This window comes from Aricia agestis, chromosome 6, assembly GCF_905147365.1.
Source record: "Aricia agestis chromosome 6, ilAriAges1.1, whole genome shotgun sequence".
NCBI lineage: Eukaryota > Metazoa > Arthropoda > Insecta > Lepidoptera > Lycaenidae > Aricia > Aricia agestis.
Window position 1 is genome coordinate 16,989,484 of NC_056411.1, and position 261,733 is coordinate 17,251,216.

The 261,733-nt window shown below is 36.6% G+C and overlaps 12 protein-coding genes and 1 long non-coding RNA gene across 26 annotated transcripts; 5 read left to right on the top strand and 8 right to left on the bottom strand.

Annotated features, from left to right (window-relative positions):
* Window positions 1-744: 744 nt before the first annotated feature.
* Window positions 745-9,073, bottom strand: LOC121728424 (glycine-rich protein 5-like). 3 transcript variants are annotated; one of them, XM_042116618.1, is made up of 6 exons: window positions 8,940-9,073; window positions 7,240-7,267; window positions 5,456-5,479; window positions 4,234-4,278; window positions 2,259-2,285; window positions 745-865 (listed from the first exon to the last, which is right to left on the bottom strand). In XM_042116618.1, exons 1-6 carry the CDS (start codon window positions 8,988-8,990, stop codon window positions 804-806), a joined length of 237 nt encoding a protein of 78 aa, XP_041972552.1. In that variant the 5' UTR covers window positions 8,991-9,073; the 3' UTR covers window positions 745-803. The 3 variants fall into 3 exon arrangements, with proteins under 3 accessions (XP_041972552.1, XP_041972551.1, XP_041972550.1); XM_042116617.1 differs by having other exon boundaries at window positions 4,231-4,278; XM_042116616.1 differs by having other exon boundaries at window positions 4,228-4,278.
* A 1,389-nt stretch (window positions 9,074-10,462) lies between these two features.
* LOC121727607 (phosphatidylinositol 4-kinase alpha) lies at window positions 10,463-49,005 on the top strand. Of its 7 annotated transcripts, XM_042115523.1 has the most exons (41): window positions 10,463-10,620; window positions 12,817-13,027; window positions 13,302-14,023; window positions 14,665-14,778; window positions 16,024-16,065; window positions 17,065-17,242; window positions 17,621-17,674; window positions 18,539-18,639; window positions 19,126-19,282; window positions 19,534-19,729; window positions 19,986-20,096; window positions 20,358-20,531; window positions 20,828-21,038; window positions 21,681-21,792; window positions 22,560-22,571; window positions 24,102-24,375; window positions 24,598-24,699; window positions 24,908-25,109; window positions 28,493-28,630; window positions 28,727-28,831; window positions 29,175-29,366; window positions 29,776-30,001; window positions 32,481-32,681; window positions 33,032-33,164; window positions 33,440-33,514; window positions 33,990-34,219; window positions 35,287-35,408; window positions 39,791-39,934; window positions 40,027-40,208; window positions 40,371-40,500; window positions 41,069-41,248; window positions 42,852-42,972; window positions 43,471-43,661; window positions 43,998-44,064; window positions 44,342-44,463; window positions 44,935-45,036; window positions 45,244-45,330; window positions 45,815-45,937; window positions 46,399-46,522; window positions 47,164-47,323; window positions 48,548-49,005. In XM_042115523.1, exons 1-41 carry the CDS (start codon window positions 10,537-10,539, stop codon window positions 48,771-48,773), a joined length of 6,438 nt encoding a protein of 2,145 aa, XP_041971457.1. In that variant the 5' UTR covers window positions 10,463-10,536; the 3' UTR covers window positions 48,774-49,005. The 7 variants fall into 7 exon arrangements, with proteins under 7 accessions (XP_041971457.1, XP_041971458.1, XP_041971462.1 ...); XM_042115524.1 differs by lacking the exon at window positions 22,560-22,571; XM_042115528.1 differs by lacking the exon at window positions 17,621-17,674.
* Window positions 49,006-53,688: 4,683 nt separating this feature from the next.
* On the bottom strand, window positions 53,689-56,113 carry LOC121727720 (zinc finger HIT domain-containing protein 2). The gene is made up of 4 exons (XM_042115700.1): window positions 55,966-56,113; window positions 55,322-55,856; window positions 54,811-55,014; window positions 53,689-54,096 (listed from the first exon to the last, which is right to left on the bottom strand). Exons 1-4 carry the CDS (start codon window positions 56,010-56,012, stop codon window positions 53,794-53,796), a joined length of 1,089 nt encoding a protein of 362 aa, XP_041971634.1. The 5' UTR covers window positions 56,013-56,113; the 3' UTR covers window positions 53,689-53,793.
* An 820-nt stretch (window positions 56,114-56,933) lies between these two features.
* On the top strand, window positions 56,934-58,271 carry LOC121727774 (structure-specific endonuclease subunit SLX1 homolog). Of its 2 annotated transcripts, none has more exons than XM_042115767.1 (4): window positions 56,934-57,259; window positions 57,448-57,495; window positions 57,581-57,772; window positions 57,860-58,271. In XM_042115767.1, exons 1-4 carry the CDS (start codon window positions 57,257-57,259, stop codon window positions 58,247-58,249), a joined length of 633 nt encoding a protein of 210 aa, XP_041971701.1. In that variant the 5' UTR covers window positions 56,934-57,256; the 3' UTR covers window positions 58,250-58,271. The 2 variants fall into 2 exon arrangements, with proteins under 2 accessions (XP_041971701.1, XP_041971700.1); XM_042115766.1 differs by having other exon boundaries at window positions 56,935-57,259; window positions 57,444-57,495.
* Window positions 58,272-60,812: 2,541 nt separating this feature from the next.
* LOC121728013 lies at window positions 60,813-61,393 on the bottom strand. Its single transcript, XM_042116104.1, has one exon. The coding sequence runs from the start codon at window positions 61,265-61,267 to the stop codon at window positions 60,977-60,979; it is 291 nt and encodes a 96-aa protein (XP_041972038.1). The 5' UTR covers window positions 61,268-61,393; the 3' UTR covers window positions 60,813-60,976.
* Window positions 61,394-69,470: 8,077 nt separating this feature from the next.
* Window positions 69,471-79,128, top strand: LOC121728204 (aldo-keto reductase AKR2E4-like). The gene is made up of 7 exons (XM_042116339.1): window positions 69,471-69,520; window positions 72,825-72,920; window positions 75,931-76,101; window positions 76,778-76,894; window positions 77,319-77,495; window positions 78,390-78,590; window positions 78,899-79,128. Exons 1-7 carry the CDS (start codon window positions 69,485-69,487, stop codon window positions 79,091-79,093), a joined length of 993 nt encoding a protein of 330 aa, XP_041972273.1. The 5' UTR covers window positions 69,471-69,484; the 3' UTR covers window positions 79,094-79,128.
* Window positions 79,129-79,353: 225 nt separating this feature from the next.
* On the bottom strand, window positions 79,354-120,739 carry LOC121727957 (alpha-tocopherol transfer protein-like). Of its 2 annotated transcripts, XM_042116041.1 has the most exons (9): window positions 120,617-120,679; window positions 90,495-90,588; window positions 90,064-90,221; window positions 88,384-88,546; window positions 84,681-84,739; window positions 82,147-82,343; window positions 81,602-81,712; window positions 81,379-81,481; window positions 79,354-80,431 (listed from the first exon to the last, which is right to left on the bottom strand). In XM_042116041.1, the coding sequence occupies exons 3-9, from the start codon at window positions 90,215-90,217 to the stop codon at window positions 80,280-80,282; spliced, it is 939 nt and encodes a 312-aa protein (XP_041971975.1). In that variant the 5' UTR covers window positions 90,218-90,221; window positions 90,495-90,588; window positions 120,617-120,679; the 3' UTR covers window positions 79,354-80,279. The 2 variants fall into 2 exon arrangements, with proteins under 2 accessions (XP_041971975.1, XP_041971974.1); XM_042116040.1 differs by lacking the exon at window positions 90,495-90,588 and having other exon boundaries at window positions 120,617-120,739.
* A 6,260-nt stretch (window positions 120,740-126,999) lies between these two features.
* On the bottom strand, window positions 127,000-140,002 carry LOC121727760 (alpha-tocopherol transfer protein-like). Its single transcript, XM_042115746.1, has 8 exons — window positions 139,935-140,002; window positions 133,952-134,100; window positions 133,487-133,646; window positions 131,422-131,480; window positions 130,491-130,687; window positions 129,449-129,559; window positions 128,440-128,542; window positions 127,000-127,310 (listed from the first exon to the last, which is right to left on the bottom strand). The coding sequence occupies exons 2-8, from the start codon at window positions 134,097-134,099 to the stop codon at window positions 127,159-127,161; spliced, it is 930 nt and encodes a 309-aa protein (XP_041971680.1). The 5' UTR covers window position 134,100; window positions 139,935-140,002; the 3' UTR covers window positions 127,000-127,158.
* A 10,834-nt stretch (window positions 140,003-150,836) lies between these two features.
* LOC121727794 (alpha-tocopherol transfer protein-like) lies at window positions 150,837-167,652 on the bottom strand. 2 transcript variants are annotated; one of them, XM_042115789.1, is made up of 8 exons: window positions 167,611-167,652; window positions 156,610-156,761; window positions 155,882-156,041; window positions 154,517-154,575; window positions 154,094-154,290; window positions 152,921-153,031; window positions 151,938-152,040; window positions 150,837-151,007 (listed from the first exon to the last, which is right to left on the bottom strand). In XM_042115789.1, exons 2-8 carry the CDS (start codon window positions 156,758-156,760, stop codon window positions 150,856-150,858), a joined length of 933 nt encoding a protein of 310 aa, XP_041971723.1. In that variant the 5' UTR covers window position 156,761; window positions 167,611-167,652; the 3' UTR covers window positions 150,837-150,855. The 2 variants fall into 2 exon arrangements, with proteins under 2 accessions (XP_041971723.1, XP_041971722.1); XM_042115788.1 differs by lacking the exon at window positions 167,611-167,652 and adding an exon at window positions 165,218-165,272.
* Window positions 166,220-197,826, bottom strand: LOC121727793 (alpha-tocopherol transfer protein-like). Of its 3 annotated transcripts, none has more exons than XR_006035723.1 (8): window positions 192,188-192,344; window positions 191,469-191,628; window positions 190,943-191,001; window positions 189,892-190,088; window positions 188,591-188,701; window positions 184,479-184,581; window positions 182,091-182,668; window positions 166,220-166,231 (listed from the first exon to the last, which is right to left on the bottom strand). XR_006035723.1 is itself a non-coding variant. In XM_042115787.1 (8 exons), the coding sequence occupies exons 2-8, from the start codon at window positions 192,324-192,326 to the stop codon at window positions 182,517-182,519; spliced, it is 921 nt and encodes a 306-aa protein (XP_041971721.1). In that variant the 5' UTR covers window positions 192,327-192,334; window positions 197,707-197,826; the 3' UTR covers window positions 181,962-182,516. The 3 variants fall into 3 exon arrangements, 2 of the variants coding, with proteins under 2 accessions (XP_041971721.1, XP_041971720.1); XM_042115787.1 differs by lacking the exon at window positions 166,220-166,231 and adding an exon at window positions 197,707-197,826 and having other exon boundaries at window positions 181,962-182,668; window positions 192,188-192,334; XM_042115786.1 differs by lacking the exon at window positions 166,220-166,231 and having other exon boundaries at window positions 181,962-182,668.
* On the top strand, window positions 174,670-176,178 carry LOC121728230. Its single transcript, XM_042116371.1, has one exon. The coding sequence runs from the start codon at window positions 174,670-174,672 to the stop codon at window positions 175,948-175,950; it is 1,281 nt and encodes a 426-aa protein (XP_041972305.1). The 3' UTR covers window positions 175,951-176,178.
* LOC121727795 lies at window positions 196,047-204,735 on the top strand. The gene is made up of 3 exons (XR_006035724.1): window positions 196,047-196,132; window positions 201,810-201,813; window positions 204,723-204,735. It is a non-coding gene; the product is annotated as an uncharacterized LOC121727795 (long non-coding RNA).
* Window positions 204,736-204,868: 133 nt separating this feature from the next.
* On the bottom strand, window positions 204,869-219,115 carry LOC121727762 (alpha-tocopherol transfer protein-like). The gene is made up of 6 exons (XM_042115748.1): window positions 219,091-219,115; window positions 208,322-208,571; window positions 207,628-207,762; window positions 206,872-206,995; window positions 206,066-206,282; window positions 204,869-205,736 (listed from the first exon to the last, which is right to left on the bottom strand). The coding sequence occupies exons 2-6, from the start codon at window positions 208,555-208,557 to the stop codon at window positions 205,486-205,488; spliced, it is 963 nt and encodes a 320-aa protein (XP_041971682.1). The 5' UTR covers window positions 208,558-208,571; window positions 219,091-219,115; the 3' UTR covers window positions 204,869-205,485.
* Between the last annotated feature and the right edge of the window lie 42,618 nt (window positions 219,116-261,733).

Consider the following 261,733-nt stretch of genomic DNA (forward strand, 5'->3'; position numbering starts at 1 on the left):
CACGATGTCGGTGGCGGTGGACAGGCGGCAAAAGGGCCTCGTAAAGACTCGCGAAGCCCTGCCGCCCGGGGCCTCGCACTGGGGTCTGGGTAAGGCCGCCACTACGTTATACACACTGCATGTATAATGTAGGGTTTGATAATAATGTAGTCAGCTGTAGATGGTAGTAATATCTAACTGTTTACTATCGTGGGATAGCAGCCCGTGCAGATATTACCTAGTCTTCAGAGACGGCCTAAGTGTCTAAACACACTAGGCCGAAGTTACGCGACGTAAATTCCGCATGATTACGTCAACGCATACAAAATACGGCCGGAACGCGACGGAATAGTGTGTCATCGGTAATTACAAAATACATTGCGGGCGTAATCATGCAGAATTTACGCCGCGTAACTTCGGCCTAGTGTGTTTAGACACTAAGGCGTGGGCGGGGTGGACCACCGGGTCTCGAGGTCAAAGGCCTCGGCCCTCGCCTCGCGCCCCTTGGACAACGATCATTTTTATAGGATTTACTAGTTTTGATACTTAAATTTTTATAAGTAAGTAAATGAAAATTTGATTTTGAGTATAAAAAATGTTTCTCGCAATAAAATTCGTCATCTACCGTCATCCATCAGCCATGGGGCCTCACAAAATATATCTTGCCCACATCAAATTTACGTCTAGCCACGCCACTGCTAGTCTCGTCTTTCGATTTTATAAGGAGTATTAGGGTTAGATATAAAAGAGAACTTGTAATTTATTTTGAAAATTTATTTGTGCGCTGTACATACATGGTGATGAAATGATATCTTCCAAAATATCTATCCTAGACCCGCGCTGCCCCCTGCGCCAGCACCGACGTTGGCGCCCATAGAAAATCCACCTGTGTACACATCATTAGGCATATAATGAAATATTCCAATACCACAAGGCTATATTCCTGTGGTTTTCCATAAGTGTCTAAAGACTAAACACACCATGCCGAAAAAACGCGGCCGAAGTTCGCATGATTACGTAGCTGCAAAGTATTTTAAATTACCGATGACACACTATGCCGAAATTACGTCGCGTTATAGGTACATATAGCATGCGTAGCGCATTGCTGACGCAATCATTCTGAACTTTGGCCGCGTTTTTTCGGCCTAGTGTCTGCTAGTGTTCTTAGGTACTGCCGCACTGCCGCACTCATCAGAGTGGAACATTAATTACTTAAATGCAATTAATTCAACATTTTGACATAAGCCTCATATTTTTATTTTTTTTATATTAAATTGAAGGTTAATCTGAAGTCTGAGTACGGCGCGGCGGTTAGACACGGGAGCATCTATAAATTACGCAAATCGTAGATTTCGTAAACCTTAAAAATATAACCGAACCTTACTTTGGGGAGGGCCTGCAAATCACATAGATTAATTATTGCTTAACATTAATGTCATATCATAAACCACGAGAAAATAAGTACTTAATAAGTAAATAAATAATAATTTAGACTGGGTTCGAGTTGTGTGATTGTGTCATTACGATATTAGAAGCAGGTGCCAAACAAGGACGTTATTTCAACGTCCTTGGTGCCAAAAATATTGTCAAACGTCTTACGTAATTTATGGACGCTTCTAAGGTTGGGTTGCACCAGAGGCGTGGTTAAAGTTAAAGTTAAGGTTAAGGTTAAAGTTATGGTTATAGTTAAATATGGCGTCCTTTAGCTTCAACTTTAACCTATGGAGTGTAGATGGAGGAGAACTATGATCTCTGTATGTAAAAAGTGTGTTAAATTAAGGCGCTACTGCAGTAGCAACAGGGTACCAAAAATAAGTGATAATACTTTAGGGTGTGTACGTGTTCCTTGTAGAGAGTTCACTGTGAAAGTAGCAGGTCCGAAGGGGGGGGGGGGGTCACAGGGGACATGACCCCCCCCAAAATCTAAGATCAAATTGAAAAATCTCAAAATCTTGCTAAATAATAAAAGGAAATTTCTAGCTTTCCCCTAACCAGCACTTTGTCTGACCTTGGACAGCTGCTGTGAACCCAGTCTAACCGTCCGAGGGCGCAGATAAAAAAAATTGTGTAGTGACTACTGAGTGACCCCCCCCAAAATTTCAGGCTGCAACCGCGCCTGGTCCTTGGACGCTATATTTAACTTGACATTTTGCACTGACTGTAGTTACCTATAGTTAAAGTTAGTTGTTGCAACCCAACCTAAAAATATACGGTATACTTAATAATTATTATAGCCTTTATTTCAACCTCCATTTCTCTGTTGATTTAGCCAGGCTCACCTTGTGCACCGTCTGCGCCCCCTTGTCCTGAAATTAATGTTGGTATAAAATAAATTAATATTGGTTCTGGAATAAAGACTTTAATATAGGTACGCTACTGAAATCCTTCTTTCCTTTTTTTTTAAATATTACTTATTAATAATTACCTACATGACTGTCTCGTTCAAAGCACTACTAGCTATTATTATACTTGGAAATAACATGTTTCCAACGCGGGAACCCACGACCTCCGGAGTCGAGAGCGACGCTCTAACCACTAGACCACGGAGGCGAATATATATATGTATAGGTATGTACATTGTATATATGTTATAGGCAAACTCCGAAGCTCCGGCGCTCCTAGGTTGGACTGGTCAATCCTCAGGTCAGACTGAATGACTTAGTCAAAGCCCAAACAAATGTAAATTTTCGGCCTTTGACTAAACAATTTTCGTCAAACCTGGGAGGGACTAATTTGGTCAGGCAAACGTCAAAACACAATTTTATTAAATCGGGGTTTGACGAGTCAAACTCCGATATAGGTATGAAGTGTCTTATCTTCGTATATTTGGAAGCATTTTATCATTTAAGCAGCTTTCAAGTCTTAACCGCTTAACTCTGCCAGTTCTGACACCTGATTGGTCAGCTTACGTGATTTTCACTTTTATATTTGAGATGCTTTGAGAGAATGCCGTGTGGCATTTGGCCCGCCTTTTGTACGATGTGCAATAAAGTATAAAATAAATAAATAAATGCTTTGGAATATACGGAGGTTAGTTTGTAAGATGAGGTATAAAAAAATATAAAAAAAGGATTTTGCATTGATTTCTCTAAGAGACAGCCGAACGTCAGGCACATCTTCGATCTTAAGGCGGGGATTAATCTCAATCAAAAACGATAACCTTGCACACAACCAAAGACCAAGCGTATATGCATCGCAATAAGATTCATTTTAGCTTAGCATAAAACTACAGGTTCTCGGGCGGATCTTCTCTATTTTTCATGTTTTTTTTAAATATCTTTGGAAATAAATATTAAGAAACAAAATTGTTCGGTTAAAGAATTTTTAATATAGATTTACTAACAATTTATTCAAATAAAATGTACAATTATCCTAGTTAATACTTATATTTCGATGAAATAGAGTTTTTTCGGAGGTAAGTTTGTAAATTAATTACAGCAAAAGTATTACGTTTTATTAAAATGTTTATGGTTTAAGGTATTATATATATTGTGCTTTATATCTCATATTTTTTAACACTTCGTTATTATATAGGAACTAGGTAAACCGGGAGTCACGGAATAACAAATTGGGGTTTATCCTCGCCTTAAGAAATTTTTCTTTGCATTCTTTTATTTGATTCCTCGAAAAAAGTGTGTTTATTGTCCCGTCCTCAAAACAAACAACGTCGTAGCGTTTGAGACGGCGATAATGCAAAGACGTTTTCTTTTTAGCTACTTTAGCGGATTCTACCTCACTGATAATCTGCTCATACAACTGTTTGTTTTTTATGTGAAATGAACACTTATTTTTATTCAAATTAGAAATTTTCTCTTTAAACTTTACTTCTTTATCCACGTTTTTAGTAACAACAACACCGTTTGATTACACGTCCGCACGCTCAATGAACGAACATGAAATGACAAAACAATCGGTCGGAACACCGCGAGAGACATTATGAACCTGTTTAAACATGTTCAGATCAACGTTTGACCGAGTTTTGCAGTCGCTTCTAGGATTGACTAGGCCAAAACCGAAACAGAATAATTTACTTTCGACGTTTGACTGAAAAGTTAGGAGCTCCTGGGTTTGACTAAAAATACTTCAGGCAAAGGGCGAAATTGAAATTTATTTCGGGGATCGCCTGACGGCTTTGGCCAAACCTAGGATAAACCAGTCCTTCCGCGAAGAGACTGTGTATCGGACTTTGACTATAACATATATACAAGAATTGCTCGTTTAAAGATATAAGATAAGATAATATTATACCACCACCTCCTCCAGCTCCGCCGCCGACGCCCGCTCCGAAGCCAAAGCCAGCTGAAAGAATTTTATTCCTATAACAGTAACAGTAACTAAAAAAAAGTAAGTAAAATTTTGATAAATAGACATATTTTACAAATGACAGTCTAAAGCTCAATTTACACACGCGCGGAATGGAACGGAATGGAAGCGTCAATTTCGCCTCATGATGCGGTAATTCCCATTATCCCATTATCTGTATCTTACTTGACTATATTATAATTTATAGTTCGCGCCACTTTCCGCAGTTTCCACAGACGGCACCGGGGACATCTCGAGAATTCCGCAAAAGACGCGCGTCCAATTTTTTTGGCTCGTATTTAATTTGTGTGTTACACTGTTGATACAAAAATTAAGCTATGTATAGTTTCGTTACAAAAAGTCAATTCCGTTCCACTCCGCGGACCGCGGCGGCATTAATATAAAATACAAATTGAGCTGGGCTGGGCTGGTTTTATCGTTAAGCGTTTCGCAGCGCCGTTAAGGAGTGAGCACACTGAGACGGGCCGTGCCGGGGCTCAGCGTGCTCATCGCAAAAATCCGCCTCCATACAATTTGTATGGTAGCGGATGCGCGTATCGCACACTGTGTCGGGGAGCAGCGGATTTCCGCTTCCATACAAATTGTATGGAGGCGGATTTTTGCGATGTAGCGTTGCGTTCGAAGCTCAGGTAACAAACGTATGGGCGAACGGCGCTGCTCAAGCGCTCGATTATAAAACGCTACTGCTACCCCCATGCATCTTCGAACGCGCGGCGCACCAACGGCGCTGCCGAAACGCTTAGGATCAACGCAACGCAACTTTTTATTGGGCGATAGTGGCCAGTACCGGTTTAGCACTACCAGCGCTCTGGGTGAGATTTCTTCGGCGCCCAGGATGCTGGTAGTGTTGAAAAAATTGGCGTCCCTTTTATTTGCCTTCAGCGCCCCCTTTTTATCCTGTGTCCAGCGCCAAACTTTGCATCGCGTTGTAGGTGTAAAGGCATGAATTTAATCATTAGGTATAAATTACATTGCAAATTGCATAAATGATTATGAAATTTTGCGCGGAAGTGTGAAGATATTGGCGATAATACCAATTCTCACAATACCTATATTGCCTATACACGGTACACCGAAACACGGAACCCCCAAACTCCCGACTTCTAATTCCTCAGATTTCAGAGCTCACCGTACTGTCAAGTGATTTACGTACCTCCCGCTTGACCACCCGCTTGTCCTGAAAAAATGGAATTTATATTATTTTTAGGTATAGGGTTGGTTGTCTCACATTGAATCAGGTAAATTTCAAAGTCTCGTAGAATGCTTGTTTCTAAATTAATTCCCCAAATTTTTTTAAATATAGTTTGAAAATTTATTTAACTACAATAAGGCCAACAATTTTATTTAAAATTCTGTTTGGTTTTAGCAATAAAAAATAAATTATAAAAAATTAGATTTGGTTAAATGTGTCCTTCGGGAGATACACATTTAACCGGGGTATTTTCCACATTGAACCGCCTTATAAATCATTTACATTTAGACTAATTTGTATTTAAATTGCTTTGTAATGTAATAAAAAGCTGAATATCGATAGTATTATATTTATTATTTTACCATAAAACTAAATTTTACAACGTCACTCTTCATTTGTACTTGAGCAACATGATTTTTATCACAAAATAATTAATAAAAGCTCTAAATCTTATAACCTAGACCTACTTTAAGCATAACAAAACATTTTTCTTAAACTTTGGTTCAATTATTAGACCATTTTTTCTCGCTGCCAACTATAAGGGATAGTTATGTTATTTACCATCGCCATTTGGTACGCTACTTTACGACAGTCTTTTGGGGTCAGTCCATAAAATTTTAAAGTGCATTCTAAAATGTACTGTTTATAAACATCTTCTTGTTCGCTGGTAAAAATGAGATGATTGTCATAATTCGGTAGCAATCTCTTCCTAGCAAGGTCCTCTACGTTGACGTGCAAGTATTTTTCTACGTAACGTCGTAAAGTTTGGAACGCAATGTCATAAGTTTTCTAATACTTTCGCCTGATCTATGCAATTATTGGCAGCTGAATGTCCACCTCTTTTTCTTACTAACACCTTATTTCGCGCCATACTGTAACAAAATAAATAATTATGGTATTAGTACACATTTAATCTGTGGGGTGGTGCACATTGAGCCATGGTTCAATGTGTACCACCTACAAGTGGCTCATTGTGGGACAGACCACGTTTAGGCAACTAATCTCAAAATTTTACCCAGAAAATAATCTCGCACAGTAACGAATTAAGGTGCATTTTCAAGCCGGATAACTACAGTATACAGTATTAATATAAAGAGACCAATATCATTGATTGTAAAAAAGTGAAAAAAGAAAGAAATTTGTAAAAAATACTTACTTTTCGAGTTCATTTTCGTAAAAATGCTCCTCACACAACCTCTTCGCGCGCTAGCGCCACGCAAACTAGTGGGCAGACAGAGATAGTAAATACCTCTCTTTCAGCCATTTTTGCAGAAATTGGCAACGTCGCATTTTGGAAATAAAATGGTGGTTAAATGTAGCTGCCTGGTTCAATGTGAGACATCCGACCCTACTTAATAATAATACAACTCTCATGGAAGTCTAGAAACGTCGTAAATTGTAATTTGAACTTGTCATGTAACCATGAACTGGGGGTCCCATTTTTAAGTTTCGTGTTTGGATAAAGTAAGTAACTAGTTACCTACTTTATAAGTAGGTAGGTAGGTAATTAATTAAGTAGATAAAACCGTATGTGAGTAGGTACTTAGTATCATGCTAAGTACTCACTGTATACGGTTTTGATCGATAGTTTTACTCCGAATCGAAGAAAATGACATTTTTGACAAAATATTTAATTCCATCGAGCCGGCTCGAAGGGAGCCTTCGAGCTGTCAGTTTTGCGGTCCACACGGTGGTTATTGCTCGATTTGGAGTAAAACTATCGAGCGTAACCGTCGAAAACTTACCATCTGTGCCGGACGATTGTTGCATGCTCTGAAATATAAAACATGGTATTATCATCTACTTAATGAAAGAGTTAGGTGGGGGGACTCAGTTTTCAGTTTAGGAGATAAGTAGAAAGCAGAGATAGAGACTGGATAATCTAGCTACGAATTTCTTGATGCGGTCCGCGCTCAAAGCCCGCGTCAATTAAGAGGATTCCACACCGCCCTTTTTTCCATACAAACGTTGTCCCCTGTTTCCTCCCTGGATAATGCTAGTAGAGTTATAATTTTTTTCCTGAATATCTACGGCCACTAATACAATGTCCCTATGTTTTCTTTTTTTTCATAATTTAATTATTAAATAAGATATGAACGTTCAAAAACCCAAAAAAATGGCCAGATTTTCCACTGTGTTCAAACGTCCAGAAAACAGATTTGGCTAGATTATACAAAAAAAGCAAAACATAGGAACATAGCTCAAGCCTTTTTTAAATCTTTAATGAAAAAAGTACTTAAATCGGTTAAGTTTTGGAGAAGGAATCAGGGGACAACGAATCGTTGATTTTCTGGATTTTCTGCAGTTGTCTCTATCGCGTTCTGCGGTATAGACTTGAGGTAAGGGAGACAGCTATAGATATTACACGTACTTTTTTTTCATTTCTCTAGCCGCTGTTGTATCCTCTTAAGCTATACAATAGCTTACAGGGCCCCCGCTACCATATTATGTGCAATGTGTGCAATGCACATAGGCGCCATCCTCTAGGGGCGCCAAATTGCTATCTTTAGGGGCGCCAAAACCAAGGTCCCAAAAAATTTGCCTAAAGGGGCGCCAAAATACTTTTTTGCACACAGGTGCCAGTAGCCCTTACGGGGGCCCTGATAGCTTATATAAGACCAATTAATTGCTAATTCGTTGTAAAGTCACGCTTGTAATGTACAATCTTCACAAAATAATCCAATCTAGGTACAATCAACAAGGTAAAATTGAAGAGAAATTGACAGTGCCAATTGGAGTTACACAGTTGTAAGAGGGCGTCCACAAATTACGTGAGGTGTTTTTTTTAATTTTCTAACCCCCCTCCTCCCTAGTGATATCGTGAGATTTTATTCAACCCCCTCCCCCACCCCCCAATCTCACGTGAGATTTTTTTAAATGTAGGTTTCTTACAATCTTACAGAAATGCGTCAAGGATTGTTTGACAGTCAGTAGGTAGGTAAACGTATTAATTAACGTCAAAGTATGAACAAAATTATTTTCTCGAACGAATTAGAGAATTACCTTAATTATATTATTACGATAACGCTTACTAATAAATCTTAAGCATATGTACAATCTGGATGAAATGGACCAAAATAGTACATTTTTTTTGTAACAATAAGAAAAAAAATACTTGAGATTTGCCGAGACCCCCCCCTCCCTCCAACGTAAGATTAGATGAGATTTGACTTGACCCCCTCCCTCCCTTAAACACCTCACGTAATTTGTGGACGCCCCCTAAATTGGAGCTCTTCATAGATATAATATAACATCCATTCCCATAAACAGTGGCGGCCTTACCTACTCATTGCGAGGCTCAGGGCAGTAGGTCTTTGCGAGGTCCTTTGTCTTACGAAAAAATACCTTACGAGGCCCCTGCAAGAGCGGAGGCCCCGGGCCCTGTTCACCACCCCCGAGGGCCGCCACTGCTCTTATAGACTACAAAAAAATTTAAAGAACTTACGTTGCCAGCAAGCAGCATCACGGAAAGAACCAAAGCCACAACTTTGTACATGTTGAATGCTAAATGTGTAGAAACGATAAAAATCAACGTAATATTACTGTCGCATCCTTATTTATATTATTCAGAGTAGTAGGGATGAGCTGTAAATGAGAAGTAAGTAAACATAGCATTTAAGTACTTTTAAAACCCTGTCAAAGTAAATTACTCTAACTCCATTTAATATATCCGTTATTGTGGTTAATTAAGAGCATACACCAGGGGCGAGAGAAATTGAAAATAGGTATTTGAAAATGTATTGCTGTCTCACCAATCTCAAGTCTCCCACCGCAGAGCGCGATAAAGACAACACGACAAAAGTTCTAATAAAAGAACAGAAAATCTTCGATTCGTTGTCCGCTGATTCCTTCTCCAAAACTAAACCGATTTAAGTACTTTTTTCATAAAGAATTAAAGCAAGGTTTGAGCTGTGTTCCTATGTTTTATTTTTTTTTTGTATATTTTAGCCAGTTTTGTTTTCTGGGTGTTTAAACACGGAGGAAAATCTGGCCATTTTTTTTGGGGTTTTGGACGTTCTTATCTTTTTTATTAATAAAATTATGAAAAAAAAGAAAACATAGGGACATGCTAATAGTGGCCATAGATATTCAGGAAAAATTCATAACTCTACCGGCATTATCCAGGGAGGAAACAGGGGACAACGTTTGTATGGAAAAACGGCGGTGTGGAATCCTCTTAATACTGTGACTGCGAAAAACTTGTAAGTTATAAAAATGTTTTGCTTCTAATTGTACTGTACTCTGGAGACTTTATTGTTATAACGCTCTGCTGAACACGCTTACGATTTAATTATAGATATTCTGCAACAGTTTATAGAATATATTTCACACGCATTAAATTCACATCAAGCCCGCCACGTTTCGACACTATTGATGTTTCCAAATTGCTCTGTGGCATGCAAATATTATAGGTATTACCTACAAAATATATACTTTAGTATGTAATTTTGAGCGATTCCGTACGTGTTATACACATATTTAAAGTAGGTAGGTACTTACCTATTTTACTTATGTAAGTTATATTATTCATTCGAAAAACGATATAAAGCTGCAATGCATTGCAATAATTCAGAATTAGGCCATACGAAACGACAGCGTTTTCATTGCTTTCGTGAGTTTCGCCCTCATGAGCTTTGGTTTCGCCGAAATCCGAATATCTCTATTCTCTCCCCAGCCGCCGGCGACTGGATTTACTAATTTACGTTTAAAATCTTTCTATTTATTTCACTCATAATATTATGTATAATCGTATTAAAAAGAGACCTTTAAAAGCAAGCTCTCTTTTGTTCAGCTTCTGGTTCTAAGCAATATTTGCAAACTATTTAATTTCAGAACGTATCAAAGCTACATTTCTGAACGTTATATTATATTCGAAAGCCTGCGCCGTGGGCGGAAAAAAAATCATCTGTCAATGTCAATGTCACACCACCGTACGTCAAAATTGATAAAAATTTTGTGAAGCAGTATTTGTGTGTCGCGGACTGCGTTTGCTTATTTTTAATTATTAAAATGATTTAATTTCAAAGAAAATAAGCTTAGTTATGGACGAAAACGATTTCTTTAAACAGACAGTACAACACCTGGCGCGATGTCTTTCATGTATAAATCCAACACCATGGGAAAAGGTTGGTCCTGTTTATTGTTTTAAGGAAATTATTTACTGGAGATTATGAAATACGGCGAATTCGCTACGTCAATGTTTTACGAAACTTATCATGCATCTAAAATTAACATTGGAAGTTAAACCATAGTAGCTGTTACTTTGTATTTTAGGGTAAACATGACCTCATCAGAATGACATAAGCTTTATTGATATCCTTTTTACTTGTAATTATTATATTTAGCAATAATAGCCTGTTAGAAGTTAACTTCAACTATAATATTATATTTCGTGTGAAATGTCTCTTGTTTCCTTTATAGTACTTAGCATGTTAAACACATCCAAACATCTGCCCTGAATATTATAACTCTAGGCTTCCCAAACTTATTTTTACTGTGACGCCCTAGGGACTTTTGCCATTTCTTTACAACGCCCCTGATCCCAGTCCCCCACAAATACTTCCATTTTTAGAACCAGACCAGCCTGCATAGGTTATCAGTAAAAAAACATTTTTTCCTCATTAATGAGGAAATCATAACCAAATCAAAACTTATGCATAAAAATTCAAAAAAGATATTTCTGAAATGCACTTGCTTTTCTGAGCATAGATTCTGAAAGTGGGGATACTGCCCGGGAATATATGAATGGCATACCTAATGCGCACGGTGCTCACTTGATTTGGTTGTGTCGATATGTGACGCCCCTGGGACTGACTGACCTCATAGTTTGGGAAGCCCTGTTATAACTTGTAAGCAATAAATGGTTAAGATAAAAAATAGTATTTGATCAGTTGATTTATACTTAGGTACATCTAAAGTATGAGTTATAAGTTTTGAAAAGGCAATCAGAGCCTGAATGCAATATTATATAAAGGTTGTTTATTGGAAACAATCCATTATAATTTCTTTGCTGTTTTGTCTGTCAGTCCAAAACTTGAATATATTAAAATGATCTTAAAAATACAATATCAATTACATATTTATTTTTAATTAGCAATTTAGCAGTGAGAATATTAATGACAAAATAATGGTAAAATATATTTAATTTAAATAGTGTCATTAAGAAAATACTGTTTTTTTTTAAAACACTATCTCAAAATGTCTTAAAAATGTGTGTGAATAGATGTATATTTTCCAGTAAATCAAGATAAACACAACCTTCTGCTCTCAAGGTTTAAGTGTCTCTTAGCAATTAGACCTTATACCTACTTAACAGAACATGTTTTAACATTAAACAATAGTCGGAATGGGCAAAAAATGTTATCTTCATACTTTATGAATGTTCAAAAGTAACAAAGTATAAGTGATAAATTATTTTTATTAATTAATTAGTACAATGTTGATGTACACTAAATCATTTATTGCAAAATCATGAATAGATGAAAATCAAGGAAAATAATAATAACAATATCTATGAATGTTTCATACTAACAATACATAATAATAACAATATCTATGTATATTTTAAACGTGGGTGACCCATGCTTCGGCACGAATGGGCCGGCTCGACCGGAGAAATACCACATCCTCACAGAAAACCGGTGTGAAACAGCGCTTGCGCTGTGTTTTGCCAAGTGAGTGAGTTTACCGGAGGCCCAATCCCCTACCCTATTCCCTTCCCTATCCTCCCTTATTCCGTTCCCTTTCCATCCCTACCTTCCCCTATTACCCTATTCCTTCTTAAAAGGCCGGCAACGCACTTGCAGCTCTTCTGATGCTGCGAGTGTCTATGGGCGACGGAAGTTGCTTTCCAACAGGTGACCCGTTTGCTCGTTTGCCCCCTTATTTCATAAAAAAAAAAATACCACATCAGTCTGGCCCCGTTGTAAGTACCTGAAGGAAGTGTCTTACAGGTACCAAACAACGGAAATATATTTAATACTTTTAATGCTATACATATATTTAAGATTTTTATTATATGATACACATATTTAATACATGGCCATGACCCAGGAACTTTGAAAACTGTTTATACCATCGGCGGGATACGAACCCGCGACCCCCGGCTTGAGCTACCAATAGCCCACCAACTGAGCCACAGAGGTCGTCAACATAATTTAGTATTTCTATATTATATTCTATATATATATATTTTATCATGGATAAATCTTCAACAAAATTATTAAAGTTGCGCAAAGTTATTATAGTTGTTACAAGTTATTTAGATTCTTTTATTTCAAAAACACAACATATTTAAACATATTAAATTGATAAAATTTCAGGTGAATACCCTGTTTATGCTATGTCCACAAGCTTCGAGCAGTTTGGTCGTGAACCCGAAGAGTCAGGAGGCCAGCATAGCCCTCGGACTATACTTCTTGCAGAGCGGGCTGCAGCATCAAGACAAACTGTTACCATACTTCATAAAGATATTGAAATGCCTTACCAATGCAGAGTTTGAGGAGCCATTGTGTAGAAATGACAATGCGGATCGTAAGTATATTAAAAAAACAAAGACCTGTTTCACCACTTTGTGATAAAGTGCTGAATAGGCTATTCACAACTTTTTTGACAGATTCTCCATACTTCATCTGTCAAGTTAAGTGATGGATAGCCTGTTCGGCACTTATCAGGAAGTGGTGAAACAGGTCCTTAGAGTGAAAAAATCGTAATATTTACCTAGCATTTAGTTTCGATATAATGTGATTCATATAAGCTCCATTGAAATATCCTTTTATTTTATAATTTAGAAAAACATTTTTTTCAGGTATACCAATGTCAGAAAAGTTCAGTTTCTGTCTCAACACACTGCTATCAGACGTGGCGACGAAACAGCCCTCCCTACGCGAGGAGATCGTCACCGCACAAATAGAACTTATGTCCAACCTCACAAAGATCATAATCAACTGCCACGAAAGGAAAGACTCTAGTCCCATTACAAAACTCCACCTCTGCAAGAGCACTGTGCCCATTCTCATAGGACTAGCTCGGTCTATGGGCAGATATGCTACAGTGGAACCTCTACTACTATGTAGATTGTTTCCTCAGCCCAGCAGTCCTGTCAAAACCAAAGAACCTGAACCAAATTTCGAATATTCCACCATAGACAAGAAGAGAAAGTTTAACCAGTTTCGCCCAATCATTCCCAGGTCTTTATCTGGGAATTTGAACCCCAATAATGAGATTATAATTGAAAATGGTGGGGATACAGTTGATAGTACAGGAGGCACACTCAAAAGGGGTTCTCTTCAAAGCTATAACTCAGTACCATATGATCCAACGACATACTTCTTCCACAAATTTGGATCTAGTTTTAACCAGTTTCCTTACATGAGGTTTCCTGAGTCCCCTGAAAAGAGGATCAATGTGCAGTTTTATGTGACTTATCTGCAGTCCATTCTATCGTTGGCAAAGAAAATTTTGACCAAAGATTTGTTGGCATTTCTGGACGAGGAAGCTGAAGATATATTTGCTTCAGGACAAATTCAAGTATGTATTTTTTTAATTTTTGTTCGATCTTAATACATAATACATATTATGTAGATATGTGTAAAGTTAATTGATTCTCAAGATTCAGAGACCCCACAGACTTTCTATTAGCCGATAGTTTGATCGGATTGGGCTGTTATCGCGTACACTACGCCAACTAAACAGTTGGGTTGGTGGTGAGTGCGCAGACTAGACAACAGTCGGCCGATTGTTCTCGCGCGATTCCATTCATTTAGCGATAGATTTTTGAATGGAAAATTTTACACAATTCGGATTTCTGCTGAGTCGGCCAACCGAACAATCGGCGTGTGCGCGCGTGGACGAACGTCGTACTGATTAAGCGTCGGCCGACAGTTTGCCGATGGTTAAGTTTCAAGGCGATCATAATTATAGCTATAGCCCATCAAACTTAATTATGGGCCGACTGAGTTGTAATATGCGTACTTCCATACAGCTTCCTACTGATCATTGGCTCTTGATCCAAACTGTCGGCCAATATAAAATCTGTAGTCTGCGGGGGCTCTAAAAGCTCAATAGCAGACATAGACTGCATCTAGCGGCCTAAGCTGATGACAAAAGTACGTTTTTGCGACAAATACCTTCAATTGTTGAAAATGTCTACTAAGGAAACAAAATTTCAGGTATTCCCTTACAAATCATTCTCGGAAACATTAAACTTAGTCATGGTGACACTATTGCGAGATATTCTGCAGCATCAGAAAGATTTACCGGGGCCCTTCACAAAAGATGTCCAGGTATGTAAGGACTTTTTGTTCAAAGTTTTCATTCTTTATCTCTCTAACTACTTTCACTGCTTTCGTGCCTTAGATCAAGGATTATTTAACACTTTGATATTCCTTTTTGTGCACTCTAACCCCCTTATTGAGAAATATATTAAAACCATGCTATATAGTGCGTGCGGAACTAGTTGGCCGCGCCTTAGGCCCCATCCCCACTTTTCGCGGCCCCCCAAAATCCAAACGTGAGTGTGGATCCGGTTCGCATATTTTTCGCACTTCGCGGCTGGTTCCCCGACCGCATCCCCACTCGCGCGCGAACCGTGCGCGACGCCGCGGCGCCGCGAAATTCCTGCGAAGCATGAGTGAGAGATCCGATTCGCATATGTTTCGCACTTCGCGGCCCGTTCCCCGATTGTTGTCGGTTTTCTGTCCCGCGACAAAGAGATTTTTTTTAAATCTTTATTTTAATAAGGGCTTTTGCCATACAAGACATGCCAGCATTATTAGCAAAGGTGGACAAAATTAGTCTGAAATAAAGTTTTATTTATTTATTTATCTCACGAACTACTAAGCAATTTTGTATGTTATTTGGCACAGATATAGAGTAGACTACGTAAAGAGAGATAAGCTATTTTGTTGCGAAAAAATGTACGATTTCGGTAAAATTCCTAATAATTTACGTGAGCGAAGCTGCATGGGACATCTAGTTTATAATATAAAGTAACATAAATTTGGCTCAAGGGCGCAAACTATAGTGCGTCAAGAAAGTGAAGAAATTAAAAAGTGGCAACATTGCGAACATGTCGCGAACTTTGCGAGTGTGGATCAGTAAATTTGGCAGAATGCGCGATCCGCGGCGCGGTTCGCGGCGCTTTGTCGCGCGCGAGTGTGGATCGGCAGTTAGGTAGGGACAGGGGTGAGGAGCCAGAAACAAACGGTGTGAGGAGCCAAAACCAAAAGGGGTGAGGAGTCAAAATCAAGCGCCCCCGCCTCTCCGTCCCACCGCTCACATATCTAAGGCGCGGCCAACTAGTTCCGCGCGCACTATAATGCAAATTCATGTTGTCTTCGTCTAATATATTTTAAAAGGCACTTGACAGATAAGTACAATATGTCGATTAGCATAAGGATGGAAATAAAATATTCTTATCAATAAGGGGAGAAATATTCTAAACACAGCACTATCAGAATTTCTTTTTTACTATCCTTCTGTTTGTGAACTTTTGCTAATGTTTTGATGTTTGACTTTTGTTTTATTAGCATAAGGGTAAGATTGGGAATGGGACTAAAGAACAGATCCAAGTATGTATTTACTGCTGGTTTTGAAATCAGATTAGGGTTGCGTAGTATTCTTGCTTGTTTATAGCTTGTAAGTAACTTTACTTGCTAAACGTAGTGAGAATAGTTCTTATCCATAGTCGTTAAATTTTCCATTCCCTTTAGTTTACAAGCTAAATTGCTATTAATGGGATATCTTGTAAATTAACTATAATTTTTTATGGGAACGCACGCACGCACGCAACAGCGTAGGTATATTTCGTGCGCTGATGCGTACGCACACGCTAATGTTTGACAGACCTTATCAGATTGAAATAAAGAAATACAGGTCATTACAATATAAACTCATAGTCCTAAAGCCAATGCTAGACTAGCTCAGACAACCTATCAGACCCCTAGTGTGATATTATCAAGCCTTTAAGGTTGCTTTGTATACCCTAGAAATTAGGTAAAATTATCCTCCTAGGAAAAGTTAACAGTATAAGGCCCATTTGTGCCGGCCTGGGTAGTGTTAATAATATTATTTCATTCATTCTGTACATTTATAAATGGTATTGTATGACAATTTGACACATTTGAAATTGTGGTCCATAATTCAGACTGGCAGATATGACGCTTAACGTTCGAATAAAAGTGATACATACAACTGAATATAGAACCTTAAAGTCTATTAAAATGAAAGGATTATTTTACCATTGCAAAAATTATTGCAGCTCAGGGGCTAAAATGATCACATTGCAATTCCTCTCAATCAATTTAGCAAATGATTGTCAAAACTGTCAAACTGACAAATGTCAAATTAGTACGAATTAATGAATTGCAACTTGCAAGCAGACTTGCATTTTGCGATTTTAAAAAAGTGAATCATGTTATGATTAATAATAATATGATTCTCCAAAGCGACCATTTAAGCCCCGCTCTTACTGTAGAAATCAAAACGGTCTTGCATAACTTTTTGAAAATGTCGAGTATTTATACCTGCCTATACCTCACAACATTATTTATCACATTTTAACATTGTAGGAGTTCGTAAAATGTCTGTTCCTGAGCGGGCAAACAGAGCTTCAGAGTCGACACCATGACGCCTCGGAGAAAGAAGACAGAGAGAGCAACTACGCCACTGTCAACAAGTTCAAAGTCAACGTAATGGCGAATTCTGCCTGCGTGGACTTACTGGTGTGGGCGATCGGGGATGAAACAGGTATATCTTGTATAATAATTAGTCATGATGATGATGGTGATGATGATGATTGTAGTTGATTATGATCTATCAAAATTCGTTCACTGCGTACATTACTTTAAGATAAAATTATCCTACCATCCCCGAGACCCAAATCATCTTCATGACAAATCTTATCAAATTGGTTCAGCAGTTTAGAAGTGAAGATCTTCCTTGAAGCTTAACGGATATGGTGTGAAGCGTCAGAAGATATTTTATATTCATTATTTATTTATTTTTTATCTATGTTTATTATTTATTCTATTTTAGAATCTTTTCTTGCCAAATTACGATAGTCGTCTTCGTTAATTGTTTAACAATTTATGATATCTATGTAATGTTTATGTAATAATTTTACAGTGGATCAGGACTTTACCGTGCCAGCTCTAATTAACGCTCTAACTATATTGATAGGTATTAGTTTGAGGTTTTCGAGTTGCCCCCTGGATTAACATCATACAAACCCTTGTGGTCTGGGGCCTCTACATTAATGAGTCATATCCTGAGAAATTTAACTATAATATTAAATCATAAGTATTTAGTATAATGTGTGTATCGTTTATCATAATTAACCACAAATAATTAATGTCATCTGCTGGTTTTGTACTAAACAAAAAGTATACACAATATTGGTGTAACACCACCAAATTGAAACTTATTTGGTATAGTGATCAATAATTTCTTCGGAATACTTTACTTTTATTGCCATTAAAGCCATACAGCGTCGTTGCGTCGCGTTATCACAACGCAACTCAGAGCCAGTCCACACGGCGCGTTGCGTCGACGCAGCGCTGCCATTGCGTTGTTTTGCATACAAATAACCAAGGTGTTAACACGGCGCGATGCGTCGTCGCAACGCACACATGACGGACAGCCCCCCGAGATGAAGCGGGAGGGGGTGTTGACGTTAAGACTTTTTCGTAATAACGCTGCGCTGGCGCAGTGCCTGTGTGGCCGGCTATGCGTCAAAATATTTGCTTTGCAATGATGCAACGCAACGGCGCCCTGTGGACTGGCTCTTATGCCACACCTGCATTGCGTTGACGCGCGCTAACAATACAAGACTATACAGTGTGATAACAGTGAATACTGTGTGTAACAGCGCAGCGCGTCTTTTGCCCTCCCATTTTATTTCATGTCGTTCGACCCGTTAATATCTGAATGTTAAAAGTCGGAGCGTCACCGCTGCGATGACGCAACGTAACGCAACGGAATAATGTGGCACACAACACTTTCTGCGGTTATAAATTTTTTTTTAATAATTATTTTCACTTTTAGGTGCTGACTCGTTGTGTGGAAGACTCACAGAGAAAATAAATTCGAATCACAACCATAAGCTAATATTAGCGCACATGCCTCTACTGATGGTATGCTTAGAGGTAAGTTCCTAAATATGTTATTATCTAGAATACCATAAATCATGAAATTGCTACGAGTACGCACGCAACAGCGTAAATTACGTATTTTGACTGGATAAATCTATTTAGATTAAATACAAAAACATTTCAAAATTGTATAAAGCTAGATTAGCTCAGATCTGTCAACCTATTGGTTTCGCTAAATAGCGGTAGTGTCTGGCCACAATTCACCAGCGTTACAGCGTACACTATCACTCTCTCAGTAAATTTAAGTTGAAAAAAAATCTGATAATAGTTCACATCGCTTATAAGTCTTACCCCGGGCGCGCGGCCAAGCCGCAGCGGCCAGGCCGCGGCGGCCATCGAGAGAGCTACCTTAGTATAAAACCGCCATAGACCAAGAATGGTGACTTATCAGTAAGTATAACGAAATGGCCTTTGCCCAATTTTTTTATGTTTGGTTTTAGTGAGAACATGAATTATATGATATCTATCGATCTATTTCAGGGTCTAGGCAAATTAGCAACAAAGTTTCCAACGATAGCCAACACGTCGATATACTGTCTACGTGACTTCCTCGTCACACCTTCCCCCATACTGTTCAAGCTGCACAAGCTAGACTTGGAGAAGTCTGGCAAGGAGCATAATAATATGAAGGTCACTGGTAAGTAAGCTTTAGGAGCAGCTTTAGTTTGCACAGAGATTGTGAAATGAAGATGCTTGAAATTATTGTATCAAAAAATTGTAAAAATTTTGATTAGTATCAAAACTAGTGTACTCTACTTTTTCGATATTTATATTAAAATATACCTTTTAAGTTTTAAAAGAAGACGGTAAAATTATCACTAAAATACTACTTCTAATATCAGAAGCTAAAATAATAACCAATCCAATCCATTTTCAATCCATTTTCAGTGCAAGGAAAAGAGATGCCAGGCATCACAGAAGCCCGTGTGCCGACAAAATCTACACCCTTCGAGAAGCTTCGAGACGCGGCGATCGAGAATCTATGCGTAGCGTTGGAGGCCGCACTACAAGTTGACCAGTTCTGTGTGCCGGCGCTTGTCGGCTCCGTCAGCAATAGGCTGTTCACTGCAGAAACAAGCGATAGGTAAGAGGGCTAAAACTGACCCTTGTGGAACACCTTATTCATTCAACATAATGTTTGAGAAAAATAAACGCCCTATGCAGAACCCTTGTGCTACAGCTTTCTATTTTGTTTGTTTTGGAAGTTATATAATTATAATTTGATTATATTATCCACCAACTTCTAATATAAGTTTTTTAGAATGGTCGACATAGTTAAAAGCTTTGGAGAAGTCACGAGATTTCATGTTTCACTTTTTCATAACAATTATTTGTTACAGCGAGTCGTCTCTTATAAGCACGAATATCGTCATAATGCTGGGTCACGTGGCTGTGGCGCTCAAAGACACGCCCAAAACCACAGATACTATACTGCAGTTCTTCCAGCAGAGGTAATTTAGCTCATGGGTCTTTTAAAACGCTAACACTTTTAAAACGTTTACTATTTACGCAACTGAAACACTTTAACATTTTATCGAATTTGTCTCAATAATAGTTAATTTTATGTTTTTACTATAGATTAAACGTTCATTTTTCACGATCATTTTTCATATTATTGGGTCATACGTGATTGTAGAAAAAAAGTCTATATTTCAATCATCGTATTACTGGCCACCTACCGAAAAACTTCGTCAGTATCCAACAAATTTCAGGTTATGCCGCGCACCATCATCCCTGGATACGCTGATCGTTGACCAGCTCGGCTGCATGGCGCTAGCCAGTCCCGAGGGTCCAGCCCACGACGAGATCATGAAGATGTTCACCGTCATCACAGTGGAAGCGGCCAGTGCTTCGTACCAGCATACGGATGATAGGAAGCAGTATAGGTGCATTAAGTGGAGATTAAATAAAGAGATTCATATGAAAGAAATGTTGCATCATGACGAAAAACCATTCTGGAAGTATCCAAAAGCGGGTGTTGTTATATAAGGCAATATCGTGACGTCACGCCTTTGTATTTAGTTTTCTTTCTAATCTTAAAATTTCAAGCTCCGTCTTTGTATCAGCTTGTTTATTTGTGTGATAATAATAGACTAGAGTTCGATCCAATAAAAACTCGTTAAACCAACATTACATGCGTCAAAAAGGCTCTGGGTAATTTGTTTTTATTTTTATCCCACAGGCATGTATCGGGCGCGGTGTTGAACGCGCTCGCGAACATCGCGGCGAACGTGTGCGGCACGAGCGCCCGCTTCGAACTGCTGACGCGGCTGCTCGAGCTGTTCGTGCAACTTGGATTGGGCGGTGAACGCGCCACCGACCGCTCGCCAGCGCCCGTGCTCAAGGCCTCAGGCAGCGCCGGCAACTTGGGTGTTCTGATACCGGTTATTGCGGTGAGTGAGACGCAATTGAAGTTAGCGGCGGATGAGTGCATACGCTCGTGAAGTTGACAATGAATGTGCGTTACGAGTACGCTCGCGTACGTCGTATGTGCATACGACATTTTCTTTACTATAATCATACAATAGCACTCAATAGTACAAAGTAGACAATATACATCACGTTGATCAATCCCATGCTAAGTTGAACTTGTGTTATGGCAATCAGACGACGGATACACACCGTTAAAGTTTATGAGGGCGTGGCTATTGTGATCAATGCCTCGGTATACTGATACCGACAATTGCAATAAGTAGTATAACATGCGGTCAAACCTTGCGACTTACGACACGACGCAACTTACAATTGAAGTTAGCAACGACCATGCTGCTGCTGTGCTGATATCTGCAGTCGTTGAGGTGAGTGACGCAAACGAACGTCGGAGCAAAAGTGTGACAAAAATCTTTGCACGAGTGCTTATAAACCTTAGTATGTGCAGCACATGTTCCTTTACTACGCGACACTCGAAATATTATTCTATACTCATAAATATTATTTTCTCGTGTAAATCTAAATTTTAAATCGTATTAAAAATGTCTTCGTTAGTATGACATCGAAAATTGTTTTAGTATATACTCAAATAATTTGTCTTTTAGGTTCTAGTCAAGCGGTTACCACCCATACGTAACCCCAAACCCCGACTACACAAGCTATTCAAGGACTTTTGGCTCTACTGTGTAGTGATGGGATTCACGGCCGCAGAGTCAGGTGAATATTACATTTTTGTAAACTTTTTTCTTTAAAAAAAAAAACTTATAAATGTGCCCACAAAATTCGTTTCAATATTTAACTCCAATATTTTAATTTGATAGGGAACTTGCATGACAAAGATTGGCTTGAACGATTTGAAATGCTTTAATGATTTTGAAACGCTTATAAAATTAACCTTTTGAACTTTAAAACATTGTTAATTTTTTCTATCTTTTACTATATTCATATAAGATTATTTTTAAACTTTTATATTACTAATAGTTAAAACGAATATTGATTACTAAAATTCTTACGGTTCGATATTAAAATTTCTGATGTAACAGTCACACAGCTCATTTCTATAGTACGGTCGCGGAGCACCTAAAAATTCGCACATTGACCTATCGCTACTTGTCTCTTTCACTCGCACACGTACCAGTGTAAAAATGATAGCAATATATTGAGTGAAAGGATGTTGATGGGTCTATGTTCTAAAATCTAACGGAAAAATGTATCAATAGGCAGATGGCGAATTTACATTTTTTGTGACGGTTGGGTTATGGCAAGTTCATGTTAGTCACGAATTGTCAGATTGATATAACCCGTCCAAATAATGTTGGTTCGTCTTTTTCCTATGAATTAATTTATTCGACAGTACAAATTTGTATGTGCTCTGGCGACAAAACGAAATGACTTCTCTATGCAAGTTCCTTACATTTCTATCACTTGTAACCTGTATAGACGTGTTTAAATATTCTTCTCTTCTTCTATGGCCACGCCTGTAGCAATGCGAAAGCGTGAGTAAACTGCTTCTAGAGGATTTAGATTGAATGTTGGTTTCTGATGGTTTTAGATTTCGGCTATGTATTCCTATGGCTTTTATACTATGGATAAACAAACTTGAAAAGTAGATTTTTCGAGGTGCATAACAAAGTTTGTTTATTCTCCTGTCTTTTTGTGTTAGAATTTATGCATATTATATGTTATTAAAAATAAGGTTTTCTTTCTATAAAACATTATTGTTAAAGAAATTTGTTATATGCATAAATTTAGTTTTTGTCCCAGATATTCCTTGTATGTATAGGTCTACCAGAATCTGATGGCAAAAAGTGAGAAATTAAATTGACTCTAGCAATGCCGGGGTAATTGGAATAAAACATTTTGATCCTTTTTTTCCCCTATAGCGGCTTATTCTGTGTGTGAAACATGCAAATATAAAAGTTTATCTAATGATCAAGGATATTTTTTGAAAATCTGCCGTCAAAATTTGCCATCAGATTCTGGTAGACCTATAGTTTTATTTAAAAATAATTGCAGTTATAAATAGGTTTCATGTAGGACTTAATTGAAGATATGTAGTTTTTAATGTTTATCATCTTCAAGAAAGTTTTTGAAGTGTGATATGATAGTAGAGAGGTTGCTGTTAGTTTGAACTTTGAAGATTAATTAGAAGTGTTTGTATTTTGCCTTGAAATTCTGTGAGGGTAAAACATACCACTAATAAAGATAATTACGGAGCGTATAACTATTCAAGGTAATCTATCAGGCTGAAGTCTTGAAACCAGCGGCCAGCGGGGCGGGATCGGCGTCACAATGTATAGATTTATGTGGATAACCGTCTAGTAAGCCGCGCGCCGCTCGGTTTTCGGGGCCTGTCCATATAAATCTATACATTGTCACGCGCCGCGCCGCAGCCGCGCCGCTCCTGCCCCGCTGCCCGCTGGTGTTATTGGCTATTCTTAATAATCTATTATGGGGGTAATTATAATACGCGGCTTATTCCATAATAACTTTAAATCGTTGGTTTTTTCCTCACAGAAATGGCTTTAATTGATTGCAAAGTTGCAGAGTTTGTATTGCGTTTTCTTGTGGTTTTAACAGAGCGTTTGACGCTTAGACTGAATTCGATACTTTGTTAGCTTAGATGTACAAGCTTTTGCCAACTTATATTCAGTATATTTTCAATAAAGTTTTCTTTAATTATGTTAATTCATATTTATATATACTTAGAGATAATTTTAGTTCAGTTTGCGTCATACAATTTATTATACATTTTTGAGAAAGCTTCATACAATGCGAAATAAGGTAAATTAAAACGTTAAAAATTACCACAAAAACCTAGGAAAAGCTAAATGGGAACCTGCAAGAAATATCTTTAGGAATATGTTACAAATATTAAGAAACTTTTTCTAATATTTTTCGATTCTACTTAGTTATTATTGATATTACTATTATAATATAAGTTGGCAAGCCAGGCTACATAGATAAATGTAAGCTTACTACCTAAGCACAAACGAGTGATACACTAACAAAAATATTTCCAACAGGTCTATGGCCGCAAGAGTGGTACGCCGGAGTAAAAGAGATAGCAGTTAAATCACCTTTCCTTGTCTCGCAAACGTCTTTACGTTCGGAAATGAGAGAGCTGCAATATACTTCAGCTGTGAGAAACGATTCGGTGTCAATTAATGAACTACAAGAACTAAAGACACAGATTTTGAACTTGTTGGATCATCAGCCAGATGTGACAGTTATAGTGAACAAGCTGACTTTTGCCCCGTGTATGTACATTTTGAGTGTATATTGGCTGGAGACTCTGAGGTAATTCTTTTTCACCATCTGACAGTTTGGTGCAGGCTTCGGTTAAGATTAATAATTTGAGTTTTTGTTAGAGTTATTGAGATTGTAAATGAAATAAAATTTTATTTTATGATACTTAGTTATCTCTTGTCTTTATTAAGCTTGTAAAATAATGTTTAAGAGATGAGTAAGTATTGTTATTATAAATTGAATGAATATTCAAACTCGTTAAAATAATTTCAGAGTAAGCAACTCTCCCGAGCCGAGTTTGCAACATATTATTGAGTATCTGAGTGATACGGCCTTGCAGAAGGATAAAAGTGGAATGTGGCTCTGTGTTGCCAGGTAAGATAACTACTTATGAACTTGTAAATAGCTTAAAGTAATTAGTAAAGAGAAGTTCTTTATTTGTTTTAATGTTGTTGCGAACATTTTGAATAATGTGGAAGTAATTACAATTTTAAAATCTATTACACATAAACAAAATTCAAACATACGTATGCTTAAAAATTTTATGTGAAATGTGTACGAAAGTTTCACATACATTTTTCAGTGTCGGCGACAAAGTATTCCAGAAATTTTTGGACGTGATGTCACAGAAGGTGAAGGACGAAGCCAGGGAAAGGGAATTGGAGAAACACGCGCAATTTCTATTGGTCAATTTCAACCACATACATAAACAGATACGACGAGTGGCCGACAAGTGGCTTGCCGGATTGGTGGACAGATTCCCCCATCTGTTGTGGAATTGCCAGGTGAGTGATAGAGTATTTGCTTCAAGAAAGCAATAAAATTAAGAGAAAATGCGCACAACATTGACTTGAATAAGTAATTTTTAAACAATACAGAAACCAATTTTTTATATGTGATTGAGAAAAAGCAAACTGCCAACTTATATAAAATAGAAAGGATAATCTTTTACACTACGCTTCATACAAAATGTATCCGTACGCGTACACGTAATATAAAAAAAAAAATAATAAAAAAAAAAAACGTTTATTGCAGACTATCACAGCCCATAGAGGTTAGTGTTAACAATAATCTTATTCCTATGTTAGTAAAAATATAAAGTTTTTATTTTTATTTAAGTATCTATATGCCGTATTTACGCCACGGTACCGGCGCACTGGGGACATGGACAATGGACATGGACGTGCTCCCAGTGAGCCGCTATCGCGCCGTCAGCTTGCCCACATATCGCCTTCAGTATGCTGTTGTCACTCCCGCGAACCCTGTACATCAGTGACGCGGTACGCTTGCGTAAAATTGACGGAAAGTCGTCAGTTCTAGCGTCAGCGAACACGCCAGATGCACTGAAGTATCGCGGGAGCGCCAGCAGCACCCTGAAAGCGTTATTGTATTGGACACGAAGAGCGTCAAACGCCCGCCTCGTATATGCCACCCACAGGGCGCATGTATACAGTGGTTGGCAAAAAGCTTTAAAAAGTGCAATTTTGATCTCCACTGTACACCGCGCAAACCGGCGGGCTAGCATATTGCAGCGCACGGCTAACGCTCTTCTTGCCCTCTCAATATCATCACCATCTCGGAGGTCCTCTTTTATGATATGTCCCAGGAATTTAAATTTCGATACTATTTTAAGCGCGGCCCCATTTAAAGTAACAGGTGGAACATGCACATGTTTTGCTTTACCTACTTTAAAAACCAAAAGCTCACTCTTGGAGACGTTATATCGAAAGCCGTGTACCTACGGTCTCACAAATAGATAGCAGGCGCCTGAGCGCGCTGATTGACGGGCTAAGCAGCGCCATGTCGTCCGCGTAACTGATGCTGTTCACGCAAACACCATCAATCGAGCAGCCGACACCGGTACTGCTCAGCTCCTCAATCAGATCGTTCATGTAGATGTTAAATAGGGAAGGCGAAGTGAGTCCACCTTGTCTCAAGCCACACTCAAGCTTGTACACCTCGGATAGCTTTCTACCCCATCTAACCTGGTTAGTCTGCTCGCTATACCAATATTTGAAAGTGCAGATGAGCGGTTCGGGTACTCCTGCCTTTCGCAATTTAGTCCAGAGGACCTTGTATTTGACTAAATCAAACGCCTTTGATAGGTCTAGAAAGGCTGCGTACACCGGAGTCTTCCTATGTGTATAATACCTAACGGTGTGTTTGAGCGACAATGTTGCACATTTGGTAGATAATTTAGGTCGAAACCCAAATTGCGCATCACTTATACGGAGATGTTTGACAAGCTGCCTCTCAATCACCGCATCCAATACTTTGGCAGTAATTGTAGCTAGAGAGATGGGTCTGTAATTGTCCTTATCCGATAAGTCCCCGGTCTTATTTTTTAAATTCGGAACCACTAGCGTTCTCATAAGGTCGTCCGGTAGGTACGAGTGTCTTATACAGAACGTATATAAAAGACCTAAAAGTCGCGGCAAGTGTAGACCTGCATGCTGAAAATGCTCAATGCTGAGACTGTCATGGCCGGGAGATCGTCCTCGTGTCATGCTTTTGATAATATTAGCAACATCCTTCGCTGTGACACGAGCCGGTACCTGGACGGAGTCTTCGGCCCCGACAGTCCCACCACCGTCGCCCTCATCAGCTGATACGGATGACGGAACCCTAAAATGTTTCAGGAACATATTGGCAATGTCTTTCGGCTCACTCATACCATTAACGCTCACCGGAACACCCGATTTCGAATTGAGCTGCTTAGTAGTTTTCCAAAAGCCACAGAAATCTTTTTGTTTATATTTATTTGCCAAAATGTCCATCTTAATTTGTTCATGATTATTTTGACAAAAACGAAGTTTCGCCTTAAATACTTTTTTGGCCTCAACCATTTCTTTATAGACAGGGCCGCCTCTCGGCCTACCGTACCATATCCTGGAAAGAAATTTTAATTTTTTTAATCCATAAATATGTGTAATTTATCTTTCGGAATAAGAAATTTGTATGCCCCGTAGTCTCTCTTTAATCTCATGTTAACTTTTTCCGGCTCCACCTCTATTTTGGTGTTACATTTTATATATTTTTTGATATCGCTAACCTCACAATTTATGTCAACATTATATATATAGAACGGGATTTTAATGTCTGCCGCTCTAAAATTATATTCAATTTTTGTATCCGCCTTGCCTTTTTGGCTTATAAATCTATTTTTAAAGCGTTTTCTTTTGACCTCCATCCATTGCTCCTCAGTCTGTGTAATACTCGTAATATTATTAATATTGTTTTTAGGGCTTTTTAACGCATTTTCGGTTTTCGCAACGTCCAGGTAGGTACGCGGTAGGCAACCAAATTCCGTGCGCGCTGCACATTGAGCGGGCTCGGTGAGATAGGTATTATTCTGCAAATCAGCTGTTGGGCCCGAGTTGTTTGTTTCAGTATTTGTACTCGGAGATACATGTATTATTCCGATAGGTCCGCTGTCGCAATCAAAATTATTACAATTTTTATTGCTCGATCCCCTTTTGGTATTAACAAAATGACAGGTAGGTATAGATTGAGTAGATACCGCCCGCCTTAACTCAAAATCCTTTAATTGTTCGCTGGTAACGTATGAACCCTTGATTTCCGCTACTTCCCTTTGAAGAATAATGATGTCCTTCAAGAGTCTGCTTACATCAACATGGTCAAATGTGACCGGCGGCAATTTCTGTAACTCGCGAGCCACAAAAATCGGCATCTCCTCGGGGTCTGTGCATTTCAAAAGGGCTATTATATCCTCTAATTCTCGACAGTTCTTCCCACTTTTGCCGCCCTTTCTGCTTTCCTTGCGCCGAATTTTGCGATTTATGGTGGCCGAGACCGAGTCAAAAAGCAAATTCTTCGCATTAGTAATTTGTTCAGGCGAAAAAGATGAAACACAAAGTCTCACTATACTATCCTCCGTCATCACGTCCACTTTGTTTTGTACGAAACATAATAGTTCGTTTATCACAATATTGCATGTTGAGCATTTTAGCAAATCAGAGGACATTAGCCTCGATATTATCACAAAAAAAAATAACTTAACACCGGTAGCGCACGCAACGATGACACGGTGCACTTGCGACGGCGCATGCGACGCGACTGCGAAATATGCGTACGCAACGAACGCTTGTTGTTTACCTAACAGAAATTATTGTTTATTCTTTTTTTTGAGGGAGCTTATATTTTGCAGGTTCTCTGGTCTATGTTAGATATACTGCAAGTTTTAAGCTTCAGTTTGGAATTAGACGCAAATCAAGAAACACCCCTACTAAAAGTTCCGGGCACTGACTTTACGATGCAACTACAAGATACGTTAGAAGGACGAGAGGTAAGATATTTATTGAATTTGCCAAAGCCTCTTTATTTATTACAACCTCTTTTGCTCGATTATAAAAAGGTTATTGTCTAAAAATCTTATTTTTAGGTGATAGTAAAAGATTTTGCGGATCGCTGTCACGGTATTGTTCAAGAGGCGATGAAATGGGCGCCGCAGTCGACGAGGTCTCACCTGCAGGAGTATTTGAATCAGGTAAAAAAGGCTTAACGTAGCGCGGAGTTTACTTATAAGCACGCAAAAGTGTACGGCATTCAATGACTATGTGCCACGCTTTTTTGCCTCGCGGATTTTAGCTAAGTTCATCAGGTCGAAAATGACTTCATCACTTTGAGTGCTTCACATATTTAAAAAACAAACTACATAATATTTGAAATTCAAACTTCGTTCGATTTTTGTAGAATTTTTATTTCTACAATTTTATGTAGAATAACGTTCTGCTTGAATTAGGTGAATTGTTAGTGTCTGTGGTGACATTTCTTAAATATTATACGTTTCGATCAGTGTCGCCATTTTGACCCGCCTAATGTTTCCTCAGGTGCCCAACTCGACGCTCTGGCATCACTGCGGGTTGGCGCTGGCGACGGGCGCGCTGCTGGGTGCGGCGGGCCTGAACCGACTGTCGGCGCCGCTGCCCCGCGCCGCCATCGACAAGCGCCCGCTCTGCGTCACGCACGACTCCGCCGCCCTGCTCGCTATAGTCAGCCAGCGAAGTAGATACGCTGGAGAGGTATGTGATGTTGTTCTTTTTTTGTGCAAGAATGCAAATGCAATGCGTCCGTAAGATGTAATGGACGCAGCCCTTACCCACTATAAGACCAGTTTAAGCCGGCCTCTAGACGATCAATTGTATTGTGCAATATCACGCTTTTATTGAATAGTTTATTTGACAATTAGATTGAAGGCGCGCAATGTTCAATATCAACTCTGGACTGTAAATAATATTACGCAATACGTAATATTGCGCAATATAATTGCTCGTTTAGGGGCCCGCTAAAGAAGATACCGTATAGTTCGTACGTGAGTAAGAGAGAAGTAGAGTTTGGCTATATATGGGTAAATGCCCTATAAGGCATTTATGGACGTTTAAAATGCAGCTATATGGATGGAAAAATGTTCAAGAATTTAATTATCTCCAGGTGTCCGGTGCGGTGATGGCGGAGGGCGGGGGTGAAGCAGCAGTGTGGCGGGTCGGGGCCCGCTTACTGTCTGCCTTACGCGAGGCGTCCGCGTCTAAGAGCGAGCCACAACACCGTGCTGCGCTGTGGCGCTGTGCGGCGCTGCTGGTACACGCACGCGTGCACGCCACGCCCACTCCGGCGCCGCCCACCGCGCCGACCGCGCGTGCGCTGCTGCAGGCTGTAGGTTAGTACACTTTGATACATATTTGACTATATACTTTGACACTTGGATGCTATTATACTATTGTTATGTTTATTACTTAATAGTTTTTAGTGCATATATGTATGTATAATGTTTAGGTGGTTGGCTATCAAGTTATTTAAGGACAATTATAATAATTCTGAAGTGTTAATTTTCAATTTGGTTGCGCCGACATTCGTTTATCATGCGAAAACCCTACTATTTCCGCACCTAATAATTAACCCTTTAGCCGCCAAGGTCGGAATAAATCGACAAATATTTTCGTGCCCATTTCGCCAAGGTCGGATATTCACGACCATTACCACTACTCGGTTAATCTGCCTTTTTTGTTTGATAGCACTGTATTATATTAAAATAATGTTTATACTTGGTAAATAGTTAACGAAGTAATCATTTACAATTGATTACACCTTAGTTTTTTAATTAGAAGACCTAAAAATAATGTCTAAAGTTAAATAAATTACCGAAAATATTCTTAGAAAAGTGTATTGATGTCCAACGCCCGAGTCGGAAAAATCCGACAGTAGGGACGGGACATAATCAATGATTTACTGATACAAAAATCCACACCGCCGTTTTTCCATACAAACGTTGTCCCCTGTTTCCTCCCTGGATAATGCCGGTAGAGTTATGATTTTTTCCTGAATATCTATGGCCACTGCATGTCCCAATGTTTTCTTTTTTTTTTCATAATTTTATTATTAAAAAAGATAAGAACGTCCAAAAACCCAAAAAAATGGCCAGATTTTCCTCAAATAAAACACAATATTACTTGCACTTTTTCCACTATATTAATTAATTACTACAAATTTAACTTAAACACGACCGGTTTCGATATAAATCATCATCCGGTGTACTTAACGTCGGTAGTTAAAAAAAAAAAAAACTACCGACGTTAAGTACACCGGATGATGATTTATATCGAAACCGGTCGTGTTTAAGTTAATTTGTAGTAATTAATGAATATAGTAGAAAAATTGCAAGTAATATTGTATTTTATTTGTGTTTAAAATTAATTTCCACCAAGAACCGACAGTACAATCAAAATTTCACAGAGGAAAATCTGTATATATAATACAGATTTTCCTCTGTGTTCAAACACCCAGAAAACAAAACTGGCTAAAATATACAAAAAAAATAAAACATAGGAACACAGCTCAAGCCTTGCTTTAATTCTTAATGAAAAAAGTACTTAAATCGGTTAAGTTTTGGAGAAGGAATCAGCGGACAACGAATCGAAGATTTTCTGTTCTTTTATTAGAACTTTTGTCGTGTTGTCTCTATCGCGCTCTGCGGTGGAACCGCGGGCGACCGCTATAATGAATATAAATCAAAACTGCTGATTGCTGAATCGATTTTAATAATTTTTTCAGTGGCTATTTATTTATACCCGTGCGAAGCCGGGGCGGGTCGCTAGTTTATTATAAAACAAATAAAGCAATGGTTCCTGAACAAATAAACTTGTTTGTTTTACTTAATTTATAATAAATATAGTATAAAAATTTCAGTGATTGAATTGACGATTCCCAAATCCCATCCCTAGCCTGCATGTTTAGAAACGAATGTTGTCAGCACACCGTGCGCCACGGTCGGAAAAAGACGACCGCTTCTGACGTCATAAGCGAGTGCCGCCTTCTAGAATTTTCCACTAGTGTTGTGCTTATGATGATGTTATCGATAAATGTGATTGTAGTAGATACTTAAATTAGAAATAAAATTACATTAAATTACAATGTAACGCTTTCCTATCTGTCTGTCTGCTACGACATTTAGATGAAACTGTATGCGTGTAAAGGGGATGGGATATCGATCTACTACTGAAAATCTATATTTGTAGTAGGTTATATATTTAAACAACTCAATTATTTAATCCGTGGAAACTATGAAATTAATATTATTTGAAATGTAATAACAAATATCGGGAATTATGTCACTTCACTATTCAAGCTGTTTTTATCTGTTATGTTTTTGCCAGCGTTGTATATTTACTAACAACATTATGGATTCAAATACTAGATATCAGTTTATACTTTATATAAATTATAAATTAAGAAATAAATTATCGACATCGAAAAAGATAAGTATTGCACATCACTATTTGTTGTAGGTATAAATTTTTCGATTTATGGTGCCGGCGCTAGAGGCACGACAATTGATTTTAAGCTCGGCGGTTAAAGGGTTAACTTGACAGATCAAGTATGGAGAATCTGTCAATAAAGTTACGAATAATCTATTTGGTATTTTATCAGAAGGTGGTGAAACAGGCCCTTAGGTTGCCAGATGTCATATATTAAAACTATCCTGTCACACCAGCAATTAATGGTAATTTAGGTTTATTTGTAATTATATTTGTAATATTTTTTGTAAAAAACTGTTTTAGTTTTTATTATTCGTAGGTTTTTGCCTTAATAAAATAAAAAAAAATAAAAAAACACTACTAACTCAACATACAACTTTACAGCCTGGTCCCAAGTGGATCTCTTCACTGAGGATGCGGTCACGTCTGCGGTGGAGTGCTGGCAGTGGCTGACGACGGCGCGGCCGGACCTGGAGTTGCGGCTGGTGCAGGAGGTGTTCGCGGCGTGGCAGAGCACCGTCGACCGCCGCATGGGGCTGTTCTCCCGCCAGCAGGACGAGATCAGCCCCCTGGCGGCGCACGAAGGTACCATATTGTGGGCGTGGTCTAAATGAGTGTTATCAAATTCCCGTGTCAAAATATCAGAGGTTAAAAGTTGTTTTTAAATTTTAAGTCATCTGTCGCCAGTCATGACGCGCATGTAAAGGAAGAGAATGATTTTGTATATTTTGTACGAACTCTTCAACATTATAAAAGGGCTTCTATATTTAAAACCAGCCACCATCACTAAAACAAACGAGAGACATATTTGCAAAAAAATGTAGATTTAAGAAACACGTCATATTAATTATTATTATTCTGCTGCCTCTCGTTTCACGTCTTTGATTTGTATATTATTGGTTACGAGATTTTTGAGACTCAAGAACTTTTTTCAGGAGCGAAACTAGAGCCGCGGCCGCCATCTGTCGCGGCGCACGCTGTATGGGTGCGGTATCTATGCGAGGTTGCCGAGACTGCCAAATACAACAGTCTAGAGAAGGTAGAAATGCTGGCCAGCTTGTTGCATAGGTGAGTTTGAATTTGCTATATAAGTATCCCTATTCTGCTTACACTATTATACGTATAACGTTATCTCCTTTCTACGAGTACGCAATGAGAGTGCAATAGCAATATATCTGCAAGTGACTGCCAGAAGAAGAGATCGATCGAAGTATGAATTCCTACGTACTTTGCGACTACATATTAGCTTATATACATACATCATTAATTTCTGGACAAAATGGACAATGAATATTAGAACTTAAACATTTAAGTATTTACAATTTTTATATATTTTTTTTCAGATCACTACCAATAACTGTGGGTGATCCTAGGGACTACATGAATCGACATGTTGATGCTGCTGGAGTTAGATTCAAGTTAGTATATTGTATACAAATAAAAAACAATACTACTTGCACTTTTTCCACTATATTAATTAATTACTACTAACTTAAACACGAACCGACAGTACAATCAATTATATAATATAGTATATTGTATAACTATAAAATAGTATAAAATATTTAAACTATGTAATTTAAGTATGTACATACATATAGAAAACCGTAATATAATATTAAAATCTGCTATGGCGTAACAGTTAGCACATTCCACTTTTACATTCATGTTATTTTTTGAAGTTCTAATTAAAACAATCGGTCATTTGTTGCAAAAAGTTTTATGTTATTCATATTGTTATGAAACAGTTAAACTATTTGAGCGTGACACAGTTCGCACATGCCTTATTTTTTTTTTTTATATTTTAGCTGTCTACTTTCTTATACCGCATATGTGTTGTATTACAAAATCAATGTCCGATATTTAAAATGAAAATTTTATATATTTCCACAGACTCCTATCCTGCGGTCTATCTCTACTCCAAGGCGACATACTACCCCGCTCTCTAGCGCGCAACATTCTCAGAGAGCGACTCTACAGCGTCTGCTTAGACTACTTCTGTCGGGGCCTGCAATGCCCCAGTAAAAGCAGTGGGGCACTCAGAGAAGACATCATCTCTATGATCAAGTTCTGGCAGTTGATGCATTCGGACAAGAAGTATTTGAAGAGCAGCGATATAGGAGGTAAATAGCGTAGGGTTTAAAAATCTATTACTATTGATAAGCTTAGACCCAATTTCACCAACCTCTGTTTGTTAAATCCTAACAAGGCATTACTTAACGTACCTTGGAAAATTAAACAGACTGTTAAAATACTTATGTCCCACAGTAAAAATTTAACAGCGGATTAGTAAATGCAATGTTAAGTGAACAACGAGTGAACAATTATCAATTCGTTCATTCTTGTTATAAGGCGATGAAATTGCAATGTACAAGATTAATACGACATGTTTGCTGCAATGTGTCACTTTCTTCCATAGTAGTATAATAGTAGATAATGCGACCAAATGAAAATATCACTGATGACTGATGACACTGACTCAAATAGCATACATTTGTTACGCTATAATAGTTCTTCTTAATTTACCAGGTTAATAATTATTATCTGTCAAAGCTGAAAACATGAATCATAATACAAACTTTTATTTACTTATTTCGGTTTGGTAATTTTGATACAAGTTAGTATATTTGCAATGTCAAGGAAAATCCGAAGGCTGAATTTTTGACAAAGTGAAAATAAATAATTATTCATAACTATGAAAATAATTAATAATAAGGACGTAGCGGAAACATGGCGGAAAGACTCAAAAGTCAAAACAGATTCTTTTATTGATATTGCATATTATTGTCTTTGAAAGTTGTTATTTTGACTCATATAACAGCCTGTTAAATATTTAACGGACTTCCATAGCAGGAATTAAATTTAACACCGTGTTAGGATGACATTAGCGTATGGTGGAACGCTCGATAGCTCTAACAGGCCGTTAACTGATTTAACAAGCCATTATTTATTTAACATTGCTTGATGAAACTGGGTCTTAATATGCTTAGATATATCGACTATCGTATATGTATAAAGTACTACAAATACACAAAAAGATACTGTTTTAATACAGCTTTAAAAATTATAAGGTAAACTTGGTTGATTGTTTGCTAGTCCCTGTTTGTTGTGGTTATTTATAAACTAGAGGTCCTGACTAACTAATAAACGATTATTTGTAAGACTGTTAAATGTTTATATCATTTTTCAGCTGACTTCGAGGTAATGGGTCCGAGCAACCAGAGCGTGTACACGACGGCGTCAGTTGACAACCGCTCCTCCATCAACAGCAGCGACATCGGCAGTCGACAGACCACGGGCTGGATCAACACGGTGGGTCCTTTGTAGTCACTGGTCAATAGCCGCGTACTGATTGAGCGAGCAGCCTTGCGAGGCAAATCCTCGGTCGGTCAAGACGTGCCTCGCCCGAGGAAAACGCAAGTGCTGCCGCGCCCGACCCGAGCGTTGTCGGTTTTTGTCGATGCTCAAAGGCGTCTCGATACGTTTGCCACACTCACTCAAGACGGTTGTGTTTTGTCTTGTTGATTTGTTGCGTGTTAGTTCAGTCAAATTAAACTGAGCATCGATGCTGGCTAAGCCTTACGGTGGCTCGGCCATGCCGCGCGAGGCAGCCTCTGATTAGAAATTTTACAGACTGAGCCCGCCTCGCGCGGCATGCGTACTGCGGCAAATGTCCAAGGCTGCCTCGCGAGCCCGCTCGCTTGATCAGTACGTGGCTATTAACATTAATTAATTAGTGGATGGCGGATCATGGGCTGGCAACACGGTGGGTCTTGTTAGTAGTGGACAATAAGAACTAGTGAGCGACCGAACTTTCGGTTTCGGTTCGGCCAGTTTCGGCCAAAAAATCTAGTTTCGGCCATTGTTTCGGTTTCGGCCAAAATATAGCCGAAACTTTCGGCCCCGCCGAAACTCATGCGTCGTTCGATAAACTTCGCAGTTAACTCGTGCTTGCTTGCCAGCGAGGCCCCGGCTCAGTTCGCCACATCTTTTTAATCGTGATTTGAGATTATGTTTTCGAGATTAGTCCGAAATCAAAAATTAGCACTTCGTTTTATTTTTATTAAATTGTCTAAATTTACTGTTATCGAAATTATGTTAAGTATTAAATTTTATTTCTACGACAAACGCAGGCTTTTTAATATACATAACTATTGGCAAATTACGTGCTATTTTAACATTGTTTACCAAACAAACGATTTAGTAAATGCTATCATAAATTGATTATAATATTGTGTATGAACTTTATTTACTTAAGAATTTTATTTGACTGTGAGATTGTAGGATATATTGGGATATATCTTGGGAGATTTAGTGACGCCTACTGCAAGTTTGCTTAGTAATTTCATTTTGAACTTCGACCACGGTCGTGTCCATGTTTCCCATAAAAATAATATACTGGAATTGATTTTGTTTTCAGTACGTAGTTTATGTCTAAGGGAGAATTTCACCAATCACACAACTTTGTTTTATAAAACTTAGTTCTCACGTACTTACGGGGATGTAAATCTCGTTTTGTTTCAAATGAATTTCATAATCTTAAGGCGAGGATAAACCCCAATTTGTTATTTCGTGACTCCCGGTTTACCTAGTTCCAATAAAACAACGAAGTGTAAAAAATATGAGATATAAAGCACAATATTTAAAATACCTTAAACCATAAACATTTTAATAAAACGTAATACTTTGGCTGTAATTAATTTACAAACTCACCTCCGTTAAAAATCTATTTCATCGAAATATAAGTATAAACTAGGATAATTATACATTTTATTTGAATAAATTGTTAGTAAATCTATATTAAAATGTCGTTAACCGAACAATTTTGATTCTTAACACTAGAAAGACCGGAGCGGTCATATGACCGCATTTTCGTTTTTAATTTGCGATATTTTTGTTACCGTTGCGTAAAATTCGTTTTCCTCTCGTGACATTTAATAATTTTCAATTGTTTAAATTGTGATAACGTGTTTTTAATGATTGCTCAATAATTATAAGTTTTAAATAACAACCTACCTAGAAAGACCGCAGCGGTCAATTGACCGCTTGAATAAAATTTCTAAAGAATGTTAGTTTTTCTTGCAAGTTTTATTTTTGTTTCAAATTTTTTATTATTATTATGTTTTGTTTGTGTATTGTATTTGAAATGTGATTTAAAATTTATAAAAAACTCGACTGAAATAGACTTGTCAATGACTCATAGGACAAAAGTGGAATAAATACTTTTATTTACATAATTTACATAAATGGTCTAAAATTTCACATTTTTATATATAAAAATAATGGTAATATATTTACAAATATAGTATGTGCACAAATAAAACCTTTTGCCTTGCCTGTTTTGATACTGTAACTATTTCAAGTTTTTTGCGTAATGAAACCCTGTTTCTTAAAAATTATCAACGTTACTACAAAAATCTATGTCAATTTTCATAGTATTGTTGCCGGAGTTGACCTAATACAGCCAGGGTTTATAAGTAGTTCGAATTTCAATGAAGTTAATTTTATTTTTTGTTTTACCTACACAAACAAAGCAAATAACTAATTAAAGGTTGCAAATTGTAGTTCTATGAAAATATGATAAAAATTGTTATATTTATGCTAATTTTAAGTATATTTTATTTCTAAAGCATATTTTCTGACTTTTTTAGCTTTAGTGATAAAAGATTTTTATATTGTGACCAAAAATACGACACGAAAAAATAATAGTTTTGTCCTCCAATAGGGTATTTTCATCAAGATGTTCATGGCTTCTAGACGTGAATTACTGTACATAAGAGTAACTTTACCATTCTATTGCTAAAATGAGAAAATATAAAATCTGAAAAAACGGTGTTTTTTGCTCAAACACAGGAACAAAACCAATAAATCTTGTGGAGTCATTATAATGTCATTATATCAGTAGCAGGTCTATAAAATGCTTTTTAAATAATTTTCTTGAATATTTGTTCTATAATTTAATTTAGTTACATTTATAAATAATTACATGATCAATAAAATGCAAAAGCAAAATGATAAGACAAACAAAAAAATGTAAAAACATACATAGGTCATTTGACCGCTCTTGGTCTTTCTAGGAAGTTCAGAATTCCGGTCTTTCTAGTGTTAATGTTTATTTCCAAAGATATTAAAGAAAACATGAAAAATAGAGAAGATCCGCCCGAGTTACTACAGTTTTATGCTAAGCTAAAATGAATCTTATTGCGATGCGTATACGCTTGGCCTTTGGTTGTGTGCAAGGTTATCGTTTTGGATTGAGATTAATCCCTGCCTTAATCACGATTAATAAATCAAAGATCATGTGACGTCACGCGATGATTTTACATGGTTTTGTCATTTTGGAGTCTAGTTTCGTTATTTTATCAACAAAAAAGCAAGAAACGATACATAAGCTACTCAAACGCATCTATCAAAACTGTCATCTTGTCATTTTTTTCGTGTATGATTTTCGATTCGCCATGACACTACACCTTAAAAGCACTTCAACGGCTTTTATGAAGTTTAAGTGTACAACATTGGACATTCTGAAGATAAAACTCGGATTTGCTGTGAACATTGTTTGTGAAATACAATTTTGTGCTATAAACGCGTTTAAATACGTTTAGAACCGATTTAGTGTACACTAAACGCGTCCTATTTCTTAGGTGAAATCGCACCTGAATAAAATGACTTGAAATAATTTCTGCTCTTGTTTCTTAGGGTAATCCTCCGTTGTAATAGATTAAGGGGAATTGTACCAATCACACTTAAAATTTCGTTTTATTAAACTGAGTTCTCATTGAACAATGAACGCGTTTATATGGCGACGTAAATCTCGTTTTGTTTCAAATAGATTTCACGTTCTTCTTTAAATCTCCGGTAACGTTACGTCACACGATGATTTTTATATATTGTTATCATCTTGGAGCCTTGTCACGTTGTTTTATTAACAAAATAGCAAAACCGATAAATAACTTCCCCAAACGCATGTGTGAAAACTGTCATCTTAACAAGTTTTTCGTCTATGTTTTTCGATCTGTCATGACACTACACTGACAGTACTTAAGTGTGTTTTATGAAGTTAAAACTCGAATATTGGGCGTTCAGAAGATAAAAATCGGATTTGCTGTGAACGAACGTTTAGGTTATGTTGGTGAAATGCAATTGAGTGTTACAAACATGTTTATACGTTTAGAACCGGTTTAGTGTGCGCTAAGCGCGTTCAATTTCTTTGGTGAAATCGCACCTACTTGGAATCGTATAAAAACGGAATATAGTACAAAAAATTTCTAGGGAACATATTAGAGTCTAAGATTAAGTAGATAATAATATTTATTTTAAGAAATGTCGTAAAGTAAAAAAATCAATGCAGTACTTTTTCTTTAGTTTAAAAAGTTGTAATTTATGTCAAAAATCAATAAATTTCAGTCAATTTAAATGTTTTACCAAGTTTCAGTTTCGGTTTCGGCCGAAACTGAGAGTAAGGCCGAAAGTTCGGTTTCGGTTTCGGCTGAAAAATCAGTTTCGGTCGGACACTAATAAGAACAATAAAATACAATTAGTGTAATATAAATTTAAATTCAATAATAAAGAGCAATTTTTATTCAGCTTCTCAAGACAAGGCATGTTTGAAAATATCTAAATAACATTTGCGTGCTTAAAGCAGCGCAAACAAAATAAAAGCACTCAGTAATATTTCAATCAATTTCAATTAGGTGCCAATGTCAACTACAACACTGAGCAGCGGCGCGGGCTCCGTCGCCGGCAAGCGCTCCAACCGCAGCATCAAGCCGCCCAAGACGCAGGACTCGTTTGTCAAGGACTATGTTAAGAAGAGGAACCTTATATTGGAGCTGATGGTTAGTACTTAGTTAAAATATGTTATGATTTATGATATACTTAGTTTATTTTATAATAATATAATCTAACAACATACGATTTTCATCCTCAGGCCGTCGAGATAGAGTTTCTAGTCACATGGCACAATCCACACGGGCGGCCGGAGATGGTAATACCGGGCGAGGACAACATCACGACTTGGCGATCAAAGCCGAACACCGATAAGATTTGGCGGGATTATACTAAGCTGGCGTGGGATATTAGCCCCACGCTCGCTGTGTTCTTGCCTGAGAGGTATGTTAAACGGAGACTTTAAATAAACAACAAGCCATTGTACGACATCAAATTGGTTGCCACTTTTTGCCATTAGGGTTTACAGTTAACTCCTTCACGGCAACTCCTTTATGGCAAATAGTGTCAATAACTGAATTCTTAGTAAATTTTACGTTTTTTTAGACTGAAGAACGACGAGATAGTCGCGGAGATCAAGCGGCGCGTGCAGCAGAACCCGACTGCAGTGTGTCACGTGCCGCAGGCGCTCAAATACCTCGTCACAACTGAGAACCTGCTCAACGACGCACAGGAGGTATATTTATCATTGTATATCCCAAAACGTCGGGGGCCAGTTATTATTCTCACACATTTTTTCTGTACGTAATGAGTAATGACATAATATGACAGCTGCTTGACACGAAAGATTCCAGTAGGCCTACTACGAAACCGTTTTGAGACTCAAGACAATCGGACGAGAATACCGCGTCCTGCTCTAACAACGTCATTTCACGTTTGTTAGAGTAGGATGCGGCATTCTGAGTCTCAAAAGGTTTCGTGGTACGGCCCCAGGCTCCGCTTGGTGGCAGGTGGTAGGTAGAAAATTAGGAATGTGCCGGAAAATTTTAATTGGAAGTTTTTGAAAACACTATGGGGGTTTTAAAAATTTTTATTGGGTGTATCGAGAACACACAATGTCGGGTCTGCCCTCTGGCTACTTTGCTCAACAAACGAACCCTAATTGAAGGCGTCCTGAGTTTGCTCCATAACCCCTTGCTTGCTGGACCCAATAGCAAGGATTTCCTTTTGTCGCAGAAGTGCACCTCTTACCATCCGCGTGCTTGTTTCGTATACTTACTAATTGGTGACGTTTATACGTTCAGCTGGTGCACATGGTGACGTGGGCCCGCGTGTCCCCGCCCGAGGCGCTGGCGTATTTCAGCCGGCAGTTCCCCCCGCACCCGCTGTCCGCGCAGGCCGCCGTCGCCGCCCTCACCTCCTACCCGTCCTCCGCGCTGCTGCTCTACATACCGCAGCTGGTGCAGGCGCTGCGCCACGACACCGTGAGTACACTGCCCAGGCGCTGGCGTACTTCAGCCGGCAGCTCCCACCCGCAACATTCTTTGGTGACCATGCTAAGGTGTAAGCGTGGTCACCAAAGAAGAAGTTTCTATAATCATAAAGTGACAGATTATTTTTTATTGTATGAGTATTTGGCATTTGAACTGTGTCCATGATAAGATTGCAGCCCCCTCTCTCCAATTCAATTTAAATCAAAGTCAATTCTCATATAGATTGGTCAACGAGCGTGTAAAAATTTGATCACTGACCTCTTGCTGACTGTTTTATTCACGCGATTATAGACGTCGCAGTCATGTGGTTCAATCTGCGATTGTATTAAATGACTAGCGCATTCATTGAATGACTCGACCGAACGTCGATTGAACAATCGTCACTCACGTCCAACTATACTTTGTGCGTTCTAAGATGATATGGGTGACAGTTTTCATGTTTCTTGCAACGGGTTTTTTTACGAGAAAACAAAAAAATCTAAATGTTATAAATTATATTCCATCTACAAAAACAAATGTTTCCTATAATTATAAATGAATAAAAATGAAATGATGCTAAATGCTAACTTATTAATAAAAAATATAAAAATTAACTGTGAAATAGGAGTATAAAATTATTGTTACGAAAACATTTGAAAAATGTCATATGCATGAAACGGAACTTATGTCAATAGAGATTGACTCTGTTGAATCGAAATCAAATCGATGAAAAAGGGCGGCCATCTTAAATCGCCGGCACCACTGAAATGTCAGTACGAAATCGATAATTTCGATTGCAATTCCTTTACGAAGTGATTCGATATTTTTAAACTATCGATTAATTTTTGTTAGGTAACTTCCCTACTATTACCAATTATAATGTGTCATAATATAAACGCATATCATCATAAAACGCACAAACTATAGTTAGCGATTTTTAACATAGCCCTTTGAACATAGCTGACTTGAAATCAGTCAGGTAATATTTCATTTTTTTCCCACTGCCGCGCTAGTAGTCACTAAAACAAATATGGCGACAAACAGCTCTCACAGCTGATAGCACTGTGTGACGATGTGTGTTTGATGATTAAATTTACTTTAAAGTTTAAAGTGCTTGTAATAAAATTATATGATAGTGTGGATTTACCCATTACTACCCCGTCAATGGCTACTTAAAAAAATTATAGCGTCCCGTTTATCGACTTCACTATAATATGACTTTTAGTCAAGACGTTTAACGTCGTAGTCAACGTCTTGATGAATTGTCCTTTAGTCATTCGATTGAATAGTGTCATTCAATGAATGCGCTAGTCATTCAATCGAATCGCAGATTAAACCAGATGACTGCGATTCGTTCATTCCCTATCGCTGCTTTCCTCCTCTTCTATTCGTTTAAATGTATGCTGCATTTTAAACGAATAGAAGAGGAGGAAAGCAGCAATAGCGAATGAACGAATTCCAACGTGTTCAGTAACTGGGCTAAATCAAAAGCTCAAGTGATATTTTATACTATGCTGGCGTTTATTCTGACTTATGAATGACTGGCGCCAAAACAGTCTCGAAGCCTGTTATTCTATTATGGCCAATTATCATTTTAAGATTGCTATTTACTCAGATGGGCTATGTATCGGAGCTGATCAAGTCCCTCGCTAAGAAGTCGCAGGTGGTCGCGCATCAGCTAATCTGGAACATGCACACCAACATGTACACTGACGAGGAGATGCAGAATAAAGATAGTGAGTATCAGTTGTATTTATAAGTGAAATTGAGCTTTATTTATTACGCTAGAAGGTTCATGTTTCAATCAAAATGAAAAGTTAAGTTTTGAGACACTGCGCTGCACTTTATGCATTACAAATAAAGCTACTGTATCTATTGACTACGAATATATACGACGTATGAACAAATTGATTTATAGGTAGATGTAGCCTACGTTATTTGGCCAAGTAAATATAAGTTTTCATCTGTTGTCAACGCTTGACATAACCAAATAATGTAAATCTACCATCTGCCTATAGGTCAATTTATTCCATAGTACACGCAATATTGTACGCATGGCGTCGCGTTTTATTGTTTACTAACCCCGAATCCGAACGCGCCGCATTTTAGAATTCGTTGTATGAATGATGAAAACTCTCACATTCGTCCGCACCGCATTTCGTGTACTATGCGGTGCGTTTGACGCGGCGCGTACGGTGCTGACAAATGTGCGATCAACTTAAATCCTCTTTCAGCTGCCCTCTACGATACATTAGAAGCGCTAACCAAGAACATAGTGGACTCTCTCTCGGGTCCAGCTAAAGCGTTCTACGAGCGGGAATTCGAGTTCTTCAAGCAGATAACTGACATCAGCGGCACGATACGACCGTACCCGAAGGGGGCGGAGCGAAAGCGGGCGTGCTTGGAGGCGTTGAAAAATATTAAGGTTAGCGGCCTCATGTCTTCTCACTTCATCCCACGGGAGCATTTAATTATCGCGCGAGAACCGTACATTTTTTCGCAACAAAAATGTCTGTGAAATAATCTTCAATCAAAGTTTAATTTAAACCGGTTCAACTATTTAAACGTGAAAGGTAACAGATACTAAGCTTTTACATTTATAATATTAGTCACGATTCGGGAACCTAACGAATTACCACCCTAAATTCGGTCAGCAGTTTTAGCGTGAAACTTTAACAAACATCCATCTATCCTCGTACAAATGTTACATTTTTGTACACAAATTAAATATGCCAATTTTCTTTTTACTAAATCTTTACAGGTTCAACCAGGCTGTTATCTACCTTCAAATCCAGATTCTATGGTGATCGACATAGACTACAAGAGCGGTGAGAATTTTGCCTATTTAAAATTTCTAGTAGACGATGATGGAAGATTTTTACAATTGTAACTTATGTTGACAAAAACTACAAGGATTTGCACCTTAGTTACTATATTTTACTACGTCATTTCAGAGCTATTATTATAGTCTGTCAAGAAGGTGAAGAAATTAAAAAGTGGCAACATCGTAGTGTCATCCCTTTTTTCTTAGATTGATTTATAAATCATCTTCTATGAACACCTTCGTTGGTATGTTTTGATTTATTTAATCTTTTCTTTTCCCAGGCACGCCCATGCAGAGCGCGGCCAAAGCGCCGTATCTCGCACGGTTTAGAGTTCGTAAATACGGCATAGACGAGATGGAGGCTGTTGCTATGGCCGTCGCCGCGGGGGAAAACCCGCCCGCTGTGAGTACTGACATATTTGATTCCCTGTGTTAGAACAACAAATCTTTTGTTACTTATCCAATTGGGCTTTATAAGAACAACAGAAAGGGAGTAATTTTGTGTTATCACCTGGTTTTGATAGATCAAAAGCCGAAGTCACAGAAACTCGTGTAGGAGGCATTATTACACAGAAAGAGGCAGGTATTATTACAATGTAAATCAAAACATTGGACATCGTTGAAAAAAATGTAGGGCGATGCTTAAATAACTGTATGGAATAGTAGCAATAACGGATGATCACATGTCACCAGCAGTATTTACGGACCTAACGACTTGCAAACCTTCAAGAAGAGAGCGTATTCCTTCTTAAAAGGCCGGCAACGCACCTGCAGCTGTTCCGATGTTGCGACGGTAGTTGCTTACCATCAGGTGACCCACCGTTTGCCCCCTTATTTAATAAAAAAAAATGAACTTACTTTGATATTATTACAGGAGGAAGGCAAGGATCGTTTCACGTCGATGGCGGCGGAGACGTGGCAGGCCGCCATCTTCAAAGTTGGCGACGACGTGCGGCAGGACATGTTGGCGCTGCAGGTACTTACAAATTTAAATAATAATATCATAATCTGACATAATAGACTTATTGTGGTTAAGACCTTATTATAGAATATATTATAGTGTCGTATACGGAGCTTGTTAAGCCACATTTGAGCTCATAGAACTGGCAGGCTGCTGTGTGTAACTATTTTCGTAATATTTTTTAAATTCTAAATTTATTTTGAAAAATTATTTGTTTTAAAGGTTATCTCGCTGTTCAAGAATGTATTCCAGCAAGTGGGGCTGGATCTGTACTTGTTCCCATACAAAGTCGTTGCGACCGCCCCAGGGGTAAGTAATTTGTTTATTTTTCCCCTTATTTTCCTGTTCTGAGTTTTTACCTGTACATGCAAACGACATCGTCCTTACTAAGTTTTATATTTATGCAACCTATAACTATACTAGGCCCGCCATCTTTGCCTGTTATTTGACTTTTTCCAATATGAGAGATAAAAACGAGCAGACCTCACTGTGTAATGTACAGATAAATTGTTTTATAACCAGGTATCGGACCTACGTTATCCGGTCGAATTATGTCAAGTCAAGATTAGTTGTGTGATGTGTCCAGCTGCCAGCTGGGCTGGTCGTATTCCGACCAAATTTTTCCGACCCGACACGGATTGTCCGCATAGCGAATTTTTTATTTATTTATTTATTTCCGTACTTATTTCTACCATCACATGTTTACCACAATGCGATAGAATATGTTCACCATCACTTAAAATATTTATATTATAATTATTATTGTATATTATACTCGAAACACAATTTCCAGTGCGGCGTGATAGAGTGCGTGCCGAACGCGAAGTCGCGCGACCAGCTCGGCCGGCAGACCGACATCGGCATGTACGAGTACTTCCTCAAGAAGTACGGAGACGAGACCACCAGGGAGTTCCAGGTATAGTCCAGCCGCGGAGCGTAAAGCCTAGAGGGCTAGGTAGAGTCCGGCCGCGTAACATAGCTGACAAGAATGTTTGAAAGCTCCCATACATTAACAGGCAATATTCGATAACGTTATAATTACGTAACTCGACAGGAACACATAGTCACATAGAAGTGTACCCATACTACGTGACCTACTTTTTAAGATTTTTTGACCCCCCCTCTCGCGTATCTGCGAAACAAGGTAGTAATTCGCAACAATGTATCCTTGTGCATCGGTAAATGTGTGTATATATAATGTGTATATTATTGGTTTTTTTATAAGAAATAACTTCGTTCCACCCGGCTGTCCCTTGACACCTCTCAAGTTTTTTTTAAATAAGCCTCTCAAGTTTTTTTTAAAATAAGTTATGTGGTTGACATAACTTATAAAGAAACTTCAGAGGTGTATGTTTGCTCCAATATATTCTGTCGCAGGCGGCGCGGCGGTGCTTCGTGACGTCGATGGCGGCGTACAGCGTGATCGGGTTCCTGCTGCAGATCAAGGACAGGCACAACGGCAACATCATGCTGGACACAGACGGACACATTATTCACATCGGTCAGTGTATAGACTCTGACACTGGCGCTGAGTCGAAGCGACGCGTCATAATATTCATAATATTTTTCGCCTACAGCATATTCATCTCTATTGTTCTTTTTTTATATTTTCCTCGTCCACCTAACGGTGTTAGGGCTTGTTGTTATCAAACAAGCTCGCTTCGCTCGCTTTAGTATATCCCACAACCTGAGCACTTTTGTGGTACACTTTACGGAAAAACTATCACGCCTAATGATTTGTGCTTTAACATAGTAATTTTTATTTAAATGTAGATGTGTTATCGGTCAGTCAAGGCTGGTCAAGGTTTGGTTACTATTCAAATATATAAAAAAACTGCCTTAAAGATTATTACCATGCAGAAAAACGACGCGAGCCCGCACAAAGCTCTGCTTTTAGCTAATCTTATTTCATTTGTACACTATAATGTTCTCTATTGTTCTATTATTTCTGCTGTGTAAATATGAATGTAAGCGCGAATGAGCGTCGATGCGCGCTTCTATATTGTCGCAGCAGTTAAGTATTTTAAATAAAATATTACGTCTTTTGCTTCGCGTATTCGAGGATATCAACTCTGTCCATCTTAAAAACTAATGTACTATTCATGTAATGCGTCGTCTGTTACCGTTTATTTTCAATTCCAGACTTCGGTTTCATGTTCGAGTCGTCACCCGGCGGCAACCTGGGCTTCGAGCCGGACATCAAGCTGACGGACGAGATGGTGATGGTGATGGGCGGCAAGATGGAGGCGCCGCCGTTCCGGTGGTTCTGCGAGCTGTGCGTGCAGGCCTTCCTCGCTGTCAGGTCAGTTATTTAGAATTAAATGAATTTAAAATTTTAACTCGACCAAATTGTTCTGCTTCTGAAATGCGTCACTTTTTTTAATAAGGAAAAATAAAAAGGCAAACGAGCAATCGATTCACCTGCCGTCGCCCATGGACACTCGCTACATTAAAAGAGCTGTAGATGCGTTGCCGGCCTTAACTACATGCCAATCGTCGTAGATTTTTGTTATTTGACCTTTCGCTCCGAGGAATTAATAGTATTGATATCGTGATATTTAAGTGCGAAAGCACAGAATATATATTAGTAGTACCAACAGAATTTCCACTCGTGAAACCCGTCTAAAAAAATAACAACTCATGCTACGATACTATAAAGTTCAAATTCCGACCGCGCAGTGCTAGGTGCCTACAATTATATTTTCCTACATGTGCGCTCTCTTTCTATCGCGTAAGAGGTACCCTTTCTGACGAAATCAAGATTGTCACCTTTTAGAAAATAAAATAATCTTCTTTTAATTACTATAGCTACTAATAGCAAACTTTTTTATAGTAATTATCAAATTTTAGTAACCCAACATATATTTTATATATAGTTTTATATTCGATTATAGTGTAGGAGCTGGTCAGGAATTTTTTACAACTTAAACATAGTAACTTGTGTTTATTTATGTGTAGTATGCGGTTGGTTTGTAACAAATCGGTTTATTTGCTATGTTTGTGTATTTCTTTTATCTATTTTTGTATTTTAAAGTCTTAAATAACTTTATTGAAATATTTCTTTGACTTTTTTCAATTGTTCATATTTATTAGATTAATAACGATTATGTCACAGTGGTTAAATCAGTACGTAGATATATGCGACAAAAAAATCTTGCGCGCGCGTCATCGCTCGCTTGTGAGTCCCTTGTGATCTGCCCCTTTAAAGGGGTACTTACAGTTCGATACCTAAACGCGCGAGTGGGACAGGCCTGGCGAAAGTGACAGTAACAAATTATAGTGATTACTTATTTATGTCTTAATGTAAGAAATTCTTAGTCCTATTATAGCGTAATAGACTATTATTTAGTATAATAACCCCTTAACTGCTTACCATAATATTTCAAACAGAACATTCAGTATATTGATAACATGAAGAAATTTTAGTATGGTGGCACCTATTGGGAATGCAAATGTTGATAAAAAAGCTACATGTTTGTAGCTTTTTAGCTCGTCTTACTTTGACATAGTATATTTTCAATCCCAGGCCGTACCAAGAAGCCATCATATCCATGGTCTCCCTGATGCTGGACACCGGTCTTCCTTGCTTCCGGGGTCAGACGATCCGGCAGCTACGTTCCCGCTTCGCGCCCAATTCCACCGAAAAAGAAGCGGCGGCTTACATGTTGTCCGTCATACGAAACTCCTTCCTCAACTTCCGAACCAGAACTTATGATATGATACAGTATTACCAGAATCAGATACCGTACTAAATACTATGTTGTCTACTTTAAGGTATAGTCAAAAGTATATTGTGTAGTCGAAATCCTTACTTATATTGTAGGTAAATGTGGAAGTTACTGTCTGTTACCTCTTTAAGATTAAACAGCTGGTTTAGCAGTTTAATCGATTTAGACTATATTTCGTTTAGAGATACTTGGAGAGACGGGAAAGAACAGATAGTTTTTGTTGCGGAAAAATCTACGGTTTCCGTGCGATAAACGAATAACGGCGCAACGGTGTTGCGGGCAACATCTAAACTGTACTCCGCGAAACATGGCGGTAGCGGTCATTGAGTTCCTGTCAAAAACATGTCATTTTCTACATAAACCGCGATTAACAATGGAGTGTCAGATGTTGTCAATCGTGGCTTTGACCTTTGTATAGAAAATTACAAGTTTTTGACAGGGAGTCAATGACCGCCGAGTATAGTTAGAAATAAAGTTGCTGTCATATTGAATGGCAACTATTTCGTATCTACGTACGCATGTGTCATGAAACGAGACGCCACTTGCGTGCACTTCACAATATTAGAAAATCTTTGAGTCTCGTTACTTACCCTAACGATTATCAGAAAAGAAAACATATGGTTAAATTGTACAACTGTTAAATATAATAAATATTACTTACCGAAAATCAGTGTCAAATTCTTATAAGAAAAAAAGTATATACCTGTTGTGTAATTAAAGATATAATATGCCTTTAGGTCTGTTTTATAGTTCTCGAATATGTGTCGAATCCGGAAGTTTTGTCTCATTCGCCGTCATGATTTGTAGAATATAAGGCGGTTGCAAAACAAGCTCTTTTTCAAACGACCGCACTCGGAGATTAATATTAAAGTTCGACAGATTGCTTACTAGCCGGCCCCTAGGGCCTAGAGCCCTAGACGATCAATTGTATTGTGCAATACCACGTTTCAATTTTATTGAACATTTTATTCGACAATTACATTGATGGCGCGAGATGTTCAATTATTCAATATCAACCCACGGACGTAAAAAATACGGACGTAGCATTACACTATAAAGAGGTGAAGCATGCAAGGTACGACAATTTCGTTTACAATAAACACGTGACCGACACTCACACACGTAAATAGGTACTACAACCCGCTGTCATTGTACATTGAGTGACGGCGCCAATGACACGCACACATCCTACACGGGCGGCCATAACTATGCTTCACTCGTGATTAGACTAGGTTACGTCCGTATTTTTTTTTACGTCCGTGTATCAACCCAAGACGGTCGATTACGCAATAATTGATATTGCGCAATAAAATTGCTCGTCCAGGGTATGGAGGGTAGGTGGAGGAGACCTATCTTATATGAGGGATATTTGAAAAAGTGTCCAGCTGTACGCAGTAAATAACAGTTGAAATATCCTCCAAGAGTGGCGCTAGCTGAAGCAAAGGGTATGGAATGAATGTAGCCGTTGGTGACAAAATATAAATTGAAGTTAGCCGAATAGCTGAGTCACAGAATTACTTACTTAATTTTTACCTTTTTAGGTTAATACCAATATATTTTGAAAAATATAACCTAAAATAGCTGAAATAAAAGCTGCTAAATGATTTAAAATTTACCCTGTTAGTACTGTAGCGCCACCCTAATTTAACGCATTTCAGCGGACACTTTTTACATACAGAGATAGTTCTCCTCCATCTACACTCCATAGTCCAGGGGCCCGCCTAGCTAACGGGGCTTCTAACAAAATCTTCATTGAATTACAGAGTAATTAATATTCGTGTCTGAGTCCGTCAGCTAGTCTAACAGCGATAGGTCCCTATTTATATTTTAAATAACTGCTAATCCTAAAGTAAATTTTTGTTTTCTTTTACACCACATCGATTACTTTTATGACAAACGGTGAGATATTTTTACGTTTTTCTCGGATAATGAAGTCAGTACTGGCTTAAATATTTCCATGTATGAATTGAATTATGAAATGAAAACAATTTATCAAACAGTAATAGTCTATATAGTCTATAAGTAGTAGTCTCGAGCTAAAAAAAATCGAAATAAACATGCTGTAGTGTGGAGCAATACAGCATGTTTATTTTTAGATAAAAGTCTAATTATACGAAAAAGCTCTTTACTTATTATTTTATTATATTATGTATTAGGTGACAATAAGTTTTAAGTTACCAGTGGGTATTTTTAATTTATAAAACCTACCATACCATTATACTGAATGCATTGAAAAAATCCAAAAATAATTAGAAAGAGTAAGAAAGACGAAAGAGAGAATCATAAATAATAAGTCTAAGATAAAAATTGTCCTACTTAAAACATTGATTTATTTAATTTGCGGATTGCGGTTTTAGGTTTCCTAAATACTTTTAAGGTGCGGTTTTTCCTTCCTTTTATTTAGTTTCTGTATGGCATAAAGAATTATGAATAAGTATAGTATTTTGTAAAATTTTACTTCACCATTATTGATTTTTCGGTTCGGAGTAACTAAAATTCCTAATTTCAAATTTATATTATTGTCGTCTTTCTGTTAATTTAATTTTTTTCAAAATGAATACGAAATAATTTATATATCTTGTATTCAAATCTATACGAACATAAATGAAGAAAATTTAAAATATTTGATGTAAATCTAATTTTGGTGATAATAATCCATAGTACTTAACATTATAAATATTGGAAAGTATTGTTTCTTAGCAAAAATTATATAGATGTAATAACTAATTTGTATAATATTAACAGATATACTGTATGAAAATTTAAGATTATTTATTGTTATATTCTATTGAGTGTGGTGTGTTGTTGATTATATCTATATTTTATTAAAATTATGTCGTCGCTGTGGTAAATATACAGTAAAAATAAGGACAATAGTACTTACTAATAGATTATAAAATAGTTGAAAAAGATGTGAATTGTGATCTTATAAACAATCTTTTCTTTCATAATTAAGAAGATTGTTTATAAGATCACAATTCACATCTTCTTCATCATTCTCTTTTGAGTTTCTTATTTCTTTTTCTCTTTGAGATTTACAGAATATATTTTATAAACTGTCATTTTATTTTATGACTAGCGACCCGCCCCGGCTTCGCACGGGTAAAAAATATATAGCCTATGTCACTCACTGAAAAAATGATTAAAATCGATTCAGTAGTTTTTAATCTATACTAATATTATAAAGAGGTAAACTTTGTTTGTTTACTCATAGATCTTCTACTACTACTCGACTAAGAGCTGACGACCAAATCAGTCATGTAGCTTCAGCTGTGTTAAAACTCCGTTAGCTACTTCCCTGAACAACCCTTTCTGATAATCTGCGTGCTGGCCGGCCGTGGGCGGTGGGTGTGGGAGTGGTGGGGTGGGGAAAAATGAAAAAAATATGACTGTCTGTCTGACTCCAGGCTGTATCACAAGTACCGCTATAGATAGACTTCTGAAATTTATATCTATAGATAGACTTCTGAAATACGGAACCCTTCGTGCGTGAGCCCGTCTCGCACTTGGCCGGTTATTCTTTATTATCTATGTGAAAAAATTATAAATTAACATGTAGGTACCATCGAAACACTATTAAGTCGCTGAAACTACATTTTTTCCAATTTTTTCCCCACCCCACTACTCCCACACCCACCACCCAAGGCCTGCCAGCACGCAGATTATCAGAAAGGGTCGTTCAGGGAAGTAGCTAACGGAGTTTTAATACAGCTGAACCTACATTTTTTTTCTTTTTTTTCCCACCCCACTACTACCACACCCACCGCCCACGGCCTGCCAGCACGCAAATTATCAGAAAGGGTTCAGGGAAGTAGCTAACGGAGTTTTAACACAGCTGAAGCCACATGCCTGACTTGGTTTGGTAAGGATTACTAGCATGAGTAAATTAAATGCCTTTAAATGTAGTCCAAAAAAATCAAGATTTTTAAATAAAAAAATGGTTGTTGTGCCTCACTTGACTCACCTCTTCACTAGGTATAGTGTGTCGCGGACATTTTTGTAGATATTTATAAGATCTACATTTATTTAGAACATTGTATGGTTCTATCTTTTATAGTTTAGGCAGCGTACGCAAAATAAGTAAATTTCCTGGTTGTTTCCGAAAAACTGAAATATCTTACGGAGCCCTATATTTTCCAAAATAAAAAGTAGCCTATGTTACTCGTAAATAATGTAGCTTTCGAATGGTGAAATAATTTTTAAAATCGGTCCAGTAGTTTTTGAGCCTATTATAATTGTAATAATTAAACAAACAAACAAAGTTTACCTCTTTATAATATTAGTATAGATTACCTTTAATGTATATTTGCCACAAAACTTTAATCTAAGTCCTTTTAGTGCGTATTGTTACATTTGTGTATATTTCCCAACGCGCAATGCTACTTGCCGGCTTTATTTACAAACCCTTTTACTAATAAAGATAAATACGCAGCTTATAACTTTTCAAGATCGGCTCTCTTTGTCTGTTATGCCAATTTTCCAAATTATCAGACAAAGACAGATAGATTTTGAATTGTTTACCTGTAAAATATTTTTATTAATAAAAAGGGGCTATAAGGTTTAAAAGTTGAGTTGGCAGGGACATACTGTGTTACCATTGTAAGAAAACTTGATAATGCCGTTGTGAAATAGAGATATTTATAGTTCTGGACATTCCTCGTATAGTTAAATGTTGTTGGAATTAAAGTATATGGTAAAGGACACTGTGTTTATTTTACTTTCCTGTATTCATGGGTAGTTTTAATGTTAGGTGTTCATTTCTTCTGCAAGGCATATTCCGGTAGAAGGGCGAAATTTTAACGATTTTCATTGAGATAAAACATTTTCGAATTACAAGCGATTTTATAAAAAAATCTATAGTTTGTTTGCTTATTGATCATGAAGAAAGTCGTTGATAAGTATATCTTTTATATGAAACAGTTCAAAATGAAATAACTTATACTTGCAATATTTATAATATCTTTATTGTATCTCTCTTCTCATAGTTCATAATGTTTTTATTCATACTAAGAATTCAATTCAAACCTATATAATATGGCTAAAATCATGTATCACAGCTATTCAAAAATGATAGGTAATATTCTAATTTCTTTATAGCTTTGTTGATCTTACTTTTATCTAAATTAAATGGCCTCTGGTCTGGATATCTTTTTGTGAATTCACCATCTGTATTCTTCTCTTTCTCAACTTTGAGTTTAGATTTAGAGTCTGTGAGTAGTTGTATGAGGTCGGACAACGCTGCTCTACTGTAGTACAGTTTGTTATCTTCACAGGGCCCCTGTAGTAGTCTTAAAACATCTTCTTTCATTATATCCAAACTCTCTTTATCTGTTTCTATCAGCTCACTCTGTAATTAAATGTCATTATCATTAAAACTAATAGAAAATAATAAATAAGTGCGAGTTTCACTCGCGCACTAAGGGTTCCATACTATAATCATAGAGCAAAAATAGGCTAAAGACCTCTAAAGACACATTTTTTGTATTGGAGGCCCCTTAAATATTTTTTAAAATTAATTATGAAATTATGAGTACAATTGAGTATTTTGTGAACATTTCAAGTGCCTAGCTGTTGCCATTATTGATATCAGTAAAAAAAGGCCAAAAAAACAGGTTGGATGTATGGGAGCCACCCTTAAAAATAAATTATTTTGATTTTAATATTATTTTGTTGTTAAAGCAGCAACAGAAATACACAATCTGTGAAAATTTCAGATGTCTAGCTCTAGCCGCTCTTGAGACACAGCCTGGAGACAGACGGACAGACATCGAAGTCTAAGTAATAGGGTCCCGTTTTTACCCTTTGGGTACAGAACCCTAAAGATAAAACAGTTTTCTGAAAAAGGATGCTGATAACCAGCATGTAGTGGTATATTAATTTATGATTATAATTATTACAATTTTATTTCAAGTCTACTTGCACCTGTCTTGGTTATTGTTTTTAGTTACTGCCGCTTTTCTGCTTCCTCCAAGATTAATAACTTTAAACTAGACTGGTGCCAGTTATAGGCCTAAGGAAATTAAAAGTGAAAGAAAAAGCTATACTAATAAAAAGAAATTACCTGTAAACAGTTTTGAGCCACAGCCTCTATTGCAATATCCATTTCTTCGAAATTTGTGTTCACATTGAGATTTCCACAGATATCCAATAAACATGATACTCCTTCGACTGGATCCACTTCTCCGTTGAAGTATCTCATGATAAATGCATATGACGCCAGTATATTTGATATGTTGAAGGAAATACTTGGCGAAGGCTTTACACTCTGAAATTTAAGAAAAGGTGAAATTTAAAATTTATTTATTCAAAATAATGTGGCTCAAAATTTCATACAAATTTTGACTTTTATGTGTGGTTTTTTGTCTTTTGCTGTTTAGACTTGTGTTAAAAATTAAAATATTAGATTTTTTTTTGTGTATTGCTATATTATGATTTTTTTTTTAACCACACATAGCTATAACAGTTTGTTCACACTGACTACTTTGTTTGTCACTGTTATCATATTATTAATTTAACAAGAATATCTTGATCTTATACAAAAATACAGAATCGTGTCAAGCTTATAAACTTACAGTAAGACTTTGGAATTCTGGCACATTCTTTAAGGCGGGACATTTCTCTTTATATTTGTCATTATCAGCATCTTTCACTTCTGCTACTAGTTGTTTCCCTTTACGATACATCCACCAGGGATCCCACAGGGGAAGTATTGAGCCCACATCACCACCATTGACAAGAGCTTCAAATTCATTCCTCTCATCATTTGTTAGAGCATTCCAAATAGCATCTGGATCATTAAGATTTAAATCCTTAATTCTAGAATGTAAATCGAGATCGGAATCATCGTCTGAGTCTTCTAAATTCAAATCACCATCTACATCTTCTAAGTCTTGTAAGTTGACATCACCGTTTTGCATCCTCTTAAGAATTTCCACCATTTTTTGTTTTGCTTCATCGTCTACCTCGTTTGAAGCTAGTTCATCATTAACACACTCTCTGTAAAAACTTTCAGAGCATTGCATATGTTTCTCTGATTTGTAGCAGTCTAGAGAACAATAAAGTACTTCGCATCGTGGACAGCAATATTTACTTTTATTTTTGTTGCACCTGTAATTTTAAAAGTAACGATGTTAGAAGGAAATCAATCAAATTGAATGATAAAACGTTAATAATATGTATAAAGTAAACGATAAAAAGAGTTTAGAACAATACTTACAATCCACAAATTTCAGATTCATTTGTGTGTTCAATGTCGCCTGACATTTTACGATTAGTAATTGTAAATATTGTATGTATAAATGACTCGAAAAAGATTTATTTCTATATACATTTAATTATTTCCCAACATTTAGAAGTTTTTTTTAGGTTATCAAAACTGTCAAAACTATTGACTTGTCAAAACCAAATTATGCTGTCAAGTGTCAATTCACAAAACACAAATGGAGTTTTTGGGAGGATGTGAAAGAGTGATGTTGTGTTTTTATATTATTTTCCTAAAATTGTGTTATCTGGGTTTTTAATGTGTAATATTGGTAGGATATTAACCATTAAATATTTGTTATCGTGCACAAGTGTGGGAGAGTGATGTAATAACCAGAAACGTGCTCTTTAGTGTTCCCTCCAAAACTCCATCAAAAGTTTCAGTAAAGCGTCCTACCACTTTACTGAATCGACCGACTTGACTTCCTGACTGTATTGACTTTATACTTAGACTTTGACTAGACTTTAGACCTGATTGACCTGACGATAATATATAAAAAATATTTTAAAGAATATTGTCTTCCCGCCATAATATTATACTCGACACTGGCCATGGTTATAGCCGAAGTGTCATTATATGAAAAAAAGAAAAAAAACAAATGTCAAAACATTTTTTATTTTTGTATGATGAATTATAATTATTCATCAGTGTGATTTTATTATGCCAATGATTACTGGAGTCTGGAGCTCTGGACTGGATTACAAATTACAATGCGTGAGAATTTTTTAAAATAAATGTAAAAAATGGCATCTATAGGATATAGACATTTTGGCATTTCATGGCGTTTTATCCCCATATACTTAAAGAAAACTACTTGTCAGTTGTCACTGTCATAATTCATCTACTTGTCAGTTGTCACTGTCATAATTCATAACTCAAAAACATGTCAAAAATTCAAATTTCGCTGTTTTTAAAATATTCTATCGATGGTTTTTGTGATTTTACCGTGAAAACCGGTGTATTTTGAAATAAATAAGAATGCGATTTAATTGATAAAACCGTAAATATCGATAAGCAAAGTTTATCTTCATCAACATAATAAAAAGAAAAAGTCTTAAAATGGTATGAAGATGTCTGAGCCAGAAATAGTTAAGAATTTTTATGGAGTGTATTTATTGTACTGTATTAATCCTAAATATAAGGGTAGAACTTATATAGGTTACACAAGAGACCCGAACAGAAGAATAATGCAGCACAACAGAGGCACATGGGCCGGTGGAGCTCATCGCACGAATAATAGAGGACCATGGTAGGTATTCTTCTTTATTTCTTCGCTTCTCTTCTACCCACAATTGTTTACACTCTTTATCAAAGATCATCCTTGACCTAAACTTTTTTTTATGTAAGAAAAATCACTAATTTGTGTACTTACCATAAAAATAATATGTAATCATAAAATAAGAAGTCGGTTAAAAAGTAATACTTTGTTCTAGGAAGATGACACTGGTTGTACATGGGTTTCCAAATAATATATCAACACTGAGGGTAATTATTATTCTCTGTCTAATTGTTCAATAAATGATTTAAGTGTTGTCCAAACGTAAGTAATTTACGAATATTATAATTTTAGTTTGAATGGGCCTGGCAAAACCCTAATAAAACAACAAGACTTCAGCATCTGAATCTAAAGAAAATACCAAGAAAGGAGTCCGAATTTAAATTTAAGTTGAGAGTTTTGTCGGAGATGCTGAAAGTAGGTCCATGGTATCGGCTGCCGCTGGTTGTTCGGTGGCTAGAAAATGACTACTTTGAGGCTTTTCCTGTACGTATTCTATACCAAAATAATTCTGCTGAATTACAGTAATGTTATTAAAATAATAAAATAATCTATAAAATAATTTTTTCACAGCCTGAAAGAATGCCGCCAAGTCACATGGTAATATGCCACGGTCCAGTAAAAAGTTTAAATACAAAGAAGTCCAAAGAAATACTGTCACAAAGTCCAGTGAATTGCCAATTATGTTTTAAAACTATAATCGAATCGGAGAAGCTTACTTGTATCAATGACAACTGTGATTTAAAAGCGCATATAACTTGCTTAGCTGATTTATTTCTTACTCCTGAAGAGTTTGTTCCCATTGAAGGCACCTGTCCGCTATGTAACGTGAGATTAAAATGGGGAGATTTAATTCATAAGATGAATAAGTATGAAGTTAAGGCAGTAGAGGCAGTAGCCGAGTGTTGCGATAAGGCATTTGTAGACAATGATTCTTGGTTCCTTGATTGTAATGAATTATGACAAATATATTCTATTTCTAATATTTTTGTTTTATTGTGTTATATCTTTAACTTTATTGTTGTAGATACACTGCTAATATTATTTGCATGAACTAAGTTATTTCGTGAATCTACACATATGACAAAAGTATCAACTCTATAATAATTAAACTCCCACACCGGTTTCGGTGATGGTGGCCAGTTTCGTTGAAAGTAGGCTAGATACGCAGGAGTAATTTTATAGTACCCAAGTGTGTGCGCAGTACACAAGAGCACTCTCTATTCCTTTACTCTCATAACCCAGTGGGACGGATGACCGACACGACTGGCGAGAGATCAGGCGCAGTACTTTTTAGATGCCCATCCGACGTATGGATCATCTTGTCTGACAATCAGGTGATCAGTCTGCATTGTCCTAATACTGCGCGGTAATCGAACCTCTATACTACTGGACCAAGGAGGTGTTAATTACACTATCAATGGATGCCAAACCATCAGTTGAAGATCACGCAGACAATTAAAACAGCCAACTGCAAGTGCTGAGTAAAAAAAAAGAGGATATACTTAATTAATTGGTCGTATTCAATTTTATTTCTCGTATGTTGACCATAAAGCAAAATAGTACATAGGTACAGAAATACAGTAAATAAGTAGGTAGGTATGACGTATCAAATATTTGAATTGCTAATTATTTACAGCTTGTTTTTACAGTTAGATCAATTTGGATCTAAATGGAGTGTACAAACATTATTAATGGTTTTAATTTATTTTTTGTTCGTTCTTGATACTTTTACCGATAATTACGACGCGTAAAAAAGTGCGTAAACCCGCTCTACATATTCTCATGCGAGTCATCACGTCTCGGTCCAACGGTGCCACGGATAACCAATTTCGCTTTTACTTCATGTATCGATAAGATTAATTAACGTATTTTCCTCTGATTATGATAATTTTTCTTAATTATCTCATTAAATTGCACAGAAGCGGTGTTTTTTTACACGGGCGCTCGCGCTGTCACGGGTTTCAAGTTACAATTTATGAGCTAGTATACCTATTTAAAACATTTTCAAACGAATGTTTGTAATGAAAAGTAAATGTACATGGCCCGCGCTTACTCATGAGTCGAGACACAATACAAATACTTACGTAAAAAATAAAATAAAATAAATACTAGGTAATATACGTATATTTACAACACTTAGTAGCAAAATAAATTACTAATGAATGATTAAAATAATAATAATAAAAAGATGTACAATACACAAATGAGTAAAGAATAATTTAACTTACACTATTAATTAAATTAAGTTATTTATCTAAGTAAATGCAATAATTTGATTTGGTAAGATTTTTGTTAAGATTTTTTTATAAAAAAAAACCCCTAGATGAGGGGTCACCAAATGGCGGACCGCGGTCCGCATCCGGACCGCCGCGCCGCGCCGACCAATTGTGTGCGGACCAAGCATGTTCGAAAATGAACTTCGTTCAAAATAAATTTCGGTCTCGACTTACTGACCTCCAGGATTTAATGTCAATATCTTGCAGTTTGCACCAATTTCACTCTAAACAAGCAACGAAAAATTGTCACTTTTCTTATTGATATGTAAATAATTACCTTTGTAATTTCTGTAATTACACTTTTTATGTTCGGACCGTGAAGGTCATTTTATTTCTTAAAATGGACCCCGAGCGAAACTGTGACCCCTGACCTAGATAGGTACTATTATAATAATTTATAATGTACATATTTTGTAACCCCTTGAAATCATATTTTTTTAACCACTGCCAAAGTTTCAGACTGGAATCGTGCCTAGCGGTAATGTATGTGTGATAAACGTTTTATTATAGGTAATGGTACAGACCAGTGTTTCCCAACCTGTGGTCCGCGGACCCCTGGGGCCTGGGGGCAGGGATTGAAAGCGGTACAGTAATACCGGTATTATACCGGTATTACATTACGATACCGCTTTGATTTAAAGGTTGAGCCAAAACGGTAGCGATTTACCGTACCGGTACCGCTAAATAATGAAATTATCGCCGCGGACTGACTGACTCGCGGACCCCCAGGCTGGGGGTCCGCGAGTATAATATGTATTATGTAGGTATGGGGGTCCGCGGTGTCATCTCTGACGCCATATAATGCAATATGTGGACATATTCTCCCATGATAGTAAAAAAAGTTTACACGGCGCTTGTCATACACAGTCTATTTGTCCTTGTCTGGTACACAGGAAACGTCAAATGACAGACAAAGACAGCGGACCGATGTACGCTGCGTAAATATTTTTAATATTAAGGGAATCTATGATAAATGCGAAAGTGTGTCTGTCTGTCTGCCTGTTACCTCTTTACGCCCAAACGGCTGAACAGATTTTGCTGAAATTTTCTATGGAGATACTTTGAGTCCCGGTGAAAGACATCTAGGAGCCCGAAAAAATATACGGTTCCTGCGCTATAAATTGCAAACTAAATTATTGTACTATTGAGGTAAATCAATTAACTTAGGTACGAGTTTCGCTTTCAACCAAACAAGATCGAATTTTAAAAGTTTGTAGTTAATGCGATTATAATTAATTATAAACAATCTAAAAATTTGCTTCCAATTATTACTTACTAAAATGTTTTCCTCGTTTAGTTGAAAGCGGTGTTAGCTATCTTGATTTCAATGATTTCTATTTAAAAGAAACTGTCCATAAAACATTGCTAGTCCCGAAACCTCCAGATAAATAGAGAATACACTGCACTCCACTTAGTAATCATCAAATAGGTCGTCATCATCATCATCGAAGTCATCATCGTCTTCAGCTCCGGGGGGTACGAAGGCACCATTCAGGAACTCACTCACGGGCTCCGAGAAGCCCAGGGCTTTAGCGAGACCGTACACCAGCCTCATCATCAGCAACCTCGTGAAATCCACCGGGGTAGTCTCCTTCCTTTGCAAAGTCAGCTGCTTGTTTGTCGGATAATCCAGCTTCTGCTTCTTCATTTCACACACAGTGATCACAAAAAACAACAGCAATATAACCAGGAACCGCCTCATTTTTGCCGCTCGAACGCACGTCAGATTTTGAATTTGGAGCGTTGTTTTTTTTACGTTTATCGCATGGTATGCAAGGTTTGCTCGCGAACAGCCAACTAACGGATCGCCGCAGCATAAGTGAGGCGATAGAGAGTGGGCAGGGGTATGTCATTGTGCCAAGAGTATGGATAACTGCTCGCAAACGCATAAACGATTTTTACAGTTACTTAACAAACAGGCGTGAAAACGACGTGCCCTGTATAATGTGTTTACTTTGACACATAAACATCGTTTACTTATAGAACGGAATATGTAAGTCGGTATTGTTACCGGATTAGTAAAAGTAGAGTTCCGAATCTTAATGAGAATGGATCTTTAACGAAATGGAAAAATAAAAGCCTTTGATGTTATGAAACCTCTTTTTGTAGGATTTTGCGCTCTTGATTGGACTGAAGTTGAAGCCATGCCTAGGTAGGGACATTATTCGGCGTAAAAGTAAAGGATTTTAATTAAAGTTACGGAGATAAATACGAGTCCTGGTAGTAGACATAAGGATTTATATCTTAAATTGTAAGATTCGCAGCTTAGCACCCAATAAACGTATTTCACTAGTAACAATTAATATTTTTGTTACTAGTGTGAACCGTAGTGTGAACCCCTGTTTCCAATCAACTTTATGATTCTGCAAATTAGTGATTGGTGAAAGAAACCGTTTGAAATTGTTAGTAGCGAAACGACTTACTGGTATAATTATTATTGTGTATTGATCTTGTTAAATGCTCTTATTTTTGCGGTCATTGTAATTAACAGGCAAGTTTATTAGCGTTAAATTGTATGTCAATACATTTAATATCAATTGAAAAAAATTAGAAGTTGAAATTTCTAATTTTTATACGGGAAGAAATGAAAAGCGTTCTTACTTCACTAAAATATGGTGAATGCTGTTCAACATTTTAATATGCAGACTTACATAAATTTAATATCGCAAAGAAAGTAGATAAATAAAACTAGGTAATAAAGATATCAACAAACTGTTATTAGTTTTTAATACGGTTTTTAAAAGAAATACAAAGAAAAGAATTCGAGAAACGGCGACCGCTCAGGCTGACAGAAAATAAAACCGGCCAAGTGCGTGTCGGGCCACGCGCAATATAGGGTTCCGTAGTACCAATGATTTTTTTTGGTCAATGAATGTACATTTATAACGTGTTTTACACTACTAACAACATCATCTCAGTTACTTTCAAAGGAATTTGAACGAAAAGTTCCTTTATACTTCGCCGAATACATTTTTTCTAGTTGATCGACTATTACTCAATAACTTATGAAGTGTTCTTAGCCGTGATAGTTTTGCTTTTAAAATTATTTCACATTTCCAGAAACAATCGTTTAGCTGGTAGAAGGGGGTGTGAGTCACTGGACTCTCACGATTTTTTTCCACTTTAAAACTTAATATTTCACGAATGGATCCCTAAATCGGAAAATTATCTATGAATACTTATAATATCTAAAAAAACCTATCCAACGACACCCCACACGATGGGGTGGACGCGAAAAAAAAAATTCATCCCCGCTTCATGTGTAGGGGAGGTACTATAAAAAAAAATTAAGATTTTATGTACCATTTTGTCGGCATCATTAATATGTGTATTCATGCCAAATTACAGCGTTGTAGATCCAATACTCTCTGAGCAAAACAGCGGACGGACAGACCGAAACTTGTTGACTACGGAACCCTAAAAAGGGGCGCCGAAGGCAAACAAAATGCGGCCCCCCTTTTTATCACCGTCCACTTACACCAGCGATTGGGTTATGTGGTCGCTGACTTACACGTTCGCAATCGCTTTGGTTCTGTCATAGGCCAACGTGAAGAGGACTCATAAGGCATCAAGTGAAAATTCAATTGCAATTGAACTTCAAAGTGATATAGCAATCAAAAGGAAAGTGTCAGTAATGACGCGGCCTTGATTCGCCGTTTGTGGGTTAATCGACTGTCGCCGGAATAGGCTGTTGCCTGTGCGGTACTGACAGTTCAGTGTTCACAGTAGTTTAGGGTTAAGTTCAGTTCATACCGACACGCTACGTGATTATTATTTTACAATGCTTCCCAAATAGAGCCGGCTCGCTAATAGAGCCTTACTGCCGCACTCAAAGTGGAACATTCTTAAATGTAATTAAGTAAGTAATTTAAAATTTTGACATAATTGCTTATTTTACCTAAGTCAAAATTTTCTCTGAAACTCTTCATTAAATTGAAGGTTAATTATAATTAAATATCTCTGAGTATGGCGGTTAGCCCGCTAATCTTCTATACATAATCTAATAATATATAAAATTCTCGTGTCACAGTTTTCGTTGCTATACTCCACCGAAACGGCTTGACCGATTCTCATGAAATTTTGTGAGCATGTTGAGTAGGTCTGAGAATCGGCCAACATCTATTTTTCATACAAAAAAAAAATATGGCAAAACAACGTTTGCCGGGACAGCTAGTATTATTATAAAACAAAGTCGCTTTTTTTTTCCCTCATGTCCCTTTCTTCCCTTTAATCTTTAAAACTACGCAACGGATTTTGATAATTCTTTCAGTGTTAGATAGCCCATTTATCGAGGAAGGTTAAAGGTTATATTTTATTACGCTAAGGGCCTGTTTCACCGCTTCTTGATAAGGCTATCCACCACTTAATTTGACAGATGGAGTATGGAAAATCTGTCAAATAACCCTATCGGGCACCTTATCAGGAAGCGGTGAAACAGGCCATAAGACTAATAGAAGCGAAGAAATAGAGGAAAATGTGGAAAAAAACGGGGAAAATTATTTGAAAGGGCTAACTTGAACGCGCTAATCTCAGGAACTACTGGTCCGATTTGAAAAATTCTTTCAGTGTTAGATAGCCCATTAATTGAGGAAGGCTTTAGACTATATTTTATCACACTAAGACTAATAGGAGAATGTGGAAAAAACGGGGGAAATTATTTGAAAGGGCTTATCTCGCGAACTACTGGAGCAATTTTTATGTTATTTGGCACAAATAAGAAGTAGACCACGTGAAGGATCACAGGCTATCGATTTTAATCATTTTTTCAGTGGTTCAGTTTCAGTTCGCACGGGTATAAAATATATAGTATATTTTATACCCGTGCGACGCCGGGGCGGGTCACTAGTGTAATTTTTTTTTTTTTAAATGAAATAAGGGGGCAAACGAGCAAACGGGTCACCTGATGGAAAGCAACTTCCGTCGCCCATGGACACTCGCAGCATCAGAAGAGCTGCAAGTGCGTTGCCGGCCTTTTAAGAGGGAATAGGGTAATAGGGGAGGGTAGGGAAGGGAAGGGAAGGGAATAGTTGAGGGTAGGGAAGGGAATAGGGTAGGGGTTAGGGGATTGGGCCTCCGGTAAACTCACTCACTCGGCGAAACACAGCGCAAGCGCTGTTTCACGCCGGTTTTCTGTGAGAACGTGGTATTTATCCGGTCGAGCCATTCGTGCCGAAGCATGGCTCTCCCACGTATACTCTAATATATTTATAAACTCTAATAGAAATAATTAGCCCTACCTAATTAACCAAAGTGATAATTAATTATTATTATATTTGAGAATGTTTATAGGTATTAACGGACCGCCTTAGGAGGTATCCAGTTCTGAAGTTCTACCTGACCTTCGATGAGGTATAAAGCTCAATTTTTTTATTTTATTTTCTTCGGGATAACTGTAGAAATCTCGTCTTTCTCTGCCGGACACTTATGTCTGTTGCTTCCCACTGCCAGACCACCTCGAAGTCAGAGAAACCTCGGAGTCAAAGACCACCTAGTTATAATAATAATAATAATAATAAGCCCGCAGGGCAGCTTGTGGCGAGCTGTTGGGGAGTAGCGACCCCACGAACCCGAGTGCTCCCAAGGAAGCCCCTGTTCTCCATCTCCGGCTTGCCTTCACCGGCCGGCCGAAGTGAACACTGACGGAGAATCAGGCCCTACCTCTGCCTTGCCTTAACCGGCCGGTCAGAGTGGAGTCGCAAGAGCTTCGGCTCGGAGGAAGGATGTGAAGCGTAAGTGGCGAGTGGGCGACGTGATGGGACCCTCTGAGGGTGCAAATGATAGGCGTTTAAAGTCCAGCGACACCTCTCCTGCCTCAAGCCGCTCTGTCAATGTTGCCGCTTCGGTGCACCGTGCGTGCGACCATTTTGAGGGGCCCCTTCAAAGAGTTGGCGAGTCACCGTCTGCCAACTTTATGATACATGTTTCCACGTTGTATCGGCAGACGCCATAGTCCTTCCATAGTTCCAGTTACCCAGTCCACTAGCACCTCACTCTCTACGTGTTGGCTTCGGCCCCACGCATGCCTCCCAAAGGTCCGGGATTTAATTGCCCGTGAGCAAGGAATACCTTACACAAACATAATAATAATAATATCTATGGACGCTTCACACCACGTCAGTCTGGCCCTGTGCTAAGTACCTGAAGGACTTGTGTTACAGGTACCAGACAACGGAAATATATTTAATACTTTTATACTTTACATATATTTAAGATTTTTATTATATCATACCAGGGCTGTAGCTAGAGTCAAATTTGAGGTAGGGCAGCGTCGGTTACAGGTAGGGCGGAAGCAAAAAAAATCGGTCAAGTGCGAGTCGGATTCGTGCACGAAGGGTTTCGTACCGTTATAGATAAAAAATAGGCCAAAATAGTGTTTTTTTAAATTGAGCCCCCTTTAAATATAAATGTTGTTTTAATTGTATTATTAATTAATTAAGTGATTTCGCAAAAATGTCCAGTGCCTACTGTTGCCATTAATCAATATGCAGCAAAAAAGGCCAAAAAACACGAATCCTATATTGATTTTATTTTGTTTTTAGTATTTGTTGTTTTGATTTATCTCTAGGTCAATGATGTATTCAATTCATTCAATTGTTATTCTTAGATACTTAAAAAAATTATGTGACAAAGCATGAGCACTATATCTAAGAACTACATATTATTAAATCCTCAATTACGAAGAACAAGCGAACAATATGGTTAAACTTCTGGATGTAGCGATCCACGTGTGAATGAGAGTGAGGAAATAATAATAATAATAAAATAACATAAAATATTTAAAACAGCTGAATTCTACGATTCGCCATATTATTAAAAATGCGAAGAACTTCGTTCAGATCAACTTTTTTGTTCTTTTTTTTCAAAGGCCAGAAATAACATACCAGCCATTCTTTCGTGACCCATTGACAGTCTTTGAGGCCTATTAATTGCAGTTAAAGTTGAAAACGTGGACTCGCACACTGCAGTACTACATCTTTTTTTTTCATCTTAATCCGGGGGACGCGGGTTCGAATCCTGCCAACGGAACAAAAAGTTTTTAAAGGTATAATAAAAATCTTAACTATATAATGTATAGTTTATATAAGAATAAAGTATATTTCTGCTGTCTAATACCTGTAATGCAAGTCCTTTAGGTCTTCCTGTTAAGGGTTCCGTACTCAAAGGGTAAAAACGGGACCCTATTACTGAGACTTCGATGTCTTTCCGTTTGTCCGTCTGTTTCCAGGCTGTAACTCAAGAACGGTAATAGCTAGAGAAATGAAATTTTCACAGATTATGTATTTCTGTTGCCGCTATAACAACAAATACTAAAAACAAAATAAATTAAATATTTAAGGAGGGCTCCCATACAACAAACGTGATTATTCTAATATTTTTTGCTTAACTATCAATGATGACAGCACTTGAAATTTTCACAAAGGCCTTAATAATATATGTAATTTAATAAATAATAATAAAAGTTAAAAAAAATTAAGGGTTAGGTAGGTAGGTAGGTCCCATACTATTTTTGCTCTATAACGGTACGTGCGCGGTATAACCCTTCGTGCGCGGGTCCGACTCGCACTTGGCCGATTATTGGTATTTTTAAGGTAGGGCATTGTGATTTTAAGGTAGGGCATTGCCCCACTATGCCCCCCCCTAGCTACGGCCCTGTATCATACACATATTTAATACACATCCAGATCCGGGAACATTGAAAACTTTTTGTTCCGTCGGCGGGATTCGAACCCGCGACCCCCGGCTTGAGCTACCGACGCGCTCACCACTGAGCCACACAGTCCATGTTTTCTACCATCTTTCCAATAACTTTAACTATGTATAATATCTATTCTCTAACAATGGATTCGTTAAAGAATATAGCGGAAAAGAAAAGTCTATCTTATAAATAGAAAGGATTACATTCCTTGTTGTTAAAAAAGGCGCGAACTATGTTCTGCATATAAACCTCGTATCAGACTAAATTCGGTTTGTGCCAGTTCGATTCCCGTTTTGGTAAGGCAGGTGAAAGTAAGGACAAATGGAACGTGACATTTTGAATTCTATAAGAATAAGAATTTCGATTTTCTTTGAGTGAGAGATTATGGCATTCAAATTTTTTTAAATCCTATTACAACGGTGAATGCAATTGTTCGTTCGGCCTAACTGTTTTGTAGGATTTTTCTCTTTATTATTGAAATCATCTCTAGAAAAGCAAGTCCAAGGAGTGTGTAAGTCAACTACTTACTAGATAAACAATTTAAAGTAATTTCTAAAGTTTTAAATTGATATTGTATATTTCCGTTGTTTGGCCTTGATAAATTATTTCGGGATTACTTGGGGCCATTCTGAGTCAGAATTTCTGACATTAACGGCCGCACTCAGAGCTGTATGTCATAGATAGTATGATGATGATTGAAATTTTATTTAATGAAGAGTTTGACAGATAATGTATGGAATTTATATCAAAATCTTAATTTAATTATTAGCTCGTCTGTCAAGCGCCCAAAATGGGCGTCTTACTCTAAGGCTGGCATAAATAGTCAGTACTTAAAATGCGACCCGGTCTCATCTCGGCTCTGTGATTGGTCCAAATTTTGACAGCCAACCAATCACAGAGCCTGAACCGTGTCTTGAATACTGACTATTTATACCAGCCTGGGACAATTCAAAAGTATTTTCGAAAATGTTATGAAAGGTTATTAGGTACAGTTAAGTAATTGATATTCATCTCTTGCGGCAGTTAGGTTTAATTTAAGTATATAACTTTTTCTTTCACGAATATATTTCAGTCAAATAATATAAGTACTGTTACTGTAGCTCATTTACACTATACAATATACATATTTTTGTAAGTCGGTTAAAAGTGTCTCTATCACATTCGATATTCAAATGCCACCGCCTGGAGGTAGAGACGCGGTTTTTGTAATGAAGCTTTAATATAAATAACACATTGTGTTATACAATGGACCGACTGCAAAAAAGTAATAGCTAATAAGTTTTTTTAATTATTTAAATTACATCAATACATTACATTTATCAATAATGTTAAATTAATAGTAGTCGTACATTTAGAATACTATCCACGCACTCGAAATAAAATTCTGTTGCATTTTGATTTCAATTTCCATTACCCACGGTAACGATTTTGGACTGCAAATACTCCATTTAGATTCATTAACCGTCGTTGATGAAACCCTTTAAAAAGTAATAACTATTATTTATTGACAACGCACACAACATTCATAGGTACCTAATATATTGTATAACACACACCATGACAACTACTCTACCAACAACTTTGCCATCGTAAAGTTCTAACTCCAAGTTGGTAGAGTTCGGCCACTGTAAATTACCACAGCGTATAAGTTCCATAGACTGTGAAATTATTAACTAACACAACTAAAAAAACATAGATTACAAAGATACGTAAACATCCATATGCATACTAAGGCCGGTATAAAATAAATAATTAAAAAAAAATATAGTCAGTACTTAAGATGCGACCCGGTCTCAAGACGCGGTTCGGCTCTGTGATTGGTCCAAATTTTGACAGCCAACCAATCACAGAGCCTGAACCGTGTCTTGAGACCGAGATGCATCTTGAGTACTGACTATTTATACCGGCCTAATATTATAAATACGAAAGTGTATCTGTCAGTCTGTTACCTCTTCACGCCTAAACCGCTGAACTGATTTTGCTGAAATTTAGTACGAGGATACTTGGGGTCTCGGGAAAGCATAAGGTACTTTTTATCCCGGAAAAAGGTACGGTTCCCGCGCGATAAAATAATTTTGTAGTTGAAGTTTTTTGTCCGAGTACACGACACGATTGAGGATATAATAATATTATGCTATTTTTTTCTTCTAACTCTACAGGAATAACCAGTATCAGTTAAGCATCTCTATGTGTATAGTGTAGACTGTAGAGGCAGTTAGAATCATGTTGCGGCTTCTGGCAGTCTGTTGTACCTTATACGTGAGTCTTACACAATATTACTACATTGTTTATTACAATAATTACCAAATCATAAAATATAAATATAATAATATTATGTACTTTGTTATAATAGGTATTACGAAAATGTTTTTAGGATAATACGCTCCCATAAATATTAAAATAGCAGTCAGTAATAAGCACATCACATTTTAAAATACAATAATTTAAAATTTTACAATTACAATAAACAACAATGTCAAGAAATAATAAAATTGGTTGATAAAAGATTAATACGTAGGTAAATGTCAATAATTAAAATAAGTACATAATAAGTAAAATAGGTTAAAGTGTATACTGTGTTACATGTCAAAAAGATTATAAAATTCATTCAGCCTTTTTATTACTTACATACTTAATTCTTTTACAGAGTAGAAATTTTTCGTCTTCGATCGAATCGAGAAAATGATTTGAAATGAAAAAAAAAACTGTTGATATTACCCAGATGATGAAGTAGGTTACAAGGTTTGTTCAAAATATGAGGGAAAAAATGAGTACTTAATTATCCTTATGTCATAAAATGTTAGTTATCTGGTTTTTCCACTCACATCATTGATTAATGATTGCGCTAGGTATAATAATATCAAGCAAAAAATAGGCAACTATAACCAGTCCTACCTCTATTACTGTTTTTATATCTCAAAATAGATTTTCCTCGGATGATTTTGTAAAATCTGAGCGGGGTGACTGGAATTAAAGTACGGTGGAGTGCATGAGACGTTTATTGCAATCAATTATTAGTACATGACTGAAAAGCCAACAGCACAAAATATAACATAAAAAATATAACAAAGCATAATAATATATAGACAATATAAGGTAACATACAGTAGTTAATGTCGATAGACAATGTAAAATAACATACAGTAGTACAATGTCGATAGACAGTGTCGCTACAATTTCATTAAACTATTTTGCTTATTGCTTTGTTGTTGTGACGATTTTCGTCGCTCTTATACATTTATGGCCAACATAAATGAATTAATTAACTTTTTTTATTAACTAGATATTGTATGCGCAGAAATTCATGTTCATAACAATATTTTTATATTTTAATTTAGTATAAAGTAAAAAGAGAGAGAGAGAGAGATTACCACTTATTAGAATGGACCTGGTAGATAAATTTTAGCTATTTTTAATAACACTATATTTTTTATTTGAAACAACATATTATACGTGGGAGAGCCATGCTTCGGCACGAATGGGCCGGCTCGACCGGAGAAATACCACGTTCCCACAGAAAACCGGCGTGAAACAGCGCTTGCGCTGTGTTTCGCCGAGTGAGTGAGTTTACCGGAAGCCCAATCCCCTACCCTATTCCCTTCCCTGTCCTCCCCTATTCCCTTCCCTTCCCTCCCCTATTACAGTATTCCCTCTCAAAAGGCCGCCAACGCACTTGCAGCTCTTCTGATGCTGCGAGTGTCCATGGGCGACGGATGTTGCTTTCCATCAGGTGACCCGTTTGCTCGTTTGCCCCCTTATTTGATAAAAAAAATTAAAAAAAAATAATTACATAAATAAATAAACATCGTACCTCCATACATTGCTGTTGAAAAGACATCAACGCGTTACGAGTGTTGATATATCCCAAAACTCCGTCAATAATAATAATATTTATTATTATGGATATTAAAAATTTTTTGTTATAATTTTTCCAACTAATTACTAAATTTAAATTTATTTAAATGGATTTTTGTTTTTAATATATAAATGAAATTGGATTTAAATGTAATTTTATTTAATATGATAAAATGATTAAAAATTAAAATATGTACATATTGCCATATATGTATACATGTATACATATACATATATGTAAGTAATAATATTTATAAGTATAACGATAGAAATTACAATATAAAAATCATTATAATGTGATGCCTGATTTTTTACATTATAATTAGGTTCCCATTTTTGTTTAAATAAGTATAGGTAGCTATTTGACCGAGCTTCGCTCGGTATTCGATAAAACACGAATAAAATAACATTTTCTAAAAATGATTCCTAGCTAGATCGATTTATCGCTACCGACACCCCCTATATACTAAATTTCATGAAAATCATTGGAGCCGATTCCGAGATTCGAATTATATATAATTATACAAGAATTGCTCGTTTAAAGATATAAGATATATACTATATTATTAATAAACAATTAATGTATATTTATTTAACGCCAGATTTACAATTTATCGTCAAGAAATTATACCTACATACATTGTAAATATTCTACATTGTTCAATGATAATTACGATTTAACCGACAAGGAAGTTTATAAACAACCTCATTGTTATTTTAAACGTGGAATCTTTCAATGAACGAGTTTAAAATTACTAGTTTTTTTATCAAATTAAAAAAAATGACTGCTTGAAATTTCGAATCGAAATTGTAAAGCGAATTAGTGCCAGTCATTGACAAACCACGAAATCTCAGAAATTATCTACAATCTTTTCAAATGTTTTGTGTTACATCACTTACATGCCGAAACCGAGTTCGCACCTATAAAGGGTTATAGGGGTTGAACCGATGAACATAGATATGAAATTCCTGTCCTGAGAAATAATTTTAAGCTTCAACTCAAAATTATTTCTCAATAAATACTATTATAATATCCAAATTAAATGAAACGGAGTACATACCCACGTCATTTAGTTTTAGTCGGATTATATTAAGAGCCCATATAACCCTAACTTGACTACATACTTTAACCTAGATCTCAAAATCTCTAAGGTCTAGAAAACTGATTTTTTGACACAAGTAACTTCAGTTCATAAAGATTAAATGCTCAAGACGAAAACACGATTACTCGAAAATGCTCGATAGTTTCTTTTTTACAAAAAACCTTGTTTTAGACACATTTTTGCTTGGATCTTCGAAGTTTGCTGTCTTTTCTTTAATATTTTTTAATATCTAAAAAGGTATTGATAAAACCTAAATTTGCTCAAAACACTTTTTTCATAATCATTATAGTTCGTCTTTTATTCAAGTAAAACTAAATCGGCGATGATTCCGCGCCGTCCTTTTTCACCTGGCATATGAAAGACGGGCGTGAGTGTAAAGAGAGAAGGATCGTCCTTCTCTCTTTACACTCACGCCCGTCGTTTGATTTTTAGAGTCAGGTGAGCTCTTAATATGTCAATTCAATGTAATTCGTGATATTATGTCGGCTGGATTTGACAAAACGCGACCGAATAATGTAGGTCCGTCAATTACTGCGTATGAACTATGAAGCAACTTCTCCGATAGTCCTATCGGTGATGACTATTGACTGATGATGATTGTCCAGGTGGCGTTGGCTGCTCAGGCGCCGGTTGTGCAGCTGAACGATGGCAACAAGATGCCGGTGCTGGCCCTCGGCACTGGACGAGGGACCGCCCCACCGGTAAGTGTCTCCATGACAATACAATGTGTAACAAAACAAACCACCACCACCAGTGTTATTGGTTCGCCTGAGTCGTGACATAAAATTTAAAGTACGCTGTCGCAATAATTATTTTACTGACAATGAAAGCTATAGATTCACCTCTGCATAGGGTTGCCATCACCCAAATTCCCTTCGCCGGTCAGGCACGACAAAATTCCCGGACATTTGGCCGAAATGTGGTTATTTCCCCGGACACCTCTATCCTCTCAGTATTTACGATAACATCTTGCCAATTTTTACTTTTCCAAAAAGAATTTGTAAAAATCTGACTAACTCAAGTCCGTGCTATAAACCGTGTGTATGCTTAGCGAGTTTTTATTTTTCGTTTATTGCCGCATGACTTAAAAGTTAAATTTCTCTCATCAAAAGTGGATTTCAACCATACACTTTTCAAAAACCCGGCCGGACGCACCCCGGACGCCCTTTAAACTAGGACAAATCCGGACGGATGGCAACCCTACCTCTGCACCAAATTAGGCAAATCTTGAAATATGCACCGAATCACAAAAAAAAAAAACTGAATGGTACGTCTATGACTTCTTCAGAAAAGAGCACGTTGATACGAAAAGGTTTGCCATCCCTGCTTTAGGGTGTGCAATGTGCATGTTTACATTGTATATTACAGAGTGCACTGTGAAAGTAGCAGATGTATAAAACTATCCAAATTCCAAAAGCGCCAAAGATCAACCTAATGAAGGCATAGACGCCTATGTAATAACAATAATTATCCTAAAGATATGAGCTTTACCTACTGTGTGCGACTCATCTGTACTGGGATAAACTGTAAAATTAGAAATACAGGACTGACATGTAATTTTTACGAAGGTCCTATCAATAAAATAGAATTAAAAAATGAAATAAGTGTCTTGGCTTCATGACTAAAGGCCTTGTGATTTATAATATCACAACAATGTTTTGCTCCAAAGCTAGAATGGATATCTGATACAAAAACCAACTAACATTTGATATTTCAATACTAGCTATTGCAACATTCGAAAACAAACAGGACAGGCAAGATAAAAAACTATTGCACAAGAATAACTTAAGGATAATTATTCTAGTGATATATGGATGTAATTCTTTATCGTTATTCTTTCAGATATATTGTGGCTAACCAGGTGTTGATTTGATTCAAAAGAGGTTGTGGTATAGATTGATAGGTTCCTTTAAACTATGAACAAAACTTTTAGGCGCATAGCCATCTTTTATAATATAAAAGGCGTGTTACTATTACGGGTACAATACATCAATATATTATTGTGTAGTCAGTTATTTTCGTAATTAATAATGCACTTTTTATCCGGATAATCGTTTGATACTTATCGTTTCTCATTCCAAAAATGCAGGGGATACCTAGTTTTGGAACTTTTGAATGTTTTTGAAAACCCTTTTAATAATATTAAAAACTATTTCATTAATGTTAAGTTCAGTTATTTATTTGGCGATGTAGGTACGTATTCTTGATCATGACTTACAAACTAAATCTGAGAAGAATACTCAATCATTGCTTACTGGCCAAGAGTGCGAAGAACTGTTGGCCTTGATAACTCGTTCTTGGTCAAATAAATTACCCTATTGTCTAATCTATTTGGTTAGTCAGTTTATGGTTGTGTTATTTCACTTTTTCCCATATTAATGTTATTGGTGATTTTTTTGTAAATAATAATAATTATCCTTCAAGACTCAAGTTTGGTGTCAAGAATAGGTTTACACCGCAACGTGGCGGTGCAATGCAAAGCATTTCTAACAGACTTCCAAAGAGGAGGAGGTTTCTCTATTTAACCTTATTTAATATAGTTCTTTTTTGGATGCGTTTTTTGATGGATTTCGGACGGTAATCTGTGAATTAAATATAAGTTTATCAACTTGTATAATAGTAAATGAAGGTCAGTTTTAAATAGCTCATTTAAAAAGGCTTTGCACCGCAAACACATCTCCACTTTGTATGGGAATTGGGATAGAAACTTAGAGTTTTTTTTTACATCTTATTTAATACGTACTGTGCTTAACTGCAAAATATATTTTATTTTTATTTTCATGTGTCTAAAACGCTATTATTACAATTTTAAAATACCACTCATAAAATATCATATCCTACAAACATGTCACTTAAAAATACAGTTATTTAAGAACATAATATGTCATGAACTAATGTGGGAAAACATAGACCACAAAAACATAATATCTGGTATCGCATCGACTTGAAGCAACAAGTAAAACGTGATATCTTTTAATATGAAATCAAGACTTATAAGGTAAATGTGACTTATAAGATCACATCTATTTCTGTACGTCTTCATTTTATATTATTAATTAGTAGTTCCTGGGATAAGCGCGTTCAAATAAGCCCTTTCAAATAATTTGCCCCCGTTTTTTCTACATTTTCCTTTATTTCTTCGCTCCTATTAGTCTTAGCGTGATAAAATATAGCCTATAACCTTCCTCGATAAATGGACTGTCTAACACTGAAAGAATGTTTGAAAAAAAACTTATTATGAATAAAAATTTTTGACTTTGACTTTGACTTTAAAATCGAACCCGTAGTTCCTAAAATTAGCGCGTTCGAACAAACAAACAAAAAACATACTCTTCCGCTTTATAATATTAATAAAGTATAGATTCATCAAGCCCCATACGCTCACCGGTGAACGAGATACAATAGAATATCTATTGTGTCTCGTTTACTCGTAGTATTATGTACTGGGCTGTATTTCAACGCCTGTCCTTACGTAGCTCGGTAAATAGCCTAGATTGTAGAACAATAATTTCTCTCTTCACTTTACTTCATCGCAAACGACTCTAAAATATATTTATTGTAAAAACCATGCCATGAAACACAAAACTCTTCGTAATCATCACGACACAGCATTTCCGAAAACATTTTCTTTCATTTTGAAAGAATTTAATTAATTACAATTTCATAAAAGTTCCGTTGTCCATGACGTATTATAACCATTTCATTTTTCAGTCCGCCTCCGTCGATGAGGTCCGTCAAGCGGTCTTCTGGGCTATAGAAGCCGGGTACCGCCACATTGACACCGCGGCTGTATACCATGACGAGGAGCAAGTCGGCCAGGGAATCGCTGAGGCCATAGACAAGGGGCTGGTGACTAGAGAAGACCTGTTTGTTACTACTAAGGTAAGTAAAAGGAGTAGCAAAGAGAAGTTTATCTGTTTTATTGTTACGCCGTCGTCTTATTAGGGCATAATATTTTTACATGAAAGCATTAGACATAGGTTATACGGATGTCTGGTATCAGTTCAGTCCATGACGCCAGAATGATGGCCAGAAAGTGCTCAGTAAAAAAATTATCAGTCCGTCAATCACACGGTTACACAATCATTCTCCCGTCAATTTGGATCAGACTGATGGACTGAACTGATGCCAGACTGACCGTGTAACCCTATTCTTTGGATGGAAGTTTCTCGAGTATTTGTATGAATGTTTGGAACTGTCTAGAGCCTGGGTGGATTGTCCAATTTGGACTGGAGGGGAATCCTTACCTTTATCTTGCGCAAGCGACACTGGGTCATCAAAATGCTATATTGATAATTACTGGTCAACAAAGCAAGCAGTCCAATAGTACCGATGGAAGTTGTGACACATTTTTTTTAAACCCAAAAGGTTATATTCCACTGGTTTTCTTTAACTAACCCAATTTTTTTAAATTTGTAATGCTAACCAATGGACCGATAGTATGTGATAGTATTGTCAGTGATAGTAGTCTGAAATATAGATATTTGTATTGTATTTAATTAGTTATTGGATGACATAAGTACTTGAAAATTTTAGCTCAATTTCATCTGTTTTCCAGTTGGGGAATAGTGACCACCGCCAGGAGAAGGTGGTCCCCGCTCTCCGCAAGTCTCTGAAGGAACTCGGCCTGGCCTACGTAGACCTCTACTTGATACACTTTCCTTCGGCTGTGAGGGTAAGTATTGAGCAGTTCTAATGACCTTCATAGAGCTTAAACCACTGAAATAATGCGCTGTGATTTGAGATCTAGAATAAATCTGATTGATATGGAAGCTTTAGGTTTCCATATCAATCAGATACAGTTTTGGTTTATGCGCATATTGGCTTACGGCACAGTGTTTATACTTAAGGGTGTGTATGTGTCCCTTTTATAGAGTTCCCTATGAAAGAGTTACTTTTTTCACCTTTGCTCTTACAATTCATGCTCATACAAATCACAAACAAAATTTGGCTCTTTCAGCGTTGCTACTTTCACAGTGAACTATTTATAATGGACACAATACACACCTCAAAAGTATTATCACTTAGTTTTATTATACCTTGTATAATTCAAAATTTGTCGGCTGGGAGTTTGACTCTAACAGGATTTTTATTCATAGGATGATGATAGTGACGATGACACCTCCGAAGACATCGACTTCGTGGAGACGTGGAGAGGCATGATGGAGGCGAAGAAGCTCGGCCTGGCGCGCTCCATCGGTGTGTCCAACTTCAACAGCTCGCAGGTCGACCGCCTGATGTGCATGGAGATCCCGCCTGCGGTTAACGAGATTGAGGTATGCCATGTTTTGGAACTATTTAGCCGAAAAAAATATTCAATTCCAAATTTTAATGCTATCTAGCTTGGAGATAAAAGGTTGATAATATCAACCTATACTCACTATATAGTTATATAGTGAGTGTGGCAAAACGCGCCACCCCGGCAAGTATGCCGTATAGCTATAATTACATACTGCTGATTGGAAATTTCCAATCATAATAAAAACTTGAGAGGTGTCAAGGGACACCCGAATGGAACAAAGTTATTTCTTATGTTCAAAAAACCTGTATACATGCACTCAAAAAATTAACGCCATCTATTGACGCCCAGGAATACTAACAACGGGTCGCTGTTTCTTTTAAAAAACGCCATCTAGTTGACGCACAGGAATACTCATTATCAACGCCCTCTGCCCCTAACATGCAGGTACTTATAAAAAGTGTCGAGGTCAAATCAAGGTCAAATATCGTTCTGTCTAGCCTTCAGATTTACGCCGAACGTGCGATAAGGAACTTCGTTCCAACAACTCTAATAACCTAGTTTAACTCCAAGGAGCCAAAATAAATAATAATATGCAACTAAAGAGCATCAAGTATCAACTGTAGGTTGCCGAGCCCTGCTTCAATTCCGAATTTGATCGTGGAATCAAACAGAAGACTTTTGTATAATTTTACTCAGTCTTCGAATTTTAATATTTAAATATCCTTACAAGTTATATCTAAATACGGTATTCGAAGTCAAAAAGCGCAAAAAAGTTTTTCAGTCCATTTGTCTGTCTGCCTGTCATCTATTTGCATTTTTATAAAGCTACACAAATATTTTAAACTATGACAATATTTTTTTCAATCTCCAACAATAAAACATCTATGTATCTTAATGGTATGGCTTTGACTCATATCTATATTTCCAGGTGAACCCCACCATGACTCAAGAACCCCTGGTACGCCACTGCCACAACCTGGGCGTTAGGGTGATGGCATACAGCCCCCTCGGGTTCGTGGTGTCGCGCGGCAACAGCAAAACACCGCCGCCGCAGGCCGATGACCCCGTATTAGTGGCCCTGGCCAAGAAGTACAATAAGAGTGTACCGCAGATTGTGCTGCGTTACTTGGTAAGTGTTTTTTTATATAATAAGTGGGCAAACGAGCATATGGATCACCTGATGGAAAGCAACTTCCGTCGCCCATGGACACTCGCAACATTAGAAGAGCTACAGGTCCGGCCGTGTGCGAGGAAAGTACGTTGAGCGTGGAAAGGAGATGAGAATAGAAATGAAGGAGAAAGAGAATCGAGTCGAACCTTTTATCTAGTGTTTTTTTTTCCTATAGCTCTCAACTCAACCTTTCTAAAAGAAAAATAACTCAAAAAGATAACTTGTTGCAAGTTTAAATTTGAAATTTCAAAAACATTGTTTTTCAGGTGGACCGCAATCTGATCCCCATCCCCAAGTCCACGAACAAGGACAGGATCGTCGCCAACATCGACATCTTCGACTTCAGCCTCACCGAGGACGAGATCAACACCATGAATGCCTTCAACAAGAACATCAGAGTGATTGACTTTCACGGCTGGGAGGGATACCCTTACTTCCCGTTCAATCATTTGGAGGAATAAGGATGTTCCTTAATGTTTCTGAATAAATGTTTCACAAAAAATTTTTTGAGTTTTTATTTGGTTGCTGGGTAATGGGTTGCGATGCCGCACTGCCTTGCATTTGTATGATTCATCTGCGTTGCGTAGACGCGCGATTTAGCATAATGCAATAAGGACTAAGGTGCAACAAAAGCTTGCTTTGCGTTGCAAAAAATGTGGCTTCACTCTCATTGATTTTTTTGCAGCATTTTTTATAGTTGGAATTGAAATAAAAAGTCATCTTAAATATTCGATAAACTTATTTATTAGAAAAGTAAACTACTTAATACTTATACATACTGACATGGGCAGAAATACTCTCGGTAGCAACTCAAATCCAGTCATAAGAATGTCCTAAACCGGACTTCACAACGGAACTTAAAACTTTTACTCTTAAATACTTTCCCTTTTAAGAGAACAAGTTTATTTGTTAATTACAGGAACGGTTGTATTTAAAAGATCCTGAATCATATACCATGCAAATTCTGTGCATTGTATAATTTGTGTTTGTGGTGCGAAAATACATTATACTTACACCGAAAAATGTCAAATAGAGTATATTTCGCATTATTATATTTCGTCTCGTCTCCTTTCGATGTGACCTGGCCCTCAGAAACTTCATAAAATACGTTTCATATGCATTTCTGCCCTTTACAATTAACTAAAACTTAAGTAATAATTGAGCTGTAAGTGGACGTTAAATATTTATCACAAGTTGCTCTGCTTAAAATATAGCTATTATGGATTCACAGATATCTTAAAAAAACTGCTTTAAAACAGATCAATTTTGCTATTCATAACATGTAGGCGGTAAAAGCGTTTCTTTGTAAAACTGTAAATTTATCAAAATTTAATATTATAAGATGAGGTTTTCAAAGGTCAAAACTTTGAGACGACGGAATAAATGAGGGAATATATCTTGACACATTCTTCTATACATCTCGTTCGATGTGCAGCTACGCCTTTATCACAAGTCACAACGCATTTCTCATAAGGCAATATTATGTTTACTCAAATGCAATGTATATTGAAACCGGTTTAAAATATACTTAACATAAATGAATTTCCATAGCTATTTGGTTCAAGAAGTGTAAAAGCTGAAAGGCTCTCAATAACAGAACCTTATATTATTAAACCCATAACTATCACATTAACTCGAGGTAAGCTATCAATCTATAGTGAGCTGTCGGAAGGAGCCGTCGATGCCCAATAGCTCGTCGAAGTTGGTGGGCTTCCCCGGCCGCAGGGCTTCGTTGGCGATCAGCTTGTCTTGCGCGGCGAACCAATCCCGGTACTCCGCCAGCTTCTGGGTCCACTTTTCTGTGAAGAATAAGTTTCGGTTATCGTTTGAAATATTATGATTAGTGTACAAATTCTAAAAGTTTGTGATGTTTTGAGAAGATAAGATTTTAATTCAATTTACGGAAAATACAATTGAAGAAGGAATTCTAAGCTCGGCCAGTTTTCGTCCGAGTTTTGTCGACTTGAGTCTTGACCCATCAACTCAGAGCGATGCCATATCGACGGCAAAAAGCGAAAACGTAGTAACCCACACCCACGTAATTTTTTATTATTACATATCTGGAGTCAAAAAAAATCTGCGTCGAATGAGCTGACTCCCGTGGCTCTACGACCAATAGAAAATTTTGTACAGCGTTGGAATTCACTGAAATTGAGGCAATTTCTATATACTCCAGTATGTAGTTACAACAATTTTGCTTTATAGAAAAACACTTGATTTAAAGTTGCCGCCCATACATTTCTTTGTTTCATTTACAGCGTTTTATTGTATAAAAATAATATGTGCTTTTGCTGTAACCCGCAGAAACGGATCTCAAAAGTATTCTTTTGGTAGATTTTACTTATTCTTATCGATAGAAGATAATTATAAGTACACATAAATTTAAAAAAAAATGGTGCACGTAGGTTTAATGAAAAAGGAGATATGATTTTTTTTCTGAAATGTCAAAAGTTTTTCGGCTCTGGTGTACATTTTCCATTTTGCGGATTACTGCGTTTTCGCTTTTTACCGTCAATATTATTGCTCATTTGCGTTACGTCCACGTCCGTTTCATTCACACAATGTTCGACTAAAAAACAAACAGGAGTACTTATACTATTATCTATTCTGTGACAGGAGCTAAAATTAGAGAGTAAATGCAACGCAATATAGTTGTGTCACTATGCGTTATTGCTTCGCCGCACAAATGTAGGGTAAGGGAGCAATGTGGCTTCTCATCATCAAACCTATAAAGCCAGCTTCCTACCTTGAAGTGCGTCCATGGTGCCGCACTGTCCGCCATACTCCTCCGGCAGCATCTCCTGAGGCACGTACTTGTATAGGTCCTTCACCTCCTTGTGAATGAATATCTGGAAATAGAGAATATATAGATTAGGAACTTAGGATGTTATTAGACGACGAATAAGATTTTAATTTTAATTTAAATCTGCTATCCATCCGGTTGATCATAATTTATAAAAAAAACTTACGCGTTTCCTGATCTTCTCCTTGAGGTATGGTTTGACGAAGTTGACGAGTCTCTCCACGATGGGCGACGTGTTTATGACGTGGACCTCCTTCAGTTTCACGGGGTACGCTTCCTAAAAACGTTATGAATACCAATAATATTAAAAAATTGTTATAATATTACCTGTCTTTCTGAAAACGTACTAAGAATGCTAATAATATTTAGGGTTTGAGGATTTTCTTGTCTTAACGTAGGAAATGCATCTGCTTATCAGCAATGCCTTATTCAGAGGCCTTAAAAGAATCTATTTCTAGTACCTACCTCTTATCTCGGTACCTTGAGTCTTGATTCATCGTGTATCAAGTGAATCAACCGAATCAACTTTCAAGTGACGAGAATAGGACTCCTTTTACAATCACAAAGAGTTTGCTTATTCTACGATACTGACAGATGTATATCCCAGCAGCTGTTACTTTGCCTTTAAACAGGTTATTCAATATTACAATGACTAAATAGATTATCACTTTTTATCATCATCATCATCATCAATCACAATCATCAGCTCACCTGAACACATATCATGAACTTCTTGATAACGGTAGGGGACAAACGTCCGAGCAGGCTGGGCCCGAGCATGGTGCCGTCCAGCACGTAGATGTCTCCAGCGACTCCCTCCCTCTCCTCTATCAGGCGGACGTCACCAATCATCAGCGCCAGCTTCAGCGTGTCGTTGATCTGCTGCGCCGTCATGGAAGGTGCGAGACCTGGGAAGGAGAGAAACTTCGGTGTTAATAAAATTATAACAGCCACAGTCATAGAGATTCAATACCTGGATCGTGGGAATCGCAGACACAATAAATATATAAAATTTATTTATTTTATTTAATTAATTAATTTATTTAAATTTATTTATTTTATTTAATTAATTAATTTATTTAAATTTATTTATTTTATTTATTTTCAATTGTTATGCGATGCCGGATGCCGCTTGGGGCAATCCCCAATAAACGTTACTTACATTAACCCATCAATATGGGTTAATGTAAGTATCGTTTATAGGGTTCCTTGCCCAAAGGGTAAAAACGGGACCCTATTACTGAGACTTCGATGTCTGTCCGTCTGTCCGTCTGTCTATCTGTCTGTCTCCAGGCTGTAACCCAAGAACGGTTATAGCTAGAGACTTGAAATTTTCACAGATTATGTATTTCTGTTGCCGCTATAACAACAAATACTAAAAACACAATAAATTAAATATTTAAGGGGGGCTCCCATACAACAAACGTGATTTTTCAAACATTTTTTGCTCGGTGTCAATGATGACAACAGGTCAACTCTCAGCTGTATATATACTTTAATAAATAATAATAAAATTTAAATATAACAAATAATTAAGGGGGCTCCATACAAAAAACATAATTTTTTACTACTTTTGCTCTATAATGGTACGGAACCCTTCGTGCGCGAGTCCGACTCGCACTGGCCGATTAATGAATGATAAAGATGTTGATGTACCATCGAAGAAATTGATTCATAGACAGATGGCGGACCTACGTAATTTGGTCGCTAATATGTCAAACCCAGCCGACAAATCACGACTTACATTGAATTGACATAACTCGACCAAGTGACGTGGGTCTGTCTTCTGCCTATGACTCAATTTCTTAGATAGTACAAGCTCTATACATTTTCTGCCAAGCCATTCGCTAAATTTAAATTAAGCCATCATTAAATGTCTTTGAACACTGCCACAACTCCCTATTAATTTTCAATAAAATTGCGTTTCTTTTAATAAGAAAAGGAGACGCAGCAATGGGTCAACTACGAATTTGTACGTGCTCAGCAACCGGACTATATAATAATTATTCAAGGAAACGCGTTGTACATCTTTTTAAGCACTTCACTGTAGACGTGAACGGAATCCTTAATTATATAATTCTCATGCCGCAGTGGTCTGTGCCAAACTTTTCCAAAACGGCTGGACCGATTTTGCTGAAGTTTTGTGTGCTTCATCCTCTAGCCATGTTCCTCATGGCTGGGGGTCTTATACAAGCACACAAAGCGATTGTAGTATTACAGGATAAGCAAGTAATAGAGTCCAGGTTTAGCAGGAGAGATTTTCTTAGTCGTCGAAATTTTTGAATACACTATTACTACCGGTAAGTACCTAATATTATTATGGTAATTTACGAAATTTCATGTAATCCAAGCGAAATAAATTAGTTTTACACTTCATTGTAGACGTGATTGGAATCATCCATTAACAACAATTTCTACGCAATCTACGTTCTCGTTTACGACAACATCAAACATCCTTATAAAATGTTATCCTAAACGGCCATATATTTGTTGATCACTTTATATTCTGTGGATTAACTCGATTGTTATGTAAATATTTTACAACCGAGAATAAAACGTTTATCTAAGTAAACAAACATATTGTGATTATGGTTTAGAATACCATTTATTTTCTGCATGCTCATTATCCGAAGCAGTTTCTTCGTTAAAGCGATTTAAGATTTCGGGTAATTTTTTGGGCATTTTCGTCACACTTTCTGATGATGTGTGTGTGTGTGTGTGATGTGAAAGTACCTGTTTTAAGAGGATACACCAGGGGCTAGAGAAGTGAAAAAAAAGTACGTGTAATATCTATAGCTGTCTCTCTTACCTCAAGCCTATACCGCAGAACGCGATAGAGACAACTGCAGAAAATCCAGAAAATCAACGATTCGTTGTCCCCTGATTCCTTCTCCAAAACTTAACCGATTTAAGTACTTTTTTCATTAAAGATTAAAAAAAAGGCTTGAGCTGTGTTCCTATGTTTTGCTTTTTTTTGTATAATCTAGCCAAATCTGTTTTCTAGACGTTTGAACACAGCGGAAAATCTGGCCATTTTTTTGGGTTTTTGAACGTTCATATCTTATTTAATAATTAAATTATGAAAAAAAATAAAACATAGGGACATCGTATTAGTAGCCGTAGATATTCAGGAAAAAAATTATAACTCTACTAGCATTATCCAGGGAGGAAACAGGGGACAACGTTTGTATGGAAAAAGGGCGGTGTGGACTCCTCTTAATATAATTATGAAATCAAAATAATACCTCTGCATATTGTGACTCTTCTTCCATTTGGTGTAATCCCGGGCAGAGGTGGACCTTGTCTGTAAAGAAATAGGACGAATAAAAAAAATTGAACATTTTATAGATTTTGGGTAAACACATAATATTATACTATGGAGTCTTTGATCCCAAATATTACATTGTTTGTGCATGTGCATATAGTGGGAATTGTAAGGAGACTGGAGAGTTACAAATCTCTCAATTACTATGTAAGGGTTTGACTACAAGGTTCATTTTTGTGTGCCTGAAGTCTGGTCTGTTTTTACTTCCTCCTTTTTTCTTTCTTATAGTACTACCCCGGCCCCCAGTCTAATACTGCTCATGTATGATACGAGTTGGTACTATAACGGATACAGGGCTCATGATGATGAATATCTCGCCATCTATTTACATAACGCAACTCGCGGCATTTGGGATAAACGCCGTGATGTAATGCGCCCGCGCAGGTTCTTGCGCAAGCTCCTAGCACTCGGCGCCTCTCAATGAAAGTATCAACGCCCTTGAGTGATTGAAAATCACTCTAAAATGACAGTCGATTCCGTTATCTATAATTCTATAAATATTATATATTATATGTCGTATTTGTTTGCACGTGCTGTGCGTATTGTCCGGAAATTTTGGACCGATTTTTGTTTAATTTGACACAGATTTGACCACGTAGAAGGACATAGGATTACTTTTGTTTGCGAGAAAATGCTCTATTAAAATAGTAGAAACGCATTACAATTGTATGGGATTTCAGAAAATCCTAATATGTATAAATGCGAAAATTTTCTGACTCCTCTTCACACTGAATTAAGTTGCAGTCTGCAGATAGGCAGCATTTAGTAGAAATTAATATACGATGAAAGACGTTGATATACGAGGGTTACAATAAAAGTTATGTAGGGTAGAGAACAGAAGTTTCCAGACTGAGACGAATAAAAACCTTTGTACCTATATTTCCTGCGGTTTCGTAATGTTTTTTATACCGTATTCATTGTTCTATAATGTATTCGAATAATTATAGTATTTTTATCACCTAGTGGCGTTTCCTAGTGCCTCTGTATTATATACATGTACAACATGTATACAGAGGCACTAGGAACATTCGTTTACGAATGTTCTCCACAATACGTGGGAGAGCCATGCTTCGGCACGAATGGGCCGGCTCAACCGGAGAAATACCACGTTCTCACAGAAAACCGGCGTGAAACAGCGCTTGCGCTGCAGGTGACCCGTTTGCTCGTTTGCCCCCTTATTTCATAAAAAAAAAAACAATATTTAGGTAAAGTTTTAGAGTGAAAGTACTCTTGTTTCGCTTGAAGTCGATATTTTCAAAACGTCATTTACAGTATAAAATAAAGTGGCTTCCCGCTCTCCGTCCTTACACATTTGCTTAGATCTTAAAAGAACGCAATGGATTTTGATACTAATTTTCAAAAGATAGGGTTTTTTTTATGAAATAAGGGGGCAAACGAGCAAACGGGTCACCTGATGGAAAGCAACTTCCGTCGCCCATGGACACTCGCAGCATCAGAAGAGCTGCAAGTGCGTTGCCGGCCTTTTAAGAGGGAATAAGGTAGGGGAGGGTAGGGAAGGGAAGGGAAGGGAATAGGGTAGGGGTTAGGGGATTGGGCCTCCGGTAAACTCACTCACTCGGCGAAACACAGCGCAAGCGCTGTTTCACGCCGGTTTTCTGTGAGAACGTGGTATTTATCCGGTCGAGCCGGCCCATTCGTGCCGAAGCATGGCTCTCCCACGTATAAATTCAAGGGGTTTATGTGTATAATCTTGAATAGTTTTAGAGACCATGTTAATGTCACACGAGCGAAGTCGCGCAAGTTAGCTAATACATTTAAAATAGTAGGAGGCTATATCGGGTAATTGGCCCACCATACATTTCCACCATTTTTTCCCACACATTTCCTCCACTGCACTTCTCGGCACTGTTGATCCTAGCAACACTGATCGACAGTTGTAAGCAACCAGTAAAACCCTTTGATATGATCTCAGGGGTGCCCGAGGACAAGCTTAATCTATGGTCGACGAAATTTCTTAGAAGAAATGTAAAAGGAATCGATACTAATATTATAAATGCGAAAATATGTCTGTCTGTCTGTTGCCACTTCAAATGAACCACTACCACTGAAATTTGGTACGGAGATACTCAGAGTCCCGGGAAAGGACATACCTAATAATATTATTATACTTTTTACCCCGGGATTTTGGCGTAACGGAGTTGCAGGCGTCATTAGGAGTCTATATCTAATTAGCATGAGGCTGACACTAATAATCCTTACGATCTTTTGTCATTATACGATCTACGACGGTTGCATGCGAAAACTAGTAAGGCTTACATCACGTGCCCTTGACTTACCAAGGCTTATACGCGACAATCAACCATAGAACCACGTGATTAGACTCATTTTACAATAATTAAATGGTAAGAATTAGGACATTATAATGTATGCAATCATTAGCATTTTAATAAAGAAAGTTACGAAGTGGGTTATTTTTAATTTAACTTTCAATGGCTTATGAAGTTAGAACAGTTAATAGAATTTATTATTTTTAGCAACATTCCGCGAAATAAACCTCATCCTCAAGTGAATGAGTGAACGCATAGGCATGCGTACATCACCTCCTCTCCCACACTGCCCATGCATACACTCGCATGCAAGAACCTGCAAACACCACCGCTGGACAAAAAGTATCTTATGCCCTTTCCCGGGACTCAAAGTATCTCCATGCTAAATTTCAGCAAAATCGGTTCAGCGGTTTGAGCGTGAAGAGGTAACAGACAGACAGACGGACAGACAGACAGACACACTTTCGCATTTTATTAAGTAAGTATTAGCATTATATTAAGTATGGATATTAGTATGGTAGCATGGATATTGTAATTTTCTAGCCCTAGTCCTAAGTCCATTATATTTAAGGGTGTGTTCCTCGTATAGAGTTTACTGAAATTAGCAGCGCTGAAGAAGTCACTAATGTTCTTGGGAGATATTATAAGTACCCCAACGTCATGAATTAGCCTATACAATAAATAAAAAACATATATCTTTCAGAGTTGCTACTTTAACCGTAAACTCTAATATAAAGATACCTACACACCTAGCTAAATACCGCATAAAGGAGTCAGCACACTGAGACGGGCCGTGCCGGGGCTCAGCGTGCCGGGGCGCATCGCAAAAATCCGCCTCCATGCAATTTGTATGAAAGCGGATGTGCGTATCGCACATCGGCGCGGATTTTTGCTCGGCGGATTTCCGTTAATGCGACACGGCCCGACAATACCCGCTGCGCCGCGGCAAGACCCGCTGCACCCCGGCAAGACCCGCTGCGCCCCGGCAACAGTGTGCTATAGCAAGCGGCGTGCGGATGTGATGCGATGCGTGTGAGCGTTAAAATCCGTCAATGCGATGTGACCCGACCCGGCAATAGTGTGCTATAGCGCATTTTGCACTGCGCTGCGCCCCGACCCGCCCCGGCACGCGCCGACAAAGTGTGCGCGAACCTTAATACCGCAGAAAGTGTGTAATGCTCATTCTTAGGCTTCAGTCTTGAAATCAGCTGGTAGCGGGGCGGGAGCGGCGGCGTGTTTCCCAAAGTATAAATTATCAATTTATACTTTGGGACGCGCCGCTCCCACCCCGCTACCCGCTGATTTTGGGACCTTAGATAACACAAGACAACTCACAGCTTGCTCTTGATGACATCTTTCAGCTCGATGCTGGTGACGTCACGATTGGTGAAGAACTCCGGGCAGGCGGCTCTCATGGTGAAGTACATGTCCAGCTTCCGCTTGCACTTCTCCAGCGAGAAGCTGCAGCCACGGAGGAACGTCATGAGCGGCTGGTCGTCTGAAAGTGTTGGAAACAGTGATTAGTAAAATATTGGGTTGATATGGAGAAATTGACACAAAGGTGATGGACTTTGGTCGGGCTATGTCAAGCCTAGCCACGATAGCTGATCGCGATTGACGACTAAGCGGGCCCCTAGACGATCAATTTTATTGAGCAATATCACGTAATAATTGTGCAATATTATTGACCGTCTCCGTTAATATTGAACGCACCCGCCTTTCAATAAATATTGAGTGTGATATTGCGCAATAAAATAATCCGATCAAATAACGCAGATCTGCTGTCGAGGCACACAAATAACTTTTGAGAAGGTATTCTCTCATTATTAATCTAACCGGCCGCCTAGACGGGCAATTTATTGTGCTTAAACTTTATTGAAAAGTTTATTTGACAATTAGCTTGAAGGCGCGCGATGTTCAATAATATCAAACCTAGACGGTCAATAATATTACGCAATACGTGATATTGACAATAAAATTCCTCGTCTAGGCGGCCGGTTAGTTAGCGAAATGACTCTTATAAATTTTTCTTTTCTTTTCTTTTAGTTTATTACTAGTACATAGTTCATAGACATAGATTTAGATTTGTAGCATAAATATATCACGGAGCCGTGCTTGCTACGAGTAATACATGCTAAATTTAGCAAAGCTTAAAATGTTAATTAGTACCTATGGATTAGTTAGGGCATGTTATTTAAATGATTTTAATTCTGACCAAATTAGTTAACACATCTTATCCTAGCTATGTTTAAATCTAGGACTCATCGTGAGCATTTTAAATTCAGTTGCAAGCAATTAGTCCAGGTTCCCTAGAAACAAATTTTTTTGGTTATCATCAAGCTATTTTTTGTGAGAAGTTTCATTTTGATAAGACAAACAATCAGCTGGTTAGGGTTCCGTTTTAGGGTTCCGTAGTCAACAAAGTTTTTTTGATTACAGAACCCTGAAGCGGAACCTTAACGAGCTGATTTTTGGTATATTGATAGGTTAATAGGTAGTTATTTATATAATTTAAGAGTAACATTGTCCTACAAATAGAACAATCCGTATTTTAGAACCATCAAATCGAAATATTAAATCCTTTCTATCTCTGTTAGCTACCACTTTAGAGAATTTTCGCAGAGGAAATGGTTGTTTTGATAAGATCAAAATGAAGCTACTCACGAAAAATTACTAATTAGCTTGATAGTAATAAAAAAATGTTCCAGGAAACCCGGACTGAAAATGAAATGAAAATGAGCGATTTGGAGCAGATAAAGACGTAAAGTTTAAAGATCTCTCTTATCTCTACGTTAATAAATCAACTTATTTTTTTTATTTAAAAAATTATTGTTTACGTCAATAATAAACATAATATAAACAATAGCTATAATAAAAATGATTTATACTTTTAGGAAAATTTGTAATTCATTTGGATTGAGCGTTGTCTGAAGATGCGAGTTTTACGATTTTGCGCGGATGATAATTGATTTGTAGGTAGGCGAAAGTTTCATTTTTTAGCGAGGTTACTCTTACCCCAGTCATCAGGCAGATGCGGCTGCTTCTTCAGCCAGTCCTTGATGGCGGCGAGGTCCCGGGCGTTGTTGGCGACGTCCTCGTTCAGTTCAACCCGGATCTGCTTCCACAGCTCCCCCGTCGGCTGCACCAGCAGTTCAGATTTGATCTTCATGATGCTGGAATAAACGAAGATTTATTAGAAGCCGGATGTAACATTTTCTAACATACAGTGCGACAAATGAATATGGGCGAGAGGTGCAAGGGAGAACTGTCAAAAATGGCGTTTCTGTATGATGACGGTGCTAGTTCCTTTTTTCGCTACGTTCATTTAAAGCTTTGTCGCACTCTAAATACAGCGAGCACCAAAGCTATCCATGTACAATGTACATATGCCCGGAGCGTTTTTGTAACTGATACTAACATAGTTTTTAGGTCCTTTGTTTACTTACAGAATAATGGTTCAAACAGCCGGAAATCAACGTATTATTATATTTATTATTTTTATATAAGGACATAGTATAGTAACAGAGTTGCAGTCGTCATCTGGAAAGCAAATAATGATTATGAACACCTGTGGGGTAAGCAGGAAATGTGGACGCTCTAATAGATGTGCATATTTTATACATCTCCTTAGATATCACCTATTTTTCGTTCATCACGGAAGTTCTAATCGATCTCCAAGTCTGATCGACCTTTTGAACAATTCTATGGAAAGTTACAGAATTTTTAGCGATCTTTATTAATACGAGAGGGAAAAATAGGAAATCGCTTTGACACACGCGGAAAAGGATTTGTGTAGAGTTTTAGTGAAACCAAACAGGTGTGTCAGGGTCACGCCAACGGTGCCGCCAAATTGTAAAATTGATTAACTTGACCTGTCCTGCCACCTATAGTTCCTATACTTCTCATATACAAAGAAAGTGCCGCCTACTGGCGTCAAAAATCCGAGATTTTGAGATGTGCCACCTAAAGTTATATACTTATCTACACAATCCATATACTTATAATGCAAGAACCAGCGATAGCCAGAAAAACTTTCAGCTTTTATAAAATAGCGAACGTCCGGATGTCGCTGGCTCTTGGACTATAGGAACGTGTGAGAGCTTTGCTCTACACTTTACAAAAAAAAGAGGAACACCTCCGTGATCTAGTGGTATCTCTCTTCTTAAAAGCGTGGCTCTTGACTCGGAGGTCGTGGGTTCGATTCCCGCGTTGGAACATGTTATTTCCAAGTTTGGTTAGGACAAAGCAGGCTGATCACCTGATTGTCTGACAAGTAGGATGATCTAGGTATGCGTCGGATGGGCATGTAAAAAGTCGGTTCTGCGCCTGATCTCTCGCCGGTCGTGTCGGTCGTCCGTCCCACTGGGTTATGAGAGTAAAGGAATAGAGAGTGTTCTTGTGTACTGCGCACACAATTGGGCACTATAAAATTATTCCTGAGTAGCTGGCCTGGTTTCAATGAAACCGGCCACCGTCACCGAAACCGGTGTGGGAGCTATTATTATTATATACACTCTACAGTGAAATTAATTCTAAGGCATATATTGGACATATATAATTATTTGGTCGGATTATATCAATTTCTGCTTTCTTGTGCAATAACTGCAAAATGCCAATAAGACATAGAATTTAGTTTACATTCTTATTTATCATCCGACCAAAAAAATTAGTTAAATCTGAAAAAGGGTTTTTATTTTAATAATTTTATATCTCTAGAATAAGTAGTCAAGACAAGAGTTATGGCAACAAACATACCTAATACTTATTTATTATTTCTCTCTTATGTATAGACTATAGACCCACTCGACAAAGTTCACGGAAACAAAATCAATAATATTATGACGAAGTCGTTAATATTCAAATTGCCCATTATTCCTTAATCATAATATTACATAACAAAATCTTTTACGTCATAGGCGAGTAGGTGGGCCGATTGTACTATCAGAGAAGTTGACTCATATGCAGCAGATGGTGGGTCTATGTAATTAATTGGTCGGTTTGTGACAAACAGGCCCCAGCCGACAGATCGCGACCATAAAGTTAATATACCTAGCGGAATAGAGAAACAAAGGCCTGAGCAAGAGAGATGTCACTATCAGTAACACTGCGTGGTATAAAGAGACGTGTGATACATGACAGCAGCACTTTTTTTTTGACGTCCAGTCGGCACGTGCCGCACGTTGACAATTTAATCTAATAGAAATAGTGTTCAATCATGCTTGTATAAGTGTATACGTACACGTATTTTTACACACAGATGAAACCAATTTCGGTTTCGTTTGACAGCTCGAGATTGTTGCTCTATTCCGCTAGGTATATTAACTTCATGATCGCGACTAATATTGAATTGACATAACCCGATCAGTTAAGCTTTTACTTTTTACTTTTGATAGAAGTAAAAATTGTTTTAACCCCAGACAAAAAGAGTAGAGTGACATAGTAGGTTGATGACTATTTATTTGAATGTTTATCTATGGTAGGATTTTCAAATAATAAAAATCCATCTTATTCTATTTTTTAACTGACGTGATCGAGGTTGCTAAAGATATACAGGGTGTAACAAAACTAAGTTATAATACTTTAGGGTGTGTACGTGTTCTTTGTAGAGAGCTCACTCTGAAAGTAGCAGCGCTGAAAAAGCAAAAAAAAATATTATATAGATTTGTATCGGCAAGCGCCCGAGCGTCATTTTGGTTTACACATACAAAAGTAAAACAAAAAAACATTTTTCAGCGCTACTCCTTTACTGTGAACTGTAGACAGAGGCCTAATACACACCCTAAAGTATTATTAGTTAGTTTTGTTACACCCTGTAGACAACCAGGGGTATTTAATATATTAGTGTCGACAAACTACAGCCCCTAAAATCGCAATATCAAACAATGATAATAATAATAATTCATTCATAATTATTATGAATGAATTATTAAGATAAACAAAGTAATATCCTTGACATAGAAGTGTGGTGTTAAGAGGCGCAAAAGTGTCATCGCACGGAGCTAATGAACGAACAATCAAAGCCCTTAGCTAAGACATTTTTCTTGATAAAAAATGTATGCAAATGAAATTACTTTTTCAAGATAAAAAATAAAAATGTATGCAAATGACATTATATGAGTCGAATTGTCAATCGGCGATTCTATAAAGAAGCGATAAAGAAAACTTATTGGCTAGGGGCTCTGGTATGCCACTCCCGTCAGATTTTATTGCAAAACATTGACATTTAAAGTTCATACTCGTACCATGACGATACAAAAATGTTAAAACTATGGCGCATCTTTCCACGTATTGATGGCAATATTATTATTCTTTTGACCGATGCAAAAAATCCAGATTAATGTTTTAAGGATGTAAGGTAAAAGCACTAATGGCAGACGCTTTAAGGAAACATGGAACATTTGAATGTTGTAAAATATATATTTATTAAAAAAAAGGATTGATAAATTCTTCCATGTCTTCAGTAACTCTTACAAAATAAAACTATTATCTTATATCTTTAAACGAGCAATTCTTGTATATATATATAATTGGAATCTCGGAATCTTTCTATTTGTGTTTTATCGATAATCGATAAACTGAAAAATATGACTCTTCCTGACATCTATTGGCGAATAATAATACTATTTTGTTAGCAACTAATTGTTTTAACGACCAGCAGATGGCGTTATTAAGTAACACGAAGTCAATGAGTATTTGCTATACCGAGCGAAGCTCGGTCATCCAGGTACTGATTATTCACTGACAAATCAATTAAAAAATAAATTATTGGTCTTTTTGTAAACTTAGTCATAACAACTAATAGATGACATCACAGAAAACGAAAATCACTAATAGTAGACACCAATATCACAGTATAGCAATATGACATAATTATAGGGACTAATATTGCTATACTGTGCCAATATGAACTAATAGTTGACATAGAACATTACATTACATTTAACATTTTTCCTATTATTAGGTCGTTATTTGCCGTTTTTTCAAAAGATTTCATTTACTTCATCATAGTAACTACATGCATATGAAAAATTATTCTCTTCTTCCATGCTAAAACTATCTTTCCTTTTATATTTTTATTTTTCATATATTTCCTAGCAAATTTATTTTCAGTCTTTAGTCTCCATGCTTCTCTTGCCTCTTCTTTTTTCTTCTTTATTTTCTCAGCTCTCCTTTTTATTGCTAAAAAACTAAAGCAATCGATTTTTAGATCAGACTGAAGGTCTAATATGTTAATTTTTAGGTACAGTAGTTCTAATTTGTTAGCTTGTTAATATAATTATATTTTCAGAGAATATTGATGATATTTGCAGTAGAATAAACTACAAAATAACTTTAGTATGTATTGCAAAATGATGATATGAGTTCCATGTCATCTATTAGGTTTTTTAACATTTTCAAGAACTAATAGTAGACACCCTTTATATTGTTAGGAAAAATTGATAAAAAATCATAAATAAACATTAATTAGTGTAAACAACATGACCATTAATCCAATGAAATCAATAGAAATTACAAAAAATCAAATATTTCGATTATTTCAAGCGCGCTAGTTTTGACGCTACGTTCTAACGAATTTCAAGCGCGCTAGTTTTGACGCTACGTTCTAACGAATTTCAAGCGCGCTAGTTTTGACGCCACGTTCTAACGAATTTCAAGCGCGCTAGTTTTGACGCCACGTTCTAACGAATTTCAAGCGCGCTAGTTTTGACGCTAAGTTCTAACGAATTTCAAGCGCGCTAGTTTTGACGCTACGTTCTAACGAATTTCAAGCGCGCTAGTTTTGACGCTAAGTTCTAACGAATTTCAAGCGCGCTAGTTTTGACGCTACTTTCTAACGAATTTCAAGCGCGCTAGTTTTGACGCTACGTTCTAACGAATTTCAAGCGCGCTAGTTTTGACGCTACGTTATATCGAATGAAATCTCGATTATTTCAAGCGCGCTAGTTTTGACGCTACGTTCTAACGAATTTCAAGCGCGCTAGTTTTGACGCTACGTTATATCGAATGAAATCTCGATTATTTCAAGCGCGCTAGTTTTGACGCTACGTTATATCGAATGAAATCTCGATTATTTCAAGCGCGCTAGTTTTGACGCTACGTTCTAACGAATTTCAAGCGCGCTAGTTTTGACGCTACGTTATATCGAATGAAATCTCGATTATTTCAAGCGCGCTAGTTTTGACGCTACGTTCTAACGAATTTCAAGCGCGCTAGTTTTGACGCTACGTTATATCGAATGAAATCTCGATTATTTCAAGCGCGCTAGTTTTGACGCTACTTTATATCGAATGAAATCTCGATTATTTCAAGCGCGCTAGTTTTGACGCTACGTTATATCGAATGAAATCTCGATTATTTCAAGCGCGCTAGTTTTGACGCTACGTTATATCGAATGAAATCTCGATTATTTCAAGCGCGCTAGTTTTGACGCTACTTTATATCGAATGAAATCTCGATTATTTCAAGCGCGCTAGTTTTGACGCTACGTTCTAACGAATTTCAAGCGCGCTAGTTTTGACGCTACGTTATATCGAATGAAATCTCGATTATTTCAAGCGCGCTAGTTTTGACGCTACGTTATATCGAATGAAATCTCGATTATTTCAAGCGCGCTAGTTTTGACGCTACGTTCTAACGAATTTCAAGCGCGCTAGTTTTGACGCTACGTTATATCGAATGAAATCTCGATTATTTCAAGCGCGCTAGTTTTGACGCTACGTTCTAACGAATTTCAAGCGCGCTAGTTTTGACGCTACGTTATATCGAATGAAATCTCGATTATTTCAAGCGCGCTAGTTTTGACGCTACGTTATATATGTCGTAGGATGATTTGATAAATCCGTGTTTTCGCGAAATCCCTAGAATTTTCGCGAAAATTCGATTTATCAAATCATCCTACGATGTCGTAGGATGATTTGATAAATCGAATTTTCGCGAAAATTCTAGGGATTTCGCGAAAACACGGATTTATCAAATCATCCTACGACATATCGAATGAAATCTCGATTATTTCAAGCGCGCTAGTTTTGGCGCTACGTTCTAACGAATTTCAAGCGCGCTAGTTTTGACGCTACGTTATATCGAATGAAATCTCGATTATTTTAAGCGCGCTAGTTTTGACGCTACGTTCTAACGAATTTCAAGCGCGCTAGTTTTGACGCTACGTTATATCGAATGAAATCTCGATTATTTCAAGCGCGCTAGTTTTGACGCTACGTTCTAACGAATTTCAAGCGCGCTAGTTTTGACGCTACGTTATATCGAATGAAATCTCGATTATTTCAAGCGCGCTAGTTTTGACGCTACTTTATATCGAATGAAATCTCGATTATTTCAAGCGCGCTAGTTTTGACGCTACGTTCTAACGAATTTCAAGCGCGCTAGTTTTGACGCTACGTTATATCGAATGAAATCTCGATTATTTCAAGCGCGCTAGTTTTGACGCTACGTTCTAACGAATTTCAAGCGCGCTAGTTTTGACGCTACGTTATATCGAATGAAATCTCGATTATTTCAAGCGCGCTAGTTTTGACGCTACGTTATATCGAATGAAATCTCGATTATTTCAAGCGCGCTAGTTTTGACGCTACGTTCTAACGAATTTCAAGCGCGCTAGTTTTGACGCCACGTTATATCGAATGAAATCTCGATTATTTCAAGCGCGCTAGTTTTGACGCTACGTTCTAACGAATTTCAAGCGCGCTAGTTTTGACGCTACGTTATATCGAATGAAATCTCGATTATTTTAAGCGCGCTAGTTTTGACGCTACGTTATATCGAATGAAATCTCGATTATTTCAAGCGCGCTAGTTTTGACGCTACGTTCTAACGAATTTCAAGCGCGCTAGTTTTGACGCTACGTTATATCGAATGAAATCTCGATTATTTTAAGCGCGCTAGTTTTGACGCTACGTTCTAACGAATTTCAAGCGCGCTAGTTTTGACGCTACGTTATATCGAATGAAATCTCGATTATTTCAAGCGCGCTAGTTTTGACGCTACGTTCTAACGAATTTCAAGCGCGCTAGTTTTGACGCTACGTTATATCGAATGAAATCTCGATTATTTCAAGCGCGCTAGTTTTGACGCTACTTTATATCGAATGAAATCTCGATTATTTCAAGCGCGCTAGTTTTGACGCTACGTTCTAACGAATTTCAAGCGCGCTAGTTTTGACGCTACGTTATATCGAATGAAATCTCGATTATTTCAAGCGCGCTAGTTTTGACGCTACGTTATATCGAATGAAATCTCGATTATTTCAAGCGCGCTAGTTTTGACGCTACGTTCTAACGAATTTCAAGCGCGCTAGTTTTGACGCTACGTTATATCGAATGAAATCTCGATTATTTCAAGCGCGCTAGTTTTGACGCTACGTTATATCGAATGAAATCTCGATTATTTCAAGCGCGCTAGTTTTGACGCTACGTTCTAACGAATTTCAAGCGCGCTAGTTTTGACGCTACGTTATATCGAATGAAATCTCGATTATTTCAAGCGCGCTAGTTTTGACGCTACGTTATATCGAATGAAATCTCGATTATTTCAAGCGCGCTAGTTTTGACGCTACGTTATATCGAATGAAATCTCGATTATTTCAAGCGCGCTAGTTTTGACGCTACGTTCTAACGAATTTCAAGCGCGCTAGTTTTGACGCTACGTTATATCGAATGAAATCTCGATTATTTCAAGCGCGCTAGTTTTGACGCTACGTTATATCGAATGAAATCTCGATTATTTCAAGCGCGCTAGTTTTGACGCTACGTTATATCGAATGAAATCTCGATTATTTCAAGCGCGCTAGTTTTGACGCTACGTTATATCGAATGAAATCTCGATTATTTCAAGCGCGCTAGTTTTGACGCTACGTTATATATGTCGTAGGATGATTTGATAAATCCGTGTTTTCGCGAAATCCCTAGAATTTTCGCGAAAATTCGATTTATCAAATCATCCTACGATGTCGTAGGATGATTTGATAAATCGAATTTTCGCGAAAATTCTAGGGATTTCGCGAAAACACGGATTTATCAAATCATCCTACGACATATCGAATGAAATCTCGATTATTTCAAGCGCGCTAGTTTTGGCGCTACGTTCTAACGAATTTCAAGCGCGCTAGTTTTGACGCTACGTTCTAACGAATTTCAAGCGCGCTAGTTTTGACGCCACGTTCTAACGAATTTCAAGCGCGCTAGTTTTGACGCTACGTTCTAACGAATTTCAAGCGCGCTAGTTTTGACGCTACGTTATATCGAATGAAATCTCGATTATTTCAAGCGCGCTAGTTTTGACGCTACGTTATATCGAATGAAATCTCGATTATTTTAAGCGCGCTAGTTTTGACGCTACGTTCTAACGAATTTCAAGCGCGCTAGTTTTGACGCTACGTTCTAACGAATTTCAAGCGCGCTAGTTTTGACGCTACGTTATATCGAATGAAATCTCGATTATTTCAAGCGCGCTAGTTTTGACGCTACGTTCTAACGAATTTCAAGCGCGCTAGTTTTGACGCTACGTTATATCGAATGAAATCTCGATTATTTCAAGCGCGCTAGTTTTGACGCTACTTTATATCGAATGAAATCTCGATTATTTCAAGCGCGCTAGTTTTGACGCTACGTTCTAACGAATTTCAAGCGCGCTAGTTTTGACGCTACGTTATATCGAATGAAATCTCGATTATTTCAAGCGCGCTAGTTTTGACGCTACGTTATATCGAATGAAATCTCGATTATTTCAAGCGCGCTAGTTTTGACGCTACGTTATATCGAATGAAATCTCGATTATTTCAAGCGCGCTAGTTTTGACGCTACGTTATATCGAATGAAATCTCGATTATTTCAAGCGCGCTAGTTTTGACGCTACGTTATATCGAATGAAATCTCGATTATTTCAAGCGCGCTAGTTTTGACGCTACGTTATATCGAATGAAATCTCGATTATTTCAAGCGCGCTAGTTTTGACGCCACGTTCTAACGAATTTCAAGCGCGCTAGTTTTGACGCTACGTTCTAACGAATTTCAAGCGCGCTAGTTTTGACGCCACGTTCTAACGAATTTCAAGCGCGCTAGTTTTGACGCCACGTTCTAACGAATTTCAAGCGCGCTAGTTTTGACGCTAAGTTCTAACGAATTTCAAGCGCGCTAGTTTTGACGCTACGTTCTAACGAATTTCAAGCGCGCTAGTTTTGACGCTAAGTTCTAACGAATTTCAAGCGCGCTAGTTTTGACGCTACTTTCTAACGAATTTCAAGCGCGCTAGTTTTGACGCTACGTTCTAACGAATTTCAAGCGCGCTAGTTTTGACGCTACGTTATATCGAATGAAATCTCGATTATTTCAAGCGCGCTAGTTTTGACGCTACGTTCTAACGAATTTCAAGCGCGCTAGTTTTGACGCTACGTTATATCGAATGAAATCTCGATTATTTCAAGCGCGCTAGTTTTGACGCTACGTTATATCGAATGAAATCTCGATTATTTCAAGCGCGCTAGTTTTGACGCTACGTTCTAACGAATTTCAAGCGCGCTAGTTTTGACGCTACGTTATATCGAATGAAATCTCGATTATTTCAAGCGCGCTAGTTTTGACGCTACGTTCTAACGAATTTCAAGCGCGCTAGTTTTGACGCTACGTTATATCGAATGAAATCTCGATTATTTCAAGCGCGCTAGTTTTGACGCTACTTTATATCGAATGAAATCTCGATTATTTCAAGCGCGCTAGTTTTGACGCTACGTTATATCGAATGAAATCTCGATTATTTCAAGCGCGCTAGTTTTGACGCTACGTTATATCGAATGAAATCTCGATTATTTCAAGCGCGCTAGTTTTGACGCTACTTTATATCGAATGAAATCTCGATTATTTCAAGCGCGCTAGTTTTGACGCTACGTTCTAACGAATTTCAAGCGCGCTAGTTTTGACGCTACGTTATATCGAATGAAATCTCGATTATTTCAAGCGCGCTAGTTTTGACGCTACGTTATATCGAATGAAATCTCGATTATTTCAAGCGCGCTAGTTTTGACGCTACGTTCTAACGAATTTCAAGCGCGCTAGTTTTGACGCTACGTTATATCGAATGAAATCTCGATTATTTCAAGCGCGCTAGTTTTGACGCTACGTTCTAACGAATTTCAAGCGCGCTAGTTTTGACGCTACGTTATATCGAATGAAATCTCGATTATTTCAAGCGCGCTAGTTTTGACGCTACGTTATATATGTCGTAGGATGATTTGATAAATCCGTGTTTTCGCGAAATCCCTAGAATTTTCGCGAAAATTCGATTTATCAAATCATCCTACGATGTCGTAGGATGATTTGATAAATCGAATTTTCGCGAAAATTCTAGGGATTTCGCGAAAACACGGATTTATCAAATCATCCTACGACATATCGAATGAAATCTCGATTATTTCAAGCGCGCTAGTTTTGGCGCTACGTTCTAACGAATTTCAAGCGCGCTAGTTTTGACGCTACGTTATATCGAATGAAATCTCGATTATTTTAAGCGCGCTAGTTTTGACGCTACGTTCTAACGAATTTCAAGCGCGCTAGTTTTGACGCTACGTTATATCGAATGAAATCTCGATTATTTCAAGCGCGCTAGTTTTGACGCTACGTTCTAACGAATTTCAAGCGCGCTAGTTTTGACGCTACGTTATATCGAATGAAATCTCGATTATTTCAAGCGCGCTAGTTTTGACGCTACTTTATATCGAATGAAATCTCGATTATTTCAAGCGCGCTAGTTTTGACGCTACGTTCTAACGAATTTCAAGCGCGCTAGTTTTGACGCTACGTTATATCGAATGAAATCTCGATTATTTCAAGCGCGCTAGTTTTGACGCTACGTTCTAACGAATTTCAAGCGCGCTAGTTTTGACGCTACGTTATATCGAATGAAATCTCGATTATTTCAAGCGCGCTAGTTTTGACGCTACGTTATATCGAATGAAATCTCGATTATTTCAAGCGCGCTAGTTTTGACGCTACGTTCTAACGAATTTCAAGCGCGCTAGTTTTGACGCCACGTTATATCGAATGAAATCTCGATTATTTCAAGCGCGCTAGTTTTGACGCTACGTTCTAACGAATTTCAAGCGCGCTAGTTTTGACGCTACGTTATATCGAATGAAATCTCGATTATTTCAAGCGCGCTAGTTTTGACGCTACGTTATATCGAATGAAATCTCGATTATTTCAAGCGCGCTAGTTTTGACGCTACGTTCTAACGAATTTCAAGCGCGCTAGTTTTGACGCTACGTTATATCGAATGAAATCTCGATTATTTTAAGCGCGCTAGTTTTGACGCTACGTTCTAACGAATTTCAAGCGCGCTAGTTTTGACGCTACGTTATATCGAATGAAATCTCGATTATTTCAAGCGCGCTAGTTTTGACGCTACGTTCTAACGAATTTCAAGCGCGCTAGTTTTGACGCTACGTTATATCGAATGAAATCTCGATTATTTCAAGCGCGCTAGTTTTGACGCTACTTTATATCGAATGAAATCTCGATTATTTCAAGCGCGCTAGTTTTGACGCTACGTTCTAACGAATTTCAAGCGCGCTAGTTTTGACGCTACGTTATATCGAATGAAATCTCGATTATTTCAAGCGCGCTAGTTTTGACGCTACGTTATATCGAATGAAATCTCGATTATTTCAAGCGCGCTAGTTTTGACGCTACGTTCTAACGAATTTCAAGCGCGCTAGTTTTGACGCTACGTTATATCGAATGAAATCTCGATTATTTCAAGCGCGCTAGTTTTGACGCTACGTTATATCGAATGAAATCTCGATTATTTCAAGCGCGCTAGTTTTGACGCTACGTTCTAACGAATTTCAAGCGCGCTAGTTTTGACGCTACGTTATATCGAATGAAATCTCGATTATTTCAAGCGCGCTAGTTTTGACGCTACGTTATATCGAATGAAATCTCGATTATTTCAAGCGCGCTAGTTTTGACGCTACGTTATATCGAATGAAATCTCGATTATTTCAAGCGCGCTAGTTTTGACGCTACGTTCTAACGAATTTCAAGCGCGCTAGTTTTGACGCTACGTTATATCGAATGAAATCTCGATTATTTCAAGCGCGCTAGTTTTGACGCTACGTTATATCGAATGAAATCTCGATTATTTCAAGCGCGCTAGTTTTGACGCTACGTTATATCGAATGAAATCTCGATTATTTCAAGCGCGCTAGTTTTGACGCTACGTTATATCGAATGAAATCTCGATTATTTCAAGCGCGCTAGTTTTGACGCTACGTTATATATGTCGTAGGATGATTTGATAAATCCGTGTTTTCGCGAAATCCCTAGAATTTTCGCGAAAATTCGATTTATCAAATCATCCTACGATGTCGTAGGATGATTTGATAAATCGAATTTTCGCGAAAATTCTAGGGATTTCGCGAAAACACGGATTTATCAAATCATCCTACGACATATCGAATGAAATCTCAATTATTTCAAGCGCGCTAGTTTTGGCGCTACGTTCTAACGAATTTCAAGCGCGCTAGTTTTGACGCTACGTTCTAACGAATTTCAAGCGCGCTAGTTTTGACGCCACGTTCTAACGAATTTCAAGCGCGCTAGTTTTGACGCTACGTTCTAACGAATTTCAAGCGCGCTAGTTTTGACGCTACGTTATATCGAATGAAATCTCGATTATTTCAAGCGCGCTAGTTTTGACGCTACGTTATATCGAATGAAATCTCGATTATTTTAAGCGCGCTAGTTTTGACGCTACGTTCTAACGAATTTCAAGCGCGCTAGTTTTGACGCTACGTTCTAACGAATTTCAAGCGCGCTAGTTTTGACGCTACGTTATATCGAATGAAATCTCGATTATTTCAAGCGCGCTAGTTTTGACGCTACGTTCTAACGAATTTCAAGCGCGCTAGTTTTGACGCTACGTTATATCGAATGAAATCTCGATTATTTCAAGCGCGCTAGTTTTGACGCTACTTTATATCGAATGAAATCTCGATTATTTCAAGCGCGCTAGTTTTGACGCTACGTTCTAACGAATTTCAAGCGCGCTAGTTTTGACGCTACGTTATATCGAATGAAATCTCGATTATTTCAAGCGCGCTAGTTTTGACGCTACGTTATATCGAATGAAATCTCGATTATTTCAAGCGCGCTAGTTTTGACGCTACGTTATATCGAATGAAATCTCGATTATTTCAAGCGCGCTAGTTTTGACGCTACGTTATATCGAATGAAATCTCGATTATTTCAAGCGCGCTAGTTTTGACGCTACGTTATATCGAATGAAATCTCGATTATTTCAAGCGCGCTAGTTTTGACGCTACGTTCTAACGAATTTCAAGCGCGCTAGTTTTGACGCTACGTTATAACGAATAAAATCTTGATTCTGGACGCGTTGTAAAGTTACCGACGTTATTGAAATTCTTTCTTTATATTATATCAATAATATGATGATGCGTAACGTCTACAATAATTATAACGCGGTGGGTGAGTTAATAATATAATATAACGTGTTTGTTACATATTTAGAATAATAAAATCGTTATAATTTAATAATGCATTATTTGGTTAATTAAGTATATTATGTTGCAAATATTAATTTTAACTCTGTATTGATATTATATTTGAACAAACATGATTAGTAAAATTATAGGCGTATTTCAAAGTTCATTATATAATATGTACCATGTACATAAATTGGTTTAGGTTCAGGTTAGGGTTAGGTTGTATATATTATACAATAATAACTAAAAATATTTTTTTTTCTTTTTTGGTACTACATAATATGTACATATTTTTATTTACAATGTCAGTTTATTTTTTACATTTTATTTACATTTAAAAATATTATTTGCGCCACTTCTGTCGACGACAAACGATTTCTTCTGTCACTAGTAACGTATCCAGATTCAGAAAAAATAAGTTCACAGGGAATTCATGATTATAATATTATAATTTACCCATAATTTACTTATTACATGCAAATACAATGACAGCCGAATTCAACCGATGGCCGATTTGACAACGAAACGACACGACAACGAATAACGATCGAACGAAACCGCGCGCGAACGGCAGCGCGGGCGGCGCCGCGCTAGGTCAGTGACCGCGCGGTACGTTATAACGTAGCGTCTTATGCATAGATTTATAGCGCGCGCTATTCGTTACGAAGAACTAGCGCGCTATTTTTATCAGCTATACGTTATATTAACCACCACTAGTGTTGACTAACTGATCCCATTTTAAAATTTTGTTCCCGAAGGCGTCCCCAATATATTTTTTCACGTCAACAGATAGCTTGAGAAGCTTATAAAATTTATAGCGTTGAGAAAAAATTAGACTAATTCTTATTTTTATGGTATTTTTGTCGTAAGTGTCATCTATTAGTTCCGAGTCTACCATTAGTGCTTTTACCTTATATAACATTTATAAATTCAAAGATTCTGACCTAAATTCGAAATATATAGTAGAATATAACATCCTGCATCGATTGATACCAAAAAATCAATACCTTAACTTGTCGGAAGTTACGTGAAATAATTAATTTTAAAATTTCCATTTATCATACGTAATGTTTGCCGGAAGTGTTACAATTTTTGAGAATTCGTCAGAACTTTGTATCAAAGATAAACATCTAAAAAACTGCTTATCAATTTCTTTGTACGATTTGCGATTTTTTAAGCCCAAAAAAAGTGGGTTCACCGGTAATAGGCATGATGACTATTTTTTTTTTCTTATCGGTAATTGAAGGACACTTAAAAAATAGGAACATCGTTGAAAGAATGACTCTGATAGCTTAAAAATTCACCAAGATATGACAATTCAAATATCTCATAAAAAGACCTGTCCGAAACGCTCCATACAAAGTGCTACGAAAGACTGACGTCAGTCTTTCGTAGTTTGTACGTATCGGGAGACAACTTTGTTCGACAGGTATATTAAATATTGCGTTTATGAAAGTGGTTTCATAACAAAAGTTGCTTTTAATTGCATAAGTTATCGAATTGTATACAAATATTAAGAAATTCAATTGAAAAAAAAATCGACTTGAATATCCAACTTTAAAGGCGCATAACAAAAAAAATACAAATGCTATCAAGCTGAAATTTTGGAAACACTTATTTTTTACCGTGATTTCTTTATTTTATTAACAAAATTCGCTAATCTTTGACCTTGTCATCATCCCTATTCTGGGGAAATATTTCAAATTGAAATTTATGAAAATTATCCTTCGAAGGGTACGACAAGACTTTATATGAACTTGGGCGAACTGCTGGTAAAGAAGAACTGTCAAATATGTCGTTTTTGTATGTGGCAGCGTTAGTTCCTTTCGCCACCTTCATTTATAACTTTGCCGAGCTTTCTTGGCCGCCATTTGCGGTAGTCAAATTACAACAATTTTTTTTCAATAATAATTAAATATCGATTAGTTCTTTAAAAATCTATTATAAAAAATCATTATAATGAATAATAAGTGTCTGGGTGTCCAATTTTTTACATATTTAGTACTTTCATAATTTAATTGGATGTAGTACGCAATTTGACCTTATATACATCCTTAAATCCAAAAGTGTGTCTGACTGTCTGTCTGTTTGTTTATACCTCACCACGCCCAAACCACAGCTAACCTTGGTGAACATTGATTTCATTGCTTGTGGTTGTTTATCGTTAGAACTTTTAAAACTATTTAAAAAGTTATTATGTCAACATTTTGACGTTAAATTTTTTAAATTGTGTTGTAAAATGTTCCAATTTCAAAATTATGAATTTATATAATCCTCGGTTGGATTTTGCCTGGCAGGCTGGCATACGAAAGAGTGACGTTATGATTTTGTATTATTTTCCTAAAATTGTGTTATTTCGGTTTTTAATGTATAATGTTGGTAGAATATAATTAACCATTTAATATTCGATGTCGTGCACAAGTGTGGGCAAGTGATACAACTTCAAGAAACGTGCCATTTTGGCTGCGTTCCAGATGACGTTAATTTTGACCAAAACGCTCAAAACGTCCCCTTCTGCCGTTCCCTTTGGCGACGGTTTTGACGGTTCCCCGCGGTCGTTTTGATCGCGGTTATGACGTCACTCATGACGTCATCATTTTCGCTCAAAACGACCCTTGACGAAGATGGGTCAAAGTGGGCGATCTAGTTTTTTTTTTAATTTTAACATAACTATATCGCGAAAGCCATGTACGGAAAGTTTTCAGGAGAGAGTAGAGACAAGAAAACTTTATACTTATTATTTCATTACAAATAATATTTTAATTAAATTACATTTAATGAAATATTTTGATTGGAAAATAAATTGTTTTAAATAAAAGGTCAAATGATTTCTTATAAAATATAATCATTAATACTAATTTTCATCTCTCCTATACCTGTTGACTTACTCGTACTTGACTAAGCATTAAGCGGTATTGTTACCAGCTAACGTTTATACAGTGTGTAACAAAAATAAGTGATAATAATTTAGGGGGTGTACGTGTTTCTTGTAGAGATTTCACTGTAAAAGTAGCAGCGCTGAAAGACGAAAAATTTTTTTCACTTTTGTATGGACAAGGGCCCGAGCGTCACGAGTTTCCCCATACAAAAGTAAAAATAAAATTTTGGTATTTCAGTGCTGCTACTTTCACAGTGAACTCTCTACAAGGAACACGTACACACCCTAAAGTATTATCACTTATTTTTATTACACCCTGACAATAGTCAATATTCAAAGTATGTGGTTTTGTTATTAAAATATGATTCAATGTGAAAACTAATATAATAAAAGTTTAACTATATTAAAATATGATTACTTAAGTAAAAAAAATGTAATACTAAAAACGAAACAAATATAATATTATGTATTTTATTTGTAAAATAAATGTAACTATAAACAATAAAATTACTTTTATTTACGACTTGAAGAAAAGGATCGTATAGCATTATAGGTTTATGGATCGTAATATCCAAGTTCGGTTCAATGTACCTATGTATAAAAAAAATTATAGTTCTTTTTTTAAACTTTTCTCAAAACGCTCAAAACGATCCATATTCCGTTCCACTTGGGTTTGTATCACTAACGCTCACATGCTAGTGGAACGGGTAAAACTACGGTCTTGAGCGTGAGCGTTTCTAACGTCATCTGGAACGCGGGGTTTGTGTTCCCTCCGAAACTCCATCGAAAGTTTTAGTAAAGGGTCTACCACTTTACTAAAACAACTGACTTGACTCGTTGACTTTAATGACTACTTTTTTTAGACTTTCGACTTGACTACAATCTGGAAAAACGACTTTAAATTTTGTAAACTTTTTACGAATATTTTTTTTCTCCGCCATATTTTACTTGACACTGGCCATGGTTAAAAATCCGAGCGCCATAATAAGAAAAAAAATCCTCGGTTCTGAAGCTTCTCTTCACAATGGTACAGATCATTGTACAGATCGCCACACAAGTTATCGCCATTGTGCAGACGGGCTAGTGGTGTATGATGGCGGATCATCCGCCATCACGGCGGTCATGTCAGTATCTTGTCTACGTAATGGCAATGGCCTTTAGTGGGCCGGCATGGACCATTGTGAAGAGGCAGCTTTATAAAATAAACTAAACATTTTTGAAAGCAAGGCCCTATCTAATCTTCTAGGTTATTGCATTCAAAAATAAATACAGCGTTCCACTAACTGTAATAATTCTTGCATATTACCTAGATAACCACTAAAATTTAGGATACCATTACGGTCGACATGCGAGGTCAGTATATTGTGTTTGGTAACTCAGTACAGAAAATGGCATTGAGTAGGTATATTGTTTACTATACGTAATGGTGGTGCAATTTATAGCTAATCATCATCATTATCATATTTCACCTCGGAGAGGATCACAATAGAATAAAAACACAATCATTCTTGTTTAATATGATGTAACTTAAAATAATACAACACTTTTTAATGCAATAAAGAAGGAACAAGCAGTTAGATAATCTGATGGTGACCTCATCTACTGTCCACCGAAAACGGTAATATCAACAATCAGCCAAAGCAGTTCAGCAGTTCTCAAGTTTTAGCGACACTAATAAAATTTAAAATTCGTGTTTGCTTATTTATATTAAGCTGTCCGTCAAAGCGTAGGCAAAACATAAAATAAATAAAATGGAATAGAAAATTCGTGTCAAAAATTATATCTTTATGTTCTACGAGCTTTTGCCCGCGGCTTCGCTCGCGTTAAGAAGTATTATTATATACAAACTTTCATCCCCTATTTGAACCCCTTGAGGTTGGAATTTATCAAAATCCTTTCTTAGCGGATGCCTACGTTATAACATCTACCTGCATGCCAAATTTCAGCCCGATCCGTCCAGTGGTTTGGGCTGTGCGTAGATAGATCACTATGTCAATCAGTCAGTCACCTTTGAGTTTTATATATACAGATTGTCGCTTTTATATTACCTTATTGCCTTTATGAATATCCTTATAGGTCAAAATATGTAAATTCCTGCACATACACATGTGGTATGTAGATTTAATATTATGATTTAGTCTGGAAATCCCCGTAGACATTGTTGTTCTGTTTCTTCTATTGTTCTCTGACGCGAACGAAATAACAATTAAGTTGTCGGATGTGGTCTTCTGAGAGATGCTAACAAACAATATTTAAATATACAATATAACAGAATTTTCTCAAAAGATGGTTATTAAATCATGCTAAAACTGTACTTTTTCGGGAAAAAAGTATGCCTCTATGCTAATATATAGGTAATATAGCATATAGAAGTAGTTTATTTTCGATACTATTATATTTTCCAAAAAAAAAAAATTTTTTTTTGGAAAATTCGTGTCTATACACACATTAATTACAAACTTCATAATATTAGTTTGATGTTCAGAGTAAAAATGCGGCTAAAAGAAAAACAAAATTAAAGCTTAACCTCAAATGACGCGGGTTCAACGCTCAAAAGATTTCAACGCGCCCGAATCTCACAATTTTTTCGAGATTTTTTCCAATTGGAAAAAAAGTTGTTTATATTTATTTCGTACCTGCATATTCTGATTTTATAACTTTAATACAATGATATTTTAATATATGCAATAAAAAAACATAACCTAGTTGAGATTGTACAGTTACCAAAATCTCTTTCTGTTGCCTTCGCAGGCGTGTAAAAATGATAATTTTGAGTAAAATAACTTGATTTAGGTACGCAAGTAGCGCTATATAATAATAATATATATGGACGCTTCACACCACGTCAGTCTGGCCCCGTGCTAAGTACCATCGAGGAAGTTGATTCTTGTGCAATTGACAGACCAACGTTATTTGGTGGAATATGTCAATTCAATGTTAATTGTGATCTGTCAGCTGGGTTTGACGTAACGCAACCAAACTATTTAGGTCCCCGATTTGCATAGGAATCAACTTCTCTGATAGTACCTGAAGGACTTGTGTTACGGGTACTTACCAGAAAACGGAAATAATATATTTAATAATTTTATACTATACATATATTGAAGATTTTTATTATATTATACACATATTTAATACACATCCAGACAGGCGCGGTCCAAAGGGGGGGGGGGGTCACAGGGGACATGACCCCCCCCAAAATCTAAGGTAAAATTGAAAATAAAATAAAACCGTCCGAGGGCACAGATAAAAAAAAATAGTGTAGTGACTACTGAGTGACCCCCCCCAAAATTTCAGGTTGCGATCGCGCCTGCATCCAGACCCGGGAACATTAAAAACTTTTTGTTCCGTCGGTGGGATTCGAACCCGCGACCCCCGGCTTGAGCCACCGCATACTCAACCAATTGAGCCACAGAGGTCGTCTATATAACATAATATATTTAAGATGTCTAAATAATGTACAGTTAAATCCTCGAAATAATGAAAGTACAGAATAGGCTTCTAAGCCCGGATGTTTCTTAACCGTTAAGCGGAAACAAAATTAAACGCAATTTTTTATGATTTTGTAGCAGATTTATTTTATCTTATGTACATTACGTATAGTATAAAAGTATATTTCCGTTGCCGTTGTTGTTGTACTCATTTTGGCACACGTGTATAAGTTTAATAAGAGTTTTTAGAATGCAGTCTCTTCGTGTTGGCCAATAAATAATATAATATAACTCCCACACGGCTTTTGGTGACGGTGGCCGGTTTCATTGAAACCAAGCCAGTTACGCAGGAATAAATTTTATAGTGCCCAAGTGTGTGCGCAGTACACAAGAGCACTCTCTATTCCTTTACTCTCATAACCCAGTGGGACGGAAGACCGACACGACTGGCGAGAGATCAGGCGCAGGACCGACTTTTTACATGTCCATCCTACGCATGGATCGTCTTACTTGTCAGAATATCAGCTGATGATCAGTCTGTATTGTTCTAACCAAACTTGGAAATAACATATTTCCATCATGGGAATCGAACCTACGACCTCTGAGTCAAGAGCCGAGCTCTGAATCACTGGACCACGGATTTATGAAGTAAGTAAAAATTCTACTTAGGGCCAAGTGGACAACTTCTAATCACAGTGCAGATTCTTAGCGTGATAGAGTAACAAACATACATATTTTTGCATTTATAATATAAGTTCACACTTGGCACCAAGTGAACAACCTCTTATTACAGTGCATCTGCAGTACAGGTTCTGAACTAAGTGCTAGGAGCACTGACATTTAAAGCGAGTTCCGCTATTTATAACCTGGTGCAGTCAGTGGCGGATTTACAAATTTGCCGCCTGTAGGCTATTCAATTTTTGCTGCCCCTATAACTGACCTTTGAAATTCAATTCGTTAGTTTAGTTCACAATCATATCCCACCAAAAATATTTTTTGAAAATTTTTCTGAGACGACCACCCTGTGCGATAGCAAAACGGCGAAGCCTTACATATTTACTAGTATGTAGAATTTGTTTAAGTTAGGGTCAGTAGAGTTAGGCCGTGTAGATTCAGAAGCTTGGCTCTACATGAGATCTCATATCTTTTTCACAGGGTAAACCATTAACTGTGGTGGTGGGTGTGTGGTCGTCTCGGCAACATTTTACAAGAAATGTTTTTGGTGGGATCTTTATTTCTGTAAGATAAAAAAAATGGGGCTAAATTTGCCGCCCCTCTAAATCTGCCGCCCTAGGCTCCAGCTTACTTAGCCTATTGGTAAATCCGCCCCTGGGTGCAGTTCTTGGTTTATGAACATTCTTCGGTCCTTCGCATCCATTATCCCCTTGGAAAACATCTTGGTGCTACTAACATCTTACTAAGTGTGTGTTCTTCTAAGGTTCGAGTAAGATCTAACTCTTGTAAATGGCATCCAGAATATATTTTTTTTAGTTTACAGGTAATCGAAGTCGATTGCAATTTTCTTTTTCCGTTTTGCATCATTCTCCTAAATTTTTGTTCATTTTTTAAATAATAAAGTTAAGTTAAAGTTAAGTTTTTAACATTACAATATTATAAATTACAGCTATTAACAATACAAATATTTTTAGTAGCCAGCTGTATGGGGCCACCTTGGAAATTGGGAAAAAAATAATTTTCCATCTTTTTGGTAAAAGATGGATAGATCACTTGATATGATTTCATTTAACGCAATTAGCGGTAAGACTTGCACTCCGTTAACGTTTTATTAACGTTTTCGAAAATTTAAATTTTAAAATTTCTTGTTCAATAAAACCTATATCTAAGGTACTATAGTCATTTTCATAATTGAATCTACAATGATTATTAATTTCTAATAGCGTAAGCGAAATTACCAAACTAATAACCAAAAATATGTTTTTTGCCGAGTCATTTATGACTTTGACCACGTTTTCGTGTATTATCATGCTATATTTCTTGCGGTAAAAAATTTGTATGATGTCTACTGGTTTTGCCATTTTATGACCCTACTTTTGGGTCAAAGTACGATTATATCGATGTCAAATATTTGCAAATAAATATCTATCATTGGTGTGACGGTTTACTTTCTAAATCGGTGATCTGAAAATAACAATTTACCGGTCCAGTACAAATCAGTTATTAAGTAGGTTTTGGTTTGGATCACTTTATTATGATGTTTGTCAATGCCTTCATTTTATATACATTTAAGGTAAATCAGATAGAAAAGTAATGTTTCTTAAGAAACCAAGGTATTCTGTATAGTATAATGTCAATGTAATCAGCAATGTTGCTTTTTGCAGCTCCACGCGAATAGCTGATACTATATTATAATCAGTTTTCAGTATGTAGAATTACAGAAGTATCAGAGAAGTTGATTCCTAGGCAGATGGGGGACCTACGTAGTTTGGTCGCGTTATGTCAAACCAGCCGACAGATCGGAATTAACATTGAATTGAAATGATCCGACCAAATGAAGTTGGTCTGTCAAATGGTTAGGAATCAATTTCCTCGATGGTACAAGCTACAATGACAACACATAATAATTAATAACGACGTGCGACCATCTAACGATGTTATAAATTAAGTTAATGGTTAGTCATTAAGAATATTATCTTGTAAACGCCATTTAGTAGTTTTTGTGTCAGGTATTAAAGAATTATTAATTCATAATCTGTGACGCTTGTTATACTTTTTATGAAATAACTATTAATTAATGTGATAAACAAGTAGATTGGAGTTTTTGGGAGAATGTGAAAGAGTGATGTTGTGTTTTTATATTATTTTCCTAAAATTGTGTTATCTGGGTTTTTAATGTGTAATATTGGTAGGATATTAACCATTTAATATTCGTTATCGTGCACAAGTGTGGGAAAGTGATGTAATAACCAGAAACGTGCTCTTTTGTGTTCCCTCCAAAACTCCATCAAAAGTTTCAGTAAAGCATCCTACCACTTTACTGAATCGACCGACTTGACTTCTTGACTGTATTGACTTTATACTTAGACTTTGACTAGACTTTAGACCTGACTAACCTGACGATAATATATAAAAAATTGTATGTTTTCCCGCCATAATATTATACTCGACACTGGCCATGGTTATAGCCGAACTGCCATTATATGAAAAAAAAACCGGCCAAGTGCGAGTCGGACTCGCGCACCGAGGGTTCCGTACAAACCTGCAAGGTTTACAAAGTTCGTCAATTAGATCTAAGTATTTGATATGAATTTCAACTTGATAGCTCTACGCGTTCATGAGGAAAAAAGTAATAAGTTTATATTTATTAAAAAATATATATTTTGTAATGTAACTAAAAATTTAAGGTTTTCGGAATTTTTCCTTTATGTGTGCTATAAAACGTTGCTTCATGCCAAATTTCAAGATTCTAGGTCGACTGGAAGTACCCTTTAGGTTTTGATTCCCTTGCGAGTACTTGCGAGTTTCAAAATATGCAGCTTAAATTGCTGTTTCTTTTGATTGCGTTGACATAGAAGTTTGATTTTGTTACAGCTTAAAGGTATTATAGACCTGAGTATTTGGTATGAATTTCAATTTAATACCTCTACGCGTTTATGAGGAAATGGGTAGTAAGTTTAAAATTATTAAAAAAAAATATACTATGTGATGTAACTAAAAATTTATGGTTTTCGTAATTTTTCCTTTATCTATGCTATAAGACGTTGCTTCGTACCAAATTTCAAGATTCTGAGTTCACGGGAAGCACCCTGTAGGTTTTGATTCCCTTGCAAGTGTCGAAAATTTGCGGCATAAACGGCTGTATCTTTTGATTGCGTTGGCTTAGAAGTTTGATTTTTTCACAGCTTCAAGGGACAGTAGACCTGAGTAATTGATATAAATTTCAGCTTCATACCTCCACGCGTTCCTGAGAAAAAGGGTCTTGACAGACGGACGGACGGACAGACGGACAACAAAGTGATCCTATAAGGGTTCCGTTTTTTCCTTTTGAGGTACGGAACCCTAAAAAAACAAGTAGATTATATTGAACGCTACTTTATATATTATATCATGTAAACCATTAACGGCCCTGTTAGGACAAAACACTGTAACCTGTAACACGTCAACTTGAAAAAAATGAGTTTAAAACTTATTAGCTTAAGAAGTCTTAGGGGACAGCGAAATGTAATATAGAATGTTTTGGTGATCGCTATAGAAGCCATAAATGTGGTTAGTTTTTGTCTGTCGGTCTGTATGTTTGTTTCAGCATCACATGAAAACTACTGATTCGATTTGAATGCGGTTTTCGCAGATATATTTGTCATTTTCTAACTTAACATCTGGTGTATAAAATCTCTCCCCCCTCTAAGGGTACAAAAGAGGGGGTAAGATTTTGTATCAAACTTTTTACACGAAAACTACTGATCCGATTTGAGTACGGTTTTCGCAGATATATAATATTTGTCTGCTTTATCTGCTAGGCTAGCATGGGGACTATTATTTGTTTCCGATCTTCGATTATTATTAGTAAGCATTTCTATAGTTTTTTGGATAAAAGATCCTGCTACTAAGTAAATGCTAAATAAGGTCGTAGATTAACCATTAATCTTATTTTATTTTTATGGGTTTTTTGTATATCAATGTTTTAATGCTTTTTGTGAACCATTAAATTTTTTAGTACAATGGGTAGTTGGGTTGGGTACCAAAAAGCGTGGGAAAAATGATAATTCCACCCTTGATGAATCTACATCGCCAAAGTGCTAGACAAAATGAGTAGCATTTTATAAAGTGTTTATAAATCTGAGCTCGCTAAACAATAATAATAATATCTATGGACGCTTCAACCATGTCAATCTGGCCCCGTGGTAAGTACCTGAAGGACTTGTGTTACAGGTACCAGACAACGGAAAATATATATTTAATACTTTTATACTATTCATATATAGTATTTATTTTGTCTATGTTTTTCGTTCCGCCATGACTTAATTAGATTAAACTTCGGACTTTGGGAGGTTCAGAAGATAAAACTCGGATTTGCTGTGAGCGCGTTCAGTTTATGCTGGTGAAATGTATTTCGATGTTATAATCGCGTTTATACGTTTTGAACCGGCTCAGAGAGCTTTGAACGCGTTCCATTTTTTTTGTGAAATCGCCCCTAAGTTGTAACTTATAGCGTTTAACGTTGTAAATCCTATTTCCTATTATCCATACTTCCATACTGATACTATAAATGGGAAAGTCTGTTTGTTTGTTTTTTTATTTGTTTATTTGTTTGTCCTTCCTTCACGCCCGAACGAAGCAACCAATTGACTTTATTTTTGGCATAGGTGAAGGGGAGAGTAGCATATAGGCTACTTTTGGTCTAAGGAAAACATCATGCTCCCAAAGGAGGCTTACGCGATTTTTGAATTTCATGCGAGTGAAGCCGCGAGCAAAAGCTAGTATTTAATAGACGCAGACAGCGGTAGGTGATTATTTGTACTATACAGGGTGTAACAAAACTTAGTGATAATACTTTAGGGTGTGTATAATATGTTCCTTGTAGAAAGTTCACTGTGAAAGGAGCAGCGCTGAAAGACCAAATTTTTAATTCACTTTTATATGGGGAAACTCGTGACGCTCGGGCCCTTGCCCATACAAATATGAAATATTTTTTTTCGTCTTTCAGAGCTGCTACTTTCACAGTAAACTCTCCACAAGGAACACGTACACACCCTAAAGTATTATCACTTATTTTTGTTACACACTATATAGATTGTAAAGATGTCAATGGGAAATTCAGGTTATCAGTGCAATACAGATGTGACAATTTGTATACAATGTGTTTCCCAGTGATTGTCTGAGATGAGACAATACCGCGACCTTCGGTGACTCACCACAACGCTGCTTCATCTTATCAATTTCGTAACTGAACATTGTGTTATTGTTCTTTTAATGTTATCTTAACTTTTATAAGGGTATGAATGAGATGTATATTCATATGTTGGTTTCTCGGTCAAGTACATTAGCATATAGAGGTTTTAGGAAGAGTCTCTTTTGAACTCGAAGCATAGTACAATTTCCTAAACGTGGAAAAATGTATGTACTTCGCTTCTAATTTTCAATTGAAGATCTAGAAATGAAAAAAACTTCATCAAACCATCAAACAAAGACCTTTCCGTTCTTAGATATAATAATATTTATGTATTATATATTATATATAAAAGAAAGAAAAAGGGAAAATAGATTGGAAAAAGCTTTGATCTAAAATGTTGATGATATTATCTCGTTTAAGGCTTAGATGAATCCAAGTAATAAACATGAGAACGGGTAAATTTAATCTTTGATTTAATTTAATTTTTTGCTCTAAGTCTTGTGAGAGAGGTTTCTTAGTTGGTAACCAACGGAGTAAAAATGGGATAGAATATAGGTCTGTACACAAGTTTGACTTATATGCCTTGATTACACATACGGAGCAGAGTGCAGGCTAGACGAGACGGTGCCCTCGACCGAGCACATCCATACAAAACTGAGGGCTTGGCCAAGTGTACTACCAATCTACTCGATAGGTGTATTCAAGCCTATATACAAGGTGTAACAAAATTAAGTGATAATACTTTAGGGAGTGTATCCTTAAATAGAATTAACTGTGAAAGTAGCAGCGCTTAAAGCGCAAACTTTTTTCTTGAATTGTAATGGGCAAGCGCCCATGCGTCAGGAACTTGCCCATACGAAAGTAAAAAAGTGGCTATTTTCACAGTGTACTCAGTACTCAATACAGGCAGGGCCCGATCTAAGGGGGGGTGAGCCGGGCATTTGCCCAGAGCGGCAAAAATGAGGGGCGGCGAACTTGACTTATTCCTATCTTCCAACCTAGCCATCCACCACTTAAGTTTGAGAATTTTACCAGCTAACCTACCTTAAGTTTGCTAGTGGAAATATTTGAGTATTTTACTTAAATGTTCCTCCCATTTTCCCCCAACAAACATGTTTTCTGTATATGTAAAGGGCGGCGAAAATGATCTTTGCCGGGAGCGGCTAAATGGCTAGATCTGGTCCTGAATACAGGGGACTCTTGCACACTCTAAAAGTATTTAAACTGTTGTTTGTCGTCCAGTGTGTCTGTTTAGCTTCACATCATGAACCCGCGATACCTTTAATATGAAAATTTTTCATGCTGCTAATAGGCCTCTTGGATATCTCTAGTGGCGCGGCGAGTGGCAGATTCAGGCAACACGTGGGTGTCAGAGTGCGATCAGCTGTGAAATACGGTTTACTAGTTAAAAATGAAAACACGTTGAAAACGTTAGAAAGTGCTCTGAATAAGGAAAATATGGGCGGTACGAGGTACTGTTGTGTTGTACGGTGCAAAAATTCTCAATCTCGGATTCGTGAATTAACGTTTTATTCGTTTCTGAGACGGAATTGGGAAACGTATCGAAATCAACATGCCGATTATTAATCATGCTTAAATCTAAATCTCGCATGAATATTTATAAAATATCACGTGCAAGTTATTTTTAATATCATTGTTTTATGTATAATAATATATTGTAATTGAAAAAACGATATAAATAAAATGATTGTCGGTTCAATATTACTAATTCCTTCAATATTCACTTTCGCATTTATAATATTATCATACTAATATACTAATTACTGATATTACTAATTTACTAATAATATTGTAAGTGCGAAAGTGTGTCTGTCTGTTACCTCTTAACGCCTAAAGTGCTGAATAGATTTTGCAGAAATTTGGCATGGATAACTCCATAATATATTCTTAAGAGTCCCTAAAAAGGACATAGATAGTGGCGTAACTATAAGATCCGGGGCCCGTGGCAAATTGATGGGGCTCTATCAGTAAAAATCGTCACGTTTATAATAAACAATATTATGTACTTAAAAATTTTTGCCCATTTGGGTCGGGGGCCCGTGGCATTCTGCCAGCCCTATATTTACGCCACTGGACATAGGATACTTTGTGTCTCGGAAAAATGTACGGTTCCCGAATCCCGCGCGGTTACTCCGTTGTGCAAGAGTTATGGCACAACGGAGTTACGGGTGTCATCTAGTAAATTTATTATATTACATATTAATCATAAAAATCAAAGAAACATTTCTTTAATAATGAAATACATCTGCATTTTCCATTTTTATTTTGCATGTATGGTTGAAAAGTTGCTGAAAATATATTTGTTTAGATTATTCAATACATAGCTCCACTTTCACGTTGTACAGTCGATTACCTCCTCTGGTCTGTGGTATTACTTTTACACGGATGATTCGTTCTCCATCATCATGGATTTCGAAGACATCATGAACATGATTGCTTTGGAATTAGTTTGTGCTCTATAGTTTTTAATGGTAAACAACCTGTTTTTTAGTAATAACTAATAACTAAGAAGATGATCTTACAAATAAATACAAAGTAAAAAATCATATTCAATGAATTTGAAAGAATATATTTTCATGATCGTGTATATATTTAAGTAAATATAGCTTTCGATAGGTACTGATTTTTCGCGGAAAAAGTCTGCGGAAATATTATGAAGTCCACAATCAATAATAATTTGGCTCAATACTTTTTATTGTGCTAAAAATATAAACAATTACCAAAAAAGTGCAGTGACTTGTATGAGAATCATTGATATGAGAAAAGCGCCCGTGAGTTTCCGCCGTCAACCGACCCGCGGCGTTGCCGTAGCTTAGCAACGACATGCAAGAGGCCTATACATATTTTTACGTATTACGGTTTATATTTTTATTTAGTTGCTAATACTAAAAAAAGTAGGCTCATAAGCTATGTCTACACTATGCGCTTTCATCTTAAATTTTCGTCATCTTCTTTCATTCAACGTTTTGGCGCATTCAATAATTGAATGCGTCAACGAACGCAACGCCAACATTGTCATTTTTGTTTTTTGTATACGGTCAGGGCATGCGTCGCGGGCATGCCTCACATTCGTTGACTGCGCTATAACGCATGCCCTTGACGAACAGAAAAAGGCAAAGTGTGGACAAAGCTATAGAATGACATGACTTTCAACTCCTATTCGCACCTGGCCGGTTTTGAGACGCGGATGAACGCGGACGTACATAAATGAAACAAAATCAGCCTTGAACTAAATAAGAGCGGTACCGGGTCGGACAACGAGTATGTTATATAACACAATTTCTTAATAAACCATCAGAATATCACGAGTACGCGAAATTATGGAAGTGGCAGCGATTCTAGTGTTGATTTTTGTAAACACTTACAGCAAATTAAAAAAAAAAATGCTATTTACTTATATACTGTATAGATACTGTTTTGTCAATGATTGTTAACTTTTTTACATGTCAGACAAGGACGAAACTTTGTAGACAAGTCACAAAATTTTATAAATTAAAACTAGCTGTCCCGGCAAACATTGTTTTGCCATACAAAGTATTTAGATTTTCACTCATATTATTTTATTGAAGCGACTAATTAAGTATGTCACCATGGCAACGTCCATGGCTATCCCGTTGCACAAACAACGGTCGCCATCAGTCTCAATAATTTACTATTTTTTCAACAAATGCACTTATCAATATAAAAAGTAGCCAGTAGCCGATTCTCAGACCTACTCAATATGCTCACAAAATTTTATGAGAATCGGTCAAGCCGTTTCGGAGGAGTACGGGAACGAACATTGTGACACGAGATTTTTATATATAAGATGATAGTGTCCAAACCATGCAAGTTTTATAACTTGCATGGTTTGGACAATAATTGCATAGTTGTGAAAACCACGTGTATTTGTTTTCATTCTGCAGTTTATTTTTTGCATCGAGTAATCTGAAATCTCTCCTTCCAGAAGCTTTTCAAACTACTGGCATGGTGTAAGGCGAGCATAAAATTATTTATGAAGTATTTTTTTGGTTTTGAAGTTTTTTATTCTTAGATAAGTTATTAAAAATATAATCTTACTAACAAAAATAGATACTGTTAGATATAATTATTCAATGTCATTTTATAACGTAAAATATATTGCAATGTTTATAACCTTTAAAAAATAATTTATCATTTCGTTTCCCATTTCCATAATTTTAATATTATTATGTAATCTATCATTAATTCATTACACACCATTATTTATTGTCGAAAGGTGGCTAACTATTGCAAAAATATCTTTTTTAATTGGCGTGCCATTTTTAGAATTCCGTACCCAAAGGGTAAAAACGGGACCCTATTACTAATACTTCGATGTCTGTCTGTCTGTCAGTGTGTCTCCAGGCTGTAACTCAAGAACCGCAATAGCTAGACTTCTGAAATGTTCACAGATTGTGTATATCTGTTGCCGCTATAACAACAAATACTAAAAACAAAATAAATTAAATATTTAAAAATCCCATACAACAAACATGATTTTTTTTGCAATTTTTTGCTCGATATCAATAACGGCAATACATAGGCACTTGAAATATTCACGAAATACTCTTTTATTCGTACTTTAATAATTTATAATAAAATTTAAATACTTAAATGAAATAATAATTAAGGGGGGCTTCCAAACAAAAAACACAATTTTCAGCCTATTTTTGCTCTATTGTGGTACGGAACCCTTCGTGTGTGAGTCCAACTCGCACTTGGCCGATTTTATTTATTTATAAGCCGTGACATACTTAATTTTTATTTCAAATACCATAATAATTTAGCAATAATTATCATCTAATATATTATATATTTTTTATTAAAATAACAATTATTAATATAGGTTACGATATTTAAATGTGAGTTTAAATACTTACAAGTTGCTCGTTCCAACACTAGCACCTCGGACTGGCACCGTCTGCGCACTGGCCTCGCCACTCTCCGCGCGGTTGGGAAATGCTGCACTTAGCTGGTGACCCGATGCTGCGCTTACACGCGCTAGTAGCTTGTAAACAAAGCTAGCACTTGTCGTTTTATGCTTGTTATAATATTCATGTTATTTGGGATGATACCATGGTAAATGTGATGCTTTCTTAATTTTTTGTGCTATTATTATCAAAATATTTTAGTAATCGTGTAAAGAAAACCTTAACAATCGAGTAAAAAAATTAAACGCACTATTAAAACTATAATATTGAGATAACTCATAAGTCAATACTCAACTGATATTAGCAAGTTAATCTACGAATTAAATATAATAAATCTAGTTGACGTCACGTACTAGATTTGCTTCGGCAACAAATATTTTATCGATAGTAAAATACGTGACATGATCATTAAATATACTTCGTAACTGTGACTTTACATTAAGGGACTAATAAATTATATTTATTCAATGCTCATCATTCTGATTTATTTACTTAAAAAAACCCTCTTGAGTATAAAATATATTTTATTGATGATTTTTTTTTATGAAATAAGGGGGCAAACGAGCAAACGGGTCACCTGATGGAAAGCAACTTCCGTCGCCCATGGACACTCGCAGCATCAGAAGAGCTGCAGGTGCGTTGCCGGCCTTCTAAGGGGTAATAGGGGAGGGTAGGGAAGGGAATAGGAGAGGGTACGGAAGGAAATAGGGGAGGGTAGGGAAAGGAAAAGGGTAGGGGATTGGGCCTCCGGTAAAGCGCTGTTTCACGCCGGTTTTCTGTGAGGACGTGGTGTCTCTCCGGTCGAGCCGGCCCATTCGTGCCGAAGCATGGCTCTCCCACGTCAGTGAAAGTGGAATAATCTGGTTAATATTATAACCAACACTTCATATTATACTCGTATTAACAATCAAAGACATTTTTTGTGTCTATTTTGGGTTTATAACATCAAGTGTTTGCCTAACTAAAAACCATGCCAGTAACATGACCAAACGATCGTGTAAGCGAGCATTTCATTGCAGGCGCAGATTTCTCGCCTTAGTAGATACCGCTCAAACAATCTTAACAGGAAAGATTAATGGACCAAATGGTGAAAAATTCGATACGGGAGATACAGTGGTGGGAATGTGTGGTGGGCCATAGCCCGTTAAAAAAATGGTATCAAATCGGTTTAACCAAACTTGGCTTTCTTATTAATTAGAAACTTTTATTAATTATTACAATGTATTAAAATATAAGAGGCATTTCTTTGCGATTAAAAGTTTTTTCAAAGGTAGAGATTGATATTTTTTTTCTAAATTAAAAGTTTCTTTGACTACCAACGTTTCAATCTAATCATAGTTTTGATTTCATTAGTACAGATTTGATTGAGCACTTATTTTTTTTGTAATATTTTGTACTCGTATTGCAATTTTTGATATTAAGCTGTTCTCGGTTAAAAGATATTTTTTTTTGTTATTTAAAATTATATTTTTTTTTTTTTTTTTTTTTTTTTATGAAAGAAGGGGGCAAACGAGCAAACGGGTCACCTGATGGAAAGCAACTTCCGTCGCCCATGGACACTCGCAGCATCAGAAGAGCTGCAGGTGCGTTGCCGGCCTTTTAAGAGGGAATAGGGTAATAGGGGAGGGTAGGGATGGGAAGGGAAGGGAATAGGGGAGTAAAGGGAAGGGAATTGGGCCTCCGGTAAACTCACTCACTCGGCGAAACACAGCGCAAGCGCTGTTTCACGCCGGTTTTCTGTGAGAACGTGGTATTTCTCCGGTCGAGCCGGCCCATTCGTGCCGAAGCATGGCTCTCCCACGTATATTGAAATTCAGTGTACGAATTGTGAAGTAATCGTTGAAAATACAAAAAGTAAAAACATGTAGGCGAACATAGAACTTCCTCTTTTGTAAGTCGGTTAAAAATAGAGCTAGTAATTTGTTATATTACGTATTTGAAACTAATACAGGCATTTAAATGATGAAAAAATTTTAGACATGGGTTAATTAAAAAAAAAAAACAGCCAAGTGCGAGTTGGACTCGCGCACCAAGTGTTCCGTACCATTATAGAGCATAATATATGTGAAAAATGTGTTTTTTCTATCGGAGCCCCCCTAATTATTTATTTTATTTAAATATTATCCCACCAAAAAACATTTTCATGTAAAAATGTTGCCAAGATGAGAACATAATAATATAGTTCGTCGTGTCAAAAAGTAGTGAGATCTCATGTAGAGCCAAGTTTCTAACCTTACATACTCAACCCTAAATCTAAAAACCTTAATTTTACCCTAAAGCGTGGCAAAATATTTGATAATAATATTATAATGTGTCAGCCGCACGAGGAGAATCTATAAACTATACATTAGTCAAAATCGGTGCCCTGGCCATTTATCATTACTGTATATTAAGTTCAAAGCCCTGGCGAATAACAAAATGGCCAAGCGTTGCCAAGATGAGAACATAATATTATAGTTCGTCGTGTCAAAAAGTAGTGAGATCTCATCAAAAACATCCTGTAAAAAAACCAAGTCTCGCAACTCAGTTTTTATACCATAAAAAATTATGAGATCCATGCAATACCAAGTCGGTTAATTTATTCAGTCCCTACCTAGGGGACCTTATGTCTCAAGTTAGTACGTAAGTTATTATCATATCAATATTAAAAATCTTTTACATTTTAAATAAATAGATCGACTTGGACATCGCATGAAAACACAATGTATCTTACAATTTATACATAATTATTATATTATTAGATTGTTTAGTCTATTGCGCTCCATGCGATTGATGCAGTCCTGTAGTGCTGTGTGATACTGTATAGTATAATTATACTAAACAATCTAATCATGCGATGTCCAAGTGGATCTATTTATTTAAAATGTAAAAGATTTTTAATATTGATATGATAATAACTTACGTACTAACTTGAGACATAAGGTGCCCTAGGTAGGGACTGAATAAATTAACCGACTTGGTATTGCATGGATCTCATAAATTTTTACGGTATAAAAACTGAGTTGCGAGACTTGGTTTTTTTACAGGATGTTTTTGATGGGATTATATATCATCATAATTTATTTTGTTTTTAGTATTCGTTGTTATAGCGGCTGTATATGTACACAATCTGTGAAATTTCAGAAATCTAGCTATAGCCGTTCTTGAGACACAGCCAGGAGACAGACAGACAGACATCGAAGTCTTAGTAATAGGGCCCCGTTTTTACCCTTTGGGTACGGAACCCTACAAATACCGTTAACTAGTTGGACTACTGGTATAATTAAACTGAAACTTCAAACTGTTGATGTTGTTACTTGCTAATTATCCAAATACACTTTCACCCAAGTTCCAGTGATTCACTTTACGTTTACCGTTTTCAGCGAACTTAATATTTTTGTGAGCAAAAAAATGTGACAAGATTAGAAATTGATATTATACAATAAACAACTATATTTCTACTACTAAATAAAACTTCCGAAATTTAAGGTCGCTTTTTAACAAAATAATTAAAAAAAAAAAAAAACTTCCGAAATGTACTGTAACTTACTTGTCAAGAAAGTCTCATAGGCGGGAAAATATTCTAAACGTAATCACGCTTAAGAAGTGTATGTTTTTCTTTGTATTTTCACAGAGAACGCTTATTACATTGTAAATATTGTCACCTTGCACATTCTTATCTCGAATTAATAAAGTTCCCATATTTTTTATTTCATTTAAAAATTTTATCGCCTGTCATGACTTTCTTGACGGACTATTTATTTTATTATAAGGGTATTTTTGCTTTTGGCCAAAATCAGAACTACATAATATACCATAATGTAAATCGTCACTGAAAAAAAAATATCCACAGCCGAACATATTATAGCCTTTTTGGAAGTCGGCTAAAAATAGAGCCATCTTACATTCACGTTCTCTTGTCGATATCATCCAAGTGTAATTTTTAATTTGGCCGAATATAATTAGTAATTACTGATGTCATTTTAAAGCCCTTCCCCTACGAAGATTCCGTAATCTACCGTATTTAGAGTCTTATACACTCAAAATTTTAGACGTGGGAGAGCCATGCTTCGGCACGAATGGGCCGACTCAACCGGAGAAATACCACGTTCTCACAGAAAACCGGCGTGAAACAGCGCTTGCGCTGTGTTTCGCCGAGTGAGTGAGTTTACCGGAGGCCCAATCCCCTACCCTATTCCCTTCCCTGCCCTCCCCTATTCCATCCCCTATTCCCTTCCCTTCCCATCCCTACCCTCCCCTATTACCCTATTCCCTCTTAAAAGGCCGGTAACGCACCTGCAGCTCTTCGGATACTGCGAGTGTCCATGGGCGACGGAAGTTGCTTTCCATCAGGTGACCCGTTTGTTCGTTTGCCCCCTTATTTCATTAAAAAAAATCAAAGCTTCAAAGTTCAAAGTTATAATAAAAATACAGCAATAATCTCCGTTTTAAATTTTCTATTTTTGTTTATCATACTCATGATATCAGTTTCCAAAGTAATACCAATTTATTACAATTGAAGCATACTTTCAGCATCTCCCTAGTATTTACAAATTACGTTTATTTGAAACACACGACAATAGATAGATAATTTCATTAACTACATATTCCCTGTTTTAAATTTTTTTAGATCAATTTTGAACTAAGTAAAAAAATAGGATTTTTGTGCGATCTCGGCAACACGTCAAATATATGGTCAAGGTCGTTTGCTCGGGGGATGGCCTTAAGTGGGTTTTCCGGATCCGTGCCCCATGACAATCCCATGACAATGGCAAAACAATATTCTCGTAGGTGTGTAACAAGACTTTAATTATAAACAAAGTACGTCAATGATGTTCTTACCGTTGAAATTTTCCGTTTAGTTATAATTAATAGTCTGTGGTTAGAACGGTTGGTGATAATTATCAATGTTCCACACTATACTGGTATTTCCACCATCAATTGTAGTGCAAGAGGTACAGATAATTATGTCTACAAATCAATATCGCAGTCGATTATAGAATTTCCTACTTTTTAGAAATCGGTTAAAAAGAATCCGCTACGAAAAGCAATAAATAAAAATGTTTTAATTCTAAAATTATATTTTATTACGTAATACAGTTACCCTAAAATACATTAAAATTAATTTTATTACTTACAGTCATAAAAGTATGGAAATATTTAAAACACCTTTAACCTAAGTATATATAAAACTTATATTTCACGTCTTGTTTTGATAGCAGAATCATCTTTCTCAGTTCAGTATAATATTATACGTTAATCTAATCACAAAATAATGATTTAAACTAAATTTATCTTAAAAACTGTTCTTTAATTTTTAAACTAATAATACATTGGCATCAAACATAAAGTGAGCAATAAGTTTTAAAAAGTGGAGCCATTCAAATCGAAATAATTTTACAAGATATTCTTATTCTTTTGCCTTTTTTACTTAAAAATCTAGGAGGAGTGTGGACACACCTTATCGTCGAAAATTAGGTTAGATGCTAATTTCAAGCTATGCCACATAACATAATATGATTCAATTACTCTCAAATGAAAAAGTGATTTTTCTCGTTCCTTATGATTAGTTCCGATCAAAAATAAATTTGAGAGTAATATTATATATTATGCTAAAATTTCACGGTTCAGGTTCAGGCAGCACCAGCACAAAGTTGCGTTCGACGTTTGACAACGTACATGACATTAGGGTTGATTCAGTCCGCAACTCGACGCGTAGATGCATTTCTAAATTTATATGGATTTGACAGATTCGCAAGACGTCTCACGGAATTGAAATCTGTCAAATCCATACAAATTAATGCCGCGTCGCACCTCGCCTCGCCTCGTCACGTCGCGGTCTGAATCAACCCTTATTGACAATATCTTATATCTTTAAACGAGCAATTCTTGTATATATATATATATATATAATAATCTCGGAATCGGCTCCAACGATATTCATGAAATTTAGTATATAGGGGGTTTCGGGGGCGATAAATCGATCTAGCTAGGACTCATGTCTAGAAAATGTAATTTTCATCGGATAACGAGCAAAGCTCGGTCAAACAGCTAGTTCTGATAATATAAGTATTATAAAGGTGTCGCAGCGACATTTCTGGTTCCTATGTATTTCGTCTGCGGTTGCTTCATGTCGCCCGCTGCCAACCGGCATACACTGGAATGGCAGCGAAGCGGCGAGCATTTTCAGTGTCATATGATTTTAAACTTTATCTTCATTATTGTAATACAAAGTATCGCTTGAGAAAGGCGGCCGCGGGATTTTCCAAGATTGTCAAGCGAGTATTACAATAATGAAGATAAAGTTTAAAGTCCTAAGACACTGAAAATGCTCGCCGCTGCGCTGCCCTTCCGGTGTGAATCGGCCCTTAGTCGGATTTTGGTCGGATTATTTACAGTATGTGCTAGTAACGCACTCTGCTCCGACTTTTGAATAATATTCCCTATTGGAACCCTATATTTCGATCTGAATACTCCACGATTTAGGAAGCTCTACCTCTGTAGTCTAGACTCTAGTCTATAGAGAGTTGTCTGAACGAGCCATCGATGCCGAAGAGCTCGTCGTAGTTGGTGGGTTTCCCCGGTCGGAGCTCCTCTACCGCCTTCAGGGATTCCTGGTCTTTGAAGTAGGTGGTGTAGGTCGCCAGCTTGTCTTTCCACGCATCTGAAATGATAGTTTGTGGATTGTAGACATACGTTTTTATTATAAGTAGTTCTAAATATCTCTTTACTTCTATAATATTGCTTGGTACTAAACATATGCCTAGAAGCTATACGAAATAAATCAATTTTGAAACATCTCAAGTGTATTGCTACTTAAAATTTTATTGAAAAGTCAGCAAAGCTTTTATAACTCTGATAATTGTATCAAGGAGCAACGTAAATTATTTAAGCTTTTCATGTGGATCGTCCACTCTATTCTCTATAATTTTAATTTAAATAATAAATATATATTCACATCCGAACTTAGAATATCCTCCTATTTGACGATTAAAAACTTAAAGTTATAGTAGTTTATAACTACTCTTCCTGTATAACCCTATACTTAAGCAAATTGCGCAATATTATTGACCGTCTAGGGTTGATATTGAACATCGCGCGCCTTCAATCTAATTGTCAAAGAAATTACTGTTCAATAGAAATTGCGAAGCGTAATATTAACAATACAATTGATCTTTTAGGGGCAGGCTTAGGAAGACGTTTTCAGCCTGATCAAGCCCTTCATAATAAAATTCGACAAAAAGCTTTAAGGAAGCTATCACATTTTTTCACAAATATCAGCGATTTTCCGGTACCATTTTAAAGAATTAGGAGTCACACTGCGAGGATATTTTGGTTTCAAATGAAAGATAATATATTCATCTCCACGTCTATACTATAAACATTTTATAGCCGCATACACAATTTTCACAACAAATACGTTTTAACCATCACAATAATCGCAAAAGATTAAAAAAATGGGGTTTGATTAGGTACCATAATACCTAATTACACTAAACTAAGGAAAAAAAATATACAAAAAAATTGTTGCTTATTTAGTCCCCTATACGAATAGCTAAATATTTTATATAAAAATAAAAAACATTTCCATTTATAACAAAAATAAGAAACGGTCTCAAATTTCTTCATACATTTTCGCCCTATCAAGAACGCGGCGAGCGTCGTAACCGCCACTGTACAAGGCGCGCTGATATTGAATGTTATTTTAATGTCCTTAACGTCGATATTCGTACTGACCTGCTAATTTTTGTCATAATTTTTGTGATAGCGTCCTTAAAAATTAAAATACTTACTATTGATCTCCACGAGTGAGGCGCCGCTACCACCGTACTCCTCCGGCAGCATCTTCTGAGGGATGTGCTCGTACAGAGAGCTTATCTCCGAGTGGATGAAAATCTGGAAGAAAGCATAATTGGTATTTAACAGTTAATACTCGTAACTTCATAACAGTTCAATTATTAAAAAAAAAATACTATGAGAAAATCATTCGTAAGAAAAAATCCATTAGTCACCATGACACGCAGTGGAGTGACTTATTGGAATACTAGGATGACGGCCGCACCTCACCTCCGTTGCGCCAAAACTCGTTCATCGCGCGGGAACCGTACATTTATCTTATGTCCTTTTCCGGGACTCAAAACATCTCCATGCCAAATTGCAGCAAATGGGTTTAGTGGTTTGGGCGTGAAGAGGTAACATATAGACAGACAGACAGATGGACAGACAGACAGACACACTTTCGCATTTATAATATTAGTACGGATTTTCGAAATCCAAATCCAAATGCCACCAGACGGCACTTTATGTGACTCCACTCCCCAAAGCGGCAAAAGAAACTTCAAAAATGTCATTAATTATCCGTTATGACTTGAGTAATTACGTATTATTAAGTCGTGTTTAAACACACTAGGGTCTAGGCCGAAAAAACGCGGCCCGGCCGAACTTCGGCATGATTACGCCTGGAATGTATTTTAAATTACCGATGACACACCATACCGAAATTACGTCGCGTTATACTTATACTAGCTGTTTGACCGAGCTTTGCTCGGTATCCGATGAAAATGACATTTTCTAGAAATGATTCCTAGCTAGATCGTTTTATCGCCCCCGAAACCCCCTATATAAAAAAAAGGGGGCGGGAAAAAAATAATATGGATAAGCCATCTAGTCCGCTGCGCCGCGTCGCTCAGTTTTCGAGGTCTGTAAATTAGAATTGCTAATTAGAAAGCGCCGCCGCCGCTCCCGTCTTGCTGCCCGCTGATTTTGAGACTGAACTTAGTGTTAGGACTGTCTAAAACTCACTCTGTTCTTTATCTTCTCCTTGAGGAAGGGTTTGATGATGTTGATGAGCTTCTCTATCAGCGGCGACGTGTTCACTATGTGGATCTCCTTCAGCTTCACCGGGTACGCCTCCTGAAATGTTATATTAGCAATGAATACGATTTGCGAATATCAACATTATACGGCGAAGAATGGCAGTTGCTATTCTATTGCTAAATGGCCAGTACACAATTGCCCACGACATCGATCACTTGGTGTTAACCACAATGGCGCATCGCTCATTACTAACAATCCAGTGGCCATCGTCCGCCATCATACAGCCCATCGTTACCCCGTCTGCACAATGGCGATGGCTCGTAGTGGGCCAGCATGGACCATTGTGAAGAGGCACCTTTACATAGCAATAAATATTCACATGTAGATAAGTTTTTTAGCAATCTTTTTAAAGTGCTGTTGCTATTTTAAATGAGTAAATGTTTTATCAGCCGTTTTGCGTTTTAGAAGTGGGTAAACCCTGAAAAGCGCTGGTACTTTCTACTTATGTTTTGCTGAGCTTCAGCTATTAAAATAGGTTAACCATAAAAAAAAAGAGAAGTAACCGACAGGAAGAAGTATTTTCGCATTTCTAGTTAGAATGGATAATTTTTGATTAACAATCAGCAATCACTCAGACTTTTGCATTACAGAAGCACCAATACAGGTATTAACGATTTTCGTTCACCCCAGATTCGGAAACTTTACCGTCCGTCATCACTCATCGTCACCCTCATTGGTCAAAGCCAAGCGCCTAATGTTTATTGGGCGTCGCGCGATGAAGCTTCCAAATCGGTGTTGAATTGCGTGCTTCTTCTCCTCTCTTTTACTTTTTTTTGGACGCAAGCAGCAAGAGTACATGTGTGCGCCCATTAGGAACTTGATAGAGGTGGGGCTGAGCTGGGCTGAGCTGAGGGTAAAGGTTTGTGTGTGCGACACCACACTTGCGTCCAGAACCTAGACCCCCACTCCCTCCAGCTCTTCCATCATCCAGACATCACCAATCATCACCACATTGATGTACACTCACCTGCACGCACACCAGGAACTTGCTGATGGCAGTGGGGCTGAGCTGTGCCAGGTGTGTGGGGGACACCACGCCCGCGTCCAGCACGTAGATGTCCCCACCAACCCCCTCCAGCTCCTCCATCAGTCTGACGTCACCGATCATCAGCGCCAACTTGAACACGTTGTTGAGGACGTCCATCTTGATATCCTTGTCTAGACCTTGAATGTTTGAGGAGTGGTTTTAGGGTTTATTGAAGTAGTGTTAGAAGGATGAGAAGAGGTTAGAGTAAAGTTACGATATGACTATTCTGGTTCATATATCGTATGTTGAAGTTGTATTTGCCCGCCAAGGTAATGTTTAATGTATGCTCAGCCCACTTGTGAGTGTAAAGGAAGCGCAAACAACGATCAAGACTAGCATTTTTAATTAAGAAAAAAAGTCATAAAAAGTGACTGCAAGTTGTTAATAAATCAAACCAGCTGTTAATAAACCGGTGTGAAACAGCGCTTGCGCTGTGTTTCGCCGAGTGAGTGAGTTTACCGGAGGCCTAATCCCCTACCCTATTTCCTTCCTCACCCTTTCCTATTCCCTTTCCATCCCTACCCTCCCCTATTTCCCTATTCCCTCTTAAAAGGCCGGCAACGCACCTGCAGCTCTTCTGATGCTGCGAGTCTCCATGGGCGACGGGAGTTGCTTTCCATCAGGTGACCCATTTGCTCGTTAGCCCCCTTATTTCATAAAAAAAATACAGGCATCTATCACATTAGGCGCAGACTATTGCTATATTCATCTCAACGCCTAATATTCGTTCATTAAAGGCGTTTTAAAGAAGAATAACTTTATTTTTCTAGAGTTTGACAGATAATGAATGGGGCTTATTTCAAAATATTTGTTAAATTACAGTTTAGTAATTAATATTCGTCTCTTAGTACGGCAGTAAGTATTGCATTACCTCTGCAAATAGTTACTCGTCGTCCATTCGGTGTTAACCCTGGCAGAGGTGCCCCTTGTCTGCAACAAAATATCAAAAATTAATTTTAAAAGTTAAAAGTTAATTTTATATTATTTACTTATTTTAAAGCACAAGGCGCTTACTGAAAATCAGCGTTGCGACTATGATCACAACACATGACGTGCTGAGTAAGCACCAATTTGGTGGATACGGTTTTCAAATGTTTTATTTCCTCTTTTAATGTACAATTATTTTTACCAAATAAAGTTTTCTTTCTTTCTTTCAAAAATAATAAAAGCTACTAAGGTCAAAAGATAAAGTTAACACGCTAGGTCATGGGCGTACCCAGGTTCTGGGCCAGGGGGGGGGGGGCAAATTATCCAGGTCCTGGGCCAGGGGGGGGGGGGCAAATCAGATTTTTATAAGCTAGGTGTATATAAAGAATAAAAAATTAATAATTTTTAGTTATAAAAATATTGTATTGCAAATAAATGGCAAAAATTCGTTTTATTATTTTTAACTTTTATAGACGAAAGTACTAGATAATATATTTAGTAGGGACGTCAACATGATCAGGGGCAGGGGGGGGCAGCCGCCCCCCCCTGCCCCCCTTCGGTACGCCCAAGCGCTAGGTATATTAACTTTATGGGTCAAAATGACGAATCAAAAACCCTTAATGTCAGTACGATATTTTGTGTTCGTTTCTAATTTTAATCTTATTTTTTATCTTAACGTAATAATGCTATTAAATTAAAACTGCAAAACCAGTAAATAGATAAATTGATACGGGAAAATAACTTGAAATTACAACAACTAACAAACAAGAAACAACAATGATATTATGCAGTTCAATAGTTCACAAGTAATTACCAACCAAAGTGACATAAAAACTTGAGTACATAAAGGTGTGTCTTGACAATATGAGCACAGGAAATAATTAAGAAGATTGTGAGAAAATGTCAACTGTTTTAGTATTTCCCGAGATTAACTATTTTGGACGATACCGTCCTTGTTTCCCAAAATTGGTCATTTGATATGTCAAGTGCATCCACGAAGACGAAGAGTCACTTCCCGTTTAAAATGTCTTACTGATAAGAATACGGCTTTATGATAAGAGGCTATATCTTATACCTCTATAAAATTCTCGTGTCACAATGTTAGTCCGCGTACTCCTCCGAAACGGCTTTACTGATTTTAACAAAATTTTATATGCATATTCAGTGGGTCTGAGAATCGGCTACTGGGTACTTATTATATTGATAAGTGCATTTATGATTTGTTGATTATATTATACCTAATAGTAAATTATTACAACTCGAGACTGACGGCGACCATTGTTTGTGCGACGGGACGGGACGGGACGTTGCCATAGTAACATACTTATTTAGTCACTTTAATAAAAGTTCCTGGATGACCGAGCTTTGCTCGGTATAATAGCACTCTGACTTCGTGTTACTTAACAACGCCATCTACTGGAATTCCTTTAGCTGTTGTTGTGTCGTTAAAACAATTAGTTGTTCATAAAATAGTATTATTATTCGCCAATAGAATTTTGCTGAAATTTTGTATAGAGATACGAAGGATAGTTCTCGCACGATAAACGAATTTTGGCGCAACCTAGTGGCGGGCCTCATATAGTCAGTATATTAAGTTAATAATAATATTATTCATCACGTTCGTAGTTTATCACGTCTTTAAATAAACTAAATAATTATCAGTTCAATGTTCATCCGTATTTGTTTCCGCTGCAATACTACACAGATAGACAAGATGTTAGTGTTTAGTAATACAGGGTGTAACAAAAATTAGTGATAATACTTTAGGGTGGGTACGTGTTCCTTGTAGAGAGCTCACTGTGAAAGTAGCAGCGCTGAAAGACCAAAATTTTTTTTCACTTTTGTATGGGGAAACTCGTGACGCTCGGGCCCTTGCCCATACAAAAGTGAAAAATATTTTTTGTCTTTCAGCGCTGCTACTTTCACAATGAACTCTATACAAGGAAGACGTACCCACCCTAAAGTATTATCACTTATTTTTGTTACACCCTGTATATAGGTATACTTACACTTTAGCCATAACATTGTCCAGTTCCGGTCGAGTGATGTCCCGGTCTGTGAAGAACTCCGGGCAGGCTGTCCTCATGGTGAAGTACATGTCCAGCTTCCGCTTGCACTTCTCCAGCGAGTAGCTGGTGCCGCGGAGGAAGGACATCAGGCAACGATCATCTATAAATGATTTTTTTAAAATAGAAAAGCAATTTTACAAGACAATTTTGTCTCTATGTAAGGACAGTTTCATTTAAAATTCAAGGCTAAGGTGGCTAAGGGTCTGCTTCACCACCTCCTGATAAAGTGCCGGATAGGCTATCCACAACTTATTTGACAGATTCTTTATACTCGTTTCACGATTTGCAGAATATTATAGAAAGTTAAAAAAACGTTGGCCGTGGATGAGACACGTAGGCAATAAGAGTAAAAGAAATGGCGATATTTTTCATGAAAATAGAGCGAGATAGTTGAAGTGTTATTACCGAATTCATCAGGCAGATGCGGCTGCTTCCTCAGCCACTCCTTGATAGTGGCGAGGTCCTGCTCCTTGGTGTTCTGGTTCTCGTTCAGCTCCACCCTGATCTTCTCCCACATCTCCCCCGTCGGCTGGACCAGTGTTGCCACGCTCATGCTGAAGAAAAAAAAGAAATGCAAGTACTGAATTAGTGTTGCCAGACTTTTAAAATACTTATGAAATAATAATAGGTATCCGTTAAACCGTAAGGAATATGTAACGTACATATTATTATAGTACGTTCATGGGAAATGCAATATTGTATATGTTAGAAGACGTTAAGATACTAAGTTAAAGACTTTATACCCTATAAAAATATGCACGCTAGATAGTCAACAGTTTTGTTGAAACGGAACGTATCAAAAAGGGATGAAAATTGTGTAAGCTTTTCAGCGTATCATATTTTTATTAGTAAAAAGTGCCCAATTTCTAAGAAATTTTGGCTGTGCCTTTATCGTTATCGGAAACTGATATATATGTAGGCTAATATATATATATATATATATATATATATATATATATAATAATACATTTTGGATAATGTAATATATGTTAGAAAAAATATAAATAAATTTAAAGTTAAAAGTGACATTCACTGTAGAAATACTAGAAATAAGCACAAGCTGGACATGCCAGTGATCAGACTTAGTAAAGTCAGTAAATCTTTTAAAGGTCAATGTATACGCCTTTACAATAAAATCCCAGAAAACGTTCAAAATCTTTCCATTAATAAATTTAAAAAAGTAGTCAAAGAGCGTTTGTGTGCCAAAGCTTATTATAAGGTCAATGATTTCATAGAAGATGGCACATCTTGGGAGTAGGATGGCTTCTTGCAAGGCTACTTCTACATTATTATATTATGACTTACAATTATGTATGTTGACATTGTATATAATATTAAGTTACAAAATTGTAAACTTTATTTTAAAAGAATAATTTTTCTCTCACTTTTTTGGTAAAAAGTGGAACCCGTGCGAGTTTCTTACGCCGGTTCTTCTCGCCGGGGTAGTTCCCGAACCGGTGGTAGGCATCAGGTAGACATTCTGAAAAAATTTGATTCAAATTTACTCAGAAATAAAACATTTTTTATTTATTTTTTTTATATATATATATATATATATATATATATATATATATATATATATATATATATATATATATATAAAACTCAAATGTGACTGACTGACATGGTGATCTATCACAGCCAAAACCACTGGACGGATCGGGCTGAAATTTGGCATGTAGGTAGATGTTATGACGTATGCATCCGCTAAGAAAGGACTTTGATCAATTCTACCCTCAAGGGGTCAAAATAGGGGATGAAAGTTTGTATATAATAATACTTGCCAACACGAGGGAAGCCGCGGACAAAATTTTCGTCGTTTAAATAATAAATGGTACTTATCGGAAATTAGTGTTTCTTATTATGATGTAGGCTACATTTAAATAATAATATAGATTAAATGAATATGTAGCCTGATGTAGCCAAGTTTTGGATCAAAAAAATCTCTGCACTGGTTTTTGTCGGTCCTGACGTCACTGTAGTAAATATTGCTAAAGTTTGCTAATATGTAGGTACGTAAAATAGTTATAATGTGCTGTAAATTGTAATTTCTCGATGAAATACAATACAACATGACCTTTAGTACAAGAAATAGGTAATATAGACAGTGACAGTTGGTCGAAAACTAAAAATAGATTTTATTTTACTTTGTTAAATATCTTAAACTTTAAATAATAATATATTGGGGCTAAGCGAATGATTCATAATAGTTATTGTTGAAAAACTAAAATTTATAAATACATGATTAAACTTAATCATTTATTTATAATTTTATTATATTTTATATAAAATATTATTAATAATATTTCTGAGCTTTTTTAACCGATGTTTATCTATTTCATAGCTTGGTTGAAGGGACACGCGTTTGACGTTAGCTAAATAAACTTTAGAAGCTCAGTAGTATTTTAGTTCATGTTTATTGTTTTCGGATAGGCAATATAAGGCAATTCTTGAGTTCAAACTTTGGTCTGAGGGACTCTAAAGACCAAAGTTTTGCTAATAAGCTACATATTTAGCAAAAACTATTAACACTGTATTATTAAAATTAATATGTATTGGCATTTGCAAGATGCTGCTAGTTCCTGAACAAAAACAGCCAACAACTTGGCGATATTAAATATTAGGTATTAGACGGACAAAAAATGTCACATAGTAAAACAACAATAGGTCTATGTTATAATATATGTATGAACATTGAACACTGGTAAAAAATCCATCATAATACTAGAATATTGTCAAAACTGTCATACAAACAAACACAAAAACATAACAATATAAATTATTATGTTCATAACAAGTGTAATAGCTTGATTACATGTCTTTATATTATATAATATAATAATATAATATCTATGGACGCTTCACACCACGTCAGTCTGGCCCCGTGCTAAGTACCTAAAGGACTTGTGTTACAGGTACCAGACAACGGAAATATATTTAATACTTTTATATACTATACATATATTTAAGATTTTTATTATATCATACACATATTTAATACACATCCAGACCCGGGAACATTGAAAACTTTTTGTTCCGTCGGCGGGATTCGAACCCGCGACCCCCGGCTTGAGCTACCAACGCGCTCACCACTGAGCCACAGAGGTCGTCAATTCATATTATATTTGTTTTTAGTTTTGTTTCAAAATATGTAGAGCCAATTTGCTAATACTGTAGTACATTTAAATAGATTTTTGTTTTTGCCATAGTGTTTTAATAGGTAAAAAATCTTATTTGCACTACCGTCATCTATTTAGAAATAAAAGTATAAGGTAAAACAGTTACAAATTATGAATTTAATACAACGCTTTCATAACACACACAACCTACTAAGTTATATATTTATAATAAGGTAATAAAGACAAGTTCGTATTGCCACATCGCGCAACGTAGAAGGGAGTTGGCTATTTTGCAACATGGCGGCATTCCGCCACACCGGCAACCGTTTCCTTCCATAACGGAAAACATCCTGAGTTATTTGCAAAAATGTATCGAAGGACAAATAAGTTACTATTATGTAATATCTTGCGTTTCTTTCAGAGGGCGGCTAACCCAAAAAATCAAACATCGTCCTTCTCTCTTCACATCACGCCCGTCTTTCATATGCCAGGTGAAAAGGGACGACGCGGATTCATCGCCAAATTAGTTTTTTTTCAATAACTCGATAAATAGAAAACATTTTAAAAATCCGCTAGGTCGATCTCTCAATGATAGAATTTTATACAACGTGGTTTAATATTAACTTACTTCAATGCATGGTTATGGCAATAAATGAAAAATTCGTGAAAAGTAGATGCATCTTTGTGATTTTTTTCTATCGAGAAAATTTTAAGATATCGTGTTTTTGCTCAGATCAAATTCTCGGAAATATATTGTAGTATCTAATTTTAGAAAATGAAACGATTCGGGGATTATTTTTAAGTATAAAAATGAATTATAAAATCGACACTTTAGGGTTAGTCGCCCCCTTTTAATTGAAAATTATTGATTTTTAAAGTATAAATACAACTGAGTATTTTATGAATATTTAACGTTTAAAGCCTACCTACCTGACACTTGCCATAATTGATATCGAAAAAATGGCAAAAAACACGTTTGTTGTATGGGAGCCCCCCTTAAATATTTAATTTATTTTATATTTAGTGTTTGTTATTAAAGCGGTAACAGAAATACATAATCTGCGATTTCAACGACTTCGAATTTCGAACCAATGTAGTCAAATGTCTAAGGTAAAGATTTACGATTAGGATTAAGTAGTAGGTTAATGGGCATTGTCCAAAAAAAATCACATGTACTTTTTATTTTTTTTTTCGTTAAAATAGGGTATTTTAAGAATATAAATTAAATAATTTTGAAATTCATTGGATAGTTTTTTCTCAATAAATTTTTAAAGTTTCGCTCTGACGTCATCATCGGCCGCCATGTTTTAAATTTCCTTTCAGTCTTATTTATAATGGCTGGTTCGTCAAATGCAAGTTCTCATTATGTGAAAGCTGATACGAAAAGCTTACCAAAAGTTCGAAACGTAATGTTGGTCGAATTTATTGCTAATTTAACGCCATTGAAGGTCAAACAAAGGTTAAATGTATTTGTTCAAAAATATAAGTAACTAATGGGTATTTTTTTCATTTATATACAGAAAAACGATCACTGACCTTATTCCTCGAAATGTTTTTGTAATGAGCAAAATTTAAAAAAATGGACAATCCCCATTGATGAGTTTAAGTCGAACACAAACCGCTTAAATTAAAAATAGTTGGGATAGAGAGTTTCTATTTTTACCCGACTACGTCAAAGCCAAAGGGCTAAACTAAATATGGTATAACGCCTCCGTGGTCTAGTGGTATAGAGCGTGGCTCTTGACTCGGAGGTCTTGGTTTCGATTCCCGCGTTGGAAACATGTTATTTCCAGGTTTGGTTAGGACAAAGCAGGCTGATCACCTGATTGTCTGACAAGTAGGTAAGATGATCCATTCGTGTATGGGCATGTAAAAATGTAAAAAGTCGGTCCTGCGCCTGATCTCTCGCCGGTCGTGTCGGTCTTCCGTCCCACTGGGTTATGAGAGTAAAGGAATAGAGAGTGCTCTTGTGTACTGCGCACACGCTTGGGCACTATAAAATTACTCCTGCGTAGCTGGCCTGGGTTCAATGGAACCGGCCACCGTCACCGAAACCGGTGTGGGAGCTATTATTATATTATAAATATTATGGTATGATTTTTTCATTTAATGAGATGTGGCAATGAATACCGCGATTTATCGCGGGCTTTGAGTGCGGCGATCGAATCAAGATATTCCGTAACGAAAATCTTAAAAGGCCGGCAACGCGCCCGCAGCTCTTCTGATGTTGCGAGTGTCCATGGGCGACGGTAGTTGCTTACCATCAGGTGACCTGTTTGTTCGTTTGCCTCCTTATTTAATAAAAAAAATAACCTAACAGAATGGCACAGCGTTGCCAGTCATCGTCACGGTGTTTATGCACGTGCGACTAGACGTATGCGAATTATAATTGCATAAGTTGAAAAAAAAATGCTATGCAATAGCTTTACCGCGGCAGACCCCGAGTGCCGCACGTATTATTTTTTTTCAAAATTTCTGAGTCAGGTTGATGTTTATTGAGATTTGAGACTTTATCATCAATATTGTATTATTTTCTTTAAATATTGAAATAAAATGGGCTTGGATTTTTCAAAAGCAATAAGGTGGGACAAATGCAATTTTTTAAAAGTAATTATAAAAACAACTAAAATCATCACCCCTTTTTTTGGTTTCGCCGTTATCGAGTAACAATTTAATTTCGTGAAAAAACGGTAGTTAAAAATTATGCTGTGATTTTTAACGTCATTTGTAAATTACGGTAAAAATATTTTATATGCGTGTTATCTTTACTTTAACGTCCAATAAAAGTAGATACGTTATAGATACAAAAAATATTAATTTTTAAATCTAAAGTATGTATTTTTAACCATTTTAGTTTTATTTTGGGAATATAAGCAACGACATAAATAAAAAAATAATGATATATTTTATTATTTTCATACGTACTTAACTGAAAGAAGAAAATTCAGTTTTTCATCAAAATTTGAAAGTCCAAAAGGTCTCAGTTTATATAAAAGCTAACTTTTTAAGTTAAAATCACTGTTATAATTATTATAATTAATTAGGTGTAATAACTAATACATCTAAATAGGGTGCACAGAACTTAGGCTCAAAAATAGTTTTGACTAGTGATAATTTATTAATAAGTAATAAGCAATTTTTGCACTACTTTGCTAGCTATTACATTTTTTGTAATGTTTTGTTTTTATTCCGAATCATAATATTTAAAGGTGGCATCTTGACCTAAAATATATTATTTGCATTTTTTTGTAATAAAAAAAAATACTTACATTTTTTTTTTAATTTCACTAGCACTACCTCCCTGCTGCAGACCACTGCGTGCACTAGACGCCTGGCTGTGGCCTGGTTGAGCAAGATCCTTGCTCTCGCCTTGACAGTGTTACGACAAAAGGTTTTTTCATTAATAAATGTTTAAACATCTTTTTAATCGCATTATTGTCTTTTTAAATAGACTGTTAAGTTTTTTAGTACAAAATAAACTGAATATAATTTTTAACTTTTTTTCTTTGCCAAACTGTGGGCGTGGCCTAATCTTAGAAAATTCGTGACTTAAATAAAATATGACTTTCAAAACATTTTAACGCTTAGAACCTTATATGAAAAATTGCAAAACCATTTGCCAACATTATGTTAATTAAACTATTTTAAATTAATTTTTTTTTCGTTTTTAAGGGTTCCGTACCGAAAGGGTAAAAACGGGACCCTATTACTGAGACTTCGATATCCGCCTGTCTGTCTCCAGGCTGTATCTCAAGAATCGATATAACAGAAATTTTAGCAGATTATGGACTTCTGCTGCCGCTATAACAACAAAAACTTGAAATGGAACCCGCCTTAAATTTTTTGTTGTTATAATCATACAAAAAACGTGATTTTTATTGGCTTTAAAACAAAGCTCGTAATCAATAATGGCAAAATACCGATAGATAGGCACTTAATTTATTCGCAATATCTTTAATTATATTTTTACTTTAATAATAATTAAAACTAAAATAAAAATATAATAAATTTATTAAAAAGGGCTCCAATACGAAAAACACAGAATATTTTCGAGTTCTTCCGCTATATAACGGTACGGAAACCTTCGTGCGCGAGTCTGACTCGCTTTTGGCCGATTTTCATAAAAATCTAATATATAAAATTCTCGTGTCACAGTTTTCGTTGCCATACTCCTCCGAAACGGCTTGACCGATTCTCATGAAATTTTGTGAGCATATTGAGTAAGTCTGAGAATCGGCCAACATCTATTTTTCATACCAAATATTTTTTATATGGCAAAATAACATTTGCCGGGACAGCTAGTATTTTATAAAAATTATAATATATCATGATGCAATTTAATTTAATTTTAGAACAATGGATTTCCCACGTGTTTAATAACTTTTAAAAATAAGAAATTAAGAAATATCAGCGGCCATGAACAGTTGGGAAAAAGTTGCCAAACTAAAAACAGCGCGCAGTGATCCGCGCGTTTGTGTAAGGGTCAATTCAGACTGCAACGCGACGCGTAGATCATCCATTTGTGGTCTGAATTGACCCTCAATTTCTCCCATGTTTTATGAAAATTTTAAAAAATTATTTGTACCGACAAGCACTTTTTGAGCACTACGTGAATTATTGATGTTTTTTTCTCTCTAGAAACTAGGTTTCAAGTTCCACCCCTAAGGGGGTTAAAATTTGTATGCAAGGAATAATATTTTATGCAGGTGATGGTGCGTAAAAGCTAATAATTTATTCCGTTCCGCCAAAATTGATAAACCAGATTCAATGTAAGGACATACACACCGGGAAAGGTCCCGGAATCCAAAGTATCTCCATACCAAAGTTCAGCAAAATCGGTTCAGCGGCTTGAGCGTGAAGAGACAACAGACAGACGGACACACTTTCGCATTTATAATATTAATATGAATTGGACATCAAACTGGAAATATACAGCAATATTTTGTAATATACACATCAGCATACCTATATGCTTATATGTTCATAGTTTAGAGGTCGATTGTGTAAAGTGATAGCCCGTAATTGCTCGCTACGCAACACTTATTTTTGGTGTCGCTTGAAGATCACAATATTTCGTCTTTTAAGGTTGGGTTGCACCAACTAACTTTAACTATAACTGTAACTTTAATTATAACTTTAGCTTGAACTTCAATGCAAAATGTCAAAAAAATGGACGCCATCAAGACGCCATATTAACCATAACCATAGAGCTCGACAAGGTCTTAAATGCACGTGGCAAAAAAAGGAAGTAACGCTGTCATCATACAAAAACGCCATTTTTGACAGTTCTCCTTCAATCATACAAAAACGCCATCTTTGACAGTTCTCCTTTACCAGCGGCGCCCCCGCCCACGTTCATTTATAACCTTGTTGGACCATCTGTCATCTGTCAATTTAATCTCCGGTCAAAGTTAAGGTTAAAGTTAAAGTTAAATTTAGCCTTAACTATAACCATAACATTAACTTTAACCACGCCTCTGGTGCAACCCAACCTGAGTTCTACTGGAAACTAGATGACCCGTTAACTTCGTGTCACATAACTCAAAAAAATTCTACCCTATAAACCTTGACTTTCACAAATATTTCAAGACTAAGATAAGCTAAATCTGTTCAGCCGTTCTCGAGTTTTAGCGAGACTAACAAAATTTATAATTCATTTTTGTTTGTGTAGAATTTTACCACTTAACTCATTTTTAGGAACTTTTCAGGAGAGACAAATGCCAACATTACATTTTGTAAAGAATAGTTTTATTATTTTTGAGGTATTTACATCATGTCGCCCATGACTATTAACAATGTCGGATGTGAAAAACGACAACTTTACAGGAGAGCGATTCAAAGTCTAAATTGTGCATAACTTTTTATTTATTTCAAGTAGGATCATGAAATTTCAGGGTAATACTATAAAAGTTATTTACGTTTGATATGTTATTATGAGTATCTCGTATTTTATGCCTAAATATGAGAAAAGTCACTTCTGACCTTTTTAGCGGGGTACGATTATTGCTGATTTGTCGGAAGTGCCAGAACCGACATTGTTGCTTGTAGAAAATCGACGATTGCTTGTCGGAAGTGGCATTTACGCCATTGTTAAGTGATAACTGTTAATTTAAAAATATGTCGCATGTAGAAATTACCAACAAAAACGACACCAATAAAAAAAATAGTTTTATGGACTTCTGTCAAATAAAACGTAAAAACAATGTACGTATGAAATTACAAAACATTTCTATGATTGAAATAATTCGGAAAATCAAATTTTCATCCGAAATTAAAACTTACTTAAAACATTGAAATTAAAAATTATTACCAACACTATTTTGTTGACTTTTTGATAGCATAACATAAATTAACTAAACAAAATAAAAAATAAAAAAATAAAATATTAATTATAAAGAGAAAAAGTTTGTTTTATTCGTATGTTTGTTTGTATTGAATGGGCTCAATAACTACTGAACTAATTTTAAAAATTCTTTTACTTTGGAAAGCTACATCATTTGCAAAGAACACAGGCAATGTATTATTCTGAAAAATAGATACATGTTTATAGTACTCATTGTGTCTATCTTTTATGGTTAACGAATAATAACCATTACTTTTATTAAAAAATTTACTTCAAATCATATCCTTCTAGCGTGACTTTTTTGCATCTTCGTTATTAATCCTTACCTACATGAATATCAAAATATTAATTGGAATTATGTGAAAAATAGAATTGTCTTTTAAATTATACCATGAGCCAAATATTTTAGAAGTAAGGACAGTTCGATTAAAGCTCAAAATAAGGCGCCCGCGCCGACGCGGCAACGGCGGCGGCTACCACGAATGTGTAATGGAAAATATTATATTTGCAAGTCGAACGACCGGCTATCGATCTTATCTAGATCTTCCAAATATGCTGGAGAGATGATAGTGCCTAAATGTGTGGGGAATACAGAAAGTACTGACGAAGGACTGGCTGTTTTGAAGGCCCATGAAACGTAGTTCGCGGAGTCAAGTAGTTCTTAAAAATTTCTACATTTTAGGACACTTACGTACCACCACAGCCTTTGTTTACATGAAAAATTGAGATTAGTATTTATTAGATTAATTATTCAAAAGCAGTCTTCTTCATCCGAGATTTTCTCTGATCCATTGTGGTATTTTAAATAGCAGTTTAGATATTATTTTTGGGAATTATGTCACTTTTACATAATTTGAGTAAATCTTTATGTTTGTTGCCTACCTTCTTAATAGCAAAATGCCAAGAAAGTCTGACTTTATTGCGGCTACTAGTCATCAAATCGCAAAACCATGAAAAATACGATTAATAAATAAAAAATTATATTAATTCATTATGTATGACATGTGCCAACATAAACCTAATTTTCGCACAAAAATTACCCATTTCAAAGCCTTCTGAAATTTCTTAAAAGTCGGTAAGCAACGACAGATATGGTACAAACTACAAGCGCCATTTAATCAATAAGAAAAGTAAATGAAATGATTATGGTTTAGTACTACCGACATTTTACCAATTTATAAATCCACATAATAATGTCAGAAGTGGCACTACCGACAATTTAACCATTTATAAAACCGATTAAAAATGTCGTATGTGGTACTATCGACATTTTACAAATTTGAAAAACCGGTTAAGAACGTTGGATGTGGTATATCCTACAATTTTAAGTTACCTACGATAAATTAATGTTGATGAAATTAAGAATTCATCTCATAATCAAATCTAAAGCAATAAAACATAAAATATACTGTTAAAAATATTTAAAAAGATTATAAAGAATAGTAAATACCATTTTTCGCACTAGCGTTACCTTTGGACATAATATTACCATCAGCATTTTTGGCTTTTACTATATTTTTCTTAATTTCGTTGAGTACCAAGTTTTAATTGGCCGTGCTGATCTTGTAGACATTGAAAATGGCGTCGAAAAGTAAAAAAATATAACTACGGTAGCAAAAAATCAAGTGACAGCGCGACGTCCATTGCCTCCGTTAAAACATAGTCGGATGTGGCACATCGTGCGCTCTTACTCCGCGTTCCGTTAATAACGTAGGTAGTGACTATCCGACATTGTTAGCGGGCTATCTTAGTAATATACGACATTTTTAATGTGGCTATTTCAGAAACTACGCATAATATAGATTTTTTTCTTTTCAGCTCACGATAGCCTTGGTTATAAGGACATATTTTATGAAATAAAACAAAAATGTCAATTTTGCACATTCGACATTGTTAATAGTCATGGCCGTCATGGGCGATATCTAATAATCTATACTATCTATATACTTCTATACTAATATTATGAATGCGAAATTATTTACATGCTGGACCTAGACTGTCATTACGTACGAGAAGATATCGGTGGGTTTCCGTAAATATTATAGACTACTAAAATCTAGATTCTAAATTCTAGATGCTACTTACGTCTTTGATAGCGTGGGATTCGTGTTACGGCCTGTCCACTCTGTCTATCTGTCTGTCTCGCTTTCACGCCAAAACTACCGAACCGATTGTAATAAAATTTTGTATACAGATAGTGTAAGGCCTGAGAAAGGACATAGGCTACTTTTTTACTGGAAAAAAGGGTTGTAAGGGGGTGAAAATGCGTAAATTTGTTCCAATTAAGTTAGTTCCAAAAATTCATAATAGATGGCACCGTGCGTCTCCTACATCGCGCTGACGCTTGCTCAAACTCTTCCTATAAGAGGTGGTATCATCCTATAATAGAGTTCTGATTTTTTTTGTTATAACTCAGTACTTTATCTATACAGTGACGTAACCTTTTTAAACCTATCAATGGACAACGATAAATAGTTTATGGGTAAAGTTGTGTAATTGGGGGGGGGGGGGGCGGCTAAATAAGCGGCATAAAATATATGTATATATTATGTGTTTTGATTTAAGGGGTACCAGGGTTTTTTTTATAAAAGCTTTTGACACTAATTTTGTTGACATCGCGCGCTATAAACTGAAGTCCACGCGAACGAAGTCGCGGGCAACAGCTAGTATTATCATTAAACTAATTTATGGTTTTTCGTCTCTCCTGAAAAGTTCCTAAAAAAATCATAGGCTAAAGAATTAAACGACGATTTTACGCTTAGCCACCTAAGTGAAAGTGTTAACATGCTCCAACTTACTAGACTGTAAGGCTGCGTTTCCACCAGAGATGTGTTGCGAGAAATGTGTTTTTGAGAACCAATAGAATCGCTTCATTGACGTGAGCTTGCCATGACTCTCATCGCGGTGATGCCATTGGATCTTAAAAACACATTCCTCGCTACACATCTCTGGTGGAAACGCAGCCTAATGGAGGATTTATGCAATAACGACAGTTTTCAAATTGTTAGCTACCCATTTCGTCCACTCATAATATCTAAGCGGGCCCCTAGACGATCAATTTTATTGTGCAATATCACGTATTTTGCAATGTTATTGACCGTCTAGGGTTGATATTGAACGCGCCCGCCTTTCAATCTTATTGTCAAATAAATTGCGCAATAATATTGCCCAATCATATTGCACAATAAAATCGTGATAAATAAATAAAAGTGATCGTCTAGGGGCCCGCTTAAATTGTGTTCCGATCTACGCAGATCGCACTCACAGTTAATTCAAATGCATTAAATGACCAAAGCTATTCAGTCAAGCGATCATAAGTAAAAATAATTTAAATGTCAGATTTAAATAAATACTGAAAATAGCAAGATAATATTTTACGACTTTTTACAAAGAACTCGAAACCCGGGATAAGTATAAATTTTATTACTTAAGTACATACTTAATTAAAATTATCGTAAACTAATTTTATGAGCACCAAGTATTTATGCAGTTATTAATTTTAAACCATGAAATTATCAAGTAAATAATTTATTATATTCTCAAATAAAGGACAATGCGCTAAATGTATGAAACTTGCGACTTTGTCTAATAGCAAATAAAGTTATGGTAAGCGTTGTATTCTTTTTAATAGAACAAAAATAAAAAAAAAATTAGCAAAGGGGTCAAAATAATGCATACTTTCTAAGATAAATAATTTAATAGTATAAAATCAACTAATTACAATAAACTTAAGATTAAGGTCAGCTTACACTGAAACGAGACGCTTTGCGACGCAACGCGATGATGCAACTATTGCGGTAGAAAATGCAATGTTTTCATCACACATTTCATTCCAATTTCATTTTTTTTTTGTCATTTTTGTTCAGTTGCAGCGTCTGTCAGCTTATTGTAACATGTGCGACGAGAACATTTTACTGGGTTGAATATGTGCGGCTTATTTGGTCATAAGAAATTCCAAAAAAAATAATAACAAAGCGAATGTTTCGGATGCGGTCAGTGCCGCACTGACCGCATCCGAATCCGACCACTGATAGTGCGCATGCGTCGCGGGAATGCCTCACGTACGCTGTTGACTGCGCTAGTTATAACGCATGCCCTTGATGAAACAAAAAAAGGCACAGTGTGGACATAGCCACAGTATAGCAATATGACATAAATATTGCTATACAGTGACATAGCTATTGCGGTACAAAATTGAAATGACAAGTGGTGTCACGCTATTTGACATTTAAATTTTTTATAGCATCGCCAAGCCGTTATTACGTCCCATTTCGATGTGAGCTGGTAGGAGCATTGATTACATTTACAATATCCCAGCATCCAATTGTATAAGATAATATATTATTTTGTTAGCATAATATTCTCGTATATTTGGACGCCTGTCGAAAAATTAACTTTTAATCTAAGTGCGTTTTAACTTGAATAATATTGACGAACGCTTATGCCAATTCCATACATTTTCATCGGCGATTCTATAACGAAGCGAAAACGAAAAGGTTTTGGCTCACCCCCCAGGGCATTAACTCGTTAATCCGTTAATCGTTAATTAACGAAGTTAACATTTTGATTAACGGATTAGCTTTTAAGTTAACTTTTTTTAATATTAACGGACTCGTTAACTTCCGTTAATATGCAGAAGTCCGTTAATCGTTAATCCAATGCCTACTATTTACCGCACGGCACCGCGGTGCGGCGCGATAACAGGTTCAGACAGTTAATATGAAACGACAAGTGCCAGGCGGGCGGGCAGCGCGGCGCCGCGGCACGGCAGCAGCGAAACAATACGTGGGATAATATATATACCGGGAGTGGGAGAGCCATGTTTCGGCACGAATGGGCCGGCTCGACCGGAGAAATATCACATTCTCACAGAAAACCGGCGTGAAACAGCGCTTGTACTGCCGAGTAAGTGAGTTTACCGGAGGCCCAATCCCCTACCCTATTCCCTTCCCTACCTTCCCCTATTCTCTTCCCTTCCCATCCCTACCCTGCCCTATTACCCTATTCCCTCTAAAAAGGCCGGCAACGCACCTGCGGCTCTTCTGATGTTGCTAGTGTCCATGGGCGACGGAAGTTGCTTTCCATCAGGGGACTCGTTTGCTCGTTTGCCCCCTTATTTCATAAAAAAAAAATAAAAAAAATCGAAATACATTTTCAGGCGCATACGAGTGAGGAAAGATTTGTTTCGTTTTATCATTTCATTACTCAGCGCCGGTGCTTATAGAGCGCGAGCGAAGCCGCGGGCAAAAGCTATAAATCATTTGCATGTTTATAAAGAAGAGTGCAGTATAATTTAGTTAGGTAGAATACAATAATTATAAGTATGTATTTTGTTTTGTCCCTAACATGTGAACTTCCAAAACCTTAAACTAACAGGTTTTGTATGTACATTAAGTACTAACGCAATGATATAAGTTACAACAAGGCCATATTAACGGATTAACGATTAACGTTAATATGTTTTTATGTATATATTATAATGCTTATATTATTATTTACAGTCAATGTTATCTATTTTATTTATGTTTATAATATTTATTAACTATCTTACACACAACCCATACATTTACTACACATAATATTATAATTATTTATTGTGTGCCTCAAGAGTCAAGACGTAGTCTGTACAACGCCGACAAAATGGGTCCACAGAATATCAGGGACTGTGGAGCCCACAGTCATGAACCTGAGTGGATTCCACTTCAATAGTTTGGGCATTACACCACCAACCAATTCGTATCTGGCGCCTTGCTTAATGCATTATTATGTTTTGTTTTATGGTTATTATTATTTATTTATTTTTTTTCTCTTGCATTGTTGTTGTTGTTTTTTTTTTTTTTTGTATTTCTGATTTCTATCAAGCTACTTGTATTGTGTGGTGTTTTTAAATTTAAATGTACAGAACTTTGTGTAATGTCCAGATTACTGAATAAACGTTTATTTATTTATTTATTTATTTTATTTAATTAATAGTGACGATTTTGACATAAGTCCCATACATTATCTGTCAAACTGTTCATTAAAATTGAAGTTTAATCATGAGTTCGGCAGTTAAAGCTTTATACACAGATGACTAAGCTTAGTAGAATACGTCTTGGTCGAAATAATGACCCAAAAGATCGCTACAAGACACTGACGGACTTATAAACAAATAATAAGACGGGTCTAACTAATCTGCCAAGCAGTAGTTTTCTATCAAATAGATTTTCAAGCGTATAACACAAAGACAACAGGGACTAGTTAGTCCCACTCCTGTCTTAGTCTTCGTTTTCACCACTCCCTAACGTTTCACCACCAATTCACCAATCATTAGCGTTCGCGTTGGTGAAAATGGGAATCACATTAATTGATGAATATTTTTGCACCCCTTAAACTCCAAACATGAGATGGCATTTTCAACAGCCTGATTTTCAAAAATATTGGCCATGAACCCTCTGGCCTCATACAAGTAATATTTCACATAATATTATTATAATTATTATAATGGCTTCTAATGAAATGATCACACAGATTCTCACATATTTCATACGAGCATCGCAATATAGCTACACGCAAAATTTCCCATCATTATAACATTTTCTACAGAAATATTCTGCATAAAATTTCATATTGGTGTTTAATTAAATTAAATCTTTTGAGGAAAATCTTGATCATAACTGAGATCTTGAGCAAATTATATTTTTGGAAACACATTTTCTTACCTAAACGTGTGTTTTTTGGACATCTATACGTTGGACTATGGACCAATCAACACGAACGTGTAGAAAGGCATATTCGTCTATGTCTATCCGCGATCGAAGTCCTAGAGTCTAGACCCTAGTGCTTATTAGATAGCTTCGCAATCGCGGTGACAATCAGGTTTATCTGCACATTCTAACATGGAGATGGGTCTTTAACCGATTCGTTGCGGACGGCAAGTAGTTTAAGTGCCATCACTTTCTTTTGCGTGTGGCGTAAGGCACGGATGTGTGTCATTTTGAAGTGATAACTCCTTCAATTAAGCTTTAAGAAAGTTTTACCCAGAATCAAACTATCTTCATTTTTACGTATATTAATCTCGTAACCTTCGGATATTGCAAGATTTTTTATAGAATAGGGCCTACCAACCTATTTTGAAAGTTCCGTTTATTTTGTAATGAAACGTCATATTATTATTAAGATAATAAATTATAAAATATGTGTTATACAACAAACAGGATTCAGAATAGGTAGGGTATTAATATATTATGTACACAAATTTTTGAAAAGTGTATCAACTTCTATGGTGCTAAAAACTACTGTACAAAAAACCAAATTTTTATTAAATACTAAGTACCTGAAAATATATGCATTGAAAATTTATCAAGCGAATGATTACAAATTGCAAAATAAGTTAAAAAGGGTTTAGCACATCTGTATTAATTATACAGTCACTTACTGTCCACTTCCAGACATACACTTATTTTGCCACTTCTAATCACCTAAAACAGTGTGCAGGACCGTTCACGTCAAAAAACTGTTTTCTTTTCCGCATGGCTGAAGACACAGATGCGTGTCATCTAATCGTATGGCGTTGGGCACTGATCAGTGTCACGTCATTTTTGTTTAACGCCACAGTTAAAAGTTCGCAAAATTAGACACCGCAACGAATCGGTTAATAGATAGTCAATGAACGTTGGTTGTGCATCTTACAGACAAATTCACAATCTTGGCTATCCACCATTCCAGTAGTGCCACGTAAACGCCCTTAAAATGAATAGTCAAAAAGCATTTACTACAAAAACACTCGTTTAAGTAAGTACTATTTCCTGCATAAAAATTATTCATACTAATAATATTAAAAAGATCTAAAATTACTATAAAATTGCTCAATCTATAGATAGCGTTCTGAAGGAGCCTTCTGTGCCAAGTATTTCGTCGTAGTTTTTGGGTTTGCCGGGTCTAAGGGTTTCTATGGCCTTTATTGACTCCTGTTCCTTGAACCATTTGGTGTATGTCTTTAGTTTTTCTTCCCACGCATCTGAAAAGTTACCAAAAGTCAGGTTAGTCGAAAATCGATCGAATGCCCAAACAAAATCTGAATGCCTGAAACTACGAATAGATCAGCAGAAAAATATATTATAAAGTCAATTTTTAGGGTTCCGTAGCCAAATGGCAAAAAACAGAACCCTTATAGATTCGTCATGTCTGTCTGTCTGTCCGTCCGTATGTCACAGCCACTCTTCTCCGAAACTATAAGAGCATTGAAACTTGGTAAGTAGATGTAGTCTGTAAACCGCTTTAAGATTTTGATACAAAAATGGAAAAAATATTAAAATTTTTAGGGGTCCCCATAGATACAACTGAAACAAAAAATATTTTTTTCATCTAACCTATGCGTGTGGGGTATCTATCGATAGGTCTTTAAAAATCATATTGAGGTTGCTAATATCATTTTTTTCTAACCTGAATAGGTTGCGAGAGAGACTCTTCCAAAATGGTAAAATGTGTGAGAAGTTAGAGGGGGGGCCCTCTAACTTCTAAAGTGGGGGCATGATAAATCAAAAAAAACATATATGATGTACATTACTACAAAAACTACCAACGAAAATTGGTTCGAACGAGATCTAGCCAGTAGTTTTTTTATACGTCATGAATGGTAAACCTTAATTTAACTTTCATTAAATCAACTGAAATATAAAAATAAATCAAAAACCTTTTAATTTCATAAAAATTAACCTATATTGCTGCTGCGGAACCCTTTATGAGCGAGCCCAACTCGCACTTGGCCGGTTTTTTTGTTTAATTTTTTTGTTACGATAATAATATGTTAAATTATTTTTTTATTTTAAGCTAAAAATTAAAATAGTTTTTAGATTAGGAGTTTTTAGATTTGCTTTCTTAGCATGCAGTTTTTTGACCGATTGACGAATCGAAACGATTTACAGGGGCGCCTTCAGATAATACTTACTGTGCATTTCCTGTAGAGAGCCTCCATATCCTCCGAACTCTTCAGGTAGGATGTCCTTCGGTATGTATTTTGTTAGACCATCAACGCTGCAGTGGAAAAAGATCTGAAGAGGAAGCAAATGGAATTGTTTATAGCAATATTGTAAAAGCTATTATTATTTTTAGGCGCATAATATTATGTATGTGTGGGGTAAATGCGTGGTGGCCGCAAAGGAAGATATTCCGACCTATAGCGAGGTGCCACTGCACCTCGCTATAGGTCGGAATATCTTCCTTCGGCCTGACCGAGCATAACTATGCTCGGTCAGGCCGAAGCCCATGTGATTGATTTCATCTGTCATATATATAAGTACCGACGTACTTAAAAAACTTCGATAGCGCGATGCAGGAATGTGGCGTTAATTATTGTGGGTACCGACTACCGCCACATATTATGTTTTCGTCGTGGGCGTATACTATAGATGAATAGGAAGGTACTAAAATAAACAAAAATTTCAAGAGCATACAGAGGCGTGAAAGTATGGTTTAACAAAATTGATTTTCTTCTTATTTGAAGCTATAATATTTTAAACGCCTCATTTATATATAATATATTACCACGCATAATATATCTATGTGGCTATCAGTATCTGCTATCTGTCAAGATGCTTTTCCAACGTAACTGGCGCAGCAACATTAAAGAGCAACATTTTTATTCATATAAAAATCTTTTGTTTAATTAAATTATTATTAGATTAGGGGACTGGCTGGCTGGCTATATATATATATATATATATATATATATATATATATATATATATCATCAGTAAAGCAGCCGAAACGTCGGGATTAGTAAAAGTGCTCCGCGACAAAATCCGTAAGTGTTTCAACCTTATAATAATATAATAATATCATGTGTGACTTTCGCGTAGATACAACCGATAGGGGATGCAGAGTGAAGCCACGTCTCGGTGTAATTCCAAGTATTAGCAGTAATGAAATTACCCTATTCCGTATCTTCTCCTTGACGAGCGGTTTGACCATGTTGAACACGACGTCGATGACGGGGTTGCTGTTCACGACGTGGATCTCCTTCAGCTTCACTGGGTACGCATCCTGAAAACAAGGACCATTATTGAAGTACTATCAGAGAGGTTTATTCATAAGCCGATGGCGGACCTACGTTATTCGGTCGCTTTATGTCAAACGCAGCCGATAATAATAATAATAATAGTTTATAGTCTCAGTAAATACATAATAAGGAAATGATACGAAACAAAAGATAGATACAGGGTGTTACAATAATAAGGTGCACAACCTTACCTACACTAAGAGTCTTGTGCTGTAGGGGTTGACTAAATTCAATGTACTACGAATATCAGAGAAGTTGATTCCTATGCAGATGGCAGACCTACGTAATTTGGTTGCGTTACGTCATACCCCGCCGACAGATCACAACTTACATTGAAATGACATATTCCGGCCAAATGACGTAGGTCCGTCAACTGCATAGGAATCAATTTCCTCGATGGTACATAATAATTGGATATTATAAAGATGACAGAGATAGGGCTTAAATAGAGCCAGATTAATGGCCGATACATTACGATTAACGGCTCCTACAAAAAACTGCGAGTTCGCATCGCAACGCAATGTCATTTTTAAGGTTCCGTACCCAAAGGGTAAAAACGGGACCCTATTACTAAGAGTTCGTTGTCTGTCCGTCTGTGTGTCTCCAGGCTGTAACTCAAGAACGGCGCGGTGATAGCTAGAGAGAGGAAATTTTCACACATTATGTACTAAAAACAAAATTAAGTAAATATTAAAGGGGTCTCCCATACAACAAACGAGATTATTTTGGCCTTTTTGCTCGATGTCAAATGTCAATAATGGCATTTGAAATACAAAATCACCAGGTTTTGTAACACCAGGAAATTTTTAACCCCAGGTTTTATTATAATTGTTGACTACTTTTTCTCCTACTCCTTTGGAAAGTCGAGTGGGATGAGGTTCTCTACTTCCTTTGGGGAACACGAATCATCTAGCTAGGCTGTATGGGTTGTATCAGGCTGAACTGGAGCTGCCTGGTCATTGTTCTATAGCAACTTGTATCAGCCGGACGTCCCCCGGAATTAGGCTGAGCTGGAGCTACCTGGTCCTTGCTCTGTATCAACCGACCTGCACACATATCAGGTACTTCTTGATGGTGGTCAGGGAGAGCAGGGTGAGGTGTGCGGGGGAGAGGGGCGCCACGTCCATCACGTACACGTCCCCCGCCACCCCCTCCGCCTCCTCCTTCAGCCGGACATCGCCCAGCATCAGGCTAAGTTTGAGCAAGCTGGACACGAAGCTGGAGTCAAGGTTCTCGTCCATTACTGGAAAATTAGGGTAAAGTTGTTATGATTTTTTTTAAATTTTTTTCGTTACTCTTTACCGAATTTCAGAAACGTCGGTTTAGCGGTTTGGGCGTGAAGAATTAACAGACAGACAGACGGATTTGATTACCAGCGACTGACATGTTCAGTTACTTTTTGCAATAGTTACCGCATATTAATTTTACAAATTGTAACTGGCAAGGGTAGAATTTTATGATGAGCTTACCTCTAAAACAATTTACTCGTAGGCCATTTGGAGTGAGAACTGGCAGGGGGGCTCCTTGGCTGAAATGTAAGATTGTGTCGTTATTTTTAAACAACGCAAGCTAGTTTTTACCCAAATTTTTTAAACTTAATAAACTTTGTTTTTACCCGGCTAATGGCGCGTTCAGACGTGCGCGATTAAGCTCGCGCTACAGCAGAAAACGCGCACGTCTGAACGCGCCGTAAGGAGCTAGGTAATAGAAGTTACACTTCTCGATCGTCGATTTTGCAAGCTTTTGTAATTACTCTGCCTAAAGTTTTGTTCTATCGCCATAAGGTTCTACAAACACGTCATGACACAAGAACACCATGAGTTCTTGTACGAGAGTATGAGAATTGTACTGATGACTGCACAAAGCTCGCATCAAATTATTTTTAACCCTATCATTAATTAAATATTACAGTGTGTTAGTGTAAACACCGTTATCCTTGAAACCATCAAAATATGAGCACGTGAAAATGATCAACTTTTTCTATGAGAACAATGCTGGGAACTCAAAAAAAAATGCTGACTTCATACCCATACGGATTCCCGGATCGGCAATTTGTATGGGTATGAAGACTTGACTATGAAGTGTCCAGCATTGTTCTCATAGAAAAAGTTGTTCATTTTGACGGGCTCATTTAATGGTTTCAAGGATAACGGTGTTTACACTAAGATCTTGTATATTACCTATACACTCCCCTACCCTATTCCCTTCCCTACCCTCCCCTATTAACCTATTCCCTCTTAAAAGGCCGGTAACGCACCTGCAGCTGATGCTGCGAGTGTCCATGGGCGATTGAAGTTGCTTTCCTACAGGTGACCCGTTTGCTCGTTTGCCCCCTTATTTCATAAAAAAAGTTGTTAATTTTCACGGGCTCATTTGATGGTTTCAAGGATAACGATGTTTACACTAACATTTTGTGTATTACCTATAGACTACACTCAAGACGTTACCGGCAACTTTGTTGCTTCGACTTAGTGGCAAGGTAACAGACAAAAGGCAAAGACAGACACACTTTCGTATATTTTGTAGCATATAACCGTGCATTGAACTAAGACACATTGTATAAAATTATATCATTGAGAAACCAACCTAGCGGATTTTTAAAATGTTGTATATATATTTATCAAGTTATTGAGAAAAAACTAATTTGGCGATGAATCCGCGTCGTCCCTTTTCACCTGGCATATGAAAGATGCGCGCGTCACGCGAAAATTAGTAAGTATAGAAAATAAATAGTAGTATGCCTAGCTATTAAAATATTAATATACATTATAGCTAAATCTGTGACGAGCTTTAAGGAAGTAATGATTATAAAAGTAGACAAATTAAAAACTTACATTTTTGACAAACTCCTGGCAATTTCTGGCCTTGTGACGTCACGGTTTGTGAAGAACTCTGGACAGGCTGCTCTCATGGTGAAGTAAAGGTCCAGCTTCGTCTTGCACTTCTCCAGAGAGAAGTTGGAGCCGCGGAGGAAGTTTATGAGCCGCTCGTCATCTACAATAAAATAAATAAATAAATATTGTAAAATATTTTACATGATTTAAGTATTATCGACAGGACAATAAAGTTTGTTTGGAATGACAATCATTATTGCTCATTTTTTATTGTTACTAGAAAATAATAGGTATGTAGTAATTAATTTAATTAATAATAGAGTTTTCTGTTGGATATATTTTCTTCGCGAAATTAAAATTTATTTTAATATTTCCTTTATAGAAACTCTTAGTTCATTCGTATTTTATGTGACTGCTAAGCTATAAGGAATGGCACATAGAGAATAACAAACATATGACTGGCAGATCGAAATAATTGTACGAAAAAAAACTATAGAAAATACATAATTTTTATACAAGATATAACGCAAGTGGGCCTAAGACTATGGTTACACGGTCAGTCTGGCATTAGTGCAGTCCATCAATCTGAGACTGACTAAAAATGACCAGTCCGTCAATCCACCGGTTAGACAATCATTCTTCCTTCAGTTTGGATCAGACTGATGGACTGAACTGATGCGAGACTGACCGTGTAACCGTAGTCTTAGAAAGTTAGAGTTGTAACTCACCCCATTTATCAGGTAAATGCGGCTGCTTCCGTAGCCACTCCTTGATATGGGCGAGGTCTCTGTCCTTCGTCTTCACATTCTCGTTCACTTCCACCTTTATTTTCTTCTTCACTTCCTCATTTGGTAGCAGAAGAGTAGCAGCAGACACCATTCTGAAACGAGGGATCAAAAAGTAAAAAAAAAAGTTCTAAAATTCTTAAGATAATAATAATACTTATAACAAAAAAAATAGCAGTTACTTATTAGAAAATTAGTGAGAAAGTTCAAAATAAAATCGCGATCGAAATCGAAATCGTGGAATTCTGTCAGTAGCGGTCATTGACTCCCTGTTAAAAACCTTGTCATTTTCTATACAAACGTGAAGTGACAGATGTTTCCAGTCTATGACGCAGGTCACACGATCAGTTTTTCATCAATCTGATCCATTTATGTAATTGACGGAATATTGATGGTTATAAAAAGTACTATATAAAAAAAAATATCAGTCCATCAATCCATGGGTTAGACGATCAGTTTTCCGTCAATGATGCCAGAATGATGGATCAGATTGATGAAAAACTGATCGTGTAACCTACATCTACGGATATGATATTGTATTCTGAATACACGATGTGAACATAGTATGAATTATATCACTTTTAACTCAGAAATAGTTGGAGATTATCATACGAACAGGTAACCAAAACATTTTCCAATGTAACTATAATATAATAGTCTGTTTCTTTACAAGAATTCAATTTTATTCTTAAGTTAACAAAATGCAGTGCCAGTATTTTTCCTGGACTAGAAAGGTCAATGACCGCTAGTGCCACCTTAAATTGTCCTGACTATAGTTTATTTTTATTAATTTATTCGATTTAGGTATGAGATTTTTATTAATTCGTAAATTAAACTAGCGCCACCTACTTTTTGCATGGGCCATGAGGCACTGAAAAGTGTAGCTATTTTGTTACTTCTGAGAGATCACTATGATATTACTAGGTAGGTACATTTATAATTTTACGAGCTTTTGCCTGCGCCTTCGCCTTTTTTTTTTTTTTTTCGTTGGGTAAATGCGTTTACGCATCCACGCAGTCTGGGGAGGGCTACCGGGGTATGTGGGACTCCCTGGGGGCGGAGGGCCGCGTCCGGGCATACCCACTAAAACCCCAACGGTGTTCCTGCCCTTCCGCTTAAGGCAGAGCCACGGGATACGCGGAATACACAACCGCGACCCTGCCAGCGGATGCCTCTAAAGGCTTCAGTGCATGGCTGTTAGGCCTACACTGTCACTACAACGCGATGCGCGGAACACTTAGCGCATCGCGGACAACTCGGGGTCACCCGCGGCTTCGCCTGCGTAAGGAAGTATTATATACAAACTTTCATCCCCTATTTTAACCCCTTGGGGGTAGAATTGATCAAAATCCTTTCTTAGCGGATGCCAACGTCATAACATCTACCTGCATGCCAAATTTCAGCCCGATCCGTCCAGTAGTTTGGGCAGTGCGTTGATAGATCACTATGTCAATCAGTTTTATATATATAGATTACATTAATTAATATTGTATCTGCGGAAAATATAAAAACTTAAAATCGTAAGTGAAACTAATTATTATTATTATTATTAATGTTAGAAATTACAATACACATGCCTGAATATATTTATCGCTCAAAACTGTTTATAGAATTATTGAAATATTTTCTCATACTTAAGAGGATACAACACCGGCTAGAGAAATGAAAAAAAAGTATGTGTAATATCTATAGCTGTCTCCCTTACCTCAAGCCTATACCGCAAAACGCGATAGAGACAACTGCAGAAAAACCAGAAAATCAACGATTCGTTGTCCCCTGATTCCTTCTCCAAAACTTAACCGATTTAAGTACTTTTTTCATTAAAGATTAAAAAAAGGCTTGAGCTGTGTTCCTATGTTTTGCTTTTTTTGTATAATCTAGCCAAATCTGTTTTCTGGACGTTTGAACACAGCGGAAAATCTGGCCATTTTTTTGGGTTTTTGAACGTTCATATCTTATTTAATAATTAAATTATGAAAAAAAAGAAAACATAGGGACATTGTATTAGTGGCCGTAGATATTCAGGAAAAAAATTATAACTCTACTAGCATTATCCAGGGAGGAAACAGGGGACAACGTTTGTATGGAAAAAAGGGCGGTGTGGAATCCTCTTAAGGCTACAACCTACAGGCTTAAATTAATGACCCATTTTCTCATGAAATGTAAAATATAAAAAAAAAAAAACTATAAAAATAAATCAACGAAAACCACTTGCCCTACGAGAGTGCCGACAGAAGTGAAAACGAAATAAAAAACCGGCCAAGTGCGTGTCGGGCCACGCGGGCTATAATAATGTAGGGTTTCGTAGTACCGCTAGTTTTTGATAATTTTGGTATGGTCAATGAATGTACATTTATAACGTGTTTTACACTTCTAACAACATGATCTCTGTTAAGTTCTAAGGAATTTGAATGAAAACTTCCTTTATACTTATATTCTTCCTTTATACACCGAATATTTTTTTAGTTGATCGACTATTACTCAATAACTTATGAAGTCTTCTTAGCCGTGATAATTTTCCTTTTAAATTCAGCATATTACTTACCTACTCTTGTGAATTTTTTGACATTTCCAGAAGCAACTGTTTAGCTGGTAGAAGGGTTAGGGGGGGGGGTAGCCCTCCCCACACGGTGGAGTGGAATGTTTCAAGTGCCTACGTGTTGTCATTATTGATATCGCAAAGAAGGCCAAAAATCACGTTTGTTGATATTTGATTTATTTTGTTTTTAGTATTTGTTGTTATAGAAATACATAATCTGTGAAAATTTCAACTCTCTAGCCATTGTCGTTCTTGAGTTACAGCCTGGAGACAGACGGACAGATATCGAAGTCTCAGGTTTTAGGGTCCCGTTTTTACCCTTTGGGTACAGAACCCTAAAAACAGACATACAATGTATGCCACATTTACGCCTCGCGGTTAAAAGAGAGGGGCATATTATTTCCTTTCTTTCCCTGCGCCGGCGGCGGTCTACTGTCCTAGTCTGTCTTACGAATTTCTGATCAGACGACGCCCCTGATACGTCGAGTAAAATATTTTTTGCCCATCAAAGTGCACAACTCCGTAAAATAAGTTTTTACATAAAATAATTATAATAACTTGTATCCGCCGTAATTGAAATACACATCATTATAAATGAGACAATACGACATATCGCACGCTGAGAACAAAAGTGACTCAACTCGAAATTGGCAATTTTTGGGAAAAGACGAAAATGTGTCTGTGGGACTAAGCATTTTCTGTTCATTTTACGATTACACCAAAACATGATTACGAAAGTTATAAATTTCTTTTGCATTATATTGTTTGACTTAATAGCTTTAGATATACAAAATATTTTTTGCCAAATAATATTATTTTCCTATATAAAATAGCGCTTGAAAAAAAACTCGGAAAAATAGGTCACTTTAGTATTAGAAGTTTCTTTATGTCTACTGACCTTTTTAGGTAAAGGTCTGTTCATTCATAATATTGCTTAAGAAAAAAAGGTTATTTCTAAAAATCAGTCAGTTTCCCTCTTATGATTTTGTATATTTTCTCAAAAGAGCCGAATAAGACAGTGAAGTAGAGTTAAATGGCATTTATTAAATCACTTCTTAGACAAAATAGGAACCTGTAATCATCACACTAAACAAAATAATATCAAAATCGTATCAAAAATTTGTAGGAAACAAGGCTAAACAAATGACAACATTAACCAAACCATGCTTTCACTGGTTTTGATAGTAATTCTTAAATATAACATAGGTAACATCTATCCCGATAATATTTCTGTAACAACAATAAAGTATTTATCGAATTCAACAATATGCCGTTATTAGCACTAACTTATCAGTCTAACATAGTACTTAGTACAGTTTTGTAATTACAATTTGGTTGTATTACCAAATCAAATAATTTTAATTAAACTCTGCTTAATACACTAACTCAGATAAACAAAACAAATCTACTGTTTTCACTGGTTTAGATAAGTAATTCTTAAATTAATTGTATTATTAGCACTAACTTATCAGTTTAAACTGTCTTGTAGTCATAGTCATCAAATCATTTTAATTAAACTCTGCTTAATACACTAATTCAGACTTTGCCTTTTGAGTATGACATAGTAATACCACTTTAAATTTTATATTTTAATATTACTCCTAATAATAAGCACTTAATACTCGTATGTATCCATGTTATTTATTATTATTTGTAAGTTTAGTTACTCACAAAGTATTATAAAAACTGGCGTAAATAGTAGGTATAAAATTTTTTCTGACTAAATCTTTGAGATCTTTTCTTTTATTTTCTTTTAACTCAAGTGCATGCTCATGTAGCTGTTCAAGTACAATTTCTTTGAAACCCATATTTTTTTTACGTTTATTCCTCATGTCAATTTGAGAAAAAATCTCATCGGAGTATGATGTTTTGTAATAAAAGTGAAACATCTCCGCCTTATCAAATTTAAGTACTTTAAGATCATTCCACAAAACTGTTTCTAAATGGAGGTTTTCCTTAAAGTTGTCCCCCACTGCTCCTGAAGTAGTTTGAGATTTAAGAAGAATTCATAATTAACTTCTTTGACTATGAAAGGTTGTCCAGACTTCCGAGCGCTTTTGATCAAGGTAGCAAATTGAACTGGTATGTATATAGGCCCTGCTTTTACGTTCTTCTTGATTTCTTTTTCAATCAAACTATGCACATTATCTGCTTCATTTTGGGTGTGCCCTTTTATTAGATACTTATGGGTTATACTTTCGATGTTACCAAAATGAGCGACAGCGTATGAATATAAACTAGCTATAACTTAATTTTTGTTCTGGCCAGTGCAGTTGTCAGAATAAAAGTTACATGTAACTTTTTATCTGCGTTTTTTGCGCTAAGAGTTCGTAAGTAATCAAAAATACATGAGCCTATTTCATTGGCTCCCCTTTGTCCCTGGGTTTCGTCCCAAAAATAACAGTAAACGTCTCCGTAAGACTTTTTATCCTCTTCCCCATTTTTTAATTCTGTTATTGTGAAATCAAGACAGTTTATTTTTGAAGAATAATAAAAATAACCTGGACTGGGACATAACATGACGGACTGTAAATCATAAATTGCGCAAATGTGGGTCTCGTCAATGTTTCGTCGGTCTGTCCGTTTTTCTTGGCGACAAAGCTCTTTTTCTTGGAGGTGTTTATCATAGTTCGGCTTGAGCAGTGTTTTGTTACTTTCGGGAGCAAGTTCGTACGCAACACACGTTTCACACCTGTCTTTGTTAAAAGTGTTCAAGTATAACCAATAGTCGCACTGTGGCAGACTTTTTTCTTTTTGATCATTGTTAAAATCAGTCCAGAGGTCCCTTATAGTTTTGCTGTCAGATATAGTACATATCTGACATACTTGAAGTAGCTCTTAAATAGTGAGATTCTACCCTCGGTATGGACTCTATGTGTTTCCTGATGCTTTGGAGCAATTCAGGGTCTACCCTCTTTTTGTTGTCATGCTTTCCTCTACCTTCAGGCTCTACGATACCATGGCTATTGGTTTTACTCTTAACGGTTCTCAACTGTCTGTCCGTTATGTCCAAAGTGTTTATGAAAAACAATTTGCAAACACGGATCTTTTTGCCATTTACTGTAAAATAAAAGGCGTTGTTTGGAAGGCGGGGGTTTTGAGCATTTGAATACCTGTACCTAGGTTGCACTTCTATCATGCAAGATCTAATAAAAGCACGCTGTAGTTCCAAATTTGACAATCCCCAATAGGCTTTAAACAGATTAGACCTCTCATCCTCTTTTATGTTATCAAAACATTTAAGTCTACACTTGCTCGTACATGTTCCTTTCACATGCTTAGCTGGAATGATTTTTTTTGATTTGGACAAAGACCTGTAACTTTTTCCGGAGTTTCGTGATATTTTTGTCTGATTCTGTTTCCAGTTACCAGGGTTCCTTTTACGCTTCCTACTTTTTGAGGGTTGCGGTTGACCCGAAGAATCAGAAGATGAAGAGCTAGTACTGGAAACACGTCTACTTCTTTGATTAGAATTTACAGCACGGTATGTTGGATCAGAGTCACTTAGATGCACATCACTTTCATTTGGGTGTATTGGTGATTGAGCGTATAAACGTGGGTTACCTGTTTGAGGTCTTAAATTGCTGGTACTAGGACCAGGAATAGTTGTATTTTGAAATTCACTTGTAACTGAAGTACTTGAAGATGATGAAGTACTGTTACTACTTGAGGATGAAGAACTGCTCGTACTGGAACTTCTTGAACGTGGTCGGACAGCATCTGTAGTTTCCGAAGTTTTGTCAGTAATGTCTGGTTCTGTATTTATTTCTTGACAAGCTCTTTCAGGCTCCTGAAACATGAATAATTTAACATTTTATCATAAGATAGAAAAGTTGATGTTAAAGACCCATGTCTTACATTGAAATTAATAACTTGCATTTAAAGGATTTGATTTTTTGCTTGGGTTTTGTATTATCTGATGTTCTTGGCCCAGACGTGGAGATGTATTTTCGATGATTGAAGGACTAGATGGTATGTTTTCTTCGTCGATTTCCAAAGCCTCTTTAAGATTCTGCAAGCAAGTATAATATTAAATTCTTTTACTAACAATAAACATAACTACTGACAAAAAACGAAGCATAAATAAATAGTATCCCAAATTACCTCATTTTGCTGTCTATCCTCCACCATTTGAAGAATTAAAGCGCTTCTTTTCATTTTTAGCCTTTGGGATAGCTGACTCAGTAGAAAACATTAAACACTGAAAAAGTAATGAATTGCACTATTACTGGATGTGCCTATTGAAAAACAAACTTGAAAATATTAAACAGACTTTCTTTTGAATAGCACAAAATATTTAAGAGTATACTTATAACTAAACAGACCTGTTTCAAAATGGGACCATCACTTAGACTAATTTCTTAATAAATAGGTGACCAAATTTGACATATGCCACTGGAATTGCTAATACACAAAACATAAAAGGGACCTAAATCTAAATCGGTCAGTTTATGAATATAAATTGTAACGTAACTTACCTCCAACATTGACAAATAAACAGACTCAAGGCGTAATCGGTCACTGCGGTACTAAACTTGTAACGTCCTGCTACGACAACTCACGGTGCAACACTGATTTCGTCACTTTGATTCGGGCGCGGGGGGCGAGAATGCTTGAGTGACAAAGAGACCGAAATATAGCTCTATCCTTTTCTTACCATAATTAGCCAGTTTTCTATTATAAGTATGATAGATTGTACTTTTTTAAGTCATTCTGTATATTTAACTCATTTAACCAAAATTTTGATATCGGTCACTTTCGTTCTCAGCGTGCGATATTATACAATACAAAATATTTGTGTTATGTTCATTACATAATTATACAAACAATGATGACTGTTCTAGAATTGCCTAAATCATGTTTTACTCGTTAAATACGACCATAGACGTAAAATATTTAATAGATATATTACAAGTCCGAGTAAAAAACAAGTCTCCTAAAAGACCCTGCTTTGTTATGTAAGTCTGTAAGTAAGCTCTAGGTAGCACACCATCATTTCAAACCTAGTTTATCTCAAAATATAACCAAATATACAAAGGTACGTATTCCGTGTTTTCAAGTCAAGAAATCAACATTTTGAAAAGCAAATTATCGCAAATTAATATATTATTTTCAGTCAAGTTCAAGTATAACAGAACTGGCGATTCTGTTTACTTAAATAAATGGCTATTGGTATTTAGCATTCAACACGTTTAATTTTTACCCATTTTTTTAAGTTAATAGAACCGTTTCCAAAACCTTATTATTTTTTAAATACTAAATACAATAACCCTTTTACTAAAAATTACACAGTTAATGAACTATACCAAGGATGGCAAACCTATGGGACACGTGCAGCCAGTGGCACTTGATTCAAAAATTTTGGAATAATTGGATTCTGTATCAGAAACAAAAAACTGAAAAGGAACAAAACACTGTAGCCCTACAGTGTTTTGTGTTCTGCCCTTTCCTAAAACATTAAAAAGTTCGCTTGACAAACAAAAACGAAACATTGCAGAGCTTAATTTGAGCACATTGCGTGACTTCTTATTAATTCAGGGGATCAATTTTAAATACTAAAGCCTTCTACCCTATTATTAATTTTAAATTTACATACTAATAACGGGGTAGAGGCAATGATATTGTATGAAAAACTCAAAGATGAAAACTCAAACTCAAAGATGTAGAATATCATTGGGTAGAGGCCAAATTTTTTTGGCGGCGGAAACCGTTTGATAAGTGACATTTTTGACGGACCCCCAAAAATGCTGGTCTGATAACATTTTTGAAAACAATGTATCGCTTGTACCTACGGGGCCTTTGCAGAGGCCCAGCGCTCCTGACCTTGTTGTGTTTGCAAAATATAAAAAACTTTTATATTTTGCAAAAAGCTTCAAGATATTTACTATTTTTCTAAATTACAATTAATTGAAAGTAAATCTACAGTACACAATATCACAAAGAAATTAAATTAATATGTAAATTAATATGACGTCATAGTACATTCTGAATTAGGTTAGCAAAATTAATTACCTAATTTGCGCCTTCGAAATATTCTTGCAACAAACTAACACACTACCAATTCCTTCGAGCTATAGATATCTACTGGTGCGAATTTGTTTGATGAGGAATTCCTTTAATGTTTTCTTGTACTACGTACTTTATATCATTCACATTCTGCGACAAAAGGGATATTTTTTTTCGGGAAATCGGTCGCGACTCGCGTAAATACTTTTTGCATTTCCCGATGATTGAAGCACAATACGCGAGCGAAAAAAAAATGTTTTTGTTTTTAAAATTTTGAAAATAGAATGCTGTTAACGTCTTATCATGTTTTTTTTTTAATTTTGATGATTTCTAAGACGTGAAACGCCTCGTTTGTTTTTTTAATATCAATATAATATTAAAGTGATTTAACAATAATTACAATGTTAAGATTGATAAAATTGGTGACACACGTGTGGTTTCCCAAGATAATGATGAGAATAGATAAGAGATTGTTTTGATCGATTGTTTTATTTAGTTTTTATTATTCGTAGATTAAAATATACTTAATGTAATTATTATCTACATATTGTAGAATTAACTCATAATATGACTAATCGATCACTAATCAGTATGATAAGCTTATCGTATTCCTAGTAGTGAATAAAAACTGTTTGTGTATATTTGTGTTGGATTAATCATCTAAATTCTAAGCAGAAAAATAAAACTAGGAGTTTTAGTTTTATGCTTTGGAAGTCTGGACTCTGGAAAAAACAGACAAATAAAATATGTTTTTAAGCGTCGGATTTCCATACCATTATAGTAAGTACCGCAAGGTTTGACTACACTGTATGAACTACTTCACTAAACTCCGGTTTCGCGCGGATCAAATATCAGGGGATAATGTTTGGTGCAAAAAAATTACTTTCTAACGCTTTTTTATATACATACTTCGTACCTCAACACTAGGGTTGATTCAGACCACAACGCGACGCGTAGATGAATTTCTAAATTTGTACTGAATTGGCAGATTTGCATGTCGCCTTGCGCAATAATTGAAATCTATTAATCCATACAAATTTATGCCGCACCGGGCCTCGCCTCGCCTCGCCTCGCCTCGCCTCGCCTCGTCGCGTTGCGGTCTGAATTGTCATTTAATTTTTATAAAGCGACATTTTTTTTAAAACTGGGGTTTGGTATCCGAAGAGTAAAACAGGACCCACTCACTAAGACGTCGCTGTCTGTCTGTCAACAGGAACAGGATGTATCTTTTTTTATGAAATAAGGGGGCAAACGAGCAAACGGGTCACCTGATGGAAAGCAACTTCCGTCGCCCATGGACACTCGCAACATCAGAAGAGCTGCAGGTGCGTTGCCGGCCTTTTAAGAGGGAATAGGGGAGGGTAAGGAAGGGAATAGGGGAGGGTAGGGAAGGGTAGGGAAGGGAATAGGGTAGGGGATTGGGCCTCCGGTAAACTCACTCACTCGGCGAAACGCAGCGCGCGCTGTTTCTCGCCGGTTTTCTGTGAGCCCGTGGTATTTCTCCGGTCGAGCTGGTCCATTCATGCCGAAGCATGTCTCTACCACGTTAAACATTTTTAATCTCAAGAATAATTGTGATAGGGTATTAAAGAAGTTACTTTTTAGGTTTCCGTAGTAAACAAGGAACCCTTATAGTTTCGGTCTGTCCGTCTGTCTGTCCGTGGTTTTGCTCAGAGACTATGGGGCCTACAAAGCCGTAATTCGGCATGAATGCACACATTAATGATGCCGAAAAAATTGTATATAAAATCTTTTTATGGTACCTCCTCTACACTGGCTATATACACATCAAGCGGGGATGTGTATAATGTATATAGCCTGTTTTGTTACTAACCTGATTAGTTACTGAGAAAAATTAATAGTCGATTAACTTAATAAAATTTTTCAGACGAGTATAAAAAACTTCTTGTACAAATTCCTTTGAACGTAACTAAGATGATGATTGTAACACTGCGTAGTAAAAAGAGACGTGTGATACATGACAGCAGCACTCTTTTTTTGACGTCCAGTCGGCACGTGCCACACATTGACAATTTAATCTCATAGAAATCATGTTCAATCATGCTTGTGTAAGTGTATACGTACACATATGTTTACACACAGATGAAACCAATTTCTTTTTCGTTTTACAGCTCGAGATTGTTGCTCTATTCCGCTAGGTATATTAACTTTATGGGGCTACCACGGAGCCCTATATTGCGCGTAGCCCAATACGCACTTAGCCGATTTTTTATTTTGTATATTTCTGTTGCCTATATTATAACAAGAGCAAACACTTTTAAATCAAATTAAAAATTCAACCACGTTAAATAATAATTTAATTTGTTTTTTATACAGCCCCAACAATTATTGTTATAATAATAATATTTAAAAAAATATTACAGTGTAATATTACTTACCTAGTAAATCGTGTAAAACCCGTCGTGCGCAAGTCCGATTCGGAATTCGTCAGCTTTTTATTATTTATATTAAAAACACTTTTTTATTTCTTTTTTTTTAACCTTTTTTACATATTCACAACGTATTTTGACGTGTAACTAAACTAATATCTCGTGACCACTAACTGTAAATCAATATTATTATCGCATGATAAGAGATAGCGGCATCAACATAATTTTCCGCTTTTTGACATACAGTAATGACTAATGAGACACCCAGGCCTCGTGAAAAATCGTATGTCACGTAGGATCACTATAGTGTGATGTACGGATTGCAATCCCGCACCTTATTCAATCCCGCGGGATTGATTTGCGGGATTGGAAAATCCCGCAGGATCGTGCATAATATAAAAATTTTGGTGTATTGATACTTAAGTATTTTAATTTTTTTAACTCCTGTTACCAGGGCGACTGAAGCGAACCCTACTATATCCCACAACCTGTACATTTTGTGGTACACTTTACGGAAAAACTATCACGCCTGTTGATTGGTGCCACCTATTGATCTGCGTGGTAAATTGGTAATAATCTTTAAGGCAGTTTTTTTAATATATTAGTAACCAAATTTTGACTGACCGACGATAACACATCTACATATAAATAAAAATACTGTGTTAAAGCACAAATCAATAGGCATGATAGTTTTTCCGTAAAGTGTACCACAAAAGTGCTCAGGTTGTGGGATATACTAGGGCTCGCTTCGGTCGCCCTGATAAATAATCATCTAAAATTAATTAATTCTAAGGACCTTAAAAAGAAAAAAGATGTTGAAGCCAGCTCTTCTCAAAGAGGTAAAGATAACTATTTATACCCTTTTCAAAATACATAAATGGCTGCTGTTAAGCATTAGTTTCATTCCACATAAAATCGGATTTTTAGTTAATAATGCAGTTTTGTTTTTTATAACATAAGTTTTACGCCAGTGGAATCCATTTTTTTGAAAACCCACTGTAGCATATTCTGGAGTACAAAAATGGTTAATGCTTATTCCTCTTAGTGAGGTTTTGTGTATAGCATTTATGTATTATGTTTCTAAAATGATTTGCGCTTAAACCGTTGAACCGATTTTGATAAAATTTTGTATGCAGATACTTTGAATCAATTAAAATGACATTAGATACTTTTTGTCACGGAAAATGTGCGGTTCCCGCGCAGTCAACAAAAATGAATTTGGCTTATGATATCGATATAGAGTACATGTAAATATTACGTAAGGTTTTGGAGAAGGACATAGGATAATATTTTTTATCATGGAAAATATTGTTCGGTTTTCACGCAATAAACTTTATTAATTTGCGTTTAAGCTGCTGAACCGATTTTGATAAAATTTAGTTAATGTAGAAATAATTAGTTTATCACGTGCAGAGCTGGGCAAAAAGTAATTTGTAATTTTAATCAGATTACAAATTAATCAGATTGATGAAGTAATTGTGCATTGTGTCGCAAACGTTACGCTGTCCGAGGCGCGCGTGCATTATCGTAAGTGCAGTACGCGCAACCAACCTATAATATTATCAATACATAAACTGAGCTTTGAAAAAAATAACTAAAATGAGTAAGTGTAATACTTGTAACAAAAACGTTAATAAAAAGAACCCAGGGATCCTATGTGGCACGTGTTGTAAGTGGATTCATGGCGGATGCGCAGGACTTTCCAACGACCAGCTAAATGTTCTCGTCACGACGGACTCGGTGGATTGGAAGTGTAAGAACTGCGCCGGAACCAAACTTAGAAGATTGTCGGGTATAATACCGGAAGATGATGAGGATTATAGCGGATCCGCAAATAATCAAGCTCAAGAAATCCTGAACATCATCAGAAGAGAGGTTAGCCAGGTGATCAAGGACGAGCTACAACGTACTTTCGATTTTTATTCCGAAAAAATAGACGAATACGAAGCTAAAATAATTACCTACGAAAAAAATATGAAAAAACTTGAAAACCAGTGTACAGAACTACGCAACAATTACAAAAACCTATTTCTTAAACACGAAGTAACCGAAAGCAAAATGAATCAAATATTACAATCTCAGCTAATAAACAAACTGGAGTTGTGTGGTATTGAGTCCGGAAATAACAACGTAGAAGTCATCGTGCACAAATATGCCCAAATCATTAAGCAAAATCCAGATGACATAATAAAATCCTATAAAAAGGAGCCACGCCAAGCCGGAATCAAAAAGAACGTTCCGCCTTCCATCATTATTCAACTGAAGGAAGGAGCACGAAATTCTTGGTTGGAAACCTCCAGAAAAACCGAAGTTACTGCTGCAGCCATCGGTCTAGAAGGAAGTAGAAAAATCTATCTACGTGAATCGCTGACCCCTGCCACTGCATTTTTACTCTGGAAGACAAAAGAGGAACTGAAAAATGAATATAAGTATATCTGGTGCAAAAATGGATCGGTTCTAGTAAGAAAAGACGATAAAGGTAAAATAACTTTAATTAAAACTGAAAAGGACATTGAAAAAATTAAAAAATGAGCTAAAACAATGTAATACATATAAAAAAAATGTACTTATAAAAATATCAACCTAAGATAATATCATGCCTATAGTATACTAATAATTGTAATCTGCAAAAAAGGTTTATATTAATAATAGGTATAAAAATTGTAAATGAATACCTTAAAATCAATAAAAATGGATGACATAAATAGTAAAATTATTGAACTTAACCTTGGGAATTTAAACGAATTTTTGTATAATATTCCCTTGTATGAAAATTTCTTATTGTTCTTTCATGTTAACATTAGATCGTTAAATAAAAATTTTGCCCAATTAGAGCTAATTGTAAACAGTTCAAAATCCATTATCAATTTTATTATCATAACAGAAGCTAATATACAGGAAGCTATGTCAAATCAATTTAATTTACCTAGTTATAATTTACATTGCGAATTACGCAGTAATAGAAAAGGTGGTGGTGTGTTAATGTACATACATAAGTCTTTAAATTTTAATAGATATAACAACTATACTTTTAGATATATGGAATGCTTAAGTGGTGAGATAGTCATAAATAATTATACTCGTATCGGTTTATGTGCCATTTACAGACCACCTCAGACATGCAAAAAAAAGTTTATTTGTGAATTAGATAACATGATTAAGAAATTTGACCATAAACATAGTTGTATTATTATAGGTGATATTAACATCGACTTAAGTCAATATAGCCCCATCGTCAATACATATTTAAATTGTTTAAGTAACGTAGGCTTCGAGTGTGCCATATCTCAGCACACACGCATAGAAAAGTATGGAAATTCAATTAGCAAGTCGAGTATCGACCATCTGTTTATTAGAAACGTTAACAACGCACTTGCATACAGCGCGGTGGTGCACACCGTGCCGGCCGATCACTGCGTTATCGCGGGTGCCTTGCCGGTCCCGGTCACACCATCCGCCAGTGCGCCGGCGCGTGTTGTTTATACATCGATAGATAACATAAAACTTAAAAATGAAATTTCTTCCATTGACTTTAGTAAATATCTGTCTCTTACGGACCCTAATACGATTATGTCGTTATTACTTAGCGACTTTAATTCATTATATGACGCCTGTAAAATTACAAAAAGTGTCAACACAAACTCAAAACGTAGTTCTTGTGCATGGGCTAATCAGCGCTTAAAGTATATGTGTGCTGAGAGGGATCGACTATATAAGGAGTGGCAAAAAGATGAAAATAATTGCACTAAGCGCCTTTACTTTAATTGCTATAGGAATAAAACAAATAAATATGCGCAGTTTATTAAAAATAGATTTATTATGGCTAATGTTTGTAAGAATTTTAATAATCCGAAAAAAATATGGGAAATAATAAATAAAATTTCGGGAAAAATTGTTCAAAGTATTGATGACATCCTACTCAAATATTTTAAACTCGAACCCCTAATTATAGCTAACAACTTTGCAAAGAAATTTGAGGACTCAATCAAAAAAATTAAAAATATTTGTAACATTAAATTATTAGATTCAAGAACATACGAAAATAAACCTACAATGTCAATTAGATTAAAGCGGGCTACTCATGAGACAATAGCTAAAATTATTAAAAGTATAAATATAAACAAAAGTCCCGGGCGCGACGGCATTCGGGCCCGTGACATAAAATCGTCCTCCGAATTATTGGTTCCTGTCCTGACGCACCTGATTAACTGTTGTATTGATACGGGTATATACCCGGATATTCTTAAAATAGGTACCGTTAGACCTGTATATAAAGGGGGTATCCATAACGACTATAATAACTATCGCCCCATTACTATATTATCGTGTATAGACAAGGTAATAGAAAGATTTTACGATGATCAAATATCATTCTTCTTTCAAAATAATAATATTATTAACCATAAACAGTATGGCTTTCAAAGAAAACGGAGTACGACAGAGTTGCTACGAGATTTCACTGATAGGGTTAACGGCTATCTTGATCAAAAATTTCAGGTAATTGCGCTGTTTATTGATTTTTCAAAAGCGTTCGACGTTTTAGATTTTAAAATACTATTCCAAAAATTATCGAACGCAGGGATTCAAGGCCCCCTTTTGAAAATACTCAAAAATTATCATACAGACCGATTTACGGCTGTTAAAGTTCTCGATAAGTATAGTGATTTGCAAAGCACCGAGGCGGGCACGGCACAGGGGTCCACGATCGGCCCTGACGAGTACCTGGCCTACGTTAACGAAATGTGCAATTTAATATTAGAAGGAGATATCTATCAATTTGCCGATGATACGTGTCTCTTAGTGGCTCATAAATCGATACAGGAAGCTCAAAATACCATGCAAAAAAATTACAATCTTATTTGTAAATATGCGCATGATGTGGGGCTTATAATAAACTCACAAAAGACTAAATTCATACATATTCATTCTGCTCATAATTTGCCTCTCATCTCCCCCACGATTATAGCACATACTCATGATTGTTTCCATTCAAATGTAGTTTATAACGCATGTAATTGTCCAGCATTGGAAAAAGTAAATCAACATACATACCTCGGTCTCATAATTGACAACCGACTGAGTTGGAAGCCACACATAGACCATGTATGCTCGAAATTAAGATCTGTACTCAGTAAAATCTATATTCTTAAATACAAGTTACCCTATAGAACCTTAAGATTATTTTATTTATCGTTGGCCCAGTCGGTTGTTAACTATGGTCTGAGTAGTTATGGAAGATCGTTTGAAAGTCACTTACTTAATATACATTCATTAACGTTACGCATATTAAAAGTGATTGTACCTAAAACGGTTAAAAATAAATTTAAAACAAATGAGGAAGGCTTATTTGAGTATTGTAATGTCATGCACATTTTTGATCTTGTTAAATTTGCAGTTTTAAATGAAGTTAATGACCCTACACTTTTAATAGAAAAAATAAGACCCAGCATTTTAAGACAAACCTGTAAAACAAAATTTGTTAAGCCAAACTGTAATAATTATTATGGAAGCAGAATACTTAAGACATTAATACCTTCATTTGTAGAAGAGCTGCCAGAAGACCTACAAAAGTTGTATCGGGACAAGTGTAAATATAGACGGCAACTTAAAAAACATCTATTGAGTAAACTCAACTAATGCGACCACATCTTGTCCAGATAAACTCTTTGTAGTTTTTGAGGCAAGATTTCTTGTATTCTGTAGTATCATTGTATACAATATTGAACAAAATAAATAAAAAAAAAAAAAAAATCTGAAATTACCCGTAAGTTAATTAGTTAATAATATGTATAAAATGTATTCTAATTTTAGTTTGCAATTAGATTAATAATTTAATTAGACTAACGAGTATTTCAATAATTAGGGGAAATACGTACAAAATGACATATATGGACAAAATGACACATCGGGCTTTATTCAAAATTGGCGCGCTGTAGCGCGGTGTTTGACATTACTGCACGTGACGGCCGCCATGTTTGGAAACCTGCGAGACTTCAAGCGCTATTGGTCCAGTCGCGCCATTGCAGTGGAGCAACAAGTGTTTGACGGTCGTAAAAGTTTTTTGTTTACATGGATTTCTGCTTGTTCCTGGTAAGTTTTGTGCATAGTTTCATGAAGGATATTACTCAGTTCGTAGCATTAGTATATTGGCTTGTAATATCAGTAGGTTTTAATACGAGAATCTGTGTTTTCGAGAAATCGTGAATTTGTTTTTGTTTTCAAGGTCTGTAGGACAAAATGACATACCCACAAATCGGACAAAATGACATAGTATGTCATTTTGTCCGTTCTCGATATTCTAACAGATAATGTTTTTTAATAAATTATTAATATTACTCAGGTACAATGCCACGTGACTATAAGAGAACAACCAACCGTCAGGCTTGGAGTCAAGAATCTATGAAAAAAGCAATTGAAGCAGTTCAAGCAAATAGGATGGTATGGCTGGCAGCATCAAAAACTTTTGGTGTTCCACAAGCTACGCTTAGAAGACATGCATTAAATGCGAACAAAACTATACTGCCTAATACTAAAGGCTTAGGAAGTTTTAAGTGTATCTTTACTCCTGAAATTGAAAGGGAATTGGTTGACCACATAAAGTTCCTGGAAACTAGACTTTTTGGATTAACGCGAAAAGCAGTTCAAGAACTTGCTTTTAATTTGGCGGAGATGAATGGGATAAAGCATAATTTCAACAAAGAAAAAAAACGTGCTGGGCAAGAATGGCTTGATGGCTTTCTTAAAAGGAACCAGGACATTTCTCTGCGTACCCCTGAAGCTACTTCAGCAGCTAGAGCTCAAGCATTTAATAAACCACAGGTGGCAAAGTTTTTTCAAGAGTATCAAAAACTTGTAAATGATTACAATTTTCCACCACATCGCATCTACAATGTAGACGAATCAGGCCTGACTACAGTACAAAAACCACAAAAAATTATTGCCACTAAAGGTAGAAAGCAAGTCGGCAGCCTTACGAGTGCCGAGAGAGGTTCGAATGTAACAGTGGTCTGTTGTACAAATGCAATTGGCTCGTTCATACCGCCTTGTATGATTTTCCCTCGTAAAAACATGAAGAACGAACTAGTGGACGAAGCTCCTACTGGCACACTAGGACTAGCACAAGAGAGTGGATGGATGAATGCTGAGCTATTTGTGAAATGGTTGAAGCATTTTCAAAAACATACAAAATCCAGTATTGACGATCCAGTCCTACTTGTGTGTGATGGTCATGCTAGTCACAAAAGTTTCGAAGCAGTGACCTATGCTAAAGAGAATGGTATTGCAATGCTCTGTCTGCCACCGCATTGCACACACCGGATGCAGCCATTAGACGTGAGTATTTATGGACCTCTCAAAACCTATTTTCATCAAGAAATATCTAAATGGTTAAAGAATCATCCAGGGCGAGTAGTCACTCACTTACAAATTGGACAGCTGTTTACTGAAGCTTACGGTAAAAGTGCAACGATACAGAACGCTACAAATGGATTTAAAAAAACAGGACTATGGCCCATAAATCCAGAAATTTTTCCAGATTATATGTTTGCACCAGCAGAAACAACTAATATTCCGTTGAATAATCAAACTGACATTGCTCAAACTCTTGCAAATGCTCCTCCTTCGGCGCTCCAAATGCATGAAGAAGATGCAACTGATGATGGGCAAATACCTGATTCTTCGATAGAACAACATGTCATAAATGCAGAGGCGACCCCCAGTCCTTCAATCTTGGAGATGGATGGAGAAGCAACTGATAATGACAATAGACCTGGTTCTTCTATGGAGCCAAATACGGTAAATGCAGAGGCAGCACCCGACGAGAGACCTGATTCTTCTATGGAGCAAAAAGCTAAAGGTTCATTGCTATTTCCCGTGGAGACCATTTCACCAGCGCCACAAGGGCCGTACATTCAGGGCCAAGGTATACGAAAACAGAAACCCCGAAAACACCACTGGCATTTAACATCCACTCCTAACATAATAGAACTCAAAGATGCAAACACACCAAAAGCTCCACCTAAAGAAAAGAAAAGGAAAGTAAAAAAGACTCTTTTTGAAATACCATCTACCTCAGGCAAGCAAGAAATGAAAGCGAAAAAGTCTAGCAGAAAAAAGAAAAAAGTAGAGAAAAAAATTGACAGTGATGATGAAAGCTCTCATGAAAATGCTTTGTTATCAGATGTAGATGATGATGATGACTGTCCGTGTATTTATTGCAATGATCTTTATTCACGATCTAAGCCCGGCGAGTGTTGGCTGAGGTGTCTTGAGTGTTCTCGTTGGGCTCATGCATCATGCGCTGATGTTCCGAAGAAAACAAAGAACTTTGTTTGTGAACTGTGCTTATAATTTTATGTATGTCATAATGTCCGTATTGTGTATGTCATTTTGTCCTGACAGTATGGACAAAATGGTTTTTGCTAGATGTTTTGATTGATCTCAATATTATTTTTTCTATCGTTCCTATTTGATAATAAGATGCATAAACATTATGTTAATGAACCAATGATGATTGTTTTGTATGGAGGATGATTGTAGCTTTTTAAAATAAAGAGTTATGATTAAAAATGAAAACACTATGTCGTTTTGTACGTACTTCCCCTATGCCCAATGTCCAATGCTGGTAAAGGTAAAAAATAAAATTAAATAAGATATGTATATGAATGTCAACATCCATTCACCAAAACTTAGCGACAAACCCATTGGAAATCTTAGGACTTTCAAAAATAAACGATCGGGGCACTCCATAAAACTGTTGTAATATTTTGAGAGATAACTCTATCAATGCGGATTTTCTCTGGAAGAAGACATTGCCTGCATCGTTACAGATGGTGCTATGCAATCTTTAAGCCAGAGAACATCAGCTCAGAGCCAACTGTGTTTAGCACACGCACATAAAGAACAAAACACTGATGATATTATAGGGATGAAAACCACATATCGAACTTGAACAAAGTGATGATTCAGAAAGTAAGAGCGGTGATGATGGGTTTGCCATTCACAGAAAACACGTCTTGTAGACTTCCACTTTTGCCGTTTCGCAAGGCATATCTATATTTTATTTTATTTTCTTATTTAACAATTTATTGTGCACAAGAAACAATTACAATAAGACAATATTATACACAGTAAAACGACACAAAGGATCTGCTTATTTCTAATAGAAATCTCTTCCAGCAGCCCTACGGAGAGAGATAGGATTAAGACAGCAGATAGAACGTGCACTATTATTATGAATATATAATATATTATATCAACACAATACTCGTACTAGTTAAACAGATAAAAATAGATATTTTGATATTATACTAATTAAACGCTAAAATATAACTACATAATATAATTATATACTTACTTAAAATAAATATTACATATTATATCTATATAATAAAATATAATATTGTTGTATGAAGTAAATAAATCTAACAAATTTTTAAATTACGGTATTATATTATAATACACAAAAAAAAATATATGCTTAAAATATAAATAAATATAATACTAGTATTTAAATGGATTGAGATTCGAGGTAATGCTCTTTCAAGCGTCTTTTAAAAACAGCGATAGTGGGACTGTCACGAATGGTGTGAGGGAGCGAGTTCCACAATCTGACAGCATGAACAGAAAATGAGTAGGAGTAAAAGTTGGAACGATGTGAGGGGAAGGAAAGATTATACTCGCAACGCTGTAGTGGCAAATTTAAAATTGCGGGATCGGCGGATCCGCGTTTTGTAATTTGTAGGTGCGGGATCCAGCAGATTGCAGGATCCTGTTTTGCGGGATTGCAATCCCTATGAAGTGGTGTTCCGTTATTGAATGTTGTAGAATCCACCGCTAGGCGCTAGCTGAAAGAAGGTGTCTACTGAAAGGAGGCCCTAAAGGATGAGGACAAATTATGGCTCAATCAAAATATTATTTAAATTTACAATAAATATTATGAAAAAAGAAAATGTTGATATCAGCAAAAGTTGTAGGGCCTTCATTTGACTACATACTTTTTTTTCTCTCTTGACCTCTATGTTGCAGAACACTTTCAAATCCTGGTATTGTTGGTGTGAAATTGTTAAGCTAGAGCGAATTTAAAAACGTACTATTCTCTATCTAGATATAACTAGACGGCGCCCGCAACTTCGTTGCGCCAAAACTCGTTTATAGCACGGGAATCGTACATTACATAAAAAGTATCTTGTGTCCTTTCCCGGGACTCAAAGTATTTACATACCAAATTTCAGCAAAATCGGTTCAGTGGATGGCGTGAAGAGGTAACAGACAGACAGATAGATAGACAAACTTTTGGATTTATAATATCAATATGGATAATTATGGATTTAATATTTTTATAAAGAAAAAATAATTTCTGCAAAATAAATGATGAAAACTAGTAGGAAAAGATTATACTTAAGTTTGTCACGTGACTATCATAGATAGGAGCGCGATGTAACTTTAGATTAAGGTCTTTTTTTTTAATTCTTGCTCCCCCGTTCTTTATACAGGACCATTACTACTCTTTTTATTTATTACATTTCATTAGTTTGTTTATATTATTTACTAATCTTTACATCACTGTTGTTAAATCAATTAAATCAATTTTTACACTTTTCATAATATTTTAAATTTTAATACAATTACTATTTTTATCGTTCTCTAATTTTAATACGCTTATTATCCAGTTTTATTTACTTTTTTTTTAGATTAAGGTCAGGCTTTCGGTCGGATCAGAAGATTTGAATGTGGAGGCCTACTCTCAAGTTTTGGAGTACGCATCAAACAGGGCGATTTACGATTCCCGTTCGACACGGATTCGGAAACTCTACTATGCGGTCATTGGTCAATGCCCAGCGCGGCGAGCCTTTATTAGATATCGCGCGGTGAAGTTTTCGAAACCGAGTCGAATTACGCATTGTGAATCAGGGCCCAGGTCAAGACTCAAGAGAGGTCTTTGAACCTCCAAAATACCTAGATTAACTAAATGTGTGTCTCGCAATTTGTAATTTATGGTAATCATGCCATGATTGAAGAAACGGCATTATATTTTGTACCATAGCTTAGCGATAAAAAAATCGAACTTTCACTGCGAAAACAAATGACCATCGAAAGTATTTTAGTGCGACACTGTAAGAACGGTAGTTTTTTTAGAATTCTAGAAAGTAAAACAAATTTTTATCATCTCATCATGTCCTCTTTTGTCGTTCTACGTATTTATGAAAAAAAAATCTGATGTTTAACCCAATGCTAATTTTAACTCAGTTTTTCGCTTACAGTTTTATCCTAAGCCTTAGCTAACACCGGAGATATTTGACGATAACCTGACTTTAATTTAAAACTAGCGACCTCGGCTTCGCACGGTTATAAAATATATAGCCACTGAAAAAATGATTAAAATCGATTCAGCAGTTTTGATTTATATTATAGAAATTATAGATATAGACACGTGTTTGCCTTATTACAAAATAAAAAAAAAATATTTTGAATAATGTGATTAATAAACGTGTTTAATATAAAGTACTATATTTTCATTCACGTAAATAAAAACGTGGGTAGAAAAAATAATAATTCAATACATTTATATGATTAATTGTTTGTTGCTTGCCTTCAGCCTTTATATTATATCTAAGTAAGTAATACAATTTTGGGGTAATAATCTGGGGCCACGGTAGGTCGGGCACGCCGAGACGAGCCAAGCGAAGCGCAAGGGCACTACCTACATTTTCTCGAAGTGTTTCGCCATTTTTTGAACCTTCATTAAATTGGTTCCCGTTGTAGCAGATAGTTCATATTTTCAAGATAATATGATGTCATCAATAGACTTATTAATCGTACAAAGACTCAATTGAACAGCTTTAATACTTTAGATTTTATAGGTATCTAAAATACGCCGATTTCGTCACTGACACACTGATGATCATCAAAATGTTTGGCTACTTCCGGAAGTGCTAGAAAGCCGAAATTTAGTATGTAATCTAAGTTTAGTATACAACCAACTAAACATTCATAAACTTGTAATTTTCGCCCCCAATCCTCTAAAATGGGGGGTAGAAGTTGACCCTCATAGAGTTGGTTTCCAATGTAGCAGATAGATCATATTCTCAGGATATCATGTCAATAATATACTTATTAAACATACAAAGTTTCAATTGAATAGGTCTAATATTTAAGATTTATACGCGGCCTAACTCTATCTACCCAAACTCCAACAAATTCTACATAATAGGCTTGATGACTATTTTTTTTTCTTATTGGTAATTGAATGACCCTTAAAAAATAGAAACATCGCTGAAAGAATGACTCCGATAGCTTAAAAATTCACCAAGATATGACATTTCAAACATCTCATAAAATAGACCTGCCCGAAACGCTCCATACAAAGTGCTACGAAAGACTGACGTCACTCTTTCGTAGTTTGTATGCATCGGGAGAGAATTTTGTTCGATAGATATAATAAATAAAGTCTTGTTTTGATATATTTACATTTATAATAGTACTTACTTATAAATTAAGTAAGTAGCTTAAAAAACTAAAAAAACACGCTTTTAGCACGCACTTAATTCCGACGTGGCGCACATCTTGGATGTCCGCCACGTCGAATTTAAGTCACTCATTTCCTCACAGAATACCCTTCATTTGATAACCATATCATGGGGGTGCATTTCAAATAGCCTGTCACCCATGACGACGTTTGACGTTTGACGTGTGACGTTTCGTAACTATACAATAGTAGGGAAGTTACCTAACAAAAATTAATCGATAATTTAAAAATATCGAATCACTTCGTAAAGGAATTGCAATCGAAATTATCGATTTCGTACTGACATTTCAGTGGTGCCGGCGATTTAAGATGGCCGCCCATTTATATCGATTTGATTTCGATTCAACAGAGTCAATCTCAATTGACATAAGTTCCGTTTCATCATCTCACATTTTTCAAATGTTTTCGTAACAATAATTTTTTACAGTTAATATTTATTATTTTATATTAATAAGTCAGCATTTAGCAACTTTTCGTTTTTGTAGATGGAATATAATTTATTACATTTTGATTTTTTTTTGTTTTCTTGTAAAAAAACTCGTAGCAAGGAACATAAAAACTGTCACCCATATCATCTTAAAACGCACAAACTATAGTCATGTATTGATGACTCTGGTATTATCCTGGTGACCAGGAATAATTATTATGCTATTTATGAACCTACAGAATCCTACTTTATCTACCACTTTTGAACAGGGCTGCAAAGTAGCAGTGGACATTTGAATTTTTAATGCTTGCACATAATTTTATGGATATAATTTACTTTGACACCGAATTACATAACGCTGAACAATAACACTTAGCACATACATTTTATAGTGTGAAGTAATTAAAAACTTGTGTCTACAGAGATGTTTTTGTGTCTTCGTTGTAAATAATTATAATGCACCTTCTGACATTGTAATATGTCATGAGTCAGTGCTGTAAGTACATTCCTGCAACAATGTTTTAGTGCTAAAATCAGATATAACGCTTGTCATCATGTAAAATGTCATTTAAAGATGTATATAAGGTCAAATTTCGTACTACATCCAATTAAATTATGAAAGTACTAAATATGTAAAAAATTGGACACCCAGACACTTATTATCAATTGTAATGATTTTTATAATAGATTTTTAAAGAACTGTTCGATATTCAATTATTATTGAAAAAAAATTCGTTGTGATTTGACTGCCGCAAATGGCGGCCAAGAAAGCTCGGCAAAGCTTTAAATGCAGGTGGCGAAAAAAGGAACTAACGCTGGCACATACAAAAACGACATATTTGACAGTTCTTCTTTAACAGCAGCGCCCCCGCCCAAGTTCATATAAAGTCTTGTCGTACCCTTCAAAGGATAATTTTCATAAATTTCAATTTGAAATATTTCCTCAGAATTACCGGTGAACCCACTTTTTTTTGGGCTTAAAAAATCGCAAATCGTAGAAAGAAATTAATAAGCAGTTTTTTAGCTGTTCATCTTTAATACAAATTTCCCAATTCTGAGAAATTTTCAAAAATTGTAACACTTCCGGCAAACATTACGTATGATAAATGGAAATTTTAAAATGAATTATTTCACGTAACTTGTCGGTAAGGTATTGATTTTTTGGTATCAATCGATGCAGGATGTTTTATTTATGTTTCGAATTTAGGTCAGAATCTTTGAATTTATAAATGTTATATACATCCTTAAAGATACATTAAAGGACAGAGGGTGGAAAAATGGCATAAATTGTATCAGCTTACATTACATAATACATGCTTTTAATTCCTTTTTTTATATTATATTATTTCCTTTTTAAATGGGATAGTAATTAAAACAAGTTATAAAAAGAACAATTTAATAGGCTTAGCATTATTTAGCGACTGCTTTGGCTTAAAAGTACCAAATACTGAAACGGTGAGGCGACAGATGAGGCGCGGACCAATTTACAAATGGGATGACAGTTCCAATACAGTGACGCAACACGCAAACTGTCACAATGACAGCTAGTAACGAACAAAAGACATATCACAAGTCATGACGTCATTGACAAAGACTTGGGAACGAATGACCGAAAAACGTTCAAGCTGTCATGGCGGACTAATTTGACAAATGGTAACTTGGGAACGAACAGTAACTTCCGAAATTTAACCCAGCATACTGGCCAGTCCTTATCTAGACGTCGACATCATACTTTTGATTGGTTATGAAATATATGCCAGTGTATTTGACGTATATGACTTTGTTGAAATGTTATAATTTGTAACGAAGTGTGACGTCACACTTGTTACACCAATACAATACGTCGTCGCATGGAAGATCTTACTGGCCGAGTATACTGGTTATGTTTCGGAACGCATAAATGTTCGTTCTCTTTTCAAGTATAGAATCATGGATTTGCGTCTTGCGTCACATATAACGGGCTTAATCTATGACGAGCTGACGGAACGAGCCATCGATGCCGAAGAGCTCGTCGTAGTTGGTGGGCTTGCCCGGTCGGAGTTCCTCCACCGCCTTGATTTTCTCCTGCTCGGCGAACCACGAGTTGTACTCTTCTAGTTTCTTGCACCACGCGTCTGAAAGAGAATAGATAGAGATGAATGTAGTAGGTCAGATAATTTTTTGGAGAACAGTTGCTCTAACATTTTTAGCAGGTAAGAAAATGGCGTAGAGGTTGGTACAACTAATATATGGACGCTGTTAAGCATTCGTGTACTAACCCACACAAAAATTACGTATTGAGTTATGAATGCAGTTATGTTCTGTAGATGATTTAGAACAAGACTGCATTCAAAATTTAACGACAAAATAAATTGTGGGTTAGGACACTAATGCTTAACAGCGACCATATTATATTCTGTGGTAGAGGCCAGTGGAGGGCCGCGCCTATTTATACCCTGTAGGGTAAAGTTAGTGTAGCTGTTGAACAAAAACAAACGAGCATGAGTTTTCGATAGATGCGTAAGTAATCATAATGTTACCGAAAATTATACTTATGATGGCAAAGACAAACTGTAATCTTTTTTCAAATCAATCATATCTATTTTAAAATACATATTAGGTATACATTTTTTATATTCTTGTTTATAACTAAGCCTATTTTTAAACACGTAATATTATTTGGCTAATTTAGAAACAATGACGTCATTTCGCACAATGGGAACATAATCTTATCTCTTCCTGCATGATGTTTGGTTTTCTATCCGTGAAGTCAATTACGCATTTATGGTAATTCTAGCCAAATATTTGATATTGGTCAAATAAATACGCCTATGGTCAACATTTTAGGCAACTGACATATCCGTGGTACAAAAGGTATGGAATACTATACTATTGGTAAATAGGGTCTTATATTACTGCAAAATTTTCACGCTAGACGGCAGCATCAGCAAAAAAAGTTTTGTGCGACGTTTGACAACGTTTCTGTCAGTATTCTGATATGGCACGTGAGCAATATGTCTGGTTTTCGTCAGATTATTTACTGTATATTGTGCTAGATGTGCTAGTAGCTCCCTCTGACCTTCTAATTATTGAAAATGTTGTCTGGGATTACCCTTATGCAGGATTTGTTCAAAGTTCAAACTAATCTTTTATTAAAAATTTAAATACTAAGATCGTTATATAAATTATATTTAACGGTCAGTTCACATCGCAAGGTGACTGTGGTGCATTTTTAAATTGGTCATTCAAAACTGAAACAGGCAGCTCAAAATTGCGGCCGGCAAGTTTATTTTATTCAGCAGTAGCAATATACTGCAGTTTTTAAAAAACATCCGCAGCCGAGCCTGCCCTCTTTTTTGAAAGTCGGAAAAATGCTTGGAATCGCATCGCCTTGACACTTTGCAATGAACTGACCCTAAACCGAGCCCTTTGTATCTACTTGTTTGTTACGTTTGTGTGCAGTTGTCTCAAATAAATAACAATAATAATATATTTTACCGGAGGGCCTTATTAAGAAAACAATAACCAAAAAAGATAAGGATCTAGAAAAAACAAATTCCTTGATTGCAATTATAACATAATCTGAATAATTTCAGTCATTTTGTAGAACTTCAAAGTTCTCACGCGCACACAATTAACATCTTTATAAAATAATTACAAAAACGTTTTCCGACAACTGACTGACTGGACAGATCTGTTTTGATTTTACACTTGAATAAAATATGAATTATTATAGTTCGTATATGATCATTTATAGCCTTTTAAATTTTAAATTATTACTGCTAGCTTACCTATAGTTTAAACATAATATTTTTAGGGGGCCTCCCATACAAAAACACAATTTTTTCCCTGTTTTTGCTCTGTAACGGTACAGAACCCTTCGTGCGCGAGTCCAACTCGCACTTGGCCGATTTTGATCTTTAAGGACGGAGTTATTATACTCACTGCTCAACTCCTCCATGGAGCCGGCCTTGCCGCCGTACTCCGTGGGCAGCATGTCCTGGGGCACGTACTTGTAAAGGTCATTGGGGTCAGCGTGGATGAAGATCTGGAACGAAAATATGCATTAAGAATGTGCATACAGAGACAAAATTGTAAGAGTAAATTGTAAGAGTATACTAATACTGTAAATGCGAAAGTGTGTATGTCTTATACCTCTTTACGCTTAAACTGCTGAACCAATTTCGATGCAATTTGGTGTAGAGATACTTTGAGTTCCGGGACAACATAGAATAGTTCTTATCACGGAAAATTGAGTTGGCGATAAGTGAAAAAAAAACTAGTTCAGAAGGTTTTTGTTTCGATTCTTCAAAACTAAACATCCATCTTCAACAATACCGTTAACAAAGTTTTCATAGTTTCCAAGACTTACAATAATCTAAGTTTCCAAAAATAATGCGTACGTAATTGCACCATTATAAGGGTCAATTTAGACCGCAACGCGACGCGTAGATGCATTTAGTAAGGGCCAGGCCACAACACTGCGTTGCGACGTCGTATCGCAAAAACAACCTTTTACTCGTAAAAGCATTGTATTTTTTGACAATGCGACGCCGCAACGCAGTGATGTGGCCTGGCCCTAATTTGTATGGATTTGACAGATTTGTAAGACGTCTTACGTGATTGAAATCTGTCAAGTCAGTAAAAATCTAGAAATGCATCTACGCGTCACGTTGCGGTCTAAATTCACCCTAAAACATAATAAATATATCAATTACATTACATACTAATATAGCCTATTTAACCTACTACACGGATGTTCATCTTATTTACGTCAAAAGTACATATAATATTACCTAATTATATAGTGATGATTAAATAAATACTTTTTTTGTTCTTCATGCCATCAGATAATATACCATGGAAAAACAATTGAAGAATATTTTGTTTTTGACGCAGTATAGCTTGTTATTAACAGTGGTTACATATTATTAATTACAGATCGCCCAATTGCAATGGTCGAAATAATAAATATATAATATCTTAAATTTAATTAACTTCTTCTTCTGGCCCCCCGTTTAAAGTATTGACTATTTCAGATATAATAAAAAAAACGACAATCCATTTTTAATTTGACAAAAGACTTCAACCATAAACAAAGGAGTATAATTCGTGTGTATAGGCTTGTTAGTCAAAACATGATAATGCGCGCGTTGTAGTGTGTGTAATGTTTATTTATTAATGATATTATATATACTTGATATTATATAATTATTATTATCATATTATATAATTATTATTACTACAGATGTTATTATATTGTATGATGAGGAACAATGATGAACTTTGAATTGTTAAAAGAAATAATCATTGCATTTTAAAGTCCAAATAGCTAATCAAGGTACAAAACATCTGACAAAATTTTAAAAGGAATGAATTGAATCTTTGCTAGTGTCTGGAGACATTTCTAGAAACAATATAATTATGTAACGCTTGCGGAGCCCCTACAAAGCCTTTGCGGCGCCCCGTAGCATACTTTGGAAATGGCTGACTTAGAGGTTACAATAATTATAATAGGCTCTAGTTTGGTACTACTAATATATATTATGTGCTCTAGTTAACAAAGCTTATTCACTTTTTCTTAGAAACTTACACATTATTCATTGTTATTGATGTTAAACTTGAGTAAACAATGAATAGGCGATTTAGTTTATTGTATAAAATAGAATTCTCATGATCGAGTTTTGCGATCAAGTTTTGAGTCGGCTAGATAGAGATGTAGGTGGAAATTTTTCTACAGAGAGTTTGTAGGTCATATTTAAAAATATTTAAGGGATTTTATTTTAATGTTAAAATATTAAAATATAAGCAAGTATTTACTTAATAATATTATAAATGCAAAAGTATGTCTGTTTGTCTTTCTGTCTGTCTGTTACTTCTCCACACCCAAACCACGTATGGAAATACTTCGAGTCCTTGGAAAGGACATAATTATAATACTTTTTATCCCAGAAAAATGTACGGTTCACGAATTTTGTCGCAGCGGTGTCACGGGCGTACCTATTAGTTTTAAATAAACCTTTAGACAAACCGTACGAGCTGTTACAATAATAAATAAGACTTGAATATGGATTTAAACATTTTATAATACTTTATCGACCGCCACTTTTCGTTAAAAATGGTACATTTTTGGCTGACCGAGCCTTATGAAATGTTGCCTGAAAAAGACTTCAACGCGTTCGTGGCCACTGTATAATGTATATACCATAATAATTATTATCGCGCTAAGATGCATGGAGTGTCAGAATTATTAATTTACTTGTTGCATCACAATTCCTAGAAAATGTACGTCTTACGTTATGACGAAAATCGATGACATTAACCGCGAACGTGATACGTAATCTCATTGTTTTGTTTGAACTTTTAACTTGAACTTGTGTACAGAGCAGGTACACCTGATACACTTAGAATACTAAAGCCATTTGCACCAATTCGGGTTGAGTTAACCGAGGATTAAGTACTCTTTTCTCCAGGGTGTAATAAAGGGCCCCTATATTATAGAGTTCTGAAAGTAGCTGCTGCTAAAGAGTAACATTTGGGCGCTTGCCCGCTTTCCAGCGCTGCTGCTTTTACAGTGAACTCTATATAATTAATACATGCACACCCTAAAGTATTATCACTTAGTTTTTTTACACCCTGTATATTAGTCCGTTTCATCCTAAACGAGAACAAAAAACTTGACAAAACCTTCTAAGTGAATACCACTTTTTGCCTATTTTGTCACTTGTTAGTGACTCTTGAATTATTGTTTATGTATGATTCTATATCACAAACAATATAAACAGATGAACATATTTTAACCTCTTTTTTGGAAGTCGGTTAAATAGCCTATGTTGCAGCTTTTAAAAGGCCTCCCCTACTATAGCGCTAAAGCGACATGAGTCTTCCACTCATGTCGCTTTAGCGCTATAGTACGCCATTATGTATCTAGATTCTAGCCCTTAGCGCCATTTTTCCAAACATTTAATAATAATATAATTTTGATTACATGATGCCGTCATTTTGTTTCATCGTCATATCCGTTTGAATTATATTCAAATATAAATCAAACGGATTCATACAAAGAACTATAATTAGTTTTTTGTTTTAATGAAAGAAAATTTTATACGTGGGAGACCCATGCCTCGGCATGAATGGGCCGGCTCGACCGGAAAAATACCACGTTCTCACAGAAAACCGGCGTGAAACAGTGCTTGCGCTGTGTTTCGCCGAGTGAGTGAGTTTACCGGAGGCCCAATTCCCTTCCCTATCCTCCCCTTTTCCCTTCCCTTCCCATCCCTACCCTCCCCTATTATCCTATTATCCTATTCCCTCTTAAAAGGCTGGCAACGCACCTGCAGCTCTTCTGATACTGCGAGTGTCCATGGGCGACGGAAGTTGCTTTCCATCAGGTGACCCGTTTGCTCGTTTGCCCCCTTATTTCATAAAAAAAAAATGGGTAGTAAGAAACGATTAGCAAAAACCCAGGCTGGTGAAACTTGACCTCACTATTTTTCCCAGCCATTACGTAAATGCTCGCTAGTATACATTTTAAAAGCAATAAATATTATGTAGAGTTCACGTGTTTTGGAAAACTACAGCAGGATTCGAATTCATTTTAAAGTTATGAAGACATATATACAATGTTTATCGTATATGATTTTTTGTATAAATGTAGATGACATCTTATTTTACTAAATGTAGCAGCTGTTGAATAAATGATATTCTATTTAGTATCTTGTATTTAAAATGTTTTCTTACTTGATTATTACACGAAGAAATGTTTGTGTTATCTTTACTAATTTTATGTACCTGATGGGAAAGTGTCTGTTTGTTTTACTGTCTTCTTCAATTCAATTAAAAATCTCACTTGTGTGACAGGAACAAAACACTGTATAACTATTCAAAGCTTATACAACGTTTATTAATAAGGGGGTTAAAGTTTAAACCATGGAACTGATTATAACGAAATCTTATACTTTCATTAATTCTCATGCAAAGAAGTTGCAATCTGAAATATACCAATATCTGAAACATAAAATATACTAATATATTGCTCAAACTATTGAACTGCTTACCCTCTCCCTGATCTTCTCCTTGAGGAAGGGTTTGACGAACTGCACGATCTTGTCAATGAGTGGCGACACGTTGATGATGTGGATCTGCTTCAACTTCACTGGGTACGCCTCCTGCGATGGATAATAAAATATTTAGGATACAATAAAATGATAAAGCTGTAGTTTATGGTCTGAACCAAGGTAATAAATAATGATATTTTAAAAAGATAAAACTGACTTTAAAATTGTACGTAATTAAGTGTCCGGATGCCATCGCAATTCTCATACAAACGTTATACCAAGATCATTTCCCATCTTAAGAATTTAAAATTCCTTATTTCAAAAACTACTGAACCGCGGGTGTTAATGAAACTTGCAGTATTCCCTAAGTTGAACCATACCTATCCTAGCACAACAAAAAGAGAATCACTTAAATCGGACTTGTAGATCTGGATATAAGCGAGAAAAACATGACATTAACATATTTTGTTCAGACGCCGATATAGGTACACTAACTGTAACATAACATACGTACGGGTCGAATTGATATTAATTTCCTTTTTTAAGTCGGTTGATAAAACGAGAAATCTTTAGTATAAGGTTAAACAAAACTACGAACTAACGCAACAATGCATAGTTGCAAACAAAAAAGAGATAAAGATAAGTATACATAGTATACATTAATGATAAGTATACATCCTTTGTCAAGTAAAAAACTTAAACAGGCTTGGATTTTATTATTATAATTATGAAACAATTACACTCAATTTCAGGCTATGGATTTCCGCAAATTACAGCCTGATTATAATTATTGTTAGGGACCTAAGTTTTTTCTGCACAAAAACTAAAGAATAAGTTTTCTGCGACTCAACTGAAATCAATAGGTAGGTTATAGTTGAGTCAAAATCACTCGTCTGCTTTACATTCATGTTTTTCGTGCTTATGTACCTATTGTATTTGGCACGCTCCACATTTCTGAGTGAGAAAGGTTTTTAGGCTCTAGAGATACACTCTAGAGCCTAAAAACCTTATTAGAATTAAATAAGCACCTCAATGCAAGCAAGTTTTGTGTATGTGTGCAGGAATCCATTATGATTTCTCTCAAGTTTAGACTATGTAAAAGAAGCTTGAAAGAAATTATAAAGAACTTATGTAACAAAGTTCGAATGAATTAAAAGCATCCGGTCAGGTTGGTCTGCGAACAGTCCAATCGGATTCAATCGACATTTACTCTTTAAATTCGTCTTAGACGTAACCATCATAATATAGGGTACATGGTGTACCGTACCTTAAATTCGAGTTTTTAAGGTTATCTCTCTTACCTGAACACAAACTAAGAACTTCTTGACGATGGTGGGTGTGAACTTGGCGAAGTGCGAGGGCGTGGCGACGGAGGCGTCGAGGATGTAGACGTCTCCAGCCACCCCCTCCTTCTCCTCAGCCAGTCTCACGTCTCCCATCATCAGCGCCAGCTTGAACGCGTTGGCCACGTTCGGTGTCTGAATGTCTTTGTCGATTCCTGGAAATTTTCATGTGCTTTAGAAAGCTGACCTTGAATTAGGCACTGTAAAACTCTGGAGCGAACTGTCACCAGCAGTATTACACCTTCAAGTAGAGAGCGTATTTCCTCTTTAAAGGCCGGCAACGCACCTGCAGCTCTTCTATAATGTTGCGAGTGTCCGTGGGCGACGGTAGTTGCTTTCCATCAGGTTGCAGAATTTCTAACGTGGTGTTGATTTATTTGCAAATAAAAATTCCAATACATACAGACAAAAGTTATGCATAGGTATTTTTCTACCAATGTCATGTAATAACAGCGTTACGCACAAGAAACTGCAATGGTCAATTTAAAATTTTTGGGTTACATTTAGAGCAAAGCGAATTGAAGCATGACTCGGTCGTTTTTTAGGGTGTAATCAAGCGTTTGCTAACATACAACTTTATATTGTAAAATAAATAATTAAAAAATATATACAGCTGAACGTATAACCTCCTCTTTATTGGAAGTCGGTTATTAATGTTTGATTACGGTAGAGGGTTTGAATACTCCTGATATAAACTCAGAGCAACGTCAATGTTAATGGTATTAGTTAATGGAATCAGGTGTTACTTTGCGGAAATCCATAGCTTAGAATTTAGTTTGTTATTATTTTTAGCAATATTCCGCGAAATAAACTTCCACCTTTAAGTAAATGAGTGAGTGTACGCATGGGCATGCGTACAGCACCTCCCTCTTCCCACACTGCCTCTGCGTACACTCGCATGCGATTAATAACAAAACTAAATTTTAAGTTAATGGTATTTGTTGCTCTTAATTTACTGACAGGCAATCTCGTCTCGCAATTTTTCATGATATCGCGATTAACGACATACCTCTCATTACAACCACTCGGCGACCTTCGGGGGTGAGACCAGGTAGAGCTGGCATTTGGCTGAAAAGGAAATCAAATCATTAATACCAATAAAAATATGTATCGATATTAATAAAAGAGGAAAGACGGACGAAGAACGATAGGAAAAATAATGCAGAATGTGATGCCGATGGGAGTCGGTAATCCTAATCTTGTATTCTAATTAATATTATTTACTTGTGTGTATTTTAAGTTGTATTATACCCCTGTCCCCTATCCTGTACGTTCTCTATAACATGTTTTGTCTGAACTTATGTTGTCATTAATGTTAACTTTTTCCCTTATTAAACTAATATGTATTCTGTGCCTGCAGTAAATTAGTTACCATTATTGTTGCCATTATTGGCCCCATGAACCCCACGGTTTTGAACCCATACAAATTATAATTTTACAATTTTTTGTGGGCTAATTTGTCTGTGATATTCCTAATTTAGGCCGGCGAAGCCGCGCGATACGTCTAGTTTTATATATACAAAAAGAAGACTCACATCTGGCTGATGATCTCCTTCATCTCGGGCGAGTTGATGTCTCTGTTCTCGAAGAACTCGGGCACGGCGGTGCGCATCGTGTAGTACATGTCCAGCTTGCGCTTGCACTTCTCCAGCGAGAACTTGCAGCCGCGGAGGAAGGTCATGATGCGCTGGTCATCTGGTACACAAGAATAATTTGAAAATATAGCTTAGTAAAAAGTGGGAGTCGCAGCCAGATTTTGAACCAGTTTTTTGACAGTTTATCTTTTCACTAGATTATATTGGCAAATGCACCCTAGCCAATAAATAACGCCATTAAAAAGATATACTCCTGTCGAAAAGCCTTAAAAACTCTGAGCAAAACTACTGTTCTGTTCAAACTAATTAAGAAATTAAAGCTCAGCATAATCTGCATAAACACACCAGATCTTTCATTTCTTTCTAAACTTTTAATTAACTTTGCAGGTCCTAAATCATTCTTATAGCCTGTTAATAAGACAACAAATTTGGCTTTTATGAGTTTTTATATAAGCCAAATTATGACCTTATCCGTTCTTTCTATCTGCAAAAATCTGTATGTATATAAACATTTGTAGCAAGTCATCAGCTACTTATTTTATTTTGAGTCAAGCCATTTTGGTTTATTTCAGGTGGAAATGGTTAAGTCAACCGAAGATTGTAAAAAAGTTGGCTGAAGATTTTCTGCACCCTCAACTAAATTGTTCAAGAATCTTTACCGCATTCATCAGGCAGATGTGGTTCCTGCTTCAGCCACTCCTTGATGTGCTGGAGGTCCCTCTCATTGTTTTCTGGTTTCTCGTTCAGCTCATCTCTGATGCGCTGCCACATCTCCCCGGTAGGCTGTTCCAGCGTCATCTTTGGTTCTGGAGACATCGAAAATTATTTTAGTATTGCAAGTAATATTATGTCCAATGCTACGGTGGCTTAGTTATTTTGTAATTGTTTTCAAACATAAGTTTGTATTTTATTTCTGTAGTTTTTAAGAGTCCGGGTGCCATCGAAATTCCCATACAAACGTAATACCAAGATCATTTCCCATACGAGAATATTTACCATAATATTTGAGTTATTATTCAGCTTAAGATAGTAATTACGTATTACGTTTGTATGAGAATTTCGATGGCACCGGACTCTTAAGGCTCTATAAAAAACTTTACTTATTTACTAGCTTGTTTATTGTTATATTGTCATCATTTGTTATCATTAATACCTATTACTAGTACTTCGTATTTGTTAAACTGCAGTTTTAATTTAACTTTTTCCTTTCCAGAACTTGTAATTTTATATCATCTGCTTTAACCTCTTTAGAACTTACTTGCATTATGCGGTAATCGGTATATTCTCAACTGTTATACTTTCTACTTCTTTTTAATTAAACATCCTACCATCTAGATGTCCTTGTGCATGCACCGAGGCATTATGCAACAGTTTGAGTCATGTTTGCTTGTGAAATTTCACGGTGCGTGCCTATATGGATGACTGTTAACTTTGTTTTTGTATACAAGAAATATACTTTCATCTTTAGATACAAATACTTAGTAATTTTTAGGAGATTAGTGTTATATGAAATAATTCAAAAATAGTACAAAAGTTTTTTGACATCTTTTATCAAATCCTATTTATTATTTTTAATAAAAGAAGCAGTATTATTAGGATGTTATAAGTGGTTCTTTAAATAATATTATTAAAATCAGAATAATCGGCGCAACGTATTTTTTTTCCTATGCGTTGCTATATTTTTAATGTGAGCAAAAGACATGCATTGAAGAATTTAAAGACGCTAATTATGAATTCAAAGGACATTCCATTAGCAACGATTAGCAACTTGATAAGGTGTGAAATCGATTAAATAATGCTGACAAGAGTTTCACTATGAATTTTAAAAAGGCTAACATTCACAGTTATAAGTGCTTTTTCCGCATTTAAATTTTATCGCGGTTTTGACGTGCTTAAATAACATTAACTGACTGTGAGAGGGACGTTTCATATTAAATTAAATAGGCGTTAATTGACACGGTCTGTAAGTGGTTTTAAGTTTTTGAAATATGGTAAAAGTTACGTTGTTTACATTGTTCTAACAATTGACTTGTAATTACATTAGTAAAACATGTTATCCAACTTCCTTATAATTTTTATTAGTGAAGTGCGTTTTCGATCATCCAACCGGCCAAAAAAGAGGCACGCAAGTAACGCTTTCTGTTACCAAAACCAGCTTCGGTCACGCCACCAAATTTCATACATTCATATAAACGGTCATACATAAAAACACGACTCATAGAGTGTAACGTTCGTGCAGAATTGGCTTTCACCGTTACGGCAAGAGCGGTTACGGGGTTAGGACGCTCCAGTAAAGATGCACCGATGTGTGCTAGATGCGCAGTGTATGCTGTATATACTGTAACATCTCTTGACTCAGAGGTCGTGGGTTCGATTCCCGCGTTGGAAACATGTTATTTCCAAGTGTGGTTAGGACAATGCGGGCTGATCACCTGATTGTCTGGCAAGCAAGATTATCCATGCGTCGGATGGGCATGTAAAAAGTTGGTCCTGCGCCTGATTTCTCGCCAGTCGTGTCGGTCTTCCGTCCTACTGGGCTATGAGAGTAAACGTGCTCTTGTGTACTACGCACACACTTGGGCACTATAAAGTTAATCCTGCGTAACTGGCCTGGTTTTAATGAAATCGCCACAGTCTCCGAAACCGATGTGGGAGTTATTATTAACATTTATTATACTATGTTAGCGTGCACGCTACATTATAGTATATTAAATTATATTATGTGTGTTGAATGAAGAAACAATTCACGTTGTTAATATGCATCCATGCATGTTGTTTATTGTTTATTATTATTTTTTATTAACTGGATGATTCGGTGAACTTTTTATCAGTTTCCTCTTAATATAAACCTTCCCAGGATTTCTACGAATGTTTACAGACTAAAATTAGCTAAAACGATTCAGCCGTTTTCGAGTTTAAGCGAGACTAACAAAATTCATTTTTATTCAAGTATTCCTTTTATTCCTAAATATAGGATGTAGACCCACTCGACCCTGTTAGGACAAAACGCTGTAACCTGTAACAAGTCAACTTTTTATCTTAAAGTCTTAGGGGACAGCGAAATGTACATAATAATATGGAATATTTTGGTCGAAAACTTGTCCTGAATTTTATGGGTTCAATCAATACAAAAGCTTACATCAAGTAGATAAATTTAGACTATATTATTATTTATTACAAAATGATACAATCCTGGTTGCATTGTTTAGTCGTAACAGGGCCGCACTAAGAACAGATTTTACGAAACTCTACCCTTAATAATAAAAGGGGTTGAAACTCAATATAGCCACGAGCAAAATAGGTCTTATTTGACAGATATGGTAGATCCATATCTGTCAAATAAGACCTATTTTTAAAAACGCAAACTTTTTAACAAAATCTTAAAAATATCATGATAAGATCATTCCACCGTTTACATTTTATTTGCATAGTATATTACACGATAACTTTCTAAAACTTTCATTACATTTTTGAGTTAAGCAAAAACAGTTTATGATATTTTGTTGTATTTTAGAGAAATAATGAAGGAGAAAGGCGAACTATTCCGTTATAATGATAGTGATTGTAAAGTGCGGAATCGCTCTTGAGTGTAATTACGATTTACGAAGTGTTTTTGTTACCGACGATCGGAATGCAACGGTCCATTTTAGAGTACGTGATGCAAAACAACGAAAAAATTTAATGGAAAATCGAGGTATAGTCTGTCAAAAAAGTGAAGAAATTAAAAAGTGGCCACATCGTAGTGTCATTCCTTTTTTCTTAGATTGATTTGAAAGGGATGGCACTACGAAAGCCATGTTGTGATTCGGAGGTTTAGAGCGACCAAATCAAGAAATTACGTACTACAATTAAAAAAAAGCCTAACACACCCCACTCCGACCATCATAGCGCGGCGCCAGTCGATGTGTCTTTGCAAGACGGCACGGTGTTTGTGTGCATGCGACTAGACGTATGCGAATTATAATTGTTTATTTTGATAAAAAATTCTATACCGCGGTAGTCAATGCCACACGTATTTTTTTACTTTTAATAAAGAACTTTTTTTTGATGCGCAGGGGAATTATGTGCCTCGACATTTTATTTTCAGTGCCATCTTTTGGCGTTTTTCTTCAACTTCGACACAAAACTGTTAGAAGTCTCATCTTCCCGGGAGTGGACAAAGGATATTTATTATCCCGAAAGAATGTACGGTTCCCGCGCGATAAACGAATTTTCCGAAACATCCTTGAATCGTCGATCCTACTATCCCTTAAGTCCCAGGGTTTTTAATCTATGCGTTCCAACTTCCACCGGTAATGACATACGGAGCTGAAACGTGGACACTCACCGGAGGACTAGTTCTCAAGTTTAAGGTTGCTCAGCGTGCTATGGAAAGAGCTGTGTTGGGAGTATACCTGGTGGACAAAATTCCTAATATAGTCATTCGCCAGAGAACTAAAGTCACCGATATCGCTCATAGAATTAGCACGCTGAAGTGGAAGTGGACTGGTCATGTCTACGACGGGAAGACGGTAGATGGAGCAGACAAGTGTTAGAGTGGAGACCACGCAGGTAAACGTAGTGTAGGACGTCCCGCAGCACGGTGGACCGACGATTTGAAGAAAGTGGCAGGATGGATGAGGGCTGCCCAAGATCGGGATGGTTGGCGCTCATTGGGGGAGGCCTACGTTCAGCAGTGGATGGCAATAGGCTGATGATGATGATGATGAAACAAATTTTGGCGCAACAAGTCATTTATAGTAACGAGGGTGCAAAAATACGACGAAACGTTTCGAGAAAAGGTAGGTAGTGCCCATGCGCGCTTCGCTTGGCTCATCTTGGCGGGGACACTCCCGTGCCCCCAGATATATGTTATATTATGTGATGACTATAAATGTCCAGTAAGGCATGACAATAAAACTCAATACAATATAGGTCAGACGATAACACCAATATATTATATTGCTTAAACCTCTGAAGTCTGAGCCACTTTTCATGATATTTGGGTACGAAGATACTTTGATTCCTAGTAAAAACCATAGGATAGGTTTCATCCCGGAAAACTGGGCGGTTCCCATGACCAATGCAAAGTTGCGGAGGATAGAATAGGTTTTATTTAAAAAAAATTACGGTTCTTACAAAATTTCGCGCAAGGCTGTTAGCAACATCTACTTCCATATAAAATAGTAATCGTGAAAGTTATCAGGCAAATTATTTCCGCGCTGCAGCCTCGTATCGTGATGTCTACACGAAGATCGCTTTATACATCATTGAAGATCAATTAATAGATTTTCTACTAGGTTAATTACTATTGTAAGATTATAAAAAATAATCCATAGTAGATAAACATGAATTTAAGATTTTGAGACGGTAGTCTTCAGTTGGGGGATATAATAATAATAGCTCCCACACCGGTTTCGGTGACGGTGGCCGGTTTCATTGAAACTAGGCCAGCTACGCAGGAGTAATTTTATGGTGCCCTAGTGTGTGCGCAGTACACAAGAGCACTCTCTATTCCTTTACTCTCATAACCCAGTGGGACGGACGACCGACACGACTGGCGAGAGATCAGGCGCAGGACCGACTTTTTACATGCCCATCCGACGCATGGATCATCTTACTTGTCAGACAATCAGGTGATCAGCCTGCATTGTCCTAACCAAACTTGGAAATAACATGTTTCCAACGCGGGAATCGAACCCACGACCTCCGAGTCAAGAGCCGCGCTCTATACCACTAGACCACGGAGGCGTTATAATAATATATTTTGTTTCGTGAAAAGGTCATTTCTATTATAATTAATAGTACAATTATTATTGCAGAAAAACATTTAAATCTCTATTACAACAATCGGGAAACCCTTGATAACACGTATGCTGAAAAGTTTTAACAACATAAAGTATACCTACTAGGTATGTCTAAAAGTAAATATTATTATTGGTGAATAAATATTAATGAAATTAGACCGATATGAATGAATCATATTAAAATAAGTACACATATTTTATTAATAATTTAAAATACGATAAAAATTGTATATATTCGTCTCTTACTCAAACAAATTTTACGTTTAAACATACTGGACTTTTTGCAATTTACGAAATTAAAAACTACCCCCATAAAAATATCGATCCATATTTTCAAAGACTCGGCACTAAGCTTACCTCAAAATCCAAAAACACAACACAAAAATATTCACCTTTGAAATGGAATACTAGATCACACGCCAAACTCTCGACGACGGACACACTCGCACTTGACGGTACCGTGGTGGAATCCAAAGCCGAAATGGAAAATTAAAAAAAAACTAAACGTGTCTATGGCCGAACAGCGAATGCGGGCGCACTTCTCGCTCCTTGCCTTTTATTATTTCGTTCCGCGCGATGGCCACGGTACCACCGGGTGGTACATTTCCAAAAAACAATTTCTAAAATTTTAATTGCATGTATTGACAGATTTTTCTCTCGGCTGCATACATATTTATAATTGCGATATTATCTCGTTCGTGTATAATTTTTTGGTCGACGGTTTTGCAATTTGGCGTAGTCCTAATAAGTTGGAACCGTTAGCTCCTACTGCGCAAACTACGGTAATTAGATGAAAATCGGAGCAATTGTAATTAGCTATAAATAGTATGATAATATAGTTACATTTATATCTCTATTTAAAAATTAAATATTAACCGACAAGATATACAAATTTTAAGCATAGGTCAAAAACGTGCATTCTTCTTTACCCTTTCTTACCAAGCTAAATCTCACTACTTCACATTATAATATTTGGACTCCCTGACTAATCAATTTTAAATATCTGCCTAAAAAATCTTGGGTTTTTCCTCTTTTTATTTGCTCCTATTAGTCTTAGCGTCATAAAATATAGTCTATAGCAGCGGTAGGCAACAGGCGGACCGCGGACCGTATGCGGACCGCGAAAGGTCGAATCTCGGACCGCGAAATATTGTAATGTATTTTATACCAAGTATCAATTAATACATAGATAAGGTATACATATACTTTTATTAATTATAAAATAATATTTTTAGGCTACAAAGGAAAAGTGTGTTTTTTTCTGGACCTCGTAAAAAATTTCCCACAGTATGCGGCCCCACCAAAAATTACTTGCCGACCCCTGGTCTATAGCCTTTCTCTACAAATGGACTATCTTATACTGAAATAATTTTTGAAATCGGACCAAGTAGTTCCTGAGACTAGCGCGTTCAAACAAACAAACAAACTCTCTTCTACTTTATGATATTAGTATAGATGTAACACAACTCAGTGATAATACTAATAATTAAGGGTGTGTAATGTGTATATTGTGTTCCTTACATAATATAGAGTTTAGTGTGAAAGAAGCAGCGCTGAAAGAGCAATTTTTTGCGATTTTTATGGGAGATTGCCCCAGCGTCTTGAATTTGCCCATACAAATCACAAAAAATGCTCTCTCAGCGCTGCTACTTTTACAGTGAACTCTCTTTACGGAACACATACGCACCGTAAAGTATTAACACTTAGTTTTGTAACACCCTGTATAAGCTGCAGGTAGATGTTTTGCTTTGTTTACAACAGCTATTTTTCTCATCTACGTAATTTTTTTCTTAGCTATTTACTATTTAGTTCTCGTTTACACCTGAGTTCATCAGAAGCAGGTCTACATTTTCAAGTTTACTAGCGATCGACCCAGACTTTCCATGGGAGCAATGCTGATACAAAATTAAGTGTTATTAAATTACCATGCAGTGTGTCTCTTATTTATCACTAGCGACCCGCCCCGGCGTCGCACGGGTATAAAATATATAGCCATTGAAAAAATGATTAAAATCGATAGCCTATGATCCTTTACGTGGTCTTATCTGTGCCAAATAACATAAAAATTACTCCAGTAGTTCGCGATATACCTACATTCTCCTATTAGTCTAAGCGTGATAAAATATAGCGCATAGCCTTCCTCTATAAATGGGCCATCTAACACTGAAATAATTTTTCAAATCGGACCAGTAGTTCCTGAGATTAGCGCGATCAAGTTAGCCCTTTCAAATAATTTTCCCCGTTTTTTCCACATTTTTCTCTATTTCTTCGCTCCTATTAGTCTTAGCGTGATAAAATATAGCCTATAACCATCCTCGATAAATGGGCTATCTAACACTGAAAGAATAATCAAAATCCGTTGCGTAGTTTTAAAGATTAAAGGGAACAAAGGGACATGAGGAAAAAAAACGACTTTGTTTTATAATATGTATAGAAGATGCATTGATATTAAACGTCCTCAAAAAGAAGTTTTATGTTATGCCATCAGCACAGCTTCTCTATCAATTAGCAGAGTGCCCGTTGTTGCCATACCATGAACCGTGAGAGAGAGAAAAAATTTATAGCCAATTTGTTGATAAAATATGCCATACATCATAACATTACAGTCTCGGACACTGGTGTTGGGACACATTGTATACCTTAGGCCCTGAGTCTGAGATATCGCAATAACGTAAAAATTACTTTACGTGATTCATACTTAAACCTCAGTTGCGTTTACGTGCAAATTTCATCACAGATCTATTGAACACGTTTTAAAATCTATCCCATTGAGATAAAGTTGAAATTCGTGTGCCGCTCCAGTTTGAAGCATCGTAGTTAGAGATTTTCTAATGCTCAGTGACTCACGCTCACTCTAATTCGCTACTGACTCTGATCGACCGCCGAACGATTAACGTCGAGTTGGTCATGACTTGACTTGCTTTGCTTTATGTTAATAGCACGAACTTGGCCCTGACTTATTAGACATATAATATTATATAAAATCCTACAGCACAAAATTCTTTGTGTAGGGGTTGGGCACCTTATTTTGTAATATTTTATGTTTTGTACCTATCTTTTGTTTTGTTTTATTTTCTTGAACATGTATTTACTAAGAGACAATAAACTTATTATTATTATTAATTATCGAACATTAATTCCCGTTACTTCTTTAACTTTCGCTTATTGAAACTCTGTGTTGTCCCCGGACTCCGGCTTTATAGAGTCATATAAGAGCCTGCGACGGCCAGAAGTTTCGGAAAGATGTACCTGTTTGTGACCTTAACATACCGACGACCATCAACTATAAAGGTTCGGTCGCTCGGTTTACTTTAGGAGGTATTCAGTTCTGAAGGTCTACCTGACCTTCGAGAAAGAGTAAAGCTGAATTTCATAGCTTATAACCTTCGCGGTAAGTGGAGAATCTCGTCTTCCAGTGACGGACATTTTTGACAGTTGCTTCCCACTGCTAGACACCCTAAATTACTTTAAGAAAGTTTAAGGGTGGGAAGCAACTGTCAAAAATGTCCGGCACTGGAAGAAGAGATTCCTCCACATTACTGCGAAGAATATGAGCGAATTTTGGTGCGGGTCTCGAGCTGCAGTTGTAGTGTACGGTTTGTATTGTATACCTAACTTAATACGTTGACGCGCCTTGTCGTCATTGTGGTGTCAAATTATTTTATTATTTTATTATTTAGCAACGCGTAATCGTGAACTTACATAATAAAGGTGCTCAAACAACATACTCTTTTGGAGCTCTACAAATATCCCCTTGGACCCCCTACATGTAGCATGTCCCAAGGAAAGCCTCAGGATCATGATTTCGAGGTTGGTCACTGCTGTTGATCTTGGCGTTGCAATAATATAATATTATGCTCTTCAAGCAACAATATGCTATTTGCTCGTCGATCAGGCCACTAACAGTTACCATGGTATTATCAATGTCGTTGCTATCTCCATAATTACCCACTTTATATGACTTGCCCAATCATAATAAGATTAAGGATTTTTAATAATATGACTTTTCTTTAATTTTAGTAACTAAATTTCTGATTTTCATGAAAAAATTTATTAGCCTTTAATTTCTTCTTTCGAGGTAGGTAATTCCAACAAAACCATGAAATGTAAAAGGAGAGCTATACAAGATGTTAGTGTAAACACCGTTATCCTTAAAACCATCAAATGAGCCCGTCAAAATGAACAACTTTTTTTATGAAAACAATGCTGGGAACTCAAAAAAATCCGTCTTCATACCCATAAAAATTGCCGATCCGGGCATCCGTAGGGTACACTGTATATGTGCAGTCTTTCTATCGTAAAGTTTTCAGATCACATTCCCAATCCTTCAACTTAATATTTTGTAATTTTAAATAGTTTTCTTTATTTTATAATTATTATTATCATCGTGACTTGGCAATGTCCCCGATAGCGTTAGAAGGTAACATTAGAAGTAACGAGCCTTGTTATGTAAATGAAAACAAAACCTCTGCTGTTTTACAGTGTGTACTCTGAGAGAAGTTGATGCCTAGGCAGATGGCGGACCTAAGTAATTTGGTCGCGTTAAGTCAAACCTAGGATGTGACCACTGTCCTCTATTTAATACACTGGATAGGCTATGCCGTACAAAATGACAGCTATTTTTTGTGCCGATTCGAAGCGCCGCGGTGAGTGTAATGTGAACTAATTACATAAAAAATTACAACCGCCATTTGTAAAATAGTAGTTACAAGTACACTCACTACTGCTCTCACATAACAATCAGCGCCAATAATATTATGGTGACTTTCAAATAGGAACATTTTATTGATAGCGATCGCCTGTCCAGTGTATTATAGAGGTCAGTGGATGGGATCGATCACAAATCACAGCTATCATTGAATTGACATATTAAGCCGACCAAATGACGTAGGTCCGTCAACTGCCTATGAATCAATTTCCTCGATGGTGCATTCTACACACTGACCAGTTACAGTTTTATCGACGAATGTTATAATTCTGCCAAAACACGACAGTCAGTGACTGGAACGTGGTAAAGATAGGCAAAGAAAAACTATTTCCTCAACTATTCATAACAATATCTTACGTTGTTATTGTTAAATAGGTCCTAACTGCCACACTCAGCGACGAATAATCAACTAATTAGCTGTTATTAAGTGAAGATTAATTATTGCCGCACTCAGAGTGGAACATTAACTACTTAAATGTACCTAATTAATTCAAAATGTTTTTTTTTTAAATGAAATAAGGGGACAAACGAGCAAACGGGTCACCTGATGGAAAGCAACTTCCGTCGCCCATGGACACTCGCAGCATCAGAAGAGCTGCAGGTGCGTTGCCGGCCTTCTAAGGGGTAATAGGGGAGGGTAGGGAAGGGAAAAGGGTAGGGGATTGGGCCTCCGGTAAACTCACTTACTCGGCGAAACACAGCGGAAGCGCTGTTTCATGCCGGTTTTCTGTGAGGACGTGGTATCTCTCGAGCCGGCCCATTCGTGCCGAAGCATGGCTCTCCCACGTCAAAATTTGTTGACAAAAGCCCCAAACGTTATATAGCATTATCTGTCAAACTTTAACTTATAATATTATGAAGTAAGTATAAACATAATATTATGTCTCAGCTGAGTGCGACCGCTATAGTAACTTCAGCAACATCAGTAACAGTTCAGTGACCTCAGTGTGGTTCATAGTTTGTAATTTCTCTTACATCTTAATATTAGGAGCTTCCGACTTTTCAGGTTTTATCAATAAACATAATATGCAATTCATGCTCATGCTGTTTTCTTTTATGGCTAATGGCAAAGTCTAGAAAAATGTAGAATGTAGAATAGAAAAATGTCGTGCAGAATAGAATATACAGACAGATCCCAGAGAAGTGAGAACAACACCGGTGTATTTGTTCTCACTTCTCTGGGCTCTGTCTGTATCTATTCTGCACGAATTCTTGGATAATTATTTGATAATTTTTGTTCATAAAGTTTCTTCCAATTATTGCGTTGTGATGCAACTGTTACTTTCAGGCTACAATTATACTTAATTTTATTAGTTTTAATTGCGTATCACTCTCGTTACTGTTTGCACTCATAATGTTAGTTTAGAAAGTGTTTAGTTTATGTAACGAAACAATAAGGATATTAAATTCCTTCTGACATTACGTATTTACTGAAAAAAAAATATTGATTCCTACTTTAATCCTAAACACCTTTGATGTGTGTGTATTAATATTTAGCAGCACCTTGATTTGAAAACTTTTAGTAGAAATATGAAAAAAAAAGTATGCTAGTGTGCCCTCTAAAATTTCATAATACTTAGGTTGGGTTGCACCAGAGGCATGCTTAAAGTTAAAGTTAACGCCGTTAACGTTAAGCCATCTATAACCATAACTTTAACCAAGTTATGGTTATAGATGGCTAAATTTAACTTTAACTTTGACCGGAGAAATTGACAGATGACAGCTGGTCCAACAAGGTTATAAATGAAAGTGGGCGAGGGCGCTGCTGGTAAAGGAGAACTGTCAAAAATGGTATGATGACAGCGTTAGTTCCTTTTTTCGCCACGTGTATTTAAAACCTTGTCGAGCTCTATGATTATGGTTAAATATGGCGTCTTGATGGCATCCATTTTTAACTTTAACCAAATATTTGACGTTTTGCATTGTAGTTAAAGTTACAGTTATAGTTCAAGTTAGTTGGTGCAACCCAACCTTAAACAATTAATAAAAAACAGCTGAAGTAATAAAAAGAAGCAGAATACTTTATTTCAAATATCAAAAACAATAAAAAATTAGTATAAAATTGATTTATTGTATTCAAAATACATTTAAAAGTAAAAAAAAATGTGCTGCAAAAAGTGAAACCACATTTTCATTGTTGTTATTTCATTTTCATGAAACTCAATACTTACATACAATATTATTTTTTACCTTAATTTTATAAAGCTGTAATATAAATTTTACATTTGAGGCTTAGGAGTTTCGTTTAAAAGATAGTGTTATTTAATTTAGAGAAAACTTCTTAGGTTAACGTTTGAAAAAGTTAAAAAAACGAAATATTATCAGATTTTGTTTTGAAAAACTTTTATGATAAGTAAGGAGAATTACTGCTTCAAACTGTTTATGTTTTAAGTAAGTAAGTAATTTAAAAATATATTTAAAAATCAGCCAAGTGCGAGTTGGACTCCCGCAATAAGGGTTCCGTACCACAATAGAGCAAAAATTGGCTGAAAATTGTGTCTTTTGTATGGGAACCCCCCTTAATTATTTAATTTATTTAAATTTTAATATGAATTATTTGAGTACAAATACTTACAATTCTTACAAATGAGTATTTCGTGAATATTTTAAGGGCCCATGTGTTGCCATTGTTGATATCGAGCAAAAAATAGCAAAAAAAGTGATTTTTTTGCTATTTTTAAAACAAATTAAATATTTAAGGGCGGCTGGCCGCCCTTAAAAATTTAATTTATTTTGTTTTTAGTATTTGTTTTAATAGCGGCAACGGCAGCGGTTCTTGAGATACAGCCAGGAGACATACAGACAGACAGATGCACAGATGGACAGACATCGAAGTCTTAGTAATAGGATCCCGTTTTTACCCTTTGGGTACGGAACCCTAATAAAAAGCAGTAATAATAATTCTACAATACGACTAAACAGAGACATCTAGCGGCGCTATTTATAACTATAACAAACTTTGAGTATCATTGAGATCACGCCATCATTCTGCTCTCACATTCGGCAATTATTGTTTTGTTTAAACGACAGAAGATGGCGTTACTTGTATTTTATTATAAGAACTTTTAAAACTATTTGCAGTAATATTAATATTATTATTGTTGTTATATAACATTGTCTCTTTTGTTCTTCACGCGTGGGCATTATAAGTTGTTTATCACAAATAGAAAGAATCTTAGGATCAGCTCAAAAGTCAAACCGTAACGAAATGCGACAAAACGCAGTGTTTCAACTTTCAAGATAGTGAAATAAAAATTGAACTTTATTCACTATACAATAAGATACGTATTACGTACTACAATTACCATTGTGAATTGATGGAAATGTGCATTTGAATCTTACATTGAAACGTGCACCTCCTTTTGTAGCTAATTAGGTTCAATTTTTAATTCCTTAAAAACAGCACATTTTGTTACAGCCTGAACTGATACTATGAAAGTATTCTTTTAACATTATTAATAGCTTATACATAGAAACTCTTGTCCATCGCCCTCAAAGTCCTGTAGGCACCAGGTGTCCCTTCATCAGCATCATGCCTATTCAGGGATCTACAGGAGTGTGTCCGAGTGAGGATATCATAAGAGGTGATACCACGCAGAGTTAGGCTACTCCTACTTCTAGACTTGTCTTTCGGCTTGAGTTCTGTTTCGTAAAACTTCCGTTCCTCCTTTTGCAGCCATTTTGCGCTGGATAGAAGCTTCTTCGTCCATTCATCTGGAATTTGTGAATTTTTGTTAAAGAGGAGTAAAAAAGGATCTGTATTTTGAACTCTTTAGATACTTATCGAGTGCGGAAACCGTACATTTTTCCGGGATAAAACTTATGCTATCCTTAGTTCTTTCCCATCTCTTAGAGTATATCCATAAGTACTTACCATCTAAAGCGGTTCAGCCATGTAGTGAAAAGATAACAGAATTGATAGACAAAACCGTCGATATTAGTGATCGAAGGACAAAACACTACTAATATTGTTCATGAATAGTTCATGAACAATATTAGTGATAATAAGAAATATACATTGCTTAAATAGTCATATTACTGACCATTAAGATCCTTCATAGCGCCAGCTCTTCCCCCGTACTCGTACGGCAGGCCCTCAGGACCGATATCCACGTTGTATATCTGGCCTGCATGGGTGTGGATGTGGAGGACCTTGCGTCTCCAGGGGTAGAGACCGATGTGGAGGAGCAGGAGCGACATGGTCTTCAGGCGGTTGGTGTTGATCACGTGGACCTCCGAGAAACGGGTGGGGTAGGCTGACTGGAAGAAATTAGATGCTTTAATAGGAGTAGACAGGTGTTTTTCATAATAATATAGTTTCTAAAGATCCGACTTAGTTACTTTAACTATTATACCTAACTAAACTTAACTGCCATAACTGCCGCAATCAGAGACGACTTAACTGAAATTAAATGAAGATTAAGTAAAGCCCTATACTATACGTTATCTCTCAAATTATTCAATAACTGAGTGCAGTCGAATAGGTACATAACTACATACGTACATAATCTATATAATATATAAAACTCAAAGGTGACTGACTGACATGGTGATCTATCAACGCACAGCCCAAACCACTGGACCGATCGGGCTGAAATTTGGCATGCAGGTAGATATTATGACGTAGGCATCCGCTAAGAAAGGATTTTGATCAATTCCACCTCCAAGGGGTTAAAATACGGGATAAAAGTTTGTATATATAATAATACTTCTTAACGCGAGCGAAGCCGCGGGCAAAAGCTCGTATGTCTATATTTCTATAGTCTATTTTAATCGATCTTGGTTAGAATTTAAATCAACCTTACAAATTTGGATAATTAGATAACAAAGGAGGTATAAATTGAAGCACCTTGATACACCAAGCGAAGTCCTTCCAGTAGGAGCCTTTGAAGTGGTTCTTGAGATGCGAGGGTTGGAGGTCGCACACGTCTATAAACACGATCTCGTCGCCTGGTGTAGGGTCTTCTCGCAGCCTGAAATTGTTAAGAAGTATCCTTGAATACCAAACTGATTGGGTGAGGTAAACGTATCCATATTATAAATGCATTAAAAGGTGACTGTCAGTTTCACGCTGAAAAGGACAAACCGATTTAAATGATAAACGGAAATACTTTGAGAGAGATGAGAAATGACCTAACATGAGATAGTTTTTGTTTGGAAAAAAATCGGTTCCTGCGAGAACCGAATTTCGTCGCAACAGGGGCCGTACCATGAAACCGTTTTGACAGGGCCGGCTTTAGCATTACCTGCAGCGCCCTGGGCGAGATTTCTTCCGCGCCCAGGGTGCTGATAGTGGTGAAAATATTGGCGCCCCTTTTGTTTGCCTTCAGCGGCGGCGGTCGCCCAGCGTCGCGCCCCCCTAACGCCGCTACTGCGTTTTGAGACTCAATCGAACGAATCGGAATGCCGCGTTCTACTCTCAAACGAGAAATGACGTTGTCAGTGTAGGACGCGTAATCTATATTCGATTGTTCGAGTCGCAAAACGGTTTCGTACCAGGCCTCCAGGTTTTGGGCGCCAACAAAACTTAGTAGATTTAATGAATTAATCATAATATTATTGTTTTTGAGTTTGAAAAAATTTGTAGAAGTTTTGAAAAACTAACCTCAGATCCATGATCATCAGCCATCTGGCTAACAATGCCCTAGCTGACAGGGGTCTGTCCGACAGTGGCGCTGGGAGACGGACGATGGTGACCCGCTGACCGTTCAGGCTGCGCACGCGCAGAGGAACTATGTACCTGGAAAATTGGTCAGGAAATTGTTTTTTTTTAAATAAGAGTTTGGGTCGTCTATGGGCTTGTCGCCTATATCCTTTTTCTGTTGCTTTTGTAATAATTTGTTCGCATACAAGGTTCATAGCTTCAATTGGTTTGGTGAAAAAATTAAATAAAGGATAAACGTCAGGTAGTAATTGTAGTATAGCAGGAGCAAATTTTCTGCTTGTAATGATGTTGACGTAGAGTTTTCTTTAATTTAACACGTTAACTTTCAAAGATGGCATAAGATTAGGCTTTTTATAATGATGCTAAATGGCCTAACCTACAAACATTTCTTTTGTTAAATTTCGAAAGCAAAAAATTGTCTTGTCCTAAATAATCTAACTTAAGAACTGCATTCATAACTCAATACGTATCTAATTTTTTGTTGGTTAGTACACGAATGCTTAACAGTGTCCAAATATGAACGAATGCTTAACAGTCTTTATTAAGTTAAAAAAAGGTAGAATATTTGAAAAAAATGTAGCTCATGACTTTAGGAAGAATCCCAGACTATCGTCACTAAGCAAATGCCACTCACACATCTTGGCAACTGGACAGAATATCCTCATCATCCGGATGTCTTCTGTGCCACAACTCCGTCAGTCCTCCTGGTCCTCTCGTTGTGTAGTACCTCCTCGCCCTCTTGACTGCCTCCTCCTCATCATTGTGACACGTCTTCAGGATCAGGTCGAGGATTCTGACCTCGTCCTCCGAGGCCTCTCGTGTCAGGTTGTCTTCCGCCCATCGCTGGCCAAACGACGCTGCAGGGGACATCCTGAACGGACTGCCTGGAAATTAAATTCGGGTTTAATAAATGTGAAATAGAAAATGTGTACAGTTCTTTTACAACACTCGCACTCGCAGACCACCTCAAGTTATGATCAAAGATTTCAAAACTTAAGAAATGGCACGACGTGTGTTCATAATATTATTATTATTACTTATTATAAGACAAAGTCGCTTTTTTTTCCCTCATGTCCCTTTGTTCCCTTTAATCTTTAAAACTACGCAACGGATTTTGATGATTTTTTCAATGTTAGAAAGCCCATTTATCGAGGAAGGCTATATGCTATATTTTATCACGGTACAACTAATAGGAGCGAAGAAATAGAGGAAAATGTGGAAAAAACAGGGAAAATTATTTGAAAGGGTTAACTTGAACGCGCTTATCTCAGGAACTACCTACTGGTCCGATTTGAAAAAAAATTCAGTGTTAGATAGCACATATATTGAGGAAGGCTATAGGCTATATTTTATTACGCTAGGATTAATAGGAGAATGTGGAAAAACGGGGGAAATTATTTGAAAGCGCTTATCTCGCGAACTACTGGAGCAATTTTTATGTTATTTGGCACAGATAATAAGTAGACCACGTGAAGGATCATAGGCTATCGATTTTAAATTTTAATAATTTTTTCAGTGGCTATATATTTTATACCCGTGCGACGCCGGGGCGGGTCGCTAGTATTATTATAGTTTATGTTATAATTTGTCAAGTTGATCTAATTTATTAATAGTACCTACAAATAGTGCAACCTATTTGTACTATTAATAAATTAGATCAATAACATTAAATAAATTACAACTTCATTATTGAACTTTATACTAATAATCTGCAACTTGGAGAATAAAGGCTGTATTTCCCAACATTTGTAACTGACACAACAATGTCTCTTGTCCTATCACGGCGTCTCCTTGGCATTACACGTAAGTAACTTTTGAGGTAAGTGCGCATTATGACGGGCCGTGGGGGGGCAGCATTTTTTATACAAGATTTAGTTAGGTCGTAAAATATGGAAATGCAGCCCGCAGCGCTGCGGCTCGTCGTAAAGTGAGTGAACCCGGGTGCAAACTGACTAGATGACGCCCGCAACTCCGTTGCGCCAAAGTTAATTAATCGCGCTGGAACTGTACCTTTTTCCGAGATGAAAAGTATCGTCCCTTCCCGGGACTCGAAAGTATCTCCATACCAATTTTCAGAAAAATCGGTTGAGTGGTTTGGCCGTGAAGAAGTAACAGACAGACATACAGACAGACACACTTTCACATTTATAATATTAAGTATTGATATTGAAGTAAATAATTACTTCAATTTTGATGATAATTATATCAGAATGAATCATGTAAGCTTTTTCGAGAAAAAACCCACACGATAAAAATATGCCTTCATTATTTTATCTTTTTACTTTTTGGTTAATTAATAATTATATATGTTCGAATGAAACGACTCATATAATAATGATCGAACTTCACTTGGTAAGTTCGTTTGATCATTTATAATAATTTTTGTCGTGAATATTATAAAACCTATACCCTGTTGTATGCTACGGCACGAATGGGCCGGCTCGACCGGAGAAATACCACGTTCTCACAGAAAACCGGCGTGAAACAGTGCTTGCGCTGTGTTTTGCCGAGTGAGTGAGTTTACCGGAGGCCCAATCCCCTACCCTATTCCCTTTTCTACCCTCCCCTATTCCCTTCCCTTGCCATCCCTACCCTCCCCTATTACCCTATTCCCTCTAAAAGGCCGGCAACGCACCTGCAGCTCTTCTGATGCTGCGAGTGTCCATGGGCGACGGAAGTTGCTTTCCATCAGGTGACCCGTTTGATCGTTTGCCCCCTTATTTCATAAAAAAAAACCTCTTTGTCATATTCATAATTCATTTTATCAAACAGTACAGTTCTCAACGTCATGTTTTTATAGCCAAGAGGCAAGATCCCATAAAGATCAATTATTATGCCATGCGATATGGAGTAGAATCAAGGTCAATTTTCATAAGGAAGCTAGTTTTCCCACGTAGTTCGCGTAAAGCCCTTGACACACAATATTATGTGCATAATCGTTGCTGGCTTATTATTCTTGTATCAAAATTATGATATCGTGGGATATATTGTTATAATATAGTTTATTTTGTGTGACACGACTAGTTTTTATGATGTTAAGAATTATGATAATATAGTAATTATATCCGTGTTGAAAATATAAATATGTTTTCATAAAAACTACGGAATTTCCAGTTTCAAGCGTTATATGCGATTTTGTATTTTGGAAAAGTAAAGTGTTCGGGAACGATACATAATGGGGTTCGTCCTCGCCTTAATAACGGTATTTTTCCAGAAACATGAAAAGTATTTTGCGATCAAATATTGTATCACAGTCATAACAAATATATCTGATATCCTCAAAGTCCCAAGGTCAGTTGTGAGCTTGTTACAAAAAGTTTGACAACAGACACAATAAAGTTCGACTATTGATTATATCGCTTCAGACAACCTGCTCCTTCGAACAATGGACTATTATATTTATCTGCTGGAGTTCAGACGGAAAAATAACTTATTTATGTTGTAGTTTTTTTTATTTAAACATTAATGAAGCTGAACGGTCGTTTCTTTTTGTTTTTCCTTCGGGATAAGTGATGAGAGAGTTTGCTTTAGATTTTCCTCTATTTAGCATCTTTCACGCCAAGTGACAAGTTTGAGCACAAATAAAACAAAAGCAGTCATTTTTAGAAAAAAAAAAAAAACCTTTGAGTAACCTTACCGTTGTTTAATAATTAAGTATAAAAAGTTCATTTCTCTGATTAATTATCTAAAAAACCGGCCAAGTGCGAGTTGGACTAGCCCATGAAGGGTTCCGCAGCAGCAATAAGGTTTATTTTTATGAAATTAAGAGGTTCCAAAGTGGTAAGAATTACATTTTACCACTTTGGAAGAGTGTCTCTCGAAAACTATTCAGGTTAGAAAAAAATGATTTTGAAAACCTCAATATGATTTTTTAAGACCTATCCATACCCCACACGCATAGGTTAGATCATTTTTTTTTTCTATTTCAGTTGTATCTATGGGGACCCCTAAAATTTTTATTATTTTTTTCATTTTTGTATCAACATCTTAAAGCGGTTCACAGACTACATCTACTTACCAAGTTTCAACAGTATAGCTCTTATAGTTTCGGAGAAAAGTGGCTGTGATATACGGACGGACAGACAGACAGACAGACAGACAGACACGACGAATCTATAAGGGTTCCGTTTTTTGCCATTTGGCTACGGAACCCTAAAAAACTATGAGTAACCTTACCGTTGTTTGATAATTAAGTATAAAAAGTTCATTTCTCTGATTGATTATCTAAAAAAGAGTTCTTTTCAGGTGTATAAGGACACTCATTTGGCAAACCTTACGTCCTAAATCAACTTTGCGTATTTGAGGTACCATGAAATATTAGATCAACGTTGCTCGTAACACTATTTAAAAAAAGATTCCAGATGATCTGAAAATTTGCTAAGCTAGATACCATTGTTTGCTATTCCTCGGTTAAAGCCGTAACCATAAGTTATGGTGACAACATGCCTCATGTGATAAGTGCGGATTAGATAATCTTGATACACTGTCGGCTTACCCGGCCGAGGAAGTGTTTGTCAATCGCGGATTAAGAGTGCTCGGGCGTATACTTCACCTACTTCTAGAGTTTTATGGGATCGGAGAACATGGCCTTCTGACACAGTTGGGTATATTTCTAGTCTGTGGAACTCGTACTAACTTTGTAGTGACTGTATAGTTAGAATTGATGTACTATTATTATGCCTATAAATTGAATAACATGGTAATATATTTGATAGTGATATAGATACTATGTCTATCTGCCTCTTCAGGCTGAAAAGATTGCGATCATATTGCGATGGAATTTCGAAAATGTACGGTTAACGAGTGATTAAGGACTTTTGAAGCAACTAAGTTGCAGCCTAAAGGCAACATATTTAAAAGAAACTATTAAACGCTATGTTACTATAGAAAAATTAATAGTTATTTCATAACTATAGGCCATTGTTCTAATTTCTTCATCCGTTCTGGTATGGTAATTCATTAAGATCTTGCGTGCTAACAGAAAATGTTTTACTATATATTAAAGTTTTAGTTTTATACCTTATTTTCTAATGTGGTAACTTGGCCTTACTCTACTTATAAGAAATATTCATTCATAGGCATAAAGAAGAATTAAACAGGCTGGTAGGATTATCAAGCCCAGCCAAAAGAGTGACTTGACATAGCACGACTATTTAATTTTCACTGATGTTTACAGCTACACTGAGCTCTGCAAGGCTGCAGTCGCTTTAATATTATAACAAGTACTATTTTGATCGGGGCTCATATTATAACAATAGACCACGAGAACAAAGAAAAAAATCTACTGTGACTGTTTGAAATAATAAAATGCATGGTTCCTGGTGGTTGAAACGTCGTGACTCGTGACTCGTGGGTAAACTTCTAGCAAAGCAATATTTGAATATGATTAAGGGCCTGTATTAATATAAATATAATGTAGGTTCGGCTGGTACGCTTTCAGTCACACACTTTGCGCCTGCTATTTCATAGTTTTTTGATCGTCGTTTTTTTATACATCAATTAAATCGAGTCAAAAAAACGAAACGCCCTAGATATATTTTTCGTCTTTAATTCAGTGCAAAAAATATCTGAAAATTCCAAATAATTTGGACATAGTATGGCAATTTCGTTAAAAGAAGAGGTAACTTTGGGATTTTTTTTCTATCTAGTGAAGTTCATGATATTGTGTAATGGAATATAAATTCCATTGTGTTAGATCCTTAACTAACACATATTTTTTTTCAGAATTTAAATTACTATATTTTTGTGTCTACTGCCACTTTTAAATCTTGAAAATCGTCTGTTTCTGGGAATACAGGGCCTTAAGTTTTCGTTTTGCGCTTGCGATGTTTGTCGTGAAACTTTTCCGAAACCGCTGGATCAATTTTAGTGGAGTTGTATGTGCTTATCGTGATCTATTTTTCATATCGAAATATATAGCAAAACAACGTTCGCCGGGTTAGCTAGAGTAATAATATTATGACAAGACATTATGTTAAGAACAAAAACATGCTACGTTGTATGCTAAACTGTACTTATGTGGGAACGTGTGTATACTTTTAATGTTATGGTACGCCATATATGGCTTTGACGTGTATTGAAGGAAGTACACATCTATTACTTACTAACACTACATAACGACTTGCAGATTCTGTGAGGAGGAGGATGAAACACCTATTCACCTCCTCCTCGATTGTCCTGCTCTACTACAGAGCAGAAACAGGCACCTCGGTGGCCACGAATACTCATCCACAGAGGAAATTCGTGGCACCAACCCCAACCATATCGTTAAATTTATGAGCAGTATTGGGTTGGGGATGATACTCTAGTGCGAAAGAGTCACAATAGATCCTTATGGGTCGCAGTGACGTCAGGGCTACAGCGACCTGCCTTCTTTTAAAAACACTTCTATTGTACTCATAAACATAAATTCGTCAAATATATAAAAACTAGACGACGCCCGCACCTCCATTGCGCCAAACTTCGTTTATCGCGCGGGAATAGTATATTTTATCCGGGGCCAAAAGTATATGTCCTTTCCCGTGACTCAAAGTATCTCCACACCGAGCAAAATCGGTTCAGCGGTTTGGGCGTGAAGAGGTAACAGATAGGGCTGATAGACCCACTTTCGCGTTTATGGAATATGGATTAGTAAGCTTAAAAACTATCATCTGACTATGTACTATCAGAGAAGTTGATTCCTATGCAAATCGGATACCTAAATAGTTTGGTTGCGTTACGTCAAACCCAGCTGACAGATCACAATTAACATTGAATTGACATATTCGACCAAATAACGTTTCAATTGCATAGGAATCAACTTCCTCGATGGTACATAAAAAATATAAAATTTTGAGAAGAAATTAGCCTATCACCGGCATCATTACTAAATTCTAATCTACAGATTTGTTAAAATCGGATCAGTAGTTTAGCTGTCACGAGGGTAAACGTAGGCTGCTAAAGTTAATAAATCGTTAAATAGAAAGGCTTCTTTGGGTGCCTTTTACATACTTTTACATTTTAGCCAGAAATAAACGCACCAGTGCCGTAAATAGCCTTTTTTGCGCCCTGTGCGAGCTTCTATATAACTGCACTTTTGTTTTTTAACCGACTTCCAAAAAGGTGGAGGTTATATTATGTTCGGCTGTAGTTTTTTTTACTACATTCGGAAACATCTCTGGGGCGCAGCGGGAACTTATCGGGAGCAATTCAAAAAATAAGGATCTGTCTGGTCTAGCCATTCTTGCGCCCCCCAGAGTCTACGCCCTGTGCCTGGGCACCGGTGGCACCGCCCTATTTACGGCACTGAAACGCACGTAAAAAGCGGCTTTGTATTTTTTGTCATTCATGTTTTTTAGTAAAGTTAATTATGTAATGAACGATATCTCATACATTGGACATAAGCAAGTGGCTAGGTCAAAGAAGATTGACTGACCAGAGTTTGACAACAAACTAAAAGAACGCCTTTGGGTACATTTCGAACAATATTAATTTTTAATACGATTTTATAAGCTTATTAGGCTGTATGTATGTAACAGAATCTGTGAGCACAATTTTTACCTATCTCCAGTCTAATTAATTCGAAACTTTGCGTACGTAAGTATTAAGAGCCTATGCAATATTTTTTATAAAAAAAGGGTTTTTTAGTTTTTTCTTAAACTACTTATTACATTTTTTTCTATCAAGATCATCAGGCATTGAATGAATCTTTCTTCCTGCATACATTATAGACAGGTTTCGAAGTGTGCAATGTCAACACGACTTTACAAGGAAGTATTGATGTAATTGTGATACAAGGTGATATTCCTACCTTGTGAAAGACATAAGTTATAAAAGCCTTTTTTAATGCCAATACGTTGCTAAAAGCCATATTAAATGCTTTTACTTATAGGGAATATTACGCGAAAGCGCGTATATAATCCGGCCCTGTAGACAAGTGGCAAGCGCTTATCGTAAACTCCAACAAAATGTATGGGATTTGACATTAGTATTCGCTAGCGAAGCGATGACTTATGTCAAATCGCATGCATTTTGTTGGCGTTTACGATAAGCGCTTGCCACTTGTCTAGTAGGGCCGACAATGCAAAATCCGACATGTTGCACGCGTCATATTAGAATATTCACAGATACGTGGGAGAGACATGCTTCGGCACGAATGGGCCGGCTCGACCGGAGAAATACCACGTTCTCACAGAAAACCGGCGTGAAACATCGCTTGCGCTGTGTTTCGCTGAGTGAGTGAGTTTACCGGAGGCCCAATCCCCTACCCTATTCCCTTCCTTACCCTCCCCTATTCCCTTCCCTTCCCATCCCTACCCTCCCCTATTACCCTATTCCCTCTTAAAAGGCCGACAACGCACTTGCAGCTCTTCTGATGCTGCGAGTGTCCATGGGCGACGGAAGTTGCTTTCCATCAGGTGTCCCGTTTGCTCGTTAGCCCCCTTATTTCATAAAAAAAAAAATACGTGGTCACACGTCGAAAAAAAAAATTATTGTTATTCTGTCTATGTTGGTGCTGCCTCTAGAGCGAGCGTGAACATATTATAGTAATATGATCTAACATTGACTACAAGACGTAGGTAGAGTCGCAGTTGCCGTAAATAGTTAACCGAATTAGCGGATGGTTAAAAATCTTAAACACAAGTCATGAACATGTGACCTGATCAAAAAGTCGACTGAATAATAGCAGAACACCGGCATCGCGGTGTAAAAAAAGGGATTCCCCGCTCATTTTCTACAGTATGGTAAAAAAACATGCCCGTACCTTTTTATACCGGCATCGCGGTATAAAAAAAGGGATTCCCCGCTCATTTTCTACAGTATGGTAAAAAAACATGCCCGTACCTGTTCTTTTTTTATTTTGCGCGTACCCACTCTTTATATTTTTAGGTTATTTTCTTGCTAATCCTATTTAAATTCAAATTCTTCACACACATCTTTTATTTATTTATATCATCCAATATTCTCCCTCGTGAATGACGGGTGTTCCTGGCAGCCTTCGCGTTTAATATAAGCTGTTATAATATGAGCACGTCACTCCTGGAGCTTAGGAGATAATAATATTATGGTTATGGGGATGAAAATTACTTGTAGCCAAACATAGGTAAAGAAGGTAGGTTAAGATAAAATTTACTTTGACGTAAAAATACATCATAAAAAAAGTTTAGAAAAACTGCAGCGCCTAAGTTAATTTTAAATCTTACATATCAAAATGGCCCCAAATTGTCAATATAATTGTATAAGTATGCCAAGCAAAATAAGCGATAATATATTAAGCTAATGCGTTTTTTGTCTGCCATGTTGTCGACGGCAGTTGACGGCTACCGTTGACGCGTGTAAAAACAATTAATAAAAAAAATCCAGCGACTGTTTTCAACAAGTGCCGTTCGTCTATAAGAAGCCTAAGTTACCTGTACAAAAGTCGAAATTTTCCGTAGCGAAAACTCAATCACGTTTATCACAGCTATGTTTTTCTTCTCTGATTCGGGTAAATTACCCAATTATTCGTGTTAATTATGATCGGAATGTTACATCATTGATATGTTTCGTGTGTGAAGTAGTAGAAAACGGAGCGCTAACGAAATTTTCGCTCTATTTGGTGTACAATTGGGATTTTTTTAAAACGTTAATTATTAGAAGTATCTGTACACGACTGAAAAGTTAGGCTTGGATAATACAAAGCTTTTTGCATAAAAGTTTGAGTTATGGATTTATTATTAGAAGTACGTAAATTAATATGTAAAAGTAAGAAGAAGTAACAAAATACATAACATAATACATAATACTTTGTATAAATAACTCATAATATAGGTCTACCAGAATCTGATGACAATTTTTAACAGCAGATTTTCAAAAAATATCCTTGATCATTGGATAAATTTTTATATTTGTATGTTTCATACACAGAATAAGCCGCTAAAGGAATAAAAAAGGATGAAAATGTTTTATTCATACTATATAATAAAATTATAATATAGTCAATTTATATTCTCACTTTTTGCCTGGTAGACCTATAGTAATAATAATTGACGAAATGGGTTAAAGAAATCTCTACCATTTATACATTGATTAGATTTTTGTTTTAAGCTATTGTTAAACTATATTAAAAATAATTATTATTTAAATTAACTGTTAAGAACCTAGCATTGTTTACTTTTGGCCTTTGTGTAACTTTATGCTAACGCGTAACTAGGAGCTCCCCAACAAATACCGCGGCTTTAAAGTTTAACATTTAAATAAGCTCTACAATTTACATTACTTAGAACATTTCCGAATCTTACTATATCGTGCTTAGCACGGGAAAATTCACAAACATTTTTAAGGAATTTCATTGCATTCTTTGTAAAAGGAGGTACTTAAATACAATTTTTTAAATTCTTGTCACTTACTTTAAGAAAGTAACACTAAAAGTAATTCATTATTCATTTGAGTGTTTATATTAAGATTTGAGTAACGGAGTAAAGTAAGTATACACCGAAAGTACTTTTAGAGTACTTTCGGGGTATTCCGAAAGTACACAACAGGTTTTGATGAACTCTCATACAGAGATAGCGCAGACTGCGAGTAATAATGTTAAGGGCTACTTTTATGTTTTACTGCGGGAAAAATATAATACGCGTCCGAAGTTCGACTATTACCATCTAGTAAACCAAATAGTTTTATTTTCAAATCAGATTTTTAAGAAACCTTTCTAGCATCCACTCTTATAATCTTATTTTATATATTTAAACGAGCAATTCTTGTATGTATATTGTAATCTCAAAATCGGCTCCAACGATTTTCATGAAATTTAGTACATAGGGGGTATATAAGGGATTTCGATCTACGTAGCTAGGAATCATTTTTACAAAATGTCATTTTATTCGTGTTTTATCGAATACCGAGCAAAGCTCGGTCAAATAGCTAGTATTATTATAAATGCGAAAGTGTGCCTATCTGCCTGTCTGTCTGTCTGTCACCTCTTCACGCCCAAACCGCCGAACCAATTTTGCTGAAACTTAAAATAGAGATACTTTAAGTCTCGGGAAAGGACAAAGGATACTTTTTATCCCAAAAAAAGGACGGTCATCTTGTTCTCAATAATATTAACAGAAACCTACTCAAAACATTCAGCTTCAAAGTTAACACACCAAAAAAAAAATCATCAAAATTGGGTCCATCAAGAGATGGACCCAATTTTGATGATTTTTTTATGGTGTTTATGTTTACATCTAAGAAGATGTAAACATAAACACCATACTTCCTTTCTCTCCAATCGTAAAACGAGCCTTTATAACTTCATAACTATTATAATATATACAGTTTGAAGTTCTACGCCGTCTCTCCCGGCTTAGACCATAAAATACACAACTGCACTTTTCCTTCTTTTTGTTATTTTTTTTACGATTCGACGTACGTTATATGCTAATGTTTTCCGGTACATACCTGTACGACTGCGCACACCGGTAGACTCACTACTACTGACTCAGACTACCTTGACCGACCGCGTAGAAAGGTAATCGAAAACCATTGTACTATAAATAATTTAATTGTGACTTTAAGCATAAATCCTTACTTCCATACTAATAGTCTTATTGCGAAAGCCTTAAAAAATTTACAGGGTTTTATTCACCCTTAAAACGCTGTTTTTAATAAAATTTGATGTGGAGCAAAATTTATGTTCCGAAAAAGGACGTCGTACAGCCACTTTCATCCCGGAAAAGTCTACGGAAAATATACGAATCGAAACCTGAAACTCCACAGCAATCTACTCTCACGTACCACGTGACAGCAAGTGTATTATAATTAATTATGGTCAAAATGAAAAAAGGTGTCCGCAGTGGTCATTGACCTCTTAGTTTAGGAGATATGAAATAATAGATGAATAATAGTTGCGCAATAATTAATTTATCGCGCGAGAAACGTGCATTTTTCCGGGATAAAAATAATCCTATATATCCTTTCCTGGGACTCCAAGTATCTCCATAACAAATTTCAACTAAATCGGTTCAACGGCTTAGGCGCGAAGAGGTAACAGACAGACAGACACAATATTTTGGCATTTATAATATCACAATTAAGGGTCAATCACACTATTGCAGAAATCAATCAAAGCCATGCACAAAGAAACGACTCGCCATTTTAATAGCAACTTTAATATCTTCAGGTAAGGTTGCATTTCGTTTGTTCTTGCGTGATGCGCCAAGGATAAGGTCATTGTCATGTAAACAAGTGTCATCAGCTGGTGTCATCAGGTGTCATCATGATGGGTTTACCGTTCGTCATTGTCTCGAGAAAACCCAAGACCCATTAGTTTTGAACTAGTTTTGTGATTATTTTTGTAGCGGATTTTATTTTTAGTTTTTTGATCTTCATCATAATATTATTATTATAGCTGTATGTTGTTATTTTCTTATTCTACATACGTAATATTACAGATTAAATATTTTAGATGTTAAGGGCCTGTTTCACCACTTCCTGATAAGTACCGAATAGGCTATCTACCACTTAACTTGACAGATGAAGCATGGAGAATCTGTCAAAAAAGGTGTGAATAGCCTATTCAGCACTTTATCAGAAAGTGGTGAAACAGGCCCTTAGTATTGGAAATATTATAACAGCTTGACATAATAATATTGAGCTGCTGATAATATTAGGCCTTAAGCTGAAAAGCTATTATAAACTCGGCCTCTTACAATAAAAAATATATACTTAAATGAATTCTACCAGACGGTCCAGACACAGAAAGTAATATTTAAATATTTTAATATAAATCAGCGAGACACAACCAGCATCCAAAAATAGCCTATTGTCAACTGATTGGATCGAAAAGCATGAGTTGCCGCCGAAATCAATAATACTGCCAAAACTCTACACATCTGGCGCGAATAAAGTCTGCGCTACGCATGCGCGTGCTGTGTTGCCAGTGATGGAAAACTACACTCTCCCCGAAATGTGGGAAGATTGTAACATCTTCTCTTGCTGAAGTTTTTTCATAAAAATTAAATATCTATTAATAACTAACTGCATTATTATATCGCTTATACTCTAACTTATTCGGGTAGATAGATAGTAAAATGAGAGTAAGTGTATAAAAAACCTTGACTGACTGATGATAACACATCTACGTCATATAGGCGTCATAGTTTTTCCGTCAAGTGGAAATGTACAGATTGTGGGATATACTAGGGCTCGCTTCGCTCGTCCTCATAATAAAATTTTCGTTAAACGCATTTGCAAACTTTGAATGAAATGAGTACCGAAATAAGTACTTACCAATACTTACTTATATTTTCATCAAGCAAATTAAGTTTTGTAACATGGCAACATTGTAAACAAACTGTCAAAATCACGAACTGGAGCGAAATTTACTCTAAGTGTTGAATCTTGATTTATTTCTTTTAATTTATGAATGAAATTGCTACTAATATTACTTCCTAATCGTCCAGTGTGTTAAGTTTCATATAATTACCATAAATTAGGAACATTTTCTGCAATATTTTTGTATTTAAACGATTGGAAAAGTGGACTTATAAATAGATTGACAATAATTTTGTATACATAGCTGTGAAAAGTATTTGGGAACTATGTGTTGTGTACTCGGTTGTGTGGAATAGACTGATAGAAGGAAGACAGAAGGTAAATTAAGATAATGTTCTCTTAAAATTACATAGTACATTGATGCAATATACTTTGTTCGGTTGTTTTGTTTTGCTCAATTGTTTCAAAAGAAGGGTTATATTTTTCAAAGGTAGAATGGTAGGTATTTAAATATATTTTTTGGAACGCAAAATAACTTAGTGCTAACATTAAATACAGCAGTAGGGGCCTGCAGTATCTACCATTGGATCCAGCACTATCTTAATCCATGTAGTGAAAACATGTCCAGGATACAGTAGCTGGCGACTGGCGACTACTATTCTCGTATCGCTGAATCAAGTCCGTAGCGGTCATTGACCACCTGTCAAAAACCTTGTCATTTGTCATCGTTTTCTATACAAAACGCGATGAGACTGAAGTGACAGATGTTTCTAGTTGAAGGGCGATATTATATTTTGCAAACTCGATGAGAACTCAGTATAAAGTATATCTGATTTCACTTGGAACTCAAGTTCATTGTCATTCTAAGAGTTACCAAGAGGTTTTCCTATGAATCTATAAAAGTCTGTTTCTCTAAAAGAGTTAAAAAAATCTTAAGTAAAATTAATACCGTGCGAGCATGTATCCTATTGCTCCTAGACTAAAAAGGTCAATGACCGCTGGGGACACCTTATTTCTTTTAGACTATAGTGTGTCGAAGTAGGTAAATCAACTTATTCAGCACATATCCCGGTATACTCAGACGAGTGTTTTATTTTTGACAGCATAAGCCTCAGATACCGGGCAATACTCTGTGGCTTGTGGGAACTTGGACGCATCAAAAACGTATTTATATTTTACTTTTATTCACGTATTACTAATGTACTATCAGATAAGTTGATTCATAGGCAGATGGCGGACCTACGTCAATTGGTCGGGCTATGGCAATTCAATATTAGTCGTGATCCGTCAGCCGGGTTTGACATAACGCGACAAAATTACGTAGGTTCGCCTCCTGCCTATGAATCAACTTCCCTGATAGCACAGCAATATAAAAATGGCGTCTATAATTATATTACAATTGGACAGCCGTCCGGTGAAATACAGTATGTCACAAACGCCTTAACTATGTGTCTTTTCGACACGACTGATGTCTGTCTAAGTTTTTTTATCAGGGGTTTATTAATTATTAGATGACGCCCGCAATTCCGTTGCAATATGTTAGATACTTTTTATCCCGGAAAATTTTACGGTTTCCGAGCGATAGACGAATTTTTGCGCAAGAGTTCTCATCATCTAGTTATTAATATTTTGACGTCAACCAATCTAAAGCATCAGCAGCAGCAATCTAAAAGCTCCAGTTTAAATAACTCAGAAACTGGAAAATATTATAGCACAGACAATAAAAACTCAAATCTACTAATCTAATAAAAGAAGTAAACGAAAACACGATAAAATTCTCTCATTGAGTTGCTCAAACGGTGTTCTAGCGGCAAAAGGCTTTGAAAACGACAGACATAAAATTTGAGTACGGTGCAGTGCCGCCCAACCTGTTGACGCGCCGGGTAAAAATTATTCAGCTGAGCAACTCATTTCACTTGCAGATTTCAGTTTTAATTTGCCAGTGTTGAGTGCGACTTTCAACACTTTTTTCACGCTTTTTTTTTTAATTTTAACTGAACTGAACTTTATGAAGATATGGAGATTGGAGATCCTTACATTTTTGGCAAAGTCTTCATTCAGTTTAAGTTTGAAGACAAGGAAAGGAAGGAAGTTTCATTTACTATGATTTCATTTCTTCTATGATACGCTATATACCTTATATCTTTAATCAAGCAATTCTTGTATATAAAATATATCCATACTAATATTATAAATGCGAAAGTGTGTCTGTCTGTCTGTTACCTCTTCACGCTCAAACCGCTGAACCGATTTTTCTGAAAGGACTATGGGAAGAAACGATTCGTTGTCCCCTGATTCCTTCTCCAAAACTTAACCGATTTAAGTACTTTTTTCACTAAAGATTAAAGAAAGGTTTGAGCTATGTTCCTATGTTTTGCTTTTTTTTGTATAATCTAGCTAAATCTGTTTTCTGGACGTTTGAACACAGCGGAGAATCTGGCCATTTTTTTGGGTTTTTGAACGTTCATATCTTATTTAATAATTAAATTATGAAAAAAAAGAAAACATAGGGACATTGTATTAGTGGCCGTAGATATTCAGGAAAAAAATTATAACTCTACTAGCATTATCCAGGGAGGAAACAGGGGACAACGTTTGTATGGAAAAAAGGGCGGTGTGGACTCCTCTTAAATCGTCATTTGTTTGTACATCAAATTAAAAACCAGCACAATGCGTATCGGGTCACGCGCAATATAGGGCTCTGCAGTAGTACCGCTAGTGTTTGATAATTTTTGTATCGTCAATGAATATACATTTGTAACATGTTTTTCACCACCAACAATACCATCTCAGCTACGTTAAAAAGAATTTGAACGACAAGTTTCTTTATACTTCTTCGAATACATTTTTTTAGTTGATCGACTATTACTCAATTACTTACTTATGAAGTTTTCTAAGCCGTGATAGTTTTCCTTCATAGTCAGCATAATATCTCCTACTCCCGCGAATTTTTCCACATTTCCAGAAGCAACCTGAGCTAAACAGCTAAACTTGAGCCTGAAACCTGAGCTAAAACAATTTGAGCTAGTGGAAGGGGGGACAATGGACTCTAACGATATTTTCCAGTTTAAAACTTCATATTTCACAAGTGGGAGAGCCATGCTTCGGCACGAATGGGCCGGCTCGACCGGAGAAATACCACGTCCTCACAGAAAACCGGCGTGAAACAGCGCTTGCGCTGTGTTTCGCCGAGTGAGTGAGTTTACCAGAGGCCCAATCCCCTACCCTATTCCCTTCCCTTCCCTCCTTTATTCCGTTCCCTTTCCATCCCTACCTTCCCCTATTACCCTATTCCCTCTTAATAGGCCGGCAACGCACCTGCAGCTCTTCTGATGCTGCGAGTGTCCATGGGCGACGGAAGTTGCTTTCCATCAGGTGACCCGTTTGCTCGTTTGCCCCCTTATTGCATTAAAAAAAAAAAGTGGATCCCTAAATCGGAAAATGATCTTTGAATACTCTGAATAATATTTTTTATAAACGTACTCAACGACACCCCACACGATAGGATGAACGCGGAAAAAAAATCACCCCCGCTTGATGTGTATGAGGAGGTACCATAAAAAAAATAAGGATTTTATATACCATTTTGTCGCCATCATTAAGATAATATGCATACATGCCGAATTACAGCTTGGAGGCGCTATAGTCTCTGAGAAAAACCGCGGACAGACAGACAGACACACAGACGTACGGACAGACCGAAACTATAAGGGTTCCTTGTTGACTACGGAACCCTGATATGCTTTTTGTTTGTAGAAAAAAGTAATTTTTTTGTTAAAAAATAAACACCTTTTTTTTGGAGAAAATTTTATTTTTTTAATAAACCCCATTGATTTTGAAACTGACACTGGTACTTAAGACTTTTCTGGGTCCCAGTGAACAAATAGAGACGCATCCCATGACTGTTGAAGGGTGGGGACGGGGTCCATACAAAATCCCCCATAGGCCTTTGGCATGGAGATACTTTGAGTCCCGGGAAAGGACATAGGACACTTTTTGTCCCGAAAAAATGTACGCGCGATAAACGAGTTTTTGCGCAACGGAGTTGCGGGCGTCATCTAGTATAATATATAATTGGAATCTTGGAATCGGCTCCTACGATTTTCATGAAATTTAGTATATAGGGGGTTTCGGGGGCGATAAATCGATCTAGCTAGGAATCATTTTTAGAAAATGTCATTTTATTCGTGTTTTATCGAATACCGAGCAAAGCTCGATCAAATAGCTAGTTATTATAATGCGAAAAGAGCAAACGACTTTTGCCTGTTTGTGCAATGAATGAGGAAGGGGTACCAGCAGGCCGCAGTTCATAAGAAAAATAACAAGTTTTGTTGCTCATCCTCATCCATAGTGTCTGTCAGTCTGTTACCTCTTCACGCCCAAACCGCTTAACCGATTTGGCTGAAATTTGGTATGGAGATACTTCGAGTTTCGGGAAAAGACATAAGATACGTTATATCCCGGAAAAATGTACGATTCCCGCACGATAAATGAATTTTGACGTAACGGAGTTGCTGGCGTCTAGTTTATGCTTTCTCAAAATAAAGGTTTTGTATTTACTGTTTAAACATAATGTTCTATAATGCAATCTATTATTATATTTGCCTCACTGTCATAATGTTCATTTTCAAACGTCTTAATTAACAGTAGTCTTTGACTTTGGTGGTTCTCGAAGTTTCTACACAAACCCAACTATACAGTACAAGCAAATAAAATTATTTCCTTAATGAAAACTAGCTGACTTGTTCCTTAATTTCAACTAATTGTATGATGAAATTCTAGTTGTTTCCTTTAAATTATGTACGGTTTTGGTTCCAACATTTTCTTTCTGAAAATTCACCACGACTTTCAGAACAAGCCCCGTGGACGACCCGAGACCAAAATGAATAATGAAAAATTAAAGGCTATTGTGGAAGCGGATCCATTGCAAACCACTTTAGAGTTAGCAGCTGCAGGCTTTGGTATAAGCACAGAATAGATAATAGTACAAGACGTATAAGTGATAAAACTGCTTTAATCCACTTGAAGCAAATTGGGAAGAAATTCAAAATCAAAATATTTATTTCTAAATAGGTTACCAAAGTTAACACTTTTAGAACGTCGTGTGACGTGTCTACATGATGCCTACTACCGGTTCGGGAACTACAGAGCCGAGAAGAACCGGCGTAAGAAACTCGCACGGGGCCACCTTTTACCAAAAAGGTGGAAAATAACAATGATAGCTTAAACTAATTTACACTAAGTAAGTAAGTAAAGTAAGTAAGTAAAAATGTGGTATATTTATATAGAAGTGAACTATTGTCTGTCAGCTTATTTTTCCCAAAGTGTGATATGCCTATCATTGTGAAAATCAGTTAGGTGCCTTATAATATTATAAGCCTTAGCACACAAACGATCTTTAACAACTTTTTTAAATTTATTAATTGAAAGATTTTGGATGTTTTCTGGGATTTTATTACACATAACACAGGCGTATACATTGACCTTTGAAAGATTTGCTTACTTTGTTCAGCCTGGTTATTGGTATATCTAGCTTGTGCTATCTAGCACTGCAGGAACACTAGGAATAACCTAGTGTTCCTGTAGTGAATGTCACTTTTTGTTTTAAAATTATTTACATTTTTTCTTACGTAGGTATAACACATTGTCCAAATTGTATTGAGAGATTACGGTCAGAATTCTTATTTCTTTAAACTTTTCTCTGAGAGATTCAAATTTTTTTTGCTCTATAACGGTACGGAGAACCCTTCGTGCGTGATCCCGACTCGCACTTGGCCAATTTTTTAATTTTACGTTTTGTTTGCAGATCATAAGATGCGGTACAGGAGGCGGACTTCCCAAACTACTTCGCGACACTCAGACAAGAAGTATACCATCCGTGAGTAAACAATACCACTGTTACAAGGACTAGGAGAACAAAACTGTACTCTACAATAACAAAACAATGCCATAACCTAAATTTTTTTTATGAAATAAGGGGGCAAACGAGCAAACGGGTCACCTGATGGAAAGCAACTTCCGTCGCCCATGGACACTCGCAGCATCAGAAGAGCTGCAGGTGCGTTGCCGACCTTTTAAGAGGGAAAAGGGTAATAGGGGAGGGTAGGGAAGGAAATAGGGAAAACCTAATGCTGATCTTCTATAGTACCTCCACAAGTTCGAAAGTTTTACTCAAACGAATATCTCTAATTCGCCCACCAACCAAATGAATTCTTACCTAAATCGTGTTTATTTATATAAGTACGTATGCCTAAATATAGAGTTTTACGCATTTAAAGGATCCGGAGCATAAAGTTTTAAACGGATTCCTTATCTTGATAGTGATGGATGCCGTAAGCTCGTAACACGACTATGTTATCTTGGGGGAAGTAAGGGAGAGGGGGGAGGTCGAGGTAATAAAACTGCGAACACCCCTTAATCCTGCGGTTTAATAGTCAAAGTTTAAATATATCCGTGACAGATAACAAACAGAGATAGTCCTGGTTTGTAACATTGTATATTTGCGTATTTTCGAAGTAACACTTGGCAATAGGCTGTTGCTACTTACTTATACATAATATTACATTATCAATTACCTCATTGCCTACCATAATGTCTCTCTTTTTGTCATATTTTTACGGCTAAGCAAAACAAAATAATATTTATATTCGGTAGTCATCTGACTTATTATTTCCCTAGGGCCTAGGCCCTAGACACTAGTTGTACTGTGTGTTACACAAAGTTTCACGTAAAGCGGAGGGCTGCCCATCATCTCCAAATAAGGTAGAGATAGAGCAGATGGTATCGATTGGAGATGTAGAGAAAACTCGAAATAAAAAAAGAAACGTAAAAAAACTTTGATCATGACCAAATATCGACTGTAAAGAATTCGTCCGTAGTAACTTAGCAAGGACTCAGGATTATCCCATAGAAGTATAACAGTAAACGAAAGTTTGCCAGTGCTCACAAATCTTATTCCAGAACACACAGGCAAAAATATCACCCTGTGAGCGCCTTTATGCCGAAGACATAGGGTTCAAAATTCAGAGGCATAACAACCAACGGACCATAGGAAGAACGTGACGAAAGTCACAAGTAAGGCTTTAGAACAAAAGTTATAAAAGTACTACACGATTTCTCACACTTTATTTGCTGTTTTATTTCTGCTGTTTTTGCTGGGTTAGAGTTAGAATATTATAAATCTAGTTTTCTAAGGATTACTGTATTGCGACATAGGCCCATCATCATGAGCCTATTGCCATCCACTGTTGAACGTAGGCCCAGCTAACAACGAGTGCTAACCATCCCGATCTTGGGTAGCCCTCATCCATCATTCATCATCCAGGGTTTGCTTGCATCACTCCAAAAGAGACCTATAAAGTTTTGAGGTATTTTTGTAAAAAAATGTTTTTATGGTATAGTGGTTTAGGGCTTAGCCCTCTAGGCTCTATCTCTTTCCTCATGACTTCAGAGTTTATCCAAGTCAGTTCAGTGGTTTAATATCTAATGGGTAAACCATGTGGTTATAATCAAAATTTGAGAAAACAAGGATATAGATTATAGGAAAATGAAAGCCTGATATTGTGTTCAATTTTCCAATTTATTTGTTTTCGTGCATACTAAAAGTCCTTATTTACAGAATATTCAAATGTTAAGCGGTAGTAATAGAATAGTAACAACTACATTCCGCGGAATGGTACCCATAAAGTTCACTCTCTGGCTGTCGTCCAAACATTTTCACCTACAACTTGCACTGGGCCGTGCTGAAGTTCTAGAACATTCTATTAAGTTATTGCTCAATCTATACACTGCTAACTCTGTAAAAACCTACTTTACCTTGTGAGTTATCATCATTTGAATCATGTAGTCAAAGGTTGTATTAATTCCATTTGCTATTGACTCAATTTGATAATAAAACGAAATTTACACTATAGCTATACTGTTATTATTAGTGTCCTAAGTTCCTAACCCACAAAAAATACGTATTGAGTTATGAATGCAGTTAGCATTAAAAAGAAGAAGACTACATTCTAAATTCAACAAAAAACAATATTTATGATTGTTATGTTCGGGCCACACTAACGTCAAACGCCTTTAATTATCGCGTTGTTGGACGTTAGCCGTAGGTGTAGCCACAATTTAACGCGATAATTTTCAACGGCGTTTACAATGCCGTTTTCCGTTTGACGATAGCTCTAGTGGCGGTACATCAAAGAGATTAACGCGAGAATTAATGCGATGAAGCGGCCACACTACGTATCGTCACTTTGCGTTGAGAGCCCGACGGGATCACACGTGTTGGCTTCGACTTGTTTGCATTTAAATCGCACGTTTTTTTAAATATTTAAATACGTACTTTGGTTATGGAGTCTTCACTCCACTCTAGTTACTTCTAATAAGACAGTAATTGCTTTTTTTTGAGATTTTGCAAACCGAACCATTTTTGTGGGATCTGGAACTCAAAAGTTACAAGAATCGTGGAATGCAAAGTGATGCTTGACGACGAATAATAGAATTATTACCTTTTGAAGAAATGAATTAACATTATAAAAAGATAAAAGCGACTTCAAAATTGTACGTAATTTAGAATTAAATCTCCCTACCTCCAAAACTACTGAACCAATTTTGATGCAACTTGCACTATTCCTTAAGTTGAACAATATCTAGTACAACAAAAAAAAATTTACTGAAATCGCAATGGTAGTTCGAGAGATATGCGAACACAAACAAAACACATACATACATACTTACATACATAAATACCTACACTTTTGAAATATTTTGGCACATTTGTTCAAACGCTGATATACGAAAATTAGGCAGTTCTGGAATATTACATACATACGCGTCGAATTAATAACCTCCTTTTTTTGAAGTCGGTTAATTAAAATCAACGCCGTTTTCAACGCCGTTTTCAATGCCGTTTTCAACGCCGTTGGGCATTAAACGTTGACCGTTCAAGTGTAGCCACCCACTTTAACACGCAACGCACTTTAAAATTATCGCAATAATTGTCGCGTTGTTGGGCATTGACGTTAAACGTTAGTGTGGCCCGAACATTAGGATACAAATGCCAAATGGCTGGTTTACACGTATTAAGTTGATAAGTAGTTAACTAAATATTAACTTAATTTTAAGTTATTAATTGCATGTAACCACAAAATTTAGTAGCAAGTTCAAATTTAGTTAAGTAAGTATAAAGTCATAAGTTAAGTTGACTACTTATCTAATCTTAAATATCTTTAAACGAACAATTGTTGTATTATATATATTATGTATTTTAATTATAATATAATAATTGGAATCTTGGAATCGGCTCCAACGATTGATCAACGAACCGTAAAAATGTACAAATAAGATTTAAGTGTAGGCTGAATAAGATTTAGCCTAGGAATTAGGATATAAATTGGTCACAGTTATGGCTGGTTTACACGTATTATTACGGTACGGTTTACGGAGTAGATATTTGACCGAGCTTAGCTCGGTATTCGATAAAACACGAATAAAATGACATTTTCTAAAAATGATTCCTAGGTAGATCGATTTATCGCCCCCGAAACCCCCTATATACTAAATTTCATGAAAATCGTTGGAGCCGATTCCGAGATTCCAATTATATATATACATATATTATGTATATATACAAGAATTGCTCGTTTAAAGATAAAACGCTGTCCCACTGCTGGGCAAAGGCCTCCCAAAAAGTCTTCCAATCCTCTTGATCCAACGCAGCCGTAGACCAACCTGGCTCGTATTCATTTTCCCTTACATAAGTTAAAAAAATATGCTCTTTCAGCGCTGCTACTTTAACAGTGAACTCTATAAATAAGTAGAGTTTACTGTGAGGGTAGCAGCCTTGAAAGAGTCACATATTGTTTATAATTAACATTATACAGACCGTATATTATATTATAGCCTGTATAATAAATATGTAACGCGTTGATATAATAACACAAAAGATCGCGTCATTAATTTCTCCCTTTGTACGGGCGGAGTAATCTTATTTCATTACACCGCCGCCCGTAATGATCTACGGCGCCTAATGGCCGTATACATATAGCACGGATTAACGACTATTACATGTGGTGATGGCCTGATGGATCATTAATACTTTGAAATGGACGTCAATTGAAATATATTATTCTGTTAAATTTACATTCAGATGTAGGTACTATCAGAGAAGTTAATTCATAGACAGTTGACGGTCCTACGTATTTTGCTCACGTTATGTCGAACCCAGCCGACAAATCACGAATAACATTGAATTGACATTACCCGACCAAATGACGTATGTCTGTCAACTGCATATGAATCCTTCGATGATATTTCTGATTTAATGACATTTTTCTAATCAGGATGAATAAGGGCCTGTCCACATGTCCACGTTGCGACGTCGTCAACATGGAACGGTGCAAAAACGTGGCACGGTACGTCGTCGGGAAAATTTACGTCAATGTAACGTGAAAATGCACGTCACGGTGTAGCAACATTGTACGTCACCATGCCTTGTAAAACTGGTACATTCTTCACTAGTTATCTAGATATGGACCGAACAATACGTATTCTGCTTCTGTTATTGTTAAGAAGACGGAGAGAGAGATTTAAGAAAAAAAGACGTACATCTGTTCGTCTGTCTGTCTGTCTCCAGGCTGTATCTCAAGAATGGTGATAGCTAGGGAGTTCAAATTTTCATAGATTTGAGATTATGTAAGTATTTCTGTTGCCGCTATAACAGCAAATACTAAAAACAAAATATATTAAATATTTAAGGGGGGCTCCCCATATAACGAACGTGATTTTTTTGCAATTTCTCGCTCGATATTAATCACGAGTTTCCCCATACAAAAGTGAAAAAAAAATTTGGTCTTTCAGCGCTGCTACTTTTACTGTATACTCTCTACAAGGAACACGTACACACCCTAAAGTATTATCACTTATTTTTGTTACACCCTGTAGTTGAGGATTGTCATACGGTGAAAGAATTTTAATGAAAAGAAGTTACGGGTAACAACAAAATCATCGGTAAATTTTCATAACGAAGCCCAAGTAAGGAGCCAGGTCTCTTTCCAGACACTTTACGTAACCATAATTACGGCGGAGTTGTGAGGTTTCGGATATCGGCGAAGCAATTATCGCGACTTAGTATAACTTTATTTATCAGTGTTGCTATACAAAACTTGAAGCGACGGTTTCTGGGTGGTCTGGAAATTATAAAGAGACAGTTTTTAAAACAAATTAACAGACGTAGAAGGAATTTTTCTATGATAGAATATAATATAATACGAGCTTTTGCCCGCGGCTTCGCTCGCGTTAAGAAGTATTAAGATTATTATATACAAACTTTCATCCCCTATTTTAACCCCTTGGGGTTAGAATTTATCAAAATCATTTCTTAACGGATACCTTCGTCATACATCTACTTGCATGCAAAATTTCAACCCGATCCGTCCAGTGGTTTGGGCTGTGCGTTGATAGATCACCATGTCAGTCAGTCACCTTTGAGTTTTATATTATAAAAAAAGATAATAATGTAATTATGGGGTGTGGACTGTTAGCCATTAGCCAACAAAATGACAAATCAACATTCCTAATTCGGTAACATGCTGATACTAGTAGTAATTTAGTAAAACTAGGTGCACACGATTTTATACGCAGGAAATAGTTGATTCTCTTGTGACACAATTGGACCCCATTATGTTAAAAAAAAACTAATGTTACCATCAAGATGGCATTGTTCATCACATAATTTCAAATATTTGCCACGTGCTAAGCATATTATAGGATTGTACATGATTGTATAGATGAAATTATACGTGGGAGAGCCATGCTTCGGCACGAATGGGCCGGCTCGACCGGAGAAATACCACGTTCTCACAGAAAACCGGCGTGAAACAGCGCTTGCGCTGTGTTTCGCCGAGTGAGTGAGTTTAACGGAGGCCCGATTCCCTTCCCTATCCTCCCCTATTCCCTTCCCTTCCAATCCCTACCCTCCCCTATTACCCTATTCCCTCTAAAAGGCCGGCAACGCACCTGCAGCTCTTCTGATGCTGCGAGTGTCCATGGGCGACGGAAGTTGCTTTCCATCAGGTGACCCGTTTGCTCGTTTGCCCCCTTATTTCATTAAAAAAAAAATGCATGATTATAACATGGGGCCGTATTACAAAACCGTTCTGCCGTTTCGGAATCGGAATGCCGTTTCTACTCTAACAAGCAAGAAATTATGTTGTTAGAGTAGGATGCGGCATTCTGATTCGATCGTTTGTGTCTTAAAACGGTTTGTTGTAATCCTGAATGCGATCAGTAATTAAAGCTCCTTGATAGTCTAGTTCACAAGTGCCATTTTCCTCAAACCCTGGGTTGATTCGATTCGGAATACAATCTAGAACATTCTATCAAAATTCCAAGAGGGGCTAAAAAAATACAAAAGTTATACAAAATAAGTAAAGTAAAAAAAAAATATGTTTAAAAAATCCTAATTCCAAAACTATCATAATTTTCGGTGTAAGAGATCAGGTTTTGAGGAAAATGGCACTTGTGACCAGAGTATGAGATTAGAGAGCAATATCTATTGACATTAATTGTTACAAGCACGAGGAATTTCGTAGGTAAAGACTAGTCAGCTGATGCTTGAGCAGCTGTTCACATTGCCATAAGCGCTCGTAATACAGAAGCGATGCGATGGCATCATAGCGCATCGCAAATATCGGTGGCAAATACATTTCAATCTCTGAATTAACACTTTAAAAATTCGCTATTATTTGCGATAAGATAAGGTAGGGCCGGTCCTGAAATCTCGAGATAAGTCAAAAAGTATTCTCAAATACGAGTACTTGTGTCAAACTTTAAAAAAAATTGTAACTTCGGTGTTTGGTATATAATATAGCTTATTAAATTTTGTACGTTAATTTATAAATCACATTAAGTATGTAACAACACGAAAATTACAATCGTTGCGTAAACAGGTAATTAATTTCGGTACTCCGGCATACAAAGACGTAACAATACATTTTATGAGAGCCATTAATTATTTAATGAATATTAACACTCAATACGACGAAATTACTTACCTAAGTTTGACCTGGCTTTGCTTAAAAGCAGCAATATACGCTACTTTAAAATATATCAAAAATACCCTTAATATGTTTAACAAAATATTCTCATTAAAATAATAATGACAATATTATGTATTTTAATGACTATAAGAACTAGATGATGTGTACATCGTTGTGCCAAAATTAGTTTATCACGTGGAATTATACAATATTTTGCCAGGTAAAACTGTTTATGACCTGGCAAAATTTATAGGTACTTTAGACAAAAAAAAACCCTTTTTTAGAATTCAAAAATATCTACATACGGAATTTCGTCTAAATTGCATGGTTTTGGTGTGAAAAAGTTTGAGATGACCAAACTTTTGATACTGATGAGGTATGATTGTTACAATTTTGGGTTAAAGCCTTAATTAATGTGGTAAAAGGTGGAAGATGGAAACTTTCAACCACCGAGGAAAGTGAAATAAGATGAAACGAAGAACTTAACGGGAAGAAAAGGAAATTTATGTCAAAGACACAGAAAGAAGTAAAAAGTTCAATAAACTATAACCCGACTACATAAAAATAATCGATGTCACCCGTGGTATTGTTGCTAATTGCTTGACACGCTAATACTTTGTTAAAATAGTAGTTAGGCCACTACGAGGGCACAAACATAGCCAAAATAAAATCATTTCCATTCCTTTTGGCTTCACCGTAATATTCGTATAAAAAGGATCTGCAGGCTTAGCATAACAACATTCGAAACGGGAAAGAATATACATGATACCTACTGACAGATTTTGGTGCCAAAATGGCGGATTTCCTTTGTCTAACTGTCACTTTGTCTATTCTTCCGTAGAAAGAAACCGCTTCTATGGTGACCATGCTAAGCCTGCTGTTGTAGGTTTTGCCTGAAGAGACGCAAATTGAAGACCAAATAAAATCCATACTTCCATACTAATCAATTTGAAAGCGTGTCTGTCTGTTACCTCTTCACGTCCAAACCGCTGAACGGATTTTGCTGAAATTTGTTATAAATATACTTTGCGTCCCGGGAAAGAATATAGAATACTTTTTAACTAAGAAAAATGTACAGTTCCTCCGTGGTAAACGAATTTTGGCGCAACGGGGTTGTGAGCGTCATCTGGTAGGAAATATTGGCCAAACCAGGCAAACATTGTAATATCCGATATTTTATATATATTTTTTTATTTCATTGCGCAAAAAAAGAATATTAAAGCTACCGCTACCACGGATAACTTCTAGTTTCGCTAGAAGATTTGGTCCATATGTACACCCTTTCATATATAATAAAGTAAACAGCACTATACAAAACAGCTCATTAAAAGAAGTAAAAGAAAAAGTAACGCGATGGCTAAAAGCTTTAGATTATGACGAAAAAGAACAAATATTAAGAGAGATATAATAGATAGAAATAATCACATAAACTCACACACACACACACACACACACACACACACAACACAGCGCGGTAGTGATATTTAATAATTTTAGTAACTTTGTTTTTATTTTTAATTAAGATACTATACTGGTGATCTGCAGGACAGGCTCAGCCTAGTGCAGACATCAAAGAAATTCGGCACTAAGACGTCTGTAATCTTAAAATAATATAATGTACTTACCTGTAAAAATATTTTGTAGCAGATGTATTGTTGTTTTCAATAAATTATTATTATTATTATTATTATATGTGAAGGAGTGAGGATAAATAAATAACACTTACAGTAGTGTGTACCAGACTACAGTCTCATAATATGAAAGCTTATTAGCCCTTTCTGTACGGGGTTTTAAACAATAATTACAAAATATGGAAAAATTGTTGTTCAAGCTTGAAAAATGTTCATTATGTAAGTATTTTCCTCACCTGCTGTTTAAATATTATATTGTTTAAAAATGCACAACGTCAAAGTTGTGTGTGTACACTTGTACAGTGCAACGCCTTTTTTTTTCTGTAAACTTATTTATGTCTCCAAAACACATCCGTTAACAACAAATCTTTTGTTTGTGAATGAAAACTCTAGATGTCTCGTTATCGCTTAATGTTTCCCGCTGATAATGTATGGCTTCCTGTTTGCTAGCGCTGCTTTTCATGGATTAAATAATGATAAAGTTGTATGAAATATACTGGCGAAAACATTTCGCCTCCAAGTGTCAAAATATGCAATTCGTTTTAAATTATTATATTGATAACTCCGTTGCGCCAAATGTCGTTTATCGCTAGAGATGCGTATTTTATCCGGGATAAAAATTATCTTATAGTCCAATGTCCATTCCACGGACTTAAGAGGAGTCCACACCGCCCTTTTTTCCATACAAACGTTGTCCCCTGTTTCCTCCCTGGATAATGCTAGTAGAGTTATAATTTTTTTCCTGAATATCTACGGCCACTAATACAATGTCCGTATGTTTTATTTTTTTTTCATAATTTAATTATTAAATAAGATATGAACGTTCAAAAACGCAAAAAAATGGCCAGATTTTCCGCGGTGTTCAAACATCCAGAAAACCGATTTGGCTAGATTATATAAAAAAAACATAGGAACACAGCTCAACTTCAAGCCTTTCTTTAATCTTTAATGAAAAAAGTACTTAAATCGGTTAAGTTTTGGAGAAGGAATCAGAGGACAACGAATCGTTGATTTTCTGTAGTTGATCTATCGCGTTCTGCGGTATCTAAGGCTTGAGGTAAAAGAGACACCTATAGATATTACACGAACTTTTTCTTCATTTCTCTAGCTCCTGGTGTATCCTCTTAAGGTATCTCCATACCAAATTTTAGGAAAATCTTTTCAGCGGTTTGAGCGTGAAACGATAACAGACAAATTTGCCCACGGCTTCGCTCGCGTTAAGAAGTATTATTATATACAAACTTTCATCCCCTATTTTAACCCCTTGAAGGTGGCATTGATCAAAATCCTTTCTTAGAGGATGCGTACGTCATAATATCTACCTGCATGCCAAATTTCAGCCCGATCCGTCCAGTGGTTTGGGCTGTGCGTTGATAGATCACTATGTCAGTCAGTCACCTTTGAGTTTTATATAGGTACATAATATAATATAATAGATTATACTTAAATTTTTGCATTTATTTTCGCCCATGATGACGGCTAATAAAATCGATTATGAACGGGCAAATTTGGCTAAGATTGCCGTCGCATGTGCAGAAAATACACAGACTTTTAATTATTATTATGGCAATCTTGAAGAAGAGACCTCAATCCATATTATGATTCTAAATTCAAAATATATTTATTGCATCCGTGTATATGGCCAGTCATAAGCGTAAAATTTATTATGCCTACGAATAAAGAATATAAAGCATTCCAGATTCAATTTTTAAACTTTTCATGCATGGACTTTTGTCGTTGATTTTATTTTTTCATTTGGAACGACGCAAAATTATGCTCCGTGCGCTGGCCTAATAGAAATTGAAGTACTGGTCATTATGAAATGAACTATAACAGCCATGTCTGTGTTTTAAACGTTTACAAGACTAACGTTTACAGCTCTACAAGTTCTACAACACTCCAACGCGAGATAAAGATTTATTCAAAGCTACATCTTTTTTATGAAAAAGGCTGTTAAAAACTTACATTTCCTGTCAAAACGTTATCTAAACGTCATTTGCAGCCTTTTAGGGTCCATAAAATAGCAATTCAGCTCCACAAGATCTTTGTGGATATCATGTAAGAGCAAAAAAGTTTCACCCTCTTGAAATTTCCCTGGCTGAACTGAACATGGACTTTCATTTAAAGTTTAAAATTCTTTAGCAGCGTTGCTAGCTTTTTTGCGACGGGCATGCGACGGGTAAAAAAAATACTAACTCCCGTCAGGAATGAGAATACATGACAAAGATTTCGTAAGATGGAGATTCGTCCGCACTAGCAGTCCGTCGATGCGGCGTTTGTAAGAAAAAAATATTCTCTACACTATCCATGGCGTGTTGATAGTAGAGGCGGTGTAAGGCGTGGGTGGTTTGGGCGACTGCCCACGGCCTCGCAGTTCTAGGGGGCCCGCGCCCCTTGGACAGCGAGTTTTTTAGGATTTACGCGTATCAAAAAAATCTTTCAACAAAATCCGTCTTCTTGCATCATCCATCAGGATTCAGGTGGGCCTCGCAAAATATATTTCGCCCACATAAATTTATTCATTATTCAGATGATGTGAATGTTGCCAGTTAACTTTGACAATTACCGATCAGACAAATTAAATACAAACAGATGATAGGATATTGTTGATTGTGGCGTTTAATTTTGACTATTGGCACTCTGCCAAGCTGGTATCAGCCTAACAGGCGCCACGGGATGGGAAATTGCTATTATTGCAAAAACAATTTTGCTAATGTATCGCCCGAATATGTTAGCCGTATTCGTTTTGTGTCATGGATAATTCACGCATGCGAATTGGTAGACTATTTCAGTATTTACAATGGTAAAATATTTAAAAGACTTAAGAGTGGGTTGCACCAGAGGCGTGGTCAAAGTTAAAGATATGGTCAAAGTTATGGTTATAGTTAAGGCTAATTTAACTTTAACCTTAACTTTGACCACATAATTTTACAGAAGACGTTGCTGGCCCGACAAGGCTTTAAATGAACTGGGGCGGGGGTGCTGCTGGTAAAAGAGAACTGTCAAAAATGGCGTTTTTGAATGCTGACAGCGTTAGTTCCTTTTTTCGCCACGTGCATTTAAAGCCTTGTCGAGCTCTATGGTTCTGGTTAATTGTTAAATATTATGGCGTCCATTTTTGACTTTAACCAAAGATTTGACATTTTGCATTGGAGTTAAATTTATAGTTATAGTTACAGTTATAGTAAAAGTAAGTTGGTACAACCCACCCTATTACTGCCGCACTCTGAGGCGAATATTAAAATGAAAATTTTGACACAAGCCCCATACATTATATTTTGTCAAACTCTTCATTAAATTGAAGTTTTAAAACATCAATAAATGCCTTTCAGTTCGGCAGTTAATGTTTTAACCTTCATTAACAAAATATTATGTACAGTCATTTCAAAGAATTAAGTCTACTTAATTCTTTTACCTAAATCTCTCGAGTTAGGTGCTACATGTTAATATTAACTGTCAGCTGACAGAAATAAAAGTCGTATCTTCAGCCAAAATGCACAGTTATCGGGGCGGGACTTTATATTTCGAGAGTTAGAAGAATATTATTTCTTCCTATTTGTCCTTTACCTACCCTAACTCCCACATAAAAAACTAGTTCCTCATCTATGGCCCCCATCAGTTGTAATGCTCAGATAAAGGCCTACAACTAGTACTAGATTTGCTGATAGTTTCCCGATAAAGACCTTCAGGAATTCCAATACAGTTCCAGGAATTTGAAGCGTAATTATAATATCTTCCAATTCCTTCAGCTCAGTGTTCATTTCCTTTGTCCTGGCCGGAATTATCAATAAAAACTCTGTCGATAGTAAAACGAAAAAATAGCGTTTTATTTTTTATTGTTCTTATTGTAATTTATATTTAAGCTCATACATTTTTGATAGGGTTTGGTTTAATTTTCCGAGAACATTTATAAAAGCTTGAGTTTTCATTAACTTTTATTAATTTAAATACTTATCTGTCTCTTTCATTCACATGATCTATCCCTAAGCTCAGTGGCCGATTGCCGCAATATTGTGCTGCTAATTTCACAGTGAACTATGTACAGAGTTCACATACACAAGTATTATCACTTTGTTATTTACAACTAGTGCATTTGACAAAATCATAACTCAACAAAACTTTCAGACATGCACTTAATACTTTAATATTATAAAGGCCTTTGGCCTCTAACCTGGCCTCTAACCACTAGACCACGGAGGCCTTTGACGCCTCCGTGGTCTAGTGGTTAGAGCGTCGCTCTCGACTCCGGAGGTCGTGGGTTCGAATCCCGCGTTGGAAACATGTTATTTCCAAGTTTGGTTAGGACAATGCAGGCTGATCACCTGATTGTCTGACAAGTAAGATGATCCATGCGTCGGATGGGCATGTAAAAAGTCGGTCCTGCGCCTGATCTCTCGCCAGTCGTGTCGGTCTTCCGTCCCACTGGGTTATGAGAGTGAAGGAATAGGGAGTGCTCTTGTGTACTGCGCACATACTTGGGCACTATAAAATTACTCCTGCGTACCTGGTCTGGTTTCAATGAAACCGGCCACCGTCACCGAAACCGGTGTGGGGAGTATTAGTATTATTATTATGTTTGTGTAAGGTTACGGGCAATTAAATCCCGGACCTTTGGAAGGCATGCGTGGGGCCGAAGCCAACACGTAGAGGCCCGTTACACAGTTTTAATCTAAATGTTATGTGACACTGGCCGGCGACTCTCCCTGTCCGCACTATGGGAGTACGATCAAGGAGAGCCAGCGGCCAGTGTAGGACTATTACAGGGAATGGATATTAGAAATGATACCGGGCTATGGGGGTGAGGTGCTAGTGGACTGGGTAACTAGGACTATGGAAGGACTATGACGTCGAGTCTCGGCTATTAGCCGGATAAAAGATTCAGGTACGGGCTGATGCCAAGTAACCTGATTCATAAGCAGAGTTATGATTGTGACGAGGTGAAAGATGACGATGGGTTAAGAAATCGACGAACTATAGAGGATGTATCAATGACAATGGATTTTTGCATTTGTATGTATGAATTTTTATGTAAATCTATATATATATATGTTTTCAGGGCAGAATGTAGAGTTTTAGGGATGACGCCGGTTGAGGATATGATAACCGGTACTATTTTAACAGTATTTTGACGCCACATTTGCTTAATCTCGTCTGCGAGGGGAATGTATTTTTGTATTTTTTCAGTATGCTTTTGTTTTAGGTTATTGGTGTTAGGGACGGCGATATCTATAAGGTATGTAGTCTTTTCAGATTTTATTGTGAGAGCTATGTCTGGCCTATTGCTGAGGATGGTTCGATCTGTAACAATGTCGCGATCCCAGTAAAGTTTGACAGAGCTGTTTTCAAGGACATTACTAGGTTTGTACTTATAATATGGTGTATGTGTATCTATAAGGTTATGTTTCATTGCTAGTAGTTGGTGTATTTGTTTGGCTACGTTGTCATGACGGTGTGTATATTCTTTGCTGGCTAAAGCGCTACATCCTCCAGTGATATGGTCTATGGTTTACCGCGGCCACCTAATTTTCTTTTTAGCTTAAATCGTTCGGTTGCTGAATGGATATGGTGTATATTATGCTTATAACTAGCGGTTCGGGTAGCGATATTAAGAGCTTCGAGTTCTGTGTCTGTCTATTTTACTATTCCAAAAGAGTATGTCAATATTGGTACGGCGTAAGTATTAATAGCTTTGATTTTATTTCGGCCTGATAATTGGGTAGATAGTATTTTATTTAGTCTTAATTTATATTTAGATTTTAGCATATTCTTAATTTCCTTATGATTAATTGCTGTACTCTGTATATATCCTAAGTATTTATATGTTTCTTTCTCTTGCATACTGTCTATAGTGCCTCCTTGTAGTTCCAGATTATGAGGTTCCGTTTGAGTGTGCTTGCCTTTGAGGATACAGTTAATTTTACATTTATCGGTCCCGAATGTCATTTTTATGTCTGTACTAAATTTTTCCGTTAGTCTCAGAAGTTGTTCCAGTTGTTGCCTATCTGTAGCATAGATTTTTATGTCGTCCATATATAGCAAGTGTGTTAGTTTAATTTTGTTCTAATAATTAATATTATATAACCGTGGAATTTATTAAGGATTTTAGTGAGAGGATTGAGAGCTAAACAAAACCATAAAGGACTAAGAGAGTCCTTGGAATATACCGCGTTTGATTTGGATGGGGGATGTACTGAAGTTATTATCAATAATTCTTAAATGAAGCTTTGTGGACCAAGTGGACATTAAATTTTGCAGGAACTGAATTAACTTACAATCGACTTTATATATTTTTAAAACATGTATTAGCCAGGAATGGGGGACACTATCAAAAGCCTTTTGATAGTCAATGTATGAGTAGTATAGGTTTTTATGGTTTTGTTTAGCGTGATTATGTACCTCAGCATCTATGATTAACTGTTCTTTACAACCCTTAGACCCTTTAGTGCATCTTTTTTGTTCTTCTGGTATTATTGTGTTTTGTGTAATATGCGTATTAAGTTTTTGTGTTATTATGGATGTAAGCAATTTTTATATGGTTGGGAGGCAAGTTATGGGACGGTATTTCGTTGGGTCAGTTGTGTTATTATTATCTTTAGGTTATTATTACTATTATTATTATGTATTTTATAATTATTATCTCTATAGACTACGTAAATTCCAGTAATAAAATTGCTTCGTTCAAGATTAAAGTGATATATTACCGCAAAAATTGCGAAATCCGAAATCCTCTCGCCTAAATTGTGTTTTGTTTGATTAAAACTCGTTTTATTAATTAACGTAGTTGGTTAAATCAGAGGCTTAATTAAGTGTTATCGTGATTAACGAGATCTTGGCGGGGGATTCATTAGGACCCTTGTCTGGCATTTTAGGGTTCTTTGTATCATTAGTGGAATACAAAATACGAATACACTATTCTTGTTAGATTTAGATCCTAGGTAATTAGGTAAGGAACAATAAACATATTTTGACGTAGGAAAAATTAGTATAGAGCTGAAAATTGGTAGAATCGGCAGTGACATCATTACAACGAAGACCTCAAAGTTACCCGTCGTCATGCAAAATTATATTATATAGAGAATTGTACGATTCTTTGTAGAAAATTTTATGATTGTTTGTAGAAAATTGTATGATCTACAGTTTTGCTAAACTTACTTTTACGATAAAATTTGCCGTTATCGAGAATTTTTTTATCACATAGGAGATTGATGGGAATTTTCTTTGTAATGGCATAGAATGTCTGGTCTCTGGTAACGGTATAATTATTATATAAAATGTGTCCCGTCACTGGTGTCCGATCCTTGAATATCATTATGTGACGTGGGAGAGCCATGCTTCGGCACGAATGGGCCGGCTCGACCGGAGAAATACCACGTTCTCTCAGAAAACCGGCGTGAAACAGCGCTTGCGCTGTGTTTCGCCGAGTGAGTGAGTTTACCGGAGGCCCAATCCCCTACCCTATTCCCTTCCCTACCCTCCCTTATTCCCTTCCCTTCCTATCCCTACCCTCCCCTATTACCCTATTCCCTCTTAAAAGGCCGGAAACGCACCTGCAGCTCTTCTGATGCTGCGAGTGTCCATGGGCGACGGAAGTTGCTTACCATCAGGTGACCCATTTGCTCGTTTGCCCCCTTATTTCATAAAAAAAATGTATGGCATATTTTATTGACAAATTGGCTTTCAAAATTTTTTTTCTCCAACATTTGAAAAAAAAAATCTCTAGCTCTCGTACTAATCTGACCAATACTTTATACGAAAATCATTATAACTTCTAAGCTATCTGACTTAGAGCATAGAAATAAAAGAATTTATTTAAGATGAAAACCTTCTCTATCTTTTTAAAACAAAAAAGAACCAGTTTAATGAGTTAGATTATTCACAAAAAGCCATTTTAATTAAAAAATACACATTTTTTCCTTAAACTTTGGTTTTTCTATGTTAAATTCTACGAAATTTGTAACATATTGCCTGTGTAAGCATAGTCCACATGCTTAGCTATCAAATGAGACCTTTTTTATCTTCATAGGATATTTACATGAGAAGTAGGTATTGGTCAGATTAGTGTGAAAGCCCGAGAAAAACTAAAATGGCTGCCATTTTATAACCGAGAGAGAAAAAAATTTAAGAGCCAATTTGTCGATAAAAGGATCGGATCGGTGTCCGGTTTCGGGACCCATTATTAACGCCTCTGCCAATTTTCAGGTCTATGCGAATTATTCCCAGGTTATAAGTTTTTTGTGTCTAATTTGTTTGGACTAACTTGTTACCTATGGCAGCGTAGATGGCAGCCGAAAAATTAAAATTATTCTTGTAAAATATTGTATCGGAAAAATATAGTTTTTTATTGACCTATAAATAATGAAGATCAAATAATGGAGACAAAATATAATGATGATCTGTTTCTTTTGAAAGAAATTGCTCTACAGTTACTTCTATGAATTCATAATTTGGGAATATGGGATTGAAAATAAGATGTTATTATATTAAGAAGTTATGAAAACGTCTGTTTTCATTCTATAATTTCATTTCTAGAAGAGTTTACAAGGAATCATGGAAAAAACTTAAGATTTTGCTAGATATAATATAAAGTTACATTACCAGGAATAACCAGGATCCCAGAACTCCATGGAGCTTTGTAAATAAGTGAAAAGGTATTTTCTCCGACGTAATGTGTTTTCATTTGAATAAAGCGTACACGTAGCTTTTACCTGTATTACCTTTGGGGCTGAAATAAATTTTGTTTTAACTACTAGAATATCTTGTTACTAGGGTTAATGGAATTTAATATTAAAATACTGGTATCCGGAACATAGTAATGCCAAAATATTTACAGTGCTGGAATCGTAAATTTTTAGGAATAAGGGTGAAGACAAACGAGCGTAATTTGTGAGTTGTGAACTTGTGAGTCGCAGAATTTCGGCTGGCAGAAATTTTCTGCTGCATCAACTTTAATACAAAAGTCCTGTTTGACTTACACGAGCGTTTTGTGAGTCATGATTTGTATGAAAAATGAAAACATATTTACGCGGCAGAAATTCTGCGAATCACGACTAACAAAATTACGCTCGTTTGGCTTCACCCTAAGTGTCTAAACAGACTAGGCCGATGTTACGCGGCAGAAATTCCGCACGATTACGCCCGCAATATATTTTAAATTACCGATGACACACTATTTCGTCGCGTTCCGTCCGTACCTATATTGTATGCGTTTGACATTGCGGGCGTAATCATGCGGAATTTCCGCCGCGTAACTTCGGCCTAGTGTGTTTAGACACAGAGTATCGTGTTTTCCTAGGAATAGAAAATAATTAAATACCGAATTTGATCAAAATCGCTTCAGAGACGGAAAAATTACTGGATCGAATCATTATTTTGGAAAAAGAGTTTCTTAATAAAGTGTGCTCCGGGGACTCAATGTTCATACCAGCATTTCATCGAAATCTTTTTCGTGGTTAAAAACGGACTGGATCGAAAAAGAAACGAAACTGCTTACAGTTTCGTTACGAGACAAATAATAAGAGACTACTGCGAAATCTCTTTTCTTACTAAAGAGATTTCGCAGTAGATTTGTTTGTCAGCTATTTAAGAAATACGTCAATAGACCGTACAGTACTCCCAAATTGATAATGGGCATGCAAATCTTCGCTAATTATCGTAATCACGAAAACACCCGAATCTATGAAACATCAAGAGCCCCAAGCAATGCACTTGCATTTCGCACCTTGTTCAAAGGAAATAGAAGTGAATATCATATAGCCGGTGGCTGTCCGCTGTCGCTGGTCCGTCAATAAGTCCGGGAAGCCATCGCGTGGCCAGTGACGTTACCATGGTAACGTCCAAGCAACTTGGTGCCTCTACGTCGCCGCAAAGCGGTGTTTTTTTAGTGAATTTTAAAAACAGCGCTTTGCAGCGACGTCTTCCGACGCTCGGGAAATACGACCGTTGCCGAAAAATTACGAAAATTTCTATGCGCATTATTAACTTGCACAGAGCACTGTACATTTTGAAACGACAAAAACTATTCTATGTCCTTTCATGGGATTTAGAATATCTTCGTTGTTTTCTTCAAAACGGCTTAAGCGTGGAAACGGATATTTTCACATTAATAATATTAGATAGTTGTTCTGGTACAAACAGGTAACACAATAACAATGTTATTAAAATAAATGTTCCACATGAAGTTACAAAGAGCTGTACCCGCAGTGAACTATGAGTCTCCTTGTGTCTCGGAGTTTATAATAATGATCCTTACATCATTGTCATAAGGTCCAACATGAGGTAGAATAACTCTGAACGCATACAGATAAGTTATAAAAGAGGGAAGTTGGCCAACGTCCAAATGGTATCAGTTCGCCAATACTGCAATTTTGTTTTCAGAATAGAGTCGTAAATATACGTTACAAATTATGGACGTTTCTTTGTGAGATGATCTTTCATCTCATGTAATCGCCTAAGATGTTATGTTATCCTAGTATTTCAAGGGATTTTGAATGTTATAATATAATAAATACGAAAGTGTCTGTCTCTTTGTCCACTCATTACTTTGTGCCTAAGCCGATTTTGCTGAAATTTGGTTTAGAGATACGTTAAATCCTGGGAAAGGACATCATAATAATAGCTCCCACACCGGTTTCGGTGACGGCGGCCGGTTTCATTGAAACCAGGCCAGCTACGCAGGAGTAATTTTATAGTGCCCAAGTGTGTGCGCAGTACACAAGAGCACTCTCTATTCCTTTACTCTCATAACCCAGTGGGACGGAAGACCGACACGACTGGCGAGAGATCAGGCGCAGGACCGACTTTTTACATGCCCATCCGACGCATGGATCATCTTACTTGTCAGACAATCGGGTGATCAGCCTGCATTGTCCCAACCAAACTTTGAAATAATATGTTTCCAACGCGGGAATGGAACCCACGACCTCTGAGTCGAGAGCTGCGCTCTGTACCACTAGACCACGGAGGCGTTAAAGGCGAGGCGAAAGGACATACTTACATACTTACATACATACTTTTATCCCGGAAAATGTACGGTTCCCGCACGGCGAGAGACGGATAATGGGGTCAGTCAGGGAGTAGTGGGCGTCATCTAGCATGATTTTAAAAAATACTATTGTAACATGCTATATAATTATACGAGCTGTTGCCCGCGGCTTGGCTCGCGTAATTGGCTACCACCACTTGGCTATATTTAAGGTCCCAAAGATTCTTCAAGTTCAAAAATACAGCAAAGATAAAGTCAAGGCGGTGCGTTTGTATCGCAGGCCCAGGTCAAGAGTTACACTCAACAAGTAACAAGTTTGTGCTTTATCCTCCTATAAATAAGGCTGAAAGTTTGTCAAGAAGAGGTTGCTTACAAGTCTCAATTTGAGCCATATTGCTGTATCAATAAGGTTGAAAGGTTGTCGGCGCATAAGAGCCTGCAGCTCTTGAACATCCAATTAGCTTACGTCAGTTCTGAAATGAAATGATTTTACAGACGTTTATAACTGGATTACAGTTTAGTTTTTAGTCTGTGGTTAAATTGAGACTCAATGGAAGTGTTGATGAATGAATTTATTCCGAGGCTCTAAAAACTTTTCGTTTTTTAGAGCCTCGGAATAAATAAAATGGATTTGAGGAAGAAATTGTTTCATATGTCAAGCCCAGACGGACAGCCAGACAAGCCCAACGGTTTCAGTTAACATTGACTTGACATAGCCTGATCAAACGTAGGCTCACCGTTTACCTATTACTTAGTTAATTTTACTAATGGTACATAACTAGAAACAGCAAATCTCTTGCGCTTACGCACACATGCATAAACTACGCTACTCTTGTCGCTCAGTGAATCTTAGCTAACACATACATAACTTGGTTTGACTTTCCTAATTCCTTTGCCTTAATAAACTTTGATCTTATTAGACTTACACAGAAAATAACCTTGAAGAACTGTTGAGTTATGTAATTATGTAATCTTGTTCTATGATCTCATGAACTGCATTCACAATTACTCAATACTTACGTAATTTTTTGTGGGATCATAACAAAATAATATGCTAATTGATAACTAACAATCGACGCTGTTAATACAGCGTCCATTTATGCTTACAACTACTGCAGAATCCAAATAATATTCAGTTACTTTATTGAAGAAACCAATAGAGAGTTTTTTAGGCCATCTCTTTATTTGCTTTATAAACTTGTATCAATTCCTAAAGTAAAGGTCAATGTACACGTCAGCTCATATTTGATTGATGTTTCCTAGATACCTGAGCCCCGAATATTACCTACTTTGAGGTAAATAATTTGTAATGGATCAATCCATCATATGGGACAGTGTATGTTTTACCTTCACATTCTTCATATAAAATATAAGAAGTAATTTTTTAAATGTTTGCCTCTTTTTATTGAAAAGGCTTCTTAATTACTAGATAGTTTAACCAATGATAGCACGGGAGAGAGCTGTACCTATTATTAAATTTGATACACACGATTCACGAAGTAGCCGATAATCTTGTAACAAGCTATGGCTACTGTCGCACTTCCACTTAAGTAATATTAATTATTACATAACTGTTATTACTTAAATGCATTACATAAGCTCCACAAAGTTGTAGTTTTATCATCTTTAAGTGTCTTTGAATGCGGTCGTTAGCCATCAATAAATACTCCTGCAAACATACGAAAAAATACCAACATACAATAAACTTTCTACGTAAGCCAAAACCACAAAAGCCGTAGGTACGAATTTATGAAGCGTTCTGACATAAAAAGCGTAGCTAACACAATCAAAAATGTATTTACAGGATCCGCGCCATCAGCGTAATAAATGACTTCAGAATGTTCTTGCGGCCATTTTGTTATGCTCATCCGCCATTTTGTTTTCTGTCGGGCCAATTTGATCATCGTAGCCGCCGGGTATTAAAATGAGGATTTTCTTTTGTTTGCCTCTATAATAGAATTGGAAATTTGCTCGGAGAGCTTGGAAAAACATTCTAGATAAATAAAAGTTATATTTTAAGGAAAATTTAAGGACAGAAGATGTGATATTAGATGTTAATCTCAATGGATGTTAAATTATTGTTTAGGTAATTATAAAAACAGCCTACTAAAACAGATTTTGATTATATTTGGCATAGTAGTGGTAGTTTAGACTCTGAAATTAGTAAAAAGTAGTGCTTTATGTGGGAAGGTAAAAGCTGGTTTGAAAATAAGTGGAAATTCGAATGACATTTTCCCCGTTTGAGATGTTGAAGTTGTAAGAAACATCAAAAGTATTCCCCGGTTCGGATAAACTCGTAACTGGTTCCTTTGAGCTAATGACAGAATAATTTGCGGATAAGTTGCGGGAAAGCCTTTGAACATTATTGGAAGTCGAAGTTTGTAATAAATTACATTTCGCTTCGCACTTGTTACGTTTTCCTGAAGATTTGTGTAACAGTTTGAATACGTTTTTCATTTGAGCACAAACGGCAAATTGAGGCTTAAAAATTTACATAAAATCTGTATGAAAATATTATGTGCCTACTGCCTAGTGTTGTAATTTTGATTCTTATATCAGCTATTTTACTCGTTCTCGTACCAAAACTTTGTTGTATGGTAATTCGTTTATCGCTGTAATCGTAGAATTTTCAAAGTAAAAAATAAAATCTTATGACTTTTCCCGAAACTCAGGGTATTATACTAAATATATATGATTATACCCACATCTTCACATATTATTATAAGGTCTATGCGTTCCCTGAAATTGCGCTTCACTAAGCAGTAAGCAAGCGTTACAGTTTTCCGATATGAGATTATTCGCTCCAGGCGGAATATCGATTAATAATCCTATGTGAATAATAACATTGTTGTATAAGCTCGACGTCATAATCTTACACTTTAAGGCTCAATTTATACCGCCGCGGAGTGGAACGGAAGCGACTTTTTACAACAAAACTGTTCATAGCATAATGATTAAGAGTCCGTATACGAAATTTTGCCGATTTCGCTGATTTAACAGACGTGATTTAACAGTTAAAATACAGTATTTCTATAAGTTTTAATGCACAACATGTAAGATCATTTCAATTATAATCTAATGTTGGAGCTAGATTTTTTTTTTTAAGTATTTTTATATAATCCAACTCAAACCCGCGACAGTTTTGTGATTTTTGCTGTAAAAGGTTTAGAATATCACCTGTTTATGGATTGTATTGACGTCTTAACGGTATGAAAAAAATACAATGTACTGTTGAGAAAGTCGTCTATACAATGTTAGAATTACTTTCTACCACTTTAATATGAAATAGTTGAGTAAAAAAATATGTAACTCGGCAAAATTTCAGAGAAAATGGGCAAAGAATTGCTGTTAATTTCGGCAACTTGGAGCTGTAATTCATAAAAAGAAAATGACAGAAATAATCTATAGATAAAATTCTATCCAATTCGAGAAAAAAGAAAAAAAAAGAAAAGCAAATTGTACCAAAAAACACGATTCAAAACAACCTAAATCTCACATTATATCAAGGCTGCCTTGCGGCGAGTGAGATTTAGGTTGTTTCTGAATCGTGTTTTTTGGCACAATTTGTTTTTTTTTTCTTTTTTCTCGAATTGGATAGAATTTTATCTATATAGATTATTTCTGTCGTTTTCTTCAAAATTTCGGCAAAATTTCGTATACGGACTCTTAATGCACTTTATATCAACAGTATTAAACACCAATTAAATACGAGCCAAAACATTAGACGCGCGTCTTCCGCGGAATTCTCGAGAATTCTCCGATGTCGTCATTGAAATCCGCGGGAAGTGGCGCGAAGTAGTCAAGTAAAAGATACAGACTAAGGGAGAAGCCAAACGAGCGTAATTTGTGAGTTTTGAGAGTTGTGAGTCGCAGAATTTCGGCTGGCAGAAATTCTGCTGCATTCAGTTTCATACAAAAGTCTTGTTTGATTCACACGAACGTAATTTTGTGAGTCACGATTTGTATGAAAAGATTTTACGCGACCGAAATTCTGCGACACGTTTGGCCTCACCCTAAACCATGATCCCATGGTCCTCATGAGTCGAGAATTCGCGGGAATGCTAATTGACGCTTCCAGTAGTTCCAGTCCACTCCATTCCGCGCCGGTGTAAATTGAGCATAAGACTGCGCTCAAACTAATCTCACTGTCAGCCGCTGAAAGTGAGTGATAGAAATCACATATTTTTCTTGTCATCGTTACTTTACCGAGGGAAGCCTCAAGCCCGGTCCTGGGAGACCGGGCTTGAGGTTTCCCTCGGTAAAGTTTTTTATTTTACCAGTATAATATCTTGTAGGGTTCCGAGAAATGAGATTTTTTAAGGATTTACGTAAAATTGCGTAGGGGGAATAAAACATAAAATATGCGTACTTTTTTTCGTATGGGGAAATGATTTGCCCATCCCGACGGATCGGGGACATCGGCCGGGGTATGTGGGGCTCCCTGTAGGATCTACCTACTATAAAACCCCAGGGTGCTCCACTCCCCGCTTACCTACTATCTAAATTATGCGTACCTTCTCAAAAAACAAAGAATTAAAGAGCGTGATCGTTTTTTCATCGTTTTCTACTTACATACTCATGTAAAATTAACACGGAACAGTAAAATGACATTTACATTATAATTTATGCGCAAAATGCTGCATAATTCATTATTATGACCACATTTTGTGTATCCCGGCGACAGCGGAAATTTAATATTCGCGAGGCAGGCCGTTTGTGTACAGCCACAGTATTAATATACACAGAAGTGTAACTCAGTCGTCCTTGAAATTCAGCTCAACGCAGATACTTACTAATTTGACAAGCGATGCGAACATCAGGACCGGCGGGTTTGTCTATGATTGCTCTCGACGTCGATAGTATATGCAACCATTGCTGGTTTGGCCATGGTCCCAACTTGGAGTCGTCTACAGGAGGTTCCGAGGACGACTTCCGAACACGTCGTGCCCCACGTTGCAGACAATACGTGTTTAGTGTTTAGTGATTAGTGTTAGCTTTAGTTAATATGTATGTTAGTCTATAAGGTATAATTATATAATATGGGCCAAGATGCCTGATTTAAATAAATAAATTAAAAAAAAAAAAAAAATAATAAAGAAAGTTCTTTATGTTGTCTGAAATTGCTCTTATGTGCCCATGCGCCGATTCAGACAGTCTAAAGATCTCATGCCGGGTTTCAAAGGTTTTAGGCAGGAGTTTCTCTTTTCACTAGCGCTTCATGATTGGTTAACATCAAAAAGACAACGCTTTTGGCAGCTTTTGGACAGATTAAGACTTGTTAAAAAAACCACAGAAACTGGCCTACTGTATATACTTTTGTACTGTGTAAAATATTAATATTTCTCGGGAACTGGAAAATAGTAGCATGCAATTAAAATCACTTATGTTACTTTGACCTTTATACCAACATAGTACGGGTCATTATCGTACAAAGTTGAATGTGTAAACTTTGAGAGAACTACAAGGAGTGCTAACTGCATCTGTCATTACTCATCCGTGCTCTGGTTATAAGTGGCAACTTTAGTTTGTGCTTTGACCATAAAGTTAATATAAGGACCCTGAGCCATGTAAGGCAATGTTCCTTTGAAGGCCAACTGTTAAAAAGTCGTAGTTATCGTCATGGTAAGACATATTCTTTCTACTAAGTGTGTAGTAGAAAGAATATGTCTATATCCATCAAACTTAAGGCCACAAACGCGGCGGCGAATCGATCGCGATTCGCGCCGCAATTGTGGCAGTGAGATCTCACTGTTTGTAGACTTTGGTTGTCGAGGCTACAATTGTTATTTCCGCACCCTGTAACTTTATTTTTTAGTTACATAACCTATATCTATCTCAAATTTAATTACAGGGCATTGTCGTATAGGGATATAATGTATAGTACTAATAAAATAAAATCTACTTATGCCTCGATTTAAGTTAAAATATTGGTAATGTTCCTAGGAAGGCCGGTGGTTCCTTATAAGGCCCAACCAAAGATTTGATAGTTCCCTTGCTAGGGAACATGAACTTTACAAGGAACATCTAAAATCATTAACATATAAACAGTTATTTTTAGTTATAAATGCGTACCGTAATAATTATAATAATGTTATTTTTTATAACATCTTTACTTATTAAGATTATTAAACTTTTACACGCATATTTAACATTTTGGCCTTATTAAGAACGGGCCCATAAGAAGGCCATTTAAGATTTAAAAAAAAATTATTGCATTATAAAACGCATTGGCAATTAGTTATAAGGTGTCAATGTGATACTCATTACTTACTACTATTTTTAAAGAATGTCCATTAATATACTCTTAGTTAAAAGATGATGTTCAAGCAATGTTCGTTATAGTTTTTTTTAAATGATATGAATATATTGAGCATTTAATGTGTTGCTTAATTGAAAGAAATTGTAATCTCGTTTTTGTCCGTGGGAGAGCCATGCTTCGGCACGAATGGGCCGGCTCGACCGGAGAAATACCACGTTCTCACAGAAAACCGGCGTGAAACAGCGCTTGCGCTGTGTTTCGCCAAGTGAGTGAGTTTACCGGAGGCCCAATCCCCTACCCCCCTAGACGTGGACACTAACTGAACGTGGACGTCCAGGCTGCCCCTCGTATTCTGGGGAGGGCAAAACTGCGCTCCAATCTGCTCGGGGCAAGAGCAAACACACAAAGGCACCCCCCTCGATATTAAACATGGACTTTTGTAATATCAGGGGATTACGCTCCAACCTTAATGCCGTCCATTACCACCTTGAGACGGCAAAGCCGGCTTTGCTCTTTTTAACCGAGACGCAGATATCATCTCCGGGTGACACATCATACCTTTCCCACCCAGGGTATTACCTCGAGCACTCCTTTCTACCCAAAGCTGGAGTGTGTGTGTATATCAGAGATGATATCAGCTCTTGCCGCCTCAGCAATCTTGAGGTCATGGACCTATCAAACTTATGGCTCCGCATACATGACGACCACCCTCGCGTCTATGCGTGCCTATATAGGTCCCATAGTGGTGACCCCGAGACGGACCGACTCTTGGAGCACCTGCAAGCTGCTTCAGATTTTGTGCAGCAGCAGATCCCATCCGCAGAGATCATAATACTTGGCGACTTTAATGCCCACCACGCCAACTGGCTCAATTCCAGTAAAACTGATCATGCGGGGAGATCTGTCTGCAACTTTGCCCTTGCGAACGACTTGACACAACTGGTTACTACGCCTACGCGAATCCCAGATGTGGATGGTCAGAATCCTTCCTTGTTGGACCTCCTACTGACTTCAAATCCTGACGGCTACCAAATATCCGTAACCGCACCACTTGGTTCATCGGATCATTGCCTTGTTAGGAGTTCTGTGCCACTTACGACGGTGTTAAGACAGCGCGCTGTTAAATACCGTCATGTGTGGCACTACAAGTCAGCAGACTGGGATAGGATGCGGTCGTTTTTTGCATCCTATCTTTGGGGGCACGTGTGCTTCTCGCCGGATGATCCCGACAACACTGCCAACTCTGTTGCCAATGTGGTGATGCAGGGGATGGAACTTTTCATTCCGACCTCTGTAGTGCCAACTGGCGGCAGATTTCGTCCCTGGTTTGGTTCATCCCCCAAAAAAGCTTCTCGCCGGAAGCAGGAGGCTTACCAATCCTGGGCCAACGCAGTGTCTGCTCGGGATTTAAATACCAGCACATATAAAAAGGAGTACAACCTTGCCTCTAGGCCCCTCAAGAAAGAGATCACTCGGGCAAATCGGGGAACCCGTGCATTCTGGTCTCTGGCCAAAGCTATTGAAGGAAATTTCTGCAAGCCAACCTTACCATACCTACACGTAGGAAATGGATCGTTGGCCCAGGACGCAAAAGACAAAGCCGATCTTCTGGGCAAGCTCTTTGCGTCAAACTCGACCCTGGATGACGGGGGGCAGAAACCGCTGACCATACCGCAATGCACGAGCATCATGTCGGATATTCGGTTTCATCAGCGCTCAGTGCGAAAAGCCCTCTGTTCCCTTGATATCCAAAAGTCGAGTGGGCCTGACGGAATCCCGCCTATTGTGTTGAAAAAGTGTGCTTCAGGGTTGGCTCCGGTCTTGACGCGTCTTTTTCGGCTCTCCTATTCCACTGGCATCGTCCCGGCTTCCTGGAAGACAGCCTTGGTGCACCCGATCCCCAAAAAAGGTGATCGCTCAAATCCTTCCAACTACAGACCAATCGCTATAACCTCTCTCTTCTCGAAGATAATGGAATCCATTATCAATAGCCAGCTTCTTCGATACTTGAACGGCCAGGATTGCTAAGCGACAAACAATACGGGTTCCGTAAGGGTCGCTCGGCTGGTGATCTCTTGGCATACCTGACTTATCGTTGGGCTCAGGCAATTGAGTCGAAGCGAGAGGCATTGGCTGTTAGTTTGGACATTGCGAAGGCCTTTGATCGGGTTTGACATAAAGCGCTGCTATCAAAGCTTCCATCATACGGGCTGTCCGAGAAATTATGTAAGTGGATCACTAGTTTCTTAGCAGACAGAAGCATAACGGACGATAGTTGACGGCGAATGCTCGGAAACTCAGTCTGTTAATGCTGGTGTCCCTCAGGGCTGTGTGCTATCGCCTACTCTATTCATACTGCATATCAATGACATGTTACAAACCAACGGCATTCATTGCTATGCGGATGATAGTACAGGTGATGCTGTACATACCGGCTCCCCTAATATTTCTCGGCAAAATGTCACTGAGAGTCGAAACGAACTTGTGTCTAAGGAGGAGAATTCATTGAAGAAGGTCTCTGAATGGGGTAGACGTAACTTAGTCCAATTCAACCCCGCCAAGACACAAGTCTGCGCGTTCACCACTAAAAAGTCACCAATGGTCGTTTATCCTCGTTTCGAGGGCACATCTTTAACCATCTCCCCTAGCATTGAGATACTTGGCGTCAACATATCGAGCGAAGTCCAGTTCCGATATCATCTTTAGGGTAAAACCAAATTAGCCTCGAAGAAGCTTGGCGTTCTTAACAGAGCGAGACAGTACTTCAGTCCGGACCAACGACTACAACTCTACAAGGCGCAGGTTCGGCCTCATATGGAATATTGTTCTCATCTCTGGGCAGGGGCGCCAAAATACCAACTGCTCCCTCTGGATCGTATCCAACGAAGGGCTGCTCGAATTGTTGACTGCCATAGTGTTTCAAACAGCTTCGACCCCCTAGAATTACGCCGAGATGTAGCTTCACTCTGCATCTTCTATCGGTTGTATCACGGGGAGTGCTCTGAGGAATTGTTCGGAATCATACTACCTGCAACTTTTCGCTATCGTCCCACGCGAAAAACATACCATCCTCATCACCTTGATGAGTGGCAGTCTTCCACATTGCGTTTTTCGCGTAACTTTCTGCCGCGCACTGTAAAACTCTGGAATGAACTGTCACCAGCAGTATTTCGGGACCGATACGACCTGCAAACCTTCAAGAAAAGAGCGTATTCCCTCTTAAAAGGCCGGCAACGCACCTGCAGCTCTTCTGATGTTGCGAGTGTCCATGGGCGACGGTAGTTGCTTACCATCAGGTGACCCGTTTGCTCGTTTGCCCCCTTATTTAATAAAAAAAAAAAGTAAAAACAAATAAATAAATACTTGTAACTCTATTTTCAAGTGTATAATATTGGCCTTGTTTGGAGCTGTGTTCCTTGCAAGGCCATTTGGAAGAGGCTTAACAAAACTTAAGTTTATTAAATGGCTATTGAAGCTAGGTTAAAAAGAGATTTATAATATGATACCTTATAAAACAGAGCATTACTTGATAATTTGTTTTCTTAATTTATTTAGTTAATAAACGAATAACAAGCATTTTCCCGTTAGAGTGGCCTTACATGGCTCAGGGTCCTTACCTAGCGGAATAGAGAAACAAAGGCAGCAAGAGAGATGTCACTATCAGTAACACTGCGTGGTAAAAAGAGACGTGTGATGCATGACAGCAGCACTCTTTTTTTGACGTCCAGTCGGCACGTGCCGCACGTTGACAATTTAATCTCATAGAAATCTCAAATCATGTTCAATCATGCTCGTGTAAGTGTATACGTACACATATTTTTACACACAGATGAAACCAATTTCGGTTTCGTTCGACAGCTCGAGATTGTTGCTCTATTCCGCTAGGTATATTAACTTTATGGCTTTGACGTATTTTATTAGCAACACATCCATACTAATAATAAAAATGCGAAAGTGTATCTGTCTGTATGTATGTCACCTTTTCACGCCCAAACCGCTGAACCGATGTTGCTGGGTTTGGAGTTATTGCGGATGTACGGATTCCGCGCTATAAACAATTTTTGGCGCAACGGAGTTGCGAGCGTACCTAATCTTTTATTTATAAAACTTTTTTTTACAAACAAATCTTTATAAATCATCAAGAACAATATTGTTTAGTCAAAATATTACATCAATACATAATATTATAATATAAAGTCGCTTTTTTTCCCTCATGTCCCTTTGTTCCCTTTAATCTTTAAAACTACGCAACGGATTTTGATGATTATTTCAGTGTTAGATAGCCCATTTATCGAGGAAGGCTAGGCTATATTTTATCACGCTAAGACTAACAGGAGAATGTGGGAAAAAACGGGAGAAATTATTTGAAAGGGCTTATCTCGCGAACTACTGGAGCAATTTTTATGTTATTTGGCACAGATAAGAAGTAGACCACGTGAAGGATCATAGGCTATCGATTTTAATCTTTTTTCAGTGGCTATATATATTATACCCGTGCGACGCCGGGGCGGGTAGCTAGTCTATTATAAAATCGTCAGTGCAGTCGAGTCAGTAAAGTGGTAGACGCTTACCTACGACCTACCTAGCTATTATAAGCTAGGTAGGTTAACCATTACTACCACTTGCCCAAACTGCAACTTTAGCAATAATATTATGTGTTTAACAAAATTAATACTTATAAATAATTATTAATATTACACACATAGAAATGAGAGGAAAAAATACTTAAAAGCCCACTGGCCACTAAAACTTTTCCCAGGTACTTAGGTAGGTAAGTACTTAATATATACTTACAATATTTTCAAGAATTTTTAACTGTTAATTGAACGTGCTGTATGTATAAGTTTTTAAGTAGGATTATGAAGGCTTGAAAAGTATTGGATTTTTCTTTCAAAGAAAACCGTGTAGCGAGTTCCCTTTCAAGAGAAACTTATTTCTTTTAAAGAAAACTTGCTTGTTAATCTTTTGCTTTAGTGTTTGTTTTACCCGCAAGAATAAGAACTCTTTTCGTAGCCACTAAAAATAGAAATGTAAAGAGAAAAGGACATCAGGCATTCTGGTCTAAAAATAAATAAATGCGCGGCCAGAACTAAGAATATTTCCGATAGCTAGGTTATTTATACCTTAAACTAATTCTATGAATTTAAAATAACACTGTTACTATGTTTTTTAGTCGTTATTTATGTTTTCGTACGTAGGTAACTTAAAATAATAAATAATACTTAATATAAAAATGCAGTTACAGGTCCATAATATATGTTTTTAAGTTCTTAATATGGCGTAGCTATTTTAAATAATCCTAGGTCTGGCCGCGCAGCTTTTTTAGGGTTCCGTACCTCAAAAGGAAAAAACGGAACCCTTATAGGATCACTTTGTTGTCCGTCTGTCCGTCCGTCCGTCTGTCAAGACCCTTTTTCTCAGGAACGCGTGGAGGTATGAAGCTGAAATTTATATCAATTACTCAGGTCTACTGTCCCTTGAAGCTGTGAAAAAATCAAACTTCTAAGCCAACGCAATCAAAAGATACAGCCGTTTATGCCTCAAATTTTCGACACTTGCAAGGGAATCAAAACCTACAGGGTGCTTCCCGTGAACTCAGAATCTTGAAATTTGGTACGAAGCAACGTCTTATAGCATAGATAAAGGAAAAATTACGAAAACCATAAATTTTTAGTTACATCACATAATATATTTTTTTTTAATAATTTTAAACTTACTACCCATTTCCTCATAAACGCGTAGAGGTATTAAATTGAAATTCATACCAAATACTCAGGTCTATAATACCTTTAAGCTGTAACAAAATCAAACTTCTATGTCAACGCAATCAAAAGAAACAGCAATTTAAGCTGCATATTTTGAAACTCGCAAGTACTCGCAAGGGAATCAAAACCTAAAGGGTACTTCCAGTCGACCTAGAATCTTGAAATTTGGCATGAAGCAATGTTTTATAGCACACATAAAGGAAAAATTCCGAAAACCTTAAATTTTTAGTTACATTACAAAATATATATTTTTTAATAAATATAAACTTATTACTTTTTTCCTCATGAACGCGTAGAGCTATCAAGTTGAAATTCATATCAAATACTTAGATCTAATTGCCTTTAACCCGTGAAAAAAAAAAAAATCTAAGTCAACGCAAAAACGCAAAACGCAAAAGTACAACCATTGATACCGCATATTTTGAAACATAAAGGATTACTTAAACGATAAAGATCTTTGTCTTAAATTTATGCTCCTCCATCTTTCCCCATTGTAATGTTATGAATTTCATTTTGCAATAAAAATACCATAGTTATGACTCGATTGTCGTAATGAACGAACTTTGTAAACCTTGCAGGTTTGTACGGAACCCTCGGTGCGCGAGTCCGACTCGCACTTGGCCGGTTTTTTAGACCAACATTGTATGGAAATTGCCTGATGTCCTTGGGAGTTCTTATACGGTTATATGCGCTTTTCGCCCGCTTGTAATGAAGGCTGAAATATGGTTTGCACTTGCGACAAGGTTTACAGCTTTTAATATGACAATGCATTATACCCCTTGCATAAAGTAGAACTTATAAAAGTTGTAAGCAAGTAGTTAGTTAAAAAGAATTATTTATCAACTAGCAGGATTGAAGTGTTAGTACCGATTGATATTATAAATCTTATAGTGAATACCCTGCACCCTTTCTAATATGTATTATAAAATATTATGTGAAGGTGTCTGTCAGTTACCTCTTTTTTAATATGAAGACACTTCGAGTTCGAGGAAAGACCATAGTGTGTTTTTTATCACCGAGAAATGCAATTTACATGCGACTAAATAATATATTTCTGCACATATTGACAAATTAGTTAGGTACGTGTTAAATGAGTACCTACCTAATAATAATCATGAAGCAATATAATTAAATTATTAAAATTTTCTGATTCCTCTCATCAACGTCTAATCAGTAATCAGCAATTTCTTATGTCGCGACATAAGAAATTGCGGATTACTGATTAACCATTGTCGGAATCAGAAGAATTATGGAAAATCCGACCCCTTTAATCAGAGTAACGAATCGATACTGACTGGAGTTGTTAGCGCCGTGCGTCGTGGTAAAATCCCGCCTTGTGACTCTATAATGAGAGACCACAGACGTATAAAACATGTTGAGACCTAAACCACCACAATAAGAATAATAATAAAATAAAAAAATAAAATATTATATTGTATACTTACTAGTACTAATACGGATGTAGATTTTAGTCTTTGGTAGGTACTTTGTCCATGTATAGGTGTAACAAAACTAAGCGATAATATTTTAGGGTGTGTATGTGTTCTTTATTTAGAGTTCACTGTGAAAGTAGCAGCGCTGAGAGAGCTTTTAAGTGATTTATATGGGCAAGCACCCGAGCGACATGAATTTTTCCATACAAGAGGGAAAAATAAAGTTACTCTTACAGCAAACTCTACATTACTCACTGACTCTAACGATTTCTTCCGCTTTGAAACTTCACATTTCACAAATGGATCCCTAAATCGGAAAATGATCTATGAATACTCGTAACATTTAAAAAAAACCTATCCAACGACACTCCACGTGGTGGGGTACACGCGAAAAAAATTGTTATCCTCGCTTAATGTACCATCGAGGAAGTTGATTCCTATGCAATTGACAGACCAACGTTATTTGGTCGAATATGTCAATTCAATGTTAATTGTGATCTGTCAGCTGGGTTTGACGTAACGCAACCAAACTACTTAGGTCCCCGATTTGCATAGGAATCAACTTCTCTGATAGTACTTATATGGAAGGTAGCATAAAAAAATATTTTTAAGATTTTATATACCATTTTGTCGGCATCATTAATATTGTGTGTATTCTTGCCGAATTACAGCTTTGTAGGTCCTATAGTCTCTAAGTAAAACCGCGGATAGACAGAGTCACTGACAGACGGACATACAGACAGACAGACGGACAGACGGATGGAAAGACCGAAACAATAAGGGTTCCTTGTTGACTACGGAACCCTAAAAACCGTATCGAAGCAAAAATTATAGCCCGTTAAAATAAATATAAAGATATTAAATGGCAATAACATTTCTTAACTTCCGTTTCTTCAATCGGCATTCTTAAGGCGAGGATAAACCCCAATTTGTTATTCCGTGACTCCCGGTTTACCTAGTTCCAATATAATAACGAAGTGTTAAAAACATGAGATATAAAGCACAATTTATTTAAAATACCTTAAACCATAAACATTTTAATAAAACGTAATACTTTGGCTGTAATTAATTTACAATCTCACCTCCGATAAAAATCTATTTCATCGAAATATAAGTATTAACTAGAATAATTATTTTACTTTTATTTGAATAAATTGTTAGGAAATCTATATTAAAATGTCATTAACCGAACAATTTTGTTTCTTAATGTTTATTTCCAAAGATATTAAAAAAAAAACATGAAAAATAGAGACGGTCCGCCCGAGTAACTACAGTTTTATGCTAAGCTAAAATGAATCTTATTGCGATGCGTATACGCTTGGTCTTTGGTTGTGTGCAAGGTTATCGTTTTGGATTGAGATTAATCCCCGCCTTAATTAAAATGCTTCGTATAGCGAAATTTTTCCAATCATACACCACTTTCCCCGACCTCTCTATAAAAGGGGGAGAAGAGGGGGAGTTGTCACGGTTGTCACGTCCAAGTCATGAAGCAAATTACGTTTCCTTCCCTTGACGAATGTAACCGGCGTTCCGTTTGCATCAGTTTCTGCTAATTATGTAGCACGCGGGTCTGTCACATGATTGTGGTAGAGGAAGTGTACATAATATTATGTTGCGTATATTCTGCTATTTATCAATACTCAATATATAATATATATACTCAACGTAAATAAAGCGAATCTAATCGAAACTATTATAATATTGGATAACTCCAATATTATAATACCT

What these genes read in the sequence shown, in the direction of transcription:
- LOC121728424 (XM_042116616.1), bottom strand. Translation starts at nt 8,990, where the DNA reads ATGTACAAAGTTGTGGCTTTGGTTCTTTCCGTGATGCTGCTTGCTGGC. An exon ending in TGATGCTGCTTGCTGGCAAC is followed by an intron (nt 7,268 to 8,939) that starts GTAAGTTCTTTA and finishes TTTATATTTCAG; the next exon opens with AGCATGCAACAATCGTCCGG. An exon ending in GGGCGCAGACGGTGCACAAG is followed by an intron (nt 866 to 2,258) that starts GTGAGCCTGGCT and finishes ATGTGTACACAG; the next exon opens with GTGGATTTTCTATGGGCGCC.
- LOC121727607 (XM_042115523.1), top strand. Translation starts at nt 10,537, where the DNA reads ATGGACGAAAACGATTTCTTTAAACAGACAGTACAACACCTGGCGCGA. An exon ending in CCTTCACAAAAGATGTCCAG is followed by an intron (nt 14,779 to 16,023) that starts GTATGTAAGGAC and finishes TTGTTTTATTAG; the next exon opens with CATAAGGGTAAGATTGGGAA. An exon ending in ACTGCAGAAACAAGCGATAG is followed by an intron (nt 19,730 to 19,985) that starts GTAAGAGGGCTA and finishes TATTTGTTACAG; the next exon opens with CGAGTCGTCTCTTATAAGCA.
- LOC121727720 (XM_042115700.1), bottom strand. Translation starts at nt 56,012, where the DNA reads ATGTCAGGCGACATTGAACACACAAATGAATCTGAAATTTGTGGATT. An exon ending in GAATCTGAAATTTGTGGATT is followed by an intron (nt 55,857 to 55,965) that starts GTAAGTATTGTT and finishes TTAAAATTACAG; the next exon opens with GTGCAACAAAAATAAAAGTA. An exon ending in TGGCTCAAAACTGTTTACAG is followed by an intron (nt 54,097 to 54,810) that starts GTAATTTCTTTT and finishes ATTTAATTACAG; the next exon opens with AGTGAGCTGATAGAAACAGA.
- LOC121727774 (XM_042115766.1), top strand. Translation starts at nt 57,075, where the DNA reads ATGAAGATGTCTGAGCCAGAAATAGTTAAGAATTTTTATGGAGTGTAT. An exon ending in ACGAATAATAGAGGACCATG is followed by an intron (nt 57,260 to 57,443) that starts GTAGGTATTCTT and finishes ACTTTGTTCTAG; the next exon opens with GAAGATGACACTGGTTGTAC. An exon ending in ATAATATATCAACACTGAGG is followed by an intron (nt 57,496 to 57,580) that starts GTAATTATTATT and finishes TTATAATTTTAG; the next exon opens with TTTGAATGGGCCTGGCAAAA.
- LOC121728013 (XM_042116104.1), bottom strand. Translation starts at nt 61,267, where the DNA reads ATGAGGCGGTTCCTGGTTATATTGCTGTTGTTTTTTGTGATCACTGTG.
- LOC121728204 (XM_042116339.1), top strand. Translation starts at nt 69,485, where the DNA reads ATGTTGCGGCTTCTGGCAGTCTGTTGTACCTTATAC. An exon ending in GACGAGGGACCGCCCCACCG is followed by an intron (nt 72,921 to 75,930) that starts GTAAGTGTCTCC and finishes TTCATTTTTCAG; the next exon opens with TCCGCCTCCGTCGATGAGGT. An exon ending in ACCTGTTTGTTACTACTAAG is followed by an intron (nt 76,102 to 76,777) that starts GTAAGTAAAAGG and finishes TCTGTTTTCCAG; the next exon opens with TTGGGGAATAGTGACCACCG.
- LOC121727957 (XM_042116040.1), bottom strand. Translation starts at nt 90,217, where the DNA reads ATGAAGATCAAATCTGAACTGCTGGTGCAGCCGACGGGGGAGCTGTGG. An exon ending in GCATCTGCCTGATGACTGGG is followed by an intron (nt 88,547 to 90,063) that starts GTAAGAGTAACC and finishes CAACACTTTCAG; the next exon opens with ACGACCAGCCGCTCATGACG. An exon ending in GATGTCATCAAGAGCAAGCT is followed by an intron (nt 84,740 to 88,383) that starts GTGAGTTGTCTT and finishes ATTTCTTTACAG; the next exon opens with ACAAGGTCCACCTCTGCCCG.
- LOC121727760 (XM_042115746.1), bottom strand. Translation starts at nt 134,099, where the DNA reads ATGAGCGTGGCAACACTGGTCCAGCCGACGGGGGAGATGTGGGAGAAG. An exon ending in AGGAGAAGATAAAGAACAGA is followed by an intron (nt 128,543 to 129,448) that starts GTGAGTTTTAGA and finishes GCTTTCTTCCAG; the next exon opens with ATTTTCATCCACTCGGAGAT. An exon ending in CTCACTCGTGGAGATCAATA is followed by an intron (nt 127,311 to 128,439) that starts GTAAGTATTTTA and finishes CTATCATTTCAG; the next exon opens with ATGCGTGGAAAGACAAGCTG.
- LOC121727794 (XM_042115789.1), bottom strand. Translation starts at nt 156,760, where the DNA reads ATGGTGTCTGCTGCTACTCTTCTGCTACCAAATGAGGAAGTGAAGAAG. An exon ending in GCATTTACCTGATAAATGGG is followed by an intron (nt 156,042 to 156,609) that starts GTGAGTTACAAC and finishes ATTTTATTGTAG; the next exon opens with ATGACGAGCGGCTCATAAAC. An exon ending in ACGAGTAAATTGTTTTAGAG is followed by an intron (nt 154,291 to 154,516) that starts GTAAGCTCATCA and finishes CTAATTTTCCAG; the next exon opens with TAATGGACGAGAACCTTGAC.
- LOC121728230 (XM_042116371.1), top strand. Translation starts at nt 174,670, where the DNA reads ATGAAGAACGAACTAGTGGACGAAGCTCCTACTGGCACACTAGGACTA.
- LOC121727793 (XM_042115786.1), bottom strand. Translation starts at nt 192,344, where the DNA reads ATGTCTCCAGAACCAAAGATGACGCTGGAACAGCCTACCGGGGAGATG. An exon ending in CCGAGTGGTTGTAATGAGAG is followed by an intron (nt 190,089 to 190,942) that starts GTATGTCGTTAA and finishes GAAAATTTCCAG; the next exon opens with GAATCGACAAAGACATTCAG. An exon ending in AGTTCTTAGTTTGTGTTCAG is followed by an intron (nt 188,702 to 189,891) that starts GTAAGAGAGATA and finishes TATCCATCGCAG; the next exon opens with GAGGCGTACCCAGTGAAGTT.
- LOC121727762 (XM_042115748.1), bottom strand. Translation starts at nt 208,557, where the DNA reads ATGTCCCCTGCAGCGTCGTTTGGCCAGCGATGGGCGGAAGACAACCTG. An exon ending in CTGTCCAGTTGCCAAGATGT is followed by an intron (nt 207,763 to 208,321) that starts GTGAGTGGCATT and finishes CCAATTTTCCAG; the next exon opens with GTACATAGTTCCTCTGCGCG. An exon ending in CGCTATGAAGGATCTTAATG is followed by an intron (nt 205,737 to 206,065) that starts GTCAGTAATATG and finishes CACAAATTCCAG; the next exon opens with ATGAATGGACGAAGAAGCTT.